This window comes from Prionailurus bengalensis, chromosome B4 (genome assembly GCF_016509475.1).
Source record: "Prionailurus bengalensis isolate Pbe53 chromosome B4, Fcat_Pben_1.1_paternal_pri, whole genome shotgun sequence".
NCBI classification, from domain to species: Eukaryota; Metazoa; Chordata; class Mammalia; order Carnivora; family Felidae; genus Prionailurus; species Prionailurus bengalensis.
The window spans coordinates 48,305,099-48,593,456 of NC_057358.1; the positions used below are offsets into that span (position 1 = coordinate 48,305,099).

Consider the following 288,358-nt stretch of genomic DNA (forward strand, 5'->3'; position numbering starts at 1 on the left):
CTAGGCCTTGCCTCGCATGACAAAGATCACCCCCTCACATGACCCTTGATATACAGAGTGTGCTAACAAGAGCAAATAAAACAGATGAAATTCCTGTGTTCCTGAAGCTCCCACAAGAGTAGACCTTAAATGAAGTCCATAAAACTTACAGATGCCGGCCTGTTCTGCCATTTTTTTCCATATATATACCACTACTTCCTGTCTCTTCCAGTGGCCAACGTAGAAGCATGGGGGAACTCACACCCACTCTTCTTTGCTTCAGCTCCTTGAGTAGAACCAGCTCCATGTTTATTTATTTTTATTTTTTTAATACTTTTTTTAAACGTTTATTTATTATTGAGAGACAGAGACAGAGCACGAGCATGGGAGGGGCAGAGAAAGGGGGAGACACGGAATCTGAAACAGGCTCCAGGCTCCGAGCTGTCAGCACAGAGCCCGACGCGGGGCTCGAACCCACAAACTGTGAGATCATGACCTGAGCCGGTCAGACGCTTAACGGACTGAGCCCCCCAGGCGCCCTGAACTAGAGCCATGTTTAATCTAAATGCCAATAAGGCTGGAATTTGTCGAAGAGCCGTTGGAATATTTTAGCGAGTGCCACCGTCTCTGCCAGAGTTTCCCAGGGCATGTTTTGCTCACCTCCTGGTTCTTAGCTTTGTTCTATTTAACAAACCTCTGACATGGAGACTGCCAGTCAACCAGGGTTCCCTTAAGAGTTCGTTAAGAACAAAAATGACCAAACGAGCCTTTTATCATTAGCAAGTACGCACAAGCTAACAGTGCCTAATGACCTGCCAGGAGGAGCTGGAGGAATAAATGCTCCCTATTTTTGTCAAAGGAATTGGTGCTGATAATTGTGCAACTAGTCTTGTGACAGTGGACATAAAGAAGACTGGATTTTCTTCGCACTCACACGTGCCAGTTCTGAACTGATTGCTTCTGAGCTCCACGTTCAAACTTCAGTACTACTTCTGAGAAAAGAGACCGAATTCCTTTAGTGATTTTTCCATTTTGGTAAGCATGCTGTCTCTCTCAGTAGAGGGCACTGGAATGACTTTGCAGGAGGAAAGGGCGAATCTTGCTGGCTCAGGCTGCTGGTCGTTGTGGTGGGTAAGCAGTGAGGGTGTGAGGACACCCGGTGGCAATCTGTCCCTACCATGTGCCCAGAATGCACCGTCTCTCTGTGACCTGGCAACCTTGCCTCGCTCTGGGGACCAGCTTCCCGTAAACCCCCACCAGGGAGACCACACTCCAGGCCTCTGGCCTTCAGTGGTGCCCAGACTCCCTCACGTGCTTGCTTCCCCAGAGTTGATCTCCTGGGGTCCTTTCCTTGAGGTCAGCGAGTGACAGGCAGGCCACCTGCCTGCAGTGTGGGGTTCACACTACGAAGATAGCATTGAGTAGTTGTGACAGAGGCTGTATGGCTCACAACGCCCAAAATACCTACCATCTGGCCCTTTACAGAAAGTTTGCTGATCCCTGTTCTAGTCTAATAGTGGAAACGAACAAATAAAAATACAAAATAAAAAAACCAAATAAATGCAAAGCATCTATTTAAATAACTGGGTTGCTCTAATAAATGTGGTATGTTATTCTTTGCTTTTTTTTATGTTAACCATAAGGTTTTTCATGAACATGTATTTTATGAATAAACTGTCAGTACAAATTATGGATTTTAAAATAGCTCCTCCTATGATCTGTGTTACTCAGCAATAAGAACGGCCGTAGATGTTGGGTTTGTACTCTGTCTGCATTTTGATTCCCTTATCACTCAAAAAAGCCAACAAGTATTATTTGAAGGTATGGAGTTTTTTGTCTGTACGTTTTATTTTTTGTTTTGCAGTTAAGTCCCTAACTATGGCAACCTTTATCAACTCCCAGAAAAAAGTCCAGCTTTCATAAAGATAGAATGACCTTTTCGTTTGTGGGTAGTGTATTTTATAAAATCAGACAGGATTTCAGAGCTATTTTAATATCTGTTTTTCCCTTCTCCCTGCCTGAACTTTGGTTGTTACCTTCTTTCTTTACTCTCATTCCCCATTTTATTGGAGCCAAGGTTGCTGGGTGAAGTGATAATAATGGAGTTAATTCTGTTTTTCCCTGGACTCTAATTTTTTTTGAGATTCTATGGATATAAACACTATCGCATTCTAAGTTTCCTCCCAAAACATTGGTATACAAATCCCCAAAACAAAAATAAAAAAAAAATTTTTTTTAACGTTTATTTATTTTTGAGACAGAGAGAGACAGAGCATGAACGGGGGAGGGGCAGAGAGAGAGGGAGACACAGAATCGGAAGCAGGCTCCAGGCTCTGAGCCATCAGCCCAGAGCCCAACGCGGGGCTCAAACTCACAGACCCGAGATTGTGACCTGAGCTGAAGTTGGACGCTTAACCGACTGAGCCACCCAGGCACCCCACAAAATTATTTTTTTAACGTTTATTTTTGAGAGAGAGAGAGAGACAGAGAGCGATCAGTGGAGGGGCAGAGAGAGAGGGAGACACAGAATCCAAAGCAGGCTCCAGGTTCTGAGCACAGAGCCCGACGGCAGGGCTGGAAGCCACTAACTGTGAGATCATGACCTGAGCCCAAGTCGGATGGAACCACCCAGGTGCCCCAGAACATTTTTTTTTTTTTTTTGCATCTCACAGCATTATTCAAGTGTTAATTCTCCTAGTTATCAGTTATTTATCTCTTGTAAATGTGATTCAATTCTTACTAAATAGGGATTCATTATGGTAAATTGCAATACAAGACAACTTTTAGGCTTCAGAAGCCTAATGAGGGGAAATAACCTGTTTGAATATGGTAACAGATCAAGGAAAAACATGTATGTGGGAATCCATGGTCTTTTCTTTGCAAACTTATTATTTTTTTTAAACAAAATGTTTTTCCTATTAGGGTCGCAGCACTATTAAGGTAATCAGTTGATATTTAGTATTTTTAACCTTTCAGAGAAAACATTTCCACTTTTAAAAAACTCATTTAAAAGATTTTTAAGAAGATTTTTAAAAAGATTATAAAGATATGATGAAAAGGTCTTTCACTGCTACGTGGCATGTAATAGCCGTCAGATTATTTTTTTCCAAATTGTTCATTAGCACAGGTTAAATAAAATTCTTTTAAAAATTAGTGTTGGTAAATACTGTATTCAAGGTATGGGACAGAAGTAATATAGACACATGTTTATTTCTTGAAATTTCCCTAAGGACCTTGAAGGTAGGAACCTCGTCTGATTTTGCTTTACACTGTTTTCCTAGCACCTAGCTCACAGCAGGTGCTCAGTAACTATCTACAGAATGAATAGTTTATTTCTCATGTCTCCTTAAGCCAGGAGATACCTCATTCCATCAACTACCCTTTCATTCTCCAACCTCTCCTTCTCTACTGTCCATTGACCCTCAGCAAAATTGAGCATGCTGATCAAGCAAAACCCTTCTGCTCAGCCAGTCTTCAGCCACCTGCCCTCTGTCCTACCTACTTCTCTTCATAGCCAAACTATAAGGCATTCTTAGAAATAAGAGGGGCACCTGGGTGGCTCAGTTGCTTAAACGGCCGACTTTGGCTTGGGTCATGATCTCGTGGTCTGTGAGTTCGAGCCCTGCGTCGGGCTGTGTTGACGGCTCGGAGCCTGGAGCCTGCTTTGGATTCTGTGTCTCCCTTTCTCTCTGCCCCTCCCCTGTTCACACTCTTGTCTCTCTCAAAAATAAATAAACATTAACAAAAAAAAAAAAAAAAAAAAAGAAAGAAAAGAAATAAGAGAACTGTGGTAGGGAGACTTATTTTGGTCTCATAGAGGTCCCAGCTCTGACCTTTGCTAAAAGTCCTTCATCCCAGGGATGGAAAGAACAGAAAGATTTCCCCACAGCTCATTTATACCTTCCTGAACCCAGGACTGGGTGTGTAGAAATTATCCATACCTCTGCTCAGTGACAGCTTTGAACTCTAGAAGTGCTGCCGTAAAGGCCTGTCCTCCAAACGGATTCTGACTGACGACTCTTTTCATATAGTAGATGTGCTGCAGTCAGAATTGAGGACACAACCTGAGTGTGCAGTTGTATATGAGGTGGTGATTGTGGCATCTTCTGTGGCCTGAAGAATTACTTGATGAAGTAAAAGAAAGTTTAAGAAATATTACAAAAAAGGCTCCCAACTCTATATAAAGTGGTATTTTATAAAGAGCACAAACTGGAATATACAAAATGAGAATTGAAACTAAACGGAACTTTGGGTGTCGTCTAGGACTTTACGCTGATTCTACGCCATGGCAGAATATTGTTGTGGTGATCCTTCACATCTTAAGCCCAGGAAAAAGAGTAAAAGGAATTTCAAAATGACTTTAAGGGGCAATTAATGTATAACAAAGTGACACTTTGAGAAGGAAACAGTAATATTTATCCATATTATCTGCTTAGAGATTTGTATCAAGCTTAGCAGTGATCGAACCAGTTTTTTGAAAACATGACGTAAATTATGATCCTGATGGTTAAGTGCCGACTCAGAATCGACCCAAGTTTTGAACTGCTGATTCCCTTTTCCTGCAGATATGGCTAACATATAAAATGTGTCAGATTGTGCAACTGACTTTTCATACAATTAAACTAGTGATATTAGGAAATGACTTTAAGATAAACTGTCAACAGCTCCCTTAATAAATGTGAAAACACAAATCTCTTGGACAAAAATATAAATTTTAAGCAAGAACTTTAAAAATTTGCAGACCAAATACCGGAGAACAATTGTTTACACTTAGATTATAATATTGTCTTGATGATGATGTAACTGTTCGAATCTTGTATCTAAATGATAAAAGATTCAATTCACTTACTGGCCTGCACTGATTATACCAAAAACAAAAACCTCCAAATGATCCATAGACTGCTTTGACAGGATTTGCTTTAACCCGGAGTAACTTCCAAGAAAAAGTCACATACACAGATCTCAGAACAGAAGTGTAAAAATCCATCAAAGAAATCACCCTCAAGAGAAGAACAGCCTTATTGTGTTATTGTACTATTTTTTTAGGATATCACCAATTTTTGATGACTCACATGACAGGTTTTTAAGATCTAGTGGAAAGAATAGGTACACTTAGCCTAAGCTCAGTGTATACATGGTCTCCTTGGGCTTGTACCTGTGTCTTTGTTCATAGAATATTCACACTTTGGGCCACTGGGTAAGTCACACCAACCTTTTGGCTTCAATATGCTCATTTGTAAAATGGGGACAGTATCTACCAACATCATTTCCCAGGATTACTGGCTAGATGAATTAGTTAGAAAATGGTATTGGTGCAAATTAACAAAATTAAGCATTCTTACTCATTTTATGTGCTTTTATTTTTTTTTAATGCTTAGTAAGTTTTGAGAGCGTATGCACACACATGAGCAAGGGAAGGGGAGACGGAGGATCTGAAGCAGGCTCTGCATGGACAGTAGAGAGCCCGATGTGGGGCTCGAACTCATGAACCCCAAGATCATGCATGACCTGAGCCAAAGTCAGATACCTGGGCGTCCCTCATTTTATGTGCCTTTTTTAGTATTATTTTTGAGAGGGAGACAGTGCAAGCAGGGGAGGGGCAGAGAGAGAGGGACACAATCTGAAGCGGGCTCTGGGCTCCAAACTGGAGGCGCAGAGCCTGATGTGGGACTCAAACTCACCAACTGTGAGATCATGACCTGAGTCGGTCATATGCTTAACTGACTGAGCCACCTGGCAACCCTTCTGTGCTTTTACTAATAAAAGCTTATACAACTGACATTGCAATAAAGTAAAAGAAGTAACCTTATCTGGTTATCTAATGATTTAGAAACGGTTTCAAAGCTTTTTATCATCAATTAGTGTCAGCTCACAAAGCTCTGGGAAAGCAAATAATCTTTGAGAAGACTCATCTTCCACACAATTAATAACCTCTCAATTTCTCCAAAGCCAATAAGATAATTCTGAAAGAAAGTAATCCTCTTTTCTTGATCCCTTAAAATTTAAAACTTAGTTTTAACCATATCTTCAATCAGAGTTTCATTGTGTACCAGCTACGGTAGTTCCTTAAAACCCAAGTTTTAAATACTGGTTTCTTTTCTGCCCATAACACAGGTATCATATTTATATATTACCAGTAACACAGAGGATATCTTGGTGTAGAACATTTATTTATTTATTCCATGAAACACTCAAAGTTTAGGTCAGTGGGAAATAATTTTAATCAAAGAATTGTACAATTTCTTCCCACATATCTTGCTTTGTATTAGGAAATGACATTGCGATCCATTTCACTAAAATATTACAAAATATTTACAAGAAAATATTAAAATAACTCAAACACAAAAGGCAAGATGGGGTAAAATAAACTGTTTTTCAGAAATCTCTACTCCAGTGCCCACAGCACACAAGAAGAGAATCATAACAAATAAGTAACAAAGATCCCCCGATCACGTTTCCAAAGAACTGGAGAAGGGGAACAAACGGGATGAAAATGGTGGCATGAAGGGAATGGATGTTAGCAGCACAGCTTCAATAACCAATCTATTCTGAAAGAAATAACTCTGTCTTATATGCAACAAATTCTGAACAAGGCTAAGTTTTAGGATATTCCTTGAACTGAAATGTAAAAATACCCTGACAGTGAAAGCAGCTCTTTCACTAAGTTTAGCAAGAGCCTCTTTCCCCACGAACCACTCATGTGAACAGAAACCTGTTCTGGCATTAAAAGCTGTCACAGTAGCCCTTCCATTTCTTTCATGAAAGCTTCATAAACATCATCCTTAGTTTGCACTGAGACCGGGACAGATGGACCAGATTTGGGGGCTGCTTTGGCAAGAGGCACAGCAGAATCATCCTCTGACTTTCTTTGGGGAGCAGCAGCGGCCCCTTTATTCTCCCGACGTACCCTCAACGCAGTGGGCACGAATCGAGTAATCTCTGCCTTGGGATTGGTGATCTGTGGCTTGGCACTGATGGTTGCGGTGGCTTTCTTCTCAATGGTGGCTGCGCTTGTATCATCCGCCTTGGGTCGCTGAATCAAGTTGGGTGGAGCACTTAGAACCCCCGGGTTCGGCAAGGGAGCTGGTGGGAAAAGCCCAGGTGGGGCAGGTCCAAGTGGAGGCACCAAAGGTGGGCGCATCATGCCAGGACGGGGTGGAGGGATACCTAAATGAAGGCGAAAACGGGCCGATGAATACTACGTGAAGCCATTTTAACCATTAAAGATGTTAAAAACATAGGTTGACAGTTTTTAAAAAATGGGCAATTTAGAAAAAATAAGCTAAAATCATACTGCTTGCTTTTGAAACTCAGGAATACTTTTTGATAGGAAGGAATATTTTATCATGAAATTGTATTCACTTTCATTTTTTTAAAAAAAAATTTTTTTTTTTTAACGTTTATTTATTTTTGAGACAGAGACAGAGCATGAATGGGGGAGGGTCAGAGAGAGAGAGGGAGACACAGAATCTGAAACAGGCTCCAGGCTCTGAGCGGTCAGCACAGAGCCCGACGCGGGGCTCGAACTCACAGACCGCGAGATCATGACCTGAGCCGAAGTCGGCCGCTTAACTGACTGAGCCACCCAGGAGCCCCAGGAAATTGTATTCACTTTCAGTCTGTGTCCCTGTACTTATGTTTTCTTCCTCTCAGAGTAATGTACTATTTTAATCTATAAAGTTGACAACACCAACTGGTTTCAAGTAGGATGTCACCTTTGTCAAATTTCAAATCTGACAGCCCAAGACACTATACTAGCTGTGTAATGCAGATACTATCAAGGCCAAGGTTGGGGGTTTCATTCTCATGCATTATTTACTGATTTCCACACCATTCCTCCCCTGAAAAAAGTAGCCCAATGGGCAGGAAATGTAGTTCTAACCTTGGAATGAGAGAACGTAACTAATCACAGTATGTCACCACCACTGGAAAAGAATTCGTGTCCTTTTTTTCAACGTTTTTTTTTTGGGACAGAGAGAGACAGAGCATGAACGGGGGAGGGGCAGAGAGAGAGGGAGACACAGAATCGGAAACAGGCTCCAGGCTCTGAGCCATCAGCCCAGAGCCTGACGCGGGGCTCGAACTCCCGGACCGCGAGATCGCGACCTGGCTGAAGTCGGACGCTTAACCGACTACGCCACCCAGGCGCCCCAGAATTCGTGTCCTTTTGATGGTTCAGACATACCATTGTCATTTACCCAGAACCTCCAGATTATTTTTCTTCAAACACCACTTTTAAGATTGAATATAAAGTACCAAGTTTCACAGAACTTAAGATGCTATTACTTATACAGACTCATAATTATTCCGGATACCACTGAGAATCCAGGGAGCTTAAAAGGAGGCTTTCACATTAAACCGGGAGTCAATGTAATAAACTAGAAATACACATACCACACAAACTAAGAGTGCAAGGAAATCTGCATATTTCACACTGATACCGGTTAAGAGAGGAGGGGAATCTGCCTTATAATTTTAAACTTTAAATTCATACTCATGTAAATAAATGGAATGACTTCACAATTAGAAGCGTTGCCTGTCCCTGTCTGTGCAAAACACCCTACTCAAATGGAGAATTTAATCCAAGGTGGTCTTTGGCTGGGAAAAATCCCTCATACGAGACAGAATCCAATGCAAATACCCTTTGGAAAAACTCAACTTCAACCTACGCCAAAAGCGATTTAAAAACATTTTAGAATACCCCTTGACTTCTGGATATCGAAATGTGACAATATGTCTCAGAGCAGGATGAAGTATGTGGTAGTCAAATTTTTGTAGTATAAATCAAAAGCTTTACCTGGAGGCGCAGGGGGAGGTAGCCTTGGTGGGGGTCCCCGAGGAGGAGGGCCAGGAGGCAGACCTGGAGGTGGACCTGGGGGAGGACCAGGGGGCCGGCCTGGGGGTGGGCCTGGAGGTAAAAGTCGGGGTAAAGGCCCTCGGAGCCCTGGCATTCCAGGTGGTCTCAGGAATGGAGGAGCTCCTGTAAACAGAAATACGGCAAATTAGCTAAGACAAATAACATATCAAGTAGGTAACTGTGGTATAAAGGTAACTCCGATGTGGTCTGACTTATCATTTTAACTTGAAATCAGGTAACTTCAAAAACTGACCAAAACATATGTGGAAACTGAATTCATTCAACAAATATCTGAGCACCAGATAGGGTAGTAATTTTGTTATGGATCATTTCTCTTTATATCCCAGCACTGAAAAAAAACATAATCACAGCTCTGCTGGGCTAGACATTGTACAAAGATGAGAAGAATTCTTAAATTTCCAAAATAAAGCTGAAAATGGAATACAGAGCAGGGTGCTTTAAGAATTCCCCTGAAACACAATAAGATATTGACAAGGACCACTGAAAAGGGCGTAAGATAGGTAATTTGCTTTTGCACCACTAATTGGAAAAGGATAAACTCAAGTGAAAAAACTTAACTGGCCAACTGCAGGATGAAGAACTATAAAATCATAAATGGCCAAGAAGTTCGCATTTTAAATAAACTTCTTACACTGGTATGCCAAACTACATTAATACTGATCGCTTTTATCTCTGAAGACTGACATCCAACAATTCCCAACCAAAGAAGGATACTTGATAGTATTTACTGTGCCCTAATCTCACTAGCTATCAATTTAGAATCGGCCAACCTGTCATATTAAAAAGCAGTACTAAAGAAACCCCCAGTTTCGTATTCCAGTTTCCGCCTGAGAATGTCAGAAGTAAAGAACCCTGAAAAAAGAAGACCTTTGGAGAAAAAGACGGCTGTCGTAAGTACTATGAGTTGCAAACAGTGCTGTAGGAATAAATCGCACTTATCCTTTCTCTCTTAGGGTATCAGGAGAAAAGAAAACATCAGCACTAATGATGTATATTTTTGAAATGACTTCATCATTCTAATCACAGAGAGATGTAATTATTTTTCACAATACCGAAGTGCTAATTTACCTGGAGGTGGTCCAGGAGGAAGGCCAGTAGGTGGTCCAGGTGGCCGTAAAGGTGGAGCAGGGGGTGGTCCAAGAGGAGGTGGTCCTGGCATGGGAGGTGCTTGTATCTGAGAAGGAGGAACAGACTGTGGGGGAGCTTGCTGCTGTGAAGAGGCAGCAGATGTGCCATCAGAAAGAGATTCCTCTTTATGCTGTTTCTGTGATTGCTTTTCCGCTTCAGAATCATCAGAATCATCTTCATCATCATCCTCTGAAAATTCTTCTACTTCTCGTCCCTCCTCTGGGATTTCCTGACCTAAAGGAAATTTTAAACCAGGTAAATGGGACTGATTCATTTTTTACAGTCTGCAAAAAAGTGATGCCTGAAGACACATGCTCAATTCAGTGCTTTCTTACAATTATCTCAATAGTCTTCTTCAGTAAAATACTTAGATGTGGAAGAATCAAACAGTATTCCACTCATCTATGTTAGTGGAGCAGAGGGAAATAAGCCCAGGCTTTTGAACAAGACCGACCTGGATCTAAATGCCAGTGTAACAACTTACTAGCTGGGCAACTCTGGACAGCTTACCTTAATCTCTCCAAACCTAACTTTTGTAAAACAGGATTTATTATTTACTTTAGGGTTGCTGAGACACTAAATGGGAAACCATATGTAAAGGAACTAGCAGGAGGAAATATCCAAAAGGTGATTTCACGCCTCTTTCCCAGTTTTACCTGCCATTCGAAGCATCATGGCTTGAAGAGGAGTCAGCTCCTTCATGTTCTTCTTTTTCTTCCTTGATTTTCCAGGCATATCCGCAAATCTTACACTCAGACCTTAGGGGCCAGGGGAGGGAGAGAATGGGGTAGATCAGGAACAACAAAATTCAGTAAATGCTTACTATATAATGCTATAAAGCACCAGATATGACGGCTGCCCACTATTTGGCAGAAGTTAGGTGCTGAAAGAGCCATATAAAAGGTAACAGAAGAAGTGCCCACTGGTGGTAAACATATGCAATTGTGATTTCAAATCCATCAATTTTAAAAACTTGAAGAATACCATCAATATCTTTATGCCTGTAAAACTGAAAACCCTGATAACAGACAGTTCTCTCTAAAAATATAAATTACAAAAATTGGCCAGAGAAGAGATAAGACCAGAATTTATAAAATTGAAGTGGTAGTTAAAAATCTTTTTTTAACCTGGCCCAAATAATTTTTACAAGGAACTTCAGGCAAACGTGGGAGTTACAGAAATTTCCTGTAAAAGGGCACAGGAAAAGATGGAATGCAATCCAGAACTCATGAAGCCAGCACAACCCTGATACCAAAACTAACCTACTATAAAATACAGTTGACCCTCGAACAACATGGGTTTGAATTGAGTGGGTCCACTTATGCATGATTTTTTTGTGATATAGTACAGTACTGTAACTGTACTTTCCTTATGAATTATTAACACTATTTTCTTTCCTCTAGCCTACTTTATTGCATGACTGTAGTATATAATACACGCAACAGACAAAATGTGTGTTCATCGATGGTTTGTGTTATCGGTAAAACTTCCGGTCAGCACTAGGCTATTAAGTTTTGGGGGAACCAAAGTTATGCACGGATATTCTGATTGCACACAGGGGCGGTGCTCCTAACCTTGGTTTTGTTATACCCACCTGTATAACCAAACAGAATCTAACAGTGTTTTAAAAGAAAAATACATCATAAACATGTAGGGTCGGTCCCAGAAATGCAAGGTGAGGTTTAACATTAGAAAAGCCATGAATATAGTTCATTACATTAAACAACTTAAAAACCATAACAACATCCCAACAGATGCTTAAAAATATTTATTACAAAAACTCTTAGCAAAGTAGGACTAGAAGGGACCTTTTTAACCTGATAAATCAAGCTATCTACTAGATGCTATTAAACATGTTGCCATGGGTACAACATTGGAAGCAATCTTTGTTGGTAAACATTTACAAAGTTCCATGTGGGCAGGGCTTTAGTTGTGTTCACTTTGTATCCTTTGTCTAGGAAAATTCCTTGCATACAGTACAAAATGAAAAAATATTAGATGAATGTCAAATCATAGTTAGGATAGCCACTTTCAGCACATGTACACTGATGAGTATGTATGAGTAACAAAAGGTGGCAGAAAAAGGGAAAAATGAGGCAAAGGATCACACAATGCCAGAGAAAAATGGAGCTGCTGTGGCTCTAAGGACTTGCTGTTTTTGAGTGCTAGCTCCTACGTAAGTCCTCCATAACTTTTTGTTACCAGCTCTATACACCCCTTTAACCAAGTTTTTTGGTTTGCAACCATGATTTTTAAGAAATATCAGAGGAAAGATCTGTCATCATTATAAATACATCAGTAGTATTACTAACACATAAATATGGTATTGTAGGTTACAAAAACAATTTTAAAAGAAACTGCAAGACTACAGAGGTGTGAGAGATTATTATACATTTTGCACTGCTCAGTTTCTATCACGATGCTTAACATTTTCTTGATCAATATCATAACTTCTTTTTAAAAGTACACGTAACTCAGTCCGATTTTGTAATAATCAAATGGACACATAACCTACATTTTGGATGTTTCCATTACATCATGACTCACTTGCAAGTGTACCTGAATTATAATTGTGGTCTGGTTCATGTGAAGACACAACGAACACAGAAAATTTAAGTTATTTAAACAGACTTATTAAAAAACAAACAAACCAACAATGTGAATATGGCTTTCTCAGTATGGTTGTGTGCTTATTCTCCTTTTTTCCTACACATCCCCATAAAAGTACATCCTCATGCTGTTGAAATAGTTATTTTTCTCCCCAAGTGGACTTTATTACATAGGCTTCTTTATTACATACACTGCTTAATTTATTTTTCCATCACAAACATCCACCGAGTACTTAGTATGTGTCAAGAACTTTTAAGATTGAGATATAAAGATGGAGCTATGATCCTTCCTTTCAAGATATTCACAATTATTTTTACAGATGTATTAATAAATCAAGACCTTTGTCTTGTGTATTTATTGATCAATACCATGGACCTTTCATCAGCACATACCTGACTTTTTTTCTTCATTGTTGTCTCTTTCATTATCATCACGGTGCACAAATTCATCCCCTTCACTTTCTCCATCTGATCTGTCAGTGTCGCTGTCATCAGTACTGTCATCATGCTTATCTTGATCCATGTCCTCAGGATACCCATCATCTTCACTGGTGCTGGAAACATCGTCATCATGACCCCGTTGAGCTGACAAAGTAGGAGGGAGCAGGAAACAAGTATTACTATTGGATCCTCCACATACACACGGGGTCTCAGAGCACAGAAAACTATTATTTAACTCAGAATGACCTACCTGTTTCTGTACGTTCTGTATATGAACCTACAGATTCTGGTTCTGTATATGAACCAGAAAGATTCTGTATATGACATGAGCTGTTCATACCGTCTAACAATATTTCCATATGGTAACAGTTTTAAAACCTTTTTGATAACGTAAGGTATTTTTTAAAAGGTTTAAATTTGAAAACAAATTCTGTATATGGAAACTTGGATGCACACACATACACAAGATATTTGTTTATATAGAGAACATATAAAACTATGTTCTAGTCTGATGGCAATAAAACTGAAAAGGAAACAAGTATCTGAATCTTAAGGGATTGTTAGTAAGAAGGTGACATCTCTTAATAGAGCCTATTTTAAAACACAATAAACATTTCTATACTTCCTTATGTATGATGCTTTTACTTAAGTAAATTCTATGACTTATCCATCTGTTAGTATGTACATGTAATCCTCATTCATTTTCCAAGTTCTGAGGATGGTAAACAAGATGTTAAACAGGGCCAGCTTAAAAAATGACGGTAGAAAGGTTGTTAAAAGCAAAAGAAACAGTCACTCCTTACCAAGTTCCGGACTATATAACATGTCTTCATCCCGCCTACGAGGGGGAAGATCTAGAGCAAAGCCCACTTTACGGCCATACATTTGCAAGACTTGAGGAGGTGGTGGACCAGGGGGAGGACCAGGAGGTTTTCTGCCAGGGGGCAAACGTGGAACACCATGACCGAGAAGAGGAAGTATAGAAACTGCCCGCGTTGGAGGTCTATGAAGAAAATTTTACAGTTACCACGTTAATAATGAGAAGATATTTATTTCCTCTCTTCAAACATTTTTAAGGGATTTCTTCACATTTAATCAGGCGGGGCACCACTTACATTCACATTGCCTTTCATTTCCACTACAATAATTTTGGCACTGGATAGTCAAAAGGTACTTTTAATAAATGCTATCTGATGATGCTACCGCTTCCTTACCCATAGGCTGAGGTCTTTTTAAGGATGGAGGGTGGCTGGGCACCAGGAAGTGGAATGTCCTGGATCAGAATGTTGGAAGGAGCATGCGGCATATCTGGCAAGGGAATACTCTCCACTTCCACGTGCTGAGCATTCTGAAACAAAATTTTTCAATGGTATGATAAGAGCAAGCCACAAAGTCACCACTAAAAATTAACCACCTGCTGCTTCATAAACTGGATTTGCTTTCCACTTAACGTAAGTATCAGGAAAAAATATCAATACCAGTATTTGTCAATATTTCCAAAACCTGTCAATGAATGGAAAAAAAAATCCTTATCACCTCTAAAAGAGACAAACTCTGCTGCGCTTCTCCCTCCTATCATCAACTTATCCTTTTGGGTTATGGTTTGAAATAGCTGTTTATGGAAATCCAACTATTAAAAGTATCTAGCACCAAAGCCACCCTTTTAAATGTTCTGGATGATAAATAGCACTTACCAATTAACTTAGAAATAGCATATAACCCGTGGAAGAGCTTGGGTTTCTAAAGTTAGTCTGCCTTCGTTTAATTTCTGCCACACACTAGCTGTGTGACTAAGCAAAGTTACTTTAGTTTCCTTATCTATAAAGCAGGACCGATACTACCTACTTTATAACAACTATATCATTTTTTTTTTTACATTTTTGAAACAAAATTCACAGTGAAACGTATAAATTCTGTTTTGACAAATGCATATAGTTCATATTCCTGTCGATCCCTAACAATATCCCATAGCAACCACTGTTATAAATTTTTTCATCCACAGATTAGTTATGCCTATTCTAGAATGTCATACAAATGGAATAACTATGAAAGAAGTTCAACATGTTTTGACACATATCCATGAAAAAATTTTTTTATCCCATGTGGTTTTGAGTATCAGTAGGTCATTCTTTATTGCTGAGTACATTCAATTTTATAAATATACTAGTTTGTTTATCCATTATCCTATTGATGGACATGTGGGCTATTTCCAGTTTTTGGCTATTACTGTGTTGGCAGATGGATTAATTTCTCTTGTGTAAATATGTAGCATTAGATTTGCTGGCTCATGGAGAAGGTGTATGTTTAGTTTGACAAGAAATTGCCAAGGGGCACCTGGGTGATTCAGTCGGTTAAGTGCCTGACTTCAGCTCAGGTCATGATCTCATGGTTCGTGAGTTCGAGTCCCACACCCGGCTCTGTGTTGACAGCTCAGAACCTGGAGCCTGCTTTGGATTGTTTGTCTCCCTCTCTCTCTCTGCCCCTCCCTGGCTTGTGCTCTCTCTCCCAAGAATAAATAAACATTAAAAAAAAAAATTGTCAAGAGGAAGAATATGACCAATTCTCATACTGTCAATTTTAAGAGCAAATCTAAAAACATTTTAGTTTCTCTAAAAGAAACTTGATTACCTTGACAGCATCAAAATATTGGCTAAGTTGAGCCCTCTTCTGTTCATATTCTACTTCTAGCTTTCTCAATTCTTTGTAAATATCCGGATTCTCTTTTTCATAGAGTCGTAGAATACGTTCAAAGGTTTCACGCAGCTTTTTACGCTTGTCTTTCAGCACCTTCTCATTTAACTGTGGTTGCTGCACTGGGTTAAACTCTGAGAGAAAAGAGTAGATATTCAAATTAAACACAAAAACTTGTTTCATTTAGGTTATCAACTAACTATATAATTTAATATAATCTCCCTATATGCTAAAACTTTTAAAAGGGACCTAGACCAGGTATATTACTTCTAAAATTTACTATAAAGTGCAACAGACATTTGTTGAAATTCTACCCTTTTAAGATAGCCATTAATTTTACTTTCTTTTATAAAAACAGCACCTAATTGATTTCATCATCACTGTAATAAAAATCGATTTTCATTCCTTAGGCTAACAACTTGCTATATAGTGAGGCTTCAGTCAGACCTGACTCTGTCCTTTAATTCTGAGATCCTGGGCACTTTACTTGAATTCTATGATCTTTAACTTCTTCATCTCGAAAATGGGGACATCAACTACTTTACAACAAAGTCTGACGACTTAATGGGACCACAAATAAAATATCCAGTAGTGTCTACCTCACCACTTAATTATTTTTATAGTGGACTGGTGTCTAGTTACCATACAATCCTTTCTCTTTCCATGTGTTCAACATAGGGCTTCATTTCAAGTCTTCTGCCCCAAGAAGGATTATCAGCACAAGACTCCCAGGCTTGCCTGGTCAATTATATCTGCCTCCCTTCACTCCCCCTGCCAGTGACTGACTCAGAGATCAAATGGCACATGATCCAAACTGAAACTAGATACTTCTCTGAGATTTTAAATGTGGATGTGGAGATTTTAAGTGTGGATCCCTCACAGGAGGGATAAAATAAACCTAAAGCTGTGACCTTGTGTCCCACTAATTCCACACACACATATTTCACCTTCCATCACAAGAAGTTCATTAGCAATATACTGAATGAGGCTAACAAGAGAGTAGACCAGACAGACACATGAGAGCTTCCCTCTGGGATTTACCAACTATGGGAGTCAATGTACATATTTTTTCTGCCTAAACTAGTTTATACTGAGTTTTATAAACTGTGTTAAGTTTTATAAATTGTAATTAGAGCCCTGATCAACAGTGCTCCCTTCTTTTTTTACAGATAGCAAGTTTAATTATCTTCTTCCCTAAATCCTATTAACCTTGGTGATTTATTTGGTCTCCCATCCAAGTACTAACCAGGCCTGACCCTGCTTAGCTTCCGAGATCAGATGAGATCGGGCGCGTTCAGGGTGGTATGGCCATAGACTTGGTGATTTATTTGGAAGATACAGTCTTACCTCACACACTATTCTTAGTGTGATTAATAAAAGTGTTGAATGCCTGAGTTTTAATCCCAGCTTGCCACTTCCTAACAGCACAACCTTGAGTAAAGTATGTGCCTGAGTTTCCTCACTCATAAAACAGGTAGAACACACCTACCCAAAAGCTGTTGCAAGGGTTAAATAACATCTGGAAAAAAATTGGTAAATAGCAAGATAAGAGCTCAATAAACCTCAATTGTGACTATTATCTCCTTTAAAACCACAAAAATCATTGAAGTCATGTTAATAGGTAATGTCTTGACATCTCAGGGACAGCAATTGTCCATAGTAATATTTAACGTGGAGGCAACAAGTGGGATCAGTTCCACATGAACTGGGAAACATCTGGGATCATGCAATCTGACCCAGAACTCTTGCCCCAGCTAAATGCACAAGATTTGCCACATTATTTAACAAAACTTCTTATACCATAATCCCACATAACTGGATTTTAAAAATTCATTTAATGTATTGTTGAGACCCACTGTACCTCTTTTGCTTACTATCTGATTTTTGGCAAACCACTAAAACTGGGAACCTTTGCTAACAAAACTTGGAAAAATCATTTCATTATGCAATTAAAAAAAAAAAAGGTAGAAGCAAATGTCCATGAACAAATAAATGGATAAAGATGTGGTGTATACATACAATGGAGTATTGCTCGGCAATCAAAAAGAATGAAACCTTGCCATTTGCAACAACGTGGATGGAACCAGAGAGTGTATTATGCTACGTGAAATCAGAGAAAGACAAATATCCTATGACTTCACTCACATGTGGAATTTATGATACAAAACAGATGAAGGGAAGCAAAAATAATACAAAAAGAGGGAGGGGGACAAAATATAAGAGACTCTTAAATACTGAGAACAAATGGAGGGCTGCTGGATGGGGTGTAGGTGGGGGGATGGGCTAACTGGGCAAGGGGCATAAAGGAGGACACTTGTTGGGATGAGCACTGGGTGTTATACACAGAGGGATGAATCACTGGCTTCTACTCCTAAACTCATTAATGCACTATATGCTAACTTGGATGTAAATTAAAAAAAATAAAAATTAAATTAAAAAAAAGTAAAGGAGGCAGAAAAATAAAAAATCCCATGTTCTGAATGGATCTTTGTGGGTTGGGATAAAATTTCCAGTGGTAGCATCACACAGACAATTCTCAAGCAACTTTGATTCAAGGAAAGATAACAAGTTATTTGTATGATTCCAGTTATAAAAAAACTTGTGACACTGAAGATGCATATGAAGAAACTGAGTAAAATTACTCAAAGAAATGTGAAAAAAGGGAGAAATCCTAATACGATATTCTATAAAATTAGATTTTAAGTATTTGATGACTTCTACCACCTTACTAAGTGGGTCAAGTGTCTGATCTTCTCATTGGGAAAAATGGGAAACTGATAAATTCATGGTGGGATAATACTTAGATGTATGTTGTAGTTGCCAAAATTAAAAACCAAAACAAACAAAAACCTCCAGAATTCAGTCTTGTCTGGAAAAAACAGGCTTTCATTTTTGAGCTGGTCAAAACAGGCTTTCATTACTTCAATAACAATTAGTTCAAGCTAAATAAATGGGATTCATCTTACACTAGGTAAGATCCTCAGTGTGCAAATCGCTCCCTACCCCTCCATTTTAGTCTTCCTGATACTAAAACTAAGCCTAACTGTCAAATGTCATCATGCTTTTGTTTTACTCATGCCTGTGCTGCTCTCCTCATTACCTGCTTGCCTGCCTCCATGTATAAGACTGTTATACCTGCTATGAAATCTAGCCTTTTATAAATTCTTACCCATTTCATCCAATTTCTCCATGTCTCGGATAATCTGTTTGGGATCCTTCATCTTTAAAACTGCAGCTCGTACCATCATGCGCTGTTTTTTGTTCTTAGAGAAACAAAAGAGCACTATGTCAAGAAACTGGACACCCATATGAGTTTTTATTTCCATTTGCATCAAGAATCTGAATCTATTTGAAATGAAGCCAAACTTCTCCTCGGTTTCTGATCTCGTTTCAACCACCACAACCAAAGCTATGTAATTTTTTGCTCTCAAATATTTCAACTTTAGACAAAAAGATAAATGACCATTACTATGTGTGCTTTCTTAGGTAAGTATTTCCTTCAATTTTGTGAGGTCTTTAGCAATTACTTAAAAAAATCTTAGTTTTTTTAAGCTTAATTCTAAAACTATATATTAAAGTTTTGCAGATTTGATACTGAACAATGAACTAAGAAAACCCCATTAAAAGCTATTAAAAATCTGCATTCTCTCAATGTGTTAAGGCATGATACTATAAAGTAAATACTTTTTTATTCTGGGAAAACACTTCGCCAGAAACTCGACAGCTACAAAATGAAAAAAAGGAACCCACAAAACTATTCAGAACCATATTTATTTCCATTCACTAATTCAGTAGCTTTTAACAGAGCAATATGCCTTAATAGCAAAAAAAAAAATTCCTTTCAAAGATATTTAACTCACTGGGAAAGATAATCAAATAGACAATGTTATAATAATTCCTCATGAGCTTAACTGCTAAGTTTTTTCAGTTCTGTTTCCAAATATGGTATTTTGGCTTAGTAATTTTTTGGTTTGTTAGAAGCAGTATGAAGTATCTTCCCTGACAAATAATTGTAAATATTGTTTTGAAATCCACTAATCCCAAATAGTAAGATGTGCCAAACACCACTATGGCTCATAGGATGCTTCTGAAATCGTACCTTCTTTAATTCTCTCTTCCGGGCTTCTTTTCCTTTAGAGACAGAGAAAACATAAAACTTTCAAATCTTGAACACTAACATTTTCTCCAACTTAATATAGATTAATTCTTATTGTGGGAGGTTGTCCTATGCACTCCAGAATATTTAGGAGCATTTGTGGGCTCTACGCATTAGATGCCAACAGCACCCTTTAATTATGTCAACCAAAAATGTCCTGACAAGTTTTTAAGCTTCTTAAAAAGTAACTATGAATCTGAAAGAAAAAGATGTCACTCTCTCTGCCCTTTCCCCCGATCATGCACACACTCTCTCAAAATAAATGAATAAACTTAAAAAAAATATGGGTACTAATTTTTTTGCATGTTTAAAGTTTTCATCATGTACTCCCAAGAACACTGGATAACTTCATACAACTGACTCCTAGCACAGCTGGTTTTATAATTAAGGCGTAATAGATTCTCTAATGTTTGCAATTTTATCCTCTTCCTTATCATTCCATACTAATGGACACTTACGGGCTTGGTCTGTAGGGTTCATAAATTTTCCACTCTTGGTGGATGATGTAGATCTCCGTCCCATGTTGACAACTTGTATGATTTACTTGTTCATAAAAAAAAAAAACAAAAACCAAAAACAAAAACCTGCAAAGACAAAGAAATAGCTTATTTTTCCTCTATTTACAAAGTGTCTTCCATTTTATGTTACAAAACTTCTACCAATCTCTTGAAAAGAAACATTCCTTTGATTACTAACTTTTTAAAATGGATCACAACAGACCGACTCTGTCAACTGAAAAGAATCAGAATATGCTTTGACAATATGGGGACAAATCATGCCTACGAAAAACCATTAGATCTTTCCCTACACCCTTGGTTTCTATTTAGGGTGAAAGGGGAATCAAAAGAGAATGGTGGTAATAATGTGAGTTCAAAAAAACAGATAGTTCATTCTTGTCTCTCTCCATGGTTTTTCTTGTCATGTATTCCCAACATCTTTAAGATAGCAAAAACTCATTAATTTAAGGCTATTTAATTCAGATTTCATTCTAATTCAGATAGAATTCTTGACTCTCAAGAGCTTAAAACATAACTAAAGGTGCAAATACTAAAAATGAAAAGTATTATATGAAGGAGTGTCCAAGAATGTCAAGACACACATTTTTACTAGCACCCACTTGATTCCTGATTTGTGCTTTTTAAGATAACTGAAAGGGATGATCGTGCTTGAGAGAAAATATTTTGCAAGTCAAGATTTTTACTAATCTGAGACATTATTATATTACTTCTTTCTCTTGTTCCAGTTAAGGGTTAACTTTTTAATGCTCACCCTTCCCAATAATAAAGTTGACAAATTTACTTTCTTTTGAAAGTAGACTTTTATTTATCTTTAAAAAAATTTTTTTTACACATTTCTTTATTTTTGAGAGAGAGAGAGAGAGAGAGAGAGAGCGAGAGAGAGCAAGCAGGGGAGGGGCAGAGAGAGGGAGACACAGAATCTGAAGCAGGCTCCAGGCTCCGAGCTGTCAGCACAGAACCCGACGCGGTGTTCGAACCCTCAAACCGTGAGATCGTGACCTGAGCCGAAGTCGGACCCTTAACCGACGGAGCCACCCAGGCACCCCTGAAAGTAGACTTTTAAAGGGTGGGAAAGGGAAGATCGTGAGATAAAATTTTTAGTAGCCTATACAAGTAATTATACCTCCCCTTCTTCCTCGTATGAAGATTTTGTCAAGAAAAGTTCACTAGTTAATGCCTCTTTCAGCAAGTGTTCAAATGCCTTGATTTCTGCTAAATGCTTCAAAGCTTTTCCAGTGGCAACTAATTCACCCTGCGCAGGATTTCCTTCACAGAAAAAACTGGGAGTCGGGGAGAAAGGAGGTGGGAACAAGCAACATTAGTAGAAATATAGGCTCCCCTGATATTTGATGACTTGTATCTTTTTTGCTGTTTTCTCAATTACCCTCAGGCTCCTATTTTGACCTTCCTCTCCCGCAACTGTAACAAAGAACAGATACTAATTACAGAGGATTTCTACAGAAGACCATGGAGCCTTAGTCTGCACGAACTACTTTTGGTTTAAAAGCAGAAACGACAGGGAAACTGGGCCACAAAACCCTGGGGAAACTAAATTTAACCGAAGAGGCAGCAGTGGGACGGAGCCCAGTTTACCAAGGGAAGCAACAGCAGCAGCAACTGCCGAAACCATAGCGACGGTTGACCCTGACTCGAGGTACAAGAAGACATCAAATCTAAAGCGGCCGGTCAACGAGCACAGGCAGGAGGTGGCGCTAACTGACTCGGGTGAACAGCTGCTGAAACGCTGGAAGCCGCACCGCCCTTGGCTCGAAGATCCCCCGGTCCGCGACCCGGGAGACCCAACCGCGGAGAGGAAGACCGGAGCTGACGGGCCTGGTGTCCCCGAGGCAAACGCGCGGGCCCGGAGAAGGGTCGGGAGAGATGAAGGAACGGAGTGGAACAATCCTGCACACTCACACTTCTGCTGGGTTCCTGGGACTGCAGGAAGCGGGGATGGGACGATTCTTGGCCTCTTTTACCTCGTAGGGGCCTTCACCTCTGCCTCCCGGTCAGCAACCCTGCCACCGCCATCTTGAAACCTCGCGCCCCTCCGCCATCCTTACGTCACTTCCTATCCCTATTGCCGAAGATCTTAGCGTTTCTCCGCCCTGGTACCATAGAGAGGAACCAAGAACTCCCGGACCAGAGTCTTCTTCCGCTCCGGATTAATACCGAATTGGTTGACTTTCTGGTAAGAGCCCGCCCCCATTGCGCAGAACCACGTTAATTGACACTTCTTTAGACCAATAGAAATAAGGAAAGCGAAGCAAGTGGGTTAGGTGATTGGCTGATGAGAAGACTACGTTCCCTCTAGGACCGAGACATTCTGACTTAATTTCCGTGATCTCCGTCACGTTGGGTTGGACGGGACGATTCCAGTTAGCTGTTTTGCGGTGTTTCTTTTGGCCAGAATTGTGATAGTTTTTGGATTTTGGATTTTTTCGTGATGTAAGCGCGTGCTGTCTCTTTTGATTGTGTCTGTTTGAGAGCGGGCCCCCAAATTTTTCTTGGTACTGTGTTTGTTGCTCTTTGCTAGTGTCATGTCGGTCTGGAAATTTTATAGGCACACAGAACATTTTGTAGATTTGAGCAAGTTAGTGCCCGTTTTAGAGTTCCAGATTGTTCATCTACGATAAATTAATCTACAGTAATCTACAATAAATTTTTGAGGAGGAAATGTGGAGATACGTCTGCAATTTTAAATCTAGAAGTGGCGAGGTTGATTTATGTTGGCTCCTTTCCCTTTTGGTCTTTTCACCAGCTAGAAGTCCTTTATGATGTCACTATACCTATATACGGATTTTCACTTAGGTCTAGTCTTTCATCCTTCCCTGCTATCTGCGGTTTGTCTGAGACTCCTCCCCCTTTCCCCTTAAAGGTAAGCTCAAGTATTTAAAAATTATACTTTTAAAAGACTCCCTTGGTTATTTCTGATTTTAATATCCCTTAATAGGAAAATATTTTAGATGTAGTTCTTACTACCAATTATTGTAAATACTCCAACATTGAAGGAGATACATACTAATCTTAGCAGCAGAATATTTAAATGTGCACTTAAGCATTTAAGATCGGTACCTTACCTAAACTACCCTTTGTTTTAGAAAGTTTCCCGGTTTGGTTTTGGACCGAATTTTGAGTCCCAGAAAGAGCATTAACAAGGTATTGTAGTTTAGAACTTGAAAGTTAGGTAATAAAAAAAATAAGCTTTAATTTTGAATGTGAACAAATTTAGTTTGCAACTAAGTTTAAGAAGCAGTGACAGAAGAGAAAATGAGTACATTTTGAAACATTAAAGTATTTCATCTAGCTTTTTAATTTTGGGGACATGATGAGATTTTAAAATCTCAAGACATTTCTTGTACTTTTATGCAAAAAATAAACTGTAACAAACACATTCTTGCATCAACAACTTATTAATAATTTTGTGAATAGAACCTAAGAGTCTCAATGGGTAGTTATTGGCGAAAAAACACTTGTGTCTGTAGAAATTAACTGAACCATTAGGCCTCATTAACCTCTGGATTTTTCTGAAATCAGGTAATTAATGAAATGGGCCATCTAACGTTTTATGTAGCAGAGGCAGCTTCCATTCTGATAGTATTGAAAATGAAATTTCATTTTTCTGAAAACTCAAGGTAGTAAAAATTATGACTCTCCTTTAAATGACATAGTGACAAATTCTTATGAGAGTAACAGCTTCCTCCCCTGCATCCTAAATGCATGTTATGTAAGTGTAGCTGGGGTTTGCATGTTTTCTTTTTAAATGTTCCAGAGAGTTCACACGTTCACATGAGGGATATTTAATCATCACACCACAGTTGGTCAGGGTTGATTGCCATTATAGAAACAGAGCCTTTATCTTTTTAGTTTTAACTTTTATCTTTTAAAAAATCCATCCAGGTTATAGCGTGTGATTAGTAGAAGGTAAAGAACCATTGTGTTCTTTCATAATTGAATTGTTGCTAAACCATATTTCAGTCTCTTCCAGTTTATAGAAAATTGGATTTAAACTGATGAACAAAATTATGGTTGCATTTCTATTTCATTCAAAGGTCACAGTTTGTCTAGGCAGCAGTTACCAAGTATATCGCCTTAGAACTAAATGGTGTCTGAAGCTAGTAGTAGAAATAAGTCAGTGTAAATTTTAAAGATTTGAGGAATTAGAAAAGGAAAAGGTAACCCTTACACCTGCTTTTCTACAATAGCATTAAACCTAATGTTGATCTGGTAGAGCAGTGTAAGAAGGTATCCTGGGATATAATTTTACCTCACAGGGTCTAGCACCAGCTGATTTAGGCATTCATTGTTGATACAAAACTCTAGAGGCATCTAGTTTCAGCATCTCTAAACCATCTTTCCACGTTGTTAACTGTATTTATGTCCATGTTGGAAACGTACAGAAAATGAACCTAATCAAAGAAGCAGAACACTGTTGTTGAGAAGCAGAAGTGGCACAGTGGCTGTTTATTTCATTTGGTGTTTCACTATGTTGGTGACTTCGGTAATGGCATGATGATATTTTTCTGAAGCTGACTTGAATTCCACCAGATGCTTCTCATAACTTTTAATGGCTGCTTGAAGCTGTGTTTTCTCCACTGCTCCCAGGATAGCACGGAAAATCATATCTATGCCAAGGCCAAGAACAGCAACCCCTATACTACCAAGGAGAGAAGCGCCAATTTGAGCTAACACGGTGACCAACTTGTTAATTATGCCAGTTGTGACATTTGAGCCCACAAGTTTGACAGCCACTGCACTGGCTGCAGAAGTAGCTTCTCCCAGGATGACTGAAATGACCTTTTGTACTATTGCAATTTTCTCTGTTTCCCTTTCTTTAATATCCTGAAGTTTTCTGTAAAGGGTTGGCTCTAGTTTATCTTTCAGTGCTTCATCAACCTTTTGCAATTCTTTTTGGATTTCCATCATGGCTTGGATGATGATATCACAGTTTTCCTTGATGGTCCCATCTCTTTTCATCTCAATGGAGGCCAGGCTGCACCGCAAGTGCGTGTTTAAAACCCCAATGAGCTTATTGGTGGCGTTGAAGCTATCAGATAAGCAGTCAAGAAGCTGCTGGTGAAGACGGTTGACTTCTTGCCTTCTCCTTGGGTTATCTGGGTAGAGGAAGTCACTGTGAGCCATATTTCAAATATAACTTCTGAAAAATAAAGTAGTAAATATTCACTAAAACTTTTGAAAAATAGCTGTTGTCTGCATACATTTGACCAGGAAATCTTATACTTTATGAATAGAAAAATAGCACTGTGCTGTCTAAGGAATTCCTTAGAAAATTCAACAGGTTCTTCAAAACAATTAGTTTTATGAAACTTAAGAGTCAGTGGATGGAAATGTGGGTAACAGAATGCAACCTGTTGGTGCATTAATTAGGGCACTAGCTTTTTGTGGTGGAGAGAAATCCTAGATAGGAAACATTTGTGTTTATCAAGTATCTTATTTGACAAATGTGATTATTTCCAAGTAATATTTAATAGCATTTGACATACTGTGTAGTTAGCCCTTGGTTTCCAGTGCTCCTTAATTTTCCCAAGCCCTAGTCACCTACCAGATTGATTTCTTTAATATTTGGAGTTAAGTTACTAGGGCCAGAAGAATAGTAAGATCTGAGTTTACAGGGCTATTAATATTTGATTTTGCTTGTATACTGTTACTTTATACTATTCAAGTCACTCTGTATGTCCTTACAGTCAATTATTTGGTCTCTAAACGCAGGGGCCATCCAAAGGCAACACTGATATAACATTAGAATCTTTACACAAAATTTTCACAATAAGAGCACATATTCAAAATTCTTTAGATTAAAATCTCCCTTGGGGAGAAAGTGTTCATGGTGCCGGATACAGTGTAGTTATGACTACCTCTGTAGTGTCCGTTTGCCAATCTTGTAAGTTATTTAGACTGGTCTGTAGTGCACTTGGGCACTATTAAGTTTAGCTAGAGGGAGGGGCACCTGGGTGGCTCAGTTGGTTGGGTAACCGACTTCGGCTCAGGTCATGATCTCACAGGTTGTGAGTTCGAGCCCCGCGTCAGGCTCTGGGCTGACAGCTCAGATCCTGCAGCCTATTTCAGATTCTGTGTCTCCCCCTCTCTCTACCCCTCCCCTGCTCACGCTCTGTGTCTCTCTGTCTTTCAATAATAAATGTTAAAAAAAATTTTTAAAAAAAGATTAGCTAGAGGGATGCCTGGGTGCCTCAGCCAGTTAAACGTCTTACTCTTCATTTCGGCGCAGGTCATGATCTCAGTTTGTGATATTGAGCCCTGTGTGGCCTCCACGCTGACAGCATGGGGCCTGCTTGGAATTCTCGCTCTCCTTTTCCCTGCTTTCTCACTGTCTTTCTCCTTCTCTCTCTCTCTCAAAAAAAAAAAAAAAAAAAAAAAAAAAAAAAAAAAGCTAGCCTCAGTAAGAAGACAATACCATTTCGTGAAGGTAGTAAGGAATGAGTAGCAAGAACGCACCATCAAATAAATAAAATGAATCTGGTAGGAGCCTCCTTGTGTTTGTACTTCTGGTTCAGGGTACTATGTAGAGAAAAAACGAACAATCACGTTCTGAGTTTATTTGGGTGAAAAAGTTGGAGTCCTGTAAGAACAATGTTACTCCATATGCATTTGAATAGGCTTACTATGTGCTTGGCCAGTCTATTTTTAGTTTAAAATTCTCTTGGGAGAAAAGAGAAAATGAAATCTGTATGGGGTCTGGCACATTCTGTCTTGAGTAAACAACATCCTGAGGAATTCAGGCCCTATCTATTCTGGGACCATGGGTCTTGGCCTAGATATGAGGAACCTCACAAGCATGGAATGAAGGAATGGAGATACTTTTTTCTCAAGAAAATAAATATGAAAATAACCTGTTCTCCAAGTCATAAAGATATCATTTGAAAATGGAAAGGGGTACACTTTTTAAAAATGGATAGGGAACATAATTATTTATGCTTCCAAATTTAGAAAAAAATGTCTCAGTACCCCTGATAGCATAAATTATCGTGGCAAAAAATTCATTTTTTAAAAAAGTCTTGATTTATTTTGAGAGAGTAAGAGTGCAAGTGGGGGAGGAGCAGAGAGAAAGGAAGAGAAAGAATCCCAAGCAGACTCCATGCTGCCAGTACAGAGCTGGACGCAGGACTCGAACCCACAATTCTTGAGATCATGACCTGGGCCTAAATCAAGAGTTAGACCCTCAACCAGTGGAGCCATCCAGGTGCCCTAGTCAGAAATTCATTTTTATATTTGATTGAGATCCGGCACACCCATGTGTTACACAAATTGCCACAGAACTGTACTTAGAAAATAACCCAAGTTCAATTAAAGAAATGGCTGAGGGTTTATTAAATACTCCCCAAACACACCATTGGGTTGCAAACTGCACTTCAATAACCACGAATCTGGACTTTGATTTCTCTTTTATCTTCTTGAAATTTTCCCTTAAACTTGTTTCTTTTTTTGGCTCTGAGTTTTCAGATATTATCATGAAGTGAAAACTCCAGTTTCTGACTTTGAATTCAGAAGATCATCAACTACATTGCTATTCAGATATTTAGGTGAGAGGATTCGTTGTTACCCTGAAAAAGCATAAAATATCTCTCGCATCTATCCTATGCCATTATCCGAAGGCATAGCTTCCAGAAAAGGTGTGTGGTCCTATGTATGTAAAGATAAACAAATGGAGAGATGAATCTGCCTTCTGGGTGGGAGGGTGAATACTTCCAAGTGGTCAGTTTCTTCCCAGTTAATTCACTGTGTTAGCACAACTTGATGAATGAATCATAAAGTAACAATTAATCAGGATGTTGTTTACCTGAGGAGAATATGTACCAGATCCCACACAGATACAGAGGACTCCATTTTCTCTTTTTTTTCTCCCAAGGGTTTAAACAAAACTAAATAGGTGAGGTTTCCTATTTTTCCAGGAAAAGTAATGATGGGAATTTTTCCTCCCTCAGTATTAAAACATTATGAAAACAATCAGTATTGTACGCGTGTAAGAATAGATGAACTCCTAGAACAAAACAGTTCTGAAAACAGATCCTTTTATATATTTGATAAATAATAAACATAGAATCTCAGGTTGATAGTAATTGAAATTATTATTCTATAAATGTTCCTGGCATAATAGACTAGTTTGGGGGGTTAAAAATTAATTTAAAAAAGTTAATGTAATATATGTAAAAAATTATAAAGTAGCTAGAAGAAAATGGATAATTTTCAGATGTTTATATGGAGGAGGACTTTATACACTTAAAGCCAAAGTAAAAAGTTACACAAAAATTTGATTAACAAGGATGACCATGTAAAAAGAACTAAAAGCAAACTGGGAAACGTGCAAGAAAAACGAAGTGTGAATTTTCAAAGAGTGTTGTAATAAATAAGAAAAACAGTAGTAATCTAATAGCTAAATGAGCAAACAACTTTAAACAGGACAGTAAAAGAATAGTAGCTAATTAATTGATGAAAAAACTTAAATCTTACCTGAAAGACAGTATTTCAATTATATTTTCTTTCTTTTATATACCCAAGGCGTTACACCTGCACTTTTATACCCTTCTTCCCAGTTTCCAGATATCAAGCTATAATTTTGTGCCAGTAACAATTTTGAATAAGAGACACCATGACTTGCTCAGAATTGTTTTTCAAATCTAATCAAAAATGACTTTTATTTTTTCTGAGTTGGGCTTACCTTTCTAGCTCCTTTTCTTTTGGGGAAGGGTGTTGAAAAGGTTCCTCTGGTACTGAATAAGTTCAAGATTATTTTTATCCCAACAGTGAGGTAAACACTAGAGAATTAGGTGGAGGAGAGGTAGGGTTTTAAGGTGAAACTAATGAATTATTTTTGGACACGTGAAATTTGAAGAAGCTGGTGAAGGAAGCAGTTTAATAATTCAGTAACAATTTATCTAATGGACTAGTACCTTACTATGTCTAAGAAAGCATGCTAGGCTCTATAAAGCACACAAAAATGAAAAAGTACATGGTCCCTGCTTTTATGGCATTTCCAATCTAGTTAGGTAGTTAAGACATTTAAAAGTACACGTGGAGTTGAAAGTAATGTGTCATTTGAAATTATAGGCTTGGCGCTTGACTTGTGCACATTCAAATTTTATTTTATTTTAATTTTTTTTTACCAGTTTCTACAAATTATTTATTATATTTTTTTATTTCTATTCTATTATAAATATTTATTGTCAAGTTAGCTAACATACAGTGTGCTCTTATTTCAGGAGTAGGTTCCCATGATTCATCACTTACATGCAACCAGTGCTCATCCCAACAAGTGCCCTCCTCAATGCCCATCACCATTTTCCCCTCCCCTCACCTCCCCCATCGACCCTCAGTTTGTTCTCTGTATCTAAGAGTCTCCTATGGTTTGCCTCCCTCTCTGTTTGAAACTATTTTTTCCCCTTCCCTTCCCCCATGGTCTTCTGTTAAGTTTCTCAAGTTCCACATATGAGTGAAAACATATGATATCTGTCTTTCTCTGACTGACTTATTTCACTTAGCATAATACCTTCCAGTTCCATCCACGTGGCTGCCAATGGCAGGATTTCATTCTTTCTCACTGCCAAGTAGTATTCCATTGTGTATATAAACCACATCTTCTTTATCACATTCAAATTTTGAACAACCCACAGGTTAATATATATTAACACTGAGGCCATATGGAAATATTCAGTCATCTAGGGAAGGTTAACAATTTGTACACTTTAAAGCTGTTACTCTTAAATAAGTGTTTGATATTTAGAGGAGAGGTTGCAAACCACATGGAAAAACAGCTGACAATATGCAGCATTTCTACTATTGCCCATGACAATTTAGCTTCGACTCTCAAATTGCTTACTTCACTCAGCAAAACAAAAGCCTTGCAATTAGTTGGAGCCACTCTTCTTCTTCTTCTTTTTTAAATCTTTATTTATTTTTGAGAGAGACAGAGCGAGACCGGGGGAGGGTCAGAGAGAGAGAGGGAGACACAGAATCTGCAGCAGGCTCCAGGCTCTGAGCTGTCAGCACAGAGCCTGATGCAGGGCTCGAACTCACAGACCATGAGATCATGACCTGAGATGAAGTCAGATACTTAATCGACAGAGCCATCCGGGTGCCTCGGAGCCACCCTTCTTGAAGATCATAGTGTTACTTGGGCATGCCTCAAGTGATGTCTTACCAACAATACACTTCACTTACCTAAGAAGAGTTCTGGGTCGTATACTTCTTCCTATCTTTATTACAATTTCAGGGATAACCATTTATTTATTTATTTATTTATTTGTTTGTTTGTTTGTTTGTTTATTTATTTTTAGTTTTTTTTTTTTAGGTTTTTAAAAAAAAATTTTTTTTTTTCAACGTTTATTTATTTTTGGGACAGAGAGAGACAGAGCATGAACGGGGGAGGGGCAGAGAGAGAGGGAGACACAGAATCGGAAACAGGCTCCAGGCTCTGAGCCATCAGCCCAGAGCCTGACGCGGGGCTCAAACTCCCGGACCGCGAGATCGTGACCTGGCTGAAGTCGGATGCTTAACCGACTGCGCCACCCAGGCGCCCCTTTAACGTTTATTTTTGAGACAGAGAGAGAGCGCGCAAGTGGGGGAGAGACAGAGAAGAGAGCAAGACAGAAGATCTGAAACGCCTCTGCACTGGCAGCACAGAGCCCGATGTGGGGCTCAAACTCACGAATCATGCATGAGATGATGACCTGAGTCAAAGTGGGACACTCAACCGTCTTAGCCACCCGGGCGCCCCAGGGATGACCTTTTAAACATTGACTTTAAAATTCAATCTTTTAAAAATCATTTCAAAGTCATTTTATAAAAGACATTTAAAGATTGGCACCTACAGGTAGCTAAGTGGTATACACTTCATCCAATTCTTACTTATTACCTGCACCTTTTGTGTGGTAAATGTGATTTTTACATTATTTGTTATCACATGATAGTGCTCCCTGTCAATGAAAAAAATTCACTTTATGCAATTAGCATCCACTTCTTAACAGCAGAGTTTGTACTGTTGTTTGAGTTATTTTATTGCTGTGGTTCATGAAATAGGTTCCAAAGATTCTGGGGCAGCCTGATAGAGAATTGCTGGCCAGCAGGCGGAGCTCGTGGTCTCTGGCATGCCTATTTTTCCAGAGCCTTTGCTGTGAAGCCGCTATGATTTCTTGTTGCTATATATGGACTGTGGGTGCATAAAATTTTATTTGATGACAGAGTTCTGTTGCTAAAAGGAAGTTTGGAAATCACAGGTATTTTTGTCTTGGGAAATTGGAATGTGAACAAAGACTAGCTTCAGTGGATTCTTAACTGAAATTAACCTTGTCAATTTTGTTGAAATGAGAAGTCAACATTCAAGACAGAAGAGCGTATAAATGGTAGAAATATATTGATTGTATCTAAAAGTTAAGATTTATTTAGTGATACTATACAATTGTTTTAGTTTTTTTCAGGGAAGGAACCACCTTACAAAGTGAAAATGTATTGATTATCACATGTTCAAATAAAAAATTCTCAGGATACTTTTGTGAATAATAGTAGTTAAATGTCAAGTGTCACAGAAATCTAAAGAGGGAAATTATATTGAGGTGTTCAGAGGAAGCTTCATGGAGAAACACATGTGATATGTGTTTTGACAGATGGTAGAATTATAATATGAAGAAATTAAAAGATTTGATAAAAAAGTATTTTAAAATATAAAGTCAATAGCACTGATATATAAGCACTTTAAAATAGGAGAAAAACACCCATTAACCTAATTTTTTTTTTTTTTGGTTATTCCTTTCTAAAGTTTGTTTAAAGGTGCCAGTAGTTTACAAAGTTGCAATAACAGTGTAAATAAAATTGTCATCTTATATTAATTTACCTCAACACTTTCCTTTATTTCTAGTTTTATAATCATTATATAAAATATTCCATAAGATATCTATCATGATTTAATAAATATCCAATTGTTTCCCTATCATAATATTCTTTAAAAATTTTTTTAAATGTTTATTTATTTTTGAGACAGAGAGAGACAACATGAACAGGGGAGGAGCAGAGAGAGAGGGAGACACAGAATCTGAAGCAGGCTTCAGGCTCTGAGCTGTCAGCACAGAGCCCAACGTGGGGCTTGAACTCACGGACCGTGAGATCATGACCTGAGCCGAAGTCGGATGCTTAACCGACTGAGCCACCCAGGCACCCCCCCATCATAATATTCTAATGGACATTTTAATACACAGGTTTTTTTCCCCCTTTCAATTATCTGGATTATTTCCTCAGGATAATTTCCAGAAGAATTCTATAATCCATGGGAAATAAAGTTTTTATTGCTTTTGATAAGTACTGCCAATTGCACTCCAAAAACTTTTACACTACCATCAAAAATAAATTTTTACAGCAGGACACTGTGTATGTTTCAAAGTCAAAGATGGTTCTGTTAAACATTGTTAATTTGGGGAGCATGCAGTTAAATTTCAAAAAGAGTTTTGCTTTTGTAGAAATACATAGTGAATATGTTAATGATAAAATGATATGCTTGATCTCTGAGATTTGCTTCAAAATAATCTGGAAGGGAGAGTGGAGTAGGGTTACAGAGGATATAAAATCAACCTTGTTTTGATAATTTTTGAAGCTACATTATGGGTAAATGGGAGTTTATTTTTTTATTATCTCCACTTCTGTGTATGTTTGAACTTTTTCCACAATAACAATTAAAGAAAAAGATAACTTCTCAGCCTCTAATGTTTAGTCATTTGTGCTCTCTGAGGTTTTACATTTCTCCAGGCTGTTACTTTTCCTCACTATCCGTTTTGGGTCCAGTGATCATGCAAGTTTCACTTATTTGGGAACATGGGAAGAGGGAATAGGTGAAGCCCGAAGCTTTTTGGGAGAAAATAACAGCTATTAACTCGCTCTGGGCCTCCTTCTATAAATCAAAACCATGGCCTTTAACTGAAAAAACAAAATCAGGGGTGCCTGGGTGTCTCAGTTGGTTAAGAGTACAACTTTGGCTTAGGTCATGATCTCACAGTTCATGAGTTCAAGCCCTGCATCTGGCTCTGTGCTGACCACTCAGAGCCTGGAGCCTGCTTCAGATTCTGTGTCTTACTCTCTGCCCCTCCCCGGCTCACGCTCTGTCTCTCTCTCAAAGATAAACAAACATTAAAAGCAACAAAAACAACAAAAATAAGAAGCTGATCATGGTGTCATGACACTGTTTCCCATGTGAGTTCTTCTAAAATATGTTTCTGACTAGGGAGAGGAGTATCAAGGAGTTATCAAATGCTCAGGTGAGAATCCTCTACTTATGTGCCTTAAGGAATTAAAAAAATTAGTAGACAATGTTTCTTGCCCTCAAGAAGATGACAGTCAATTTGGAGATACACAGCAAATGCTAATGATATTTAAATGTAGCATGAAGGAGCAGAAGCAGTATAAATTAAGTAGTAGTAGATTATACATTTCTTCTTTTACAGATTCTGAGTGCTTATATTGGTGTTAAAGACAAGAGGAAATGTTACAGTCCATGTAAACGGTACACATTCACATAGGTATCATTTCTTCTTTAATCCTAATAGTGATGTCTTTACTGCTTTATCTTCCCCTCTGATTTAATCAGTCATATGAGCTGTTACTTTTTTTTTTTAATCTGGTGTCTTCATAGAAATAATCACAAGGAAGCTGACATCAGATCCTCTTAAAACGAAGTTCTTTTGTGACTATATTATATTTATGGCTAGGAATCAAGACTGACATGTTGTTTCAGGAATCCTTTAATCCGGAGAAACAGAATATCATATCAATACTAGCAGAAATATCCATATTGCTTACCTCGCTGTGTTCCTGAGTTCAGTAGCCCCAGCTTGTTTAGGAGTATTGCTGAAGGGCTTTTTCATCTGGTTTCATCCGGATGTTTCCGTGGAATGTGATGACTTATAGCCTTTGCTAGTCTCTGCTGGGTCCCTCTGCCTGTCTGGTTTATAGACAATTTCTGCATTCTTTGTTCTCAGAATTCTTCTATTTCCTGTATAATATAAAGTCAGTGTATGTTAAGTAACATAATTAGAAAGACTAGTAAAGTAGTGAGCCATTTAATTTTCTGTTCTTGAATGGACTTCATTGTTGAAGGGCTGTACAACTGAACTAATTCCATTCAGCAGAGAAGATGACTCTGATCGCAGCTCTCAGATTCTGGGATTCTGTCCTGTCCGCTATTCCAGACATCAAGTTTCCTTTAGCTTCTGTTGCATTTATACTTCCATCTGTTGCTGGTGGCTTTGGGTTCTCAAGAGATGTAAATCCAGATACCTGCAGCCAAATGTGATTTGTGTGTAGAAGCTCTGCTCTTTATCACTGTCTCTCATTGTGTTGGTGAATGTCTTGACAACAGAAAAGCCTGAAAGACCAACCTGACTCCTTTCCCTTAAAGCTTGGATCATGGGGTGCCTGGCCATTAAGCATCTGACTTTAAAAAAATGTTTATTTATATTTGAGAGAGAGAGACAGACAGACAGACAGATGGAGTGTGAGTGGGGCAGAAAGAGACAGAGACAGAAACTGAAGCAGGCTCCAGGCTCTGTGCAGGCCCTGAGCTGTCAGCACAGAGCCTTACACAGGGCTTGAACTCACGAGGGGTGAGATCGTGACCTGAAGTCAGGCGCTTAACTGACTGAGCTACCCACGCACCCCAGTGTCTGACTATTGATTTCAGCTCAGGTCATGATCTCATGGTGACAAGAGATTGAGCTCTGCACAGGGCTCTGAGCTGAGTGTGGAGTCTGCCCAAGATTCTCTCTTTCCCTCTCCCTATGCCCCTCCCCCACTCATGTGTGCGCTCTCTCTCTCTCATTAAAAAAAAAAAAAATGCTTTGATCAGTGTCTTCTATGCTTCTTCATCTAGAGTCTGCCCTAATACCCACTGGTTCCTCTATAGCCGGCAGGGACACCTCAGACGCAGGAAAATCACTCAGTCCCCATATAACTTAATGGAAAAAACACAGGCTTAGAATTGGACCGTCCTGATTTTGTGTACCCCAAGTATCACTTCCTAGCTATGTAGCCCTGGGAAAGTTACTTAATCTAATTTTTTTTCATCAGTGTGATTTGAGTATTAGTTAGTAATTTATGGATTGTCATTATGTATTGAGTGAGATAATGCATATATAATATGGCAAAAACTTACTAAACGGTAGCTATTCTTATTATATTAACAGCACTAATTTCTGTTGCTATTGAATGGGTAGAGGATATAGAACCAAATCCAACTAGAAAATGTGTAAAATGTAAAGATGCTGCTCTATAGTTTTAAAGAAGGATTAAGTGGGGGTGTTATTTTACTTTTGTCCCAGTGGGTCATTTTGCACTTGACATATCCTAGGGCTTACCATGTACAGGCATGGGGGGAAAAAAGAGAAGAAAGATGTGTAGACAGTGTATTGAAAGTAAGTATGGATGGATAAGTACGATTTCAATAGGTGTGGAGGGGGAAGGAGTGGGAAGAGATAATGCAGGTGGAGGGAGTACTGTGAACAAAGGAGCTAACAAAGTATTGTAGAGCATTTCCAGGGAACAAAATTAATCCACTAGGCTGGTGGCACAGGATCTATGTGAGAGCAGTGAAAGGAAGGCAAGTAGTGAAAAATGAAAACAGTTTGTAGATGACCTTAAATGCCATTCCGGGAAACTGTATTTTATTCTCTAGGCAATACTGAATTATTGAAGGTTTTTTATTATGAGATAATATGAGGAGGTTTGGATTTCAGGAAGGTTACTTCATATAAAGTGCATTAGTGGGTATAGCCAATAACGTAACTCCAGTGCCTACAGTAACTGGACAAAACATATTAGCTGAAACACTTAATGTAAGACAGTAGGGTGTAGAGGGTAACTGTCTACTTTAAAAAGGACAGCTGTAGCTCCAGACGATTTTTCTAACTTATAACATGGCTTAGTGCTGCCAGTTAATCTCATTTTTTTTCAATCATCAATAGCAATCCAGATTTCTATCTTTCAGTTTTTGAATTTAGCAGTTGACATGCGTTTTGAAACTACTTTATGGTGGGTCAAACAAACCACATCTGCTGGTTGGACTTGGCCTGTGGATTGCTGGTTTGTGACTCCGGGGCCAGTGTTCACAATCCTGTCTTTTTGTATCTCCTCTGGAATTCTACTTGTGAACGTTGGTTAGAGACATCAACACTCCTCTCTGAAGCAGAAGAGGAGGAATTGCAGTGAAGGTACAGAAACATTCTGAGGCAAGAGAGACTCTGATGGAGTTTGCATCAGATGGCCTTGATCTTCTTTGGAGTGTGGCACTCTACCTCCTTGGTCTGCTATTATCCACCTCTCACAGCTATCTGATAGTTACTTTATATATTCTGTCCAGGATTTTTAGTTGTACTCAATGGGCAAGATTGGATGGAGTGTGCTTGCTCTATCTTAACCGGAAGCAGAGCCCCTCTATGTAATTTGTAAGCTTTATACCATCTTCTCCACTAGATTGGATAGTTATTGAGGATAATCTCTGATAATAATGCTACTCCATATATCAGCACATCTCATTGTGGATCTAGCACACAATATTCAATATGAGACTTAAGTTCATTGAAGCACCCCTACTTTATATATTTATATATAGAAAATATATATTTATATATAAAATATATATATTTATTTTAATTATTTTTTCTGTTTTTTTTTTTTTTAATTAAAACACAGGATCATTTCTGCTTTATAGCTTGGGTAGCTTTCCTACCCTTGACAGGAGTTACCTCCACATTTAGATTATACTTTCAGTCTCCCTATGGTAGACAAATATAATTTTAGTTTTGATTCAGATTACTACTTTGTTTTGCAGTGCTGAAACATTTTTGTTGGAGAAATGTCTTCAGAATCAGAAAAGGATAGAGACAGGCTGGTTCAAGCTGCCCGAAAGTTCTTCTTTCATATGCAAGATCTTGCTTCCTTCACTAACATACTTATTGAATTGTTTAACTGCAGTATGAATACTCAGATCAACCACATGACTGTGAAAGATGATGATAATATTAAGGATGTCTTTGAACAAATGTTCAAAATTTTAAAGGAGATGCAATCTGTACTGGAGGCAAAGTATGACCAAATGCAAAAGGAACCTTTATGTTCCCAGATTGCAACAGCTGTTTGTTCCATAGTTGAGAAGAACACCAATGTAAAGGAGTTGCATCAGTCAGCTAAAGAAATGTTCAAAAATGTCCACACACCAATCATTGTCTCTGTGCTGAATAGTAGTAACATCCTGGGGAGTTTAGAATCTTCTGTCTCACCCTTGATGAAATATCCCATCATGAATCTTCGGTTAAGTGACCTGTATAGAAAAGACACCAAAGAGCAATCAGATGCCACCACATCTGAGAAAAGCACAAGCCCAGGGCCACCCCAAAGCAGTACAGTAGACACCTTGAAGAAGTTGCAGGGTGCGCCAAAAACTGAGCAAACCAAGAATACCATCAAGTCCACTGCAGATCAGCTGGAGCAAATTGTCAAAGCTTTGCTGCCAATCTTAGAGGTCCTCCAAAAAGTCATAAGCACTATGGAAACCAAGACGCCTGTGCCTAAGAAGACCAGTGACCAGTAGGAGTGCTCATTTCTGTCAGAGAATCAGTTTGAGTCCTGTGAAATTTTGGAGTATGTTCTAAGACCTTTCATGCTAGAAATGTGTTATGTTGAGACATAAGTGCAAAGAGTAGTCACCCAACAGACCATTTACCTTGAATTTTGCTTTATTCAAATAAAAATAATCAAAGAAAGCCTGCTTGAAGTGGCAGTTACTAAAGATAACATTTTGTTCAGAAAAGCAAGGTAATGTATTATGTTTGAGGATGTTTCTAAACGTTACCTGTCATCTTAAAACAGTTAAAATAACCCCAAACTAATTTCCACCCTTAGTAATTTTTTTTTTAACATTTATTTACCTTTGAGAGACAGAGAGAGACAGAATGTGAACAGGGGAAGGGACAGAGAGAGAGGGAGATGCAGAATCAGAAGCAGGCTCCAGGCTCTGAGCCGTCAGCACAGAGCCTTACATGGGGTTCAAACACATGCACCATGAGATCATGACCTGAGCTGAAGTTGTACACTTAACCAACTGAGCCATCCAAGCACTCCTCACCCTTAGTAATTCTATTTCTAGATACTTCAGTGCAAAATCCAGGTAAATGTCAACGTTATCATTAGATAATCTGGCAGAAACTACTGTTGAGACAGGACACGTATAAAATAAACTTCTGCATTTCTGTCCCTTATATACCCATCTCTGAAACATTAGTGCCTTAACTCTTATATGCCATCACTAAATACTTTTGGTATGATTTATCCAGAAGTGATTGATTGATTTTTTAATGTTTATTTTTTATTTTTGAGAGAGACAGAGACAGAGCACAAGTGGGGGAGGGACAGAGAGAGAGGGAGACACAGAATCCGAAGCAGGCTCCAGGCTCTGAGCTGTTAGCACAGAGCCCGATGCGGAGCTCGAACTCATGAACTATGAGATCATGCTCTCAGCCGAAGATCATGACCTGATCGTGATGCTTAACCTACTGAGCCACCCAGGCGCTCCCAGAAGTAAATAAGAGCAATGAAGGAAGAGTAGTTGTTTTCTTGCTTACTTGACTAAGACCAGAGCAAACAATTTATTCTTGTCTGTTTCCTACTGAAGTTTTGTGATTAGGAGCTATTGGAGGTTGAAAAATGGAGTTGCTCTAACCTTTCATGAAGACTGAAACACTTGTAGGATTTCTGAGATGTGCTTTTATGGGGGAAGAAAAGTTAGACAAGTCCCTTTGCCTACCAGAAAGTCTTTGACGCTCATTCAGTGGGAAGAAGCATATGCTTTCAACATTGCCATATTCTACATGAACCTATTAAGAACTTCATTGAGAATAAGAAAAGCAATTAGTAACTTGAGTTCTTTAAAAAAATTTTTTTAATGTTTTATTTATTTTTGAGAGCAAGAGAGAGCATGAGCAGGGGAGGGGCAGAGAGCGAGGGAGACACAGGATCCGAAACAGTCTCTAGGCTCTGGGCTGTCAGTGCAGAGCCCGACGTAGGGCTCGAACTCACAGACCTCGAGATCATGACCTGAGCCGGAGTCCGACGCTTAACCGACTGAGGCACCCAGGCGCCCCAGTAATTTTAGTTCTTTATTGGAATTTTTTTTTTCTGAGAATACCTAAGTTTTTTCCTCGTGTAAACATTTTCTCATCTAAAGCTTTAAGTCCCATTTTCCTCTTTAAAGAGAAAGCATATTTCCCTATACTTAAAAAAAGTCTGCAGCATGAGAAACTAAAAGAGAAAGAGATGGTGGGCATTTGATGGAGGGGGGAAGATGGCACTCAGTTTGTGTACTTTTTAGCCTGCGATGCAGTCACTTCCACCGAGGTTCCCAGGTCACCTCCTCAGTCATGGCTACTTTGAAGTTGCACTTTTGCTAACCTGAGTCAGGAGCTCAGCTCCAAAGCCAAGGCTGTCATTGGAATCACCACTATAATTTTAAAGTAGGAATCTCTTCCTTGCTCCCTAACAATAAGACCTTCCGAACGTCCCGTGGCAAGGGCCACGGGGATTTTGACCATTTCCAGGGTTTAGAGGGTTTGCAAAAAGGATGAGTTTCATTACATGGAGTCTGCAGTTTCTCTCAGCTCCAACGCTGAAACCTTGTTTGTTTGCAATAGGTATCCATTAATAGCTGTCTTATTTTGAGGACATTCTTGAGCTGATCCATTTCTATCCTGACTTCAAAAATACGCATATATAAATGGGAGGAGGGAGACGTGGCTCTCACTTTGTTACTTTTTCTGAAACTGTGTGTATTCAGGTTTTCACCTGCTTTCTCTTGGTCTTAAGATTGTGTCCCAGGATATTACAACAGCAGGGCGAGTCACATGGAAATGAATGGGACAAGGGCCAAGAAAAGTCTTGGGCAGAGTCTTTCTGTGAAATGACTGGAAGAATGACTGGTGGCAGTTCTAGGGAAGTCCTCACCACGTGTCAATGGGAGCGACAGCTAGTGTCATCCCTTGACCTCAGAGATGGGCAGTGCATCAGTAAGAGTGGTTTTCAGATGCTGGTGGCTCCTGTGAGGCTGGCCATCACTGACAGTGCCTCTCACAGATATTCCCCCACCACCCAGGACCGCTAATCTTCCCACATTGATGACTTCTTGGTGGCGGCTGCTTCCCAGCCTGTGGAGATACTGTGTGTGTGTCGGTGGGGAAGCCTCACTCCTTTCAAACCTATTACTCTTGTTTAATGTTTCTCTCAAATTCTTTGTTTTGGGTTCCTCTCATTTTCTATCAGTTCCTCCAGGTTTTGAAAAGCAGCATGGGGAAGACTCATTAGTTTCTACCTCTTATCTAGTTTCAGTCCTCAGGGGCCATGAGCCCAGTGTGAACTAACTGAATGAAGCATAAGTGGGGACAAAAATGTGAACTGCCATAAAGCAAAACAAAATGAAACACACGGGCATTTACTACGAGAAAATAAAGAAAAGAAGGAAGGAAAGAGGAAGGAAGGAAAACAAGGAAGGAAAGTAGGAAGGGAGTCCTGTAATACTTGTAATGCTTTTTTTTTCTTCACGTTTTCTCACTTGCCAGTGTTTGGTACGTGTTGGCATCTCTGAAAGCATCTAGTTCAATGAATGTTTGTTGAATTTTACCAAATCAAGAGCTGGTTCATAGAGCATCAGTCAATTTGATTCTGATCATGACACAACTCAGGCCAAGAATCCTGGCTCCCCAGGCAAATCAAACTCTACAGAAATTTTCTTTCACTGGCTTTATTATTTTTCAAAGTAATAGCAAACAGAGAAATTCACGACAATCAGGCATATTAGAACACTAAATTATAAAGATAAAAATAAAATAATAGATGAGGCCAGATAACTTTTTGTGTACACAAAAAGGAGAGAAGCATGTTTTATTTTAATAAAAATTACTAGGGGCGCCTGGGTGGCGCAGTCGGTTAAGCGTCCAACTTCAGCCAGGTCACGATCTCGCGGTCCGTGAGTTCGAGCCCCGCGTCGGGGTCTGGGCTGATGGCTCAGAGCCTGGAGCCTGTTTCTGATTCTGTGTCTCCCTCTCTCTCTGCCCCTCCCCCGTTCATGCTCTGTCTCTCTCTGTCCCAAAAATAAATAAAAACGTTGAAAAAAAAATTAAAAGAAAATTACTATAGGAGGTAAATACTATGCAACTTTATAACACCAGCTCTTTTAACAATTCATGTGAATTTGTGCACAGTCAAGCATCCATTTTATCTTCAAAGGTATCCCGGGAGAAAAAAAAAGAGCAGAAATTACAGTGAAATTTTTGAAAGTGATGTCCTAAAATTTCATGAACTTAGACTTTGAATTGATTTAAATCAACAGTCCACTTCACGGTTTTCTTGCACAAAAACTGTGGACCATAGAGAGAGATCAAGGGAATGTAAACTATGGACATTCATCCTTAACCTACAAATCTACATAATTCAAGGGAATAACTTCTATCTCTGGAGATTTGTTCTATAAAGCAGCGGCAGGATCGTAATCCCATAAGTCACAAGCCTGGAGGGCTTCTTAAACATAGGTTCTAAATTTCTGATTCCATGGATTAGGATCAGGCCCTAGAGCTCACATTTCTAACAAATTCTTAAGGGACACTGATGCCGCAGGTGCTGGAGGCATGTGTTAAGAGTCACCTATTTAGAATGTCTTACTCAGAAAACTGATTTCTCATGGAGATCCAATGCATTAGACTGCCTTTTTAGCTTGACTGGGTGACTCTTTCCTCTCTGGTCCACATTACAGCTTCACTCTACCAGACCTACTTCCTGACCCTTACGTACACTGATCATTCCTATATCCTCCGACTCTCTCCTGCTCAGGTGTCTCTTTTCTACCCATCTGAACCCCTTTCTCAAGCCTCATCTCTGATAGAAAGCTGTATCCAACCATAGGTCAGAAGGATCTCATTTTTCTCTAAACTTCAAGTGCTTATTTGTATGCATGATGACACTAAGCACTTGACACATACCTACACTTACTATCTTCTTCCTCTAACCCCTTGCTCCACTCCCAGTGTTCCAAGACCTCGTTCAAATCCTGCCTCCTCCCTGAAGCCTTCCTGGCATCTCTTCTTGCCTCAGTTTGAAGGAGTCTCTCTTTTGAACTATCATGAACAGAAGACTTGATTTCCCCCTTTCTTTTGCTATTTCCTCTGTGACTCGTTTATGTTCTTTTTTTAATTTTTCCCAAGAGATTGTAAACTCATGGAAGATCTGGCCTACGACATTCAACTTTTAATTCCCAAAGTGTTTTGTACATAGTATGGTTCAATAAGTGCATTTATGTGGCACAAAAAAAAAAAATTGCATACGCAAGATGTTGGAAGGCTTTTCTATTGCTTCACTGAGGCTCACAGCAAAGCTTCTTCCCAGAGTCAGGCCTGCGGGACTCTACTCAGTAGCCACTAACCTGCCAAGGTCCCTGGGCAATAAATCAGGAATATTGTGTTTATGGAAATTTTATCCTTGCTTTATTAGGTATAGAGACCAATGTAAGCTAGGTGACAGAGATGCGCTTGGCCCTATTCTCAAAATTCCGTGTAAAGTATTAGATGCCTGAATTCCCTACCAGGTGATTTTAGGCTAATTCTTCACTGAGTCTCTTCTCTCATGGCACGGCCCTTTCAGAAAGTTCTCCTGGGGTCAGTTAAGCTGATTTTACTTTCGTTGTTTCTTACTCAAATCTCAGAGGGGCTAAGTAGCATAGACTTTCAAAATTCAAAGGTATAGAGCTAGCCCTCACTTTCACTCCATTTAGCCCAATACTAAGGTCTTTGGAAATCCGCTAAAACAACTCCATTGCCCCACTCATATTGTATACTACTGAGGTGAGTTGGTGCACATTCCCAGCTGTGAAGTTCGATGATTTATACTCCCTTTCACTTAATTATTGTCACATAGTGGCGACTCAGTGTATCTTTGATATGTGCTTGGTTATCAGCCTTTTTTTCTCCTACATCTTCTCCTTTATCTCCACACACATCTACATACATTCCTAATAAATGTACTTAAATTTTTGATGCTGACTTAAAATCCAATTTGCCGTAAAGTTCTTTCTAAATTAATATATGAATTTAAATTCTCACTTCTGTAATGTTTTAGAAACACGTGCAGCACCCCACTACTGGCAGTGAATGAATGAGATTTCACTAACATCTTGTATTAACTTTCCCTTTTATTTCTCAAGTTTTCATATTTCCTCCTATCTAAGACTATACTGGTTTGGTCCTGAATGCTGATAAAAATCTCACACTTTAGTTATGTCTCTGGGCTTCAAAGCCTTTCTATCTGATGAAGAATTTGGTCTCTGCTTTCGAACTCAAGCTTCTCTGGTTTGTTCCTACTTAGGATTGCTAAAAAAAATAATGGAGAATCCTTGTATTCATGATTCCTTTAATTGCTTAAGGTAGGATATTCAATTCAAATTATTTATGCAAATATACTATTTATTGATTTCTGTAATAAAAAAAGCCCAGGAGTCCAGTTTCAGGCACAATTGGATCTTGGGGCTCATTTACTCTCATCAAAATGGTTTCTTTTCGTTCCTCAATTCTTCCTTCATTGTGTTCGCTCCATTCTCAAGGAGATAGAGTCTCCCCTGCTGGTGGCAAGATAGCTGCTTAGTAGCTCCAGGCTCCTACTCACTCTGCTTTCATTAATCTTCACTCAAAAAAAAAAAAAAAAGGCTCCCACCCCACTCCCAATCCTGATGCCAAAAAATTACCATGATTGTATCTCACTGGCTCTGGCTGGGTCCTTTTCTATTTCAGTATGAATCTCTGTGTCCACGGAGAAGAAATATACGGAGTTACAGGTCCACTCACAGGCAGTGGGCTGGGCCAGCTCTGTGTCAGTTGGTGACTGGGCAGAGTGATTCCCCAAGGGTATTCAGGGTGCCCTGGCTGGTGTCAAGCAAAAGGGCACAGAGAAAGCAAAACCACAATGTTCCTTTATACTCTACTTTTGGAAGAGATGACGACACTGGTCAAGAAGGAGAGAGAAGCAATAACCATGGGAGCTGGGTTGTACTTTTTGCTGGAAGCTGTAAAAACAAACACAAAGTTAGAGATGTTTTAGGTGGCAAGAGAATTTTTTTTAAATGACCTCATTTCTCCTTTGATTCACTTTTTTTAAAAGTTATAAAATTCCTAATAAAAGTATTTTAAGTTGGCTACTTAAAAAAATATTCTTTTAGATATTTTCTAACAGAACTCAGCTTGTTTATTTTGTAGATGATGAAACAGGCACCAAGAAGTTCAGATATTTACTGCAGGTTACCCAGCTAGTAGGTATTTGAGATCTCCTGATTTGCCACCTTTATTATCATCAGCAGCACTCCCCCCATCACCCTTACCCCCATCTAATTACCATCAGCTTCATCATCATTATGAAAGCTAACATTGATTAAACAACTCATTCTGTGCTATGATCTATTTTAAGCACTTGCTATAGATGAACTCATTTAATCCTCACAGGAAATCTATGCAGTGTTTATTCTTCATTATCCCCATTCCTCAGTTGGTAAAATGGTGACACAAAATGTGGAGAAATTTACCAAGCATCACACATCTTTTTAACCACTATATTGTTTCTCCATACTTTGCATGTCCATTTTTTAATTACAAAGTGGGCCAAAGTTATTCACACAATCTTGCTTGGTGTGTGGTGTGTGTGTGTGTGTGTGTGTGTGTGTGTGTGTACACTGCCTACACATGCATGCTCTTCACAGGAAGTATGGGGAAGGTTAGCAGGCAGTTAGATGTGGCTCATGGAAGCAAGACTGGAATACAAGAAACTATGTCAGGTATCACTACTAACTGGGAATTTAATGGGATGAGGATATAGAATGAGTTGGAAGATGGAAACCTTTAAAAAAGGCTCTAAAGAGTGGAATCGCCTTTTTAACCAACCTTCACTGATTATTTAGAGTAGAAAAGATGTTTAGGGTAGGAAGACTTTCAGCTCTGCGATTGCCTATTTGAACAGCTCATTTGATAGGACGACCCGATGATGGAGAAATATTTTTCCACTACTTTCACATAATAATGCGTAAAATCCTTTGAGTTTCCTGGAATTTCTTGGAATTCTATATATGCAAACGATATTTAAAACCCCAGTTTTCACCAATAAGAGTAGACACGGAGAGTTAATAGCGGGTACAGATTTTTAAGCTTTTGCCAAACTTTGTGTAAAACTATATTATCTGAACTCTCACAGGGACCTTGGAACCATTAATACCACTGTCGCAGGTTATTCATTATTCACTTCTTGTTTTGTTTTCTCTTCATTCAGGCTGAGGTCCCAAGGACCTCTGACCCTGCCTTTCCTCACTTTTTAACGGGATGAGATTCTACTGGAGAATTATCAGAAAATATTGATTGACAGCAAACCAATATAGCAGGTAGAAACTATGGTCATTGGAAGGAATTAGCTCTGGTCTTGAAGCTTTGCCCCTAGCCTACCTTTACCATGGTAGTCACTTTCACTGGGCCCCAGTTTTCTCATCTGTAAAATGAGAGCACCTCGAGGTTTTTGGAAATACTCGGATCACTGTCATTCCACTTTGTTTCACGGCTATTACAACGAGGCTCAGAGAAGTGACAGACATACAGATATTACTATTTTGAATCATACTCATCCTTCAAACCACCTATTAAGCCCCTCTCATAATAACCAGGATATTAAAAAAACTTACTTTAATTTTATTTTCTCAGCTAAAGTAACTTTTCTTTCCTCTTTTGTTCCTTTTTTCTCTACCTTTCTTACAGTCATTAAATTTCTACCTCACACTTTATTATTTTTTTGCACAGGCAATATCTTTGTTTAGGAGAATAAATGAAAAAACATCTGTGAATTAAATTCGATGCAATCTACAAAATCTTTCATTTAAGGATAACTCACATTAAATTGACTTTTGTATTTGTTTTTACTTTTCTTCTAGGCTATCTATTTAATACTTTGTGTTCCCTCTGTCCCTAGGAGAGTGTTTTTCAAATTGGAGTTTGTGATGCATTGATGCCTTGTCATGACCATCACTCTTTAATAATGTCATAAAATGGGTTAGAATAAAAAACACTCTAGTTAAACGGCATGCAAAATGGTAACTGATTGTTGTGTGTGTGTGTGTGTGTGTTTGTGTATGCAATTTGTGTGTATGCAAAGTGAGTTATAATCTAGTCACAGTCACAGAGGATTAAGACTAACGGTAGGTTCTTAGTAATATTTTTGAACAGCAAATAAATCTCCTGAAAATACTCTATAGAGAAAACTGTCATGGGCTTTTTGTCATAAAGCATGGGAAAAACTTGTACTTTTGTCATTTGTAAACTGAATGATCTCACATAAGCCATTTAACCTCTCTAAACCTCAGTATTCACATCAGTACAGTGGGGTCAGTAACCCAATGTACAGGGTGGTGGTAAGAATTAAACAGATAATGTGTGTGAAAACCTTTTGTAAATGAAATTGCTACATAAATATCATTTTACTAGTGACTTATAACCTCAATTTGGTCATCTATACCTTAGGGTATACAGCCTGGGGAGAACATATGATTATTATACCTTTTATTTAATGAATTCTGAATCTGCGAATTATACCAGATTGTTCAGAAAGAGTCAATCCCTTGAAAAAAACAGAAAAAGCTAAAACTGACATACAGCGTATCTAGGTAATCTGGTATTTGGAGCCGAATGCTATCTATAGCTCGTTTCTGTCAAAATGCAGAGATTAATGAGTGTCATTATTTTAGAGAGTTATCTAGGAAAAAGTTGGCACTCAAACAATGGTAAGCATTGTTTCTTCCGCCTCTTCTTTTGTTTTATTTTTAACTCTCAATGTCAATGAAGCACGCATTTGTGCATTAAACTATTATTCCACTTCCATGTGCAAAGTACTTTGCAGAGTTTTTCAATTGTGTTTGAGAGAGTGGATACCAAGTACTACCACAACATTCCCTCTTGCCCCATTTTATGAATAAAGAAACAGGCTTATAGGCTGTCATTTGCACAAGGCCACGTAGCTATTAACATATGTCCAGCCCATCCTGGCTCCAAAGTCTCTTCTCTTTCCACCATGCTGTGGTGGTTTCCACCATCCTAGATTCATTCAGTTACTCATTCTTTCATGCATTCGGGTGAGATAGACACTATCCTTCAAGAGTAATGTGATATCACAAATAGGGAAAACTTGTTTGAGATAAAGCCCAGAGTCAGAGAACACAGGAAACAGGAAGTTAATAAAATAAATAATATGTAACAGTAATAGTAGCTGAAAGTTTGGAGTACTTACTAGCATCAGGTATTGTTCTAAGAGCTTTTACATGCATAAGTCATTTTATACTCACTAGAATCTTATAAGGTAGGTTTTTATTAAAATTTCCCCCTGTGTTACATATAAAGAAATGGAAGCACAGAAGAACTAAGCCATTTGTCCATGTCCTTACTGCTAGTAACTGGCAAAGTTAACATGTAAAACCAGGCTTGCTACAAACAATTGACTGTATTTTTTTCTAGAAACATGCTTAAGAATTTTGATTATGTGAAACATTTTAACAAATAAATCCTTCCTTGTGAATCCAACCATATAGAACAGAGCATGTATTTGTGTGTGTACAGATTTTTGGCACGGATTATTTTCTTGAACAAAGCAACATTTAAGGACAAATAACTGACATAACATATTTCGAATGTTTCAGTGAGCATGAAAACATCTGTTTCTATGGTAACCAGTATAGGTCATATGAGGGGTGAGAGAAGAATTAGAAGGGAGAGCTGTTAGTTTAAAATGTCTTAAATGATTTGTCTTTCTCAAATTGACTCACTTAAATATATTATGCTACCAATTTGACCTGTTGACTCTCTGAAGGCGACAGATTCCTGGGTGCTCTTTGAACTTGGGAATTGTAGTTACAAGTTAACAGAACCAATTTTGAAATAAATTGAAGGACTGAAGAAGCTATGCTCTCTAATCTACTGTCTTTTCATTGGGAGAATTATGGTGTCCTGGCTGACCAATTTTAAAGGTCTTCGTGTTGTCTTTCAAATATGTTGTCTGTCAGATTAAGAGGGAACAGGAGAGGAAACAAGTCACTGGCTGAGAGGGAATTGTTGAGACATAAGATAGTTTGTGGCTTCTGCTCAGGAAAAAAAATTGAAGGGATAAGAAACAGTTGAGAGGATTCCGGTTTCATGAGGAATTAGATATCAGTAGAATACCATCTGTGCAGCCCTAGACTGAGGTTGATGGTGAACAATATCAGTTACCTAGAAAAACAGGTCTGGAGAGAGTCCACTGATCTTACTCCCTTCCAGTGAAGGACTCCCAGAAAAGAAAAACACACCGCCACCTTCCTCCTTCCGTTGTTCATGTATGGATCAATCCAATACTGCTCCAAGATGTTGGGATAGGTGGAGTGTTACTTGTTAGTTAACAGAAATGACTTCAGGAAATTTCAGAAATAGCTTACTCATTGAGAAAACAAATACCACTGCAGTGAATGGCTGCAAGCATTGTAAAATTAATCAAACTTTTTTTGTAGTGAGTAGAGATAGGTGGATATTGGTTGTGTTTGTCTCAAGATTAGTCTTTTTGTCCTCAACTAAAGTGTCTATGCTAACCACCAGCCAATGGCAGCCTTGAGGCTTCCGTCAGTTGGCTTCCCTAAGGGGTTTAGGGAAGGCAGAACCAGAGGATGGAGGAGCCTTCTCTGCAACTTTCAGCCAGAGCCAAAGGAGTCAAAGGAAGAATGGCATCACAGCAGCTTGGGCTTGTTCCTCTCCCTCTTTCAATCTCCCAAATAGTTTTGTAGTTGTGGTGGCTGGGAAGACACTCCAACTCCAGCTCTTGGCCTACCATGTAATGCCTCTGACCAAAACATCACCTTCTATGACCAGTGGTAGTTTCATTCCACCATTTACAATTTCTTCCCAAGACTGCACAGTTGGGGAATTTCTAGGAAAGATTTAGATATAATAACTCACATTGCAAGTGCCCACATTCCAGATCATTTATATTGTGGCTACAGCTCCTTAGTTTTTGACTAGGGGTTGAGCTTTCTAGAATATTTTCTTATTCTAGTAAGTATTGAAACTGTTTTTAGTCAATTGCGTTATCTGGTCATCTGACCCAAGGTTCAGGTCATGTAGAGGCATTGAAAGAGAATGCTTCATTTATTCACTTACTTATTCAACAAATACAGAGTAAGTACCTCTGTGTTCCAGGAAACTAAAATTAATATTGGTTAAGGCTTATTTACCATATACTATATGCTAGGGAATGTAGAAATTCTTTAGTGTTTTATTTTATTTTCCCAAGAGCCCTGTGGGGCTCTGTTATGATGCTCCTTACATAGCTGAAGAAACATAGGGAGTTTAAGCAACTGGATTGAGAACACAGCTAAAACATCGTACCAGTTGGACAGGAATTTAGACAGAGTGGATCTGGGGTCCAAGTGCCTGGATTCCATGAAAAGCTCTTAAATACTATGTAGTCATATCCTGGCTCACAAAAAGCTTACAGAGCAGTACAAGATTATTGATTCCCTTAAGTATGATTTGTGATTCCAAAGATCCAGTCAAGACCAACCAAGCTTCCAGAATCTAGTGATATGCATGGCTACTCCAGCTAAGCCTTAACTCAAAGTTGTGCTTGAGTTGTTTCCTGACAGGAAAGCAAGGGTCATTAATTTGGTGTGGAGGGTCTTGAAACACCTTTTCTTTGAGACTTACAGAGAAGAGAGTATGGGTAATTGTTTGTATTATATTCTCCTTTTTCTCAGTTTCCTGAAAGCTACAAACATCATGAAATTAATACATTTTTCTGGTAATAAGTAGAGATAGGTGGATATTGGTTGTGTCAATGCCCTACAACTTTTTACTTAATATATTTTATTGTGCTCATCAACCTAGTAGAAAAATTTTTCTGTCTCAACTTCATCATGATGAGGATGAAGCAACCGTGTCATAGTCAAGTATAGTTCCAAAGAATCCTGGAAACTGGCTATGAATGTTCTCATTTATTATCAAAATCTCACTGTTTTCTTCATACCCTAGTGTTTCATATTCTCCTCTGCAAACACTAATCTCTTGGTTCTGTGGAACAGATACTCATTTCACGCATAGTAGTGCCTATCACACTTCCAAGGAGAGGCAGGAGGAGATAAAAGTATTGATACGTCACCTCTCCCCTGGTCTGTGTTTGCAGATAGCACCAGAGTGAGCAGGCCCAAGACTTCAGCGTGGATGATAGTTTCAAGATCTTTGTAACGCTGTAGCCCCCAAATTTTGGGAAACGCTGACAGCCTGAATTACTAACAGTACCGATAGTGATGGAGTGGAGAAAGATTCAGGGATATTTCAAAGGTAGACACTGGAGTTGTGTGAGTGGGAATGAGTGCACAGGTGGATAAGGACGGTCTTCCTTCTGAATCAAACAGGGCACAGCACTTGCTACAGAAGTACCCTTTTGTGCAGTGACTGTGGCTGGCAACATACAGGGATGGAAAGGAGTCAGCCATGTATTTTTCTAAAAAAGGCCTTAACATATATTTTTGTTTCATGATGTCTCCAATTCCTCCTGCTTCAGTTCATTTTTTTCATGGTATCGTCAGAGCTCTTGCTCAAATACTGCTCTAATCGATGTTCCATTCCTTAAAAACTTCCAATGACTTCCCATTATCTATAGCATGAAATCTGAAAAGTCCTCAGCATAGAATACAAGAGTTTTAATGGTCTAGCTCATCTGAATCTTCCCACTCCAATCAATCCCGTATTCCCTTTCTACTCTTCCTATGTCCTACACCTCCTACATTCCAACCATCCAGAATCGTGGAGATTCCCTAAAGACACCAGCTATTTGAAATCTGTGATTCAGCATATGCTGTTTTCTGCTTGCAATGGCTTTTGCTCTCTTCTTTCACTGAAAGCCCCCATTCCTACTTCAAGTCCCATGTGGTCCTCTATTCTGAAGGCTTTCTTACTTTGTCCAGAGACAATGAATAGCTTCCTGCATAGGAAAGCCACGGCCGTTGCTTAAACATCTGGTGTGTTGCTTAGTGCTTTTGAGTGTGGACATTGTTCATATTTCCATTTCTCATTAGACTAAAAATCTCCCTAGGATAATGATCTTGCTTTATTCATTTTACATTGCCTGGGGTCTCCCATCCCAGTTCCTGGAACATAGAAGATAGTTAATAGATAAGAGTGAATGAATAAATCATGCTTCCTGCTTTACTTTCAGCACTCCTTATTCCTGTAATGGCCATGACAAAAAAAAAAATGAGTTAGAGGGAGAAGGTAAAAATACTACATTTTATGTGCTATTTTTTTCAGTAGAGGTTTACTCTCTATGTCTAGAATGCCCCACTGCAGAAATACATTTTTTTTTTCTAGAGGTAGTTTAGCAGAAAGAAGAGAAGGGAAACCAAGAAAGAAGGCAGGTTATCTCTAATCTGTCAGTTCCACCATCCCTGAAGGCCAGTTTCCATGGTTTTGGCCTTTCCCTCAACAAACTTACCCAGAAAAATAACTTTTGTAAAAGAACAGTGGTCTGTGATCCTGATTAGAGTGGATTCAATTTAGATCAATAATATAATACCTTTTAGTAGCTGACAGTTATATGTGCTCTGGTTCCCAGCTGACTGCAGTTGCAACCAATTTCCTCTTGGGTTGTAGCTCATATTTACAACTTTGAACAACTCATAGGGAGGGACCAGGACCTCCTTCTTGACAGAAACTTCTTCTACAGGTGCACCCAGACAGGTGAATATGGTAAATAGAGTTTGGTTTTCAGACTTCTGTGTGTCTTCTTTTCGGAGGGAGGTGGAGAGGAATTGGCCAAATCGGATGGTGGCACCTCTGTAGGCTTCCAAATTGATACCCTTCATCTCATGATGCACCTCATAACACAATGAGTTATTCTTCCCGACTATCTCTTTCCTTAGCAGCTGGATTGCTGAGGTCAGGTAGTAGTGTAGGTATTTGAAATGGAATGAATGTTTATACTGCCATGGAGTCTTAGTAGCACTGGCCATGGCTCTGATGAAGTCTGTGCGAATGCTATTGTTTGATGTATAAACTGAGATGGCCACAGCATGTGTAATATTAATGTTCTTGGGGAGATCTTTTGCTTGGTTCAGCCAGGTTAAATAGGCATTACTCCAGACCCTGTAGTAATTTCTATGTGTTTCTATTTCTTTTGTGAAATAATCCCCTTGACTTAGCTTCTCCATGACCTGCTGGCTGCATCCTTGGTACTGATCATCAAAGGAATTTGGTGCCAAGTCAAAGTTGATGTTAATGGCAACCTATAAGAAAAGAAAAATATTGATTTTAACCATTCATATCAGATGGTAGGTGTGGTGGCTGACTTTCTATACTCCATAAAGCCAAGTCTTTGCTTCAAAACTTATTTGCTGAAGTAAGTTTCACTCATATTCATTACACACTGCCCCAGTATGCCCTGCATCAGTGACCTGTGTTAGAGATTGGATTTGGGTTGATAAATATTAGTAAAAGCTCAAAAAGCCCTCATCTCCTCAGGGAGGAAGTGACCCTTCTTGTGTAACCAAAAACGGTGTTTTTGCACAGGGAGTACTTTGAAGAAAAAAATTGTAATCTTAAAGTTTATGTATACCTTCTGTTTCCCCTGTTGATTCCCTCCACATTCTCTCATGGGTGTTAAGAAATATCTCTGTAGGTGAATACTTAAAACCTATATTAAGTCTCTGAACTTTATTTAAGAAAAACCTTCAGTGATGAGTAATGTTGGGTTCTCCCAAGGGGGCCCCAGTATATAACAGCCCTCTTTTCTGACCAATTGAAAAAATTGAGGGGGGTGGGAAAGCATATATGAAGGTTAAAATAACATCTTTACTACTGAACTGTTGGGGCACACATCTTTAGGTCTGATGGAAAGTAGATTTGCTAAGAGTAAACCTCAGAATGAGGCAGACCTGCCTACTTAGCTGTAGACAGTGTTGGACTGTGGTCCTGCCCAAAGTAAGATTCTGGTCATGGAGGTACACGGAGCTCATGCCCTTTGCCATCAGGCTAACTCCCAGGAAGAAGAGCAGACTCAAACTCAGAATACCCAGTTATTAATCCTAATGTTACCAATCAAGTAAATTTGCCCAGCTCCAGAGGAGTAGTACAGTGGTCAGGAGTGTGCCGAGGATAGTTCCTCCTCTTAGGAGACAGGAGTGGGAAAAACATTTTCTCATTGGTAGTCCATAGAATGTTACTTACTAATATCTAGTCCATATTAAACTGAGGTTAGAGATTTGAATACAAATTCATTAAGCATCATCAGTCCATATTTTTTAGAGCCGTATTTTCAATTATACAAATTCCAAGATGTTTTCTTCTTGGCAAAGGAACTGTGCTTTTCTAATAGACAGTACTCATTATATTAGGAGATAGGATTCCATCCAGTCAATGTCAAAGATGTTGCAGCTAACACTCAAAAACATACCATTTGGTGTTTTTACTGTTATTTATGATGAAAAGATGTTTAGTTGTATGTAAAATGGAACAGACTTTTAAGACTGCTTAATGATTTTAACCAATAGCTCTTTACAGAAGGTTTACAAATAGTTCTACAGAATCTATTTACGCCAAAAGAAGCCAAAATCAATAATATCATGTTCTGTTCAATCTTGTAAGCTCTAAAAAACTTTACTATATTACTCGATCTCAAATATGTACTTTGTTATCTCTTAACAGTAGGTTATTTTTCCTTATGCAGAACTTTAAATTATAATACTTCTTGTGACTTGATCCATATGACACAGTCTAAAGTCAAATAGGCTATTTTGTACCACTTGTCCTACAGAAGCAGTGTTTCACTCAAGTTTTATGGAGAATCAAGAAACTAACACTATGCCCCTAGCTTCCATAATGCCAAATTTATAAACTCTAAAGAATTCCACAATTGTTGATCATTGTTTTCAACCCCCTTCACTAAGCATTACTTGTTAAAATGTCTGAAAGAGGGGCGCCTGGGTGGTGCAGTCGGTTAAGCATCCGACTTCAGCCAGGTCACGATCTCGCTGTCCATGAGTTCGAGCCCCGCGTCAGGCTCTGGGCTGATGGCTCGGAGCCTGGAGCCTGTTTCCGATTCTGTGTCTCCCTCTCTCTCTGCCCCTCCCCCGTTCATGCTCTGTCTCTCTCTGTCCCAAAAGTAAATAAACGTTGAAAAAAAAAATTAAAAAAAAAATGTCTGAAAGAAATTAGAACCAAGTGACTAAAGGTCATTTAAAGGTTGTCACCAGGAAAGTGCCCTGCTGGAGCACTCACCATAAAGAAATCTCCTCTTCAATTGTACCCTACCTCAGAACTCCCGGAGGGTGTCTGCAAGGCAGAGAACAGCATCAGGAGAGGAAGCTGCTTTGGAAGGAGCCAGATTCTCAGCACAGGGGCTGTAAGAGTAGTTGGGAAAAGAGTCCTCCTGCATCTGTTGGTCAATGGATGGTATTTGTTTGTGTTAAAAGTACTTCTTTGCTCTTGCGGCTTCATCCTGAAACGAGTGTTCAGTGTTCTCCTTTGGGAATCTTCCTTGTCCACATCTTGTTGATGACTACCAGCCAGCAGTTTTCTGAGGGAAGAGATCAACTCCAACTTACTTGCAGAGCTGATATTTCTGTGAAATAGCCAGATCTGTGCACCAAAAAAGGGATTCTAAAGTGAACTTGTTATGTTTCCCATTAAAAAAAAAATCCCTTATCTAGTCTGTGTGGGGGAATTCCAAAGGCCTGTTAAAGGTCAGGCTCAGCAGCTCAACCTTAACTTTCTCAGGAAGACAGGAAAAGGCACAAGCTGTACAGCATCTGGGGCCAAGCGACATTATCTTGAGCTGCAGGGTTTCATCACGAGTGATATGATTGGCTCCCACAGGTTGCTGGAAAGATGCCACCTCAAGGTGGGTCTATGTCAGGTACATTTGGTGCCGCTGATAGGCCGCCCCTGCCCAGAAGGGGCTGATAAGAAGCAGCACACCTTTTAGGGTTACTGTCAAAAAGAAGGCTCTCATTGCTGCTTTCCCACGATAGCCTTGAAACTCTCTAATCCAGAAACTATTACTGTTGGGGTCACAGCTCTTCTGTTTTCTCTTCTGAAGGCATCAGATCCTCTATCCACACTATTTCAGTATAGTGAATCCTACTGACTACTGTCAGAAGACAGCCTCTGAACAGCTGACATCAATCAAAAGCAGGGTCCAGTGTGCTAAGTTAATGCAGCACAAGTGTTCTGTTAGACACTCTTTCTCAGGCACTTCCCTCTCTAGTTTGAACATCTTTCATCTGTTCCCAATCATTGGGATAATTGTTTTTCTTGCAAATCTTTCCCATTAACACTTCCCATTTCACTATTTAACTGTGAAGAGAGACTAAATCTTGTTCTTAGAAATTCTGGTATTTTTGGGGGTGACTGTGTGACCCAGTCTGTTAAGTGTCTGACTTTGGATCAGGTTATGATCTCACAGTTCATGAGTTTGAGCCCCACATTGGGCTCTGTGCTGACAGCTCAGAGTCTGGAACCTGCTTTGGATTCTGTGTCTCCCTTTCCCTCTGCCCTTCTCCCACGCACGCTCTGTCTCTCTCTCTCTCTCAAAAATAAATAAACATTAAAAAACCCATGAAATTATGGTATTCTTTTCAGCATCCTAAAATAGTTTGTAATCTAAATTTTCTGATGATCACAGCAGTTCTGTCTCATGACAGAAGTCCAGAGTATTCACACAAGTATAAAAGGGGATACAAAATTACCCATAACCTATCACCTGGACGAGGGTACTATTTAGATTTAGATTTTGGTGTTACACAACACACACACACACACACACACACACACACACATTTAGGACTGAATTAATATAGTATGCAATTTTCATACTGTTTTTTCCCTTAACATTTTTAATGTAAGCACGTCTCCCTATAGTTTAATAATTATTGAAAACATGACTTTTTTTTTTTTTATAGCTGCACAGTATTCCACCATAGGTGCTACAATGCAATGAAATATGGAATGGATCCATGCATCCATCTCAGAAACAGACTGATCAATGAATAGAACATAATAGTACCTCCCTTATTCAACGCTTTGACCTGTTTTTAATTCTTACAACAGCTTCTGGCCCTGAGAAATCAATCAATCAATTAAATAAATAAATAAATAAAAACAATGATCATTATTTGTGCCAAGGTTTATTGAATAAATATCTTACATTTAGCTTGCTTTCAACTATGTGCTATTATAAGCAATGATTTGTGAGCCTGTTTGGGACATAAATCTTTGTGTGTTTCTCTTCTTGCAACTTTAAGATGCAAATCTGGAGATGTGACCACAGATCGTTGAAATGCATATTTTTTGGACTTAAAGGAAAACATGATAAAATAAATATCCCTTTTAGATTCTTACGACTTTTAAATTCTTAAGATTCCTCATTATCAACCATCAATTTGGGAGACTGAGGTGTGGTGAAGAGCACTAGAGTCTGAAAACTTGAACTATGGGCTTAATTCTACAGCTTGCTGGCTGGATCAAGAAGAATAAGCAGGCTGGCTTAGTGGGTTAAGTGTCAGGATCTTGATTCTGGCTCAGGTCATAATTTCCAGGTTCATGAGATCAAGCACTGCATTGGGCTCTGCACTGACAGGCTCTGTGCTGACAGCGAAGAGCCTGTTTGGGATTCTCTTTCTTCATCTCTTTCTGCCCCTGCTCCCCACCCCCCAAATAAAGAAACAAAAAAAAAAAAAGAAGAAGAAGAAGAAACAGCAAGTTGTGCTGAGCTTCAGTTTCCTAACCTTATAGGGTTGTCAAAAGTAAGTAACAGTTACCTTTTATTGGGAGTGTACTGTTTCAAGACCCTTTTTTTAGTATCTCAACCTACAAGACCACTGTGAGGAGTTAGTTTAACTTCCACGTCACAGGTGCATTTCCTGAGGCTGTGTGAGGTTAAAGAGACTGTCAGTGATCACAGGTTCATTCCTCTCCTCCCATTGGCTCCCTGTCTCCAAAAACTCTAAAGGAGTCTGTCATTTTATTTCTATTGTCTGTAAACATTTGCTAGTTTTCCTTAAGTGTGACTTCCACTTCCAGAATAATACCACTAGGGGGAAGCAGGAAACCTTGTAACCTTTTGATACAGTTCCTGTGTCCAGAATTTAAAGGAGCTGGAAGAAAGAGGGGAAAAAGGGAGGGAAGGAGAGACAGAGACAGAGCAGAGAGTGGGTCTAAGAACAGTAGTGAGAAGTTGAGACTATTGTTGAGCTGTTTAAAGAGAGAGGGAGGGAGGGATGGAGGAAAGGAAGAGAGAACTCTGACAATAAAATGGAATAGGGAAAGACAAGAGGTCTGATGTGTGTGTGTATGTTTTTGGATTAAAATGAAAACAATATTTTCTGATAATGTTTTTTAAAAAATAATTATTTTGAGAGAGAGAGAGAGAGAATGAGCGAGGGAGGGACAGAGAAAGAGGGAGAGAGAATCCCAAGCAGGCTCTGTGCTGTCAGTTCAGAGTCCAATGAGGGGCTTGATCTCATGGACCATTGTTGCAGGATTCTTTACCTCAATACCCTGGGGTTCGTTGTCTCCCTGGCTTGAAGAAAAGAAGTGGAATGTAAAAATGTGAGTAGTGAAAATGTGCAGCAGGCAAAAGTTTATTACAGTATAAGATTAGAAAGTAAGAATAGTATGAAAGCTGTCTTTGCAGAGAAGGAGCATGTGAAAGTGAATGCCCCCGACTATAGGCAAGGCTCTTTGCTTTAGAAGGTTCCGGTCAGTCCCCCCATACTTTCCCCCTTGTTTCTTCTCAGTTTTCATCCTTATTGGCTTGATAACTCTAGGTGCTGGGTTGTCCATTCCTGGTTGGCTCCATTCCATTGTGTTAGGAGTCCGACTATGGTCATACTATCCCTTGTATAACCTAAGTTTTATGTTTACTTCTTTTAGTTAGGTATTTTGACTGTCAAACTCCTGAGGAGAACCTGAGGGGGAGGAGGTGGTGTCTGTTAACATTCTTAAGAGGAACCTTAGGCCTGAGGGAGCTTTCTGTAGTCAGATGCTCCCAGCATTGTTCCAAAATATGTGTTGTTTTTCACCCTGGGACTTCAGGTTCTAACCTTTCCCTCCCTGCCTATTTTATCCTACCTTTCCCTTATCATACCCAGAGATCATGACCTGAGCCGAAACCAGGAGTCAGATGCTTAACCGACTGAGCCACCCAGGTGCCCCTTTCTGACAATATGTAGAGTCATTAAAAAATCATCTTTTGCCTTGGGGGCTATTTTATGAAAGTTCCCATGTGATAATTTAATATTAGTTCATTTAGAGCTGGGAGTTTACTCCAGTATCATTTTCTTGATACCCAGTTCCTTAAAATGCAATCTATCTCTGCTGTCTTGATGGGTAAAAGGGATGTGGGCTTTGAAATCGCACAGAACTGTGTTGGTATTTTGCCTTTATGTCTCCCTTCTTTTTGTGAATTTGAACAAGTTATGTTGGTTCTCAGTCTCATTTTCTTCACATGTAAAACTGGAGGTGGTATCACTCTTATAGGGCTGTGATGGCAGTGAAATTGAGATACTCTATAAAATATCATGGAATGGCTCCATGAACCATACTGTCTCGGAAGCAGGTTGATTAGTGAATAGAGAGGCACTTTGGTTCAATTCCTAGTTCTATTATGACCTTAATGTCTGACCACGGGCACAGTATTTTACCTCTCTGCTCCTCAGTTTCCTGTTTCTTAGTGCCACTGACACCAGCTTCTCAAGGCATGTGGGCTCAGCTTACGCTCTACTCAGATTTGTGAAGACCAACAACTCACAGGGTGTCCAACAAAGTAAAAGTTAATTTTTATTATTTTTTTTCCACATAAACAGCTGTTTAAGAAAAGGTTTTCAAAAAAAAAAAAAAAAGAAAGAAAAGGTTTTCTAGAATAAATTCTAAACATTCTAGACTAGTTTTGTAAAGCTACTAAAGCTACTTTTGGAGCATAGGTTGAAGTAGTCCTAGAGGGTCTTGTCCTGGGGGAACTGTGTCCTTTGCCACCAACCTAAAGGTTTTGTAATGGCCCTGAGTACTTCCTGTTTGGATCTTATTAAACTCCTTTGGACCTGTGTCAATTTAAGGCCAGAAATCCTTGTTATCTGCCAGAAATCCTTTGTTATCCAAAGGAAAGTAGTTTGATAGAGACCCCCCAATTTGGTAATTTGGGATGGTTTTAACATCTTGTTGGTTCTCTTTTACCCTCACTCAATACCCTTACAGAAGTGAGCAAAACTTCCTTAATGATTTCATATTTTTATAACTTTTATTTAGATGAAAATTTTAACTCACAGAAACATTTCAAGTCTGTACAAGGAACATGCATATGTCCAAGGAATTCCCCCATACCCTATCCATAATAGATAGCACACATGTTTAGATTTCTAGATTTTCCCCCACTTGCTCTATCATTCTCTTACTTTTTTTTTAAACCACCTGAGAATTAATCATAGACATCATCCCCCTGTGAAAAGATAAACTGAGGCATATTAAAAATGTTAAGAACTTATTTGTGCAAAAATAGATTCAAATCAGGTAGCACCAGACCAGAAGTGATTAAGAGAGCTCCACCAATAGGGTCCAGAGGCAACATTTTTATGGAGAAAGGCGCCACCAATAGGGTCCAGAGGCAACATTTTTATGGAGAAAGGCGCCACCAATAGGGTCCAGAGGCAACATTTTTATGGAGAAAGGCGGAAGCAAAGCAAGGACATTATTTGATTGGCTGTAGTGTAAGCATTTGCCTCATTTGGGAAAGCTTAGTTGGCTGTTTGTGATTGGTTGTCTTTAGGTTCTGCTTTCTTAACCTTGAGGTCTTTACATGCTTAGGTTTTGGTTTGCTTACATAGGCTATTAAGGTACTAGAACCTTCTCAGTCAAATGACTTCCTTGTTTAATTAATTTAATGTACTTCACGCTTAAATACGTCAGAATTTATTTTCTAAAGACAAAGATTTTTTTTTACATAACCACAATACAATTACCAATGATGAGGTTTTTTTGGGGTGGTAGTGGGGTTCGTGGGGTCCAGAGCCAACGACCAAGAAAGAATTCTTAAAGATGTCTTTGTTGCAAAAAGGTGATTTATTGAAGCATGGGGACAGGACCTGTGGCCAAGAAGAGCTACTCTGGACCACAGGAGAGACTGGTTATACACTATGGGGTCGGGGGAAGTAAAGTCGAGGGGAAGTTTCCTGTGAGATTTTCATATGCTAAGATTACAGGATCCTGGAGTCCTGGCTATTGTCAAGCTAAGGTTGTTTTTCCCTCTAGCAAAGCATTGACATTAAGATAATAAGGAGTTTCTGGAGAAACTTTGCTCTGCCAGCCTCCAGTATTTGTCAAAGGGCTGCAGGTTATAAGGAAATTGGGTTCTATCTGCCATTTTCTTCTGCCTTTGTTTCTCACATCACTATGAAGGGGTGATGTTAGGGCTCCAGGAAACGGAGTCTATTGGTTTCTGGAGATTAGGCTATTGATAAGATTGCCTTTGTCTTGTGATTTACTAAGATATTTGTCAATAGATGGAGACTCAAATCCTGCAGGACTATGATCTCTATTAGTTATCCCTTTGTTTTTCTCCTTTCCTTTGTTCTTGGGCAGCGAGGAGTGCCCAAGGAATATCACAAGTATGGCACATGGGGGATGGGGGAGCATTTGCGGCCTGTCAGCTTGGCTTATGTTCCCTTATCAACCAATATCAAGAAATTTAACATTTATACAATACTATTATCTTACACATAGTCCATAAATGATTTCATCAACTCTTCCTATAATTTCCTTTCTGGCTATTTTCCAGGATCACCCTTTGCATTTAGTTGTCAAGTTTCTTTAGTATCTCGAAACTGAAACATTTTCCTCAGTATTTGTATTGCTTTTTGACCTTGACGTTTTTGAAAATTATAGGCCAGTTATTCTGTAGATGTTTCTCATTTGGGGCTTCTCTATTATTTCCTGATGATTAGTTTCAGGTCATAGAGTTTTGGCAGGGAAATCACAGAAGAGATGTGCTATCCCAGGAGGCACTTGCATCCATTATTTCAATGTATTTGTAATAATAGTTGTTAGATCAATAGCTTCATTATGAAACATATTGTCTAACCTTTCTTATTTCCACTTTTTTTTTTAAGTATAGGACCTTAGTGTTGGGAATCGTCTTCTACCCACGGTGAATTTCCCCCTCAACATTCTTACAGAATAACTTCTGTTGTGTGTGTTCTTGTAATATTGAGATTTTTTTTTGTTTTTTGTTTTTTGTTTTTAACTAAAACAGTTGACAATTTTATTTTCACATTTCACGATACAAATGGAAATTGCTTTTTTTTTTGTCCCACTACTCCCTTGCAAAAACTATTCTCTGTTTGATAGGAAGGGGGAGCAAGTCTTCCTTGTCATGCTGTTAGAAAACACCCAGAATCACAGCACCATGATCTCCTGGTGAAGAACAAGTAATATAAAATGGATATAAAGAGGTTCCTGTGTCTCCTTATCTGTCTGGTCGAGTCATTCCTGGCCGAGTGGGTACCATCATGGGATGGGTGGGAGGTCTCATCATTGGGGGCCCAGGCATCATTGGCATGTGGCCTCCCATAGGCGGCCTCATTCCAGGAGCAGGTCCCACTGGCATCATCCCAGGAGGAGGAGGGCCCATCATTGGCATCATGGGAGGGCCCCCCATATGGGGTGCTGGCATCATACCAGGGCGAAGAGGACCCGGGAGACTAGGGGGAGGTGGAATCATCGCCCCTGCAGGAGGAGGAGAAGAGAATGGAGTAGGAGGAATCTTTCCTTACTGAAATGCAGCAGTTGTTTTGTCGATCAGGCTCTGGGCTTGCTCTTCCATCCATTTCTGATAGTAGTCTTTCACATTCTCTTTGTGTTTCCTACCACTGCAGTGTGTCTTTCTCACAGATGGAGAGGCATGGGTGAGGTATGTGTCGCAGTAGTCACAATAAAACTTAGGCATGTTGCTTTGCAGACCGTTGGCCACTCCGTCCCGCGCCACCCGGAGTAATATTGAGATTTATAGCAAATAAATATTTGCTCTTGTCCATGGTTTGTGGCACACACCTCCTAGAACCTTTGTAATTTCTTAAGCACTAAGAGCTATAGGGACATCTTTTCCAGTTCCTCAAATAGCTCCAGAGCCAAAAGGGTGAAATTGGTGTCTTTTGTTATTCCAAACAATTCCACTGAGGTTATGCTAATGAAGTGGTGTTTTAAAGGCCCTAAGGAGGCTCTAGTTCAAGATGGCCACTTTAGGAAGCTCTGAACTCACCTCCTTTGGGGAACACACCAAATTAAACTTATTAATAGAACAATTCCTCCTGAAGAACTGAGGGCTGACTAAACAGCTACTGAGCAACCAAAGATAGAGAGAATGGCATTGGAACTGCAAGAGAGACAGAGACACAGTAACAAATGGAACCCCCGCCATTGAGGCTGCAAACATAGTGGGGAGGGATAGTACTGAGGTTCTGGGAATAGATCCGTGGGTCCTTGAGCACAGGACAAAAGCCATGGTTTAAAAGGGCAACTAGCATACAAAAGAGACAACGCTAGAACCCTGGCAAGTGGTGGAGGAGCTGTGGGAAACCTTTCCAGGTCAGAGGGACATGGTTTACCTTAGACCGGGGCAGGGTCTGGACACCGAAACAGACAGGTGCGGTTGTCTCAGTGAGACTGGGACTTAAGTGAGCCCAGGAGTCACAAGCCCACATCAGCACTAGTCATGCTGGGGCACAGAAAAAGGAGCTGAGTTTTAAAAGGTCCCAGGAAGGGGCACCCGGGTGGCTCAGTCAGTTAAACAGTCTACTCTTGATCTCAGCTCAGGGTCATGAGTTCAAGCCCCACATTAGACTCCATGCTGGGCGTGAAGTGTACTTAAAAAAAAAAAAGGGCCAAGGAGATGTGGGAATGCTCTCCCCATGCCACCTTAAAATCCCACACTGGATCAGGGTCTGGACATCATAAGGTATGGGTTGGGATGGCATAATTGGTGGGTCCAGATGCCATAACTGGTGAGTTGGATTGGCACAGAAAGCTTATGACCTCAGCAAGTCTAGGGTCGACAAACGCCCACCAGCCCTAGCCATGCTGGGACACAGGACTGCAGGAACATTCTCTCCCCCTCCACTTTAAAAGCACAGACCGGGGGCGCCTGGGTGGCGCAGTCGGTTAAGCGTCCGACTTCAGCCAGGTCATGATCTCACGGTCCGTGAGTTTGAGCCCCGCGTCAGGCTCTGGGCTGATGGCTCAGAGCCTGGAGCCTGCTTCCGATTCTGTGTCTCCCTCTCTCTGCCCCTCCCCCGTTCATGCTCTGTCTCTCTCTGTCCCAAAAATAAATAAATGTTGAAAAAAAAAATTAAAAAAAAAATAAATAAAAGCACAGACCGTAGGAAGGTCAGAATACCATAAGGTAAGGTATTCGTTGCCATAAAGGGCAGGTTCAGAATGCATCCTTGGAGGGTCCTGATGCCCCAATGAGCAGGTCTAGAAACCATAACTGGTGGATCCATTCATCACAGGGAACTTGTAACCTCAACGAGTGCAGGAACCTAAAGCCCACACTACCCACCCACCCCCCACCCCCGCATCACACCCCCCCCCCCCATCACACTGAGACACAGAAAAAAAAAAAGACAAGGTTTAAAAGGTCTGAGAAACTGTGGGAAAGTTCTCTCCCCATCTACCTAAAAAGGCCAGACTAGAGCAGAGTCCAGCTCACAGAGAGCTTGTGACTTCAGCGAGACCAGGGTCCATAAGCCCACACCAGTCAACCTTTCGTGTTGGGGTATAGAAAACACGTCGTGATTTTGTGGATTTTTAAAATTTTTTAAATATTTTTTAAATTCAACATATATATTTTTTATTTTAAAAATTTGTCTTGTTTTGTTTTTATTTTTATTTTTTTTATTTTCTTTCTGCTTTTTTCTTTTCTATAATTTTTTCTTTTCTTTTTTCTATTATTATTATTATTATTTTCTTTATTCTTTCTGTAAAAAGTCATAGTTTAAAGGAGGCTGCACACTGAAAACCATAAAACATTGATGAAAGAAATTAAAGATGATACAAGCAAGTGGAAAGGTATCCCATGCTCATGAATTGGAAAAATTAATGTTGTCAAAATGTCCATATTACTTAAAGCAATCTACAGATTCAGTGCAATCCCTATCAGAATATCAACAGCATCTTCCACAAAACTAGAACAAATAATACTAAAATTTTTATGGAATCCAGAAGACCCCAAACAGCCAAAGCAATCTGGAGAAAGGAGAACAAAGCTGGAGGTATCACAATTGTGGATTTCAAGATATACTACAAAGCTGCAGTAGTCAAAACAACAGGTAGGGGGAAAAAAGACACATAGATCAATAGAACACAATAGACACCCCAGAAACAAACCCACCTTTATATGACCAATTAGCCTATGACAAAAGAGGCAAGAATATACGGTGGGGAAAAGACAATTTTTTCAATAAATGGTACTCGGAAAACCTGACAGCTACATTTGAAAGAATAAAACTAAACTACTTTCTAATATTATACACAAAAATAAACTCAAAGTGGATTGAAGACCCAACTATGATACCTGAAACCATAAATTTCCTCGAAGAAAACACAGACAGCAATTTCTCTGACATCAGCCGTCACAACATTTTTCTAGCTATATCTCCTAAGACAAGGGAAAAACAAAAATAAACTATTGGGACTACATCAAAATAAAAAGCTTTTGCACAGCAAAACAAAACAAAAGGATAGCCTACTAAATAGGAGAAGATATTTGAAAATGATATATCTGATAAGGGGTTGATATCCAAAATATATAAAGAATTACATAGCTCAAAGCCAAAAAACAAAAAAACAAAAACAAAAACAAAAACAAAAAAAAAACCCAAATAATCCAAATAAAAATGGCCAGAGGACCTGAATAGACATTTTTCCAAAGGATACATCCAGATGTCTGAGATACATGAAAAAATGCTCGGCATCAGTGATCATCAGGGAAATGCAAATCAGAACCACAATGAGATATCAACTCACACCTGTCAGAATAGCTAAAATCAAGAAGACAAGAAACAAATGTTGGCAAGCATGTGGAGAAGAAAGAACCCTTGTGCACTTTTGGTCAGAATGTAAATGTTTACCGCCACTGTGGAAAATAGTATGGAGGTTCCTCAAAAAATTAAAAATAGAAATTCTATATGATCCAATAATTCCACTACTGGGTATTTACCCAGGAAAAATGAAAACACTAACTTGAAAAAATACATGCACCCCTCTGTTTATTGCAGCATTGTTTATAATAGCCAAGACACGGAAGCAACCCAAGTGTCCATCAATAGATGAATGGATACAGGAAATGTTTTACATACATAATGAAATATTACACAGCCATAAAAAGGATGAGAATTGTGCCATTTGAGACAACAGGGATGAACTAGAAGGTATTGTGCTAAGTGAAATGAGTCAGACTGAGAAAAACAAATATTATATGACTCCACTCATAAATGGAGTCTTTTTTTTTTTTTTTAAATTTTTTTCAACGTTTTTATTTATTTTTGGGACAGAGAGAGACAGAGCATGAACGGGGGAGGGGCAGAGAGAGAGAGGGAGACACAGAATCGGAAACAGGCTCCAGACTCCGAGCCATCAGCCCAGAGCCTGACGCGGGGCTCGAACTCACGGACCGTGAGTCAGACTGAAGTCAGACGCTTAACTGACTGCGCCACCCAGGCGCCCCATAAATGGAGTCTTAAAAAATAAGTGAAAGCAAAATCAGAACTATAAATACAGAGAATAAACTGATGGTTGCCAGAGGAGAGGGGATAGGGAGGTGGGCAAAATGGGTGAAGGAGAGAGGGAGATACAGGTCTCTGGTTATAGAAAGAGTAAGTCACAAGAATAAAAAGCAGGGCATAAGGAATACAGTTAATGATATTGTAAAAGCAGTGTAATAGCACAGATAGTAGCTATAGCAGTGGTGAACATAATATAATGTAATAACTTGTCAGATCATTAAGTTGTACATTTGAAACTAATATAACATTGTGTGTCAACTATACTCAAAAACATAAATAAAATACAATAAATAAATACAATAAAGTTGAAAAAAAGCCTTCTAGGTCCAAGTATCTCTTTTATGTAACTGGCATTTGGGGAAATTAATATGTCAAGGAATCTTAAACATAGACTTACTGCACGTGTGTAAAATAATGTACGTTCTTGCATTTTTCAGAGGAGATAGTCCATAACTTATATTAGGGTCTCAAGCTATTTGTAGCCATAAAAATTAAAGACAATAATTTTAAATATGTTATTTTTAGATAAAAATTACTTATATGTCATTTTTAAAAAGCCCCTAAAGATGGTTGCCAGGGGAACCAAACCAATGTTAGAGGGTTGGAACTTTCAGTCCCACTATTTCTAGGGAGGGGAGGTGGCTGAAAGTTGAATAATCACCAATGGCCAATGATATATCGATCATGCCTATGTAAAGAAGCCTCCAGGGGCGCCTGGGTGGCGCAGTCGGTTAAGCGTCCGACTTCAGCCAGGTCACGATCTCGAGGTCCGTGAGTTCGAGCCCCGCATCAGGCTCTGGGCTGACGGCTCAGAGCCTGGAGCCTGCTTCCGATTCTGTGTCTCCCTCTCTCTCTGCCCCTCCCCCGTTCATGCTCTGTCTCTCTCTGTCCCAAAAATAAATAAACGTTGAAAAAAAAAATTAAAAAAAAAAAAAAAAAGAAGCCTCCACAAAAATCCATCAGGCTGGAATTTGGAGAGCTTCCAGGTTGGCGCACACACCCACATTCCAGGATGGTGGCACACCCCACTTCCAATGGGCCAGAAGCTCTTGCACTTAGGACCCTTCTGGATCTTGCTTTATGTACCTCTTCATCTTGCTTATCTGTATCCTTTATAATAAACTGGCAAATGTAAGGAAGTGTTTTTCTGAGTTCTGTGAGCAGTTCTAGCACAGTAATTGAACCCAAGGACGGGATCTTGAGAATCTCTGATTTATAGCAATTTGGTTAGAAGCACAGGTTGATAAACTGGACTTGTGATTGGCATCTAAAGTGGGGGCAGCAGTCTAGAAGGACTGAATGAACCCTTCACCTGTGGAATCTGATATTATCTCTGAGTAGATTGTAAGACTCAGGTGGATTGAATTAATTATAGGCCACCCAGCCACTGTTGCAGAATTGCTTAATGTGTGAAAATCCCATCCCACACATCTGGTGTCAGAAGTGAAGTGGCATTGTAGCTGAGTATTGAGATTAAGGACACATATAGGAGTGTTTGCCTTGATAGCCCCCACACAACAGTTGGCACTCAATAAGTGTTTGCTGAATGAATGAATGAGTGAATGAATGAGCACTTGCAAACTTTCAGTAACTGGACAGTTTCCACCACCCTAGGAAGTTGACATTTGCATTAGAAATGAGAAATGGAAGAGCTGACATTTCCAATAATCTTCTAGCCATTTTTGTTCAAGTTCATTTCTCTCAAGAAACATGGGAGAATAAACAATGAATAAATACAAAGAAAGTAAACAAGGAAGGAAGGCAAGCAGAAGGAATCAAGAACTAAATGAAAGAAAAAGTGGCTGAAGGAAAGCAGAAAGACAAGGAACGAAAGGAAGAAAAGAAAAAAGATAACTTCAAAAATTATGAAGACATTTTATTAAGTTGCTGTAATCTTACCCACTTTTTTCTTTGCTGGTACATGTGCATACCCTGACTGGGGCAATATTGTCTCCAAGGATGAAGCGATGAATGGAAGGAGACAGGAAGACTAGGAAACTTAAAGCTGGAAGAGAAGGTAGAAAGGACTAGGGGTTAGACAGACAAGACAAGATTCCTTCAAGATGCTCTGAGGCCCAGGCTCATAGGCAAGACAAAGGTCCAAGGACTATGTTTGGGTCTGTCTGTAGCTCTGGGTGCATAACTGGCAGCAGAAGATCCATCATAACTCTGGGACCATCCCAACACTTGGGAAGAACAGAGTGAGAATACCAGGCAAGGGAGTAGCCATCCATCATGCATTTGCTTATAACACATTTGCTGAGCTCTGTCTGAGGTCCTGGAGATTCAGCAAAAACAACCAGAAAGGTCCTGACTCTCATGGAACTTAGATTTATACAATTTTGAGGGTCAGCTCATAGGTAACAGGGGCTTAACACTTGGAAGAAAATTCAGGCAAAAACCTGCATCTTTCAAAAGGGTCCTATCTATCTATCTATCTATCATCATCATCTATCATCTGTCATTTTTTCTTTCTGTCATATTATATATATATATATATGTTGTATATATATATATATAATATATATATATAATATATATAATACTAGTCAGATTAATTAATTAATTAATCCTATGCCTCAGGAGATTAGAACTGAAGCATAGCTCCAAATGAGCAATTTTTAGTAGAGAATGGAAGCTATAAAATTTTGAAGACATAGTTAGGATTGAGGGTAGTAGAAGCTACTTACACTTCTAGGGAGAAGTCTGTAATCCCTGATAAATCCTGAGAGCAAGTTCTTGTATGGGAGAATTGCAAATGAGAAGACCTGCTTCCAACACCCAGGCCCTGGGTCTCTCTGAGGTGCACATATGAGGCTGGGTGTATGGCAATCTGGAAATGAACAGGATTGAGTTTTTCAGAGATGGAATGAGTGGCACCCTCTGTGGGAAACTGAGGCTGGTAGAAATGAGAGGAAACAAGGAAGGAGCAGTATTATGGCATGAGCAGCCCTGCAGTCACTCTAGTGAGATTGCTGACATCTCTATTTGAGGGGTTTAATTTTTTTTCTTCAATATATGAAATTTATTGTCAAATTGGTTTCCGTACAATACCCAGTGCTCATCCCAAAAGATGCCCTCTTCAATACCCACCCTCCCCTTCCTGCCACCCCCCATCAACCCTCAGTTTGTTCTCAGTCTTTAAGAGTCTCTTATGCTTTGGCTCTCTCCCACTCTAACCTCTTTTTTTTTTTTCCCTTCCCCTCCCCCATGGATTTCTGTTAAGTTTCTCAGGATCCACATAAGAGTGAAAACATATGGTATCTGTCTTTCTCTGTATGGCTTACTTCACTTAGCATCACACTCTCCAGTTCCATCCACATTGCTACAAAGGGCCATATTTCATTCTTTCTCATTACCACGTAGTACTCCATTGTGTATATAAACCACAATTTCTTTATCCATTCATCAGTTGATGGACATTTAGGCTCTTTCCATAATTTGGCTATTGTTGAGAGTGCTGCTATAAACATTGGGGTACAAGTGCCCCTATGCATCAGTACTCCTGTATCCCTTGGCTAAATTCCTAGCAGTGCTACTGCTGGGTCATAGGGTAGGTCTATTTTTAATTTTTTGAGGAACCTCCACACTGTTTTCCAGAGCGGCTGCACCAGTTTGCATTCCCACCAACAGTGCAAGAGGGTTCCCGTTTCTCCACATCCTCTCCAGCATCTATAGTCTCCTGATTTGTTCATTTTGGCCACCCTGACTGGTGTGAGGTGATATCTGAGTGTGGTTTTGATTTGTATTTCCCTGATGAGGAGCGACGTTGAGCATCTTTTCATGTGCCTGTTGGCCATCCGGATGTCTTCTTTAGAGAAGTGTCTATTCATGTTTTCTGCCCATTTCTTCACTGGGTTATTTGTTTTTCGGGTGTGGAGTTTGGTGAGCTCTTTATAGATTTTGTATGTGAGTGTGTGTGTGTGTGTGTGTGTGTATGATAATATAATATTTTGTATGCAAGTATTCTTCATGATAAAGAGTTTTCTATTGAGCTATGTTCCTTCACTTTCTGCCTTTTCCTCACTTTGGTACATGTTTTGATTGATGCCCTTGTTCTTTCTCATGTACAGGGAGGAGCTTGCTAGGTATTGACCAAAGTTTCCAACCAACAGATGCAAATCTGTGCTCCATGGCTTAGTAGTTGTAAATTCAGTTCCACGCTTATGTTGACTCCTAGACGCTGGTGAAATTAAGGTACTTCTGTTTTGGTATAATAGTTTTATATTCAATAATATTTTCTTTGCACATTTTCATTTTGTTCATTAAAGGGCAAGGAACTGGAAGGGTTTATACCACGTTAGCATCTGTATCCTGTGTGTGTGATCGGTCCCTTTCTTGCATTTCCTGTATGATGTATCTCTACCACTGATCAGAAAGCAATCATTCAGGGAGGATGAACCTTACTCTTCTCCTGATGCTCATAGTGAATAAATACTTTTGTGACTCAGAAGTCTGCCTCTGGAATCATTCTTTTAACCCATCACTCCTCCTGCTTCTCTGGGTTCATAAACCACTCCCTCGAAATATAATTAACTTTTAGTACCTTCAGTCCTGACTGTGTCTTTAAAACTTTGTAGTTTCTGTCTTCTAGTAAAAATTGATGGCCTTTCTTCTCCACCCAGGTATTGTCTCTCTGAGAAGAGAGGTGTATTCTGGGTTCACTGCTCATTGATGTTTCTTGAGAGTTGGGCAAAGTGACTATCTTTTAATGGATGGTGGTGAAAATAGAGAATAATCTATGCTACAGCCATTTTTTTCTCCTAGGTTCTATAAATATCTGAAATCAAAATGATTTATCAATTTAAAGATTAAATGATTTATCAATTTAATTTTCTTTTAAAAACTCTTATCTTCTACTTGAAAAATTGATGTTTGAGTCATAAATATAATATTAGTCTTATTCTATAAAATTAATCACCCTGGACTTATGCTAACAGAACTTTTGCTCTCCTCTTACTCTGAGGCATGTCACAAATCTTACATTAATTAACAATGACTGATACAAACAAATCACATTTCTTTAATCATTAGCTTTTTTCCCCCCTACTAACTAGAGTAGAAAACGTTTCAGTCTACCTTATCCCAAATGTAATAATGTATCAAATAGCACATAGTATTACATCAGTTTCGTCTAATCCCAATGTATTCACTGTTGTTTTGAATAATCTCTGATAGTGGTGGCCAAATCCCTCCTCCCTCTTTCTTTTCTAAACTTGAAGATCCCATTTTGTTCTTCCAAGTTTTCTTTTTCCAGACTCAACATTCTGACTCCACCCTTCCTTAGACTCTATCATCCTGGCCATCTTCCTCTTTCAATTCCAGTAACTCAATGACCCTTGTGAAACATGGCAACAGGACACCACACATGTGTCTAATTAATGGGACTGAGACTTCTTTTGTTCTGAACACTCTCCACTGTTGCAACCTAAGGTGAAGCAGCTTTTGGGGGACTATATCATTTTTTTGAATCACTGAATTCACACCTATTAGAAATTATGTTATTTGCACATGAACTTCTACTGTTAAGTCAGATATCACCAATAATATGCACCTGTAAATTTGAAGTAGATTTAGCAAGCTGACTTTTAGGACCTGACATTTATGCATACTTAACCTCTTTATTTTAACCCGTCAATGACTTCATGAATCCTGATTCTGATATGTAGTGTTACAGCAATAACTCATTGTTTAATTTCATGCAAAAATCAGAATACTATTCTTTTTTTATATCTTCATCAAAACATTAGTTAAAATATTAAAAACAGCACAAGACTAAGTAGAGATTCCTGGGTATGATAATAGGTGTTTCTTTTAGGTTGAAATTATGCATTTAATTAATTAATTAATTAATTAATTTGAAATTAAGCATTTTAAAGTTCTCTTTAGTTATACATCAATCAGTTAGTCAGCTCAACTAGGTTTGAGCACATCTAATTCTGCTAACATCTTAACCAGGTTCACAATTTATCAGGTGAAATCAAAAGATAGTTTAACACGCAAAATGTTTAAAAACTTTTCTAAAAATGCTGTTAGACACATGAAAAGATGCTCAACATCGCTCATCATCAGGGAAATACAAATCAAAACCACATAGAGATAACACCTCACACCAGTCAGAGTGGCTAAAATTAACAACTCAGGAAACAACAGATGTTGGTGAAGATGTGAAGAAAGGGGAACCCTCTTGCACTGGCGGTGGGAATGCAAACTGGTGCAGCCACTCTGGAAAACAGTGTGGAGGTTCCTCAAAAAATTAAAAATAGAACTACCCTATGACCCAGCAATAGCACTACTAGAAATTTATCCAAAGGATAAAGGAGTGCTGATTCATAGGGGTACATGTACCCCAATGTTTATAGCAGCAGTTTCAACAATAGCCAAATTATGGAAACAGCCCAAGTGTCCATCAACTGATGAGTGGATAAAAAAGATGTGGTATACACACACACACACACACACACACACACACACAGAGAGAGAGAGAGAGAGAGAGAGAGAGAGAGAGAGAGAATATGGAATACTACTTGGCAATGAAAAAGAATGAAATCTTGCCATTTTCATCAATGTGGATGGAACTGGAGGGTATTATGCTAAGTGAAATAAGTCAGTCAGAGAAAGACAGATATAATCTGTTCTCACTAATATGTGGAATTTGAGAAACTTAACAGAAGACCATGTGGGAAGGGAAGGAAAAAAATAGTTACAAACTGAGAGGGAGTCAAACCATAAGAGACTCTTAAATACAGAGAACAAACTGAGAGTTGATGGAGGTGGGGGGTTAAGGGGGCAGGCAAAATGGGTGATGGGCATTGAGGAGGGCACTTGTGGGGATGAGCACTGGGTGTTGTATGTAAGTGATGAATCATGGGGATCTACTCCTGAAGCCAAGAGCACAGTGCATAGTCTGTATGCTAGCTAACTTGACAATAAATTATATTAAAAAAATGCTGTTAGGTGGGTTTGTACTCTCCATTTAGCCATAATTCACACCTTTTACTCTTAGACCAGTTTAATAGCATATGCTACCTACCCACCTGGACTCTTTAGACATTTGAATGTGCCAACCTTATCTGAGTCATTCCACTTAGGATGTAGAAACCTTAATAGACTATCACTCTTACTCTGCAAATGAGAAAAAAAGCCAGATAATCTACAAAATCATAAATTTCCTGGAATCCATGAAAGAACCAAGGTCACATGACAAACAGGTCAACTGAATTTCAAAGGGTAACAGACCCCCTGAGGAGATATGGGACACGTAAGTCGCTTCATCTTTGTTGAAATAGAAGAGAAAGATTCAACTGCCATAAAAGTAGGGAAAAAGTAAGCAGCCAAAATTTTAACACATTCTTAAAGGTCAGGTGTGGGCTAGCAAAACAATTTAGAATCTTCTGAAGCTCCAGACTGAAAGAGAATAGACACTAATTCTCAAGATCAGAGATTCCTCCTTGGTGATGAAAACAGGTTCACAACTTCTCTCATTTAAAGCAAAGGCCATTTGCCTTTGAGGGAGAGGCAGGGAAACCCATCTGGCTCGGGAGCCTGACGTGATAGAAAGCAAAGGTCTACTTCCATTGGGAAGGGGCGGGAAACTGTCCTTGCAAGATCCCTCATGGATACAAGGCAGAGTTTGGCTGTCATGATAAGGGGTAGAGGGGGAAATTAGGGTAGATAAAGGGAGTGCTGAGATAGTTCAATCCCAGAGGCCAGGCCAAGAGTCCTTCTTAAGGTTGAGGCTATAGAAGGAGGACAGAGAACCCCTTTCCCTGCTCCACAAGGAGCCTGGCAGCAAGCAGTAAGAAACAGCCAACTACTGCAAGGGGAGAAGCAAGATCACACAGAGAGATGATCTCCTACCCCTGGTAGTGCAAGTGCACAGGACCTGCTGAAAACTGAGTAGAACAGAAACATGGAGAAAATCCATTAGGCACCTCAGACTCCACACCAGGCACAAGTTAACAGCAGTCCACCACTGGGGGAGTTTGAAGTCTGTGGTGCACTGAAGGCAGCTAGAGCAAAACAAAATCCAACACAGTTCAACTTCTGACTAGGTTGACTTAGTTCCCAACACTAATAGCCTGATAAGATGAGTGTCTCTTCAGGGCCAAATACCACTGACCTTGACTTTATTGTTTTCTACACACAGCATCAAGCCTTCAACCACAAATTATGACACGCATGCAAAACCAAGAAAAACAATGTCCAAAGATCAATCTGTAGCGCCAAACATACAGATGGTCTGGGATCCAGATGTTAGAGCTATTAGATAGGGATTTTAACTATGATCAACAGGTTAGAAACATAATGAAAGTTGGTCAAATGCTTTCCTAAAATCTAGATATAACATGTTCCAACCCTATTTTTAAAAATTTTTAATGTTTATTTATTTTTGAGAGAGAGACAGAGACAGAGCATGAGCAGGGGAGGGGCAGACAGAGAGGGAGACACAGAATCCAAAGTAGGCTCCAGGCTCTGAGCTCTCAGCAGAGGGCCTGATGTGGGACTCAAACTTACCAACTGTGAGATCATGACCTGAGCTGAAGTTTGCCGCAGACTGAGCCACCTAGGCATCCCTACCTCTTCCAACCTTCTTAACTCAGTTGTCATTTTAAGATCTTCTGCCTTCAGTTGTGTTTGTTCTCTCTTTGAACTTCTGGAAACCTATTTCATAAGAATCTGGTCTATCCTGTTTATTAGTTTAAATTTCTTCATGCTAATCATCTTGTTTGTTTTACCTAATTTTCTAATTTTCCTCAGCATTTGGTATAGGTGCTCCTCAAATATTCTATACCTATCTTCAAAAAAAAAAATGTGTTGTTTTGATTAGATTATCACCTCTTCTGTCTTTTCTTCTCTGTGCCTTCCAAATGACTTTGACATGTTAGGGATCTCATGGTTTCCATGTTCTTTGGCTTCCTATGCCACATATTTGCTTAATCTACACTCAGGTCTTCTTGAAGCTTTTCTAAGCTCTTAGTCTTTGCTATATTTACCCTCTGGTTGCTATTAATTTGTGTATGCATTTTGGAGCTATCACTATGGGTCACATCAACATAACAATGATAGTTCTATCATTTTGTATACTTAAATTGTTCTAGAATTTGACATCATTTTATTGCTAAAATTTAGGGCCCATGATGTTGAGAAGAGAGAGGAACTTGTTTTAGGTAAGCTTTTTGAACTTCCCAAATAAGTCCAAGCGATCTCTAAGTTCCCCAATATATTTAACAGCTATTTGTGTTAGGCGATAACTATATTTTAAATTAAATTTATATATTCTGAAGGAAGTGGGTAGTGTTTTAAGAGTATACTGTCTTTGGGGCAGCTGGGTGGCTCAGTCGTTTAAGTGTCTGACTTTGGCTTAGGTCATTGTCTCTCTGTCTGTGAGTTCAAGCCCTGCGTTGGGCTCTGTGCTGACAGCTTAGAGCCTGAAACCTGCTTCAGATTCTTCCTCTCTCTCTGCCCCTTCCCCACTTGCACTCTGTGTCTGTCTCTCTCTCAAAAAATAAATAAACAAAAAGGAGTTTACTGTCTTTGTCTTCTCAGTAGATTTCTATTCAATATGTAGTTATTGTTGTTCTTAAAGGCTTTTTTTTTTTTTAATTTTTTTTTTCAACGTTTATTTATTTTTGCGACAGAGAGAGACAGAGCATGAACGGGGGAGGGGCAGAGAGAGAGGGAGACACAGCATCGGAAACAGGCTCCAGGCTCTGAGCCATCAGCCCAGAGCCTGACGCGGGGCTCGAACTCCTCGACCGCGAGATCGTGACCTGGCTGAAGTCGGACGCTTAACCGACTGCGCCACCCAGGCGCCCCAAAGGCTTTTTTTTTTTCATTTACAAATATGATTCTGCTGGTCCACCACCTATTAACTGTGGATTGGTGATTAAGTTGTGTACTTTGTGTGTCTAATGGCCAGAATGACTATGCTAACTCTTCTCTATCTGGAGCAGTGATGAATAATCTTGTTTCTTCATCCTCTTCCATTTTTAGTATGGTCTACCACTGGTTTCTAATAAATCAGGGGGTGTGGGGCTGTCGTTCTTAGGCAGTCATATTATCAGCTTGATTCAATATGCAGTTCAGATCAGACAAACACTTAAGTAGGATTTGAAATCAAATCTTTTGTTCACTATTCTATCACCTATGCTTATAATAGTGCCTGTCACCTGGATAGGCCTTCAGTAAATTTTGGTTGAATACATTTCTTTTTTTTGGCGGGGGCTGGGGGGTATGTGTGAATGAATCTGTGCTTGCCAATACTATGCTAAGAATTTTCTAATATATTCTTAATTATGTCAACAATGTTGTGAGGAGGTATTATAGTCCCTTTTTTACAGGTGATTATATTGACAGTCAGGCAATGTGCCTTGCCTAACTTTGCTCACTTAGTACAAAGCAAACAAAAGATTTAAACCAGATCTCCTGACCTTAGTCAATGAGTGTTTGCTCTAAACTGCACTATATTAGAAAGCTGAAGGTAACCCTTTAAAACAATAAGACCACCACCACCATTTATTGAATCTTTTCTATATTTCCAGATATGTTTAATCTCACTTAACTAAATGTCATTTTTTGGTAATACTATTATCATTACTTCAAGTTTACTAATTGAGGTTTAAGGTAAATAAAGTTTAGCCTTCTTTCCTAGTTTCTGTTACCTCTTCTTCCTTAGATCCGTTGTTGGGGTCAGGGGAGTGGGGAGTGTTTAGTTCTTTTGTCTTCACTCTTCTCACTTTGTTGTTGACCCCTTGTACTCTGAATCTTGCTTTCCTGGAGTGGTGGTACAAGCCTGTCTCTTTCTTTGTTTCTTTCTTTCTTTCTTTCTTTCTTTCTTTCTTTCTTTCTTTCGGGAGCACATGTTGGGTAGGGGCAAATTAAGAGAGAGAGAGAGAGGGAGAGAGAGAATACCAAGCAAACTCTGCCTTTTCAGCCTGGAGCCCTATTTGGGGCCTGAATTCACAAACCATGAGATCATGACCTGAGCCGAAACCAAGAGTCCGGAGCTTAACCAACTGAGCCACCTAGGCACCCCATGTCTGTTTTTCCTATGTTCGATTCTTTTCCTTATGAAACTATAGTATTTATGTCTCCTTTCTGACTCAGCTTACTTCTCTGAACTTGACAGAGTTTGTCCAGTTCACAAACCCTGATGCACATGGTTTGTGATTCTCTAATCTTGTCTTGAATTATAGACAGTTTTAATACTTCTTGGCCAGACTTAGAGTCTTGATGTCTGAGTTCTCACTGGACTTATCTTTCAAGTCCCTGCAGGATCAAAGGACACAGTGCTTAAGATATAGGCAGATGTGGGTTTCACTCCAGATTCTGTTTTTTCTAGTGTGATGACACTGAGCAAATTACTTACCCTCTCTGGCAAATGGAGATAATCCAACTCATATGGTCATTATTAGGACTGAACGAACAAAGTTTATGAAGTGTTTAAGACAGTATTATATAGGCAGTGCTCAAGTAATGGCAATTACTACTATAGTTTTGATTACTATAATTATTATTATTTAGAAGGAGTTTGGCTAGACTCAAATTGGTATTTTTATTATTCTTAATACTATATGTTAATCATCAGAACAAACCAGTCAAAATAATTTATCTGCACAATAGTTTCCTGACAAACGAACCTCGAACTTTTCCCGTATATTTAAATAATTTCTATTTATATTATTTATATCTTTGCTTAGCAAAGACCTTTGGGAAAGGGGTGGAGGGAAGAGGGATTTAAGTATCAGACGAGGGACCTTTATGGTTCTTTTTAATTTTAAATTATACACTTCCCTTAAGTTGCAACTGTTCAACATTTTATTATGTTTATTCTTATCCTTTCTTTTCTCTTTCTTTCTTTTTTTTTTTTTGAAGTAGGTTCAATTTGGTGCTTGAACTCATGACCCTAAGGTCAAGAGTCACACGCTCTACTGACTGAGTAGAGCACCCCAGCCAGGTGCCCCTCTTACTTACTTTTTTAAAGCATTTATGAATGCTATAAAGATTATTATTTTTTTCTTATAGAAGAAAACATATGTACATTTCACAAATAGATGCTTTGTCATTTCAATGTATATTTAATCATAAAAATGTTAATTGGTAGCCATCATGTTCTTGTTCAAATTTATAGAGTAAGTAAGAATATTTTAACTGAGATATAATGTAGGTTTTCTGGGCCTGACGTCCAGTTTCATCGCTTAATTACTAGTATTATTTTTTCCGCTTCATTTTAAAAATATGCTTTTAACTGTTGTTTCAGGCTGGAAGACCTTTGGGTAAAACCCTAATTGCTGTCAAGGAAAACATAATTTTCCGGCCAACTTAATATACCCACACAGTTCTACATTCATGTAAGTTGTGTACAGACGCAGAGCCGTTCTGTAATATTGAGAAGGAAAGTTTTGGTCAAGCTGGTGCCTCTGGATTTTGACTGTAGGTGCATAAACATTGACATTTTATGACTAATAACCAGGAAAACAGCTGCTCACACCAAAGGTTCAGGATTAGTGTTGTTCACTTATTGGCCCAGAAGAACAGCTTACTATAATTCTCTCAATGATTTGAAATTGTGAGTTTTTAGAGCCAGCTGGGGCAGGAAGGATAGGAAACTAAGCACATGAACTCTACAGGCTCACTTGTGCCTGATCTTCCTCACATTAAAGAGGACTAGGCTTGCAGGCAACAGCTAGGGATAAATCTAAAAAGGTGATTATCTACAACAAGAATGGCACATTGATTTTCATGTATCAAGAATGACACATTGGTTTTCATGACTGACTGCAGATTATTTCCCAAGGGGGAGATTTTGGATTGGAGTATGGGTTAATGGGGCTGGCACAGGGCTACCCCTTACCTAGCAGTAAGAGGTGGTAATGGAAGGAGGGGCAAGCCAAAGGGATGAGAGACAGTGAAGTAAAACAAATCTATTTTAAGGATTTTACCTTGAGATAGTCCTTTGTGTGATGAAGTCTTCCATTATCAGATTTCGGTTAGAAGTATTGAATTATCAGAAAACACAGAGATACATAAGTTAGTATATTTTCACATTTAACTGTTTGTAGCACACAGGAAACTTTTATTTTAAAGATGGGTGTTAGAAATTTTTTAAAAAAGAAAGTGATTCATGATCTGCTAAAAAGTGGTTGAGTAGTGTGTATTTTTACCAGCTCTATATCTAGAAGGATGTACTAATGTAGATAAAAATATCTAACCTGGGTAGAGAATTGTTTTTAATGCATGTCCCCTGCCACATACCAAATATACACTTAGCAGTTTGAAAATTCTCATTATCCAACTTAATTGTAATAAGTGATAAAGTAGGTAGAACAGACATTATTAGCTTTATTTTTTACAATGAAGAAACTGTGGGTCAAATAGGCCAAATGCTTCTGGTAAGTACTATGTAACCAGCAAGTGTTAGGATTAGGCATAAGACCCCCATCTATTATCTACTGTTCTTAAGCCCAGATTCATTTTTACTATATCACGTGGACAATAGCAAAATAAAATGTGTATTACCTTGCTTATATTAGTTTAATTACATTTAAGACTATGAGACACAAGATGCTTAGAGAGTAATAGAAATTCTTTCCTTCCTTGTCGAACTCTTAAATGTTACCTACGTTTGACCACATTTGTTTCATAACCCAGAGCTATGTTTACAATAAGATCTAAAGAATGAAATAAGCTATCCAAAAAATAAAGTCCAAAGCCCCAAATATGCTCACCTCAAATATATATTATCTGTGCATATTAATGAAGAGTCAAGTTGTGAGCCTAAATGCCAAATGGTTATTTTATTTTATTCTGTAACCATTCATTGAACTAACAGCTCAATTATGATCATCTCCTTTTTTGCCCATCCTCATATGTTCATATGAGGTACCTGTCCTGGAGTACCTCACTTTCTTCAGCCCGCTTCTTGCATTGTATACTATATAATCCTCTCCCTATTCTGAACAGAGTGGAGGCTAACAGCTGGTTTTATGGATATAAATATTGGATTCATATATCTTTCCTTTTTGAGCATGGATAAAAATCACAGAGTATTAAGGTTAGAAGGTTCATTTGGTCTAACTGACAATCCACTCCAAGAATCCCCTTTTCGTTGTTCCTGTCGAGTGGTGTTATCCCCATGTTTAAACGTAGTCCGTGGTGAGAAGCTTACTGAAACGACCTTTTTCAAATTTGGATTTGTCTCTTAAATTTTGCATTCATTGAAACATTTTTTCTCCCTGTCTTTTTTACCCTTTGTTCATAATCCAACCCTTAAGATGACAACATGTAAATCTTTTTCTTTTCTCACATGTTAAACCTTTGCATGTTTGTACTTGGATGTCATATACACCTTTTCTGCTTCAAACCAAACAGCACTCATGATGTTAACCACTGGCCATATAGCTTAGTTTTAAATCCCTTTCCTTTTCATATTTATTCTCCTCTAGACATAATGGCCTGATATCCAGAGCCCATTTCTCTCCTGTAAAATAGAGCCATAAGATGAGTCACGATAGAGAGACAGTCATTCTGATTTAACGGACACATACATCTGAACTTTCTAAGGAGGAGATTTGGGTTACTGAGATTATGACATGACGAGAGGTCAAACAGAGGCAGGAATCTTCCCGTCTAGTTTTGACCCTCTTTGGTTCTAGTGACTGGAGTGCAAGAAAACACGGAGAGAGATACTGAAAGTAAATTCCAATTAAGTTTAGAGAAATACATGGCCTCACATGAAGGAATAAGCTTTCCAATCCACCTTTCCCAAAACCTCACATGCCCAGCAAAACATCAGCCAATGATGAATTGTGGAAGCAGAGTGCCACCACCAAAAGGGGAATAGACACAGGCTTCATTTTGGTGCATCCAAAGTGAATTATTCTGGATTTCTTTTGGTAGCTGAAGACAGAAAGAAGGCATTTCCTTGATTCTCTTTGAAAGCCCAGATTTATGTGTACCAGGATTAGCATAGTTATCTATTAGATAAACTAAATATCCTATGGGGTGGTCTCTGATGAAAGATCTTGGAAATCTGGAGGCTTAAAAATACGGATACTGAAAAAACTTTTTGAAGTATACATAGGGCTAATTCTACAGAATATCTGAATTCCTAGTTGATCCTGTCAAGATCTTCTTTAGCCTCTGGAAGTAATATCTCTTTGTTTTCAATGTGAAGATAATAAATCGTGTCATTGTTTAAAATTGTAGGTATGTGTACACCAGGCAGGCACAGAGCTGAATTATGACTTTGAAGGTTTTTAACTGCAACATTTAGAAACCCATATTTTGGTTTGGCTCAGCGCCCTCTTTTCATCTTTCAGGTCACTGAGTGCAAAGGGGGGAAAAAAAAACCCTGAACTGTAAATATTTTTGAAGTACAGGTTTATTTTCCCTTCTTGCAAAACTAAAATTGAATTATTTGATTTTGTCCAAGGGATCTAGTTTGTTCCAAGACAGGAGATGAATCTTTACAACTGAAAAGTGCTTTTTAGACTGATTTCAAACATATAACTTTGTGATTCCCAAAGAAGTCTTATCAGAAACTGAAAGATGATTGCACAGGAGTTTTTCATTCTCAACATTTCTTCAGCATTAGGGTTTGGTCTTCTTTTTTTTCTCTGCTGTTGAAAGTATGGTCGGTTTGCAAACATTGTCCATCCCTATTTTATTTTTTTTTTGCTTTTGCAAAAAGACTCCCAAAGCTTCTCACCTGTGGTGAATAAGGGGCCATTCAGATGTCAAAAATTGAGTTTCAGCCTTGTTTTGCTTTTAGCTTACTTATGACTTTAATTTAGTACTGTTTTAGTTTTCACATCTCTTGATTATGGATAATGATACCTGCTTTGCCTAAAACCCATAGATATTGTTAGTACCAGTGGAAAATATGTATATATGTGAAATCGTTTAAAATAAATTCATTTATAAAAATGAAAAATTAATACCATACATCCAAGGCGCCATGGGCAGAAGTAAAGACAGACCTTGTACGGAGAAGATCTTGAACTGCATTTGCAGTGACCTGGGAGAGAGGAGGGTTATCTGCAGTGAGATTGCTTCTCTTCTTTTTCTCATCACATACATACACGCATATGCACGCACACACAAATACCATTTCTAGTTGGGTTTGCATCCATAGCTGCCATTCTAGATATTAGGCCTAGAATGTTTCTCTTTCAAACCAATCCTGACTTCTTATATATGCTGGGAAAATGCAGGGGCTCTAGAAATGAATAATTCCCAAGGTGAGCTTCAGGTTCCCCCTCATCTAGAGAATTCCTCTAGGAATTGTCTGGGTCTCTTTTTTCTTTACTTTTGGTTCACAACCAGAGAAACCTGCTGTTCAGATGGCAAAGAAGAGCCTCTTTACTTGTCAGTAGACTAGATTGCTACTTTATAATATGATTTGAGATGTACCCTGTGACAAAACATCTTGTTCAGGAGCTTGTCTTGATGCCTTTAAGGTCACTCTTTGAGACTAGTTTTGTGTGTGTGTGTGTGTGTGTGTGTGTGTGTGTGTGTGAACATAGTCCTCTCCAAATTCTATTTTTAAAATGCAGACATCTCCTTAGAAAAACAAAGGCAAACTTGTTTGAGTCAGTAGTGGAGAGGAGAAAAAGAGACACTGGAAAGGAAAAGTGTGGATCCTTAAGACAATATTTTCCTTCTTTGTCATAGTTCTAGCTCAGATGACCTGGTCTCATGTCTTTCTATGCCAAAGCACATGTTAGTACCTAACATGGACTTAAACCTCTGGGGTAGGGAGGAGTGAGGAAGGCCTGGCCTGGGAAATCCTCTAAATAGCACTTCATTTGGGAGACTTTATCTGACTCATTGCAAACTTTTAATGAACTTCCTTTGTCTTTTGCCCTCTTGGCCCAGTTAGCTGGGTTTATATTGGATTATATGTTAGCAAATCATTATGTAGCACCTGATAACTCTGTTAGGCATTTTGAATGATAAGGGGATAAAGTAAACGGGGTCAAGTGACTGACCTCAGACAGCATATGTAATGAACTTATTGGCTCCCTAAATCTGCACTGGGACCTCCAATATAGCAAGCTACATTAACGAGGATGCAGTGGCAAGGTGTTACAATTAGCTTTGAAGTGAATTTTGATGCCAACCTTTCCTTCCTAGTGCTGCCTTCCCTCACTCTTTTTGGCTCTTTCCCCCTGATGAATCTGTTGCTAATCTTCATTGGTAAAGATATTTTATTCAAAGGCATAAAAGACTTTCTCATCAAATTTTCAGGTGAGTCATATCTCCAAAAAGAGCTAATAAAATAAATGACAAAATTATTTCAACTATCGAATTCAGCAAGATGACATTTAAAAAGCAATAAAATATACTTTGCATTTAGATTATAAAATGTACTCAGAAGGAGAGGATGGGGGAAGATATGATTTGCTAGCAGCTTATGTCAAAACACCTGAAGGATTTAACAGCCCATGAGAAGCAACCATGAAAGAAATAAATGTAGGCTTGGACTCCTCATAGATGAAACAGGTTTGGGTCATGACAGGTCACAGTTAGTTGAACTCTGAAACCATCAGACAATATTTTGTACTTCAGGTCCTATGGGACAGATACTGATAAACTAGAATATATTCAGAAAAGGATGCATTGAGGGAGTGTGACATAAGCAAGATGGTGAAGTGGGAAGGCTTGAACTTGCCTTTTCCCTATAAACATCAATTCAGCAACAATTTACAAATTCTCTTTGTGAGTAATCCAGAAACTAATTGAGAGGCTCCTGTGCCTAGAGCAAACACAAATCCAGACTCACTGAAGCTGGTAGAGAAACTTGGGACCCCCTCACACTGGAGTCCCTGTCCCTAGCACAACCATATGATCTGGAAGAAACCCTTTAGCTCCCAGCTTCTTCAAGGGGAAGGAAGCTGTTGGTTTGTACACCCAGCATCCTAACTTTTCTCAGGGGGCTACCCAGAAGACTGGCTTCTGTCTCACTAGTTTTGCAACTCTGACAGGTTTCGCACAACCTAGCCACCCGGAGGAAAATGAAGATGGCATCTTGGGTTGGTAGATGCAATAGATCCTTCTCTCCGCTCAGCGCAGAGTTATTAGGATGAAGAGTGTCATCTCTCAGCTATACCTCGGGAGACGAAAAAGTTGATTCATGTGTCTAGAGCCCCAACTTTTCTAGGGCTGACCAAAGAATTAACATTTGTCAGTTTTGACAGTCTTGGGTGTCTGATGGGTCTGGTACAGTCTAGCTGCTGGGAGAGAATGGGCCAAATGTGTAGATGCCATAGATCCTCTCCCCAGCTTAGCACAGGATAAGCAAATGAACCTCTCCCTGCCCCCAGCTCTCTGCTTCCCTCAGAGGAGAAAATGATTGATCCATGCGTCTAGCACCCCAGCCTCTCTGGGAGTATCCCCAAGAACTGGTATGTATTTTGCCAGTTTTGGGGCTTTGGTTTTTCCAGCACAGTCTTGACAATAAGGAGGAATAGAAATAATGGTTTGGACTGGTAATCACCATAGTTACACCTCCTCTTGCTTCCCCAGCTCAGCACAGAGCAAGAGGACAAAAACCACAGCTTTCTGCTTCTCTTTGAGAGGAAAAAGAGTTAATAGAGGCCCCTAGAATCTCTGGTTGTCTGATAGGTGAAGCTGTTCTGTGTGAGGCCAGTCCATGAAGACTGGGATAGGTGCTTGCTTTGTCAAAGGTGCAGACCCCAATAGAGAGTCAAGAAAAATGAAGAATCAGGCAAAGATCTTCTAAACAAATAAATACGAGAAATCTCCAGAAACCAAAATTAATGAAATGGAGTTATATGGCTTACCTGAGAGAAAATTCAGAATAACTGTCATAAAGATGCTCATTGAGGTCAAAAGAGCAATATATGAGCAAAGTGAGAATTTCAACAAAGAGAAAGTATAAGAAAGTCCCAAACATAAATCATGAAGCTGAAGAACACAACTGAACTGAAAAATTCACTAGAGGGGTTCAGTAATAGACTACATGAAGCAGAAAAAATGATCAGCAAAGCTGAATACAGGGCATTGGAAATAATTCAGCCAGAGGAGCAAAAAAGACTGAAAAAAAAAAGAAAGCTTTAGGGAACTAATTGAACATCATCAAGAGAACCAATGTACACATTATTGGAATCCGAAAAAAGAGAAAAAGAAAGGACCAGAAAGTTTATTCAAGGAAATAATGGCTGGAAACTTTCCAAATCTGGGGAAGGATATGTACATTCAGATTTAAGAAGCCCAACAAAAGCCTAAATAAGATGAACCTCCCAAAATGTACAGATCTTCCTCAACTTGATGGAGTTATTCCTTAATAACCCATCATAAGCTGAAAATATCTTAAGTTGAAAATGCATTTAATACACATAACCTGAACATCATTAAACACATCGCCTTAGTCTGTCTGGGCTGCTGTAAAAAAATACCTCAGAACAGATATCTTATAAACAACAGACATTTTTTTTTTCACAGTTCTGGAGGCTGGGAAGTCTGAGATCAAAGTGCCAGCATGGTCACATTCTTGTGAAGTTCTTCTTTCTGAGTCATAGCCAACATTTTCTCACACATGTCCTCACACAGCAAGGGGCTAAAGAGCTCTTGACACCTCTTTTATAAGGCACTAATCCCACTCATGAAGGCTCCACACTTGTGATTTATGCATTTCTTAAAGTCTACCTACTAATACCATCACCTTCAGGAATTAGGATTTTAACATATGAATCTGGGTGAGAGGATACATTCAGATGATAATACTCCCAAAGCAAAAGATATGGAGTGACTGAATGGATTAAAAAATCCCAACTATATCCTGTCTGTAAGAAACTCACTTTAGGTTTAAAGACATACATAGGCTGATAGTGAAGGGATAGAAAATGATAATCATGCAAATAGTAGCCAAAAGAGAGGAGGTGTGTTTATATTTATAACAGACAAAGTGGACTTTAGGTCAAAAACCATCAAAAGATGTAATGGAAGTCATTAAATAATGACAAAAGGGCCAATTCAACAGGGAAGATATAAATATATATGCAATTATAAATATATATGCACCCAACATCAGAGCACCTAAATTTATAAAGCATTGACAGAACCAAAAGAAGAAATAGACAGCAATACAATCATAGTAGGAGACTTGAATACTCCAATAATGGATACAACACCCAGACAGAAGATTCATAAAAAAACAAAACAAAAGCAAAAACAAAACAAAACAAAACAAAACAGAGGACTTGAATAACACTTTAGACCAATTGGACCTAATATACATATACAGGACATTCCACCCCATAGTGGCAGAATACACAGTCTTCTCAAGCATACATGGATCTTTCCTCAAGATAGATAACATATTAGGTCATAAAACAAGTCTTAACAAATTTAATTTACTTCTTCTCTGGTTTGTATGCCTTGTATTTCTTTGTCTAACCTAATTGCTTTGGTTAGGACTTCCTGTATTACATTGAGTGAAAGTGGAAGAAGTGAAATTGTCCTAGTTTGCAGACAACAAGATTTCATATATAAGAATCCTTAAAAACTCTATTTAAAAAGGCCTATTAGATCTAATAAACAATTTGAGTAAAGTTGTAGGATACCAATCAACATAAAAATTTGTTGAATTTCTATACACTAACAATGAACTATTTGAAAAGGAAAATAATTCCATTTATAATAGCACCAGAAAGGATAATATACTTAGGAGTAAACTTATTGAGGTTGAAAGACTTGTATATTGAAAACTATAAAATATTGATAACATAAATTAAAGAAGACATAAATGGAAAGACATCCCATGTTCAATGATTGGGAGACTTGCTAAAATGCCCATACTACCCAAAGGAATCTATAGATTCAATGCTGTTTTTATAAAAATCCCAATGGTATTTTGGATAGAAATAAGAAGAAAACAGTTCTAAAATTCATACGGAACCACAAATGACTGCAAAAACCCTGAGAAAGAAGGCAAAGCTGGAAGCATCAAAGTTCCTGATCAAAATATATTACAAAGTTACAGTAACCCAAATAGCATAGTACTGGCATAAAGACAGATATATAGACCAAGAGAACAGAATAGAGAGCTCTGAAATAAATAAATGAATATACAGTCAACTGATTTTCTTTCTTTTTTTTAATATATGAAATTTATTGTCAAATTGGTTTCCATACAACACCCAGTGCTCATCCCAAAAGGTGCCCTCCTCAATACCCATCACCCACCCTCTCCTCCCTCCCACCCCCCATCAACCCTCAGTTTGTTCTCAGTTTTTAAGAGTCTCTTATGCTTTGGCTCTCTCCCCCTCTAACCTCTTTTTTTTTTTTTCCTTCCCTTCCCCCATGGGTTCCTGTTCAGTTTCTCAGGATCCACATAAGAGTGAAACCATATGGTATCTGTCTTTATCTGTGTGGCTTATTTCACTTAGCATCACACTCTCCAGTTCCATCCACGTTGCTACAAAAGGCCATATTTCATTTTTTCTCATTGCCACGTAGTATTCCATTGTGTATATAAACCACAATTTCTTTATCCATTCATCAGTTGATGGACATTTAGGCTCTTTCCATATTTTGGCTATTGTTGAGAGTGCTGCTATGAACATTGGGGTACAAGTGCCCCTATGCATCAGTACTCCTGTATCCCTTGGATAAATTCCTAGCAGTGCTATTGCTGGGTCATAGGGTAGGTCTATTTTTAATTTTCTGAGGAACCTCCACACTGGTTTCCAGAGCGGCTGCACCAATTTGCATTCCCACCAACAGTGCAAGAGGGTTCCCGTTTCTCCACATCCTCTCCAGCATCTATAGTCTCCTGATTTGTTCATTTTGGCCACTCTGACTGAGTGTGGTTTTGATTTGTATTTCCTGATTTGTATTTTTGATTTGTATTACCTGAGTGTGGTTTTGATTTGTATTTCCCTGATGAGGAGCGACGCTGAACATCTTTTCATGTGCCTGTTGGCCATCCGGATGTCTTCTTTTTTTTTTTTTTTTTTTAATTTTTTTTTTTTTTCAACGTTTATTTATTTTTGGGACAGAGAGAGACAGAGCATGAACGGGGGAGGGGCAGAGAGAGAGGGAGACACAGAATCGGAAACAGGCTCCAGGCTCTGAGCCATCAGCCCAGAGCCTGACGCGGGGCTCGAACTCCCGGACCGCGAGATCGTGACCTGGCTGAAGTCGGACGCTTAACCGACTGCGCCACCCAGGCGCCCCCCGGATGTCTTCTTTAGAGAAGTGTCTATTCATGTTTTCTTCCCATTTCTTCACTGGGTTATTTGTTTTTCGGGTGTGGAGTTTGGTGAGCTCTTTAAGATTTTGGATACTAGCCCTTTGTCCAATATGTCATTTGCAAATATCTTTTCCCATTCCGTTGGTTGCCTTTTAGTTTTGTTGGTTGTTTCCTTTGCTGTGCAGAAGCTTTTTATCTTCATAAGGTCCCAGTAATTCACTTTTGCTTTTAATTCCCTTGCCTTTGGGGATGTGTCGAGTAAGAGATTGCTACGGCTGAGGTCAGAGAGGTCTTTTCCTGCTTTCTCCTCTAAGGTTTTGATGGTTTCCTGTCTCACATTCAGGTCCTTTATCCATTTTGAGTTTATTTTTGTGAATGGTGTCAGAAAGTGGTCTAGTTTCAACCTTCTGCATGTTGCTGTCCAGTTCTCCCAGCACCATTTGTTAAAGAGACTGTCTTTTTTCCATTGGATGTTCTTTCCTGCTTTGTCAAAGATGAGTTGGCCATACATTTGTGGGTCTAGTTCTGGGGTTTCTATTCTATTCCATTGGTCTATGTGTCTGTTTTTGTGCCAATACCATGCTGTCTTGATGATGACAGCTTTGTAGTAGAGGCTAAAGTCTGGGATTGTGATGCCTCCTGCTTTGGTCTTCTTCTTCAAAATTACTTTGGCTATTCAGGGCCTTTTGTGGTTCCATATGAATTTTAGGATTGCTTGTTCTAGTTTCGAGAAGAATGCTGGTGCAATTTTGATTGGGATTGCATTGAATGTGTAGATAGCTTTGGGTAGTATTGACCCTTACAGTCAACTGATTTTCAACAAGGGTGTCATGAATACACAATGGGGAAAGGATAGTCTCTTCAACAAATCATGTTTGGGAAACTAGTTATCCACATTCAAAAGAATAAAATGAGACCCTTACATTACACTATGCACAAAAATCAACTCAAAATGGGTTAATGACTTAAACCTAAGACTTAAAATTATAAAACTGCTAGCAGAAAACATAGGGGAAAATCTTCATGACATTGGTCTTAGCAATGATTCATAGATATGACACAGAAAGCAAAGGTATTCAAAACAAAAATAAACAATTGGGACTACATCAAACTAAAAAGCTTCTGTAGGGGGCGCCTGGGTGGCTCAGTCGGTTAAGCGGCCGACTTCGGCTCAGGTCACGATCTCACAGTTCGTGAGTTCGAGCCCCGTGTCGGGCTCTGTGCTGACAGCTCAGAGCCTGGAGCCTGTTTCAGATTCTGTGTCTCCCTCTCTCTGACCCTCCCCCGTTCATGCTCTGTCTCTCTCTGTCTCAAAAATAAATAAACGTTAAAAAAAAATTAAAAAAAAAAAAGCTTCTGTAGAGTAAAAGAATCACCAGAGTGAAAGGGCTACCTAGAGGTTGGGAGAAAATATTTGCAAACCATATGTCTCATAAAAAGTCAATCTCCAAAATATATAAGAAGCTCCTACACCTCAGGAGCAAATGAAATGAATGGAATGGAATGGAATGGAATGGAATGGAATGGAAAAATAACCTGATGAAAAAAATGGGAAAAGGACTTAAATAGATATTTTTCCAAAGAAAACATTCAGATGACCAACAGATACGTGAAAAGATACTATCACTAATCATCAGGGAAATGAAATCAAAACCACACTGAAATATCACCTTGCAACTGTCAGGATGGCAATTTTGGAGAAAAGAAAAAGAGATAACTATTGGTGAGGTTGTGGAGAAATTGAAATCCTTGCACACTATTGGTGTGAATGCAAAATGGTGAACTGTTATGAAATATAATATGGCAGTTCTTCAAAAAATTAAAACTAGAATAAAAACATATTAAAACATATAGTCTGGCAATTCTACTTCTGGGTATACACCCCCCCCCCCCAAAAAAAAGAATCAGAATGTTGAAGAGGTAATTGAACTCCCATGTTCATTACAGTGTTATTCACAATAATCAATATGTAGAAACAAGTAAAATGTTCATTGACAGATGAATGAAGAAAATGTGGTATATACATACAATGGAATACTATTCAATTTTCAAGAAGAAGGAAATTCTGCAGTGTGCAACAATGTGGATGAATCTTGTTACATTATGCTAAGTGAAATAAGTCAGTCACAGAAAGAAAATATTGCATTATTCCACTTATGTAAGATATGTGAAAATGGTCAAATTCATGTAATTGTAGAGTGGATAGTGATTGCCAAGGGTTAGTGGGGGAGTTATAAATCCAGGAATATAAAGTTTCAATTAAACAAGATGAATAAGCTCTAGAGATCTGCTATACAATATTGCATCTATAGTCAACAACTACATGTAAAAAAATTAAGACAGTAGATCTTAGGTTAAGTGTGCTTACCATAATAAAATAAAATAATGAAAAAGAAATTGTGTAGCTTTTCTGTACTAGAATCATAGCAAGTGGAACATATAGCATTGGGCTATTTTTTGCATCAATATAGAAAGAATATTTCAATCAGTAAATGAAATAGACCCCCATTCCTGAAAGTTGTGAGGTCCTGGTCACCATGTATTTCTCAGACCATGGCTGATATACCAGGTTGCCATGCTCCCGATAAGAGAATAAGTTTATTTTACAAATGAATGGAGTTTGTGTTTCTGTTTGCTAAAAATAAATAAAAATAAAGAAAAGAAAAGATATATGGGAGTATGAATGTGTCTGAGCAGCATAGCAAATACAGAAATTTGAAAAGAAAAAAGATATATAAGGCAGTTGAATATATGCACACTGTTTTATTCTAGAGAGAAGAGTTAATGCTAAAATGTTTAGACGGATTCAATATAAGAAAAATTTCTATCCTAACAATTAGTTATCCAAAGATGAGCTAGAGCATCATGTGACCTAGAGAACTTTACAACACTAGAGATTTAAGTGCAAACTGGTCATCTGCTACAGTATGGCCATAGGGTATAGTGTAGAGCAGGTATATGATAAATACTTTTTAAATGTTAAATACATGCTAGGCATGCTATATAAGGAAAGAGTGAGAGGTTGGGCTTGACCAACAATTCTAAAGTAAGTTGTAAGTTGGGCACGGTGGTGATCAATGCTCTTTGTAAAGAACATTCTAGTGTCAAATTGTGACCCCCTGTGTTAAATAGATTCAAACAGATCCCTTTATTGATGGACCATACAGAGGTTTTAATATACCAAATTTTATATAAGTACATGCTTCCAAGAGGAGATATACAAAAACAATAGAACTTATTTGGGCGTAAAACAACTTTTGGCAGGACAATGACTGAACATCATTCCTTAGAATATTTTTTTTGGGAAACACTGGTGTAAATTTGCTCCATTTTTTTCTTCTCTTAATTCCTTTTATGTTTTCGAAGAGATGGGTGCTATTTGTCCTTGTGCTTCTACCAAATTTTGTAGTTCTAGCCATCTTTTCCTGTAGAGCATGGCTGCATGGAGAAATGTATTTATCAGTTTATTGAAATATTTATCTCCTCTTTCTCAGGTCTATGACTTTTTGGTGCACTCTCATGTTTGAGGTCTAATTCACTCCTAGGAGTAAGTCACAGCATTTATGATTTTCTTTGAATACTTTTATAATACAAAATCATTATTCTTTAGGATCTTTTCTAAGACTCCTTGTATGGAGGAAAATTCTCTCTCGGAATGTTTAAAAACTGTATCTAAATGTATGCAGATTATTTTTCTATTTTATTATAGGTTTGTGGTCAAAAGAAGAAGTCATTATCCTTAGATGAAATGGGTAGAGACAAATTTTGTATATTACTTTCTCCAAAGTAAAGGAGTCAGAGTGTTTCTAGGTAAGCACCATAAAAATCTCCTGTATTAACTGAAAAAAAGCACATTTCTTGAACAGTATTTTTCAAAGCTTAACCTCATGTTTTAACAACCCTAGATGACTTATGTTCCTGGCTTTCTTGTTTGTTGGTTAGCCTTCACTGTCTGAATTCAGAGAAATGAGAGATGGAAAAACCCCCAACAGGTCACCTAGTTCATTTCTCTAAAAGAAATTAATAGGTAAGTCTCATAATGTAGTCCCTACCATCAACTTACTTAAGGGTAATTTGGGGGTAGTTTGCATTTTTAAATTGGAGAAAAATGGGGCCAATTTCAATCTCAGGATGAATTTAGAGTCCACCAAAATATTTCCATATTCTCCCTCTGCTGTGTGAATGCGTGTGTGTGTGTGTGTGTGTGCACATATATTCATAAACTGAGCAATTAAGCCAAACATTTCTGGCTTTTTAAAACTGAGCTGGCAGGGGAAGGGAAGATAAGAAAGAAGTAATCACAAGACTGAAAGAATCCAGTGTCGGGGAAAAGGCTTATGTCTTTATGCCCTTGCACTGACCAGTTTTAAGATGTGGGCTGTTTCATAACTTGCAGCAAGTTGCTCTCTTCAGCTAAGGGCAATTCTGGGGACAGGGACTCAGCCCACTGAAAGCCATCAGCTGCTGGCATATGAGGAAATGAGTGCCTCAGTCCTGGGGAAAGGAAAGGACCACAAAATCAATTACAGTCTACACTTGCACTGTTATATCCACATAAACACTGTTTATGTTCCAGAAGCAGCTTCTCCAGGATTCTGGTTGGACTCTTTTCCAGGAAAAAAATTATACTCTAGTCACATTTTCCTGTTTTATCGAAATGTATTTCCCAGTTTTAGTATAACAATGATCTCTTCTTTCTCAGCTCTACTTCTCTTGTAGTATATTCTCATGTTTGAAATCTAGTTCCCTCCTAGAGCAAGTTAGAATACTTTTAAAAAATAGCAGGACAAACCACAGCCCCTGCTACTGCAGCTCATTGTAATGCTGAAAACCACTAATACTCATTATTTCACTTTCAACTACCCATTCTAGATCACCTGACTGTTAGTCAACACATCTGGTGGTCTAGGTGTCTAATTTACTAAGTGAAATAGATCCCCATTCCTGAGAGTTATGAGCTGGTCGCCATGCCCTTCTTAGACCATGGCTGATATATCTGTCCATTTCTTATCACAATTGGGCAGAGAAACATCAAGAGGTATTCCAATGGATTACCTAGATATCAAATGCATTTTTCCCTTCTTAGATTCAGAAGCCCTACCTTCCCCTGATAAACATGTTCAATTATCTCCTTGAGAAAAGATGACTCTGTTATTTGCCAACTGTCCTCTTAGCATGAAGAGATGTGACCAGCAGCATCTAGAGCTTAAATGGGACTTTTGCAAATGTCCTGTGGTGAAATTGTTCTTTTTGTATGACTCAGGATTTTCAAACCACAGGTGTTAGAACTGTACGGAGGGAAAGTATAAATTCTTCATGTGGGTTACAAAATGTGATAAACAGACCCCACTCCTGCTTCCTCACCTTAGTTCTCAGACCCTTCCTTACCTTAGTTCTCACTTAGGCCTCAGTCTCTAGTGGGGACATACTGAAGTATTATGCTTGATAGTTTAGGATGTATAATACATCATGGATAAAGATGCCCCTTCTTGTAGAGAAAATGGAATGGATTAATATGTTCTTTTCTGAATTAACATCAATTACCAGGAATTCTGACTCATGGAGGAGGCATGGCAGAAGATATATCTAGTGATAGTCAGAGAGGTGGCAATGTCTAGGCTCCAGAGGAGGGCCACCTAGGATGAAATAGAACCCTAGTTTGTGAGTTAAAAAAAAAGAGCCAATTTGGGCAGTTTCAGGGTTCCAAATCAAAATAAGTTCAGGATAAAATTTTCTCTCATTAGAATTATGTATTATGGCAAAGAACCGAGCCCAGATCATAAGAATTGAGGAAATGAAGGAAAGGTGACTAATGATGGGTAATCAAGGTACTTAAGAACTCAGAGGTAGAACAACAGATTTCTTGCAAATTTTCTTTACTGAAAAGGTAGAGATAGGGATTTAAATAGTGCTTAAATGTACTACTACTATTTAAGTATATAGCTTTCACTCCATTCTAATATGGATACTTTTATGGCTGCATAAAAACACAGCTGCATGAATTCTAAACCCAGTTGAGCATAAAAGCTAAGATACTAAATTTTTCTTAACAAAAATGAATTACTCTGGCCTACTGTTCTTACACTACATGTTTCATCAGCATAGGTAGATATTGCATGCGGGCAAATTGAGGAAGAGTGGAGTACAAGCTGGCCAGTGCTCTCAATAGCTTTTGGCTATAAGTTCTGCTGACTGCTTTCAAAGTGTAAGTGGGAATCCCCAAGAGGAATTGTCTTGCCATTTCTTAATATACAGAGGATAGTACATTACAACGATAGTAAGAGTAGAATAGAAAATAACAGTAACCATAGCTAACATTTATTAAACACTTATTCTATGCCAGACACTGTTTTGTGTACTTGCATATATTTCATTTATTTAATATTTACAACAACTTTAAGGTGGGTACTAGAATAATCTTATTTTACAGATAGGGAAATTGACACCCACTGAGATTAAATAACTTGCCCACAAATTTCACACTTCTAAGTGGTGAAGCTGGGAGTTCCAAAGTTCTTATTTTTAAACTCTATGCTAAAATGTAAGATTTCTTTATAGGTTGGGAGAAGAGTATTCTGCCTATGTTCAAGCACTCTTTGGTTCCCAGGATGTACTATTCCACGAAAGGCCTCACCAAGATCATGAAAGGGGAAGATAATAAGGCCTGTGACCTCTTACTTCATTTGTCTTATCTCTGAAAAACCAAAGCATATCAAAAAGGAAATAGAACTAAGAAGGTGGATAGATAAAATTTTGACCGACTTGAAACTACATTAAAACTAGCTTCATCAGATTGGAAAGTGTGACTATATACGACGAAAGTTTGGTACAAATATATGGACCATTTGTACATAACCCTTTCTAAAAACTGGCTTATGGAATTAAATTTCATGAGATCAGTACAAGTGAATTTCTCAAGAGAATAAAATTACCTGCTCTTGGAACAGTCATTCAGTCTCTAAGCTCTCAAATTACTCAACATAAAATCAGGAGGTTGAATTAGGTTATTGATGAACTCCTTGTCAGCTCAAAAACTATGACTACAGTGTTGTGTAATTGATAAGAGGTCTGGAGCTTGAAAACCCTGGTCCCACTATTTACCATCTGATTGATTGCCACAGATTTGGTTCCTGGGAAACAAACTCTAAGACTCAGAGATTTGTGTGCAGATGGTTTATAAGGGAGTACTTTTGGGTACAGCCTGAGAGGGGTGAAGAACATAGGCCTAGGCAGAGTGAACATTTGAGCTGTTAAACAGTTTTAGTAAATGGCTCAGTCAGTTCTATGAGAAAACTCTGAGGCTGAGATGACTATTCAGAGTAGTCCTGTCTGATAATGGGCTTTTAGGCAATTTACCCTCTCTTAATAAATAACTAAAGAAAACAGACAATACATATGAAATAATGATTTTCAGGACACTGGGCATCAGTTAATCAGTTAATGAAAGATGATGGTGATCCCTAAGAGATGAGAAACAAAGTGAGTCCTGTCATAACCTCAGCTTGTTGCCTTAATAGAATTTCCAGGCTATGGCTCAGGGAGGGAGGACCAAAATGAAATATGGTGGACTTGTTGAGTTGATGAGTTGAGAGTCCTGGGAGAATATGGTGGTTATAGTTTACATGGCAAAATACTGGAAAGGAGAGAGTTACAGAGAGAGGGATCTCCGGATATCTTGAGGACACCTCTCACATATGTAGTAGGGAGCTGATTGGCACATAAATATAAGAAAATACTCATCCAAGAGGAATAGAGGGAACAGTGGCTGGCACTAACTAAGGGCTGGGATTATTGCCTATTCTTACCACCCAGTCATGGGACATTGGGTACAACACCAAGAAGACCTTTTCTCAGTGTGGGGGAAGCAATTGGCTTAGACTAAATACTGAGTTTGTCTCATTTTAAAAGCAAGATTTAAGACAATGAAGCTTTTTGCAGGTGATTTAACTTATTCCCAGAACAAAGCTCAAGAATACTTATAAAAATACAGTAATATCCAGCACACACACACAAAAATAAAATTTGCAATGTCTGGCATCAAATAAAAGATTACCAGGAATTAAAGAAGTAGGAAATTTATGATCCATAATAAGTAGAATAATCAACCAACCAAAACAAGTGTGGAAGTGACACAGATATTGAAATTAGCAAACAAGGACATTAAAATAGTTATCCAGGGGTATGTGGGTGGCTTAGTTGGTTGAATGTCTGACTCTTGATTTCGGCTCAGGTTATGATCCCAGGGTCTTGGGATCAATCCCCCCATTGGGCTCCACACTGGGTACATAGCCTGCTTGAGATTCTCTCTCTCTCTCTGTCCCTCTCCCCTGCTCGCACTCTCTCCCTCTCTTTAAAAAAAAATTATCCTAACTGTATCTAAGATGTTTAAAATGTTGCGATATGGAAAATAAGAAAACATCCAAATCAAACTACCATAGATGAAAACTGTAATGTCTAGAATGAAAAGTGCACTGGATAGGATTAACGGTAAATTAGATATTACTGAATATAACTGAATAAACTCTAGACACATTAAAAGAAACTGTCAAAAATGAAATACACAGAGTGGAAAAAAAAGCTTATAAAAATTAAATTAATAACAGGGAGCCCTGGACAACTTTAAGTGCATGTCATTGCAGTCTCCAAAGGAGAAGTGGAGTGAAGGAAGGAAAATCTTTGAAGAAATAATGACTGATATTTGATTCAATTTAATTAATAAAATGTAATGCAATCTAAGAAGCTCAATAAACTTGAAGAACAAAAAAAATAAGGAAAACCACGCCAAGGTACAGCATAATCAATTTAGTCAAAACCAATGATAGAAAAACCTTAGAAGCTGCAAGACATAAGACAGTACCTATAGAAGAATAAAGATAAGAGCAACAGCAGATTTATAGCAGAAACAATGCAAGCTATAAGACAGTGGAACATCTTAAAAGAATGAAAAGAAAAAAACTGACGATGTAGAATTTGATGTGCAGTGAGAACATATTCCAAATGTGAAGGCAAAATTTGAAAACTTAAAGAATCCAGCAGACCTTCACTACAAGTAATGTTAGAGAAAGTCCATCAAGCAGAAGGAAAATGAGACCAGATGGAAATCTAGATGCATACAAAAGAACGAGGAGCAATGGGAATGGAAACTACATGGGTAAATGTATGAGATATTTTTTGTATTATCTAAGCCTTTTAAAAAATAATTGACTCTTTAAAGCAAAAATAACAAAATTGTCTTATAGGATCTATAGCATATGTAAAAGCAAAAAAATAACTAGACCATTTAGATTGTTTACGTATAATGAGATTAGTGTGATAGGTTTTAGTCTATCATCTTGCCATTTGTTTTCAATCTGTCCCTTTTAGTTTTTTGTTCCCCTTTCCCCCTATATTTTGCTTTATTTTGGACTCCTTGACACTGATGCAAATGAGGATGAGTCCTATAACTGCCCCAATTTTTTGGAGACTTTTCAGAACATACAACAGAAAACAGAACCCAGCAAAGCCTTATGGCCTTCCTAAATTGAGGAGACAGAGCTGGGAGTCCAGAAAGGTAGCTAGTGATCACAGAGAAGAGTACCAGAGAGGAGAGAGATGCACAGAAGAGAGAGCTCTAGAGGTCTGTAGGGAATTGTACTCAAATCCTTGGCTGGGAACCATCAGCTGTCAATATATCTGGTGGCCAGGGGCATATCTCAGCTTGAGTAATACACCACGGCATTCACTACAATGTCTTCAGAAAGTTACCGTTCTGAGTCTCAATTTTACCATCTAATAAATACTACTCATCTTCTGGGCTATTGTAAGACCCAATGAGTTATCATATGCATAATAGCTTAGAAAATTATAAAACAGTCGTCGTTACATTTATATGATGATGGTTTAAATTATATAACGCACATTATTTTGATGAATGTAACAGTTTCAAAATTGGGGGATCCCTCCCAGGCATGACTAGTCAGTCTGTGTTTATACAGCTTTCACTGAAAACCCTTTATGAACAGAACTTAGTACCAAGTCTGTAGGGAGAAAAGAAATTGCAGTTTCTTACCATAACGTTAGCCAAGAAAATATACATAAAAAGAAATTTTGATCAAAACATGAATTGAATAGGGGCTCCTGGGTGGCTCAGTCGGTTAGGTGTCCAACTTTGGCTAGGTCATGATCTCACGGGTCATGAGTTTGAGCCCTGTGTCGGGTTCTGTGCTGACAGCTCAGAGCCTGGAGCCTGCTTCAAATTCTGTATCTCCCTGTCTCTCTGTCCCTTCTCAGTTTGTGCTCTCTCTCTCTCTCTTAAAAATAAATAGATAAACATTAAAAAATTTTTAAACGAATTGAATAATGTTATTGTACTTGACTCTTCACATATATTCCTCAAGGGCTAGACACTGGCTTGAGTGGTGTGATAGGAAGTGGGTGGATTTAATCATTACTGATTTAATAAAGTGCTTGGGTATTGTGCTAGATTTTGAAGGATTAGAAAGATCATCCACTAAAGACGTGAAGGCAGTGGGCCTACCAAAAAGAATGGATGATAAAGGTGGGCATGAATAAGTTCTCATGGCAAAGAAGAGAAAGTTCTGAACAGGGATTGAGAAGTCCCGGGCTCTGTCTCTAACTACCAAGCGGGAGACTCTGGAGTCTCATTTCCTCATTGACAAACCAGGCTTAAGTGAGTTATAGCATATTGTCTGGCTCCAAAATTCCATGATTGAATTGTTAAAAAATCTCTGGTGATTGTGAAAGCAAACATTTTCTTGGCCTAAGTAAGAGTCAAAGCTGTGACATCTTAAGAAATGATAACACTCAGGAAATTATGATGAGGGTGATGAGCCAAGATAGAACCTGGAATCCACACAGGAAGGATTTAGGACCATTTAAAGTTTGGGAGCAGAGTCGCCTGTTTGGCCCAGTCAGAGGAGCATGTGACTCTTGATCTCAGGGTTGTGAGTTTGAGCCCCACACTGGGTATAGAGACTACTTAAATAAATAAAACTTAAAAAGTTTGGGAGCAGGAAAATCATATGATTATCTATAATGTTTGAAAACCCTGGAAATACTAAGAAGCAATCATTCACCAGTCCCAAGGTAGAGTTTAGACAAATTATGTCTGGGTGACTTATGCCTTCTAAGTTTCATTCTTTCTATGCAGTTACGTTTCTAATCAAGACTAGAACATGATTAACAGAATCTCATATTCTGGGTTAGGTGGGCCATGATTTAAATATCTCAGCATTTTGCCGGAAGAAATCAGACTCACAAAATGAAAGTATCCAACCAGCAGTTTATTTGGTAATAATTACACATCTTAAGTCCTTCTTGACTTTCACTATGCTGCGCTTTCATTGCTTATCAATCTGGGGGCAGGGAGGAGGGCTGCAGCCAGACAAGAACGTTTAAGAAATAAGCAGTTTGTAGGTGTTTATATAGTTCAGTGATGCTACTGGAAAGGAATACAAAACCAGGCACCAGGCTCTGGAAAGAAAGAGACTTTTTCCAATCTCATTTGCCCCCTCGGCGCTGTTGGAAATAGCGATTGTAGGCAGCATTGTATCCATAAACCATGGCATAGCGTTCGCAAAGCTTGAAGTCATCACAGGCTTCCCGATTGATCTCATAGGGGGGCTTGGTCCTTTCTCTAATCCTAGAAAGTGGGGGGAAAAAAAAGAGGCCCCAAATGAGAACCATAATAGAAATTTTTTTTTTAAAAAAGGAAAAGGGGGAAAAAAGAATAAGAAAATATAGGAGACACACCCCAATATTAAGAGATACTTAACAGGGAGGAAAGGAGGAACAGGAGTAATTTTTTTTTTTTTTAATAAAAATAGAAATTTTCTTTCTGTCCTCCTTTTCCTTCTCCCTCCCTCTGCTTTCTGGGTGTTTCATAAACTAGTCTTCTTGAAATTCAGTTGTTTTCTGTATACTGTTTTAAATTCTTTGATTTAGGGGACACAATTAGAAATAATATATATGATTAAAAAAAAAAAACGTTTCTCATTCCATTCCGATCTGCGATGCTACGTTGGGAAAAATTACCTCTTTCCATCAAGTTTTGTTACCCACCTTTCATGGGCTTTAGCTCTCCATCTCTGTTGCGGGGATATAAAAGTATTAGCATTTCTCCTGTTAGTGAAGGGATCTTAAAAGAAAAAAAAAGATAATTGTAGTTTTAGGGAAACAGTAGTTGAAAATATTTCCATGAATATTCCCTGACACAAATATATTTGAAAGCTCATTAATTCATGCATTCCATGTAACTAGAGATCTACAAAAGTCAAAGGGAAAGATAAAGCCAATGTCATAAACTGCCAGATCAAAGGAAAGCAGTGTATGTATTTTAGAGACTTATTACATAGGCCACAGTAATTTCTGTTTGTTTATTTCCCCTTTGGGAAATCATTTTGCCGTTTTCAATTTTGGTGTTCCTATTCGGTGTGTTTTTAATTCCTGTGAGGAGAAATTCTCTCTGTCCTGAGGAGGGACATGCTTGTAGAGCATGACTTTTGATTACTGGAAATGGACAGTGTCAATGTTATGAAAATAGTGAAAAACTGAAAACGAGAGTGTTACGTTACTTCTTCCCACACTCAGTCTTTGAAAGTCCAGATATTCAGTAACATTCAATGTAATGCTGATGACTGCGGTTTCCCAGCTGACTAGACCTCTAATTCCTTACTCTGCCATTTGTTGTTACTCCTTGTTTTCCATCTGTGTGGTTGATGTGGTGCCAACTTAAAATTTCCAAGTGAGATTTTATGGCTCCAATTCTGTCGAATGCACTTTCAAGGCCATATTATGCTATTTCAAGCTTAAAAAAAATTCCTCGTCTGGCGATTTTTACGGTCATTAGATTTTTAAACGTAGTTTTCCAAAAGAGACCCTCTTTCTCTTCCCTATATTACCTCGATGTATTATCATTTTGTCTATTTAAGACTAGGGAGAGAGATTCTTTAATACACGAGATTTAAATAAGGAAGTCAAATATTCACTTACAAATTTCATAGGATTCCATGCTTTCATGAGATTCTGGAATAAAAAAAAATTCATTTGATTGTTATTTATCAGACATGACAATGGTCTGCATTTGGGGAAGGAAGGAGAGAAAAGAGTCAAAAAGATGTGAAGAATATATTTAGCAGTGTGGTTATTACAAATTTCAGGCATTTTGGATTTGCAAGTTGTGTCTCTAGCTCTGTCCTTGGTGTAATTATCTCTACACTTCAGATTTGCTGATGTTGAAGGAGCTAGTCGTCACGGCCTTGACTGAAATTTCTCAAGGGCTATGAGGTCCTCAGGCTAGTGAAATAAGATAGTTTCGATGTTGCACACAAATCTCCAGAGAGGCATCTTCTCTGATTAATTTGGGACCTGGCTAAGAGCAGGGTTGAGAAAGGGATAGAAGGGTCCAGAAAATAGCCAACGTCCTCCAGGCAGACTGGGGAGATGGTCAGTTGGGCTTTACCAAGACAGGTTTTTAAGAGGTTCCTAAAGCCTCTTAAGGACCTGTGTTAACTTGGCAGGCACAAAAACCACTAGCTCCAGAGGACAACTCACACTGGGCGTGATGCCAGTTCAGAGAAAGAACTGAGACGATGCCAAAGCAAAAGTTTTCTTCTTTCCGCTGCTCTCCCATGTGCTGCAGGTAAATTTGGCAATAAGAGGTTTATATTCGTAAACAAGTGGTTTTATGTAAAAAATTAAAAAGGAGATGAAAATACCAAATCCTCTGATACAGAAACCATGTGAATAATTTCAAGAGTGAGAAGAAATACAGATGGTTATTAGTATGATTTAGGTTTAAGAACATCTAAGATATCCAGATAACTGAAGCGTAAGACTGATCAAAAATAATCTTGCTTTGGATTTTCTTTCATAAGCTTTGATCAGACACAGATATAATTAACAACATAGAGAAACCAGGTGAAATTTATCTTTGGACAATAGAAACTATACCGTCTATTTTTCTCTGAGGTTCTTTAAATGTAAAACTTTGTTTTTAGATCAATTCACTGAAGAAATGTAGTAAGTTTAGGAGATTGTCTTGTCCCTGCAGAGAGAGCTATACTTAACACTTCATGTGAAAACGGATTTTCTTAAAGGTGAGTGATTTAACTAATACCTTTAACCAACAGTTCCCAACGTAGAAGTAAACATCCCTAAACATGAGAACTCAGGGGCTGGGAATTTGATATCTTCTTTCTGAAACAGTGAAGTGTCTAGGTGAATAGTGACTTACCAGAGACAGGACATGCCTGTCAAGTTGTATACGAAAGTCTGGATATTTAGTATGTAAAAAAAAAAAAACAAAACAAAAAACACTTGATGGAATGAATCAGTGTCCACAGGGCTTGGGAAATGTTAAGTTAACGATACTTTAAGACTATATCAGAGAAAGGGGGAAGAAGAGGAGGAGGGGGAGGAAAAAATGGAAGTAAACTGAAATCGGAGACAGGAAAGAAACACCAGAAGCATGGCAGAAGAAAGGTTTCTCACCATAGCACAGAACTGCCACGGCCAAGGCAGCCAGAATGGAGAGAAGGAGCAGGCTCTTCATGGTGTCTCTGTGGTCCTGTGGGTTGGTCTCACTGGCTTGCACAGCAGCAGAGGGGAGAGAGGCTCCTGCAGGCGGTCTGTGGAAGGCTGTGGAGTTTTTATAAGAACTAGAGCAGCTGAAATGGGAGGAACCAGTGGGAGGGGGCCAGAGAAGGTGGAGACTGGTTGGCCCTAAACTAACACTGGGACTTTTCCCAAATATTCATTCCTTCCAGATATTATCTACTCTGGGTGGGCAGTTTTCCCTCACTCCTGGACCTGACTGTGCTGTAGCAGGATGCTGCCCTGAGACAGAAGTTGTGGCCACCCTATATTTGGGGCCAGATCTGGGCAAAGTTCCACAGAGAAGGGAGTTGCCACAAACACGTGTTTGCCTTTCTGATTCCTTCTCTGATCTACTCTCCTGGCCCTGAGTGCAGTCTGGTTTGAAGACAGAGCTGCAGTGTTCTGCTGGCTCCCCTGATGGATGGACGAGAGGTTCTGAGGGCAAAGGACTCCACTTCATAAACTGGTTCTCATACAGACTTACTTTCCCAGTAAGGTTGAGCTGTCAGTTCTGGATCACTTGGCATGTGTCCGGTGATCCGCAACTTTTTGCATTCTTCCAAGCCCTCAGCACGGCAGAGATGCCCAGTGATGCCATGGGTTCTGTTTCCTCCCTTGGCCCCATCGTAACTTGCCCATCCAGTTTTGTGACTTGAGTCCAAACCTGTGCCCTGAGGCTCTCTTAGGCTGGATATCACTGATCTAAAGTGCAGTGAGGATAAAAGGGTACTCATCTCTTATTTTCTGAAGGCAGTGTCTGGATAATGAACTAATCCGATATGCTCTTCGTGAACGATAGGTGAGAGGCTGGTTACTGTGCTAGGTGCTCTGGGGGATCTAGAGACAAACAAGACACGTCCCTAAGGAGGTAAGTAATAGCTCCTTGTATATTCGCTTTGCTCTTTAGCTGTCATGTATCCTCAAACATAGATTCTCACAAACTCACACTTCCACTATACCTTCAGTAGCAGAAATGCTGTTTCTTTTCTTTTTTTATAGGAGACAGACTGTAATTTGGTGTCTCTGGTTATCCTGGAGGCAGAGCTTTTTTTTCTTCTTCTTCTTGGAAATTTAGAAAACTCTTCTATCAAGATGTGTCTCTGCTGCCTGGTACCCAAGAGTCCTCCTGGCAGACAGATAGACTTGAGTCACAGAGCAGCAGATCGTAGATGAGCTGAAGCTGCAGGAACTCTGACTCGGGCTCGAACAGCAAAAGGGTTGGGAATGAGAGCGGGTGGTATAGTTTTCAATAATAGTTTCTTTCAAGGAGCAGTGATGGACAGTTAGGTGGAGCCTCATTCTTTTAGTCTTATTGGAATGGATTTCCTTCCCAACCTCCCCCCGCTGAAGAGCTTTTAGGATTCCCTGTTAAAGGAAATAGTTGAGAACGCTTATAATCTGAAGGATTCATGACTTGTGAAGGACCAATAAAATTCAGGCTTTCCCTCCAGATTTATTCCTATTAAGAGGCATATTCTTTGTGATAAAATCTTAAAGAAGACTTCAAAAGGAGACATCTTATCCCTGTATGCTTATCCCTGATAAAGTAAACCCATCATGATTTCTGGTCACAAGATTGGTGGTTGTTTCCCTCTTTAAATTACAAACTTGCAGGGAGCCTGGGTGGCTCAGTTGGTTAAGCACTCTTGGTTTTGGCTCAGGTCATGATCTCATGGCTCATGAGTTTGAGCCCTGTATCGGGCTCTGTGTGACAGTGCAGAGCCTGCTTGGGATTCTTCTCTCTCTCTCCCTCTCTCTCTCTCCCTCCCTCCCCACTCCCTCCTCCTCCACTTGTGTGCTCTCTCTGTCTCTCTCTCAAAATAAATACATAAACTTAAAAAAAAAGTTGAAATCACAAACTTGCTCTCAGGGTTGGCTTCAGTGCCCTTTTTACAAGAGAAATCATCCAAATTGTTATATTTGCAAAAGCTAGTTTACTACATTGCATTTACTTCATTTACTGCATTGCTTGTTTGGGGAAAACAAACTAGCTGTGGCCTATTCATGTAGCATTTTATATATACTCAACTCAGTTACTAACCCCCAATTTACCTGATATGAAGCAAGTTTAGTTCCAGTGTTGCTTCTCTAAAATGAGTAGGACACTTCACCTCCTCTCCACCCTATCTCCAGAATTAAAGAGAATTCTCTTTTCCAGCTACAAACACGTGCTTTGTTTTTTTTTTTTCAATATATAAAGTTTATTGTCAAACTGGTTTCCATACAACACCCAGTGCTCATCCCCAAAGGTGCCCTCCTCAATACCCATCACCCACCCTCCCCTCCCTCCCACCCCCCATCAACCCTCAGTTTGTTCTCAGTTTTTAAGAGTCTCTTATGCTTTGGCTCTCTTCCACTCTAACCTTTTTTTTTTTTTTTTCCTTCCCCTCCCCCATGGGTTTCTGTTAAGTTTCTCAGGATCCACATAAGAGTGAAACCATATGGTATCTGTCTTTCTCTGTATGGCTTATTTCACTTGGCATCACACTCTCCAGTTCCATCCACGTTGCTACAAAGGGCCATATTTCATTTTTTCTCATTGCCACGTAATATTCCATTGTGTATATAAACCACAATTTCTTTATCCATTCATCAGTTGATGGACATTTAGGCTCTTTCCATAATTTGGCTACTGTTGAGAGTGCTGCTATAAACATTGGGGTACAAGTGGCCCTATGCATCAGTACTCCTGTATCCTTTGGCTAAATTCCTAGCAGTGCTATTGCTGGGTCATAGGGTAGGTCTATTTTTAATTTTTTGAGGAACCTCCACACTGGTTTCCAGAGCGGCTGCACCAGTTTGCATTCCCACCAACAGTGCAAGAGGGTTCCCATTTCTCCACATCCTCTCCAGCATCTATAGTCTCCTGATTTGTTCATTTTGGCCACTCTGACTGGAGTGAGGTGATATCTGAGTGTGGTTTTGATTTGTATTTCCCTGATGAGGAGCGACGTTGAGCATCTTTTCATGTGCCTGTTGGCCATCCAGATGTCTTCTTTAGAGAAGTGTCTATTCATGTTTTCTTCCCATTTCTTCACTGGGTTGTTTGTTTTTTGGGTGTGGAGTTTGGTGAGCTCTTTAAGATTTTGGATACTAGCCCTTTGTCCGATATGTCATTTGCAAATATCTTTTCCCATTCTGTTGTTTGCCTTTTAGTTTTGTTGGTTGTTTCCTTTGCTGTGCAGAAGCTTTTTATCTTCATAAGGTCCCAGTAGTTCATTTTTGCTTCTAATTCCCTTGCCTTTGGGGATGTGTCAAGTAAGAAATTGCTACGGCTGAGATCAGAGAGGTCTTTTCCTGCTTTCTCCTCTAGGGTTTTGATGGTTTCCTGTCTCACATTCAGGTCCTTTATCCATTTTGAGTTTATTTTTGTGAATGGTGTCAGAAAGTGGTCTAGTTTCAATCTTCTGCATGTTGCTGTCCAGTTCTCCCAGTACCATTTGTTAAAGAGACTGTCTTTTTTCCATTGGATATTCTTTCCTGCTTTGTCAAATATTGGTTGGCCATACGTTTGTGGACTAGTTCTGGGGTTTCTATTCTATTCCATTGGTCTATGTGTCTGTTTTGGTGCCAATACCATGCTGTCTTGATGATGACAGCTTTGTAGTAGAGGCTAAAGTCTGGGATTGTGATGCCTCCTGCTTTGGTCTTCTTCTTCAAAATTACTTTGGCTATTCGGGGCCTTTTGTGGTTCCATATGAATTTTAGGATTGCTTGTTCTAGTTTTGAGAAGAATGCTGGTGCAATTTTGATTGGGATTGCATTGAATGTGTAGATAGCTTTGGGTAGTATTGACATTTTGACAATATTTATTCTTTCAATCCATGAGCACGGAATGTTTTTCCATTTCTTTATATCTTCTTAAATTTCCTTCATAAGCTTTCTATAGCTTTCAGCATACAGATCTTTTACATCTTTGGTTAGATTTATTCCTAGGTATTTTATGCTTCTTGGTGCACTTGTACAAACACGTGCTTTGTAATGTACATTAGCTTGGTCTTTTCTGGCCAGATTCCAACTGTGCTCTGTCAGCCTTCTGACATCACAATTATTTATTTTTACACCTCTGAATCCAAATGTGAAAATCTTACACTTCTCTTTCCAATTTAAGCTTCACCCCTTCCCCACAAGTTTTTTTCATCACTGCTTCCACTGGATTTCTAAATTTGGAAGCATTTTTCCTTATCTTCTTGCTCTTTGCAAGGCTAACACTTTCTGTTGGAAAAGGTCTCTCACCAGTCACTCATCTTCCCTGTCTACTGTTTTCCATTTATTTATGGGTTCTCCTATGCTAAGTACCATTTTTATATAATTTGTAAAAATTAATAGCATGTGCGAGAATTCAGAGCCCTTCTTTTTTCTCTTCTCCCATTCCACTCCCTGTCTCAAAGATAATTTTGTATGTGCCAACTCCAGTTATGTGTTTTTATGAAGAGGATTGGGCTAACTCAATGGGGAACTCAATGGGGGCTTTGTATTGGAAAGGGTCAAGATTGATTCATTGGAAAGAAGAGAGAGGGAGAAAAAAAATGGAGGTAGAAAAAAGTGGAAGGAGAGAAATAAGAAGAGCCTTGTAGGCGAGTTTTAGATAGAGACTGAGTCACAGAGAGAAGAGCTTTGAGGCAGCTGTAAGATGTGAGACATTAAAAGTGAGACATCAGAGGGATGCCTGGGTGGCTCAGTCTGTTGAGCATCTGGCTTCAGCTCGGGTCATGATCTCATGGTCTGTGAGTTCAAGCCCTGCATTGGGCTCTGTACTGACAGCTCAGAGCCGGGAGCCTGCTTCGGATTCTGTGTCTCCCTCTCTCTCTGCCCCTCCCCTGCTCATGCTCTGTCTGTCTCAAAAATAAATAAAAACATTAAAAAAAATTAAAAGTGAGACATCGGAAAAGACAAACAAGAGCTGCTTTGGTTATGAATAAGATTGTTTGAGATTTTAAAAGATCAAGAATTACCAGAAAATGTTAAAACTGGGTTTTTTAAAAATGTTTATTTATTTTGAGAGAGAGAGCATGAGTGCAAGCAGGGAGAGGGGCAGAGAGAGGGAGAGAGAGAATCCCAAGCAGACTCTGTGCTGAGAGCCCTGACTTGGGGCTCCATCTGATGAGAACTGTGAGATCATGACCTGAGCTGAAATCAAGAGCCGAAATCCTAACTGACTGAGCCACCCAGGCACCCCTTAAAATAGTTTTTAATGAACGTTGGTTGCTAGCTTGTATTTTCTTCATTGAAATATCTTGTAAAGACTAGACTACATGAAGCTCCAGCTTGTATCTGGATTTTAGATAATTATGAAAGACGTTTTTCTATTAGTGTGGAGCCTGCTTGGGATTCTCTCTCTCTGCCTCTTCCCCCAACCCCCTCAAAATGAATAAAATAAACTAAAAAAAAAAAAAGCTCTAAAAGTTGCCAGCTCTTTTTAAAATTAATAGCTAATATTCTTGTTATTATCTTACTAAATTTCTGTTAAATCATTTGCTGTTGTTTAAAACTAGTATTCTATCTTCCTTTGAACTATTTCTTACAACTTGTGACTGTGCTCTCAAGTTCCTGTGTACTACGATTTGATGAGCAAAGCCATCATCCTCTCCCTTCCCTTCATGTCTTGACAGATGTTGACTACACAAGTACTTTGTTTTCACCTCCTTCATAGAGACATCGGCTCATTCCCCCTTACATCCCAGCTCACCAGTCCTACCTGCAAGGCTCCTCTTCCTGTGAGGCACCAAATCTCCTTCAACTCCTACACATTATTTGGGTCCATTGCTTGCTGTTGTAAATTTCCTGAATATAGGAAGGAGCATTTTAGAGTTGGAATAATGAAAGGCGAGTACAAGGATGAACCAGAATGTGGGATGCCAGTAGAAGAGATCTAAGGGGATTCCTTCTCCTCCAGCTAAGGCCATTGGTGCTGTGGGAGAAAGTCTCTGCCAGACTTTTCCTTCACACCTCATTCTGAAGCAGCAACTGGAGACTGATGAGCAAATGGCCAAACTTTCCTAACCTCATGTCCTGCCAAGACAGGAGACATAGAAGCTGTTCTCTATTTTGCTCTGAGTTGAAGGAGCAGGTTGTAAACTGAACCTTGATTTCCAGTTTTGCTTGGGGTTGAAGTAACCGTAGAAATTGACTTTGCCATCATTGCAGAACCTGTATTCTTATACCAAACCAGAGTAAATGTCAGATGACAGTCAGCAAACATGAGTGTTCATAGACTTGGTGATTTCTAAAGTAAGCTGAAAGGTTTTGGAAAGCAGCATGTTTGAGTTAGAGCTTCTTTGGACTTCTTTAGTGTGCAGAGTCCTGAACAGAGACATGGGGTATTTGGGTTCCAATACCAAATTCATCCTTCTCTCTGATTTTGTGAGCCATTTAACTATCCAGGTGTAAGTGGTGATACGCAAATCTTTCATTCTTATTGTTAAATTTCAAAAGACATTGAAGAAATCAGCATTTTAAATATGTATATCTTTTTATAATTTTATCTTTATTTCTGAGACTTTAGACTCATGCATCCCTGTACATGCGACCACAGAATTCCTTAAGCAGGTGTCAGAACTTTGGGGAATATTGCATGGTTGTATCAGCAGTTAAGTCATATTCTTTGAGATCAAATAGCCCTGTGTTTCTATGAAATCAAATAACCCTCTGCCATGAAGTTACTGTATGACATTGGATAAAATATACATAAAATATATAACCTCTTTGAGCCCTAATTTTCTCATATATAACATGTGGATAATTACATTCAGTTTATAGGATAATTATGAAAAGTAAATAACATACTGAATAAAAACTGATTATCATACCTATGTGATACATGATAATATTACTTGGATAGTTATATCACTTCACATCTGCTATCTTATTGAAATATTGAAGTTTTAATGGAAAGGAAAAGGGTAGAGGAGATGATCTATATGGGAAGGCAGCTGTCCCCAACCGGAAGCTCAGTGTATTTAATATCCAGGCTTCTCTGCCTTTCCCCAGACATTTCTGTACATGGTTCCCTAGATGCCCCTCCCATGTCTGAGTTTGACAAGCATTTATTTTCACTTAGTTCAGCTAAAACAAATTAAGAAGAGACAGGGATTCAGTGGTCAGGAAGCTATGGCAGTTAAGGAATCTGAGATGTAGAATCCGTTCAAGGACCTTCCCTTAAACGAACAGAACGAAGAGGTCAGCACTGTGCTGTGAAGCTGGCTAGGTTTCTGTCTCTCATTTCGTTGCCCTTTGTTGTCCTAGAAAGTGATTTCTGTTTACATTTTCAGGGCTGGTTCTGCCTAATTCTTCTCCCCTTTGCCTTTTTCCTTTACTGGCAAGACCAAGGATATTAGTGCTGCCAGTAAAATAATACTATGAACTCATAAAACCAACATTCTGTAAATAAAGCTGAATCTCATGGAACAGAAAAAAAAAAGTCTGACTGGAGCCAGGAAAATTCCTCAAAGAGACAAAATACTTAGTCTGAAAAAGAGAGGACGAATAAGCAAGGACGGACAGAGGAAGCAGAATTGGTGAGAAATACATTAATTTTATTACTATGCCATTATTTTAGTCACAGAAATACTATAGAAAAGGGTAACTCTCTTGGCATGTCCTCCAGCAAATAGTTTTCAGATCTGGCAGATCTGACCATTTTCCCTCTCCTCCATTCTCTCCCTGAATTCAGAATTCTGTGAGCTTGTCATCAGTGCTTTATGCAATGTTCTGCAAATAACGATGCTCCCAAGTGCTAATAAAAACTTTGTCCAACGAGAAAGCATAGCACTTAGACTTTTCTAGGGCCGGTTGGCCGCCCAAACAAATTTTTAAAGAAGAGGAACCACTACTTAAATTTGGGACCTAATGTCACCCTTGATTCATGAGGCTAGGGCCCATCTCTGTATTTTTCTCCATTATATTTCCAGTTTAGAGTTGGCACATAGAAGATGCTCAGTACATTTGTTAAATGGATCGATGGTCGGATGGCTGGTTGGATGGATGAAAGAATGACTAAACCATGAGACTACTTCTGTCTCTGGAGGGCAGGGTCATGCTTCTCTTATCCTCCTGAGGGCAGGTGGAATACAAGATCTTGTTTTGCCTGTGGCTTCTGTTGCCCAGGTTATACCACCCTGCCCATTTCACAAGATTCCTGTATAGTCTGAAAACACTGCCAGTCATATCACTGTCTCTCTAATCCCTTTGTTGTCACTCCTGGGAATATCTGCAAATAGTCTCTCCACTAAAGAATACTCTTCTTTAGTTATGGGAAAATATCTATATAAATTCTGACGTGGTGCTGAAACTCTTGGACTGGAAGATCATGACCTGAGCCAAAATCAAGAGTCGGATGCTGAACCGACTGAGCCATCCAGGCACCCCTCAAAATTGGCAACTTTTAAAGGTGACATGAGAAATGAAAATATGCTTTTTGAAATCCTTCAATTAGAGACAGATATCTGGATGGATCTTGTATAATCCAAAGGTACTTCACTTAAATGAGAATTTAAATCATTCTTAAAGTGGTTTTAACTTTAGGAAACAGACTGACTAGGAAACTTTAGGAAAATCTAGTAGCTACCTGCATGGAACAAGTCTAGCAAATTCCTTTGCACTGCAGCACATTTTCACCTGCTCTTGCTTGCATTGCTCTCTCGGACAAAACAAACAACAAGTTGGGGACGTGAACATTTCTCATCTTCATTCCATTTTGGTATTCCCTCCATAGTTTTGGTATTCCCTCAGACAAACAACCATCCCATTAAATAGATTGGACTCTAAAGAAAGGCCCTGTGAGAAGTAAATAGCTCTTCTGGCTGAGGGATGTGCTTTTTGGAATAAGAAAGTCTATGGAAACAACCTAAGTGTCTGTTGACAGGTAAATGGAGAAAGAAAATATTGTATACACACAATGGAGCATTATTCAGCCATAAAACCATTGGTGACAACGTTAATGAACCTGGAGGATGTTATACGAAGTGAAATAAGCCAGACACAGAGAAACAAATCCTGTATGATCTGTCTTACATATGGAACCTAAAAAAGTCAAAATTCCAGAAACAGAGGATGGAATCAGTAGTTGCCAAGGACCAGGGGTAGGAAATGGGAAGATGTTGGTCAAAGTGTACAAACTTCAGTTACAAGATAAGTAAGTTTTACAGATCTAATGTGCAGCATGGTACATATAGTTAACAATACTGTACTGTATACTTGAAATTTGCTAAGAGAGTAGATCTTAAGTGTTCTCACTGCACTAAAAAAAAAAAGATAACTATGGGAGGTGATGGATATGTTAATTAACTTGATTGTGGTAATCATTTCACAGTTTGCATATCGAACCATCACATTCATCTCAAATGTATACAATTTTTAATTTGTTAATTACACCTCAGCAAAACTGAAAACAAAACAAAACAAAAAAAAGGCCTGGATTTAAATTCTGGCTCTGCTGTTAATCTTTGTGTGACATTCGACAAGTTATTTAAATTCCTGAGCCTCGCGTTCCTCAGTGCCACATATAAGCATTATAAAACCTGCCCCAAAGGACTGTTGGACGCATTAAATAAGACAATAAATATTAAAAAAAAAAACAATAAATTTAGAGCTCCTTGAGTAATGGCTGGCACGTAATGCCATGGAATACACACATTCAATAAATATGATTTCAATAAGATCGGGTTAACTTCATTGGTTTAGTGTTACTTACGATTTTCCCCAGTAGTGGAGGAATAGATGGCCAAAGCAGAGGAGAGAATGGAAAAAGTGGAAGCGACTGAATCAGCAAGGTGTCCTCCAGTGGGAACCAAATTGGGAGCTGGCAGAGCTCAGTTTAATTCTTACGCTGCCATGTAATGCCTACGTGACTTTTGATCCAATAACTCAATTTTTTTTCCAAGCACTGGTTGGAATAGACTTGTACAAGTTTGTGCTGCTAGATTATTTCATCCTTGAAGTGGATCAACAAGATAGAAAATTATTCTCTAATCCAGTGTTTGAGGGAACACTCTGTTCTTAATGCTGTTTTGGGAGTGGTGCTTCCAGGACTGACTGGTGTTTGGATGGCAATGCTTAGGCCTGAAAGCCGCTAGCAAGATGTCTTACAAATGTTCCATTCAAATCACTGCCTGCCAGTAGGGCCCAGGCAGCTGTTGTTTCCAGGGCAGTCAAATATCTTCGTACATTTGCATGAGATGTGGATATGCTTTGAAATCTTTGGGACAAAAAAAAAAAAAATGATTTTTTTCAGCCAGTGTTTGGTCAGTGAGGGAAAAATCTCATGGAGGAGATGCGTAATTCTGCAATTTCTCTCCTTTGTTTCCTCATCTGGTCATTGCCAATCCTGGAAGCAGGACGAAATTCAGAAAAAGGATCTTTAGACAGGACACAAAGGAAAAAAAATTTCAGGTTAGTATTAGGGAGCATAGGGTGCAGAACATGTCTCTGCTGATCAAGCTACAAAGCAAATGGGTTGTATAATAAGAGATTGTTTCCACATCCGAATTCTCCCCAATAGAACCATTTTGGAAAATAACGCTGTGAAATGTGTGTCAGGATGACCCGTGGAGACCTAATTCGGCCCCGCCTGCCGGCGTTCACTTAAGCAGTCCCATAACCAGGGCTTATCTGAATCCGGGTGGCCTCACCCAGACTCTGTTCCTTCCAGTTGATCATTCTCTGTGTTTCCTGTCTTCCTCATAATCTTAGATTATTTATTTCCTGTCCCTATAGAATTTGGAAAGCGACTTTTATTCTGTTGAGGGAATGAAAGGGAGTTCTTCCTCTGGTTTTTTGGTAGGAGATAAATGAATGGGTGTAAGAATGGGATCCAAAGGAAAGGAAGATAAACTGAAGAAAACAAGATGTAATGTAGTTTTGTGTTATGTTTTGCAAGAGCAATAGAAGGGCAGGTGAAATGGATATGGGCTGGAATGTGGATTAGTAATGATGAGGGTTCGGCATGAATACTCATTTGTCTTGCTCCTCCTCCAGACTTTGAGGTCTTTGAGGTTAGCCTCTGGATCTGATTCATCTTTAAAACATACAACAGTAGCTGCCCACTGCTTGAATTAAGCCAATAGCCCCTTCACATGTGTCCCCGGTTCTCTGGTGACAGAAAACAGTGGAAAAGAGCACAGGCTTTGGAGTCAATGGGACAGAACGTGAGTTCTGGTCTGTCACTTTGTGATCTCTGCCTTTTCCCTGATTCTCATTTTCTTTATCTTAAAAAAAAAAAAAAAAATGGCAGTGATAATGCAAAGTAGCCTGCGCAGTTGTAATGAGGATTAAATTAAATAATGCATGAGCACATGTTGTGGGCATAGTGCTGTCATATAGTTAATATACCCTGAAAGTAACTATTGTTATTTCAAACTAACTATGTGACTGTGGATAAGTCATTTTCTCACTGTAGCATTTGACGGATAACAATTGTTACATAAATTGTTGTAAAGATTTATTGAGATAATCCTTATAAAATACACAGTGCCTGTGATATAGTGGTTAGTCATTAAATGTAGAAGTCATTAAACCTCTACTCCTGGTTGTCTTTTCCATTCTTTTCTTTCACTATTTCCCTGCATATAACCAATACTCTAGCCAAAATGAGCAACTTGTTCCTCAGACGTCCCTCAACCTTTGCTCCTTTTATTGTTTACTCTCTTTTTCCGTTTTTCTGCCTCTGTCTATAACAACCTTGGGCATTTTTTGAAGCTTATCTCAAAAACTACTGACTTCATGACATATTACTTAATGTATATATAGGCTTAAATAGCCTCCAAGTGGGTTATTTTTTTTTTTTTTTCCCATTAAACACTCCCTTAATACTCTTTTATTTCTTTACCACTACATATCTTCTTCCTTTTTGAGTTTACAGGCATTTTTGTTCTCTATCTTGCTACTTACCTTCTCCCCAGCTGTTGATGGTAAAATCACCGGTCTCCAGGCACATTTATCTGCCAGATTCTAGCTCATTAGCTAGGAAATTATCATTTCCAGGGAGATTGAAATCTCTCTTTCTGAAAGAAGAAAGGATTCTCTTGCTGAATTCACATATTGAGTTAAATATCTCTGGTATCTTCTCATAGTAACCCTAGGATTCTCTTGCTGAGTTCACATATTGAGTTAAATATCTCTGATATCTTCTCATAGTAACCCTATATATGCCAAATAGCTTGAAACAAAGCCCAATTTTTAATTTGAAAAGGAAAAAGATGACTGGCTTATTTATAATTAATACACAGAAAGTTAATTCTAAAAATAGGGTAGGGCAATCCAAAAGCTTCTCATCGACCTCAATTTGCAAAATTTTTATATTCACTAAACATTTACTGAATAGCTGAACCATTTTCCCTCTTCCCAGAAGCTGTGCTGTATTTATTGGAATGAATCTCAGCACTTTCTTCCCATTTTCAGATGACTGTAACATATGAACTTTCTTACAAGGTCAGCAACCAGAGCTGGAGGATTTGTGGGGATTTGTGTTTTGAAGCCAAAGATTCTTGGAAACGAGAAGAAACTTTGATACAGAGATTGGTATTCTCTATATTGTGGACTCTCCAGAAAAGCAGTTTGTAACATACTTAATATTTTTGTGCCAGCAATAAATCCAATGGACAATGGCACAAAAGTAAAAATGTTCCCGGAACAGCTGGAGGCCTTTGACCTTAGCAAGTCTGGCAACTTTGACTTGGTTTTCTCAGCCGCCACATTCGGCCTTCATATTGTGCTTTGTACCTGGACTCACCCCTTCCAGGGTCACGCACAGTTTATCTGGCCGCATTTTTCCTGCGGAGGCTCAAAGATACATTTTAAAAAAAGCAAACTCACTGCTCTTCTTGCTGGCGAATTTCTCTGTTGCCCTAAACGAAAGCAACAACGTAGGCTGCCATGAGTAGATTTCGCAAGGCTTACTTGTAGGAATGGTTTCCATATGGTGTAAGATTAATTATTCAAACACAGAGCAGTTGAAGAGCCCTAAGGCATTTTAATTGTCCCGAAAGAAAAGAACAAGAAAGGAAAAGATACTGAAACATGTCAGTGACTCTCAAAATAAATTTATGCAGGTCAAGGCATGGAGCCTATTATTTAAGCTATGTTTTAAGGCCTTAATTTATGTTTTGTGGAAACATAGGCCTTAAATTATGTTTAAAAATTCACTAACAGTGTGTACCAAAATTGAAAAAAAAAATACATGCATAATAAAGAGACAGTTCTTATTATTCTTTAAAGAGGACCAGGAGTAAAAGGCAGACAAACAACTGAACAAATCTATGATAAAATTCACATATGCCTACAAAACGCAAAATATAGCCTAAAATATTATCTTCATATAAGGAATATAATTTTATTTATTTATTATTTTTTAAAATTCTTATTTATTTGAGAGAAAGACAGAGAGAGAGTAGGGGAGAGGAGCAGAAAGAGAGAAAGAATCTCAAGCAGGCTCAATACTCCTCATAGGGCCTGACATGGAGCTTGATCCCACAACCCTGGGATAATGACCTGAGCTGAAAGCAAGAGTCAGACGCTCAACTCAGCCACCCAGGTGCCCTTAATTTATCTTTATAAAGTTCTTATGGGAAAATGAAGGCTTAGAACTCTCCACTGACTTGTCTAAATGATACCAATACCATGGGCTTACATGCCTTGGGCTTTACCTGACTAGAACGATTCTATGTGTGCATGTTTATATGTTTGTGCATATACCATTTGTACTAAATTACAGTATATTAGATTATGGATATTTAAAGAGTGAAGATTATGTTCAACTCCTATCTGTATTGTAATGTAACACATGGCACATGGCCTGGCAAGTAGAAAGCATGTTATAATTATAATACATAAAACAAGTTAACATAGTGACAGAGCAGTTTTTAAGCACAATAATGATAATTCATTCATTTGCTCATTTATTCTACAAATGCTTATAAACTGCCTACTCTATCTAGATACTGTATGAATTAAAATGCATATCTTGTCTCAAGCAATTAGAGGGGTAGGAAGATATATAAACAAATAATTATAAATACTGAGAGAAAATCTTTTATCAGTTGTATAAAAAATTATACTGTAGGAACTAATCCGAATATAATGGTAATTTTAGTTAATGTAAATGAGTCAAGCTCACCAATTAAAATACAGACTATTGAACTAGATTTTTCAAAAGAAGTCTAATATTATGTAGTCCTTACGGGAGACATTTAAGACAAAAGATACAGAGAGATTTTAAATAAAAGAATGGAAAAATTATTTCAAGCAAATCTGAACCAAGAGAAAGTGGGGTATCACTCTTAATGTATGACAAAATAGAAGTTGAGAAAAAATATCATAAAGGACACTGGAGTATGTTCTATACTGGAAAAAAAAAAAACACCAGTAGAACAGAAAAACATAACCATCATGAACATGAGCACGCCTAACATTTCACTGCATGCACACTCAACCTGGCAACCTAGGACAAGATCAAGCAATAAGTTACAGAATTTCAGGGATAAACAAATTCTAAAACTGGATATTTAACACATACACCTTTCTTTGAAACTCAGAAACTGCTCACCAAAGAATACTTGTTTTTCTATCCTATTCTGAAAAATATTATACTTCATGACACAAAGGAAGCTTCAATAGTTCCAAAGTACCAACATTATATAGACTACATTTTCTGATTATAATCCAGTAAAATTAGAATTTAATATCAAAATGACAGCTAAAAAAAGTCAAAAGTTTGGAAATTAAAAACATATTATCAAATAATCTTTAGGAAAAAAATGAAATAAAGGATTAAAGGAAGTAAAGAAATGCTTAGATCTGAATAATAATAACACTATGTATCAAGTTTTGTGAGAGCCAATCAAATTGGTGCCGAGAGGGAAATGCATAGCTTTACAGGCATTAATCAGAAAAAAAAAAAAAAAAAGAGGCTGAAAACAAGTGAGCTAAGCATGCAGTCTGAGTTGGAAAATGAGAAAAAGAGCAAGAGAAAAACCCAAGAAAAGAAGGAACAAAACAGTAAGTATACAATAAGAAATCGATAAAATATAGAGCAAAATGTAATATAGGAGGTATTTATCCAAGCTTATTGTTTGAAAGATAAATAAGAGAAATATCTCTCCAAACACAAAAGTAGAAAACCCAAAACTGGCACGAGAAGAAATAGAAAATTTGAACAGACTATTAAACATCTAAGAAATGAAAATGGCAACCAAATATCTCCCCTCCAAAATACCCCCTGCCCAGATGGCTTTTTAGTTCAGACATACACATCCTTTGAGAAATAGTTCCTATCTTATACAAGTTGTTCTGCCAAATTTTAAGAGTGTTAAAGATATATAGTTTGTTTTATGAGTGAGTTCTTCATTATAAAACCAAATTAAAAACTGCAGAAGAAAACAAAATTGTAGGTCTATTTTATGAATGTGGATACTAGAATCTAAAATAAAATATTAGTTAACATAGTCTTAAAAATATTAAAAAGTCTACATACTGATCAAGTAGGTTTGTACCAGGAATGCAAGCATTTTTAACATTAGAACATAAATCAATGTTATTCACCAAAGTAACAGATCCAAAGACAAGAAGTGTGTAATTATCTCAACTGATGCAGAAAAAGCAGCTGGTGATGTATAGCTTTTGATTTTATATATATATTTATACTGATTTTGTATTTATGTATTTATAAATATAAACATGATGTAATTTACATATAATTACATATATCTTACCAAATTAGGGATATATTGGAAATTCGTTAAATTGGTAGCTATATGCCAAAAACTCACAGCAAACATTCTTCTTCTTTTTTTTTTTTAATGGTTCATAGCTTTTTTTTCTTTCATGTTTATTTATTTTAGGGAGAGAGATAGAGACAGAGCGCAAGCAGTGGAGGGGCAGAGAGAGAGGGAGACACAAAAACTGAAGCAGGCTCCAGGTTCCAAGTTGTCAGCACAAAGCCTGATGCGGGGCTCCAGCTCACCAACTATGAGATCATGACCTGAGCCGAAGTTGGACGCTTAACCAACTGAGCCACCCAGGCGCCCCCAGGAAACATTCTTCTTAATGCAGAAAGTAAAAACGCACTTCCTTTAAAACTGGGGATAAGAAAAGTATGTTTACTGTCATCACTATTGTTTGTCACAGAACCGGAAGGCCTGACCTGTGTTATACAGAGAGAAAAGAAGTAAAACAAGGACTGGATGGGGAGAGAAAGATAAAGAACTTTATTATTTTTTTTGGAAACAATGTTACCCAAAACACATAAAAAATAATCATCCATTCAACAAGCTATTAGAATCCATGAGAGTTTAGGGGCGCCTGGGTGGCGCAGTCGGCTAAGCGTCCGACTTCAGCCAGGTCACGATCTCGCGGTCCGGGAGTTCGAGCCCCGCGTCAGGCTCTGGGCTGATGGCTCAGAGCCTGGAGCCTGTTTCCGATTCTGTGTCTCCCTCTCTCTCTGCCCCTCCCCCGTTCATGCGCTGTCTCTCTCTGTCCCAAATAAATAAATAAATGTTGAAAAAAAAAATTAAAAAAAAAAGAATGCATGAGAGTTTAGCAAACTTGCCTATCACAGATCAATTGACAAAGACAATACCATTTCTTTACATCAGAAATAACTGAAAAATATAACGAAAATGGAATACATTTCATAATACCAGCAAGAACTGTTGGGTATCTTTGAATTAATATAATCAAGACTACATAGACTCTCTATGAAGAAAATGCCAACACTCTAGCAAGAGTGATGGAAGATAATCTGAATAGATGGAAATAACTTCCATGCCCATGGATAGCGTGATTTTCCGCTATAAAGATATCAGTTTTCCTGCACTTAATCTATAAAGTCAGTGCGATCCCAATAAAAATTCCAGTTGTAAATTTTGAGATGTCATAAAGATAATCTCTTAAAAATTTTACTTTTCATGTTTCACATTTAATCTTTAATTCATCTGGAAATGTTTTTGTCCTGGCTTCTTTTATGTAACAGTACATCCTTTCCTTATTGATTTGCAATGTTCTCAAGCTGCCTTCAAAGAGGAACTGTTTCTGGTTTCTGTATTGTTATGTACCTGTTTTCCTTGTGCCATAACAAATCTTACAATTTCCTAAGACTTCTAATAATTCTGTTGTCTGGAAGACTAAGTGTTCTCCTTTTCTTAAAATTATTTTGGCTATGCTTGGCTTTTTGGCTTCTCATATACTCTTGATTAGCCTTGTCAAATTTTATTTAAAATCTTTTTGGGATTTTTCTTGGAATTTTATTTAAAATGATTGAGAAATTTGAGGAGAAATGACATCTTTAGAAAATTGAATCTGTCCATCCATGGCCATGACATGTTTTAAAACTTCTTCAGTTGATTTTATATTTTTTATACAAATTTTACATTTTTTCCCGTAAAGATCTTGAACATCTTTTGTTTGATTTATTATGACTTTCAGTGTTGTTGTGAATGGCATTTAAAAGTGACACTTAAATATAATTTCTACTGGTGTATTTAGGAACACTGAGGATTTAAAAAATACCCTTTATTTTATTTTTATTTAATTTTTTTAAATGTTTATTTATTTATTTATTTATTTTATTTTTTCAACGTTTATTTATTTTTGGGACAGAGAGAGACAGAGCATGAACGGGGGAGGGGCAGAGAGAGAGGGAGACACAGAATCGGAAACAGGCTCCAGGCTCCGAGCCATCAGCCCAGAGCCTGACGTGGGGCTCAAACTCCCGGACTGCGAGATCGTGACCTGGCTGAAGTCGGACGCTTAACCGACTGCGCCACCCAGGCGCCCCTAAAATGTTTATTTTTGAGAGAGAAAGAGATAGAGCAGGAGCAGGGGAGGAGCAGAGGGAGAGGAAGACACAGAATCCAAAGCAGACTCCAGAAAAAAAAAACCTTCTTTTTATAACACGGTAATCATATTGATTATCATATTAATTAACTCCCATATTAATCTAAAAATTTGTCTATAGCTTCCTTCAATTTCTATGTAGGCAAATATAAACAGTAAATATTGACAATGCTGTTTTTGTATATTCTTTTCAAAAATATATTTTAGATTTTTTGTTTGTTTTATTGCATTGGTAGGAATAAGGTAGATAGTAGGTATCTTTTCTTTGTTTTTAACTTGCAAGGAAATGCTTCTCACGTTCCCCCTGATTATGATGTGATATATTATAGATTTTTAAAAAATGAATATCCTTTATCTGGAGAAAATGTTCTCTTCAAATCTTAGTCTGCTAAGAGTTATTATTTTTAAAACCAAGAGGGGTCTTAAATTATACATATAAGGTTGTTTTTTCATGTGTTGCAATATCACAGATTATCTTCTCATTAATCTCTCAATATGATGGGTTACAATAATAGATTTTCTAATGTTGGCCTTATTAAATTATTTTTGTTTGCTTGGTGATTAAAAGGTCTAATGCCAATTAAGTTATTCCCATGATTAGTCACAGTTACCATTAATGTTTTAGATACCCACTGTTTGTTTTGACTTACACATTTGTTTTCCAATCTCCTTGCATTCAATTTCACCTCTCTTTGTACAACTTTCTGAAGTAAATACATTGCCAACAAATTACAGTATTCATCCAAAAATATATTTGTGTATTTTGTCCTTCCTCTGAAGTGATAGTTTACCTAGAAATAAAAATTTTAGTTTGAAATTTGCTTTCCTAGTACTTTCAAATGCTTTTCCATTACCTTCTGGCTTCTTCCAATACTGTTGCAAAATCTGAGGTCAGTCTAACAGTTGCCTTTTCTCATCAGTGATTTTAAGATTTTTCTTTTAATTCTTTGGTGGTCTGTGTTTCACTATGACATGGGTATCTGTGTTTATGTTTCTATTTACATGGCTCAGGACTGCGCTTCAGCCATGTGATGAATTCATGCTTTTCTTCAATGGCATTTTCAAAGACGTTATTTCTTCACATACTGCCTCTGTCTCACTTTCGTTCACGCCTGTTTCTTCAACTTTTACTAACTGGTGTTGGACATGCTCAATTTATCCTCTATGTGTCTTAATACTCTTTCATACCAAATTCTGAGTAGTTTGCTAAAATATTTTACTGAATTCTTTACTGAATTTTAAGTAGCTTACTAAAATATTTCCCCCTATTCACTAATGTCTTCTTCTTTTGTAGTGAAATTTTTAATGTTTATTTATTTTTGAGAGAGAGAAAGAGACAGAGTGCAAGCAGAGGAGGAGTAGAAAGAGAGGGAGACACAGAATCAGAAGCAGGCTCCAGGCTCAGAGCTGTCAGCACAGAGCCCAACGTAGGGCTCGAACTCACCAACAGCGAGATCATGACCTGAGCCGAAGTGGGCCGCTTAAGCGACTGAGCCACCCAGGTGCCCCTCTTCTTGATTCTTATGTCTGTTGATGAGTTCCCTCATATATTTTGTCTCTTTGAATAATGAGTTTACCTTGTTTGGGCTACTCTTTGTAGGAATCCTAATCAGCCAAGTCATTAGATTATCTTTCCAGAATTGTTTTAGTTTCTTTTTTTTTTCAACGTTTATTTATTTTTGGGACAGAGAGAGACAGAGCATGAATGGGGGAGGGGCAGAGAGAGAGGGAGACACAGAATCGGAAACAGGCTCCAGGCTCTGAGCCATCAGCCCAGAGCCCGACGCAGGGCTCGAACTCCCGGACCGCGAGATCGTGACCTGGCTGAAGTCGGACGCTTAGCCGACTGCGCCACCCAGGCTCCCCGAATTGTTTTAGTTTCTATGCAGTTGCCCAAGGGGGCAGAATTTTGCGCTAATTCATCAACTTGAGAGTTCTTAGATACAAAGGTAGTATACATTTAGAGTTCAAACCCATCTTCAGAGTAGACCTAACTTTTTGATTTCTCATGGGAGACATTTTTTGGATATAAACCCAGATACCAACAAGCATCCATGTAATCCCTCTATGCTACTGCATGAATTTCTTTCTGGTCATTTATTGACTCATTTATTCAACAGTATTTGTTGCATATTAACTGTGTGCTACACACAGTCCTAGATGCTGTCTACTCTCAGTACAAAGATGTCCCTGATATACTTTTCAAAACAAACAAACAAACAAACCCAGAATACAGGGGTGCCTGGGTGGCTCAGTTGGCTAAGCATCCAACTTTTGACTTCGGCTCACGTCACGATCTCATGGTTCATGAGATTGAGTCCCACGATAGGCTCTTTGCCGATGGCCTGGAGCCTGCTTGAGATTCGCACTCTCCATCTGCCCCTCCTCTGCTCTGTCTCTCTCTCTCCCTCAAAATAAATAAGTTAAAAAAAAAAAAAGAATGTAAAATGGTTCAGTTAGTTACTCAAATGTCACAGTAGCAGAAATGTAGGCAGTCCTGCATTTCAAGGCAGTAGAGCCTCGTCAGGAGTTAGCCAGGTTCAGTCTGTGCCAGGGCATACACACTGCATTTCCTACTTCAGATTCTAGAGCCAGGAAGATTTGTTGATTTGTTTTTACAACTTCTCAATGGAAAGAATGAGGTATTGGCATGAGTCACCATGGTCAGTCTGTGCTGCTCATGTTTCTAGCCTCTGAAAAGCCTCAAAGCTCAATCAAGCCTAGAAAAATGGCCCCAATACTCTCACCTAGCTCATAGGTCTGCCATAGTGGGGTTTCAACATTTAGGCTGCTTAGGATATATAAAAAAGGCAGAACAGGTATTAGAGGCTCATTCTTCACTGAGGTGGTGAAATGGGGTGAATACAACCAAAGATTAATTAATCACACCCTTCCTTTGTCTACTGGTTGTTAGTTTTACCCCTTATTAAAATAGCAACAGCAACAACAGAGGTTTACGGAGATGCATTCAACGTCTGTAATAATGTAACCACATATCTCACAGCCACTTCCTTTATTTTATTTATTATTATTTTCTATTCTCAAGTTAGTTAACATACAGTGTAGTCTTGGCTTCAGGAGTAGAATCTAGTGATTCATCTCTTACATATGACACCCAGTGCTCATCCCGAAAAGTGCCCTCCTTAATGCCCGTCACCCATGTAACCACCCTCCACAATGAACCCTCATTTTGTTCTCTGTATTTACGAGTCTCTTATGGTTTGCCTCATTCTCTGTTTTTATCTTATGTTTCCTTCACTTCCCCTGTGTTCATCTGTTCAGCTTCTCAGATTCCACATATGAGTGAAATCATCTGCTATCTCTCTCTGACTGACTTATTCACTTAGCGTAATACCCTCCAGTTCCATCCACGTGGTTGCAAATTCGCACAGCCTCTTCCTATGCCCAGCGCTCTCTCCAGAGCTACCTTTCCAGATATTCATTTCCACTTTCCAGTCATACGTGTTATTCTGAGACACTGACCACCCTCACACATTTATACTGATTTGTAATTATAGACATAATTTCCTTCTTCCCTGGGGCACAAATTCATTTTTGTGGCATGAGTTATTTCTTTCGAATTGATTCGTTAAAATTTTTTGTTTTAATGTAACATTCACTTTAATTCATTGTTCACACCATCCATTTGTCAAGCTAATACTATGTGTAGGTACTAGCAGCAGAGGAGACAGATAATAAACTAATAAAAATAAGTAAATAATTTTATATAAGATAGGGGTAAATGCTAAGAAGAAATGGAAAGATTATAGGAATTGCTTGGAGGGCCTGTACCTGTACTGCAAGATGTGAAGCTCATTTGGTCATTTTTTAAAAAATTCTGTTTAAATTTTTTTTTAATGTTTATTTTGTGAGAGAGAGATAGAGCATAAGCAGGAGAGGGGCAGAGAGAGAGGGAGACAGATAATCCCAAGCAGGCTCTGCACTGTCCGCACAGAGCCCAACGCAGGGCTCAACCTGTGAAGACCATGACCTGAGCCGAAATCAAGAGTGGGACCCTTAACCTATTGAGCTCCCCCAGGCACCCTCACTTACTTATATTTAAATGTTCCCTTGGACCAGCCCACCCCCATCTACTCCCAACACTTGTTTATCACAGTGTGGTGCTATGCGAATGAGCAAGATGGATATATCTCCATCCTGTGGAACACACAGCCTTATTGAATGAGACGATCGCGAAAAATGCATAATTATAAACTTCAATAAATGCTATGAAGGAAAAGTATTTCAAGTTAAGAAACTACATGACAATGGATCTAGAGGTTGATTTAAGAGGTTAGGAAAAATTTCTTGAATAAGAATGTTTGGTCTGCAATTTGAAGAATAAATACGAGTTAAATGCATAAAAGGGGCAGTAAAAATAGGAAGAGAAAAACTGAACTACAGTAACTATATACATCGTAAGGTGGAATGAGGCTTTGTGCATCCGAAGGCATAAGATCTTAGGTGTTCTCCTTGCACACACGCACACCCAAAGGTAGCTATGTTAGGGGATGGATGAGTTAATTGACTATGGTAATCATTTCACATGCATATTTAAGTCATTATTTTGCACACATTAAAAACACATTGTACAGCCTAAATAAATACAAATTTTATTTGTCTGTCACGCCTCAATAAAACTGGAAAAAAAAAGACATAAGTCTTGGGAATTAGGCAGGACCAGGTGAAAATGCCAAAGGTCTAACATTAAAAAAAATTTTTTTTAATGTTTATATATTATCAAGAGACAGAGACAGAGTATGAGCAGAGGAGGGGCCGAGATACAGGGAGATGGGGAGACACAGGATCTGAGGCAGGCTCCAGGCTCTGAGCTGTCAGCACAGAGCCTGATGTGGGGCTTGAACTCACAAACCAAGAGTGAACTCACAAACCGAGAGTGAACTCACAAACTGAGAGATCATGACCTGAGCTGAAGTCGGACGCTTAACCGACTGAGCCACCCAGGCGCCCCTAACACTTTTAAATCTTAAAACTAATTGAAAACCACTGAAGAAGTTTAAGAAGGAGAAGGAAGACATAATAAAATACTGTTTTAAAAACATGAGTCTGGCTGCCGTATAGAGAATAGATTGAAAAGGGTCAAGAATTAATTCAGGAAGATCTATTTGGAAGACCATTGTAGAAACTCAGTGCTGGGTGATGGTAGCTTAATATAAGATGCCATTGGAAAGAGGGAAAGGAGGAGGGACATAGAAGTTACTTACAAGGTAATGTTGAACCAATAAATGTAGAGGCAAAGGCGTGCGTCAAAGACAGTGTCTTTGTTTCTAGATTATACAATTGTTGCTGATCTGGAGCAGTTCACAGTTTTAGGGAGAAATGAGAATGAATTGAGATGTTTTTGTGATACCTAGATAGAGATGTAGAGCATGTGGTTGGTGTTCAGTGTCTGATCTGAGCTGGAAATGCAAATTTGGGAGTCAAGAGCCCACTCAAATAAAACACGTGTATTTTTCAAAGTAAATGAAAATATACCTTTCCCTAAATGGGTTCCTACCTGTCTTCCTCCATAAAATGAGCTGCTTTGTACTCAGGGATGGAGGAAGGAGATGAGTCTTTTTTTTTTTTTTTTTTTTGCTTACTATTTCCTAACTCCTTCATGAGTTATAATAATAAAACCAAACAATAAATGTCTTGCACAATATCAACAAAATAGAGTTATAGAGAGAGAGTTTAAACACACAAGTTCATTGGGATGATTTGCTCAGAGTAGGCGATCGATGCATATTTGTTATTTGACCAAGTCACACTAAAAAGATTGCTAAATCACTTTTTAAATGATGGTTTACAATTGGGTTTGTTGTAAAAAACATGAATATGGCCATAAATACTCCCCTTTAAGAAGACAAGAGAAAGCCCTTCCCACTCTGGAGATGCTGACTTTGGCTGCCTAGTTCAGTGACCTGACATAACCTCAGACCCAAAGTTTCAGTCTGTCACTTAGCCTTTGGTGGACCATGGGCCTGCTCAGCTAATATAATTTGGCAGACACAACGTGTTTTATGAGAGAGGCAGTGTGGAAAGAACTCTACAATTTGCAGAAGATTTTGCCAACGTTTTTAACCACTCATCTTCCCAAATGCTCTGCCTCAGTCAAATTAATTTACAAATATCTTGTATTTTCCATGTCTTTTTCCATTCCCTCTCTAGGGGCCAAGTACTCGGCATTAATCTGGGCTATAATAGCCTCATGGGATCAGGCTGAGTAATCATCTGGAGGGACCAGAAAAAGACACTACGTAAGGGCCAAGTTCAAATTACTATCAAGGAAAGGGGAGCAAGAGATAGCACCAGAGGAACAACGTTAAATGTTGGGTCCCAAGGTAGAGTTCCAGGCTGTACATGGAAAATGTACCAAGAAGTCAAGAGATTAGCTGCAGGTCTCTGAGCCTAGGATACAAGAATATTAAAGATATTAATATTTTTATAGCTCTGAATAAAGTAATGTTGTCAGAAGTTTCTTCCACTGGCTCTGGGAAGTGGGTGTTTAAAGGCTCAGGATTATCTCAGACACCTGTGTCCCTTTGCCCCACACCACTCCCCTCTTTTAGAATGCTTTCCTCTCTGTCTACTTAAATCCTGCTTGTTTCTTTTGGACCAGCTCAATTCCCATGTCATGTGTCACCACTGATACAGTATTTATTTGGCCTGAGACTAACCGAGCAAAATCTATTTCCTAATAAAAATGCCCAGTCACTGTAGTATGTTTGTGTTAGGAGGTAAATTTTGCAGCCTTTAACATCTTTAAGCATTTTTCTCTCTTTTCTCCAATATTTTCAAGAAGTTTTTCTGATTTTTTTCTGAGTTTAGTCCTTTTAAACCCTTCTGAGAGTAATAACCATGTTTTGCTTATATTGCTTTATGTACTTTGTAATAATAATGATAATAAGGACTACTGGTTGCCTCAATGGATAGAGCCTATGACTTTTGATCTCGCAGTCATGGTTTTGAGCCCCACATTGGGTGTAGAGATTTCTTAAAATAATAGTAATGATAAGAATAATAATATCTATTATATATCAAGTACCAATTATATTCTAGATATTTCACCTACATTATTTCTAATTTTCATAAAAACCTTTCCAGGTATGTATGTTACACCCATTTCAGGTTTGGAAAGGTTAACCTGCTCAAAGATAGAACCAGTAAACGCTGGAGTTGAGACTAAAACTCAGATTTGGCTTCCATCACTCCAGGCTCCCTTTGAATATCTGTTGAGTTGATTAATCTGAATTGGTTGCACAGTTTATGTTACCTATCTCCTGGAGCTTCTGTGGCCATTCTTAGAGCCATTGCACATGGGAACCAGAGAAAGAGAGAGAAATAGATAGATAGATAGATCGTTAGGTAGCTAATAGCTAGGCGGCTATTGGAAAGGAGGAGGCCCACATTTTATGCCTCCTCATTTCAATGGGAAAAGCTCCAGGTTCTTTATTGGTTTTTGGTTTTCATCTTTTTTGTTTGTTTGTTTTTGCCCTCACCGTTCTTTTTTTCTTTCTTATTCACAAACTTTTTTTGAAGTTTATTCATTTTGAAAGAGAAAAAGTGTGCACACAAGCAGGAGAGGGGCAGAGAGAGAAAAAGGGAGAGAGAAAATCCCAAGCAGGCTCTGTGCTGACAGTGTAGAGCCTGACACAGGGCTCAAACCCACGAACTGTGAGATAATGACCTGAGACAAAATCAAGAGTCTGATGCTTAACCGAATGAGTCACCCAGGTGCCACACACCATTCACTAAAAAAAAAAAAAAAAAAAAAAAGAGTTTTCTTATATCATACTTCAACACTTCTTCCCACCTCCCTGATTTAATTTTCCATCAGTAAAATGTCTAATTTATATGTATAATTTTCCAAAAGCTTTTTAGGTAAATAAATAAATTCCAAAAAGTTAACTTGTTCAGCAGGGGCTAATTTGTATGGTCTTGTGTGTGTGTGTGTGTGGTGTGTGTGTATATATATATATATATACACACATACACACATATATACATATATGTACATATATGTACATATACATACATGTACATATATACGTACCTATATATGTATATATATGTGTATATATATGTATATATATGTGTATATATATGTGTGTGTATATATATATGTGTATATATATGGTTTTGAAGTTTTTAAGAGGAGAAAATCTAGAGGTTCTAACAAATTTATTCTTGGAGGCAACCAAGCTAGTTTTCTAAACTAAAAAGACAAATTCTGTGGATTCTCTTTCTGACTTGTCACTGTTCTACGCTCGTACATTTTCAGATTACCATAGACATGGTGGTGGAAAGAAATGTATAAAACAGGTTTTTGGATGTATCCCAGAGATCTCTAAACTATGTTTCAATTTTCTGTGTATGCTATATGCTTTTAAAGGAAAGTTAGTAAATTAATAGTGGCAACAAGATATGATCAATGCTGTATTGGTTAAGGCCAGTATCATGCACTCAGGTTGCCCAGAGGCCCAAGGGGACCTCTAGAGAGACCCATTTGAGTAGGGCCCTTGGTGGCTAATGACAGGCTTCCAACTAGGGAAGGCGCAGCAGATATTCTGTGTAGAAATAGTTAGTACCTTAGTACAAACTAGAAGAGAAAAGGAAAAACAAAGAAAGCTTGTGAAGTGTGCGTCTGCCCCCTTTGGGATATTCCTCAGGGATAGTAATTGATGCTCACTCTGTTGCCAAGTGATGTTCCAAGTCCTTAATTTGTGGCATTTCATCTGATCTTCACAATAAACCTACAAGGTTAGTGCTGTTATTATTCCCATTTTGCGCTGTAGGAGACACAGAGGAATTAAGAAACTTGGAGAAGTTCACACAGTTAATAAGTTGTAGACTCAGACTGTCTGACCCCAGAGCCCATGTGCCTGTCATGATACATTGCCTTCCACCAGGCTCTTCCAGATATTTGTTCCAAATGAAGAACTAGAAATAATTATTAGTGTGATTTCTTTGGCAAGTCCCTTGTGAACTTCACTAATCACAAACCCCTACATTTTAATAGCACTTCACATAATCTTCTGAAGAGAAAAGGAAGAGGCAGATTCGAGAGGAAAGGAAACTCTCTAAAAGGTGGAAGAGAGAGAACTGAAAGCGATCTCAATCCTGGCTCGCGTTGTAGAACTGAGTGCCCTGTTGGAACAGGAAGTGATGAAGACCATCATCCTTAATTAAAGCTAGAAGGGCAGTGAGTGCCAAAAAATAGACTGCAAGATGCAGATAAAAATGGGTCTCCCTCACTGGGATTCATGTGCTAACTTTTATAAACGGAAGATAAAAGATCCTACCAGGGTTCAGGTAATTCATCTTTTATCGTGTCCAAATTGTATTATTGTTAGCTTCTGTTAAGAATTCCTTGTATTGGGGCGCCTGGGTGGCTCAGTCGGTTAAGCGTCCGACTTCGGCTCAGGTTGTGATCTCGCAGTCCGTGAGTTCCAGCCCCGCGTCGGGCTCTGTGCTGACAGCTCAAAGCCTGGAGCCTGATTCAGATTCTGTGTCTCCCTCTCTCTCTGCCCCTCCCCTATTCATGCTCTGTTTCTCTCTGTCTCAAAAGTAAATAAACGTTAAAAAAAAAAAAGAATTCCTTGTATTGTTGGTGATATTATTCATGAAGGGGTTGAGATGTTCTTCAAGGATCTGGGGCAATAATCAGATAGAGGAGCCCCAGATTCTGAGGGCTTTGGGGAGCAGATTTGTGAGAAAAGAGTGAAAAGGAAGAAAGAGGGAGGATGTTTATTTTTAATAAAGAGACCCTGCCCAAACTTCCTGAAGTCAAACCAGTCTAGACTTGTTTTTTCCATTTTACACAATGTCCGCAACAACAGAATAAATTTATTAAAACCAAACAAACTGGGGGTTGAGCTTTGGCACCGAAAGCCAGACAGAAATAGAATCAGCCGCTTTTGAGTTGAGTCTAATGGCTGATTTACAAACCAGTGGGAGATGTAGGCTGTGTTGGCCTTAACTGAACCAAAGTTATTTTCATTATGAGGAGACAATGGGGAGGTAGAATGTCTGGCCTGGCGCCCAGGATGTGAGCTAGTCAGTTCTGCCCTCCTTTTCCTTCAATTTTCAAAACCCAAAATGTCGGAGTTGAAAAGAACCCTTACAGTCATTTCCTTCATCCCCTTATTTGTGTGGAGGAAATTGAGACTTGGAGAAGTCAGATGTCCTCCTGTGCCCATGACAGAAGTACATTCGAACCACGGTATGCCTGTGCTGTCGGACGGCACCTACAGATGAGGAGATTCCATTCTTGGCTCTTCTGGGCTGGGAAAATAAACGTGGAGACATTTCAGTCTGCACACCCTTGACCATAAACTCTCAGAGCCAAGTCTATCAATTAGATTAACTGTGTGTTGGAGGATTGCACAGCTCTCTCCCTTTCTTAGCCATTGAGGCTGAAGTGTTTCAGCATCAGGGACGTGTGTGTGTGTGTGTGTCTGTGTGTGTGTGTGTGTGTGTGTGTGTGTGTGTTTGTAGAGCGCTTGTTCAGAGGAGTTTCTGGGTCCAGGCCAAAATCAGTGTGTGTTTTTACATCTCAGAGTGCTTTCCATTCCTCACTTCATTTTATCTTTGCTATGTATTTGTGAGGAGATAGAAAGTTAAAATTAACTCAATTTCACATGTTAATGGAGTGGGAAAGTGATGGGAATGGGAAAATAAGACAGTCACATTCCCAGGGGGACGTGCTAAACTTAATGGAGAAGTCGCAACTGTTTCAGCTTTCCTAATGGTAGGGCCACACTGTCCCCGCTCCTTCCATTAGTATGAATTAGACCAGTTGTACAATAAATGGACGCTGGAAAGTGCAGGTGCTCCTACGTTCGTTAGTTAATTTGCTTCAACACGTTGGGTCAATTTTGAAGAGACGTATGGCATTTGGAATCCTAAGAGTCACTTTTTTCTGGATGCCATTATTTTAAAATCTAAATCTTCACATCTAAAGAGGCAGATCCTTTGACAGTCCTCTTTGTGATGAACAGTACTCCATACCTTTCTCCTCTTATGGACAATCATTTTACTATGACAGATTATAAAAGACGAGATGCCTTAAATAAATGAAACCTCATAATAGTCTCTTAAGTGCAGAGCAGAGAAATAACAGATGGAAAAGATAGTTGCTTAGAGAAGTGACTTTTTCCTTAGATTTCCCATTCACTTAAAATTTTTTTCCCTTTCCTACAACTATGGCCACTTCTCTCTGAGCTTAGAGGCTTGATCTCTCTAGAGGGAGAAAAAAATGAAATCTTTTATCTTGATGGATTTCTTAGTATCTGTTTATTTAAGGGATGTGTCCTTTACAGAATCGCGGTCAAGAATTCTTAGAAGTGCGTGAGAAATTAATATTAGCTCCACAAACACAACAGCCTTTGCTGTGGTTTGGGTTCTGTTGTTTTTGGTGACTAATAACTGTAACTGATATATGGCCTATTCCAAATGCATCTCTTTTAAGATCCTGCTTGATGGTTATCACAGCTTTCCTCATTGACTCATTAGTCATCTAGCGACAAAGTCCTTTTAAGTTTATTCTTAAAATGTCTATCTCTTACTGGAAATTGAAAACATTGTGCTTAAAAACAGACATTTGAGAACTATGTGGAAATTGTGTTTCGTGACTTGAGTTTTTCAGAAATTGTTATGCTAAGATACTGATATATACTTAAAATCACACAGATTGGAAAATGGTGAATTTCTCCTTCAGGAAACCCTGATGAACTTGAATATTCTATAATTTAGCAAATTGGAAAATAAGAAGGTGGAAGGAGAACTAGAAGGTCATAAGCTGATGACAGTTCTAAAACTGTAGCCCTAAGTAAATTGCCATTTTAACACTTGGTGTGGCTTCCATAATTATATCCAGCCTTAACCTCACTGGCTACCATTCTTTCCCAAACACGAGCTGACCCCAAGGGAGCAGTGGTTCTTTGACCCTTGGCCCTCACCTTACAGATCAACATCACATTATTGGCCACTACCATTCTTGCATTTCACAGTCACGTAAATACGTACCTTACCACAAACTACCTGCCTGCTGTGAACACCTAATATTTCCCTTTATTGACTGACTAGCTTCTTCCATCTCCAGCCCTGGCATATCATTTGTGGTGTGAAAGGAAAGAAGCATGTGGCGTGAACAGAATGAGTCAGTCCAAGAGAGGCTGCAGGTCTGAGGAATTAGATCACAAGTAATTATTTCCTACCTTCATTCTGTGGCATATTTGCCCAAGTGTGATGGAGTGAGGGTTACTCTTTCTATGGTTTATTTGCCAAAGTGTGGGGGAGTGCCCTTTGAGAGCAGTGAGATTCTTATGATCCTGATGTGGAGTGTAGAGATTTCAGGACAGGGCCAAAACTTTCGATATACTGTTCAGTGTATACCACTTCCCTCCAGATACTTCCTTCCCTGACCACACTCCTTTGTACTCAGCCTTGATACTATAACTCAACCTGATTCAATCTCTGCCCCATCCAGTGACCTGGAGCAACACCCTAGGATGAGGTGAAGATAGAGGAAGGAGTAAAGACAGAGGCCATGAGTTCGTAGGAAAGCAATAAAGGATGGACTACTGGGTGGTAATTATTAGCAAGAAGGTTGATGTGAGGAAGTGAGCGGCAGGAAGTGGAGATAGCAAGATAAGGTACTAACAACTTTGGATAAAAAAGGAAAAGATGTGTAGCAAGAAATATGATTGGGTGCACAAAATTTAGTTGGTACAAATAAGCATCACGGTCACAATTTAGACTTAAGCCTAACATCAATTTTTGCACAGCCACTAATTACTGTTCAAGTTTTCACTTTCTCTTTGTTGATGTGCATTATGACCACCATCATCAAAATATTTGAATATCTACTAAGTATATTAGAAATTCAGACCACTTCCCAAATTCCCAGTGAACTTCGTGTTTGTCCTGTAACCCATCTGGGGAACCAGATGGTGAGGATGGGAAGAGGTGAAGTTAACATTATGCTTTGGGTGTCTCATCTGTTTTCTGGTCCATCTTCATCTCATGGTAGAGGTACTCAATCAATATTTGATGAAGGGATGAATGAGTGAGTGATCATGTTGTACTGCCGCTGGAAGCCTACTCTAATCCTTTTAGTGAAGACAACATGGTCATATGTTCTGCCCCAACCCTGATTCAGTGAAGGTACTACGTATTTTATTTGATAAATAAATTCATTCTTTTGCATTGCATTGGTTCAGTGATTACGGTAATCTGAAAGAAAACACTGTTCCATCTACTACAGTAGATACTATGGTGAGCCACATAGATCACCCCCAACTTCTTTAGATCAGACACACTCTTCACCTATGTCTTAGTCTGTTTGGGATGCCATAATAAAATATCACAGACTGAGTGACTTATAAACAAGTGAAATTTATTTCTCACAGTTCTGTAGACTGTAAGTTCAAGATCAGGGAGCCATCATGGTTGCATGAGGCCCCTTTTCTGGGTTGCAGACTTCTAATTGTATTTTCACATGGGAGAAAAGGAAGGAATCTCTCTGGAGTCTCTTTTATAAAACACTCATCCCGTTCATGAGGGCTTCACTGTCCTGACCTAATTACTTCTCAAAGACCCCCCATCTCCTACTAACATCATATTAGGCATTATGATTTAATAAATGCATTTTGGGGACACACAAACATTCAGACCATGACCGCCCAGCTGCTGGTTGTATCGATTCAGCTCTTAGCTGAATCCCACTCACCGACCTCCAACACAGAGATTTCCCTCTGCTAAGGTGAGCTGCCTTTCCTGTGATCACACACCTTTCCTGGGTGCAGCCTGCATCAAGCGATCACTGTGAGGGTATAAAGGCCTGGCCCCATTCTCCAGTTTTAGACAACTCTGCAAGTACATCCCAGCACTAAATATGCCCATGAGTTAATCTGAGCCCTTGTTGTGACTGTGTCATAGCCCAACTTTTCCTTCTCCCCAATCCTACATTCCTCATTTCCCCACAGGTCCCTAGGGTACTCGCCAATAAACTTCCTGCAAGGAAATTTAGTCTCAGAGTCTTCTTCTTGGGAAACATAACCTCTAACACAACATGTTTTTTAATTTCAAAGTTCTTATGTCACCACTGCTAGAATTATGTCAGATCTTTTCTATTTTTCTTCTTCAAGCCTAGGCTAACACCATATGTTCCCATATTAAGACCAGTGGGCCTAATGTAGAATTATATCCTGCTATTAAGACTTAGTGGAACCAAAATAACAACTGGATGTGGATGAGGATGTGGAGAAAAAAGAATGCTTTTGCACTGTCAGTGGGAATGTGAATTGGTGTGGTCACTAAGGAAAACAGTATGGAGGTTCCTCAAAAAATTAAAAATAGAACTACCATACAATCTAGCAATTCCACTTTTAGGTATTAATCCGAAGAAAACCAAAACACTAATTTGAAAAGACAAATGAACCCCTATATTCACTGCAGCATTATTTGCAATAGCCATGATATGGAAGCAACCCAAGTGTCCATTGGTAGGTAAATGCATAAAGAAGATGTGATATATATAAAATGGAATATTACTCAGCCATGAAAAAGAAAGAAATATTGCCATTTACAACAGCATGGTTGGACCTAACGACTATTAATTACATAAGTGAAATAGACAGAAAAACAAATACCATTCAATTTCACTTATCTACATATAAAGGATGGAGTAGATTGGGAGACAAGGTAGGTGAAGGAGATTACGAGGTACAGTCTTTCAGTTATAAAATAAATAAGACATGGGATGTAAGGTACAGCGCAGGGAATGCAGTTAATAATATTGTAATGTGACAAATAATAACTAGACTTCTTGCAGTGACCATAATGTATATAAAGATCAAATCATTATGCCTTATACCCAAAACTAATACAATATTTTATGTCAATTGTTCTTCAATTAAAAAAAAGACTAGTGTAACTAACTGTTTGGATAATGAAACATTCAAGTTTGGATTCCACACTTTTCATAACCTATAGAAGTAACTTAACTCCTTCGCCCTTCACTGTCCCCTCCTTACCTTTACTCCTGGTGTAACTCAGGCGTTTCATTGTCAAGCCCATGGAAACAATGACAGAATGGAAAGAAAAGAGGGAGACACTGGGCTATCATGGAAATGATTTGAAGGGTGGGGACTCCCCTTCAAATTTACAGGGGTAGAATTTTAAAATTCATTTGTTTGATTTCTAGAGTACTTTTTCTCCAAAGGTTCAAAACTCAAAACAGGTTTTTAATTAAGTTCTTCCTTTTTCTAGGCTCTAGAAATGTAAAAGTACTGTAATTAGGAGCATGGGTCAGATACATCCCACTCCCTGTTTTATTTTTCTTTGCTTAGAAAACCAGATACTTTCAGAAAGGTAAAATAAATAAATAGGGCTGGTTCCAAACGCATTGTGAAATAGTTTGTCCATGATGAGCCTCTTCGCTTTTGCGGCAGACTATTTTTCTTTGTGGCTACTCTTCCCCTAACATTGAGACTTCTTGGTTTATTGCCAGTCTCCTGTCCTTCTCCTTCTCCTCCCTCTCCTGGCCATGACCTATAGTCAGTCTGATGGCCTCCCTGCTCCCTGTTGTTACTATAACTGAAACGTCCCTATTGTACAGCTAACTTTTCTCTCTTAGGAAGCAATTTTGCTTGGCACACTTATACTTGGTTAGTAAGTATTTAAATAGCTGGATGAGACTATGAATCAATAAACTGCTCCCTCACAATACACCACTTAGCACCCACCCTGCCCCCATCCACTCAAGGTAAACATGTATAAACAGGGGCCTGAAAGAAAACAACATGCCTTCCCTTGTAGCAGGACCAAACTAGGTGAGTTGGGAGAGGAGTCCTATGACAGATGAATGTGAGAGTATTGTGTTAACCATGTGCTTCTGATGTTTTGATGTGACGTCTGGGGCCTTGCTGACCCTGGAGAGACTGCTCCTCATAAGGCTAGCTAATTCACAGAGATGGTGAACAACTCACCCAGGGCTGTCTTTCATATGCAAACCAACCAAGCCAGAGACCATACCTTCCCAAACCTGCTTTAACTGAGCTCTCACTGGGCTCTCACACTCTGATCCACTATTCACCTGCTCTCATCACCTCAGGACCAGGTTCTGGACAGCTAGGGACAGATGACATTATTCAAAGCAGCCAATCTTAAACCTGCTTACCTGGCCTTGACTGTTCCTTCCCACACAAAGCACAATAAAGGCTATTGCTTATATTTTCCCCTTGGTCCCTCTGCCTCCTGACCAACCCTGGTCCTTCCCCATGGTATGGCATGTTCCCCCCTCTTGGAAACCATAACAAACTATCTTTTCAATGTCAATTGCCTCCTGGTCTGTTGGCTTCACCATGCCTGAGCAACAATAAAACCTACATTTTATTATTTATTTATTTATTTAATTTTATTTATTTTTTTTGAGACAGAGAGGGAGGGAGAAAGAATCCCAAGCAGGCTCCACACTGTCAGTACAGAACCCGATGTGGGGTTCGAACTCAAGGAACCGTGAGATCATGACCTGAGCTGGAACTAAGAGTCGGATGCTTAACTGACTGAGACACCCAGGTGCTCCCCAAATCTACATTTTAAAATAGCTATTTCAAATACTTCTCTAATCTCAAGTATGAGGCCTCCCGTGCTAATTCTTTTAAGACTCCGAAGGAAGTCTCTCCTTTTTTAAAAGTTCAGACGATTGGAGAAATAGCTGTTATCCAGAGAAGGCAGTGTAGTATTCTGTTAAAAAACAAAAGCAATGACACACTTTACCTCATATGTATTATCAACTTGGGGTCTCAAAACATCCTGTGAATTATTGTATTGCCCTCAATGAACTGAAATTTAAAGATAGGGTTTTCCAAGGTCACAGAGTCCCATACACAGAAGACATGAGACTCACACACCAATTTTCCTGGCATTCCTTCAATCATGCCCTGTTTCTCTACTTCTTCTATCAAAGTCTTCTATCTTCTAGTATCTTTTTACAAAGTTCTATTGTATGACATCACCACTTCCTTCAAACTTTAAACGAAAGTATGGCAATTTCTTGCCAGCTAGGGCTAAAGAATGAGTCCATCATGAAAAGTAGCTAACATATATCTAGATGTTTCAACAATAACATGACCTTGGGGAAAGAATGCAGAGTCTTAGGAGATATTATCCAAAGACAGAGAAGATCTAGAAACTGTAGAACTTTATAATACCAAGTCTGATATTTAATGAATGAATGAGAAATTTTAGAAATTTCTTCTTTCTGAAAGAGTTCCCTTCTTTGGTCATGAGTTGCCAGAGCTACAAAAACCAGATTGGCTGTGAAACAGACAGGCAAAAATCTCTCCCAGTTCTGGAAAACCATAAACTGAAGGAACAATTCAATACAATAAAGATAAAAGATGAGCATTAAAAGACAATATATAATAAAATTTCTGTCGCATGTCATCAAGCAGCAAAATGCACTATAAAGATGCGGTCAGTGTTGACCAATGTGGAATATTGGGTGAATTCATGGGAATTTATCTTTTGACATTCACCAAATTCTCACAGTGGTTTGGAATCTGCATTTTTTAAGCAAAAAAAGAAGGAAATGTGAGAAAGAGGGAAGAGGGAAAAATAATAAAGCCAATTAAGTGACTTGGAAATAAAGCAAATTAGCTGAAGAGTTGGATTGTAGGTAGGGAGAAAACAAGACTGGATAAGGAGGTTAAGAACACCCAGTAAGAATTGGGGGTGCCACTTGGAGATGGTGATTGGCAGCTATTAAGAATTTCCATGGACTGCAGGTAAGAAGAAACGGGTTCGTGTGGCCAGAGGATTTCAGCTGAATATCAGGAAGAATTTCCTGACTGTAGACGTCAAGAGCTCTGGTTTACAGGATCAAAGAGAGGCTGCTGGGATGTGCCTACCCTAGGAATATATTTTAGCCTCGAGAGAGAAGACGGGGTGGTTTCTTCCCCGTGGCTGAACTGGACGGCCTCCTCACAATCCTTCAGTCTCATGTTGCTGAGGGAGCATGCCATACACTGCTGCTTTCATAGTGTCCTTGCCAGCTGTCCACTCCCAGCTCAGAGGCTGTGGAGTTTTCCCCACAGAAAGAAACAACTAAGTCTTTCACTCCCTGTTCCGCACTTGGACCAATCCTTAAGGTGCACACTGTGGTTTTTCAACTCTTCGGCACTTAGGCCCTTTCCTTCTGAGCCAAGGGCCTCCTGGGAACAATGCAGCATCTGTGTGTTGACAGAAACAGCCTGTAGGCCAGAGACACTCAGCCAAACTCTCCCTCTGTTTCACATGGGCTGGATTGAACACCTTACCTGCAATAATCCGCTCCTAGTCAGCCCCAACACCTCCCCCCCAACACCCCAACAGCCCCACCCTTGGCCAGAGCCAAGTACCCCCCTCCTTAACTATTCCCCAACCTTTTACATAATTCGACTCCTAGCTCTTTTGCCACATTTATACCAATCCTCATGGAGGATGGTCTCTACCCACTCTCCGTCCCACCCACCAAGTTAACAATAACACATTAGTGGCTCATGGCCGGACGCTAAACAGTGGACACCGAAGGGTGAGGTGCCTACTGCTTAATCGGGCATCTGGGTATTTACAAAAGGTTTGGCCTGCAAAGTGATGCCAGTCTTTTCCTATAACATTATTGCTTTTTATTTATTATGCGGTTGTTGATTTACATGGGGAGTTAGGAACGCTACACAAGCATAGAGTTTTTACATAGTCTGTTTCTGCTGAGTTTAGAGACTTGGAAACACCGGTTGACCCCGGCAAAAACGCAGTTCTGCAAAGGTGTTTAAACCTTCCTTTTGTTCTCAGCTGGGAATTAGAGAGGGACATGTGCTCATGAGGAAGGTAGAGTTTCAACCCTTGAACAACCACTAAAGAGCAGAAACTATGTTGCATGTACGTCCTGTGCAGTGTAAAGATTCAATATTAAAATTTTTTTTCAACGTTTTTTATTTTTATTTATTTTTGGGACAGAGAGAGACAGAGCATGAACGGGGGAGGGGCAGAGAGAGAGGGAGACACAGAATCGGAAACAGGCTCCAGGCTCCGAGCCATCAGTCTAGAGCCCGACGTGGGGCTCGAACTCCCGGACCGCGAGATCGTGACCTGGCTGAAGTCGGACGCTTAACCGACTGCGCCACCCAGGCGCCCCAAAGATTCAATATTAAATGACAAATCAGAATATCCTCCCTCCAGGAATGCCTCTCCTTCAAAGAAATATCACAATATTTCTCTTAAAGGCTCCATTCAGTGATGTGTGTTGCTGTGTATGAGACTACACAGTATGAATGCGTAGAAGAAGATCGGATGGGTAGTGAGAGAGTGTAGACAATTTAAAAGAAAGAATAAGGAGAGTAAATGAGATTTTAAGGAACAAAATGGAGGGGTGTGTGTGTGTGTGTGTGTGTGTGTGTGTGTGTGTTTAAGGCCTGTTCATCCTGTTGGTTAGCATCTCTGAAGTTTGAGTTGCCCTTTTGTTATATCGTGTAAATTCTTAGTAGTATGCGGGAGTATCAGGGAGAGCTCAGAGTTCCACCTTTGGAGTCTTTTCTTCTGATTCATGACTTTCTCTCTGAAAAACATCACAACACTATTATTTAGATTTGGGGCTCTTGGTTTTGAGAGATTAGCAAAATGAGTTATGTAATTACTCCTGGAAGACCTAAATCCATCTTTAATTTTTATTGCACGAACTCTTATATATGGGAATCTTATTTATTTCCCATTAATAATGCAAACAGAATGGTAAAACCCCAAATTCAGCTCCTTTGCATGTGCAAGACATCTTCCAAAGATGCATGTGTAGTTCTATTCTCACGATTCTATCCTAACAAGCCTCCTGATCCTGTCCACCATATCCTCATGTACTTTTGCTCTTAGTCAAATCCAGTAGAGCTTAAAGAATTTTTATTCAACAGGAAATGAGAAGACACAGAGAGTAACACTCAACTTGCTCTTCCTGAAGTCTCCCACTTACCAGCCGTTTCCCTCCCAGGAATCCATCACAAAAGTTCTGCACATTCTCCACTGAAACTTCCACTCTGGATAGTGTATCCCACTCCTCATCTAGAGTCCGGTAAATTGCCAAAGCGGGCAGTTGAGACTCCTTTAGTTTGAAAAATGAGATCACCTTCCCATTGGCCTTCACACCACTGTCCACCAGAATAAAAAGAATCTGCAGTTGGAGAGGTTTGAAAGGGAAACATCTATCTGAGGTCCGGAAGAGAAAGAGACTTTTCACGATTATTGCAGGTTATACTGATTGAACTTATGGTCTGTGCCATCCAATTGAATGGATTGCTTCTTATTTTTCACTGCTTTGGTATTTTACCCCTTTGATCAAGTTTATTTAATTTTAAGGACAGAGAATTGGAAGCAACTTTAGTGATTAGCTAAATAAGCAAGGATAGCCTAATGGTTAAAAGCAGATGATACATTTTAAGTTTTGTGTCTGGTACTTTCTAGCTGTGTGACTTTGACACATTACTCAGCCTTTCTGAGGCTCAGTGTTCTCATCGGCAAGATAGGCTTTTGTTGGGGGAGATTAAATGAGAGCATCCATCTAGTATTTTCAGTACAGTTTTTAACATATGATAAATGCTTGATAAATGTCAACTATTTTATATTATTAAATCAAACCTTCTACCCAAAGTAGAAATATTTAGAATATTCTTGTTAGAGGATCGTCTACATTTAGAAACACTGAAAACTGCCAGTGTTAGGGAAACAACCACCAGAAAGTCAACTTATGTTACTACCAGACAGATGTCAGTATTGAAAATGTCTCTAGTTTAATGCAGTAGCCTTGAAGTGGTTGAAGTTTTACTATTTCAGTCATACCAAACAGAACTGTACAAAGTAGAGAGGGGACAGAAATAAACATTTATGGGACATCTAGTAGGCCCCAGGTATGATAGGTGCTTTATATGGGAAATAAGTCCTGAGTTTAAAACTTTAAGAGGCAATGGCAAAGAATAAATAAATTGTGACTAAAAAGTGATTTTTATTTTCAGCATCTTTGGGTCTCTATTTTCTTCACTTTTCAATGCAGAAAAAAAATAGACTTACCACCAAGGGAAGATATGGTTATATAGGTCTTTAATAGTATGAAATACATCTTTAACTTAATTTAATTTATTTTTTTTTGAATTTGCAAGCAAAAAAGTTTATCTTTATTGCTTCAATTTATTCATATTGAAAATATTTGTACCTTTTTTAAGTTTTAATTTTTTTATTTTTAGGAAACTCATTAATCAGCTTTCTTTGTTTGTTTGTTGTTTGTTTGTTTTTGTTTTTCAGGAGTAGAATTCAGTGATTCACCACTTACAGACAACACCCAGTGCTCATCACAAGTGCCCTCTTTAGTACTCACTACCCATCTAGCCCACCTCCCACCCACCTCACTCTGGCAACCCATAGTTTGTTCTCTATCATTAAGAGTCTTTTGTGGTTTGTTTCCCTGTCATCTCTTTTATTCCCTCCTTCCCATATACCCATCTGTTTTGTTTCTTAAATTCCACATATGAGTGAAATCATATGGTATTTGTCTTTTTCTGACTGACTTATTTCACTTAGCATAATACATTCTAGCTCCATCCACATCATTGCAAGTGACAAGATTTCATTCTTTTTGATGACTAACATTCCATTATACACACACACACACATATATATATATATACATATATATATATATATATATATATAAATTCACATTTCCTTTATCCATTGATCAGTCAGTCGATGGACATTTGGGATCTCTCCATAGGTTGGTTATTGTAGATAATGCTGCTATAAACATTAGGGTGCATGTACCCCTATTAATCTGTATTTTTGTAACTTTTGGGTAAATACCTAATACAGCAATTGCAACATCTTTATTTTTATTTATTTATTTAAAAAAAATTTTTTTAACGTTTATTTATTTTTGAGACAGAGAGAGACAGAGCATGAACGGGGGAGGGTCAGAGAGAGAGACACAGAATCTGAAACAGGCGCCAGGCTCTGAGCTGTCAGCACAGAGCCCGACGCGGGGCTCGAACTCATTTGGCGAGATCATGACCTGAGCCAAAGTCGGATGCTTAACCGACCGAGTCACCCAGGTGCCCCAATCGCAACATCTTTAATTTTAAAAAGGAGTAATGTGACTTATTATGTCCCAGTTCTTAATTCATGATCTCTTAATCATACTCACTTTCCTTATTTATCTAACCTCCCTGGACCCATCTGCCTTTTTTAGTGTCCTAGTACTGAGTATTCAAAAGGGTATCTGCCATTCCAGACTTACCTTCCCCTGGAAGATCTTGGCAGCATTTTGGTATCTGTGCATGCTTTCCTCATACTCTGGGGAGGCCTTGTTCATCATCAGTAGAAGATGAATCTGAATCATGCTATTAAATAGGCCAATCGCAGTCTGGCAAATTGAAGTGTATTATAGTTAAATGGAATAGACAAGGAACAACAACAACAAACCATTAGTGGCAACCCAGTAAATAGGTAGGCTGAAATATAAATGAGAACTATCCACCCATAACACAAATGATAACTAGCCTCCATCTTGGCCCTCCAGAAGTCTCCCCTTGGGCAGTCATGCAACTGTGTAGATCCCTGTAATCCATGATGAAAAAGGCTGAACTGAGCAACCATTGGGATATTGCAGAAATGACAGAGTGTGACTTCCAAGGTTAAGTCATCAAAAACATAGGGGCATCTGCCTTCTCTCTTCTATCACTCATGCTGGGGAAAGCCAGTCCCAGTGTTGGACACACAAGTAGCCTTCTGAAGAGATTCACACAGCACAAAATGAAGGTCTTCTACTAATAGCCAGCACTGACTTGCCGGCTATGTGAAGCAGATCCTATAACCCTAGTCCAACCCTCAGATGACTGACTACCTCTCTGACCAATGACTACAACCTCACAAGAACCCCCAGATCAGAAGCACCTCGCCTAGCCTCTCCCAAATTGTTAACCCACAGAAACCGTGTGAGATAATCAAACTTTACTGTTTAAAAAAACTGATAAATTTTGGGGTAATCTGTTATACATCAATAGACAACGAATATATCATGTAACTTATCAGTTACTTCTTCTCAGTCCCTTTCCATGTTGCAAGAGCAGTCAGATACACTTTTGAATGCTTATTATGTGCTGGACACTGTTTCCAGGTCTTTACATATAATAACCAACTTGATCCTCAAAGTTTCAGTTTTATACATGAGGGAATTAAGGCATAAACTCTCCCAAAGTTACATAAATTGTGGACTGGGATTCACACCAGGCAGTCTGGCTCCAGAGTCCATGCTCTTTATTTTTGAATTTTTTAGAGAGATAGAAAGCAAGAGGAGAGGAGAGGGGCAGTGGGAGGGGGAGTTGGGGAGAGAACTTAAGCAGCTGCATGCTCAGTGTGGAGCCTGAACACAGGGCTTCATCCCACGACTCTGGGATCATAACCTGAGCCAAAATCAAGAGTCAGAAGCTCAACCAACTGGGCCACTCAGGCACCCCAGAGTCCATGCTCTTAACCATCAGGTTGTCCTGCCTTATACATAGTTAATGGCAAAACCCCATCTAAACCAACTCAAATGAAAGCCATTTGCCTGGAACCTCAGCAATAAGATAAGCTCTTCAGGAGGCCAGAAGCATTGGCCCTTTTTTGCTGATTAGAGATGGTGATTTCCCATGAAGTTATCAGTGACGGAGGGGAGTAGTACAGCCATGAGCCAGAGTGAGGAGAAGAGAGAGCATGAAACTATGGCACTGGCTCTCTTCGCTTTTTTTTTTTTCTTTCTTTTCCTGAAACCGTGCTCCAGAGTCTCTTTTAAATAAATCCTATCCCTTTTCACCTCTCCTGCTTAAATACAGAAAGCATTTCTATAAAACTAGCATGTGTACAGGAAGCGAGAGTATGGTGGATGAATGAACTGTAAGACAGAGTCCCAGGATGCTGAGAAGGGGAGCCAGCTAGGTCGGATTCTTCTGGAAGCTACACACTACTCCATAGAGATTTTCCAGCAGTATTGGCCAAGTAGGCAAGGAGTGTTCAATGAGCTCTTTTCCAAAACTTTCTTCCTGGAATTAATTAATTTATATTTTAGAGAGAGAGAGAGAATGAGCAGGGGAAAGGGGCAGAAGGAGAGAGAGAGAATCTTAAGCAGGCTCCACACTTAGGATGGAACCTGACGCAGGGCTTAATCCCATGACCCTGGGATCATGACCTGAAGGTTGCTCGACCAGCTGAGCCACCCAGGAGGCCCTCTACCTGGAGTTTAAATACAGCTCTTAGATTTTAAATTTGGGAGATTGGATGTTAAATAAGAGTCTCTTGTTTTACTAGATCCTGCTACCTAAACTTAAAGCATGCATGTATCCTCCTAGAGCTGAGTTGGAGAATAATTTTGGGGAAGTCAAGAAATCAAAGCTAAAGAGTCAAAAAGTACAGCTGTCTTACTTTTTGGGTATACCCAGCTGTCTTGGGTATATCAGAAGTGATTAATTTAATCTTAACAGACAGTCTGATTTTCCACCTTGAAGCCAAGTATCAAGTGTGGGCATTAAACGTATACAGCTGGCTTAATACATGATTGTGAGTTTCTGCCTCCTCGTTGTTACTGGTGCAAACCTCTGCGTCAACAGCAGATGAGAAATAGCTATAGTAGAGGAGGCAGGTCTCCAAATGAGAAAAATATCACCTTTGGGAAATGTAGAAGTCACAACAAAAGGTGAACTTGCTTTTCTAAAGAAATTCTTACCTAATTTCTTCTTGATGTGATTTGCCTTCACTACTAATGTGGAGTGAAAGTAATTAAAGTACTTGTCATTAAAGTAATATGTCATTACTTTATAAGATAAGAAATGAACTAGGCACAAGAACTCCGGAAGGCCAGTCCTTGTTTAGTTAGCCTACAGAACTCCAGGACCCTGGGGCCATAAACCTAGGGACTCTAAGATCATCTTTTCTTTTCCCACAAGCACTCCTGACTTCTACAAATATAATCATGAGAATGATGATGTCTAGGAGAAAACTGCCTTTTTGATTATTGCTGCCAATACCCCTGGGGTGCGTGTGTTTGGAATCTTAACAGAGGTGGAAATGGAGTCACCGCTCTATGAAGACAAACGTGGTGTGAAAGATGGACAGGAATTTAGTCAACAGGAAAAGGGGTGTTTCCTATTGAAGGCTGTGTGGGGCAATGGAAAAACCACAGGATTCTGTCAGACTAGTCATGAAAAAAAAAAGCAGGGACAAGTGCAGAGAGCTGTTTCGGAAGCTCAAATTGCTAGTCATATGGCCTTGAGGAACTTCCCTTTTCTGAACTCTCTTTTCTTTCCTGTGAAATGGGAGTAGACAATATGAGCTAATCCATCAGGAGTTAAAATTTCTGCCTTCAGTTCTACCTTTCTGACTTAGTGACCTTGAATAAGTCACTTGGATCTTAAATGTGCTCCTTGATAAAATGGGCATAGTAGTTTTCTCTCTTTGGCCTCAAAAAATCAGTGTGAACATTAAGTGAGAAAATGGGTGTGAATTGGCTTTGTGAGTTCTAAAAACCATGATGTGCTCTAAAGTACTGTTATTAGAGAATGCACAGCATTTCAGAACTGATGAGATCACTGGAAATTAATACGCTATCACCTTATGTTCTACACCAGGGAAAAGAAAAGACAAGACATAGAAGGTAATTAATTCACTGTGTACGCTGTAGAATGTTAGACGACCAGAAGATGATCGGAATGGGTGGGCTGATGCCTTCACCCAGGTGGCATGCAGTGTGCAACACCATAAGAAGATAAATCTAGAAAGAAAGCTACATCACCATGAGGGTCTAGGCATGTGTAGGGGGTGCCAGACCAAGAACTGTTAGTTACAGGTCCACAAGGAGGTAGGACGAAGTTTTAAAAACTTTTGTAGAAATTTTACATTTGCTGTAACATCCAAGTATGTGATCAGTGGGCTTTATTTTTTAATATTTAATTTTTCTATTAAATTGTATTTTGCAAGTGGATTGGTCCCTGATGCCTTTGGAAAAGTGGATCTTCAGCATCGATTACAATTTTGTTTGAGAAGTGTGGTCTAGAGTGTTGCTTAGATGAGTTGCTTTTAGCGAACACTCTCAGACAGCAAAGCTCAGAAGTGTTTGACTCGGTCACCTTGACTCTACATTTTGGCTCTCTTCCTTCCTAGTCGTCTGATGAGTGTTTAAGTTTTCTAACTCTGTTTCTTTCTTTGTTGAGGAGGGACAAGTCTATCAAACTTAAAGGGTTGGAGTAAAGTTTGCAACATAAACAGCTGAGTGTTCAGTTAATATCAGTTACTGTTATTATTGGTCAAAGGATTAAAACTCCTGGAAGGAGAGATCTCTGTATGGAGACAAGTACCCTCCCTGACATAGGGACTTAAGGGTCTGGAGCCAAGGACTATTGTTTACCGCAGGGTTGTACTCTGTCACCAAGTGGAGGCTGTTGATCTCAATGAAGCGGCTTAATTTGGTGGCATCAATGCTTTCAATGTCTTTGCTCTCTAAGTCCAATTGTTCGTTATCCACCTGGGTAACACAAAAAGGATAAAATTGTCACTGTTCTGATTTTATTTATTCATTGATAAATATTTCTGGACTATCTACCACATGTCAGGCACTAAAACTCAAAAGACATAAAGGGAAATAAGAAATATTCTCCACTTTCAAAGAACACACTGTCCTGTGGGATACAGAAATGTCATCACAGGGGAATCATGGGCCCATATATCACCTAAAGGAAGAGCAGAGAAGTTTCCAGGAGGAAGCAAGTCTTGAAAAATAGCTAAAATTTGGTTAGATGAATGAGGATGGGGAGAGAGTTTTAATTCGAAAAACAGTATTTACAATGGACAAAAAGATGAGCGATCCTATGTTCTGGAAGCTGCAGTTAGTTTGTCATAACTATAACAGTAATTCTAGTTGAGCATGAGTAGGAGAGGGACAAGGTTAGTGGGGTAGGCTGGGGCAAACTTCTGAAGGGCCTTGAAGTCAAGCTAAATAGATTACACTCTAAGAACCTGAAGTCAAGGGTTTACATTTACATAATCAGATTTATGTATGTACCCTTTTAATGTGAAATAATATGCACATACAGAGAAAAGCATGAAACATAAAATGTAAAACTCAGTTTTTAAAAAATTATCACAGAGCAAACAACTGTGGAGCCACCACTTGGGTAAAGAAGTAGAATATTGCCAGAACTCCCGAGGCTTTCTGTCTTCCCTTCTAATCCATAATTTGCCCTTTTCTTTTTTTTGCCAAAGTTGACCATTACCTGACTTTTATGGTGGGCATTTTCATCCTTTTCTTTATAGCTTTAGATGCACTTAAAGATGCACTTTTTAATCCTATGGTTTAGTTTTCTTTTTTAAAACTTCATGAAAATAGAAATTAACAGTATATTTTATGTACACATATCTCATTTCTTTGCTTAACATTCTGTCTATAGTCATTCATGTCATCACATGTAGCTGAAATTTGCTCATTTTCCTTGGCATATAATACTCCATTGTATAAATATGCAAAACTTACTCATTTTACGCTGATGGATATTTAGGTTACTTCCAGTTTCTGATTGTTAAAATAATGCTGCAGCGAACACTCTTGTTCATGGGACATAACCGTTGTCCATATACCTTGGATTGGGATTTTTCATTAGAGAGTGTGTGTATTTTCAACTAACAACAACTGCCAAGCTATTGGGGCATCTGGGTGGCTCAGTTGGTTAAGCATCGAACTCTTGATTTTGGCTCAGTCATGATCTCATGGTCATAGATCCAGCCCCATGTTGGGCTCTGTGCTTGGGATACTTTTTCTCCCCCTCTCTCTGCCCTTCCCATACTCACACACACACACACTCTCTCTCTCAAAATGGATAAATAAACTTAAAAAAATGCCAAACTATTTTCTAAAGTAGATAATAATTTCTGCTTACACCTATATTGTTTGAAAGCTCCCATTGGTCCAACACTTGGTATTACCAGCCTTTATAATTTTATCCATTCTGGTGAATGTGTGGTAATGTCTTATTGTGGCTTTAATTGCATTTCCCTGAGTAACCCCTTGTATGTCCTCTTTTACGAAGTGTCAATTCAAATCATTTGCTTATTGTTCTATTGAGCTATCTTTCTTTCACTGGTTTGAAGATGCTTTTATACACTTTGTTATGTGAGTCTTTTGTTGCTTCTGTATGGCATATCTTCCTTCACAGGGACCTTCCCTTTTGTTGGCTATTTCTCATGAACGGAAGGTAATTTCAATGTAGTTGAGGTTATCAATATTTTCCTTGGTAACTAGTGTGTATTTTTGTTTTGTTTTGTTTTGTTTTTCAACGTTTATTTATTTTTTTGGGACAGAGAGAGACAGAGCATGAACGGGGGAGGGGCAGAGAGAGAGGGAGACACAGAATCGGAAACAGGCTCCAGGCTCTGAGCCATCAGCCCAGAGCCTGACGCGGGGCTCGAACTCACGGACCGCGAGATCGTGACCTGGCTGAAGTCGGACGCTTAACCGACTGCGCCACCCAGGCGCCCCTGTTTTGTTTTGTTTAAAAATCTTTGCACCAAAGTCATGAAGAAATTCTCTTATCTCCCATAAACATTATTATTTTATCTCTCACAATAGATCTAAGATCTACCTGGAACTTATTTCTCTCACTTTAAAATGGATGCTTAGATCCTTGATTTTTATCATCATCCTTCTCTAAAATATATATTAAAATCTACACATTTCCTCCTTACAGGACTATAAATGTATCCATAAATTTTATATGTAGATTTCACTATCATTCAATCCAAATGTTTTCCAATTTCTGTTCTTATTTCTTCTCTAACCTATTGGCTCTTAAGAACTTAATTTAGGGGCGCCTGGGTGGCGCAGTCGGTTAAGCGTCCGACTTCAGCCAGGTCACGATCTCGCGGTCCGGGAGTTCGAGCCCCCCGTCGGGCTCTGGGCTGATGGCTCAGAGCCTGGAGCCTGTTTCCGATTCTGTGTCTCCCTCTCTCTCTGCCCCTCCCCCATTCATGCTCTGTCTCTCTCTGTCCCAAAAATAAATAAACGTTGAAAAAAAAAATTTAAAAAAAAAAAAAAGAACTTAATTTAATCTTGTATTGATATGAATCAATATTAATCTTGTAATCAGTATTAACCTTGTAGCTTAATTTCTACATTTTATTTATAGCATTTGTCAACTTCTGCATGTGTTATATATGTCCTTAAAGTTATGCATAATCTGCAGTTTTTTAATATAGTATTCTGTATAAACTAATGACTCACTTGGTTAATTTTATAATTCAAATTTTCTATATTCTTATTGAATTGTTTAACCAATTTATTTTATCAAGAGAGTAATATTAAAATCTCTGGGGTGCCTGGGTGGCTCAGTCTGTTAAGCGACTGACTTTTGGTTTTGGCTCAGGTCGTGATCTCACAGTTCCTGAGTTCGAGCCCTGCGTCAGGCTCTGAAAGCCAATTCGCAGGCTGCTTAATATTCTTTCTCTTCCCCTCTCTCTTTGTCCTTCCCCCACCCCCAAATAAATAAATTAACTTGAGGGGAAAAAAGTATTAAAATCTCCCAACATGATTGTGAATTTAACCATTTTTTCTTATAACCCTGTTAGATTTGCTTATATATTCTTAGGCCATGTATTAGACTCTATCCTTTTGCTTTCAATCTATCTTTCTATTTTACATGTGTCCCTATGTTTTAAAATATGTCCTTTGTAAAAAGCTCACAGTTGTATTTTTTAATCCAGTCTGCCAATCCTTGTCTTTGCATTGCATTATTTTTTATAGAATGTAATTCCTAATATATTTATTTCCATATGCATTTCCCATTGTTTCTGCCTGTTCCAAATCCCACTTTCTTCCATTTCTGGACTACTTTGAATTGATTGAGCACTTTATATTATTCCTTCCTTCCCTTGATTGGCTTAGAAGTTACACAAGCTACAATCATTCTTTTGAAGATAACCAGCATGCACTACACAACATGCATTCTTTAGTTGTCAGAGTCTAATTTTAACTGGCAATTTTGTCTCTTCCTGGACAATGTAGAGATTAGAACAATTTAATACAGTTTTCCTCCATCCAACTGTATACCCTGACCCCACACTCAAGGCTCACAGATGATTATTATTGTGTATTACAATTTTAAATCTCATATTTTTTTGTGAGATTTCTTCATTTCTTCCTGTACTTTTGAGCTTCTATCTGGGATGTTTTGCCCTCTGTCTAGAAAGCACCTTTTAGTATGAGTCAGATCTTTTGGGCGACATAATCTCTCAGTTTGGTTTCTGAAAATATCTTTATTTCAGCTTTATTTTTCAAGCCTATTTTTGCTGGAGGTAGAAGTCTATGTTCACAATTATTTTCTTTCTGTTTTTGCAAGATATAATTCTTTATATGTAACATTCCACTCTTGCCACTGAGAAGTCATCAGTGAAATTTAGTATTGCCTTTTTGATGTTGCTTTGAGGGTAATCTCTTCTCTGATTTAAAATTATTCTCTTTTTTGGGGGTGCCTGGGTGGCTCAGTCGGTTGAGCGTCCGACTTCGGCTCAGGTCATGATCTCACAGTCCATGGGTTCGAGCCCCGCGTCGGGCTCTGTGCTGACAGCTCAGAGCCTGGAGCCTGCTTCAGATTCTGTGTCTCCCTCTCTCTGACCCTCCCGCATTCATGCTCTGTCTCTCTCTGTCTCAAAAATAAATAAACTTCAAAAAAAATAAAGAAAGAAAATTATTCTCTTTTTCTTTGAGTCAGCTATTATACTATGGCATGGCTAAGGGTAGATTATATATATGATACATAAGTATAATTATATATGTGTAGAGGTATATGTGTGTATATCTATGTGCATGGGTATGTGTGTGTGTATATATATATATATATATATATTCATATACGATCATCCTAATCCAATTTCAGGGATTGAGATGATTTGTTGTAGTCCTTGGGAAGGATGATTTACTTATGGTAAATCCTTGTTCTTAGGGTACTGTTCTTTAGGGTTCAAAGTGGGGCAAAGTCTGTTTTACTAAATCTACCTCCTACTTCCTCATCTGGGCCCAGGATTTCAACATTTACTTTTCAGGTTCCTTGAGTGTCACAAAAAAAGCTGTGAAACTTCTCAGACTCTTGACTATTTCTTTAAAAACTGGCAAGAAGAGCCCCCTAGACAAAAAGCTGTCCCAATACAGGGTTTTCCTTTTGGGGTTTTATCTTCTAGATCTTAGTCTAGTTATTTCTCTCTCTCTCTCTCTCTCTCTCTCTTTCTCTTTCTCTCTCTCTTGCTAGTTCTCCAAAGACTCTTGCCCCCTTTACTATTTGCCTGGATTTTAAAATAAATTGTTATTGGTGAAAGGGATTATTTGGTTACCTAGTCTGTAATCCCAGATTAGCATTTTAGAGCTACCTTTCCACCATACTCAGGTACATTAAAAGATAGGACTTCATACTGTCAATTCTTATCCCCAGAGTTTTCCATTCCCCTCCCCCAATCTACTCCTGCCCATAAAGCACAAGATAATACTTCCATCACCCAGAGCAACTATGCCTACAGACAAATGCTAGCTTCTGAACAGTTCTGTTTCTTAAAATAGTTTGAATCACTTTTGAGATCCTTGGGCTGCCAACCCTTGGACATCTCAACCCCTTTCCCTTATGTCTGCTTTCTCATATAGGTCCTACCCAATCTGCTCTTGGTCTGGATCAGAACTATCCTTTTACCCTCCAAGCTCCTTTCTCTGAGTCAACCTAGCAAAGTCAGAGATAAGTGTCGTTTTAGTTTATGCAGGAAGGAATTCATTTAAAGGTAAATTAAAGGTAAATTAAACACTAGGAATCCAAGATTGCTCATTATGCCCTTCGCATGATGACTCCCAGTTGCATATTTTTCTCTTCTTTTGTTCAAGGCGGTTTCCCATTGGTTAGTTAAAAGTAATATGCACCTTTAAGAAGTCCAAGGCACGCTATGGTTAATATTATTAATTCTGGATATATCTCCTGTAATACATTTGCAAATGAATCATTTGTTGAGTGCCTGTTGTATATTAGGCACTGAGGCACAGGAGTGCTGACATTCACTCAGATAGCGATTTAATTATTTTATGACTGTTTTGCACAACTCAAATTTAAGAAATAAATAAATGCTGAGGTACAAAAATATGTATTTCTTTTTTTTTTTTTTAATTTTTTTTTTCAATGTTTATTTATTTTTGGGACAGAGAGAGACAGAGCATGAACAGGGGAGGGGCAGAGAGAGAGGGAGACACAGAATCGGAAACAGGCTCCAGGCTCCGAGCCATCAGCCCAGAGCCCGACGTGGGGCTCGAACTCACGGACTGCGAGATCGTGACCTGGCTGAAGTCGGACGCTTAACCGACTGCGCCACCCGTATTTCAAAATAAGAGTTTTGAAAAAAATTCATCAAAACCATAGGATATTTTAAATTTTTTTTTTAGACGGAGAGAGACGGAGCATGAGCAGGGGAGGGGCAGAGAGAGAGGGAGACACAGAATCCAAAGCAGGCTCCAGGCTCTGAGCTGTCAGCACAGAGTCCGACCTGGGGCTTGAACTCATGGACCCTGAGATCATAACTCGAGCTGAGGTCAACCGCTTAACCGACTGAGCCACCCAGGCGCCCCCAAACCATAGGATATTTTAAAATGTGAAGTCGCGGGGCACCTGGGTGCTCAGTCGGTTAAGCATCTGCCTCTTGGTTTTGGCTCAGGTCACGATGTCATGGTTTGTGAGTTTGAGCCCGGAGTTGGGCTCTGCGCTGCTGCTGGTGCACAGCCTGCTGGGATTCTCTCTTCTTCTCTCTCTCTCTGCCCCTCCCCCCTGCGCATGCTCTATCTCTCTCAAAATAAATAAAAATAAAATGTGAACTCTCTCTCTGTATATTTAATTGTTTTAATATTCACAAAGTGGAACCGAGGGGAAGGTTTGGGGCAGAAATATAAAAGCAAAAGGGAAAGTCTTCCTAGGGGAGTCCTGGCCCAGCCTCTCTTATCCTCCTTCCCAGGGCACTAAGAGTGACGAAAGAAAGAAAATGAGCCCACAGGATCTTTGAGGCTGCTTAAGGCCTGCTTTGCCAGCTGGCATGTATCCTTCGAACTTAAGGCTTTGCTAATTGAAAACATCAAACTCATCATTATTATAATCACAATCAGGGTCCTTTTACTATTTCATATGTCTGACTACTTCCTGATTATTTGTCTAGGAACTCTAGCGGCCGGGTCTCACCTAACAGAGCTGTGCTGCGGTCAGGAAGCCCCTCCCTCTCTGCTCTTTTCCAGGCAGTCCTTCCCATTTCCCAGAACAGGGAGAGCAGGAAGCCCAGTTATTCCAGGTGTTTCTGGGCTTAAGGAATGCGGCATACTGGAGGCGGAGGATGTTAAGTGGTGATAACATTCTCGAAGTAGCAAAGAGTTTTAATAAAAACCACTCTCCTGAAGTCTCTCCAGTTTGTAGTGCTTCTTTTAATAAAACATGGCCGACTGGGTCACTCTTTCTTAAGCTAATAAACTCTGGAACGTCATGTGTAGGGCTCCTGGAAACAATATTCGAACAGGAAATCTCCCTCTGTAAAGGGAAGTATTTGCATAATGCCCTGGACAGAAAATCTGATCCTGAAACCAAGAGCTGGGGAAAGATTTTTTAATATATTTTTTTTCCCCAGTGTTTGGAAAGAATTTTACTTGAGATATCATATTATTTTTCTTCCCCAAGAAAGAAGCACCAGAAGAAAAACAGAAACTGTAAACCAGAAGAGTTTCCACCTTACAATATAATTTTGAGACTCCCCAAAGAATATTTGAAGTGGATTATTTTGTTTTAGACACTACTATCATACCAAAAGATTAATCAGGTGTTTTTTTTTTTCTGTTCATTAGTACTTCAGCAATATTCTTTTGAATTTCTATGTATTTCTTTAATTAGCAACCCAGCACTTCATAAAGTATATTAAAGTTGTCTTAGTTTACACCACAGTTACAGTATTAAATATCTTGAATAACACTGAGAAATCATTTGTTAAACAAAATCCCTCATGTCCCTGGGTTTGTTTTTATAAACCATTTAGCTTGCCATAGAGTTCATAAAACTATACTTTAGAAAAAAAACTGAATAATTTGACATACCTTACTTCCTGCATTTATTAGTTTATTTTTATGCACTCATTCCTTTTGATTCTCTTTGTTTGGAGAGGTGCATTCCTTTTTTTTTTTTTTCCTTCATTTCCTTCCTTCTTTCTTTCCTTCCTCATCTTTCTTTCTTTCTTTCTTTCTTTCTTTCTTTCTCTCTGAGAGAGAAGAGGAGGGGCAGAGAGAGAGAATCCCCAGTAGGCTTTGCACTGTCAGCATGGAACCCAACATGGAACTCAATCCCATGAACTGTGAGATCATGACCTGACCCAAATTCAAGTCAGAAGCTTAACTGACCTAAGCCACCCAGTGCCCCAAGGTGCTTTTCGTATAATAAGCAGCCAGCACATAACCATGTAAGGAATGGAAGAATGCTTTTACTGTGTTTCCATTACATATCCTATTGGGTCAAAGTTAGGCTAATTATATTTCTTAAAATAGAGGTGATTGAAGAAACCCAAAGCGAGATAAACATTCAAATAATATCTGAAATTCCATTTTAGAACAGGCTCATGGTTTATTCAACCCAGGATTATACCTCCATTAGGGCAACAATGAGAACACTTGAGAGAGTGTGGAGGGTCTCCCTACAGTCACCCTCACAAAAGACAAGCTGTCGTACACACTAAACAAGTTGTCATACACAACTTATTATTGTTCCACTTAGTTCAATTCTTCCTGATCACGTTTGTATAGTTGTCCTGCCTGTTTTTGGAGAGTGGTGTATTCCATGAATATAACAGTTGCTGGCTTCTTATTGCTCAAACATTTCAAAGCACCCAGTCCTGTCAACTCATTGCAGTCTTAACTGTGTTTTCACCTATCATTATTCCAGTTTATCTCCAAATATGTTCTTACCATTGAAAACTCTCTCTGTCTAAATCCTGAGATTTCTTTGTCAAAATGTGTAATGCCTAGAGTAAATCTGGAGAAATGATGCTAGGGTTTAAGTAGTGCAAAGGCAGGGGTGGGGGTGGGGTTGAGGAGTCGTTTAGGAGCAAGTGCTCTAAATAAGTAGGCTTTAGCATGAGAGGCATTAGAATAGATAGAATCTAGGAGTAAAAACAAAGGTTTTTGTCAGGGTTAAGTACTTTGGAAAGTCACTCTAGTATCACAGAAATGGCATGATTTGGAGACAGCTATGCTGGGTATGAATCAGATGTCTGTTTACTCTATAGACTTTTTCTTAATTATTTAAAAAAAAATTAACGTTTATTTATTTTTGAGAGACAGAGAGAGAGGGAGCATAAGCAGGGGAGAAGCAGAGAGAGAGGGAGACACAGAATCTGAAGCAGGATCCTGGCTCTGAGCAGTCAGCATAGAGCCTGACGTGGGGCTCAAACTCAGGAACTGTGAGATCATGATCTGAGCCGAAGTGGATGCTTAACCGACTGAGACACCCAGGCGCCCCTACTCTATACACTTTTGACAACTGAATTGATCTCATGGAACTTTAGCTTCCTTCTGGATAATGCAGGGACCATAATAATGATTGCGTCAGATTTGTGCGAGAATTAAATGGTAGAACACTGAAAAACACCTAGCATAGTGTCTATGATAAATTAGGTACTAAAAACAAACATAAAAACAAACAGAATGAACTATACATTTAAGATGAAGGTAGGTAGGGCCCAAGAAATTTGCAACAGGTTCCCATTTCCTCATTGAAAAATGCATAGTCCTGATGTTCTTTAAAAAAAAAAAAAAAAGAGTCATCCCAAACTCCTGAATAATAATCCTGTTAAAATATGGACCAAATGTTTGAAAGTATAAACTGAGAAAAATATGTTTATCTAAAAGTTGGCGCAGCACAAGCAGAACCTCTCCCAGACCTGCCAGTGGAGTAGGGCGGAACCGGTGTGTTTGTTTTTGGTATGGTACAGCAATAATCTCATCCACAGGGTTCCCAGGAGTTCATTCAGAGTGGGGCTGCCCTTCGAGGTAAACAACAAGCAGATGCTAAGGGAGCATGAACAGCTCTGGGAAGTCATCTACGGGGCTGCACAAAGGATAGATTGTAAGCAAAGCTAATGTGCCTATTAGGGGTTATAAAATCTGTAGAGACATTGGAAGCAACAGCACTTGTTTTTTTTCTTTCCCACATGTGTATCTTGGTAGTACTAAGACATTTACTTATTTATTTATTTATTTATTTTAGTACCAAGACTTTTAAAATCAGTTCTTTATGAGGGGCACCTGGGTGGCTCAGTCGGTTAAGTGTCCAGCTTCGGCTCGGGTCATGATCTCACAGTCTGTGGGTTCGAGCCTGGAGTCAGGCTCTGTGCTGACAGCTCAGAGCCTGGAGCCTGCTTCGGATTCTGGGTCTCCCTCTCTCTCTGCCCCTCCCCCCACTCCCTCTCTCTCTCAAATAAATAAACATTAAAAACAAATTAAAAAAATCAGTTCTTTATGAGACTTAAAATAACAAACTGGGAGAGAAGTACTTGTGGAGATGTAGCTGATTAGAATTTTTTATTGAAGGGTTACTACCAGTGGTCCAACAGTCACGCAAAAGGCATTAGCCTAACTTTCCATCTTTCCTACCAAAGCTTTTCATTGGAAGAGCTTCATTTAATCCAATTTCACAATGGTGAAATGCACACCTGCAACTACTGTCCAGGTGGGAAAGAACTGGTGAAGGGACTCCGATGTGCTTTTGGAGGTGAGTCAGTTTCTCAAGTACTTCTGAGGGTCTTTGTGACCAGAGGCATATTGTGGGCTTTGGAAAACAAATGTGAACAATTCGTGGTTCCTACCCTTGAACTGCTCATGGTCTAATGGAGTAGTAGGTGAGACGGACACAAAGATACATGACACGCACTATAGAGTGATAAATATAAATACAGATATCAAAGTATAGAGGAATAGGCGGGCCAATTTGAAGATTCCTTGGAGGCTTTGTGTAGGATACAATGTCTGAACTCATTTACTGGAATCTGAGGAGTTAGCTGGGTGAGGCTAGGTGAAAGGGGGCATTGAGGGTGGTGGCATTTTAGGCAGAGGAACAGTCTGTGTGAGTGAAATCATGGAGTTGTATCATCAAACTGTGTATACTTGGGAAGTGAGAGGATAAAGCCTATGGTGGGAGCATGTTGGAAAAGGGACTAGAGAAGCAGATAGTGGCCAGGTCATAAAAGACTATATGTAACATTAAATATGTCAGTTTTTCATCTTGTAAGAAATGGGGAATGTTGAAGAGGTTTTAAGAAGGCAATACCATGGCCCAATTTCCATTTGAAATACAGCATTGTGATACCAATCTACAAACTGGATATGAAGTAACAAGGGGAGAGTAAGAAGCTATCGAAATTGTTTATGTCAAAGATGCTAAGAGACTAGGAAATAAAGTAGAAAAAGTAAAGGGGAATATAGATTCAATAAGATTGGAGGTGCAATGGGCAAAAATTAGACCAAATGAACATAACCATTCAATACAGTTGGTTTAGAGGAACAAATAAAATTTAGCAGGTGCAGATGATAAATTCAGTTTTGAACATGTTGGGATGGTAGTGCTTATGAGTGTATCCAAATAGTTATATACAACAAGCATTCGAATCATGAGAGAGGTCCAGGCTAGAGATAAAGCACTTCAAATCCTCAGCAGACCCATGATAGTCAACAATAAGAATTGTATTACCTAAGGAAAACTCATTCATTCATTCATTCATTCATTCATTCAACAAACACTTAATGAGCACCTGCTATATGACAGACACTTTTTTGGGGCTCTGTGGTTGAAGTAATGGACGAAATAGTCTCTGCTTCTACAGAATGTGAATTCTATAAACCAGATTAGAAAGAGCACTGGGTCAGAAAGCAGTGTAGATGGAGGCAGAGAAGGTCTCAAGGAGACTAAGAAAAGCAGAAGAGGACCAGAAGTAGGCTCCTAGAAGTAATGGAAAGAAAGAATGTTAAAGAGACAGTCAACAATGTCAAACATGGCAGAGATGTTTACTTAAGTAAGACCTAAAGAATGTTCATTGGGTTTGGAAATATGGAAGCAATGCTGACCTCAGTGAAAGCAGTTTTGAGGGGGTGTGGGGCATAGATAAGATAGCAGTGTATTTAAGAGCTTAAAGAAAATTGGAGACACTGAATATAAAACACATTTAAAAGAGATGTGGATGAGAAGTGAAATATATAGGATGGAGGCTGGAGGGAGAAGGCCATTTGTGCAGAAATCTTGAAAACTTTATCTTTTGTCCCAATTTTGCATTTCCAGTGGATTCTGAACATCTTTATCTTGATATGCCACCAACAATACAAACTCAACAACTAACTAAAGCATGAGAAAACCCCATTTTTTGTGTATGCCCTCACTATTTCTACATACCCTGCCTTTAAACTGCCTCCTTTCCACAATTTTTATATTTAATCAGCAGCAGGACCTGCCTTTTCTTCACTTTCTATTGCTACCTCTCTACTGCAGACCCTCAGTACATGATTGATTTTGTCAGCCTAACCACAGTCCTCTCTAACTCTTGTGTTTTTGCTTAACAATCCATCCCAGCCATCACTGCCAAAATCATCTTGCTAAAAACACCTTCCTGTTCATGTTACTCTCCTGATCTCAAGGCTTTAAGGGTTTTCTAGTGCCAACCCAGTTAAATGCAAACCCACTAAATTGGTATTCAAGTTTCTCCATAATATGGTTTCAATCAAACTTCTCTGTCTTATATTTTTTTTCTCCAAATTTGTACCCTGAGATCCAGTCAAAGTGGCTTGATCATTGTTTCTTGAGTTTAATTTTTTCCCCACCTTGGACATGAATGCTCCTCTACTTTGTCCAAATTTTATCTACCCTTTATTTTTTAATTTTTTTTTAAATTTTTTTTCAACGTTTTTTATTTATTTTTGGGACAGAGAGAGACAGAGCATGAACGGGGGAGGGGCAGAGAGAGAGGGAGACACAGAATTGGAAACAGGCTCCAGGCTCGGAGCCATCAGCCCAGAGCCTGACGCGGGGCTCGAACTCACGGACCGCGAGATCGTGACCTGGCTGAAGTCAGACGCTTAACCGACTGCGCCACCCAGGCGCCCCTCTACCCTTTAAATTCCAGTTCAGTCCAGTTTCTCATTAAAAAGTTTTTTTAATGTTTATTTATTATTTTTGAGAGAGAGAGACACACACACAGAGACAGAGACAGAGACAGAGAGCAAGTGGGGAAGGGGCAGAGAGAAAAGGAGACAGAATCTGAAGTAGGCTCCAAGATCTGAGCTGTCAGCACAGAGCTTAATGTGGGGTTTGAATTTGTGAATGCGAGATCATGACCTCAGCTGAAATTGGACGTTAACTGACTGAGCCACCCAGGTGCCCCTCCTTCCTCATTTTTTTTGGTCAGAATTCCTGCATTGCATTTATCCTTTTAACCATTATAATACTTTATCCACAGTGATGTTTTTTGCATTGTAGATACTTATAAATTATGATTACATTCTCTACTATGTTTTAAGATCTATTGAGAGCAGGGGACATATTTAACATGTTTTTATTATCCGTATCTTGCAGATGACACAGACATTGTTTAATGCATGTTTGGTAAATGTAAGTGAACTCCCAGTGATATAAAAATATAAAATTTTAGAGCTCAAAATGACCTTAGAGATGATATGGTCAAACTCTTTTATTTTACAGATGAAGGAATTGAAACTAAAAACTGCTAAGTGACTTGCCCATGTCACATGGCTGGTCAGTGACAAAGCAGTGCTATAATCCTACCTCTTGACTCTCAGTCCAGTCTTCTTTCCAACTCATGACAGCACCTGTTTGGGAAGCTTGAGTTGATCCACCGTCTTTGTCATTATCGTCCCTGACTTAATGGTCCCTGGCACCATCATTAGTGTTAAAGTCACAGAGCCCTTCCTCGTTGCACAAATTTGTGAATCCACAACCAAAAGGAAAAACTGGAAGAAGGCTCGAGCTGCCCACCCAGCTTACCAGGCGGAAGAGGGAAATGGTGTTCCCAGTGATGTTGTAGTGGGCCAGAACCTCAGAATCCGTGCTGATTCCAAATGACACGGCTTGGAATTTTTGCACCATACTGTGGAATAGGGACACTGCTGGGATTTCTAAATCCTGAAAACAAGAGGGGGAAAAAACCCACAGGGATTATTTTGGAGAGGAGACACATAGAAATAGAATAGGGAGTAGAAACGTGCTCACTCGTATAAAAAAATAATAGACTTGATTTAGTGTCAAGTGAAACAACATTTGCCTGTAAATTTGCAGTGGTATTGTTGAATTTTCCAGGCTTGGTGGGCTAATAGGTAACTACAAAATTGTAGCTAAGCCTGAAACTCCTGTCTGGCCTTCCCATAAAACTTGCAGTTTATTAGCAGAGAAGGGCCTCAAAATCATAGACCCCTGTGGAGTTTGGCTGCACTGTCATTGATATACCCGAGGAGGCAAATGTCTTGGGAACAATTTGTGGAGGAAAGAAGGAATGCAGAAATAAATAGGTACTGTCAAAGGTCCTGAAAGGAAAAAAAAAATAATAATAAAGGAAATTAAAATGGAACTTAGAGGTTTTATTAACAAAAGTTTGTGCCGGATGTGGAAGAACAATCCTCTTCCCCTGCATTGAGCCTGAGGTATTGCCCATGAAGATACTGTTTCTGTGTTGTTCCAACTCTAGAACTCAGGCCTGCAGCAGACAGCAGGGAAACCACATCTAAGCGATGATCCAGTCCTTCTACAGCAAGCTGGCATCATTTTCCCTGCTGTCACAGGACCTTTGCCCATAGCAGCTCCAGGCAATAAACAGGAGGGAGCATATTCTTTTCTGACATCTTTCTGGGCTGGAGGAAGAGATGTGCAAAAAGAAAGAAGCTGACTAACCTTGCATCTGGGGTAATTGGACAGGGTGTGTGGAGTTCATCCGAGGCTATGAACAATTGCTAATCTAGGCTTGCCCTTTTTTAATTCCCCTTAGAGTGGAATTACTCATGGATCAAATGACGGACGGCATCTGGTGGCTGTTTAAGTTATTGCAAATTCCTCTATTCCCACTTTCTTTGCCTCTCCCTGCCTTTCTGAAAGTGGCCGTTTCTGTCTACCGCTCAGATCTCTCATCACTGAGAAACATGCTCCCCGTCTTCCTTCCCCACATGCATTCACTGAAGCTATTTCCAGCTGTGTACACAGAATTGACAGGGTGATGGTGACTGATTAGTGGAAATAGATAAGAAGGTCTGCAATAAGAGTAGGGGCTTGATCTGTGAGAATAACCAGATGTTACCTTCAAAGAAAGATAAAAATGCTGGAATTGTGCCCTTTCATTTATGGCTGCTTTCATTAGTCAGGCAGCCAATCTGGAAGATGGAGGCTAATACCTCAAATATTCAAAATGTCATCCTTTTTCAACATTTCGGAACAAACAAAAAGAAAGACAAGTGAGGGACTACCTACTTGGTAAGGCTTTAGAAAGAGATTAACTATTGACTCATGTGTTCCCTGGATGATAGAGGTTGGGTTTACTCTGGTCTCTGCCTCAGCAATCCAGACACTGACTTAACATTGAAAGCATTTATAGATGAGAAGATCCAGAACTCTTTTTTGGGGGGGATGGGGGGAAGAGAGGGACAGAGGGAAAGAGAGAGAGAGAGGGAGAGAGAGAGAATCCCAAGAAGACTCCACACTCAGTGATGAAGCCCAATGAGGGGCTTGATCCCATGACCCTGGGATCATGACTTGAGCCAAAACTAACAGTTGGATGCTCAACTGACTGAGCCACACAGGCACCCCAAGACTGAGAAGTCTTGAATCAAGTGTGAGAAAGACATAATTCAGAGACTGGGAATGTCTTGAAATTGAGAGGTCTAGATTGATAAGCTGAAAGTGAAGTCTGTGCCCCTTGACTTCTAGTGCAGTGGCCAGCAGGTGACTCTCATGTCTGCTCTGAGGTAGAATGTTTCCGGTTCTTTGGGGGAACAGAAATGGGGTCACTGGACAAACCTGGAAGAAACCTATGACAGCCACCTCAGCAGCAGCAATGAATTCCATGGTAGCTGGGACATCTGTGAGCTGCACAGTTTCCCGGGAAGCACCAGGATCATCTACAGAGAGAGAGAGAGAGAGAGGGAGAAGCAGAAGGTTTTGGGGTATCACATGCAGAAGAAACAATTCTAAATGCTGAGGGTATCCATACTTTTTCTCTCCATACTAAGGCCAAGGAGATCACAGTCTCTAGGGGCACTGTCATCATCCCAAGGCTTTATTGTTTTATAAGGAAGGTGACTTCACCTCATGGTCTCTCTCTGAAGAATAATGCTAGGCTTCTCTTGTCTCTACTATGGAACACAAATCTTTATCCAGCATTTCCTAGAAGATGTTCTACATTGGGAGGAACAACACCCAGATCACTACCATATTCCCTTTCCTTCACAATACTTTTGCCCTATGGTCACCCAAGTGCTTTTTTCTTTTACCTGAGGATTCCTGAACTTCTGCAGCAACTTCTGGAGATAGTTGGCACATGAAAAGAAATAATAGAAACAGGAATCTGCATTGGTCAGCTTCCATCCTTCTTTTTCTGCTCCTGCTCCAAGCCCTGGACCTGTTATGGGAGGCCAATTCACAGCAGCCTACTCCAGTTAACTGGCCATAGTGTTGTTAGTGTTCTGGGAACTTTGCAGCTGGTTCTATGGGAACCTTCAACTTCTGAGATTAAAGACCAGGTTCAGTGACAAGATCTCAGAACATAACCGGCCAGAAGAAAGTCAAGTCTGTTCATTTATAAAAATTTTTTTTTTACCTCTTTAATTAATTTTTGAGAAACAGAGTGAGACAAAGCGTGAGCGGGGGAGGGGCAGAGAGAGAAGGAAACAGAATCTGAAGCAGGCTCCAGGCTCTGAGCAAGCAGTCAGCACAGAGCCCGACACGGGGCTTGAACCCACAAACTGTGAGATCATGACCTGAGCCGAAGTCTGACGCTCAACCGACTGAGCCACCCAGGCGCCCCAGGTCTGTTCATTTAGATTAAATAAAAAGGAAATATTCTCTGCAGGTATTGATCTAAGTACTAGGGATACAAAGATAAGTATGATCTGATCCAGCCTTTCCCAGATTGTTAGTGTGAAAGATGAACAAATAAGCAGATCACTTAAATATAAAATGGGAGGTGATTAAAAATTGAGAAACTCATAGGACACTATGAAAATACAGACTTAAGGACACTTAGCACAATGGTGGGGTTCAGTGAAGGTTTTCTTCCTACAAGGGATGCCTAAGCAGAGTCCCCTGTAAATAGGATTTTTCCAGGCAACAGCGGTGGAAGGAGAGTTTCATGTAAAGAGCCCAAACATGGAGATGCAAATGTAATGTGTGAGAGAATTATTAGTAATTGAATTTAGGCCAGATTGTAGGGAGCATTATACAATAAGTGTAGGATCTTATTCTCTAAGCAACTGGGATTATATTGGAAGGTCGTAAGCAGGAGAGAAGCAGTGGCTGATTTGGCCCACACGTGCCCTCTGAAATCCAAGATAGGATTCCCATAGGTAGTAGGATATATGGGTCTCAAGCTCAGGAGAAAGTTCCATATGGTACTACTATAAAATAAAATATCTCAGGATTTCTACTATTCACATTCTGAATATTCATTGCTCATTGCACTAGAACAGGGAGACTAAACATTTCCTAGTGATGCAAATACCGTCTCTACTGTGTCCAGTCCACACATATGCTCTGAGGACACTCACAAATGTAAACAATGTAGTTATCATATTTGTTCAAAGAAAGAAGGCACGGAAATGAGGGTCTCAGTCAGATCATAAAACTGTTTTATTTATTCTCTTGTGTTGTTTACAGTGTCTCCCATAAAAGAAGAACCCCAACTGGTAGGCAACGTGATTAGGGACCTTCACTGAGCCAGCAGCAACCACAGAAGAATGCAGGGATGGGAATGAGCTACTGGAACCCAAGGCAAAGGACTGTTAGTGATAGTTTGCCTATTTCTTGGCCTCTAGTTGCTCACATGGGAAAAATAGAAGGAAATACTAAATGACCAGGTATTGAAATGAAGAATTTTGAAGATCTGGCCATGATGAGGATTGGAAGGAATGGGCAGGATTAAAGTCTGGGTGTTAAGCATTTTGTGCTAGGGACCACTTTGAGAGACATTGTGGGACAAGAAGCATTGATAACAGAATGTGGGGAGTATTGGGGAAAGGACCTAGCTCTGAACAGGGAGGAGGGACAGGGTGATGAATATGACAGAAAGGGTACTTCTGAGTGGCAAGGAGGGGAAAAGGAAGGGCAGATGCACTCATTCTGTCCATTCCTTCTTAATAGACAGGTTCCACTCCCAGGTAAGGTGGTCATGCTTGTCATCGTCGGTGAAGAAGGACTTGTTGTGGTAAGTGCCTCGGGCCAGCATACCCTTGGGAGCCTCCTCAATCGGAGTCAGGAACTCATACTCCTCTGGCCGAGGCCCGTAGCTGCCAACCATAAATGTCGCTTTATCCACTAGGAAGAAAGGAAAGTTCATTAGGGTAAGAGTCTGAAAGAGAAAACAAACACAGCAAACTGGAAATTTCGGAGCACAGCTCACAGTGATCAACGCCAAGAGCCACAGTTTCCAATACTGGCAAAATGTCAGATTTACATGGGGCACCTTTTTATTTTCTTTAAAATATTTTTTTTTATCGGAGTACCTTTTAATAATACAGTTTTCTTTGACCCACTCTTAGATACTATGGACAAGTAATCTTCCGTGGGTGGTCCCAAGAATCAGTGTTTTAAAAAGCATCACAGCTGAAACTATCAAGAGAGTTGGGAAATCTGTGCCTTAAAGCTATGGGGATCAAGACTCTTTTATGGTAGATGTAGCAGATTATACCATAAAAAAAACTCCACATTAACGGAAACCTGAGTTCTGATCTTAGCTCTGCAACTATTTAAGTCACATAACATTTCTGGGCCTCTGTTTCTTCCTATATGCAATGAACTTCTTCTGGTCTTGGATTTCTCTGACACATGTATACCTGTGAACTTTTTTTTTTTTTTGAGAGTATTTTAATATACTCCATCTTTATTCAAACTTATCTTGGTTACTCTTCCCCTTTATGAATAATAAGTTTAAATTCCAGAAACTGAATGCTGAAGGTTAGTGGTGGACCCAGTCTAAACTGAATCTCTGGATGTAGGCCTTACCATTGGTGTCGAGGTCAGAGGTACATATGTGCTTTTTCCTAGGGGGAGCGCCCATAGCTTTTAATCGGATTCTTTTTTTAAATTTAAAAAAAATTTTTTTTAACGTTTATTTATTTTTGAGACAGAGAGAGACAGAGCATGAACGGGGGAGGGGCAGAGCGAGAGGGAGACACAGAATCGAAAACAGGCTCCAGGCTCTGAGCCATCAGCCCAGAGCCTGACGCGGGGCTCGAACTCACGGACCGCGAGATCGTGACCTGGCTGAAGTCGGACGCTTAACCGACTGCGCCACCCAGGCACCCCGCTTTTAATCAGATTCTTACATGAGCCTATGATTAAAATTGTTAATAAGCAGAAGATTAAGTATCAGTGGGGAGCAGAGTTTGGGACAATGTAAAGTGTGGGTCCCTTACCTTTCACCCCAGTCCGGTAGGTATGCTGAACATATTTCAGGCCTGACACAATATCTCTGTTCACCTGTAGGTGGGAAGGATCCAAGCAATTCAGATTAAAATAGGTCTTTCATTTTCCCTCATCTTTCATGCTTATCCTACCTAGCAGTCTTCTCTGAGGACGGAAGAAGATTGAGATTTAATTCAGAATAAGTGTTACTAGTATCATTTCATGTGATGGTGAGGCAGAGATTGGAGAGATCACAAGACTGAACGTTGCCAATCTGGTTCTAATCATGGAATACTGTGCTGTTTGGTTTGGGGGAGGGGGCTGCTTAATTAAAACATTGTCTCAGTGTTCTTCATTACATTTATCCTTCCTCCAAAAGTCCTAAGAACAGTCTTGAGCTTCCCCTCCCTGATACTACTGGCCAGAAGACTGTCCTTATCTTAGGAAAGGCTACAAAGGTACCAATGGAAAATATTATGTGAATACCTGAAAACCCTAACCTCAGAAATGATCTATCTAGCATGAAAAACAAACAACAAGGAGAAAAGCCGTAATGGAAAATCAGATTTAAAAGATGGTTGTGCCTGTAATGTCACTGAGACTGGAGTCTAAAGATGGGGAGATGGGCCTCATGGAAACATAGGCTTACTAAACTGATAAATAATGGGTGAAATCCACTCGTGTTTGGCAAGCATTTTGGATGTCTGTTATTTTCACATGTTGTCTGAGATGTCACCACTTTCCCAAGCCTTTCAGAGAAAGTTCACTAAAGTAGGATGAAAATATATATAGCCCAAACACTTTGTTTTTCCATGATTCATTTTGCCTAGGACTGAACTGCATTGCCCATTAATTTTATACTGTGCTCATGTTCATACAAACAAATAAAGTGGACATTGCGTCATTAGCTGGAGGGCTTGGTTAATTGTTCACCAAGATGAAGAATGAAAGCATCTTCAAATAATTTCTCCCAACAGTAATTATGGCTGCCTTCCTGTTTTGGACAGAATAATTAAACCAATTTATCAGTGCTATGTTTTGTTTTATTGGCAATGAGGTAGCTCAGCCATGAACCCTAGCTTGTTTTAGATGGTCACTCAGTAAAATCTGTCATACAAATCTATCAAAAGCATACAGAATGAAAACAATTCCATGGAAGAAATTGTGACAAAGTGATGCCCTAACTTTCTGATCACTCTGCCAGATGTGGCTCATACAAATAGAAAAAAGTGAATGCATTTTTCTAAAAGTCTCTAAGCTAGTCCTTTGGTCTTTGTAGGAGATGTGGTCTGGTGGTAAAAAGACTGAAAAACAGGAATGGTGATTGCTACTCACCATAAGGACTTCAAAACAGAGCCTCCTGTTTTTCTACTGCTCCATAGAGGGTTCATTTAATATAAATATGTTTGAGATGGGTAATAGAGAAGTACGAATATTCATAGAACTCTCTTCCTCTGTCTGCACGCCTTCCCATTGTTCCTCTCCACTCCCAGAGGAAGAAGCTTTGGTGACCAGAGGAATGTGAAGGTCAGAGATACTACATGTCCTTGGGAACAGAAGGAAAAGGGGGAGAAACTAGAAGAACCATGCCCCCCAGGCCAGGTTTTGGGGGGAAGAAAGAGAAGAACACTGAACACCATTGAAAGACAGATAATGCAAGAGGACTTTTGGAATGTGTTGCTGGTGTTATAAATGCAAACTTTCTTGGATACTTTTCAGCAGATGTCAGTAAAGACTTAAAACGCTTCTCAATTATTTCCAGTTTTGACCTGTTATTTCTTCTACCTGGAGCCCCACGCTGGGACAGGCCACAGGTTGGTTAACATGGTGTGGGTTGCACACAGAGAATGGTTTTCTCTTGCTTGAGACAATGCTAAGTATCTGAAGCGGGTGGGACCTGAAAACTCCTTTCTGTGCCCTCCTCCTGCATCACCCTAATGTGTAACCCCGACCACTGCATCCTCTTCGGCTTTCCCACCACAGCAGAGGCCTATGTTCCAGACCTTTCCTTCTCATCTTACTCCCACCAAAATTTACCTTACCTCCTTCATTTGGTACAAATGGGCTTACTAAACTGACAAATTAAGGCAATAGCCTTAATGATTAAAAATTCAACCGATGTGTAACCCCTTCTAAGCATATTCGGATGCAATGCCTTAGATATAATTCTAGGCATATTTAGATACAATACCAAACTCTCGGGTGCTTTGATAATGAATAATACTACACGAAACAAGCAAGTGAACCATGGCTCAGTGCATATTGTAGAGTAGGCATCAACAAGTATTTTCAGAATGAAATTATTTTGAGGCATAATTATACATGGTACAGAGTGATTGTCCACAGACCCTGAATCAACCCTGCACTGAGGGGAAAGAAGAGCCCAGTGTGCAAACACAGAGGGCAGATGGGGTCTTCCTTGGTGGCCCTAAAGGTCCCTGAAGGATATGGCTGAGAAGGGCAACCAAGGCAAATATAAGCAATTGAGAGCAAACAGTACATCTCTGACTTATTTGTTTTCAGTCAAGATTATTTTTCTTCTTGCTTTTGGCTGTTCAATGGGGTATGCGTTCATTCTTTATATGTCAATTCCTGTTCAGTTTTTGCTGTTACCTGTTTGCTTGCTCCACAACTATAATTGTAGTTTCCAGTTATTTTCCAAGGTCCATACTCCTGGATTTATACAACCATTGAGCAATTAGAACTGTGGCTCCATCTGTTCCATTGTTTACTAATAATTGATTCGTTCATTTATCGATTTCTCAATAAGTATTCACTAAATATCATTTACAAAGTTTCGGGTAAGATATTGGAAACGAGAGATAAATAATCTTTCCCTTTCTCAGGGCACTTGGGCTGTACAGGGAAGAAATGCCACAAATGGTACAATACAAAATAGGGTGTGCTTCATGGACGGGAGCGTTGGGAGTTCACAGAACAGTCCTGTTGGTTATCAATGGAGAGTTCAAGGCGAGGGCACTGGTTGGGAAAAGGCATGAAGCAAGGGTGGGCCTCAGCAGGTAGAGCTCAGAGTTGGGGAGAGGACAGTCTAGAGAGGGGAGGTCAGGGGGAAGGAAACACAAAAACTGTGACAGCATGTTAATGCAAGACATTTGGGTTTTTTCCTTCTCTGATTATAGGAAGAATTTAAGCTTTATAAAAACATTCAGGGAAAGATACTCACTTTGAAGTTAATTTTGACTCTGTATTCAACACCTTCCTTTAGCACAAAAGTTTCTTTTTTGAGAGCTTCAAGATCCCCTGTAGAAGTAGATTTAGAAAGAGATTATTCTCCTCAGAAGGAGAAACACAAGAAGATGAATGATTTAAACTCCGGAGCTGTTTGCTGGGCTCATCAGAGCAACACAGTCCTCATGGCCTTCAATTCAAAGAATATTTGAGACTAGTTGCTACACACACACAAACACACACACACACACACACACACACACTTGAAAAGCTGAAATCTTATAGCTAGATATGGAAGAAATGTGATAGTACTTTTCCCCCAAGTTTGTTGACAACCCTAAAATATATAAGCTATTAACAGCAGTGAGTTGTGTGTGATGATGTCTTTTCTTTTTCTTTTTTAATGTTTATTTATTTTTGAGAGAGAGAGAGAGAGAGAGGGAGAAAGTATTAGTGGGGGAGGGGCAGAGAGCGAGAGAGGGAGATCCAGAATCTGAAGCAGGCTCCAGGCTCCCAGCTGCCAGCACAAAGCCTGATGTGGGGCTCAAACCCACAAACTGTGAGATCATGACCTGAGCTGAAGTCGGACGCTTAACCGACTGAGCCACCCAGGCGCCCCTGACAATGTCTTTTCTAATTGTCAATAATAAAAACAAGTTTTAATCAGTGATCCTAGAGGAGCATCTGAATGATCTTGCTATTTTCTCTATTGAAGATGATATCACATATGTGGCCAAACAAAAAGATGATTAAAGAATATGCCCTTACCTCTCAAATAGATAAATATAAGAAAAATATTATATGGTAGTACCACCTAATTGTTTTTGTAGATTCGGTGATGTTTATGGCATTTTCTAGCTTTAAAAAAATTTACTTCTCTTGGTTTCCCTTTTATCATTCTAGATATATATTCACTTTGTACTTAATTTTGCTTTTGCATTTGTAATTTCATATTATTTTCCTTAAGGAGAGTCCCTTAAGTAATAAAAGCTTCAGGACCCATAAAACCAGGATCTGACTCTAATTCCTGTACTTTAGGTATGGAGATAATCACTCTCTGTTCTTCTCCCAATGTGATCCTGTGTCATCTGAACTTCAGGGGTAAGTGTGTGTTTGTGTGTGTGTGTTTTGCTGTTTTGCATAGCTCTGTGCGTGTGCTTCACACCATGTAGTATATATACTACAATACTACATAGTATATATACCATATATATATAGCAAATAGTATATATATGTGTGTGTGTGTGTGTGCATTTATATAGTATATACATGTACACACAGTTTTGTATATATGCTATATATATATATATATATATATAATGTATATTGTACATATGTACACATATATACATACACACACTGTTTTCTATATATACTGTATATTATGGGTATTATATATATGTGTGTGTGTGTGTGTGTGTGTGTGTGTGTGTGTTTATACTGGGATTCACCTCAATAGCCTTTTTGTGACAGAAAACCAAACTTAAGACATCCCAGTGCTAAGAAAGTGAAAGAAACTGAGTTTTCCCTGCAATACCATCAGGCCCTTAGATTTCCTCAGAGCTAATTCAGACCCCATCTAACAAATTGACAGTTGCACCTGGTAACATTACCCAATTTCACACAGGAAGAGGCCTGAGTCCTGGTGAGAAAGAAAGAGAGAGAGAGATTCTCCTAGAGAGATGCTAGAATGTGGGGGTAGCTGCACTTGTGTCTGCTGTAATGATTTCAGTTGAAGGGGAAGTGTGTCTTCTCAGCCTCTGATTTCCTCCCTCAGACAAGCCCATATAAGGCAAAGAGTGGATGTGTCCTGTGAGAAGGGAACCACCTGGCCGCTGAGCCTACTGTTCTAGAGTCATGCTTTGCTCTGTCTCATGAGTCCACCTTTTGAATCTGGTAATTTTATTTTTTGCTGAAAATCTACCTTGGACACCCTCAACCTCCTGGCTCTTCCCTCTCTACCCTGGGATGCACACGTCACCCATAATACCTGACTTCTCAGCCTGTCTTTATCTCCTCAAGATTTAAGTTCCAGGAAAGGATTTGACCCTTGTCACAATAAGGGGAAAAGAAATAACATCTTAATTGGTACATCTTTAGTGGGGGAAGCTGCTTATACAAGAATCAGAGCTTTAGGCTAAAATAGTATGTACTTAACAGTAGAATTTCCAGCACTATTTAAAAGATTTTAGGGGTGCCTGGGTGGCTCAGTTGGGTAAGCGTCTGACTTCAGCTCAAGTCATGATCTCGTGATTTGTGGGTTTGAGCCCTGCATCAGGCTCTGTGTTGGCAGTTCAGAGCCTGGACCTGCTTTGGGTTCTGTGTCTCCCTCTCTCTCTGTATGCCCATCTCCTGCTTTTGCTCTGTCTGTCTCTCTCTCTCAAAAATAAACATTAAATTTTTTTTAAAAATTAATAAAAGATTTTAGATTGCTTCTTGCCTTCAAGTAAGATCTCTAGGTGATGTAAGATGAATATTTTCTCTGATGTTTAGAATGTATAAATATTACATTTCAGAAGCATACAGCTTGCTTCTTAATATTTCCATCATCAGTCGCTTTATATGGATAGTAATTCCCCTGGTACTGTGTAGAGATAAAATTCTGAAGTAATTATGATACAAGTAAATACATCCAACGCTTATGACTGCACTCCCTCCAATTAATTAGAGACAGAGATTGAGCTTTTCATTAAGCATGGTAAATACTGCACTCTGAGAGCAATGATTTGGGAACCGATGCCAGCATACATGTGTCTGGCATTCACCTTGCCGGCATTTCCTTTTGCTGGGAGAGGGGGCGGAGACTAAGTTTTCCCTGCGATATTACTAGACGCCTTTGAACAGAACAGATGTGTCCACTTACCAGTGAGGTCCATGGTGATTGGTCCTGGGGCACTGTCACAAACCAGGCTAAGCCGGGTGACCTTGACATTGGGGGCTGTTGGGTCTGCAGGATTCAGAAAAGAATGTAATTTTAGGGAAGAGAACATGCGGGTACAGTGTGTGTACATTTCAAGTAGGAGAGAAGGAATATAAAAAGTGATATCTCTAATGTGGAGCGAATATACAGATGAAAGCGGCAAGTTCACTATGTTGGCCTTAATGGCCTCAGAAACTCGAGCAGGACTATTTCTGTGTCAAGCTTTTGGAAGCCCTTCTTAGTTATCAACAGCAAACATTTCCTGAGTGGCTGTGGGTAAGTTCCTCTGCTAGATGGGCAGTGCCCATCTATATCCAATTCTGCTGTTGTGTATGTGGAAGAGAGGAACGGTTAAGTAAGGAGTAAGGAAGAGAAAGAGAAGAAGGAAAGAAAATGTGAGAGAATGGAGAGAATGCCATATGAGTGGTAGTCTGAAGTTCTTTCTAAATCTCCCTTATGTGTAATTTTTGCCTATTTCAATGCCAACTTGCACTTTATCTCCAAAAAGGACTTAATCCTGCGGTTGTCATTTTATGCAGCATATATAGATCGTGCCTCACTCACTGAGCCCTGGAAACACTTGGCATTCTTTCTTTTGCACCTGCTTCTGTGTTGCCAAAATGTATGCCTGATTGGGGCCCTCCCACCTCCCCCCATCCCCCTGTACACACACACCTGCCACCACAGGGCCATCCCCCAGGAGTGTTTTCTTGTACTTGATTAGGCTTTCATCATCCTTGTCCATCTCCTGGAGCTCTTTCAGTGACTTCTGAGGTGGAGGCTTGTAATTGAGCTTGCTGTCCAGCTCATCAACATCTTCCTCCAGGTGTGCTTCTGGGTCCTTTTCAGTCATTTCGATCTATTTTAGAGACAGAGAGGATGATAGTCCATTAGCCAAAAGTCCACAGATATGGAAAATGTTTGTGGGGCTACTGGTAACACCATCCTTGCCCTAATGGACTTTTGTCATTGTCAGGGATTTTCCAGGATACTTTTTCCTAATTTAATCTCATATTTTTATGCAATGAGAATATAGTGCATTTGGTCTTTTCTCGGATCTTCCTGAATTTTTCTGCACTGTGACAAATGTCTCTTGTTCACCGAATAAAACTGACAAGAAAGAAATAGCTCATTTGTGAGTAATATGTAAGCGAAGCAACATAACACAGGCAGCCCCAAATAATGAGCAGAGAGCCCCAGTTCAAATAATTATAGAAATAACCACAGTTCTCTAAATCCAGCCACCACCCCTCCAGTGTCAAGGCTCTTAACGTTGTACAGTCTCGGTTATGATGGTTTCAAAACACAGGGAGCCAAAGAAAGAGTTGGCATCTTCCCATTAATTGAATCTTTCCCTGAACTCCTGCAATACTTCAAAGGTAAGTCATGCAACGTTGTAGACCCCTATGATACCTGCCTGAGGTGTAGGAATGGTTCCCATCCAACACTCCTTGAGGGCAGGTACCAGGTTCTGTGTTTCTCTTGAATCTCCCATAATAATTGAATAGTGGAGGCATTTTATAAACATCCATTGTTTGATTTGTTTGGTTCTATAGCTAAAGATCTTCTGTTCTTTTGAAATGACATGAGATAACAAAATTAAATTCCTCCAGACGAAATGGTAAGGATTAGTATGTCTTTACTTTTACCTTCCACTGATCTCCCCTTTCTGGATCCCCTTCCCTTTTAGTACCTCCCCTACCCAGATTTCTAGTGACTTTATGCCCTAAGGCCTCATCTGGGCATACTCTGGAGTCTGTCTTCTTCCACTATCACATTATAATCTACCGTTACTTGCTGTGTATTAAAATAGTGAGGGGAGATTCTTTTTTTTTAATTGATTTATTTATTTTGAGAAAGAGAGAGAGAGAGAGGCAGAGAGAGAGGAGAGAGAGAATCCCAAGCAGGCTCTGCACCACCAGTGCAGATTGGGTCAAACTCGCGGAACCATGAGATCATGACCTGAGCCAAAATTAAGAGTCAAATGCCCAAATGACTGAGCCACCCAGGTGCCCTGAGGCATGATTCTAATTAAATTATTCACACTTAATTGTTAGTGACTGAATAATAGATTTTTAAAAAATTACCCATTTTAGGGCATGTGTAGTCAGAGATTTTCAGAGCAGAAAGGAAACTTAGAGGTGATATATTCCAACCCTCATCGAATCATTGAAAAAATGGAAAGTCAGAGGTTAAGAGAAATGCTCAAATTCCTATAGCTGGAACTGCAGTGTCCTAATAAAGAGGAAGAAGTCTGTGCTGGAAGAATTTCAGGCCCATGGCTGGCAGCAATGGAGCTATTTGGGGGAAACACAGGAGGTATTTGGGCAAGGAGATAATTTCCTGATTTCCTTCAGTCCTCCCCCAAGAGTATGTCTCTTCCCTGCCATGTTAAAGGCTACATTGTTCCTGAGTGGCACAACTGTGAGACAATATCTAGCATATCTCATCTTAAATGACTTTGCAAACCTCTATAAAGTCCCCCAGGGGATGAAGCTATCTCTGGCCAAAACCAGTTATGGTTTTGAGTTTCGATGTCTCCATCATTGGCATCAGAAAGGAAAATAATTGGGAAGTGAAGCCAAACAAAAACAATTTTAAGAGAAAAGGAAGGAAAAGAAAGAGAAGAGAAAGAAACACTATCTCTTGGCTCATCGATCCTCTGCTAGCAAAATAACAAGCCAAACACCATGCGCTTGATCAAGTCTGCAAACAGCATTGCAATGCCCAGGTCCACTTCCTGTGCAGGAAGGAAACAGGCAGGCTTGTTCCTATGGCAACTCTTGCTTCAGCCCAAGATTCAGCACCACTCAAAGCTGAGCCTCTCACAGCACAAAAAACATCATGACCAGCTCAACTCATATTCCAAACAACACTCAGGGAAACTGAATGAACGGGTTAGAAAAATAATGAAGGGCACAGTGGGAGGAGATTTTAGATTGTAGGTAGTTTGAGGACAATCATGAAGCAGTGAGATGAAGAGCAAACCAGATAAGACTAATCAGAAAAGACAGGCTCTCCTCTGGTGACACCCAGGAGCCTGACTAGATACCCAGAATGCAAGTCACATAACAAACCTGTGGACAGGTCATCAGGAAGCCTATCTATAGATGAGGACATCTTGGCCCTCTTCAAAAGGCCTTTCTGGAATATATCGCTTGGCTCTAACAAATCATCTGCTTGAAGTCTGACCATCAAAAGATATCACACGTACCCACTAACTAGCCCAAGGTAATTTCCATAACCTGCAGGGAATTATTATTTTGCAGGCTGAAATCTCAATTTTGAAAGGAGAAAGAGAGGGAGAGAGAGAGAGAGAAGAAGAAGGGAGAGACAAAGACAAAGACCTGATCTCAGACAGGGTTTGACAACCTCTGTGTGATCATTGGCAAGTCAATTTATCTGTCATCTAGATCTTGATATTCTTACTAGTAAATCTGAGACTTACGTCAAGTCTAAATTTGCTTGGTTCATTGCAAACAGGTATACAATAATTGCTTCACAAAAATGAAACAAATTTGTTTAAAAGACATGTAAGAGGGGGCGCCTGGGCGGCTCAGTCGGTTGGGCGTCTGACTTCAGCTCAGGTCACGATCTCGCGGCCCGTGAGTTCGAGCCCCGCGTCGGGCTCTGGGCTGATGGCTCAGAGCCTGGAGCCTGCTTCCGATTCTGTGTCTCCCTCTCTCTCTGCCCCTCCCCCGTTCATGCTCTGTCTCTCTCTGTCTCAAAAATAAATAAACATTAAAAAAAAAAAAAGACTTGTAAGAGCAGAGGATAGTATGAGGTTACTGTATAAAATTGCTGTAGTAAAGAGGAGAAAATTCAGGACCACATCAAAATAATTTGTTTGTTTGTTTTTTAATGTTTATTTATTTGTTGAGAGAGAGATTGACAGAGTGTGAGCAGGGGATAGGCAGAGAGAGAGACACAGAATCCGAAGCAGGCTCTAGGCTCTGAGCTGTCAGCACAGAACCTGATGCAGGGCTCGAACCCACGAACTGTGAGATCATGACCTGAGCCAAAGTTGGACGCTCAACCGACTGAGCCACCCAGGCGCCCCAAAATAATTTGGTTTAATCACATAGCATATAAAAAGGAGATATGAAGCTAGATGGTCCCAAACCAGTTCAGTCTGGAAAGCTGAGTAGAAAAAGATGAAAACATAATAATACAAGAAATAAAGAACTGGAAAAGCAATTCTCAAGGAAACTTCTTTAAAGCATAATGTTTGGTGAGCACCTACTATTTATAAGACACAGTGCTTTAGCACACTCATACTGGTGTTTAAGTTACTCTCCAAAGTGGAGAGAGGGCTGGGGGATGGACAGCCACAGTGGTTTGGTTGGTTCATCTTTTCAGAAACTGTAGGTCTCTTGACAAATCTGGTGAAAGTCACAACTTAGAAAAAAGGAATACACCTATGAGATTGTGCTTGCAATCCAGAGGCTCCTAGGCTTTACTGGAGTCCAAGATTAGAAACATGACCTTGACACTGTGACTTCTTGGAAACATGAGGCAGAGAGTTGAGTGTTACAATGGAAGCTTGCCTGGCTGGGTCACTGACCCCACCTAGCTTTCAGCTGAGAGTCATGTGTATCAAACCCCAAATGTTGGCTTATGTAGAAGCAGAAGGAGATACCAGGTAATGTCTATATCTGAGGTAATGACACAAAGCCTGGCAGAGGAGCAAAAGTGCAAAGGGCACAGCTCTTCAGGGGAAGAGTTCTGTTCAATATACTTGATTTTGGATAATTATCTCTGCTTTGAACTAGGACTTCATCACGTGTGGATTTTGGTTCTGGCTTGGCTACTGATCAGCTGTAACACCCTAAGAAGATGTTTCAAATACTGCGGATCTTACTCTCCTTATCTTGGGGTTTGGGGGGCTGGAGCACACAACCTCTAAGTGTATCTTTCCTAAGGTCTCCATCTGTAGATTTCTCCTGCCCTGCAGTCATGTGTCCACTAAGCCACAGTCATTCAGTTACCTTATTTCACTTGTGTACCCAAGAGACTTATCTATCTCTGTTTTACTATTTCAGATTTGCATGAATTCCCAAAAGGAACTGCATTTTTCATTTCACAGTTCATCTCTGCAGAACTTCAGATTCTGCCAAAGCCTCAGCCACAATAGCTTATATAGTTTGATGATGATTTCCCAAATTATACGTGTGCATATATTTAACCACAGATATCCGTTTTCTCTTTCTATCCCCCCATTTTATGGGTGCTTGCTAAAGTGAGAATAGGCATGTCATGGAAATTCTATAGACTATCTTCAAGTATCATCTAAAGAACAACCGATTTTCGGGGTGCCTGGGTGGCTCAGTTAGTTAAGCGTCTGACTTCGGCTTAGGCCATGATCTCATGGTTTGTGGGTTCAAGCCCCTCATTGGGCTCTGTGCTGCCAGCTCTGAGCCTGGAGCCTGCTTTCGGATTCTGTGTCTCCCTCTCTCTCTGCTCCTCCCTCACTTGCGCTCTCAAAGATAGATAAATAAACATTAAAAAAAAAAAAAAAAAGAAAAACCGGTTCTCTTATTGATGGTAATAATTATAATAGTTAACTTACATAATGCTAAATGCTTTCCTGAGGATTATCTCATCATCCTCATGACAGCCTTGAGGACGGGTATTATCATTCTCTTCAGGAAACTAAAGCTCAGGTAAGTAACTTGCCCAAGATGACATGCTGTGTAAGGGGCAGAATTATATCTGAGCCCAGGTTGTCTGGCTTCCAGGAGCAACGATCTGTTGCTTCAGCCGTCTTTATTAAGAAGTAAAGATAAAATTATAGAACCCATTAGTCTTCTGGGGAATCTATCTTGAGGGTGCCCAGGCTGCGGTAAATGCTTCTCTGCAAAACTCTGCAGGCTTTAGCAAGGCAGGGAAGTGTCATATAAAGAGGGTTTCCATGCAACTCTGCCCAAGTCACCTGGCACAGGTCACGGAACCTCCCTGTGCTCTGGATTTTGTCCTCTGCAGAATGAAATCATTGCATTGGAAGGGTCTCTGAAACCTCTTCCTAATACAATGAATGCTCGAATGCTCCTTAATTTACGGAAGCCTCTGAAACGAGAAAAGAGGAAGTGGAGGTGGGGTAGGGGAGAACCCAGTCCATCTGTGTAGAACATTCTGGCTGGTCTTTTCTCACCTTCCTCTGCAGCTCACCCACTGTTCCACAAAGAGCAGAGCTGGGTTTTTTTTTTTGTCGTTGTTGCTGTTTGTATGTTGTTTTGACTTTGGCTTTTTTAAACAGTCAAAGTGGAATGGACAATGAACAATTACATGTTTAATGAGGTTAGCGTGGGCTCCGTCAGGACCTGAAGCACATACTGGTTTTGTGTGTGTGTGCTTACTACTCATTATCTTTATCTTCTGTTTCACTGATGCTTCCACAGATGAATTTTCACAGTGAAACCCTCACACCCTTGTGTTTGCTACTCAGCAAAGCAGTGTAAACACGAAGGGTGTGCTGAGTTAGGAACTTAATCCTCTCAGGCTCAATTAAAATGCCACATTAAATCAGGATGCTTCCTCATGGTGCAAGAATGCCATAACACCAAACTGGTGGTTTTGCTTGCAAATTGAGTGAAATTTCCAAGACCTCGCAAGTGAAATACCCTTAAGAATTTGCACCCACCTCGGGATAGAGCACCCTTGTCTGGTTCACTATTGCAGTTCTAAATAAGCTGAGGGCCAGAAAAGGTGAAACTCGACTTTAGATAAAACAAAGCACCTTGTTATGTCAAAGAAAGGTGATCTTCAGTGCCTACTAGAATACGGACTTTGAGTCTGATGGGTCGGAGATTGAAAACGCGGTTCTGCGGGACACCTGGGTGGCTCAATGGATTGAGCATCCAAATTTGGCTCAGGTCATGGATCTCATGATCCGTGAGTTTGAGCCCTGCATTGGGCTCTGTGCTGACAGCTCAGAGCCTGGAGCCAGCTTAAGATTCTGTATCTCCCTGCCCCCACTTGTGTTCTCTCTCTCTCTCTCTCTCTCTCTTTCTTTTTCTCAAACATAAATAAACATTAAAAAAGTAAAATAAAAACAAAATGTGGGTCTGCACTGAATTATTGCATGACACAAGTAAATTATCAACCTAGCTGAGCCCAAGATTTTCCACTAGTAGTGTGGGAGTAATAATCTTTCTTTATGGGGTTGAAGAATTGGAACAAAGACATGAAAAGTTCCCGGCTGTCCTGGCCAATGGTAGATGCTGAATAAAGGACCCATGCTCATCCTTTGCTCCCTTCCCAGCGATGCCATCTGTTTTGCTGAACACTTTCAGCAAAGTGAGGTCACTGACTGCCTAGGCACCAAGTGCTTTCCCTTGGATCTGCGGTGTTGACAACGTCCACTCCTTCCTTCTTAAAAATAGATTTTGTTTCTTTGAGGTGTACGGAAGAGACAAGAAGTTCTGGGAATCGCAAGGATTGTTTATTAACTGGATCAACCTGAAAATGGGACTGTCACTATTCTATTTCTTTAAAAAAGCTTCCTCATGGGCAATTTAATTTTAGATTCTATTTATTGCTCCCTTTCATAATTGAAGCCAGAGTTCACTCTGTGAATGATGAGAACTGATAAAAGACACAGGGGCGGCCAATAGAGAAAACTTCCTTTGGCTGTGGAGCAAAACACTGTGGAGATTTAACTTCTGTTCCGAAGTTGCCAGATCATTCACGTATCTAGACGCGCAGGCCATGAATATTATTAGATAGAAGTGGTGGGGATGAGAGAGGGAAGTACCAGAAGTAGGGGGACTTCCATCAGAGAAGTACCTATGTGAGTATGAGCATTCCCTGTCACCGTGTCCTGTCCCTTCCCTGCTGACCAGGACACGTCCCACTTTCCCCAGCTCTGGAGAGTTGGGCCATCCCTGAAGGACTGTCCACATGTCAGAGCTGGTCAAGGGTTCGGCTCTGCTTTCCTGGCTGCCTGGTGATTGGCTTATCTGGGGGAATCCAAGGTCATCCCTCAGGACACCACAAGCTGTCTGGGTTCTGGAGTCCTCTGTGGTTTCTCAGTATTCCATAGCACCATGGTGGGATCGGTGCTTCCCAGGCTCCTCAGGGCTGCTTTCTACCATCTTCGCTCTATGAAGAGCATCCAAGAGAGCAAAGCTGGATGAGGGGAATCAACTAAGTGCCCGAGAGTCCCTATTAGGGCCAGTAAATATTAAAATCAATCCAGAGGAGGGGACATATTACTAGATGCAGAATTCTTTAACATTTTCCTTGGTGGGAGAACCAATACATAATTTCTTCCCTGTGTATTCACAATACATCCTTCTAACCCAGATTCATACGTGGAAGGAGAGAGGACTCAGTGGACCCATTCAACTTTTCTGGGTGTCTACCCTGTGAAGTTACTATGCTCAGTATTTTTGCAGATATTTATTTTATTTTTAAATTATTTTTAAAGGCTTATTTATTTTGGAGAGAGAGGGAGAGAGAGTGTGCACACACAGGGGAGGGGCAGAGAGGCCGGGGGCAGAGGATCTGAAGCGGGCTCTATGCTGAATCAGAGAGCCCGACATGGGTTTTGAACTCATCAATTGTGAGATCATGACCTGAGCCGAAGTAAGCCGCTTAACCAAATGAGCCACCCAGGCACCTCTGCAAACATTTATTTTAACATTTATTTATTTGAGACAGAGAGATAGAGAGCATGAACAGGGGAGGGTCAGAGAAAGAGGGAGACACAGAATCCGAAACAGGCTCCAGGCTCCGAGCTGTCAGCACAGAGCCCGACGCGGGGCTCGAACTCACGGACCACGAGATCATGACCTGAGCCAAAGCCGGACGCCCAACCGACTGAGCCACCCAGGCGCCCCTGCAAATATTTATTTTAAATAATCCTCAACAAAAACTGCATTAAGCCGTTATTAAGCAAAATACTACACTGCCATAACTCAATACAGTCACAGAAGTTTTAAATTAAGCATGAAAATAAGTAAAGACACTCTCTATAATCCCTTGTGCCGACAAGATCAGGCCCTTTAAGAAAGCTTTACTGACGTTTTACCAGCTCTGGCTATGGTGACCAGAGTACAGGGGACTCAGTAAGTGCTTGCTGAGGGGATAAACATTGAAGTTTCGGGAGCAACATGAGACCCATCTCCGGGTATGCCAGTATGGACTTTCATCCAGGGTCCCTGACAACATAACACTGACCTACAAACAAGGGATTAAAAACAATTTCTCCCATGAGACATTTCCTAAAATGTCCTTCTAAGGCATTGTAGCTGTTGGTTCTTTTTTTTTTTTTTTTTTTTTTTTCGCACCAGTATGTGACTTTAGTCAAATAATTTAACAGTTCTGAGCCTTACTGTCTCCTCTGAGTCCTCTCAGGATTCAGAGTTGAGTTTCTACCAAGAAAGCACTTGACAGATGCTGGTTCTTTCTCTATCTGCTTATCTGCTTAGGTTTTCCTCCCTGGGGCTTCTCTCCCTGCTAGCTGCAGTTTGTAACATTTTGTGCTCCCAGGCCAATCTTTCTGTCAGGGTGACTTTGCTGAAAACAGAACCTCGATGCTGCTCACAGCACACTTCCCTAGGGACAGATTCATGCTCTCCCAAACAAGGAAGGACGAAATTCCAGTCCCTGGAACACTCCAGTCAGCTTCTGTACATCTGTGACATAGCTCTTCCACAAGTGCTGGGACTGTGTAGCATACATGAAGAATGAATTCTTCTCTCAGAATTCTACACATCTTACAAGAGAGCAAGATGATCTTACTACTATGCTTGTGTCGTATTTGGATTTGGGAGGGATATTTTCTTGTCCACTTCACAAAACAAAGCAATGGCAAAGATCAAGGATGTCTACCTGTGCCTGAACCTCCAGGGCCAACACCGGCCTCTTGATTTCCCTTGCTTGATCGTTCCTGCAGTGAGGATCCAACACGCTCACCTCGATTTCAGTGGCTCTTGGTCTCCACGTGAAGGGTTGACCAGGGGACCTCTCTATGAAAGCAGTCTGCCTTCCCCAGGATTTATCAGACCCAGGATAAATTACCCTAGGTCTAGAGTTTAATTACAGACAAGATCTATAAGACATGCTGATTGGAGCGTCCTCTAAAGGGAAGAAAGAATTTCAGGTCATGCCTAAAACACTTCTTTCTAATGGTCTCCAAATTTAGTGGCTTCCCAGATCAGGTATCCTAACAGATCTATTTGGATTTTTGTAGAACCTCTATATTTTAACGTTTATTTATTTATTTTGAGAGAGAGAGAAAGAGAGGGAGAGAGGGAGAGTGAGAGAGAGAGAGAAAGAGAGAGAGAGAGAGAATGTGCACACATGCATGAGAGGGGGAGGGAGAGAGGGAGAAGAAGAGAGAGAATCCCAAGCAGGCTCTACACTGACAGGAGCCTGACACGGGGCTCAACCCCACAAACCGTGAGATCATGACCTGATCTCAAATCAAGAGTCAGACGCTTAACTGACTGAGGCATCCAGGTGCCCCAGTACCTATCTCTTAATAAATTATTTGGTGCCTTCCATGTCTGCCTTCAGTTCTCTTGGATGTAAAGAGCTATTTTTTGGCAACAATACCCACTATCTTTCCGCCCGTCTGACTGCAGGCATTTAATAAACAGTTTCTGTTCATGGTGGAAATCTGTCTCCATATGACTGATAAGTAAATAACAATATGTTCTACCATACTTTCCCTTCGATTGTTAAATCCCACCGTACTCCAAGGGAGGCTTTCATTATGCGTTTCCCTCCTATCCCCAGAAAAGTTCTTTAGTGGCAACGAGTTTAATGTTTGACAGCTTTGAGTCTTTATCTTTTTTGCTTTGCAATCAGTCTCTTTCAATCTACTTAAAAACAGGAAACCACACATCTCCACCCCAGCAGCAACCCATCATCTACCAGCATGTTCCACACCAGTTTGTGTCCACAGTCTTTGTGCTTCTGAACTCGGCTAGATGCCCAGTCCTACCTTGTAGGAAACCCCTCCGGGCACTCCGCAGCAGTTACACTCATAGTCCTTTCCCCAGACACACAGGATTTCATCCCCAGGGCTGCAGGGCACACCCTCCCCTCCCTCACGGGGCTCTCTCCCCTGAGTCATTGCTAACATTCCCTGCTCTGACTTCCCCATTCTCTGCAGAACTGTTCCAACAGCCTCTTTAGTACTTTCTTATCATAAAGTTTGTTTTAAAGAGGAATTGCCCTTCTAAAAAAAATAAATAAATAAACTGGAGAGGGTCGTAGCCTAGTTGCGAGATTTACCACATTTCCCTGCGCCCACCTAGAGCCTCCCACATCCGAGGTATTTCAACTTACATTCAGTGGCTCACAGCTCTCTGGGGTGCCTCTGTCTCTTACTCTGACTTCTGAGTACTGGCAGTTAGAACAGGAAGGAAGTTAGTGAGGGGAAAAAAAAATGTTTTAAACCTACTAGAAGAGGAAACCCTGGGCTGTCTCAAATTCTGTTCCTTTGGACTGCATATCTCTCGATCAGTCAACTGAACAGTGTTCTTGTCAATTAATGGGACATGTGGGAGCATGACTGCCTGTGTGAGTGTGAACTCGGGTATGCATGAGTGTCCATGCAAGGGCATCGAGGCCATAGCCTTGAGCACTACGAATAATTGTGTGGGTGTGTCTAAAAATCGAGTCATTTCAGTGCATAAGCTTCTTGAGGCAAGTATCCTTGAAACCAGTGGCAATAAATTCGCACCAGCGTCACTTCATAGCACTGACGTCTCATCCTATATGGTCTCTGCCAGCTTTCTCATCAGCCAGATATCTTGAAAGTTTGCTGGCTGTGAATACAGAGTGCTAAGGAATTATGAACGTTAACTGCATATACTTGGCCCTAAACTTAAAAAATTGTCCTCAAACAGATTTTGGGGGTTTTGTTGGTATAATTTCAAAATGCAGCTCTGTACTGCAGCACAATCAAATGTTGCTTGTCGTTTTGGCCAAATGTTTTAAGTAAAAAACGTAAAGCACTGCTTTTGATTAAACCTAGGAATGAAGATCACAAAATAGCATCTAACTTCATTAGTTCGTTGTCTTCTACCTCAGAATTTGTGATAATTTAACAAGTACTGAAATTGACTTTGTACCATATCTAGGGAATTGGTCTGTGAAGTAATTTAAATGGGAAAGAGTTGCGGAGGCCATATTGAAACCATTTAAAGGAACACTTTTTAGGCATTCAAACCACATTTATTCCATACACTTCCATAGCTGCTGCCAATAAACAATGCTTGTTTATACTAACATTTCAATATTCACTATTTATATCATTTCAGTACGTTTAGAGCTGACTAATCAAACAAATATATTTGAAGAAATGGACATCTGTTTTGCTGTCATTTAAGCGTACTGCATTTTGCTCCCTTTAATTTGTAAACGGATGCCGCCAAACGTATGTTACCTTTAGTCACTGGAACTGAAACAATCGAGATGGTGGTCATTTGGTGGGAGAAAAGAGGTTAATCTAGAAAAACAGAAAAAGGACAGCAGTGTATGATTAAAATTGGCAAAAGGGCTGAAAACCAAATACAGACTTAGTGTGTAAATTTCAAAATGATGTAGAGAGAAGATAGCCCTTGAAACAAAGCATCTGACTGCATCATAAGTCAAAGCAAATATTAGTCTGCAGGGAAGAGATTTTGTAGCTTAGTATTCTCAAGAGGGGACACATTTCTTCTTTCAATAGCATTTGTCGAGCACCTTTTTTCTGCCAGTTATTGTTCGAGGCACCACTGAAACATCAGTAGACAACAGACAAAAATCTCTGCTCTCTTGTGGAAATTATGTTCTAGGGGAGACAGACAATTCAAAAATAACATAGGTAGAATAAATTATTTAGAACAAGAAAGATTTAAAAATTGGGAATGGTAGATTCGTAGTCTCCATGCCATACCCATTTCTCATGCTATTTGGGAAGACGTCACGAGTCAAACAGGGCTTTTTTTTTTTTCCTGCCAAGTCCAATGTGACTCCACAATTTTTCTTAATGCACTGCTCTAGATATGGACATTAGAAGGTATAGACACCACTAGAAATTGTCTGTAAAATCAGTTTGTACGTGTGCAGTGTGTATGTATTTATTGGGGGAGGAGAGAGCATTCATAATTTTCATCAAATTCTCAAAAGAGTCCATGACCTCAAAAGGATTAAGAATTGCCAACTTAAAGCCTCTCTTTCTTTTTAATTTTAGAGAGAGCGAGAAAGAGAGAGAGAGAGAGAATGAGCTGGGGAGACAGGCAGAGGGAGAGAGAGAGAGGATCTTAAGCAGGCTCCGTGCTCAGCGTGGAGCCTGAGGAAGGAGCTAGATTCCACGACCCCAGGGTCATGACCTGAGCCAAAATCAAGAGTTGGATGTTCAACGGACTGAGTCACCCAGGCACCCCTAAAGCCTCTTCTTGATGATATAGCAGTGGACTTTCAGTAACTTGGGGGACAACTGTGATGTTCTCCTAAAATATCCTTTGGTATCGCAGTCAGGGCAGGGATCTATCCAAAATTCCCATTTCTCATTTTTCTTCCGTCATAGTTCATTGTTCACCTGTATTTATCGGATGGGAAAACCGATGAAGAGACTTTTCAAAGAAGTCTACGATGGGAGACACTGCTTCTAGCCCATGCTGACGAAGGTGTGTTATGCATCGAAAACTTCCTTCCCCATATCTAAGCTTCCTCAGATGTAAGACGAGGCCCGTCGTGGCGGTAAGGATGCTCTCAGTCTAAGGACCTTAGCTCTGTGCTGCCAAACGAAATCAGCAGAACTTGGAAAACCGCCTAAGAATTTCTAGAGAAATGATGGAAACTTTGAGGTATTTTCCAGCTTTCCTTTGTTGTTATAAGCACCACCTGAAAGGTAAATTCTAGGCAGATCTTCCAAGGGGCGGTGCCTTTGCCTTGGGCCTAAAAAAAGCAACAAAGGACTGCAGACTTAAAACTTCCCCTTTTTGCACAGACGTATTTCTCTGAGGCTACAAATAGAGACAATAGACTCTCAGAGAAGACTTTCTGCCCTGAGAGCTGTCCATTTTCAAATGTGCCCACGAGGCACCAACAGCAGGCTGGGGGTAGAGCTGCAGTTCAGACAGAGGTCCTGGCTCTCTGTCTTCCCATCAGTGGATCCTTGGGCCACGGTTTTCATTTCTCTGAGCCTCAGTTTTCTCATCTGTGAAAGAGGAATGATGTCAACCTTCAGCATTGCTAGAAGGGTTGGAAATAACGTGTGAGAAAGCATCCAGCAAGGTTTCCACCTCAGAAAAGTGCTCAATACTCAACAAATGGTGGAGGCTAGGAAAATCATCACCATCATCATTTCCACATTAATTTTTTATTTTTATTTTTAGAGAGAATCCGATGCAGACTCCACGCCCGGCGCAGAGGCCAATGCGGGGCTCGATCCCATGACCCTGGGATCATGACCTGAGCTGAAATCAAGAGTCAGGTGCTTAATGACTGAGCCACCCAGGTGCCCCCCCCCCCCCCCACTTTACATTTTGATCCTTATTTTTGCATAACACATATTAGAATCAGTAGGAAAGAGGCATTGTCATCTAAGTACTCACAATCAGCATCCATAAATCTCAAATATAAATATCTTATATAGTAACTCCTTCTTCTTTGAAGCTTTCCAGCACCGATCCAGGACAAGTGTGTTGTATTTTTTTCCCCTAGAGTGTGCACTGTTTATACAATTATAATTTAGACCTTTAGTGAGCGCTGCTTTGTGTTAAGCGATTCTTTTCTGAGCGTTAGACTTAGCTCTCCACCCAAATATAAAATGTGTGAGGAAAGGCCGGTGTCGTTCGTATCGTGTAATGCTTGGAGTGGCTCGCATAATGCTTGTCAGACTTATGCAAGACATTGAGTAAAATTCTTTAGTAGATATGTATATGTCTAAATTAGACAGGAATGCCTACGTTATGCACCCCACTCCATCTCTTTCCTCTGGTGAGAGCGTTGCCTTGGCGAAGAAAGAATACAAATATGAGCAAGGTCGTGTGTCCACAGGGAATCACTGAAACCAACTTCTCTGTTTCTTCCTTTCTTCTATATATACGACACAGCGAACTACATTCTGCAGGGGTTCAGAGCCTTGATGTAAAGGCTTATTTCCGAATTCGACAAGCCCTTAAGAATTCCCGACTATATCCCAGGACCTGTGCACAGGAGCAGAGAGAAACACAGTCCTGAGGCACAATCCTAGACCTCATGTTACTAACAACGTAGTGAGGAAGACAGAAACAAATGAAATTTTTTATGTATGCTTAGGAAAAGAAATGCACATGGGGTAGTATGAGAGAAGTCAGTAAGGACATCAAAGAAGGCTCCTTGGAGGAAGTGACTGCAACGCTAAATCTCACAGGGTAGTATACATTGGTACACTGGGGAGGGTTGGAAGTGGAGGGCAAGGCAATTGAGGAAAGGGAGACCATGAGCAGTGGCATGGCAGCCTAAAATGGTGTGGTATGTCCAGGAAATTATAAAGAAGAAGCTCAAGGTTGCTGGACTTCCAAAGTGAACATTATATAAGGATAAGAAATGTGTCTAGAGCAGGGCAGGCACAGGGTTCACATCACAGTAGATCTCTTATGCTATGCAAATAAGGAACACAGTCTTGATCCTGTCAGTGACAATAGAGCTGTTGAGACTAAAAGAGGCGCATGAACAGATTTGTATTTTATTCTGTAGTTTATTCTGGTAGTTGTGTTGATGGATTGGATGGGAACAAAACCAGTTTAGAGACTGTGTAGGTCTGAACTAGAGCGTTCACAGGAGGGATGGACAGAGGCTGTCGGATACAAGAAATACTTAGGTAAAATTGGCACGACCTTGTAATTGGAGGGGTGTCAAGGATGGAGGTGAGGAGGAGTGAGGACTTACGGGTTTCTTGCAACAATGTCCTTGGGGGTACCATCAACTGAGATAGAAAATACACAAGAAAGAATAAATGTTTTGGGGGAGATTAGGGCCTGAATTTGGACATATCGAGTGTTGAGTTTGAAAAACCTGTGCTATTTCTAGGAGGCGATTTTTTGACAGACAGATATATATATCTATGCCCGGATTTCAACTCTAAACTAATGATTTATACTTCATCAGGCTAGGGATAGTAGTTTAAACCAAGTTACCCAAAGTGTGGTCCGTGGATCAGCAAATTGGCATCACCCAGGAATTTGTTAGAAATGCAAATTCTTAGGTCAACTGCAGGCCTATGATATCAGAATGTCTAGGGTTGGAGTCAGGAATCTATTTTGAAAAACTCTGCAGGTAAATTGTGAAGTTTGAGAAACAGTGGTTTAAACCATAGACCCTGGATAGACCCTCAGGATGAGATCATCCTGAAAGAGTATAAAAAGAGAAGTTGGCCACGCATAGGAAAATCCTGTTTTATGAAAGCTCTACTTTCAATATATAAGCTGCTGACTACTTCTCATCTCCTCCTCTGCTAGAAGCCTAGTCCTCCTCTCACCGTGCCTGCAGTGCAAGGAAGCAACAGTTTCCTTGTAGGCGTTATTGTCTTCAAAGTAGTCAGAGTACGAAGCATTCTTATGACCAGATCATTCCTTCCTTCTGAAACTTCTAGGCACATTTTATCCATTTACACTAACATTGAAGCATTTACCATGGCCAGCAGGTTTTCTCATTGTGGTAACCACCCTCCAGGATGGCCCCGTTGATCCTGATATCAGCCCTGATCACACTGTATCAGGGTTGGTCTGTGTGACCAATACAGCATGGCAGAAGTGATGCTATATCAGTTCTGAGGCTATGTTATAAAAGACACTGTGCCTCTCTATCTCTTAGATCACCTGTTCTGTGGGAAGCTAGGTGACATGTCGTAAGGACACTGAAGCGACATAGGAAAGACATGGTGAGAAGCTGAGGATTTCTGCTAACAGCCATGCGTGTGAGCTCTGTTGGAAGTGAACCCTCCAGCTCCAGATGACCGCAGCCCTGGCTGAAAGCTTGCCTGGCACCTCATGAAAGACTGAGCAGGAGCCAGCCAGCTCCACTCCTCCCGGATAGACCCTCAGAAACCGTGGGATATTAACAAATGTTTATTGCTACGAGTTGCCAAATTTTGAGGCAATTTTTATGTTATTAGATAACTAATGCACTCATGATCTGGCCCCTTGCACCACTCCAGACTGCTCTCCCTACTGTTTTATTCTCTCCATTCCAGTCCCTGCTCTCTTGCTAATCCTTACATCAGAAGGAGATTCCTATTCAGCAATTACTCTCCCTGTAGGAATCCTCTTCTCCCAGATGTCCATACCTGATTCATTTCCTCATTGTGGTTTTTTTTTTAAATGTTTATTTATTTTTGCATGATAGAGGGAGAAAGAGAGAGAGAGAGACAGAGCACAAGCAAGGGAGGGGCAGAGAGAGAGGGAGACACAGAATCTGAAGTGGGTTCCAGGCTCTGAGCTGTCAGCATAGAGCCCGATGTGGGGCTCAAACTCACAGACCGTGAGATTATGACCTGAGCTGAAGTCGGACACTGGACGCTTAACCTACTGAGCCACCCAGGTACTCCTCCTCATTGTGGTTTTAATTTACATTTCCCTTAGGGGTGATTATGGTGAACATCTTTTTATGTGCTTATTGCCATTTGTATATTCTCTTCAGTGAAATGTTTGTTTGTATTCTTTGTCCATTTTCTAATGGGAATGTTTGCCTTTTGTTTTTTTGTTTTTTTTGTTTTTGTTTTTTAATGTTTATTTATTTTTGAGACAGGGAGAGACAGAGCATGAACGGGGGAGGGTCAGAGAGAGGGAGACACAGAATCTGAAACAGGCTCCAGGCTCTGAGCTGTCAGCACAGAGCCCGACGTGGGGCTCGAACTCACGGACCGCGAGATCATGACTTGAGCCGAAGTCGGCCGCTTAACCGACTCAGCCACCCAGGCGCCCCAATGTTTGCCTTTTGAATATTGAACTTTGAGAGTTCTTTGTGTATTCTAGATGCAAATCCTTTGTTGGGTATGTAATTTGCAAATATTTTCTCCCAGCATGTAATTTGTCTTTTTATCCTCCTATCAGAGTTTTTCACGGAGCAAAAGTTTTAAATTTTGATGATGTCACACCTATCAGTTTTTCCCACCAAGTATGTTTGCTGGCAACTCTAAGACCTCTTTGCTTAGTCCAAGGCCCTGAAGATTTTCTTCTATTTTTTTTCCTAAATGTTCATAGATTTACATTGTACATTTAAGTCTGTGATACATTTTGAGATGGTTTTTAGACAAGGTGTGTGGGTTGGGTGTGGAATTTTAGGTGCATAAGGTGTGAGGTTTAGATTAAGATTCACTTTTTTTTGTTGTTTCTTTATGGATGTCCATGGACAAAATATCCATGCTTAGCACCATTTGCCCAAGCTTTAGCTACGCATTCTCCAGAACCATTTGTTGGACAGGCTATCCCTTCTCCATTTGATTGCTTTTGCACCTTTGTCAAGAAGTACCTGGGCATATTTGTGTGGGTCTACACCTGGGTTCTTTACTTGGTTTCACTGATGTGTGTGTCTATCACTCCGTCAATAGCATACTGTCTTGACTACTGTAGCAATACAGCAAGCCTTAACATCAGGAAGACTGATTCCTTCCCACCCTACTTCCTTCTTTTTCAAACTTGTTTTGGCCATACATTTTGGAATAAACTTATCTATGTCTCCAGAAAACCTTGCTAAAAGTTTGATAAGAATTGCAATAAACATAGATCAATTTAGTGAGGATTGACATCTTTACTACGTTGAGTCTTCTAATCCATAAGCGTGGTATGTTTTTTCAACTATTTAGGTCTGCTTTGGTTTCTTTTTAATTCGATTTCATAGTTTCTAATTATACAAATCTTGTGCATCCTTTGTTAGATTTACACTATTTCATTGTCTTTAGAGCAGTGACAAATGACACTACTGTTTAAGTTTCAGTTTCCATTTGTTCATTGTTAAATATAAATGCAACTGATTTTTTCTGCATTAACCTAGTATGTTTCAACCTTGCTGAACTCACTTATTAATTATAGAATAGCTTTAAAATACAGATTCCTTAGGATTTTCTATGTAGATAGTCATATCATCTGTAAATAGAAAGTTCTGTTTCTTTATTTCCAAGCTGTATGCTTTCTATTTTTCTGATGCCTAATTGCATTGGCCAGAACTTTCAGTATCATGTTAAATAAGAATCATGAAAGCAGACATTCTTGGCTTGTTCCTGATCTTAGAGAAAAAGCATTCAGTCTTTCACAATTAAGTATGAGGTTAACTGTAGGGGTTTTTTGGTAGATGCTCTTTATGAGTTCCTATTTCTAGTTTGCAGAGAGTTGTCATAAATGGGCACAGGGTTTTGCCAAATGCATTTTCTGTGTCAATTGATATGATCATATGATTTTTCTTCTTTAGCCTGTTGATACAGTGCATTATGTTAGTTGGGTTTTAAATAGTCTTGCATACGTGGAATAAATCCACTTGATCATGGGGTGCTATTTTTATGTACTTCTGTATCTGATTTGATAATATTGTGTTAAGGATTTTTACATCTAAATTCATGAGAGAGATTGATCAGTATTTTTCCTTTTTTCTATCTTTGGTTTTTGTGTTAAAAAAGTTTATGAAGGTCAAACTGGCTTCATGAAATGAGTTCCCTCTTCTCCATTTTCTGAGAGTATTGTATTTTTATTTAATAAGTTATTTTTTTAAGATTCACACTGTTGGTCTGGAAAATGCATAATATGATGAGATATTAAGAGAAGGTAACTTCTTCCTTCACATTTAGGGTGTTCCTCTCTGGAGTCCACTATGTATTGATTAGAGATGGAATCTCAGACTAGAAAAATCCAAATGTGGAAGGAATGTGTCTCTGATGTCTGTCTTCCTACTCAAAGGTATTTTAAGAAACACTAAAGAAGGATTAGAGATTAGCACTTGTGTAAGGAGCTTATCGGACAGCTAAAATTTTAATCACTTTCTAATTACTTAGTACCTGCCCTTTGAGTCTTTTCCTGTATATGATTAATAATATTTTCCCATCTGTCAGAAAGTATCAAGAACCAAGGATTATAGAGCTATGAAACATAATTTGTAAAAAGTATTTTATGATATTTAAGTTTTAAATTTGCATATAGCAAAACTCATTTTCTGTGGTGTGGACTTCTATGGGTTTAGACAAATGCATAGACTTATAGATCCACCACTATAATCAAGATGCCAAATAACTTCATCACCCTTTAAAATCCCTTGCATCATCCCTTTACATGCAGTCAGCTTCTCTCAACCCTTGGCAGCCACGGATCTGTTCTTCAACATTATTGTTTTGTCTTTTCTGAATGTCATTAATTAAATCAGACAGTATAGAGCCTTCCAGTTCTGGGTTCTTTCACTTAGTGAAATGTGCTTAATATTTATCTGTGTTATTACATCTATCAATAGTAATTCCTTTTCTTTTCCAGCATGGTTCTTGTTGGTTTTATTCTTATGTCTTTGAAATCTTAGTGTCCAGCACAACCAAAGTTCGTCTACAGAAATTTCTTGGTCATCAGTCAGCTTGTTTAGTGCCATGTGACTCCATTACCTGAATGACAAGATCTTGAGATAGGCAACCAATCAAAAGTCAGTTATCACTAACCTAGCCAATGACCAATGAAGTGATCTGGTAGAATTGTTCTGTCTGACAGAGGCAGTGTGTATTTACTGCTGATAGGCCAGGCTACTCAAATCCTCTAAGACTCAGTGGCAACAGGAGGAATAGTTAGAAAGAACAGCCCCTTGGAACAGGGAACAATGGATACATTTCCTAAAGGTACAAAATGACCAGATCTTTAGAACTTCACAGAGTCTGGAACACTGTTTCATTCTCCACAAGACCTTGCTGAATGTGGTTGAGGGTCCTATCTTCCACACTTCCCTTGTATCCCATACTATCTCTTTTTGTTGTTGTTCTTTTTTTCTAAATGTTCAAAATTCTTTTTCTTTCTTTCTTTCTTTCTTTCTTTCCTTCTTTCTTTCTTTCTTTGTTTGTTTGTTTCTTTCTCTCTCTCTTTCTTTCTTTCTTTCTTTCTTTCTCTTCTTTCATATCATGTCCATTCTGTTTTGAGAACTTCCTTTATCATTTATTTTAGTATAAGTCTTCTGGGGATAGATTGCCTTAGCCTTTCTTTATTATGATGTCTTTATTTCCTTTCATTCCTGAAGGATAAATTTCTGGACAGAGGTGACAGGTTTTTTTGTTTTTGTTTTTTGTGTTTTTTTGGGGTCAGATCTAGGAAAGTGTTGTGCTTCTTTTGTTTTGACCCATGGTTTCTGATGAGAAATCCTCTGTCATTCTATTTTTTCTCACGTCTAGGTAAGGTGGCATATATATACATATATATATTTATATATATATATACACACACACACACGTATACATATATACATATGTATACACATATACATACATATATACATATATATATACATATGTATACACATATACATACATATATACATATATATATGTACATATATACATATATATACATATATATTTAAGTTGCTTTCAAAAGCAAATATATATAAATATATATATTTTTAATTGCTTTCAAAATTTGTTTTGTCTTTAGTTTCTTGAAGTTTGATTATGATGTGCTTTGGCATACATTTCTTTGGGGTTATCTCATTGGGGTTTGCTAGCTTCTTGATTCCATAGACTTATGTCTTTCACCAGATTTAGGAAATTTTTAGTCATCATTTCTTCAAGTACTTTTTTAGCCTTATCCTTTTCTCTTCTCCCAGAACTCTGATGACAAGAATATTAGATTTTTTGTTTCCCAGGTCCCAGGTTGTCCTCCTCCTCCACCTCCACCTCCCCCTTCCTCCTCTTTTTCTTCTTTTCTTCTTCTTCTTCTTCTTCTTCTTCTTCTTTTCTGTTGTCAAGCCCATCCATTGAGTTTTTTTATGCTGGTTGTTTTATTTTTCAGTTGTAAATTTTCATTTTGTTCTTCTTTAGATACCTTGCTATTGCTGAATAGTGATGAAAATTAAGATTCCTCATTTGGCCTCCTCTGATACCATTCTGGTAGAAAGGAAGAGGGTGCCTCGTTATCACTGGTGGGAGATGAAAGTTTAATATCCCCATATGGCCTTCTCTGATACTACCCAGGTAGGGATGGGGTAGGATTACCTAATTATAGCTGGGCCAGGATGGAAGTCTCTTTACTCTGCTTGTGCTGAGGGGGTTGATGTTGGCCTTTTTTCCTTCCCATGATATTGGATTTGTTGATGTTGGATTTGTTTCCACGGCATCGAGATTTTGTTCTACTTATTTTCTGCCTTACTAGATTCTCTTTCCTGGTTATTTGTCTAGAGAGAGTAGGCTTTTTGAGAGGATATATATATATATATATATATATATAATTTTTTTTGTCTGCTCCTGTTTGTGTTTCCCTAGATGCTTCCCTTGCATCTAGGTCAGGATATACAAGGCAAAAAGAGAACTCAAAGAATTTGCTGCCACATTGTTCTTTGAGTCCCAAGTTGCCTATTTGATCTATCTTCTTTTGAACGTTTAAAATATTCTTATGTTTGTTCCATATGTAATATCCAGGAGTTTTAGCTGTACTTAGCAGGAGAAATGGAAAGAAGTATATTTACCCCATTCTTGTCCAGAACTGGATACGATAGAAGCTTTTAAATCTTTAAAGCAATTTAAGATTTTTCTAATCATAAACCATCGAGAGCTATATTTGAATCATTTTAGGAGAGTTATTTCCAACTATAGACTTTGCCTTGCCCCACACATCCCACTCTTCACTCTCCATTCTCCTGGGTCTCCCTGGGAGGGAGAAGAGTCGTGGCACAACAGCCCTCGTCGTCCTTCTAACATTGGGAAATCACTGGTTACAAATCCTGCTACTGATCAGTATGGTTTATCTCTCTCAGATGTTGTTGGGATGGGAGAAACTGAGAACCTTGGCACATTATGGAATATGACATATGAGGAAACTGAGACCTGAAGAGGTGGTGATCTTGTCACATAGCAGAGATGTGGTAAAACGGGTCTGCACATGGGTCTATAATAGTACTTTTCAGACATTAATATGCAAACAAATCATCTTGATACCTTGTAACAATGCGGCTTCTGGTTCAGGCAGTCTGGAGCGGGGCCTGAGGTCCTGCATTTCTAACAAATGCCCAGGTGGTGTGCATGCCATTACACTTTGAGTCGCAACACTTGAGAACATTCAGCTTATTGTTCCATTCTCCGCCTGTATGAATTGCAGTCCTTCAACAAAGAAACAGAGAATGGGTGAGGGTTTGACAGATAAGAATCTCAGTTTCCGTGTGCCCAGTGTGTAAGAGTAGAGGAAGATCTCAATGGTAATGGAGACACAGAGGTGGGAGTGGAAAGACTCATCCAGACACCAAACACTCTGCCAGCTCTGTGAGGTGTCTGCTGCTTCAGAACTCCTCTAAGTTTGGTAAAGACCAGAGGAAAGCTCATCAAAATACCCTGTGAGCTGTTTAGCTGCCCCTTTAATCTGCTCGGGGCCCCTGGTTGAGAAGCTTTCCCTGTCCGAGAAGAATGAATTGACCTTCTTTCTCTATCATCTTACGGAGTGCAATTCTCTAACAAGTAATGATTTAGGGAAGGCACGTCACAATCCGCTGGTAAGGTTTTAGAGAGACCAGCGACAGATACATCTTGGTCTATGTCTGCTTTGCTCTACTACAGTAGACAGATGGCTGAAATATGTAAGGTGTGCTCAGATTTTTTCTCCGGGATTCACTACTAACTTCATCGGCAGTTTTGAATCAATCACTTTATTTCTCTATGCTAAGTATGTCAAAAGAGCCTGATGATATTAACATTAGGCTAAGATCTATACAAACTGATGTCCAAACTAACACCAGTGGTTCAATGTAATTGAAAGACTGAAGCCAAGTGTACCAATGAATTGAATTGCAGCCTGGGTCTTGCTCCTGAAGCCTTTGGGTACGAAGATCCAGCAATCATTTCAAATAAATGCCATCAATTAGCAGTTATTCTGTGTCTTTTTTGATTTGTGGTTCTGTCTTACTGAGGAAATATATACAGTACCTGTTAGGGAGAGATGCTGAATACTTTTCGGTGTCATGGCTCACACAATCAGCATCCCAGTGTCCCCATGGGGTGTAGGGGGACATGATGGTTGACACTCTTCTTTCCAGTTATCTAGAGTCCCAGGAGAATTATGACACGATGTGCATATGGTGGGGATTGATTTATGATTGGGGATGTGTGTGTCAGGGAAAGGGCAGGAATGGGAGGATAACAAGGACTAACGGTGGGAATGGAGGAGGCACAAACTGGAAATATACTCCTGGATATCAACACTTTGTGTGTGTGTTTGTGGATTCAATACCTATTTACTGACAGGAGAGAGCCCAAGTAAGTTTTGTGAGAGTATTCAATTGTCAGAAAACTCCTAAGCCTGTCCCAGTCTCACCCCTTGTTCTTCCAACTTCTTTGCACCTGGGTTGGTTCTCTAAGCTCCTAACAGTGGGATTAAGAAGCATGTGGGTATTATAGGGAGATAAATCGGGGTGCAAAGATCCTTTATTCATCTCCTGTGAAGAAGGCAACTGGACAGTTTATGAGAGCAACATTCAACTCTGTGAGTATTTCTCAACTTGTGGTGTTTAGGCAGATTATAACTGAAGGGCTTTTGGTGGGGGGGGCGGGGGTAGGGGTTGATCTGGCTCTAAAATAAAAAAATGGAAGAAGAGGACACACTGAACCTGTGGGCCTGGACTGGGGCTGGGAATGAAGCTAGGAGAAAACATGAAAGAAATACACCCAAATAGCCTTATAATGTCATGTAGCAAGCTTATAAGTAAAACTTGATCGTTACAAGGTCATTGCAAAACTTGATTACTAAATTCATTTGGAAAGAACTCCAAACTGACCCTCCTTTTTTCTGTGGTTCCATGGCAAACAGTTTTCTGGGAAAGGAGGGATTTGGGGCACTAAATGACCACAGAGAAAACAGTTATTTATTCCTAGGATGTGCTTAAAAAGACCAAGGCACAAGACGGGGGACATGAGAGTGTGAGGATAAGGAGGAAGAAAGCCAAGAGCCAGCACAGGCATGACCTCGGTGCAGTGTGGGTGGCTTAGCCTTCTCTTTCTGAGGTCAAAGCGTTTGTTTGTTCCAGTCTGAAGGAAGGCACTTGTTGGATTTTTGTTTTTATCTTTTCGTGACTTCGGTTTGGGTCTTCCTTGGCTCTCCAAATTATTTGATTCTCTCTGCTTCAGCAGAATCCTTATGGGTTCAACCCCATCAGTGCAGAGAGAACACACCTGCATCTATCTCCTCCCCAACCCTTCTCTTATAGCCCCTCAGCCTATATCTTTGCTGAGGAGAGACCGTAAGTCTGGGGTGATAACAGCAGCATCAGAGATCCTGACTCAAGAACCTTCTGAAACTGCTCTTCCTTAGCTGGAATTTATAAACGATCATCCTCTGTAGCTTCCTACAGCTGAGCTCCATTGCCGTGGCTCTAAGGCGACACCAACCCTGGTTTCCTACCAAACTGCGCCTTGATGTATTACTCTGTGGCATCCACTTCTTCCTGAAGGACAACGCTTCATAACCTTCAAAAGGAGAAGACCTAGCATCACCTTAAAAATAGAAAGCCATTCTGCCTCACAAAGGAATGGATTGCTTGACACTTTGGGGAGGCAAAAATGTGAAACGTCCTTTTTAGGTAAAATCGAGTCTGACTCTAGATTCAGGATTATTTAGCCCGGGAGATACCCTTTTAATTCCTAGGAAAGCATGGCCAGGATAAGTTTAGCTATGGTGATATCTGTGGCAGACAATACTAACTTCCACCCAGGAAAGGGTCATATTTGTCTGCTCCTCCCAAAGGTTGAACAGGGAGAGCTACAGGGCATATCTATGACAGAAACACTCTAGGGGTTAGTACTCAACCTATGTACTCCTATGTACTCAAAAATGAAATATCGTACATGAAATGCACACGAAACATAAACTTATTTTCCACAGTGCAAACCCTGAGGGTTATCTTCATGATCCAGGGATTAACCAGGCAACTGTTATGTAATTCTTTCTGAAGAGAATTCTTTTACATAATGCATTACACCTAGCATAGACAGGAAGTCTGTGCAAGCCCAGAGGTGCAACTTCAAAATTATATGTGAAAACATGCAAAAGAAACTTATAAGAAAAAAGGGGAAGTATAATCAGGGAAAGATGGAAATCAAGTGTAATTTTTACGTTCTTTGGGACTGCTGTTAGGGATGTCAAAGGAATCCAAGGAAGGTTTAAGACAGAATTTCAAGACGAGGCATAAATTAATAGTCAGGGTTTTTGAGGGATGCAGAGGATTACCCAGCAAGTGCTGAATGACGGTCACCTCTCTGGTACGTGACAGGGGATCTTCAGCAGTTGGCCCAGGAGAATGAGTGTAGGAGTGCAGGTGAACCTGTGTCATAATTATAGATTTACTTGCCTGGTTTCCACTACTTATAGAAGGTCTATTGCATAGTTACTCTTTTTCTTATTTCTTATTTAATTTATGCCCTTTAATTTTCCCTGTAACTCTAAAAAAGAAGTTATATTTGATTGACTCTATAGATGGAATGAGGAGCAGAGAAGGTACGCAACTTATCCAAGGTCACATAGACAGTTTTGTGGAGCAGGGATTTGAAACTATGTCTATTTGATTCTAAAACACATTCTCTGTTTTTTAAATTAATTTATTTAGTTTTGAGAGAGAGAGAGAGAGAGAGAGAGAGCACGCACAAGCAGGGGAGGGGCAGAGAGGAGCGACAGAATACCAAGCAGACTCCACGCCATCGGGGCAGAGCGTGATGTGGGGCTTGAACCCATGAACTATGAGATCATGACCTGAGCCAAGATCAAGAGTAGGACTCTTAATTGACTGTGCCACCCAGGGACCCCAAGCACATACCTTTTACATTGCACTGCCCTCAAAGTGTAATTTGACTGATTAGTTTACCTTAGGCCCTCATATGGTAGACTCTAGATCTCACATGGTGGGATCCTAATTAGACTTGCTAGATAAAATAAAATATTTCCAGTGAAATTAGAATTTCAGATAAACAATGAATAATTCTCTTAGTATAAGTATATACCATACAATATTTGGGATATACTTATACTAAAAATATTTGTTATTTATCTGAAATTCAGATTTAATTGGGTGCCCTGTATTTTTATTTGCTAAATCTGGTAATCCTGGTCCTAGTAAACTCTCCAGATGAGAGAAAGGAAAGTTTGTGGTATGTTAACATTTTGAAAGAATTGAGAAGTCACAAAAACTTGATCTGGGAGAAATTGTCTAGTTTTCCTCTATGACTTTGTCAGAGTTGGGATGTGTCAGTTAGTGGTGGTAAACTCTGACAATAATGTGTCTCTTGGCTGCCTACTAGCAAGTTACATGGTCCCAACCACGTTCGGATGAGGCACAAACTTTGGCTGTTTACTAGGGCAGAAGAGGGACCATAGCACAAGGACTGGATTCAGTGAGCAAAGGGGCTGGCAGCCTATTTCCAAAAGCCACTGAGAGCTTTGTGAGATGAAGGCCAAATGATGCCTTCTCTATGGTTTGATGGAGAAGTCACAGGGTCAAGATCTTGCAACCCAATATCCCAAGTATTAGTTCAATTTTTTCACTTATTTATTCACCCACTCGACAAATATATATGGCACACCTGCTATGCTCCAGGCACTGTTGTAGGTTCTAAGGTCACAGAAATGAATGAAAACTGAAAAAAAAAAACAGGCTTATGGAACACATTCCAGTGGGGAGCTTAGATAAAATCCATGGCATAAGCAAGTGATCCAGAGCCCTAGCCAGGTGCACCACCCCTGGTACCCACTCACAGATTAGTCAACGTGTTTCTATTGAAGAACTTGAGAATCAGCAGGAGAAAATGAAAATAGTAAGTGGGTAAAAGAAGATAAGGAAAAAATATCTTTTGGCAAAGATAGTAATTTAACCCTATTTGAAAGTAATCAGAAAAAGTTGATGAACTCAAAGTCATACAATATAAGATTTGAGGGATGTTCAGTGTGGCAGAAAAAGAGAAAGATGGTTAGCATGGGCCAAAGAGTGTCAGGGAGAGTTGAAGCTAATAATTTTAGCATAAGTCTATAATTTACAGATTATATAAATCTTCCAGGTAGCAGAGTATGAGATGGTTTTGCTCAGAGTAAGTGATTAAGGCTACTTGAGAAGTTGTTCAGCACTTTCTAGAATCTTCCTTCCGAGGATAGGTGTTACAACTTTTGTGATAGAAAAGAAGAAAGAAAAAAAAGTCATCCTTTGGCGTAGCATATGTATTTTTTAATTTTATCTTTTTAACACACCTCTATTTTTACTTGAAGAATGACAATGTACATTTCTGTAGCTAAAATCAAAGTCTGTGAAAGTCACATTGGATAAGTTCCATGATTTGGATAGAAGAAAATATTGGACATTTCAGAGAAATGGGTGACTTAAGAACCTCATGTCTGGATATGGAGCTAAAGCACAAATTTACTACTTAATCACCCTCCATTGATGTGTGCGTGTGTGTGTGTGTGTGTGTGTGTGCGTGCGCGTGTGTACTGGAATGGATCGGATACTATGTGGGTGTTAGTATCCCTGGTGCAGAGCTTCCCCAAGTGCTATCCCCCAGAACTAGAGAAGTAGAGAAGTAGAGAAGTAGAGAAGTAGAGAAGTATCTTGATCACACGAGGATTAGACAAAATAAGGATTATAAAGAAAGAAGCCCATAAAATGTGAGTCAATAAACATTCAGAGTCGGGTTATTTTGCAGTTGGGTGGAAAAATATATAAAATTTAAAGAACATACCAATGCTGTAAAGACTATAGTTAGCATTTAGTCCATTTCCTTGTCTTTACAGATGGTGGAACTGGTAATCACGGAGAAGTATATATTATAATAAACCAGAAAACTAGTGACACATTGAAAGCTAGGGACAATGTATTGAAACAACATGTCTATTTAGATTTTGGGGGATTATTTTAGATTAAAATAGACTTTTAATCTATTCATTGTCAGTCTATGTTAAGTGCCTCCATTGATATTTTCTTGAAAATCTCTTTAAAAGATGATAAATCCTTCCCTTTTATGTCAACACAAAATCCTAAATTTTTCTGGAGTGTCCAATGAGGGTTTAAGAAGCAATGGTTCCTGTACCCTGAAGGGCTTTCTTTTTTTTCTCTCACTGCCTAAGGAACCCGAAAGAGAACCACCAGACACCCAAGGACATCAGAATGAGTGACAACACTGCCTTGGCTCCTCCAGCTTCAAACCAGGGTCCCACTACCCCACGCAAAGGGCCCCCCAAGTTCAAGCAGAGGCAGACTCGCCAATTCAAGAGCAAACCTCCTAAGAAAGGGGTGAAAGGGTAAGACCAAATTAAAAATAAGACTCTATTTTTTCCCCACAACCCTGCTTTGGTTTTGAGAAATTAGTGCTCATAAACATAAACAGACTTACAAAGACTTCCACCCTCTGCTCTATTTTCCTCTCTACCACAATCTTCGCTGAATCGTGTCCTTAGCCCTGGAATCCTTTCTCCCTCACCAACCAGGTCTGTGGTGACATTTAGCATGGCAAATGGGGCCTCTCATAGCAAACTTCGACTTGACCTTCCAGACTCTTCTTGACCACTCCTCCTCACCAGCACACCCTGTGATTTAATCTGGAATACTAAAACACTGGCCATTGCCAGAACACAGAGTTTATTCAGTTTATTTGTATGGCAACAAATGTTATGCCTTCAGTTCTTTGCTTTTTTCTGGCCAAATTCTATTTATTCTTTAACATATGCTCATTTGTTAATTTCCTTTTGGACGCCATTACTGACTCTCTTATTAGACAAGTGTGATCATTACTTCTATGTTTGCATTTCATACATTCAGCTATCACAACTTGTATTATTTTACACTACATTTGTTTACTTGCATCTGTTCTCAGGGATTGAAGTCCCTCAAAGAAAATTTATTATTTTTTCCCTAATTCCTTATGCTCAATACGATGCCTGACATATAGTAAATGCTTTGATAAATGCTTTTGGATAACTGATCAAATGGATAAATTGATCACTTTAATGCCTTTCATACTGTGTTTTCATTCCAATTTCTATTTTCAAAAGTGGAACTTGACTAAATTGCCCCCATGATGGTGCTATTTGGTTCTCAGTTGTCATAGGCTATATTCTTACAAGGGAAAAAATCTCTCTCCAAGGGGACACACTGTCTGAAAACAGCCTGAGTGACATCGCCTTTGCCCTGGGTCAATGCAAATTAAAGGTGTTTCACAAAGACAAAAACCTAAACCTCTTCTTCCCCTTTCATCAGGAAACTCTCTATATGAGTAATTCCAAGATCTTTTCACTCTTTCAGCTAATTTTTAATTTTTCTTTTTTCCCCCAGGTTTGGGGATGACATTCCAGGCATGGAGGGGCTAGGAACAGGTGAGCCACCAAAAGATGTGGACTTTCACACGGAATTTCACTACTATACACACTTTAGGCCTCAAAGGGCTGTGAAAAGTTGAAAGAAATACCTGAGAGCGCAGATCCTTGAAGGCATAGAAATGTAGGGTTTAATTTTACCTCCTAGGTAAGTGCACGTGTGCCCAGAGGAAACACACCTACAGGAATCAAGCTAAGGCCCAGAGTTACTAAACCCTCTTCTGTTAAGCAACTCTTGAGGACATATAATGGTTGAGTCGTAGACTTTCAATGTAGAAAGATTCTCAGGGTTAGTCTATCCCAACTTCATTATTTCTTCAGAAGAGAAACCTGAGGCAGAGAGAAATTAAGGGACAATCTGAGGCCCCTGAGTGAGATATGGGAAAGAAGGGTGGGGCCTGGCAAACCACTCTGTAACCAACTTCCTCTTTTTACACATCCTCCAGCACCCAGAGCAGGGCCTGCACCCTGAATGTATCCAATACAAAATTTCGGTTGACTAGAATAACTTGATTTGTTGGCTAATGAACACAAATTACCAGATATTCCTTTTAATAATATTAAACTTTATTTTTTAGAGCAGTTTTAGGCTGACAGAAAATTTAAGCAGAAAGTATGGAGCTCCTACATGCCCCCTCTGCCACCTTCCTCCTCCTGCACATAGTTTCCCCTATTATTAGCATCCTGCATGAGTGTGGCACATTTGTTACGATTGGTGAACCAGTATTGGTAACATTTTTATCAACTAACACTCATAGTTTATATTAGGATTCATTCTTTGTGTTGTCCAGTTCTATGGGTTTTGACAAATGAGCAACATTGTGTACCCATCATTACAGGTATATACAGAATATATGCTCTAAAAATCCCCTGTGCTCCATCTGTTCATCCCTCCTCCCACCTCCACAAACTCTTAACAACCACAAATCTTTTTACTCTCAAGGGTTTTTCCTTTTCCAGATTGTCATATGGTTGGAATCACACAATATACAGATTTTCCAGACTGATTTCTTTCACTTAGCAATGTTTATTCATTTAAGGTTCCTCCATGTCCTATGTGGCTTGACAGCTCATTTCTTTTTACCACTGAATAATATTTCATTGAATGGCTGTATCAGAGTTTGCTTACTTTATTGAAAGACATTTTGTTGCCTCCAAGTTTTCACAGTTATGAATAATACTGTTATGAACACAATTGTGCATGTTTTTGTGTGAACATGCCTTAAACTCATCCAATATTCTTTTGACAAATGATGTAATTGGCAATCAGTGTCCTTACCAGGCAATTCTCAGTGTGCTTGCTTTTTGCAGTCAAGTGCCACCCTGGGATCTCAAATTCATTTTCTAGCCCCTTTACAGAGCTCATTTCGCTGTTCTCCTAAATCAACTGCTTCTGTATTTTGGCCAGGTGTATAGAAGACCAGTAGGTTTGCTTTGGGCTTATGTTTAACTCTGCCAACATATTTGGAATACTAGAAAGAGCTTTACACTGAAGGGAGATTTGAGATCTTTGGCTTGGTTCTAGTCCCATCCTTGTAACTCCGATTTTTTTTTTAATAGGTTTTTAATCTCTTTAGGTTCCAGTCAGCTTCTCTGTAATCCAGGGATAATAATATTTTATTGCCTGAAGAGAAAAATTGGATTAGTAGATGTCTTGAGATTATTTCTCAGTACGTGATTGGGCATTGTAGGCATTTCAAAATGTAAAGGAACAAAAGAGTGCATCAGAGAAGCCCAAGGAATGCATCTGAATTGGTAGGGGGTAAGAAGGCAGTGGATTTCCAGATTGTGGGGATTTAAAGTGCTTCTATTTCCCATTTTAACCCTTGGCCTGACTAGAATTCCACTTATGTTCCTTCCATAGTGGTTGTGCTTTGGGGAGACCCCGTTTGATCAGTGATATGCACCCCCTCAGGCTAGCTCCAGTCAAAAGCCTTGGGCAATCTCTTCAAAGAGGTACAGAATGAAACCAGTGAAGATGCCTACTAAGTGGAGTCTGGTCTGGGGGCATCAGAACCCAATTGGTCTGATCCTTTCTGGGCTGCAGGGCCATTCTAGATAACTTCCTGGTTGCTGAGACAACAAGTAGGAGAGAGGAGTGAGGTGTCTCTGCCCAAAGGATGTCTTTCTGAGCAGAAGAGGCTCTGAAGGGTTGGGGTGGTGGTGGTGAGGCAGACTTACAAGTTCTTCTTCCCTCTTCTGCAGATATCACGGTGATTTGCCCCTGGGAGGCGTTCAGCCACCTGGAATTGCATGAGCTTGCTCAGTTTGGGATCATCTGATGCACCTGAGGTTCTGCCACTTTCAACAGCATCTGCTCTAATTTTGCTTACTTTTGCCCTATTGATCTGCCAGAGTCTTGAAATTCAGCTGTTCGGAAGTGGTTTCTTCCGCTTACACAGTCATTTCCCCCTAAATTGCTATGAAGAGTTCTCTTGGTGTGAGATTCTCTCTTGCCCTATATAGTTCAGCTCAGAACAGTGGATGCAAATAGACTTTTGTTAGGACATTTCAAATTTCCTATCAGCTGGTTAGAATTCAGTGATAGTTCTTGAAATTTTGTTTATCTGTTAAGTCCTTCAAATTTAGTTTTTACCAGGCAGTCCCTACAATTAATAGTAGCTTTTAAGATAACATTTTTGTCACCCCCCTTCCCCTTCTCATTTAATAAGGGAGATACTTACCTTGAATCTTATGATGAAGTCGTATTAAATGCTATATGCAAATATCTGATGCCCTCTTCTGAAAGTCAGTGCAGCAAAGAGGGCACAGTCGTACAGGAAATAAACACAATGCATGCGAAAGAGCATAGGAATAAAGTCAAGTTCTGATTCCACTTTGTAACTTGTAAATCGTACATTTTCTGTGTCTAAATTTGGAGACGGAAACTCAGGAATCTGTTAGCGTGAACCTTCCTATTAGTGTCCTGGCTCAGTTGATTGAAAATATTTATATGCTACGGAATTTAGACTCAGATGGGACAGGTAGTTGAACCCTCTGAATAAAATGATGGTTTGCTTCACCTCTGAGGTTGTGTCAAATGTAATGTGCACATAGCCATCTTTCCCCAATACTTTCACGGCAATTGTGCAATTCAATTGCTGCCCCTACGTGACCTGGATGCCTTGGGTACTAGCAGTATTGATTTCTTCATTTCAGTTTCATAATCTGTGGTAAAAGAATGGGGAAAATTAACTGAAAAGAAAGACAGGGTTACAGAGACAAAAGAGATCTGGGTTCTAATCCTGGCTTGACCAGTACATTACTCTGCAATTTTGGACAAAAATCTTTCACCTTGGATCTTCTGGTTTGCCTGAATTAGGCCATCTAGGTTCACGGTATTGATAATTCCACAACTTTGAGGTCTGTAGAGTGTGAGTGTGAAAATCAAAGAAGCTCAGCACTCAAGAAAATGTCTTGTGCTGCAGGCTCTGCACTGTTTTGCACAAATGACCTAGTTACCTCTGGCCAAAACATTAGAAGCCCAAGGGAGGAATCTGGATTGGTTGGGGGTAAGGAGATGTCCAGACCATGGGAATTTAAAGCACTCCTTTGTTTCATTTTAATTCTTGGCCTGGCTAGAAGTCCATTGCTATTCTTCCTTAGTAGAAAAGAGGGGCACCTGGGTGGCTCAGTTGGTTGGACATCCACCTTAGGTCATGATCTCATGGTTCATGAGTTTGAGCCCCATGTTGGGCTCTATGCTGACAGCTAGGAGTCTGGAGCCTGCTTCGGATTCTGTGTCTCCCTCTCTCTCTGCTACTCTCCAGCTCATGCTCTGTCTCTCTCTGTCTCTCAGAAATAAACATTAAAAATTTAAAAAAAAAAGAAAAGAAAAGTACAGAAGAAAAAGTAAAGCATAAAATCTAAAAGTTGGAACTGTGACATGCAGGAAGTACAGTGATGACGTGTAGGCACTTCCTCTCCAGCAGGAAGTCCTGCTTCCACTCATGCTCCTATTTTCAAGTCAGAGACTCCACTTGATGGCCAGAGCCTCTGGGTGTGCTTGTTCATTCCCGTGCCTTTCAGGTAGGGAGGTCTGGGTTCTTCTCCAGTTCAGTGAGATTTCTCCATTGGATTACTTTGCAAATGTTTCTCTAAACATTTTAAGAATGCACCCAGAGGAACATATTCAATGGTCAGGCTAGAGAAAGATCTAGAAACCATGCTGCATGAAAAATTGTTGAAGGAACTGATAATATTTAGGCTAGATGAGAAAACCATAATTGCCAGCAAATATGTGAAAAGTTGTAATGAGTGGGATGAAGCAGGTCTATTCTATGAAGTATAGCATTTAGTGGTAAGCTAGATCAGATATAATTGAAAGCCATTCAAATTCTAGAATTCTGTCCTTTCCATTTCTAATTCTATGTCTACCATTTCTATTATTCCTAATAAGAAACAAGAAAACCTTTCTCATATAAATAGCACACATATGAAAGAGAATAAAGGTAAATCATGGTCTCCGTCAAAGTCCTGGCAGCAGAAATGCCATACTCAGAGTAACTGAGGAAATTTTAACAAAGGAACTATTTAAGGCTTGGGGTGGGGAGAGTGCCTGGGTGGCTCAGTGGTCGGACTTCAGCTCATTCATGATCTCGTAGTTCATGAGTTCAAGTCCAGTGTTGGGCTCTGTGCCGACAGCTTGGAGCCTGGAGCCTGCTTCGGATTCTGTGTCCCCCCCCCCTCTCTACCCCTTCCCTGATCACGCTCTGTTGTCTCTCTCTCAAAAATAAATAAACATTAAAAAATTTTTTTAAATGCTTGGAAAAAGCCTGGCTGGCTCAGTGGGTAGAACATGTGACTCTTGAGCTTGAGTTCATTAGTTCAAGTCCCGCATTGGGTGTAGAGCTACCTTAAAAAAAAAAAAAGGAGAGAATAAGGTAAGAAGGCTTGGGAAGGGTTAAGGAATATCTAAAAAAGGTAGGACAGTAACTTGGGGCTGGCTACAGTGTTGAAACTACAATATTTCAAACCCTAGGCCTGAAGGAATCCCAGTAGGTCTTCTCTCTAAGAAAGGCCACTGAGGGGGCTGTAGAAGGACACAGCCACCTCACAGGGATCCTGTGAGTAATCAGGAGGGAGTGGGGATGAGGCTGATAAATAACCCCAATGTTATTCTTCTCTCATTCTCTACTCTTCTGCGGATGCCTCCCATTAGATAAACCCAATTGGAAGTCAGAGGACAAAGGAGCCCATTGACATTGTCTAAAGTTGATTCCAACAACAGGGATCAGGTGGAGAAGGGTAGAGAGTGGAGAGGCAAATGGGAATTATCCAGCTGGGCACAGTATCAAAGAACAGAAACCATTCATCCACCAGAGCTTGTTAGTTGGAGTTGGGAAATAAGCCTGTGTATGCGCAAAACCTAAGGTATATGTAAACCAAAGGTGGAGGAAGGATAATGTCAGGCAGAACACAACAGAAAAAAGAGAACAATCCCAGAAGGAAGTTATCATAGCATTCCGCGATTTGGAGGATTTTTGAAATGTTCTAACACTTTCTTGATAATAAAAACCACTGAGGATTTCTTGTTAAAAACACAAAATTTGGGCCACATTTTGGAATTTCTGAAGAAAAGTCTCCAAGGGTGAGATCTAAACATCTTTTGTTTTCAAGAAGGACTCCAGGTGATTCTCACATTTGTACCACCTTTAAAACACTGATGCCATCCAAGCCTGCGTTAGGAAATGTTAGGAATTAGAGAATTCTAATAACATCCAGGTGACTGATTTCACTGGGCCTACTTGCCATAAAAACATATGTAATATATGTGAGAACAGGGGCTACCATTTATGTGTTCTGACTCTTTTAGACTAATAGACATGCCTCATGACTTCAGACCTAACCCAGTTAAATGCTTCTCCAATTGTACAGAATGTCAGAGTTCAGAAGGTAAGTGTTAGTCTGAGGCAGTTCTAAGAAATATCGGGCCAAATAGGCACCATTACTCCTGGGGTGGACCTCTTACCATTGTCTCACATGGCCGCCCTCTGTCTGTAGTCAATGTCACTTTCTGTCCTCATTTGTCCCCTCTGACTGGAGTAGAGGGGACCAGGGAGGGAGAGAGCTTTGTCTCAGCAGGTGGAGGCCGTGACCTTCACTTATCCGTCACCCCTTTGTATTTGTTCCCATCAATGGGTAGAAGTTGGGGTTGATGGTGCTGGTGATGTAGGCAGCAACTCCCATTCTAGAGCTCAGGAGCGTTAGAGCAGAAAAATGTGTGTAAGGAGGAAATGCTCTTCTGGAGTGCCCCACTGTGGGCAAATATACACAGTTGTTACTAAACAATTGAGACTGTGCAGTTGACCTCTACTATTTTTCTTTGCACCATGAGAAAAACAAGAATCGCTATAAACTGAGAAAATGAGGGAGAGTATTTTCTCAACAACTAAAGAAGTGAAGGGAAAACACACATAGATAAGACTAATCAATAAGACTAATACCTTGCACAAGAGGAAAACCAATAACATAAGACTGGCAACACAACAACTAATATTATGAGAACAGAGATAATATGACACTGAATTTTTTTTTTTTAAAAAGACGTATTTTATAAAAGGCTAGAGGGAAAGGCTTATTTACACAAGCCACAAAAATTACATATGTGTATAAACTAGCACAGTGCTTTCTGCAACTCAAAATGAACTATTTGACTTTCTTCTTTTTCAAGGGCAGAGCCAGACTGATGAAAACTGAAATTTAAAACCAGATTCATAAACCGATTGTGCGCATCAGTCACACCATTTCCTTATGATAAAATAATCATGAGGCTTGTGTTCTGCCTGGCTGAGCTGCACAGGATCCGCTAGACATCTTCTTGGTCTCAGTGTTTGAGAATAAAGCAAAGATATTGGATTAAATAATTGCTAAGGTCCCTTGCAGCTCAAAATTCTAAAAACCAAGTAATAAATCTAAGCATATTTCGAACATGAAGAAACCCTTCTCTTTCTGGCCAGAAGTCCTAAGGCACTGTTTCCAGCTCTTTTCATGTATAACACTGCCACCTGCTGTGATGAATGAACACTTCATGAACTTGAAGACCATTTGCAATGGAAAACTTTTAAGTCCATTGAGCTAGTTCTGAATTTGTTCCCACTCATTGGCCAATTTAAAATGGACCACTTGGTTATTCATGTGTATCAAGTGCATGTTTATTCAGGCATAAGATAAACATTAAAGGAGTATACATGCGAATGAGGTAAGTTTCATTTACCCCATGCTTTCTGTCTCCCTCCTGTTCTTAGTCAATCCTTGTTATTAGTTTGTTGTACATACTTCCAGAGACAATGTTATGTGTATACATTGTTTTCTTTGCATGATGATAGCATACTGTATTCACTATTCTATGCCTTGCTTTTCTACCTATCTTATCTTGGGGATTGCTTCATGTTCGTTCATTTTTATACACCTCATAGGTTCCATTTATATGATTGAATTCTAATTCACTTATTTAGTCTCATACTGATGGCCGTTTAGGATATGTTTAGACTCTTACGTCTTTCATTAATTGTCTGCACATGTATGACACTTTTGCACAGATTTATCTCCAGGGTAAATTCTTAGTAGTAGAATGGATAGATTCTGAAGGAAAGAGATTGCCAAATTAGCCTCCAAATAATTTGTAATTGCTAACACAAAATGCACAATTATATACACTTTCCCCAACACTCTTGTCTACACAGATTATTAAATTTTTATTTTGCCTGAGAGTGAGCAAGTTTTCATGTTTAAAAATCACTTTTGGGGTGTCTGGGTGGTTCAGCTGGTTAAGCATCAGACTTCGGCTCAGATAATGATCTAACCGTTCATGAGTTCAAGCCTCATGTCGGGCTCTGTGCTGACAGCTTGTAGCCTGGAGCCTGCTTTGGATTCTGTGTCTCCCTCTCTCTCTGCCCCTCCCCTGCTCATGCTCTCTCTCTCTCTCTATCAAAAATAAATAAACATTAAAAAATGTTTTTAAACAAATAAAAAAATCACTTTTGCATCTTTATAAATTGTCTTCTTAAGTGCTTTGCCTGTTTTCCAATAAAATGATTGATCTTTGTACTGAATTATAAGATACTGATCTCTATTTTCCTATCAATCTATCTGAATGGAAATATTTGCCTTTATCTGTAGTAAAAACATTTTTCCTATTCGGTTTCTTAGTTTTTTATTTTCCTTTATATTATTTTTTATCAGGTAGACATTTATTTATTTATTTATTATCTATTTATATTTTGAGAGAGAGAGATAGGGAGAGAGTGCCCACATGCATGCAAGAGGGGGAGGGGCAGAGAGAAAGGAAGAGAGAGAATTCCAAGCAGGCTTCACTCTGTCAGCACAGAGCCTAACCTGAGGCTCGATCTCATGAACCCTGAGATCATGACCTGAGCAGAAATCAAGACTTGGTCACTTAACTGACTGAGTCACCAAGGCACCCCTGATTTTAATGACCTCTGTATAGTTTTGTTTTACTTAGGTTTTTCCCATTCCAAATTTGCAAAAAAGAATTTCATGTTTTCTCCCAGGTTTTTTCTTTCATGTTTTACTTTAAATCTTGGATTCATCTGAAAGTTATTATTGTAGAATGTATTTTTTTCCCAGGTAAACAGCCATATATCCTAATGGGATTTATTTATTTAACAATCCATGTTCCCATTAAGTTACTGAATTGCTGTATTTATCACAGTGGCTCTATTTCTGTCATTTTATGTTGATCTATTTCTAAATAGCTACCCACTTCAGAGTATGTTATAAGACCTGAGAAAACTTCCCTTGCCTCATTATGATTCTTTTTCATATATTTTCTGGGTATTATTGCATATTTATTTTTTCATGTATAATTTAGAATCAGCTTGTCTAGCTCCTTCCACTCTCATCCTGTGCGTGAACCCTCCTAAAAAATTACCTTGGAATTCTTTTTATTGTGGTAGAAAACACATATAAAATTTACCCTCTTACATTTTTGTGTACAATATTGTTAACTATAAGTACAATGTTGTATAGCAGATCCCTAGAAATGGCTCACCTTGTATGACTAAAACTCTATACCTATTAAATAGCAGCCTCCCAATACCCACCCCCAACCTGACCCTGGTAACCACCATTCTATTTTGTCTTTCTGTGACTAACTTATTTAACTTAGCATAATATCCTCACATTTCATCCATGTTGTAGCATATGACAATATTTCCTCATTTTTCATGGCTGAATAATATTTCGTTGTATGTATATTCAACATTTTCTTTATTCATTCTTCTATCAATAGACATTTAGCTTGTTTCCACCTTCTAGCTATTGTGCATAATGCTTCAATAAACATGGAGGGGTGTGCAAATGTCTCTTTGAGATGCTAATTCAAATATTTTGGATCATATGATAGGTCTGTTTATTTTTTGGGGGGCTTCCACACTTTTCCATAGGAGCTTCACCATTTTACCTTACCACCAAAAGTGCACAAGGCTTCCAACTTCTCCACATCCTTGCAAACACTGATTTTCTGGGACATTTTTTTGTTTGTTTATTTTTTATAATGGTTATACTAACAGGTATGAAATAATATCTTATTTGTGGTTCTGATTTGCATTTCACTCATGTTTTGTGATGTTGAGTATGGTTTAGTGAGGTTTTCACATACCTGTTGGCCATTTCTTATGTTTTCTTTGGAGAAATGTCTATTTAAGTCCTTTGTCCATTTATTAATCAAGTTATTTGGGATTTGTTTTTCTTTCTTTCTTTTTTCTTCTTTTTTTTTTTTTGGTATTGAATTGTAAGAGTTCATTATGGGCATTAATCTCTTACCAGATATATGATTTTTAAATATTTTCTCCTATTCAGTAGGTTTCCTTTTCATTTTGTTGACTGTTTCCTTTGCTGTACAAAAGCATTTTAGTTTGATGTAGTCCCGCTTTTCTATTTTTGTTTTTGTTGCCTGTGCTTTAGGTGTTATATCAATGAAATCATTACCAAGACCAATGTTATGAAAGATGTCGTCTAGGTTTTCTTCTAGGAATATTATGGTTTTAGGTCTTTAAGTCTTGATACTCATTTTGAGTTGATTTTTATGAATGGTGAAATATAGGGTTCAATTTCATACTTTTGCATGTGGATATACAGTTTCCCCATCACCATTTGTTAAAGAGACTATCTTTCCTCATTGGGTACTATGGCACCCTTGTTGACCATTTGACTGTATTGGTTTACTTTTGGGCATTCTATTCTGTTCCATTGATCTATATGTCTGTGGTTATGCCAATACCACACTGTTTTGATTACTGGGGTCTTGTAATATGTTTTAAAATGAGGAAGTCTTGGGTCTCCATGTTTGCCCTTTTTCAAGATCATTTTGGTTATTGGGGGAACTTTGTGATTCTAGATGCAATTAGGGATTATTTTTTATATTTATGTCAAAACACTATTGAGATTTTGGTAAAGATTGCATTTAACTTATAGATTGCTTTGGGTAGTATGTACATTTTAACAATACTAAGTCTTCCAATCCATGAACATGGGATATTTAAAATTTTTTTTTATCCATTCAATCACTCTATGTCTTTTCACTGGAGAATGTAATCTATTTTCATTTCTGATAAGGAAGGACTAACTATTGCTCTTTTGTTAAATGTTTTTTGTCTGTCTTATAGCTTTTTTGCCCTGTATTCCTCTCTTGCTAATTTCTTTTTTATTTCATTGATTTTATATAGTGATATGCTTTGATTCTTTTTTTTTTTTTGTATCTTATATAAGTAATTTTTTTCTGGTTATCATACTTATAATAATCTATTTTAAGCTGATATCTTAAACTTCAATGACATACAAATACTTTACACTTTTACTCCCCTTTTCTATGTTATTGATGTCGCAAATTACATCTTTTCATATTGTGTATCCCTGAACATATTTTTATAGTTATAGTTCTATTTTTGTATTTTAACTTCTATACCAGAATAAAGGTGATTAACATATGACCATTACAGTATTACAATATTCTTTATTTTTCTCTATATTTACTGTTATCAGTAAGGTTTATATTTTCATATGCTTTTGTGTTGCTGTCTAGTGTCTTTTTGTTTTCATTTGAAGAACTTCCCTTCTATTTCTTGAAAGGTATTGTGTCTGTTTACAAAATGTTGGACCAAATAAAGTGCTGACCTTGAGTGGAACAAATTAGTTTTTGAAAATAAGCTGACATTTGCCAAAAGAAAAAAAAATACATATACATCTTGGTATTTTCCAAATCCTCTCAACTTGAAATTATTTTATTTATTTATTTAGTTAGTTATTTTGGCCTGAACAATGTCATGGTGGAAGGTTGTGAGATGCAGACAAGGAAGATAATGATCAGAACAGGAAAAAGAGGCAAATGGTATGCTATGGTTATAGCAATTCAATAGACCCTCTGATAGACATTTTTGGAGGCTTATTAGGATGAGACAAGACAAACTCTGGAGTCACAGAGATAAACAACTTGCTTCTCCAAATGTATTTTCTCATCTGTAAAGTGGAGAAAGTAGCATCTGTTTCATGGGGGTATTTTTTGAAGATTATATGAGATAAGAATGTAATACCAAGCTCATAGTAAATGCTCAATGATCACAGTATAATTGCTATTGTCATTGTTATTATTATCATGAATCTCTTGCTCTCAAGATGCTTATAGCCTAGCACAGGGCACGGTTTGATATGAAATCACACTGAAGGGAGTCATCAACTACATAAGAGTACTGGTAGATGTGTCTGTGGGGGATGAGTTTTGAAGTTAGGAAGAGTAATAATTTAGGTGAATCTGTCCATTGCTCTCCGTTTCTATAGTCTTCTGGATCAATTATTACAACCAACTTCAAATAATCCTTGTGTTCTCACCCCTGTCCCCCAATTCATCCTTCAGATTGCAGCCATAATGTCTGTTTTCCCAGAACTTAGAATGTAAACTCCACGAAAAAAGTGACCTTAAAGTGTTATTCTTGGCTGTTTTCTCAGTGTCTGTCATGGAGTCAGGCAGACAGTAGGCACTCAGTAGGTATTTGTTGAATTAATGAATAAGTAATGAAGTAAAAGACTCTGGCCCTAACATTGCTATCCTAGCCTAAAGGAACCCTCTTTCATGTTGACTTTGTATTCATGACAGCTCACTTGGCAAAACTGGCAACATATTATGCTGATCTAGATGAGCATTGTACTCTCAGCTGAAACTTCTACATATACTCTCTCTCTTCCTAAAAATCAAGAAACATCATGAACAATGTCAATTAAAGACATATCAACAGCACCTTGCTTGCATTTCCTTCACTGGCTTAGCAGAATTCTATTGATTTATGTTTTTAGGAATTGCCATAGAGTAAATGAATGTTTTGTTTTCAATTAGAGACCACAAAGTTTTAGAGCATATTAGCTTTTGTTTTTAGCTCTATTATGTAACATTCTGTCTAGAGGTAGAGAGAAGGGCATTAGGATAATTGAAGAGTTAATTCACAAAGCCTCTGGTTTTGTCCTTTATACATCTATTACTCAAATATTTTAAAAACATTTTTTTAGGGAGAGAGAGAGAGAGAGAGATTGTGAGTGGAGCAGAGGGATAGAGGAAGAGAGAGAGAGAATCCCAAGCAGGCTCCATGCCCAGTGTGGAGCTCGATGTGGGGCTCAATTCCACAACACTTCGGCCACAACCTGAACCAAAAGTAAGAGTCAGATGCTCAACTGACTGAACAACCCAGATGCCCCTCAACATTTTTATTAATATTTTTGAACACTTAGGAAAATATTGTGGTAGCCAATTTTGTCTCACACTTAAATATCTGATACGGCCAATTACCTTAGTGCTGAGTTATTCTCATTTTTAAAAAAAATTTTTTTTAACGTTTACTCATTTTTGAGACAAAAAGAGACAGAGCATGAATGGGGGAAGGTCAGAGAGAGAGGGAGACACAGAATCTGAAACAGGCTCCAGGCTCTGAGCTCTCAGCACAGAGCCCGACGCGGGGCTTGAACTCACGGACCGCGAGATCATGACCTGAGCCGAAGTCGGACGCCCAACCGACTGAGCCACCCAAGCGCCCCTCTCATTTTTAATTATGTGGTCCTATAGGTCTTCCCTTTGAAGTGGGACAGTCTCATTTTACACATAATGTCCGGAGACCCAGGAGATAACTAATTCCTGGTTTAACACTTTAGCTCCTATTATGAGCTCCAATATTTTCCCATGTTCTTCATAGCAAACATGGACAGATGAAATATATATTTTTATGTACACAGATTTATATACAGATGCTATATAAGTACATGTATATGTAGTGTACCTATAGTACACATATGTATGTGTGTGTGGTCTCAGATGAGGTAGTAGAAAAATTGACATAGAGGTGAAAGAAGAAATGGATATTCATTCAACATGTTATAAGTGTCTGATGACTTATTACCCCCTTTTAGTTGTGAGAATAACAACGCAATATGTGCATCGTTAATAGCATTTTACACCACAGGAGAGTATGTCTTAGCAAGGTTAAAATAACAGAACTATGATTAAAATTCTGGTCTTTGAACACAAATTGGAAAGTTCTTTTCATTACACCTACTATTTGCACAGGATGAAAAAGGACTTGAACTACATTGAACATTCAAGTATAAATTATTGTTCCATGGAAATGCAAAGAGTAGTTTGAAGGGGATGCTTGGGTGGCTCGGTTGGTTAAGCATCCTATTCTTGATTTTGGCTCAGGTCAAGATCTCATGGTTTGTGGGTTCAAGGCCAGCATCAGGCTCTGTGATGAATGTGGAGCCTGTTTAGGATTCTCTCTCTCCTTCTCACTCTGCCCCTCTTCCACTCACACACTCTCTCTCCCTCTCTTTTCCTCTGTCTCAAAACAAATAGTAAATAAACTTAAAATAGTTTGAAGGTGTTCTAGGAATAAGATATATATGGCCTCAAGTAAAACATATTGTATTATGTGATGACATTTCTGCTTGAAGTTTGGAAAAATTTACATAAATTTAATAAACATTTTCAGTATCAACTTTTCAAAAGACTCTGTGTGTTATAGAACGAACTGTACTCCCCTCAAAAGATATGTGAAAGTCCTGATTCCCAGTGCCTGTGAGTGTGACCTTACCCGGAATTAGGGTCTTTGTAGATGTAATCAATATGAGATAATATTGGAGTAGCTTGGGACTATAATTCAATATGACCATTGTCCTAAGAAAAGGGAATTTGGGACACAGACACTGACACATAGGGAAGATGGCCCTGTGATGATGAAGGCAGAGATTGAAGGTAGGCTTCCAGAAGCCAAGAAACTGCTGATACTGTCAGAAGCCAGATGAGGCAAGGAAGGACCCTTCCCTAGTGGCTTTGGAGGGAGCATGGACCAGCTGGTACCTTCATTTCAGACACTAGGCTTCAGAACTGTAAGAGAATAAATTTCTGTTGCTTTAGTCACCCAGTTTCTGGTACTTTGCTATGGCAGCACTAATTGCCTTTGCTATGGCTGTATGGAAATTAATACACTGTTAGTTCTGGAAAGGAATACAGAAGCTAATTATTTATTCATTTACCAAATTTTTGAGTGCCAGCTTATGCCAGGTTCTCTTGCACGGGAAGAATACGCACTGCAGACATAATGAACAAAAACAGACATGATCCTTGCTTTTGTGGCACTTACACTCTGGTTGGGGAGAAATAAAATAAATAAAGATGACATACAGAAAAGTAAAATTTCAACCGTGGTTAGGTTTGTAATTATCTCTAGTACTTAAAACTATAAGTATACGTAATGGGGAAGTAACCAGATAAGGTTGTTGGGACAGACATTCTGGAAGAAATGACAACTGAAGTGAGATCTAAAGGAAAAATCTCATTATCCAGATGATGGGTTAATGAGGATGTGGTGAAACATACCAGGCAGAAGGTAGAGCACATACAAAGGCCCAAGGAGGAGTGAGCTTGGCAAAGTTCAAGGACTGAAGCAGAGACCGTTGAAGCAGGAATGTAGGGAGGCAGAAGGAACACATTGTAGGGCGAGACTGGAGAGACAGAGGGAATCAGACAATGTGTCTGGAAGGTCACGCCAAGAGTTAGTTAGACCTTTATTTATCCCTCCTAAGAGCATGTTAGAGAAAGCCAAGGTATACACGTTTAGTCTAAAGAAAAGAGCTAGTGGCTGATGGTGTGTTTGCGCCAGATTATGTCCTCGGTTCTTCCTACTCAGATTTTCCAGTGTCCTGAGACCCAGGAAGAGATGCTGTAATCAGAGACTGTGTCACTGAAATCCGGGAGGAGCACTGAGAGGACAAGGGGGCATGAGCATATTCAAAGCCTAGGCAGTTACAGCTTCAGTGGTTCGGAGAGAGTGTTCCAGGGACACTGCACAAGAGCAACACCACAACATCTGCATCTTTGAGAGTCAGCCTTGCCCCAGAGAGCAAGAGAGAAAGAAAAAGGCAAAGAAATTGTGAAGGTCGGTTTTAAGTATCAGCTTGACAAGGCCATAGCACCTAGTTACTCAATCAAACACTAACGAATAGGCCAGGAAGAAATTTTGTAGTTGTGATTAACATCTACAATCAATCGATTTAAATAAAGGAGATTATCCTTGCTAATCTGGGTGAGCCTGATCCAATCAATTATCAAGCCTTGAAAGGGGAACTGACATTGCCCTTAAAAAAAAGTTTGGCCTGTGGACTGCTGCATCAGTTTCTATCTGAGAGTTTCCAGCCTTCACTAAAGATTTCAGGCTTGCCTAGCCAGCCCCCACAACCACATACACCAATTTCTCACAACTTCTGTGTAAAAATGTATTAATGCTTAAGTCTACTCATTGTTTCTCTGCTAGGACATTGACTGATACGGACATGAAGGTGCTGAGAGGTATGGTTGATGAAGCACCTGTTGGGGATCTCAAAATTAAGTGGAGGGGTTAGGTTAGTGAGCAGCAGACCGAATTTCCCACAGGAGGAGTGGAGGTCCAAACCAGAGAAATATGGTTTTGTGATCGTTATTTTGAAAATATGTTAACATTCAGGCTGTTATGATCCGTGGCAATGTCGTTCCGTGTTATTGGACAGGTTTAATGATGGTGAAAGTGGGGGGCAGTAAGCCTGTCTCTGAATGTTATTTATGGCCTTATTGGGCTTTCCTCAAAACATTTCTCTTAGTTCTTTATGCTTTGTAATTTCTACCAGCAAGATTAGGAGACTGCCAGCTTGTGGATATTTAGCTTCATAGTCTAGTGCTAACAAAAACAAATACATAAACAAACACATATGCACAAATTTCTTGAGACCTGTTAAAATGGGAACAGACTTTAAATTATTCACTGCATGACCTCATTTTACAGAAGGAAAACTTGAGGCACAGAGGATGAAGTGGTGGGTCACTCACGATATTTTCATTTGACCAATTTGATCAGCCATTTTGAAACTTTAGCTATATGCTCCTCCAGGGCTCAAAATGGATTAAGACAGGCTAAAGGTGCAGGTTGGACAGATACGAGATTTGGGGTGAGAATAAGGATAGGATGAGGTTCAGAAGAGGATGAGCCTGAAGGATGGTTCTTAACACATTGTTTTATTGTAAAATTAGTGTTAAAAATCAGTGTAAAATACATATTTGATAAAATGGAAGAGCTTGTTCTAAATAGTAAAATGCCCCTCATACCCTTTATGTTCTCTACTTCCTAGAGGCAACTCTTTATCTGCTTCTATTTTTTATCATCTCATAGTTACCAGGATAACTTAAAATTATAGGCTTCTGTCTTTATTTAAACAATATTTAGAGACTCCTTGTGATAAAAGATGACATATTAACTCTTATCATTGGCTACTTCCCCTAGCCATTCTCATTTCCTATATTCAATACTTATTATTTTTAGATTTTCTATTCATTACCACTATTATTTCAATGATACAGTTCAGTGACGTTCTGTCTTCTACCAGCTTTAGTCATTATCTTGAATCTTTGCTTATTTAGGATGACACTCTTAGGGTTTCACCCCTCTCTCCAAATTTCTTTCTTCTTTTGCCCATTATGTCAGCCACAACTTTTCTTTTATATTCTCAGGAGTTTCAATATTAACATTCTGTTCACTAGCGCTCCCTGAATCTTCTATATTTTCCCTATAAATTGATTCTAAAAACAAAACTAATCAACAACAGTTACATTATTGTGACTATATAATTTCCCCCCACCCCTCAAAGTGGGGCCAACTGGTATGCTTAGTAAACATCTCTTCTCTACTCGTTCAGTGTCTACATTTCTGGACTGCTCAGGGAAGCATCTTTCCTGTATAAAGGTCAGAAAGAATTTCTTCCTCTACACATTATTAGTTATTTAAGGTCCTGTAAAGTTTCTTGTTTTATTTATTTGTTTACTTGTTAATTATCTTGTTTGTTTTTTTGTTTTGGCAAAAAAACAATATACTACATCATACTCTCATAGTTTATCTAGCTTCATGATTATTTTGTTTATTGTGTCAAGTCCTCCAACTCTGGGGGACACTTCCCTACCAGAGCCTCTATCCTACTGGGCCTATCTGGACTGGCTGGTTTCCAAGCTCAGAGCATAGCTATGTTGTTCCAGACATACTCTTTTCTAGATCAAATTCGTGTTTTCCTTCCTGGAAATATTTATGATTATTTTTTGTTGGTGGTGCTCTAAAATTTACAAGGATTTTCACTCACTCTACTCAGCAATTAGGAAATCCTTCTCTGCTGAAAATGTCTTTCCCAATTTTGGAGATTTTTTTCTGCCTGCTGTGTCTTTGGTAATATTCTTTCCCCCATTTTCTCTGTTCTCTCTGAGATTCTAAGTCAAAAGATGGTTTCTTTAGTTCTCTTATGTTTTCTGTCATATTATATTTCTCCTTTTTGTTTTGCTTATGTTTCTTGATATTTTTGTCCTTTATTTTTCCTATAGTTTTGTGGGGTTTTTTTTTCTATCCTATTTTCAAACTCTTTACCAGTCTCTGCTTTGTCCTTTTTCTGCACATCCTGTTCGTGGATGTCAAATCTTTTTGTATACCTGAGTTCTCTTTTATTCCCTGTGGTTATTTTGTTGTTGTTGATGATGATCTTTTTTTTTTTTTTCTTTATGCTGCTGTACTTTTTCACATATCTAGTTACCTTTGGTTTGTTTCTCCATATTTAAGAATAAAGGATGGGATCTGGTAAAAGCACCTCCCCTGTTATACTGGTTTCTAATATTGGCTTTCAGATATTAGAGTATTCACTGAGTGGAAATTCTGAGAGGGACTTCTGTTTATAAAGGCAGAGCTTGTGCAATGGCAAGCTTAGCTTTACAATGAGAAGATGTGAGAGTGGCTGTCAGGTGTGGTTTCCCCAAAAGTCAGAGGAGGAGGTGAAGAGACTTGACTGTGAGTGTCAACATCATACTAGAAGTCTTAGCTCCCCAGACTTGCAAATGTCAGCAATGAGAGAGAAGAAGAGAGCAAAATTTCACTGGTAACCTCTTCTCTGTTTATATTTCCAGTAAATCTGTCTATTTCCAGGCTTCTAATCAGTCCCTCCCCCTGAGCTCAGAGCCCCTCTGATATTCTAGTTGGCAGATGGTGGCATCCCCCACCCCCTTCATCTTCCAACACAGCTCTCTCATGGAACATTCCAGGCCATGACTTCTTTTGCTATAGTCCATCAATAAACTCCCATCTGCGTTCTATCTTCCAAAGATTTACTAAAATCTCTTATGTATTGGTTGTTCTTGCCCTCTATCTGTACTCTTTTATTGAGTCTGTGTGTGTATATTTCTGAAATATTTCAATCTATTCTGGAAGATATGGGACATAAAGGCATGTACCTTTGAGCAGTTTGATTCCTTTTGATGTTAAAATGTTGTATTTTATTAGTGCTAGTGTGTGCTTTTCTGATTCTTAAAAAAATAATCTTCCCACAATTTGTTTTTTATGATGTCAGTTTCAGGACACAGAAATTATTTCATACATATTTTGTTGAGTAAGAATCTACAAAGGAACTTGGAGATAGTTTCTGTTCCTTCCAAATAATAAATCAAGGACAGTCTGAGGACCTCTATGCATTCTGGAACATGATATGCACTTTGGTACATAAAAATACAACGTATTGTTGCTGCCTTCTGGAACTATAAATGATAGTGGCAGGGACAAAGCTATTCAGAAAAACAAGAATCAATAAAAGACATTATATAATTAAATCCCAAATTGTATAAAATAGCTGATTGTCTTTTAACCTCTTTCATCGAGACTGAGAGCCATGAAGACTTGAGACAGTGTGGATGCCTCCCTAGAGGAGCTAGAAGCTGAGTTGGCATAAATAGGACCATAGTTAGAGAGAGGGTGGGCAGATGGGAATGATCAAGGCACAGAGGACCCAGTGAGGGCCATCTTATTATGGTCTAATGAATCAGACAAAACCCAATCGAATGTGTGGAATCACTTTTTTGGTCAATAAACACTAACTGAGCATCTCCTATGTGCAAGCAAGGTATTGTGTTGGGTGCCAGATGGGTAAAACAGTGAAAGAAATCCTTGTCTCTTTCTGTTTATAGAAATAGATACAGCTGATGGGAGCATGAGAACATATGTTAAGACAGCTCCCAATTTAGGTCTTTCAGTCTCCTCATTTGTAAAACAAAGATGTTAGATGGGTGATAGAATCTCTAAGCCTCCTTTCAATGATTATAACTTATGCAACAATCACATTTAGAGGTACTTCAAGTTGTTGGCTTATTCTGTTTCAGATCTAGGGGTTTTCAAACTGCTGCAGATGCATGGCAAGAACATGCAGATCATCAATATTCATTAGTTTTTCAAAGATAAATATTAGTGGATAGCAATATAATGATTAATCTTTTCATCACTGTAATTGGTTTGATAACATTGTAACAAGGTATTAAAGCACTTACCACTAAGACAGTCTGATTGTGAAAATACAGAGGGACTGTGGATTTGGACAGGGCTAAATTTACTGTTCTTTGCTGATCAAACAGATGCAAAGGCCATTGGGGAACTAGGAAAAGGAGGGAAATCATACACAGTTTAGCAACATTGTCTACAGTGACAAGGAGCTTAATTAGGGACTTCAATATCTATTCCAGAGAAATGGAGAAGTAAATTTCTATTTTTTTTTTTTTTTTTCATTTTCCAGCAGGGTTGGTTAATTCTTAGCGTTTGTCCTGGAGGGAAATCATCTGAAGACTGTAGAGAACACTGAGAAAATACACCTTGGTTTCTGACATCACACTCTTTCAGACCCAAAGTGCTCTGAATACATTTACATTCCCCATCCTCACAGTGTGTTTAGCAGAGAAACTATATTCCAGAATTGTGTAACTTTAACATTTGAGACTACTCATTAGTGGCAAGTAACAGGAAATCTGTTGGTTTAAACCTTTTTCGAAAACCTTCACTTTTTTTCAATCATCAGACCGAAGCTGTGTAGATGCTAGTGACAGGTCCATTGCTGAAAGATGTCAGGGTTGCTAAAACATGCTAAAAGATTTTCAGGTCTTTTTTTCCCATAACTGCAAGGTGGCGGTTTCAGCACCAGCCATCACATCCATGTTCAAGATAGGACGAAGGAGACAGAAAAGCCAAAAACAGCCAGAAAATGCAACACTGATTCCTATCCCCACTCCAGCAGACTTTTCCTTACAGATCAGAACTATCACACGGCTACCTCTAAGAAAAGGAGGCCATAAAGATTTCCAGCTGCTATACAAAGAGACCATGAAGATGAAGGGGTTGGGAATGCCTTTTGCGTAGCCAATCACCAATGTCTGCCCCATTATTTCATAAGTCGGCAGCATACTTTGAACAAATAAATGCTTAATATTACAGATTCCCCCCCACAACTGTGTGCCAAGATAGCTTACTGATTGATATTCATCTACTTATCCATTCAACAAATACATTACTCTGAGTCAGGCAGTAAAAAAAACTTCCCTCAGGGAGTTTCCAGATGAGACAGATAAACTAAAACAAAGGGAGATCACCTAAATCGGTTTGAAGTTGGAAGAGGCTGGGAGGAGGCATTTTGAACCAGGCACTGTCTTAAATATGGGAAATACAAAGACAAAAGAAATTCAGTTCAGTGGAAGAAGACAGACAGGAGAGTGGGATAAGGGATGAGATAGACGTTCCTGTCACCTTAGTTCTTCCATTATTCAGGCCTTTAGGACCAAGGAATCATTGCTTTTCTTAATCATTTTTTAAAAATGTTTATTTATTTATTTCTGAGAAAGAGAGAGCGTGCACAAGAAGGGGAGATGCAGAAAGAGAGAGAGAGAGAGAGATAGAATCCCCAAACCAACTGAATCACCCAGGTGACCCTTCTTAACCATTTCAAAACAGAAATGTCTTAGATATTTTGTAGGTCTAGCAACTTCTACACCCCATGCTCAGGCCCTTAGAAACTATATTCTTTCTGAGCTCTACAGGCTTTCTGTAGGTTTTTTGGTAGAAACACACACATACACACACACACACACACACACACACACACATTTTCTTCTACCCTCAAGTTCTATGACCTGAAGGCCTCTTATCCTCTTTTTTCCCTCCACATCTTCTTTCCCTTCTATATCTTTCCTTCCCTCACTGGTCACCTTAAACTCATGAAGGAGTCTCATGAATCCTTCACCCGAAGAATGCACACCTACATCTGGTATTCAGGCAATGTGACCCTATGGGCTGTTCAGATATTGATATTTCCATAACATAGGTACATAATTACTGTCCTGGCCCCCGACATGCCCCCCCCACACTCCTGCACCTTAGACTTTTTCCTACACAATCCGAAGCCAATGGGTTAATACCTAGCACTGCATGAGACCTGGAGGACGTCACTTTATTGCCCATACCTTTTGGTTCTTAAGTATGTTTAATACCTTTTCTGAGCTATTCAACAGCACATAGAGTCTGCAAAACTCAAATGCCTCCAGAGGCCAGGAGATGGTGGAAACCTGGTGCAGCAAGCTGAGTGGGACCAGAGGTTGTGCGGCACTGAGGACAGCATGCTCGTGTCAGAAGACATCTTCAAGCAGTGGACCCTGGAAAGTGAGGCCTAGTATTACCAGATTCTCAGAAAAGAAGTCAGAATATGGGTTTTAACGTTAGCTGTGAGAAGCAATATGGTGAGAAGAGTTTTTTTAATCCCTCGGGAAATAAAGATTGTATTTATAGCATTTTAAGTAGTATGTATAACCTGATGTTTTATATTAAACAGAGTTTAAATTAATTAAGGATCAGTAAACGTATGCTGGAGTCTCAGTTACTCTTTCTAACACATGTTACTGTAACGACACACATGCACACTCATAGAGATTTGATTAATATCCTCCATAATTTAATAGTCATAGTGCCTTGAAGAAGCAAAACAAATTAGAGTCCAGGCATCTGTGGTATTTATTTTGCCCAAAGTAAAAATATAGCAGAGCTGGAACAACCATTTTACCATATTTTTATCCAGGCAACTAACTATACATTAAGCTACAAACAGGTGATTTTCCACTGAAGCTTTAAAAAAAAAGGACAAGTTGAAGGGCACCTGGGTGGCTTAGTCAGTTGGGCAGCAGACTTCGGCTCAGGTCATGACCTCATGGTCGTGAGTCCATGAGTTTGAGCCCAGCGTCGGGCTGTGTGCTGATAGCTCAGAGCCCGGAGCCTGGAGTTCTGTGTCTCCCTCTCTCTCTGCACCTCCCTCGCTTGTGCTCTGTCTCTCTCTCTCTCAAAAATAATAAACATTAAAAAAAAGTTAAAAAGAACAAAGGACAAGTTGCTAACTCATCTTCTCTGGGATTTCATTCTCCTGTATAATCTGTGCCCGTAGCTCTTTACCAACTTTGAGGAGATCATTTCAGACACTACAGAGTATGTCTGGGATGCAAAAACATCCTCCAAGAGAGTGTCCTGCCGCCCACCCACCTCAGTGTGCTGGGCTTGAGCTGATGTGTCTGTCTTTGGTTCTTCCCAGGACACCACAAATCTTAGGTCTTGTTGTTTTATCAGGGAGATGATGTTAGCCAGAATGCTTAATACGAGCCACTGACAGTTGGAATGATGGCTTATGAAACACAGAAAGTTAATGTAAAATGTCAATCCAGGTGAACTGGAGCCATTAGTTGTTTTTCTAGAATTTTCTGTGTGTTCATCACATTAAAAAGAAGAAGTGGATTGAATACCCTTTTCCCCCATGGACCTAGCACTACCGGCCATTGGTATGTATTTGTTTCTGTCTGTCTTCCCCATTAGAATGTCAGCTCCAGAAGGACAGGGGATTTGTCTGTCTTATTCACTGTTATAACCACCCCAACACCTAGAGAAATGCCTGGAAATGGAAGGATGTCAATAAATATGTCTTGGTTAATAAATACACGAATGAATAAATGAAGGAGATGATTATTTGTGTGCATGGATGGCTGCAAAGATCAATGGGGCATAGACAGGGGCTTTCTTACTCTAGACTCAGCAGTGCTGTTCCCCGTTTGCAAACCTCAGGTGCCAGTTGAACCATCAGCGGTGATTTGTGAATGCCTCCGTTTACTCCAAGTCGTTGCTAAGAAGATACTGTGCTGATTTATGAAGTTAGTCTCGATTCCAAACCCAGCTTTCTATCTTCAGCTTTGTGACACAGGGCTGGGGAATATAGTTTGGGCTGCCTGGAGGAGGAAGCCCTGGGGGCATGCTGTGAGGTTGGAAGGGGACTGCCTGGACGTTCCTGTTCTGGTTTCTGTCAACAGCATACCCAGCAGCAGCTGCTCTCTTTTGGCAGCCGTGACTGTTCCAGTCTGTTCTCCAGTTCCTCCTAAGCCCTCCCTAATTCTGCAGAGCTGTCTGCACCAGCCAGGCAGTGCCATCTCCGCAGCGGTCTGGTGTGCTTTGAGGACCCGTTCTCCACCGCCAAGTTCCCCCCTCCACTGCACCTTCCCCGTGTTGCTTCCTGCTTCTGGAAGTTCTCTCTGTGTTAATCCCTTCAAGGTCCCCTTTTTGCATTTTCCACCCTCTAACACTTACTTAGGCAATTGTTTAGTTGATGATAATTACTTTATACTACGTCTATCTGTTAAATGATTAGTATGCTTTCTACTTTCCTAAACTGGACTCCAGTGGACAAAGATTCTTGTCATGTTCTTTGTCCTAAAGCTATATGTGTTTCTCCAAATTTTATATTTTAAGGCTCTAATAATTCACAGACTTTCAGAGCTGCTACAATTTAATTTAATTTAATTGTAATTGCAGGATTTCTTTTAATTTAAAAGATCTTTCTGATGATGGGTATTTAACTACATAACACACATGGAAACATGTCCAGAATACAAATACCATAATTCCTTTCATCAACTTTAATATATTTCAGTTGTATCAATTTTTTTTTTTTTTTTACTCTTCAGAGCATCTCTTTTTAAAAATGCAACATAAAAAAAAAAAAAAAAAACCAAAACCTGAATGGTCCATGAATTCTGAGATCATCATCTCTTTCCATGATACTGGAGGAGAGAAGAACTTCCTATAGATTTATAATCCTGTCCCAGACAGGTAAAAAAAAAAATTCAGATTGAATAATTTGAGTAACTTTCAGGAGGGCCTCATCTTGACAGACCACTTGCTTATTCCTGCCAGAGTCTGTTCATAGCAAGAAGGATGCAAGTACACAGAATTTGAAAACCATGTTTTAGGAAGCTATCCTTTCCTGCTGGGTCAGAGTAAGGGGTTCCAAACAGCTCATTAGGAAATCCTGGGCTGCGACCAGACGAGAGACAGAAATGGCCATCTACGATGGCTGAAGTTCTGTGTAATCTCACAGTTATGCCCACAGTAGGCTTTCTGTCTCTGAATTGTGACCTAAGGTCCAGCAACTATTTGATTTTGCTGATCACAGCATTTCCTTGTATTCAGCAAAAGATGAAAACGTGATATAATGGGAAGGTTCCAGGCATCAGTAGAGAGTGTTGCTCGACCTATGGAGAGGACATAAAAGTGTTCCTCTCTCTCTCACCAATTTCAGGGGTTCCTATCCGCCAAGTGCCTCTTAGGTGCAAAGCATTATTGTAGACACTTTACATGCATTTTTTTTATTGGTTCCCCACAAACCTGTGTTTGTAGATGTTATGGTGACATAATTTATCACAAGTCTTGAGCCCAGAATTTAATCACCACAATTAGAAAGTGGTGGAGCTAGCCCTTTGTCAAAACTGAGTTTAAAACCTGAAGTTTTGTCTTTTTATTTTCCTCCCTTCCACTATAACAGCTGATGTGCTCTTGTGCATAATCTTGTGGGGCATTTTTCCTATTTTCCATTAATGAAGACCACAGAGGACTTATTGTCTCTTTCAACTTCTTCTTGATTTGCATTATTTTTCCATTTCAAAAACAGATATCATGCCATCTCTTGTAATTTTCAATAGATTTTATGGCATCAGTATTGATTCCTAAGATGACCTTTAGAGTTTCAGATCTGAAACTATTGATTACTCAGAAATTCCTCCTTTATTTAATTTTAATGTCAACTGGGTCATTAGAACCTCAGGTTTCACATTTCCTCTGTAAGTAGTTTTGCGGCAGAAAATGGGCACTTCCTTTACTGTTTTACTAAAATTGTATAATTTTGGGGTGTTTTCTTTAGCAAACATTGAAAGAACACTTATATACGTTGGGTGCTGGAGTGCAATTCTTACTGCAATCTTACCTAAGATACGTAATATTGAAAGCCCGATTTATAAATAAGATACACTGAGGCTTAGATGGTAATTGCTCAAGGTCACTAACTAGACTAGAAAGTAGTGGGGCTGTGCCTCAAACCCAAGTTTGTCCACAGCCCATAGCCTGTCCCTTGACACACTAAAACCTATCCATGTCCACTGCATCATACCATCACCCCAAACTTGACTCAGAGTGATGGTTTACAGAGCACATGCCCGGTGCCCCGGTGGCCCTGTGTGTTCACTCCAGAGCCAATGGTCCTGTGCAATGCCTGTAGAGCAAGGATCTCACTCTCTTGTAACTGACTTAATTTCTGTTGCCCCAACTTAAGGAATAACAGGCATCTTTGAAAGAGGTCTTCCCACTGTTTCATTCCAGCATTTGGCCTAATGAGGAGCCCATAGTTGTGATTTAACAAATATTTATTAAATAAATGGATGAATGATTCTAGACTTGCCAAAGACATGCTCAACTTTGCCTTGTGTGCCTATATCTACCTGGGGGAATTTCCATCGGTTTCAGCTACCATCAGATCTCCATAAACAAACACGTAGTTGTTGTTAAGTTGGTAACAGATATTTGTTGTTGACAAAGCCGATTAAGGGATGTGGAGAAATTACATCTTTGATTACCTACAGGAGCAATGGGAGATGTTCTTGAGTGGACATTTTTATAATAGTACATCGAACTGAGATTATATTGGCAGTATCATTTTTTGTTGCAAGTGGCATAAACCCAACTCACACTGGCATAACAAAAAGTATATTTATAAAAAAAGTATATTTATAACTTTTAATATATAGCTGGGAAAGGGAGTGTTGGAGCTGGCTGCAGACCCTGATGGACCCCAGAGCTGAGCAGTTGTGTTTAGGTTTCTCCTCATGTTCTCCTTCCTTTCTCTTTATTTCGTTTCTCTGACCCTGACTTCGTTCTACAGAAAGGCTCTCCCCATTTGACCAAAGAGGAAAACCAGGATAGGAGGACCGTAAGTCAAGGGGTTTTAGAGTGCTCCCAGCAGGATCAGCATCACCTGTAAGCTGGTTGGAAATGCAACTTCTTGGGACCTATCCCAGACATTGACTAAGAAGCTCTGAGAGCAGGGACCAGTAATCTGTGTTTTAACAAGCTCTCAAGCTCTTGCGATACACACTGAAATTTGAGAACCATTGGATTAAAGGATGGGAACTGAGTCATGAAATACATGGGCATCACCCAGTGCTACCTTCCATGTACAGAAGTAGAGGAACACGGAGATGGCCCCGAAGGACAGATGTATGCCTGGAATTCATCTGATATACACATCACTCACTTGAGAAGAGCCTAATCAATCCACCTTAATTAGGTCTTTATCTCTATTTGGAAGAGTTTTCAAAAAGAAAAGGATTTGGCGAAAGTGTAGTAACAGATATTTTGGTAAATCTCACCTTTAAGACTTATGGCAGCACTGGAGGAGAGTGGGGTCCATGCTTCATCCAAGAAAGGCATTCAGAGTCAAAACCCCAGAGTTCCAGGAGAACTCTGGGAACCCTGTAGCTTCCAATTTTATTTTCTGTTAACAAAAATTTTGGCACCATTCTTTTACTGTATGGTAATTAGTAATAAAATCGTTGGATGAGAGTGGGTTGTTTGTTAATTTGGGGAGATAGCACAGAAAGGAAAAGGTCAGAGAGAATTGTGATCCTCTCTGAAACAGGTCTTGGGGAAAGGACATCCCGGTCGATGAAAACAGAAGCCACAGCTCAGAGAAGGAGAGGAAAACTGCTTGAGTTCATTGTGCTTCTAAGAATAGAGGAGTCCCCAGGGACTACAGAGGATTCCCAGGGACCTCAGTTCCCTTAGAAGTAGTAACAAGTCACTTTGGAAGGCTGTATTCTGTGCAGCTCCCCCCCGCACCCCTGTTATCTGCAGGGGATTGGTTCTAAGACCCCCGGTACATGCCTGAAACTGTGGATAGTACTGAACCTTCTAGATATGATGGTTTTTCCCTAGACATGCACAACCACGATAAAGTCTCGTTTATAAATCAAGCACAGTAAGAAATGAACAACAATAACGAATAAGTAGAAAGTATAACAATACATTAATAAAAATTATACGAATGTGGGCCTTCTCACTCACAAAATAGCTTACTGTACTGTACTTATCTTTCTTCTTCTTGTGATGACAGGAAATGATACAGTGCCTACATGATGACATGAAGTGAGGTGGGTGATACAGTCCTTGTGAGTAGCTTTAGGCTACTCTTGACCATCAGAACGAGGATCATGTACTTCCCAACTGTGATTGACTGCAGGTAATTGAAACCTTGGAGAGCAAAATCACGGGTAAGGGTTTCTTTTCAGACTATAATTGCTTTTATTCTTGTTTGGTCTTTTAATTTTTTTTTCAAAGAGATTTTCCCTCCTTTCCGGGCTAATTAGAATTTTCCTGGCTAGGGTCGTTGTAGACAGAAGGTTGTCAGAATGCCTCTTCAGGACAGTAGAACCGATGGTAGTTTGGAGTTCCTGAGCTAAAATTAAGGTAGCAAGAGCCAAGAAAGAGCTAATTAATAAATCGAAATAATATAATGACTCAAAATGGAATAATCCTAATAATTATTCTAAATAAAACAATTCTAAATAATAAGAGGAATATATAATGGCAAACGCCATTGATCTTTTATGGTGTGCTAGATCCTTCAGTTGTATTAACTCAGTTAATGTTCCTAGCTACTGTCCATTTCAAAAATGCAAAAAAAAAAAAACAAACAAAACCCAACTGATACAACTTGTGCGACTCAGTTTTTTTTATATAAACCCATCAAGTTCTGTCCTCAGAGCTTATGCAGCTTATCATGACATAATGCTACCTCTCGAGAGAAAGTGTATATTTCAGCAAGTGCGCAGAAATCTGCAAATATTTAATACTCCTTAGCATTGAGAAGGCCATTGCACATAGTTTCCTTAAGAGGCCCTCTGTATGAAGATAGGATCCAACCTGCCATCCTATCTTCACCGTGACTTGTTATTACAGCTAAGACATCAGAGTGTACATTAACCTCTTCTTTTTTTTTTTTTTTTTTTTTTTAACGTTTTATTTATTTTTGAGACAGAGAGAGACAGAGCACGAACGGGGGAGGGGCAGAGAGAGAGGGAGACACAGAATCGGAAACAGGCTCCAGGCTCCGAGCCATCAGCCCAGAGCCCGACGCGGGGCTCGACGCGGGGCTCGAACTCACGGACCGCGAGATCGTGACCTGGCTGAAGTCGGACGCCCAACCGACTGCGCCACCCAGGCGCCCCTACATTAACCTCTTCTTAAGAAGCATTTCCATCAACTGACCCTATAGAGAGGTTAGTAGTGCTATCCGTAATTTATATTCTTCTTTACAATTATTTGAACTCTTTGCTATGAAGGTTAAAGACTCTTTCCCATCTCAGCTATTTTTATGGGAAAATTAACTTGAAGTTAACTTAGGAAGAAACACATGAACCAGTGACTGAATAGGAGGCTGAGTAACTTACAACCTGACTTCTTGACAAAGTGACTAACATTCACGTGTTGGGTTTTATTGTAATTTGCCATAGTTCTCAAAGACTGCTCAGAATATTCAATTGTATTTTAATTTCACTGCTGGCTTAGCTGATGAATTCAGTTGTTCTTATCTGAGCAGTAGTAGAGTCTAGCAAGATCTTACATCGTTCTAAAGGAATCAATTTATAAATTTTGTTTACTTCAAGATTCTAGCTGACACATAAATTTAGCAACTACAGAATTACAGATAGCATTACAAAAAAGCTATTAGCTCTTCTCATAGAAATAATATTTATACATGAAATATAATTACTGCCTGAAAGCGCACTGTTTCCAGAGCTAAAAGCAATAAAGCCAAAGCAAGAAAGAATTTACTATTAGTTCTCCTGGGAGAAAGAGGCCACCAGCAGGATGGGAAAGAAGCTGTCGAAAGAGCTAAAGTCTTCTGCCCTCACTAGGAGATTCGTTAAAGTATTTTTCTCATTGGAATCCTTTGTTCACAGATGTTTTCCCAAACGATGCTCTCTCTTCTTTCCCCAGATAACTGGATTAAAAAAAATTAATGAATACAACCCCAACAAGCTAGATAATATATAGACTTTGTCCTTGAAGTTTAAATTCAGTTCAGCAAATACTTATTGAGCAACTAGTTTATGCAAGATACATTTCTAGGTGTTTTGAGAGAAACCAAGGTGCATAAGGTATGATTCCTATCCTTAAGAGGCTTAAGGTTTAGAAGGGAGAGAAGCCATGCAATATTGCAGCTACTAATACTAGCTACTTCATGCCAGGCATCGTTCTCGGGGCTTTAGACATATGAACTCATTTTATCCTCACAGTAATTCGGGAAGAGTATGTCATCCTTAGCTGATAGGTGGAGAAACAAAGGTAGAGTATTGTTATAACTTGTCCAGTATTACACAGAAAAAAGTGAGTGGAAACTTGGGATATTAGGAGACGACATGTGTGCCTTAAAGTCATACAGTAAATCAATGTCAGAGCCTGGGCTATAATTCACATGGAGTCCCCTGACTCTTGGCACAAGGGTCTTTTTATTAAACTACGAAGTCTTTTTGTTTTTTCCTTAATAATGAATGGGGCTAGAAGGGATTTCCACACTCCATCCAAGACTCCTGCTTGCTTATTCTGAGAAAGAAATCAACTTTAACTCCAACTTTGTTTTTCCAAAGAGCCTCGACAAGTATTCACTAAGGGCTTTATGAAACCTTAAGCAAAGCACTCTTTGTATAAATACCATTTTGAAAGAGTTTTCTGGCTAGAATTAATATAAACGCACATTGACTGTTGACTTTAGGAAGACTTTCACGTGAATATCAATTTTTGAAGTTTATTTATTTTGAAAATTCACTCATTTATCTAAAAATGTATGTTTTGGTTTAGCAAATTATAATCAAAGTTTGTTAGATATTTTTTTATTGGGGAAACTGGTTTTATTTACATAAAATAAGCATGCTAATTTTCCTAAATGATTTTCAGGACATAGGCAAGGCTGACTATCATCAACCTGGACCTTTAGACAAAAGTGAATGGCAGGTAGTCTCACTTTAATATCATATTTTTAAAAAAATGTTTATTTATTTTTTTAGAGAGAGAGAAAGAGAGACAGTGAATGGGGGAGGGGCAGAAAGATGAGGTCAGAGGATCCGAAATGCGTTCTGTGCTGATAGCAGCAAACATGATGTGGGGCTCAAACTCATGAACCGTGAGATCATGACCTGAACCAACATTGGATCCTCAACCGACTGAACCACCCAGGTGCCCCAATAATATCATATTTTTGATCTGCTTTCTCTTCAGTTCAGTTCCTGGATTGTCATATTTGTCCGCCAACCACATGGGATGGCTCACTCCTATGCTTTTGGCAGCCACTGAAGCTTCATTATTTTCTATTTCATTCTTTCAGATTCTATGCTTTTTCAAGTGGTTAGGAGATAACTGCATGGATAAGTCAATTAGTGACAATGGGCATATTAGTTTCCCAAGGCTTCTATAACAAAGTGCTACAAAATGAGTGGCTTAAAACAGCAGAAATTTATTCTCTCACCATTTCAGAGGCTAGACGTCCAAAGTCAAGGTGTTGGCAGGGTTGTACTCCCTCTGAAGGCTCTAGGGGAAGAAAACTTCTTTCTTTCTTTCGAGCTGCTGATGGCTTCTGCCAACCCTCAGTTTTCCTTGGCTTGTACCTGTATTAGTCTAGTCTCTGTCCCTTATGTCTCCTCTATGTCTCTGTGTCTGAAGCTCCACCTTTCTCTTATAAAGACACCAGTCACTGGATGGCTCACTCTAATCCAGTATGACCTCATCTTAACTAATTACTTCTCCTTACTGCCCTATTGCAAATAAGGGCACATTGTGAAGTTCCAGATGGATGTGAATTGTGGCAGACACTATTTACCCTGCACAAAGGGGTTTAATAAGAGGAGAAAGGGGGAAAGGTCTACTCATCCAAACAAATACAGTAAAACTTTGGTTTGTGAGCATAATTCGTTTCAGAAACATGCATGTAATCCAAAGCACTTGTATATCAAAGCGGATTTCCCCCTTAGAAATGATGGAAACTCATGATTTGTTCCACAACCAAAAATTTTCATGTAAAAATGATTGTAGTACTATAGTACAAAATAATAAACAAAATACAAAATATAAAGAAAAATAAACAAATTAACCTGCACTTACCTTTGAAAATCTTCGTGGTTGGTGTGAGGGAGGTAAGAGAGGAGAGGATTATTGTGTAGGATGATTTCCACTAGCACTGATGGAATCACTGCTGTCTATTGGTTCAATGGAATCTTTTTCTTTTTGTACAACTTTAACCAGGAAGCTATCCAATGATCGAGCATGAAGCAAAGCATTCCTAAGCTGACCCTTGTATGAAAAAGCAAAGGAGTAGCCAAAGGTCCTTTGAAGTGACCAAAAAAAAAAAAAATACACTAGTGCCAGTTGTGGGCACTTTCCAACGTTCTGAAAAATCACTGATTTCTACCAAACATCACGGCCTGAGACCAAGTATCTGAGCACCCACAATCCCACAGCGAGAGAGAGAGAAGACCCATTGGCTCAGTTGTGCTCATGTGACATTTGACATCAGGTGCTATTCATATTGCAAGACATAACTCACTTATCAATTTAAAATTTATTAGAAATGTTTGTTCATCTTTCAGAACACTCACAGAATAAGTTACTTGCAATCCAAGGTTTTACTGTATTGGTTTATTTTGAGAGGAATTGTAAGGTTTCATCTGTCCAGAAATTACTTTGCCTACAATTTTGTCACGGTTTTAGTTTCCCTTTATGGCTGATTAGAAATGTCCCTTGACCCCCTTGGGTCAGACATCATCTCAAAAAGTCATGGTGACAAGTGCCCATGTTACTCAGGAGAAGAGGGAGGGTCATATTTGGTCATATTAATTCATCCACTTCACTAATTGTCTTCCAAAGAGCAACAGAATTAGGTATGTCTTGAAAAGAAATGATTCTTAAAAAGAAAGAAAGCAAGAAAGCCACTTGAGCATAGTGTCTTTAGTGTTAGGCAAAACATTTAATTCTCAGTACTGCCATGTACTAGGTTCCTAATCATGGGCAACTCTCTTGGGCAATTAAAATTACATCCAGGGTTTGTTATTATTAGGATTAAAGAAACACATGGTAGGGGCCCCTGGCTGGCTCAGTCAGAAGAGCACACAACCCCTGGGGTGCCTGGGTAGCTCAGTTGATTAAGCATCCGACCGACATGTTCTCATGGTTTATGAGTTCGAGCCCCACATTGGACTTCGTGCTGACAGCTCAGAGCCTGGAGCCTGTTTTGGATTCTGTGTCTCCCTCTCTCTCTGTTCCTCTCCTGCTTGCACTCTGTCTCTCTCTCACTCTCAAAAACAAACATTTAAAAAAAAAAAAAGAAGAGCACACGACCTTTGATCTTGGGGTCGTAAGTTTGAGCCTACACATTGGGTATTGGGGATTACCGAAAAACAAAGACAAAACAAACAAACAAACAAACCCCAAAACTTACAAAAGAAAGAGACAGAGGCGCCTGGGTGGCTCAGTTGTTTAAACGTCCTACTTCGGTTCAGGTCATGATCTCGTGGTTCATGGTTTGAGCCCCATGTCGGACATGTCAGCTGTGCTGACAGCTCAGAGCCTGGATTCTGCTTCAGATTCTGTGTCTCCCTCTCTCTTTGCACCTCCCCTGCTCACACTTTGTTTCTCTCTCTAAAAAATGAATAAACATTAAAAAAATTTTTAAATAGACAGTAGGTATTAAAAATAATAGCCAATATGTTTCCTACAATTAAGAAAATAATAAAAATATCAAAAGGGAATGGGGTTGCTATGTAAGAAGATGACATCTAAAATGCATTTTACATTTTTATTTTATTTTTTGATGAAGTTAGTCTCCTATATTCCACACCGAAGTAGGGGACAGTAGGCTACCTTAGAATGCTGAAACAAAAGATTTACTACTTACTGGGGTAGTGAAACCACCAAACTCCTCATCCTTTGTAAGCTGTGGTTCAGTTTACCCACAACTCACGTTTGACAGAGTGCCCGTGTTGGGGCTGCTAACTGCAGGAGCCCAAACACAACCCTTCCCCAACACGGCACAAATTCCATCTTTCCTGCAATAATTTTTTGTGTGTATGTAGGGTAACTCTAAAGACTAAAAGGAAGTGAGAAGGGGCACCTGAGTGGCTCAGTTGGTTGAACCATTTTGGCTCAGGTCAGGATATCACAGTTGCCATATTGAGCCCTGTGTTGGGTTCAGCACTGAGGGGGAGCCTGCTTAAAATTCTCTCCCTCCCTCTCCCTCTGCTTCTCCTCCCCTGCTCATCTGCATGCACTCTCTCTCAAAAAAACTTTTTTTTTTTTTAAATAATAAAAGGAAGTGAGAAGACACCACTTACAACGAGCAGGTAATGTGGATAGTTGGTGTATTTCTAAGAATGCAGCAGCTCTTCGAGACAGGATTCTGACTGCGTATATGAACCTCGGGGTTTTTTTTTTGTTTATTTTACACCAACTGGTAGACCAATCTGTTGCTCATTGCTTCTCGGTTACTCCCATCAGTCCCTAGTTTGCAAAAGGCAGTGCCTACGTGATCACTGGGCTTGCCATGCCTCAGGCCTGGGGTTGGCTTAGTCTGCAAAATCTATTAATGTGGTGATACTTCTCGTAAGTAGTCATTGAACACCCAGGTTTGGTCTCTGTATTTCGGTCTCAGGGTCTTTGGTGGATTTCTTGCCCTTCCTGATCCCCTCTGCCCGTTCCCACCAACACCACTACCTATCTGGCCCCACAGACCCTAGTGTTGTTGCCTGTGGTACAGTTCTGGAAGAGCTAGCTGTCTTTTTAACAAACGCTCACTAGGGAGCAGCACACTGAAAGGTTTAAAGCCATATATACTTTTCACTGGGTGGATTCATTTAACTTTCTAAACAGTAATTTCTTATAAAGGTACAATGTATATTTTCACATGAAATTCTTATTTGAGTATTTTTCTTGGACTTTTGGGACAAAAACAGTCAGATAATGATACTTTCCTGACACTCACTGGTTATAGAAATTTAACTAGGCTCTGTGGGAAGGCAAAATAATATGGTGCTTGCTTCAGGGAGGTCAAAACACATCCTATTTTTCTTATCCTAAATGACCCCCCATTCTTCTACTGTGAGGGGAAAAAAATCAAGGAAAATGTTCTATCACACAGTTCATTCCATTTCCTTCATTCTGTCCTTCTTTGAAATGTCTACCACAGCCAACAGCAAAAGATTTTCTAAGCAAAACAAAAATTTATCCTTGCCAAAGGAAAAATAAGGGTCAACCACTGGAAGAGGCTCCAATAGTGAACTGAAACTAATGCAGCCCCAAAACCCTCTTTTCTTAGCATGATCCTTGTCCTTTGAATCTTGAAATGGAAGAACAAGGGGAAATTGTGCTATGTTCTATGTACTACATAGGCCAATGTCACAGATAGGATCTTATTTAAGAAAAAGAACTTCTATCACCCTTAAATACACCAAAATAATTTCCTACTTTCTCTCTCTTTCTTATAATCACAAACACTCCTCCCTACTCCCCACCCCCACACCCTTATGTAGTTGTTTCTCAAAATTGATTGTGGAAAGGAGAAACGTTAGTAGCTAGTTCAAGCCCGTTTATCTCAGTAGATAAACTAACCTGTAACTAGTGGGTTACCATCAATTGGGATGCAAGTTCAAAATAAATGCAGTTTTCCATGCTTGGTGGCAGCTAGAACTTACATCCTCCTATAGTTCCAGTCCTATAGTACACACGGAAGGAAAGGAAGCAATGTAAGTACATACAGTGTTCTGGTAACATAAAGAAGCAGTAAGATAAAAATTGAGCGTGTCTGCAGCTGAAGCTGGAAAGTGGTTAAGCACATAGCATAGAAAAATGTCAAGTATAAAACTGGGATCCAGAAAGTAGATAATAAAGAGTGGCCCCTGGATTTAGCTAAATGGGAAGGGAGAAATTCTTGGGATTGAGATAATTAGACTTGGAAAGTAAAATGTTTAAGGAAAATGCTCTTTCCTGAAAACTGTGTTAGAATTAAGTGATGATCACTCATTCAAATATTGTAAATACGTGTCATGAACATGAAAGTGGAGGCATAGCGGGGTCAAAAGACATCTTTGTCTTTGAGCTAGTTCCACATGGGGCTCAAGAGGAGGTACCAAGAACAGAATTGATGTCAGAGAAGGAAGAAAGGAAGGTGTAGCTGAGAGCAAATTGTTCTTTGTCCACGAGATGGAATGGAATTTTGTACTGTTGGTTAGACATGTACATGGCATAGGTCCCAGAATGAATTTTTTAAAGATGTCTTATTGTACAGAATGAATGGAAATTACATGACCACCTGCTCTGACAGATCCAGTAAGGCAGACTGAAGATCTCACACTCAAGTTCTCATGTCTGCAATGTGTTCCTCAACATGGGATACTACATTTAATGTATCTTTTGTCTTTTGATCCTCAAGGCTGTTGCCCATCACATATCCATCTTATGTGGTTACTGGCGACTCATTTGCCAAGAGGTCACCTTCGGAAGCTGGAGACCCACTGTGGGGCAGCCTCATAACAAACCTTCAGTGTCTCTGAAAGAGAGAATTTTGGAGTCATTGGTTTTTCTCCTTTCCCCTTGTGGCAAGTTTCTGCTGTGTTGCCACGGAGCAACACTGCAAACTGAATGTGGCTTTATGGTGTCCAGAGTTATCAGTTAACCCAATCCAAGTAGGCTATTCATCCCATGACATGACTGAAAACACCACCATACCCTTCCACTACCCCATCTCCTCTGCTGAAACCTATTATTTTCTCCAACCACGTGGTGATCAAAAGACCTGACATTGGCTCCTCCTTTGGGTAAATGCTTGTAATAGATATTGTTGTATGGGATGGGTTATTGCTCTAAGCCAAGACTTTTCAACCTTGACATTTGGGGGCACTATTAGCATTTGGCTAGGTAATTCTTTGTCTTGGGGGCTGCCCTGTGTATTGTAGGATATTTAGCAGCACTTGATCTCTACCTGTTAGATGCCAGGAGCACAAAAATAGCTCCAGACACTTCTAAAGTTCTCCCGTGGGGCAAAATCACCTGGTTGAGAACCACTGCACTGAACTATTTTTTTTTAATGTTTATCTGAGGGGGGGAGGGGCAGAGAGAGAGGGAGACAGAGGGTGTCTGTTCCCCACTGACAGCAGGTTCCCCACTGACAGCACAGAACTGATGCTGGGCTTGAACTCATGAACTGTGAGATTTTGACCTGAGCCAAAGTTGGACACTTAACCGACTGAGCAACCCAGGCACCCCAACTGCACTGAACTGTTTATGTCTCGTCAGTTCTATGTGACTTGGCTCCAAGAATCTAAGAGAGCATTGACAGAATGAGAGGTTTCTGGAGCTGAGGAAAATCAGAAGTTCAGGAAGCTGTAGGAAGTGGCTACAAAGGGTAAATGTGAACTGGTTATTGTGACACAGAGGTAACTTCCAGAGAACCGCAGAAGACCGGATGAGGGGGAGGCAGGGATGAGGGGAGAAAGAAAGCTGAAAGGAAGATGAAATATTGAGAACAATGTGGCTTTCCCTTTAGTGCTTACACAGATAACCAGCAGATGAAAACCACAATGGAGAGTCAGAAAACCTAGGATCCCACTTTGCTCCCCTCTTGGTCTTTAAATCATGACTTTATGCTTAGTTTCCTTATCTATGAAATGGGGCTCTGTTTCCAGACCCGATTATCTCAGGTTGTTGTGTTAAGGTAATACATGAGACCATATCTTGTGATTGTGTTCTCCATAAGAGCGTCACGAATTACTATTTTTGTATGGCCGTGCCTCACATGTAACTCAGAGGCTGAGGGCATGTAACTCAAAACTACGGAGACCCGGAGGCAGAGAGAGTCAAATCCATCCTCGGGGAGAATCATGTAGTTTAATTAAAATGCAGGCCGGGGCGCCTGGGTGGCGCAGTCGGTTAAGCGTCCGACTTCAGCCAGGTCACGATCTCGCGGTCCGTGAGTTCGAGCCCCGCGTCAGGCTCTGGGCTGATGGCTCGGAGCCTGGAGCCTGTTTCCGATTCTGTGTCTCCCTCTCTCTCTGCCCCTCCCCCGTTCATGCTCTGTCTCTCTCTGTCCCAAAAATAAATAAAAAACGTTGAAAAAAAATTTTAAAAAATAAAAATAAAATGCAGGCCATCCTTCATCACCTAACCCCGGGGCTCAACAGCAGTTATAAGGCATCCAAGAGTGAACACTTATATCTGGGTAGACGGGAGAGTAAAATTCAAGTCTTAGCATCTTCCATCTAAAGGAATTTCTGAGAATCTCAATGTGCAGGTATAGGTCTTCCCAAAAAGGAAATCTTATTAAATCTCAGTAATAAGATCACGATATGTCTATAAGCTGCTTGTGTTCCATAGTGGAAAGAATACTTGCCTGGCAAAAACTTTTAGATATTTTCAGTAACTCCCTACACAGAACAATCATGGATTTCCCCTCCCCCTCCTCCCCTTCCCCCTTATATCCTGTATGGAGGGCCGATAAATCTTTCTTAAAGCATATATATTTTTTCAGGACTGGAATTGGCTGGTAGACAACAGGGGAACAAGTGAAACACCAGTCTGAAAACCTAAGGCAACAAGACCTTTGGAGCTTCCTAAAAGGTTAGGATGAGGATCAGCTCAAGTTTGGAGGCAAGATTTAGTGCTTATTTGCTCAACCCTAGTCAAAATAACTAAACATGTTTGCCTCAGCAGTCTAGACTTTAGCACCAGGCCGAGAGGAAAAACGACATCGACTAAGATGCACCCAGTTCTTCCGGGCATATACCACATGTGGCAGAATTCAGAAGCGTAGATATACGTACAGTGACTGGATTAGCCCCACCTCCTCTTTATGTAGAAACTTAGACATCATTTCAGAGTTTCATTTTCATTTGCAAATTTTCTGTAGACCAAGCTACACATAAAGACATGTGGAAATGTGTTTCAGGCTTTCTATATCTGAAATGCTGCTGGAGATCACAGTCGTACTAAGTTGGAAGCTGAGAGCTTAATTATAGTAAAATCTAGTAGCGTAGGAGGTAGCAGCTGAGATGCCAGACTGCCTTTCCTTTGTCTTTGGCTTTTAGGGATGGTTTCTAACCCTCTTCTTTTATATGTCTCCCCCTTTTCATTTTCCTAAACCAGACAGCTTACCCAACGGGCACATCGTTACTGCAGCCATCTTCTAGGGGGTGATTAATAAGTAACTACGGTTTAATGATACAAGGAATAGAAGGGCTAGTAGCCAGAAAGACAAAGGTGACTTGAAGAATGTTAGGAGGTTTTAAGAAAAACAAGTGCTCTAAACTGGCATTCTATACTTCCTCTACATCTGTCAAATTCTAGGATTCAATAAATGCATCCTCAGAACAGTACAGAGAGTGGAGCGTTGTAGCTTTTAACGATGAGGTTTTTTGAAAAAACGCAGTAGTTTTTTGAAAAAATGCAGTAGTGCTCTCAAAATTAGCGGTTCCCTGTCATGGAATGATTTCTAATAAGGAGAATGATCTCTTCCATGTTAAGGATAGCCACAAAATGGATGGAAAAATTCTCATGATTCCTACCTAACTGGAAATTGTGTGACTTGCATGTGTTGTTGGACTCTTAGAACTTTTACAAGAAAACACTGAAACCAGTTTGTTTGTTTTAATGTAATTTATTGTCAAGTGAGCTAACATACAGTGTATGTGAAAGGGCGGGCCTATGCCGGCCGACTCCATCTTGTTCTGTGTTCTCCACCTTGAGTGACTATGTCCCCGACATGACCCCTTTTCCGGGAGAATCGCAGAAACCTCAGATCGCGCCTCCTCCCCTTGAGTAACCTCCCCCTCACCCGTTCAAACTTCCTGATCAAAACACGCCCAGTGACCTGTGTAACAGGACTCTGACCCTTCCCCAGCCAATCGGCTGCCCCTAGACCCCTATAAAACCTTTGTGCTTTTGAAACTCGCTCTCTCTCCCCGGTATCTCACCGCTGCGTCGGTGCAGGTAGGGGACTGAGCTCGAGCTAGCTCGAATAAAGGCTCTTTTGCTTTTGCATCGGACTCGGCTCCCTAGTGGTCTATGGGGATCACGAATTCTGGGCATAACAGTATGCAGTGTGCTCTTGGCTTCGGGAGTAGATTCCCGATTCATCACTTACATATAACACCCAGTGCTCATCCCAACAAGTGCCCTCCTCAATGCCCATCACCCATTTTCCTCTCTCCCCTCCTCCCCCACATCAACCCTCAGTTTGTTCTCTGTATTTAAGAGTCTCTTCTGTGTTTTCCTCTCTCTCTGTTTGAAACTATTTTTCCCCCTTCCCTTCCCCCATGGTCTTCTGTTAAGTTTCTCAAGTTCCACATATGAGTGAAAACATATGATAGCTATGTTTTAAAAATAGGTCCATTTTATGTGGTACAACATGGATGAATCTTGAGGACAATAAGGCAGTCACAGAAAGACACATATTGTATGATTCCACTTATAAGAGGTATCTAATATAGCCAAATTCATAGAAACAGAGTGTATAATGGTGGTTGCCAGCAGCTGGAGGGAGGAAGAAATAGTTTCTCTTCAGTGGGTAAAGTTTCAGTTTTGCAAGGTGAGAAAGTTCCAAAGATCTAATGCACAACAATGTAAGTATACTTAATAGTATAATAGGGAATAGTACAATAGGGAACTATATAGTTAAAAAATGGCTATGATGGTAAGTTTTATGTTACATTTTTTACAATTAAACATTTTAAAGTATTTAAATTTTATTTTAAGCTACTTTGCAAACAGCAAGACTTTGCTCTAAAATATTGGCAAGAATTATTGAGTAGGAACACAGAATGTAGAGAGTGTAGCTGAGTGTGGTTGTGTTAGTCTGTCAGATAAGCTTTCAGATCAGAGTGAGGATCACTAAATGTTAAGTACAGTTGACAAGAAAGAACAACAATTCTTTGCTCATTGTCTGTTTCATGACCTAGGAAAAGATATATTGTGTTATCACTCAATAAGTATTTACTGAACAATGAGAAGAACAAATCTTTTTGCTAGGTGGTAGGGATTCAGCAATGCATAAGACTGACTTACATTTCACACCTCAATCTATTGCAAATTCCTCCTTGTTGAAGTTGTCAATGACCTTCTGGTAACCAAATACATTAGAAGCATGTTTCATAGAGCCTCATTGATTAGTTCCTCCTTCTTAAAACATTTTCTCTATTGGCTTCCATGACATCACCCTTACCTGGCTCTTTTTCCACTAGAGCTGCTTCCTCTGGCTGGTCCTATGAATATTAGTATTCTTCAGGGTTTGATCTTAGCCCCCCCCCCCCTTTCTTCTCTGTGCATACTCCCTAGGAAATCTCATCAACTAACTTATGACCCCAGATCTTATCTCCAGCTCAAATATCTTTTTCTGGACTCCAAAGTATGACATCTTACATGGTACTAGATAGTTCTACTTGAACGTCCCAATGACATTCATTTGAACGATCTCCTTTTAATTATTCAACAGATTCATTAGTTCCCACCCACCTAGCCTTGACTTTCCTTAATTCATCCAACATATTGTTTTCAGAAGGACCTTAGTACATGTTGAGGAGGAAGAACTTCCTTTGTCCTTCAAGGTCCTTCTATTGGACTTCTCCTTTGTGGTCCTTCTAGCAGGATTAAGAATCAAACTGACAAGAGACAGATTGACAGGAGAAAAGTATATTTAATTTTATATGTGTGGGGAATCCACACAGACATGAACTTCCAGAGACAGTCAGGCAACATGAGGTACACGTGTCATCCTGAACTAAGGAGAAGGATGTAGAAGTCTGGGACTTCAGAGGGAAAGAATGTGACTCACAGGAAAATGAAAAAGAGTAAATGTTTGGTACACAAATGTTTGTTGGGCCATTCAGAAACAATGGAACATAGATGACTTTGACCAAAGAGCCTTTGCTACGTTCCTCCCTGTCTACCACACCTAGTACATATTATAATGTAGTTATCTACTGCGATTGCTCTCTTCCTGGAGCAAGTCCTCTATCTAAATTCTTTTTAGGCAGTTGAGACCTGATTATCTCCTTTCACTGGTTTGGGAAAATGAAAAGGAGAAGTATAAAAAAGCAAAGAGCTTTTCCTGAATCTGCTGGATTTTGATAACTTAAAAATTTTTTTTTTAATGTTTATTTATTTTTGAGAGAGAGAGAAAGAGAGAGACAGAGTGTGAGCAGAGGAGGGGCAAAAAGAGAGGGAGATACAGATTTTGAAGCAGGCTCTAGGCTCTGAGCTGTCAGCACAGAGCCTGATACAGGGCTTGAATTCACAAACATGAGCCGAGGTCTGATGCTTAACCGACTGAGCCACCCTGACGCCCCTGGGTTTTGATTACTTTTAACTCAAAAATGATCTTCATGCTCAAGTGGGTCGTCTCGGGGCAGCCTGCCTTTGGCCCCTACACACACCGTCTGATTATGTTGTTTTTCTTTGCAAAATTCTTGAGTGGATCCTTATTACCTGTAAGGTAAAATCTTTACACTTTTTCAATATCTTTTGGGTTCTCTCTTTGCCTCTTCTCAAGTACCACCTCTTATTTATATAATCTCTGCATCCTATTCTCAAGCACATTGCTCTTTAATTTGAGACTCTCTCATGCTTGCTTTCACTTTGGTGCCATTGTATATTATTTCCTTTGGCTAGAATACCCTGCTAAAAACTTGCCCAGGGAATTCTTTTATAAGAGAACGTACTTTTTGTGCCCATATGGAGTCTTATTTGTAGGTGGTTCATAACTATCGTTTTATTATTTCTTTGATTTTAAATCTACACAAGTACATGGGAACTCTATACTCTTTGCTCAATTTTCCCATAAACCTAAAACTACGTCTAAAAAAAGAAACAAAGTCAGTTATATATTTTAAAAGTACACCTTAATTCCTGAAAATAGGCAGGTAATTAGTTTACTTAACCGTCTATATCTGCTTTATGATGCACCTTTAAGAAACTAAAGACGATATGAATGAAACACAGGTGGATACCTTTTCTTGTCATTGATTGTTCATGCCAAGCATTACAGGGGAAGAACTGGTGATTCTCAGGATATTTATGAAAATTTTGTCTTTCTGTGGAGTAGGATAGATTCTCAAGTCGGCCAGTTCTTCTATGCCATTGGAAGCAAGTGAATAATCTGCCGTGTTGAAAAAAATGTTTGTTTATTTTTTAAAGAGAGAGAGAGGGGAGAGTCAGAGAGGGAGGGAGTGAAAGAGGATCCCAAGCAGGCTCGACTCTTACAGCAGAGAGAACCCAACGTGGGGCTTGAACTCACAAACCATAAGATCATGACTTGAGCCAAAACCCAATGTTTAACCGACTGAGCCACCCGGGGGCCCCATTATATCTGCCACTCAAAGAAAGAAAAAGTTAGTCAACAACAATACATCTTCTAAGAAGAAAATCCTAAATGACCATAACAATACTTTTGAAGAAATAGCATTAATGCTGTTGATGATGTTGATAATGATAAAAGCAGTGAACATTTGCCAAAAGCCCACTACGTGCTAGGAACTAACCATTTTGCCCACAAGGAAGGTATCATCATTCTTAGCCCCATTTTTCAGAGGAAGGCTCACAAGGTTAAATCTCTTGTTGGAGGCCACACAGCTATAAAATAAGAGTATAATGTAAAAGCCTTTTTGGTATTATAGCTACTACTGCCTCTAAAAAATGTAGAAACAGAGAATTTGGAATCGGGAGAAGGCTTTGGAGGGCTGACTTCTTAGAACCTGAGCCCCCACACATTTCTCGTTTCTTTACTCTTAAGTTTTCTCTCATTTCAAGGGATCTGCACCACATTAGCCAGGAAGTGTGAGAGAGACCTTTGTCACAGTTATTTAAAACCCAGATTATATGAGCTCTATACCTTCATCATCTCTACATTAAGCCACAGCAGGGGGAGAGCTACATGGAAAATGAATATCTGTTAAGTATTCTCTGCCTTGGGCCACATCTTCCCTTTGAATTTGAAAGAGAGGAAAAATGGCATAGCTCTGTTATGACTGCGGGGAGGGAGAAAATCCTAAAAATCAAATGGCTTTGTTAGAGATTCATGCAAGACAACAAAATGAACAGACAAGTCCTTTTTGCAGCACTGAAGCTCCTTCGCTGGCTTAGGCTGAACGTGAAATGACATTGGAGCAGGATTTGTGAAAAGGGAATTGGATATCTTGATGTTCCTAACAAGATAGAACATAACCAGACCTCCACTGCTTACAAAAGCCATTCGGGGCTGGCGGAATGAGGAGAAAGCCCTGAAGGGGAAGGTGAAATGGGCAACGCAGAGACTCCTCCATCCCCCTAGCCAGTCCCAGCAGGGCAGTGGGATTTCAGAAAGAATTTTCCCTGTGAAAATGAAGGCACAAGTGTTCTGACTTCACATTCATCACGCTTTATTCTTTCCCACTTACTTTCACATTTTATCTTCATGACAAATCTGTGATGGCAGTCAGGAAAGTACTGTTATCCCTATTTATCTAAGAAAGAAATAAAAGACCCAGTGAGGTCCTGTGTCTTGGCTGAGTTCAGGGAGTTAATAAGGAACGACAATTGTACTAGAACCATGAATGTTTGGATAGGTACTGGACTCATTGCTCATAGCTGAAAGCAGATAGAATGGGAAAAGAATAGGACCTCAGATCTCATATATTTTCAAGCTTTCAAGGTCCAGGTAAGTGCAAAAATGTGAAGTGCAGGAAGCAGAGGAAAAAATGAGACCATACCAGGCCCACCAAAATTCACTGCCAGAAATTTGAAGTTAGTTGTCTTGTTTAGGGTTTTTCAGAAACAGACCCAAATACAAGGACCCAATACAAACAGACCCAATGCAAGAAGTTTGACTGGGAGGTGGTGTTTCCAAGAAAATACCAGCTAGAGGGTGGGAACTTGAGAAAGGGAGAGAAGCCAGGCAAAAACGGGCAATGGATGACAAGCCAATTACAACTGTTTGCTACTGGATCTTGATTCTACTCGGGAACTCCCTGGGAGCTGATGTAGAAAATGCACTTCACAGTTTGCTCATCCAAGGGCTGTGGGTTAGGGGATGCTGCAGAGATTAGTGTAAAAGGGAAACTGTTCCCTCAGCACTTGTTGCCAGGTTTGTGCAGGTTCCGGCCTGCAAAGAAAGCCTTCAGTCAGTTTAAAATTGGTTGGATTTCCACTCCAGTGATAAAATCATAAAGAGTGTGGGTGAGTGCTGACAGTCTACAGCACAGTGTCTCCAGCAAAGGTCAAGAGTGGGAGAGAAGTACTCAGAGTAGGCATAGAAAATTCTTATTTTGGGATAGAAAAGCATAGTATGGTAATTGATTGAGTTTTCTCAGCATCAGAGGTAATATCAGATGACCTCTTTTTAAAATTTTTAATTAACCTTTGTTGAAAGGTTTGTTGAAATTAACCTCCCTCCTCCCTCTTTCTTAACCCCTGGCAGGCACTGATCTGTTCTCCATTTCTATAATCTTGTCATTTTAAGAATGTTATACAAATGTAATCAAATAGTATGAACCTTTTGGAATTGGATCTTTTTAAAGCAGCATAATTCTCTGGAAATCTATTCAAATTGCATGTTTCAATAGTTCATTCTTTTTCATTTCTAAGTAGAATGAAAATGTGGTATGGAGGTAACAGTTTGTTTAACCATTCAGCTGTTGAAAGACATCTAGAATTTTGCTAATTTCTTGCTATTATGAATACAGCTGCTATGGCCATTTGTGCATAGGTTTATCTGTGAACATAAGTTTTAATTACTCTTAAGTAAGTCGGCCCAGGAGCCAACTGTTGGATTACGTGGTGGTTTTGTGTTTGGTTTCCCCGCCTTGATTGCCAGTCTTTCAGAGTGGCTTTATCCCTTTATATCCACACCAGCAACATATAGGTGATCCAGTTTCTTATCATCCTCACTACCATTTGGTGTCATCACTATTTTTCATTTTAGCCATTCTGATAGGTATGTAGTTATCGCTCATTGTGATTTTAATTTCTATTTCACTGACTGCTGATGATGTTGAACATATTTTCATATGCTTCTGAATATAAGGTCTATGTGGTTTAACAAATATATGGAGTCCACAATTTGTCTTTTCTGTATTTTAACAGGATATTTTGTTAAACAAAGTTCTCAATTTTTATTAAATCCAATTTATCATTTTTTCCTCTTATAAATTGTGCTTTTGGTGTGTTAAGTGTTAAGAACCCTTTGGCTGGTCCTAAATCCCCAGTATTTTATCCTATGTTCTTTTATAAGAATTTTATAATTTTACATGAAATCCGTAACCTATCTTTGTATAAGTTACATTTTGTGTAAGTTAATGTTTGTATAATGTGTGAGATATAGGTCAAGTTTCATTTTCTTTCTTTCTTTCTTTCTTTCTTTCTTTCTTTCTTTCTTTCTTTCGTCAATAAATACTCAATTGCTTCAGCGCCACTTATTGAAAAAGCAACGCTTCCTCCACTGAATTGCTTTTGTTCATTTGTCAAAAATTAATTGGACATATTTGTGTAGGTCAATTTCGGGGTTCTCAATTTTATTCCAGTGATCTTCATTTGTATTCTTCTGTTACTACTATACTCTCTTGATCATTTCAGCTATGTAGGAAGCCTAGGAACATTAGGAAAAGTGATTCCTCTACTTTATTTTTAATTTTCAAAATTGTTTTGAAAAATAAAGGTCTAGAACGTTTACCCTTTCCATATAAATTTTAGAATAAGGTTGACTATGTCTACATGAAACTGTCTGAAATTTTGATAGGCATTTTGATAAGCAGGCAGATAAATTTGGGGAGAATTGATGTATGTGCTATGTGGAATTTTCCAATCCATAATCATGGTATAGTCTCTTCAAGTGTTTAAGTCTGATTCTTTTTCTGAGCATTTTATAATTTTTGCAAACTGATTCACTATGTTTTGTTACCTTTATACCTAACTATTCCACTTTCTTTTGAGCAACTGTAAATGGTATTGCATGCTTTAGTCCAGCTTCTACTTGTTCCCGGTCAACATATAGAAAAACAGTTGATTTTTGTGTGCTGATCATGGATCCTGTCACCCTACTAAACTGTCCTAGAAGGTTTTGTTTTGTTGATTCTTTGGAATTTTCTGTATATATATGGTATCATTTGCAAATAGTAGTAGTTTTCTTTCTTTCCAATTTGTAAACCTTTTGTTTCTCTTTTATGCCTTATTACTACAATGGCAAAATTTTCCAGGTCTGTGTGGGATAAAAGTGGCGAGAATGGATAACCTAGCCTTATTTGTGGTCTTACAGGGAAAGCATTCTTTCACTATTAAATATGATGTTAGCTGTAAGTTATTTGTAGATGCTCTTTCTGAGGTTGGAAAAGCCCTCCTTTATTCCTGGTGTACTAGGAGTTTTATTATGGATGAAAGTTGAATTATATCAAATATTTTTTCTGTGTTAATTTATATCACGTTATTTTTCTTCTTTAGTGGTTGTTATGTGAATTACATCGGTTAAATGTTGAATATTGAACCAGCACGTATACATGGAATAAATGGTACTTAGTTGTGATATATTATATCTTTTCCACGTTTGGTTAGATTGCTAAAATTTTGTTGAGTTCCAAGAACTCTGCTTCTCACTAGGATCAAAGAGCTTCAGATACTTCGAATCTATGACAAACAGATTTTTTTTTTATCTACCAGGCCCGCACTGTCTTCTGTGAAGGAGATGTGATTTTAGGGATACTGGAAAGACTCTTACCGTACCTTTTCTCAGGCTTGCTGATAATAAAAAAAATTTTTCAGAGGAAACAGATTATTTCATTCTACAGTTAGAAATAAACAGCTTAAGGGGCGCCTGGGTGGCGCAGTCGGTTGAGCGTCTGACTTCAGCCAGGTCACGATCTCGCGGTCCATGAGTTCAAGCCCCGCGTCGGGCTCTGGGCTGATGGCTCAGAGCCTGGAGCCTGTTTCTGATTCTGTGTCTCCCTCTCTCTCTGCCCCTCCCCCGTTCATGCTCTGTCTCTCTCTGTCCCAAAACATAAATAAACGTTGAAAAAAAAAAAGAAATAAACAGCTTAAAATGCAAAACACCTATGGGAAAAATACATGTGCAGGTTTTGGCCTTGGGAAAAGCAGTGGTACTGACAACCTCTAATGTTGGCTATCACGAATGGCAACATGTAGAAATGTCGCATTTGCCACTCCTCCCAGCCACCCGTGATCCCTGCACTTCTTATCTCCTACTCTTTCCTACACACACTACATCAAAGCCCCATTGCCAAACCACTCCCCAAGATGTTTAAAATCACAGACACCTGCTTTTTTAAATTTTAACATGGACGTGCAACATAAATAAAACATATAGATCTGAATTGTTCTGGATTAAGTGGGATAGCTGGAGAGGAAACTCAAGCCCAACCCATTTTTCTCTGCCAACAGTTCCAAAACCACTCTCCTAACTCATTTTCCCCTGAAAAATATGTAGGATGGTTGCCTGAAGAGTGGGGAAATATTGAAGCAAGACGATTTCTTTTTGGTTAAAACTACATAGTTTTTAAAATCCAAACATGGAAGGCTAATCAAAATCACTGCTAATGTCACTCTTTCTAGTTACCTTAAAAATCAAAATAAAACAGAATGTTGTGCAGGACTGAAGAAGGAGAATGTCTCTGCAGAGATTATGTTGATGTCACTGGGATGAAAGACATGCTCTGTGTCCAAGTTTTGACTGCAAACAGGGAGTTCTCTCTGTGAGCCTCCAAACTCCCCCTTCCCGGCCTCTGCTGCTATCTTCCTGCACCAATGTGGATTCAGTGACTCTCAGGTCACCACAGTCTGTTTTTGGATGGGGGGGGGATTTTGAGGAAGTCTTGGAGCTCAAGCTTTAGCACTTGTCGCTATGTCAATACATGTAATACAAAACCTAGAAATGATGATATAACAATAGAAGTTGTGGTAGGGTGGTGAGGTTACAAGATTTTATTTCCCCATAAATTTTGAAAATAATGTTCAAATTTAGAATTTGGAGCTAAGTAAATTGTGTACTTTGTATCTTTAATAGGCAACAGAGAAGATGTAACTGGGATTTCCATTAGCCCAATGTACAGTCTTCCAGTAAGAAGGGGACACAAGACTTGTGGAGGTGGGGTCTTCTGCTCACCTCCTCATACTCTTGCCCGGCTTTCAGAGAACAAGCACAATTAGGGCTCCACTAAATGTAAAATGAAAATTTTAATCTGGGCTCCATGGTTGTAAAAGATGTAGGAAAGAAGAGTTCTTGCATCGTGGAAGGATTCCTGTACTTTGAGGGAGGATGTTTATGTTCAATTCCTGCTCTGAGAATAACTAACCATGTGATTTTGAATAAATCACTTCATATCTCCAGCTGTTTTCTATAGGACAAAATATTTATCTCACAAGGATACATTGTTAGGTGCTTCAGAGTTGCACTGGCATCTCTCACATTAGGGGAGAGCAATTTCCTGTATGCAACCAAACAGCTATTTACACTTGGAATTAATCTCTGGGCACTACTGATGAAAACATTTTCTACAGTGGTTCTTGAATTTGACCAAGTTTTGGGAGTTTTAAAAACAGATTTCGACCCACCCCAAACTAAGAGAATCAGCATTTCCATGGGCAAGATCCAAGACTAAATGTTTTCAAAAGTGATCTACTGTGATTTTGATGATTGCCCAGACTTGGGGAAACCTACGCTTTTCAAACTTTAAAATGCATGTGATTCACTCAGGCTTTTGTTAAAATGGGGATTCTAATTCAGGAGACCTGGGTTGGGGGCTGAGGCTCTACTCTCTAGGTAGCAAGGGTTTAGATGTCCTTTGGGTCTCCCTCTCTTTGAGAGGGCAAGTCACACATTGTCTAGGAGGTTCTCTCTAGGAAAAGGGGAAGATGATTTGAGCTCAGAGACTTCTTAGTTTGTGAGTAACTCAAATGGTTAAAAACCACATAAATTATTCCTGTCTGGACTAAAAAATAAATGGTTGAATGTATAATTAAAATGTCAACTCTGAGAAGGCATTAAAAGAAAGGAGGCAGTGGATCAAATATCATTCCTTGTTTTTATAAGATATTTTGGGAGCTAGGGGTGGAAACCATGCTTTGTTTTGCATGCTCATGCATTGGGCAACTTGATTGTTATCTTATAACAATTTAGAATCACTTCAGACAATAGCCCAGGTAATAAAGGTCCTTTGCTATTGAAAGACTCCCTCAAAATGAAAATTTATTGGGAAATTCCATTTTTAATCGTTCAAATTCAGGCTTCTCATAAATATTGAAATGGGACCAGGAAACATTTAAAAAAATCCAAACAAATATCTAATTTTCAAAAATAAGTGAACATAGAAAGCAATCAATCCCATTTTGACGAGTTTGTCAGGGTCTGGGTTCTCATCCTCAACTTTGTATGTTCAGACACTGTATTATAAAAAGTTAACTAAAATATCAATGTTCTTAATATACACCAAACAGCAGGCAGGTATAGCAGTTATTTCCTTGTTCTGATCAGGGTATATTTTCCTATAGGCAAACTAATGATGATGTTGCCAGGAGGCATGGTTTCAGAAGAGAGGGATCACTTATATAATGTAAATGCTTACTATTATCAAATTCTGGTAATTTGATTATTCAGTCTCCACAGTGGAATTGCATCTATGGTGGGTAAAGTGCAGGGCCCCAACCCAGATAAATGGATACTGTCACCAATGCGGTCTCTGGCCATAATCTACCAAAATGGTGCATACTTGCTGAATACCAGTCTGTAAGGTGGATGGGACATTTGAGTCAGTCTGCCAGAATATTCTCATCTCTGGAAAGTGAATAATAAGTCAGTGTTTCTTATTTTATGCTTTTATTGCTGACAACCACAACCTCTCTTCCTAAAATGCACTAAATAATACTTTTTTTCTTCCTTTAGGAAAATAGAACTGACTATACTCCTCGCGAGGTTTCAGGCTCGTTATAGTAAGCATTCCAAGACTTAATGTTTATCTTGTGATATTTATTATTTTTTCCTTTACCAGCTCCCAAACACAATTCCATTTCCTTATCCCCTCAGGAGGCACCCACTCTAGTATTTATAATATATGTTCTTCCAATCCACTTTCCATACGTGTTTTAATCTTTGAAGAATGCAAGGTGGTATTTTGTCAGTTAAATATGCATATACATTTAACGCTATAAAATAAAAGTTGTAATTGCATTTTTCTTATGTTTTTCACACAACATTATGCTCTTGATGACCAACAAAGTTAAGAATTCTAGTTATGGCTTCTGACTACTACAATAGTAATTCTATTCTATGTATATATCAGATGTTCCTTGGTCATTCCACTAGTGACAATCATGTTAGATATTTCCAACTCTGCTACCATAAGCAATACTATGTGGATATTCTGGTGCACTCAATCTTTTGATTGAGGTTTTTCATATATAGTTAGTTAGTGAGTTTTAAAAATTAAAAATACCTTCTCCACTCAATCTTCTATTCATTTGCCTTGTCTAAAGTGTCCTTAATTGAAGAGAAATCTCAGTTTTGATGTAGTCAGATGTATACATTTATTTGTTAATGTCCTAAAAGTACAAACTAAAGAGGAAAAAGCAATTTGTACATTTGATTACCTCATTATTAGTTATCTCCCAGATATATATAATAAGTTACATGTATACAGAAATTCCTTTATGCATTCTTTACTTGTTTTACTGGTCTATTTATTTGTTCTTGTTCTAGAACTGCACAATTTTAAATATTTGGCTTTTTTTTTTTTCACTTGAAGGAGGCTTGTTTATTGGACCGCAGGGGATAGTTAGTGGCCAGGGAATGCACTGAGAGGACCCAATCTCCGGGGTGCCTCCCTCGATATTCCATAGGTGGTGACAGTTTTGCACAGTCCTTTCTATGGTGTCATCTATGGTGACTAGGGGCCGGTAGCCCATGACCTGTTTGGCTCTCTCACAGCTTAATAGTGGAATGTGCCAACCAGTGTGACCCGCATCGGTGTGAAAGGGGGCTGGAGATGGATGACAGGACTGATCACCGTCACCAGGAGGGACAGCAGAAGGGCCAGGTGGTAGGGCACCCAGCACAGGATGTGGTACTTGGGGGCCTCGTAGTTGAGGCCTGTCAGGATGTGGGGCAGGAATGTCCAGAAAGGGATGGGTTCATCGTTGGTGATGTGAAATGCCTTCCCAATGACGGCTGCATCTTGGGAGAGGTGTTTTGCAGCCAAGATGTGTCCGTGTACCACGTTCTCCACGTTCTCCACAAAGGTGAAGCCCACCAGGTCCTCCCCGTTTCCAATCACAAACTTCATGTTGCCTTTCATGGCTGCCTCGATGAGGATGGGGACCAACTGGGGGTCTTTGGGGCCAAAAGTGACATAAGGGCGAGTGGCTATGGTTACGAATTTCCTCTCAGGATCACTGGGGTCCAGGACTGTTCTCGCCTTTAAGATTTTTGTCTCCGTGTAACAGTCAATGGGTTTCATGGCATAAGGGAGGTCTTCAATTCCATTCTTGATGTTGACACCCTCAAAGATGAACTGACACTGCTGGTTAAAATTAGTTTCTAAACCCCAGCCTCTTTGCAAGTTTTAATGACATTCTTGGTTGCAATGTAATTCATCCTGTAAGAGTTCCTTGTTGTTACTGGATGGTGGGGGTGATGCACGGTGGAAAACTCTGATTATACCTTTCAGAGCTGGGTACGGATCCTGTTGGTTGCAGAGGTCACCCGGAAAGAATCCCCCCCCACCCCGGGGGGGTTGTCAAACCCTTGCCGCATATCAAATCCATTGACAGTGTGGCCTCTTGCCAGCAACTGCTCCACCATGTGCCGCCCCAGGAATCCAGCGCCTCCAATCACTGTGCACTTGTTGGCATTTGGAACGTCTTCTGTCAAATGTGTCCGTGTGACCTGGTCTCCCATTGGCTCACCAAATGCTTGTTCCATTTCAGCTCCAAATATCGTTACGTTTGCGATGAAGTTTTCTCAGTGCTCACTCAATCCTCAGCAAACCAGCCTCCATCCGTAGGCGATCCCCGGGGCCAGCCTCAGCGCTCCCTCAGCTTGCACCCAAACACCTGCAGGCGCCAGCGGCCATCGTTTCTCCACGCCCCAGTGAGCCCAGTACGATGTTGCTGGAGTACAAACACTTTTGTTCTTCTTTTTTTCAAAATGTGTTAGTTCTGCAGGAATTTTTATTCAGTCACATTAATTTTTGAGTTAATTTATCAAGGATCTTCCTTTCAAAACTTTCTGAGGTTTTGATTGGAGTTTCATGGAGTGTATAATTTATAAATTATTTTAGAGGCAGACTGCTATTAACCCATATACACATACAGACATATATGATCTTTTGTATCCTCTAACAGAATATTCAGATTTTCTCTATAAAGGTCTTATGCCATCTTTTTTAATTCCTAGGAATGGTGCAAATTTTGTAAAATATAATTTTTTATAGTTGATTATTATTGGACTAGAGGAAGAATATTAATTCTTATATGTGGCTCTTTTATTAAGTAAATTTATTGTACTTCTTATAGTTATAATATATATAGTAATTTTCTTGGGATTTCATTGTAAATGAAATCATTCATAAATAATATCTACTTGTTATTATAGTTTTTCTTTTTTGCCTGTTTTTACTAGGAAGACCTACAATACTTGGTTGAGGCACCATTTATAATGACAAAAATTCTTGTCAGTCTCCTAAACTTATGTAAAGTTTGTCTAAAACTTTTATATTAAAAATGATTGGAAAACAGTCATAAAATTAAAGAAGCTCTGTTCCATCCATAATTTTCTGATAATTTTATTATTAGTGTATTTTGAAAATTATAGCATACGTTTTTCTTTTTTCTTTTTTATTCTGTGATGTGGCAAATTTGAGAGTTTTTTTTTTATGTTTGACCTCCTCATATTCCTGAGTGATACCTACATTACCATCATGCATTAAAAAGGGAAAACGTTGAGGTAAAGGGGATTGATCCTAGTATTACTCCGATTTTTCTGTGAGTTTGAAAATGTTCACAACCAAATTTTAAAATTTAAACTTTAAAAATTTAAATAAGAACCTGTTCAATAATCGGGAGTTAATATTTTATGTAGAACTGTTACATCTATGTGGTTTTTCTTAAATGTGTCAATATCATTAGTTATTTCTCTTTTTTAGCAGGGCCTTTCATTCTCTACAGGGTAATTTTATTTAATTAATTTTTAATATATTATAAGTTTGCTTTATTTTTTAAGGCTCAGAGGGCAATCTTATTTCCCTGAGTGCAAGCCATTATCATTTCACAGGAGTTCTCAAAATCCTATGAAAATCACACATGAAGAATGCCTCCCTCTTGTGTTTCTGCTTCAGGCAGAGGCTGTGAGATTTAGGGAAATATAAGGAAAGTGGGGTCGTTTTTTGTTTTCTTTTTTAACCTTCCCAACCTGTTTTCTAGAAACCAGATGGACATTCTAGCTTCTGGTAATTGGTCAATAGCTTGGTCAAATGAACTCTTCTAAGATGACAGTTGTGAAATCTGGACACTACATAAAGCAAAATTATTGGAAGGCACCGGAAAGTGATCAAATGCAGGCTGAAGGGAATAAACCATTCAAATATGGAAAATACAACAGGTAAGTTTTGCAAATTTACAGGTTTGTGCCTGAGCACGTATCTTGCACAACTTGGGGTAGCAGACAGCCATAGTTCATTAAAAATTATGTGAACTGGACGTCCAATTCAAAAAGTTAGAGAAAGAACATCAATATTAACTTTATAAAGGCAGAAGTAATTACTAAAAGTAAAAACCCAATGAGTTAGAAAACAAAAATTACCAAATAAAAGAATATCATATTTGGGAAGTTATCAACAAAATAGAAAGCATTTTTGTAGTCTAGTTAAAAGAATTAGGCATAGATGCACAGATACAATAGTAAGTTGACAAAAGGGAATAAATAGCAAAGTGAAATAATTTTAAATTATCATGTAACTACTCTATAAATCTTTTGCAAATAAATGTGTAAACCTAAATGAAATGAATAAGTCTCTAGGAAACTATAGTTTATTAAAAATGCAGTTAATATAGCAGATCCTTGCAGACCAATTTCACTGACCCAGACGATTTCATAGGGAAATGCTCCTTAACCTTTGAAGATGTAGATAGCCCCAATGCTATTTAGGCTATTCCAGTACATAGGGGGAAAAATTCCAAATTCTTATAATAATGTAAATATAGCACTAGCGTCAATATCAGATGAAAACTTCACAAAAGAATAACTAATTTTGTTTATAAATACTGATGCGAAATAGTCAATTATAAAAATCACAAAGCACACATAATTCAGTATATGTTATCTTTGGATTCAGTGAGATTTATTTCAACAATGCAAGGATGGTTTTTAATATTATGGGTTCCACTAATCTAAACTGTATATTGAAATTTCTAGAAGAATTATATGGTAATCTCCATAGATTCTGAAAATGCATTTGACAAAAATCAATGTCTGTTCCTGATTAAAATAAAATCAGTGGTGTAAGAATAAAACAATACAACATGCATACTGTGATGCCAGCGTTCTATTTAACAGGAGAGCATTAAATAACCAACATATTCCTCCTAAAGTCAAAAACAAAACAGAATTTCCTATATCATTGCTATTATTTAACATTACAAAGTATTACTAACAAAATTAGACTGTTAAAAGTTATTGAGGACTTAAGATTTGTAAAAGGAAAGGTAAAATAGATGATATAACAATATATCTAAATATATATCTAATATATATCTAAAAATATATCTAAAATCCCCCACATCAGTAGAAAAACTACTACAAAATAAGAGTCCTTAATAAGGTAGAAAAATATAAAAAATAATAATTTATCAATCTACCTATCCATCCATCCTTTGTATATACAGACAATATCTAGTTAGACAATATAGTTGGATAGAAGAACCCATTTACAATCATAATAAGAAAGATAAAATGAACAATCTCTTTATGAAGAAAGTTTTAAAACACTCGTGAAAAACATAAAAGTTGACTTAAACAAATATACCCCGTTCCTATTAAAAATTTAATATCACTGGGGCGCCTGGGTGGCTCAGTCGGTTAAGCGTCCGACTTCGGCTCAGGTCATGATCTCACTGTCCGTGAGTTCGAGCCCCACGTCAGGCTCTGTGCTGACAGCTCAGAGCCTGGAGCCTGTTTCGGATTCTGTGTCTCCCTCTCTCTCTGACCCTCCCCCGTTCATGCTCTGTCTCTCCCTGTCTCAAAAATAAATAAAACGTTAAAAAATTAAAAAAAATTAATATCACTTAGTTGTCAGCTCTTTCTAATTTATTTAATGTAGTTCAAATAACTATGCCAACAAGTTTTTATTTTCCGAAACCACACAAATAGATTCAAAAGTTCATTTGGAAGGTAAATAAACAAGAATAGCTAAGAAATACTTTGAAGGAGACTAGTTTCATGTTCCATGTTCCATGTTAAAACCTAATACAAAGCCTCTATAATTAAGGGAGTGTGATATTATTGAATAAATAGGAAAACTAATGGAATAGGGTAAAGAAATTTAAAAAAATAAACCATGAACATAGTAATTCTGCAAATGATATGATAAATTTGGGAATTCAAATTCATGGATGAAAAGACAGATCTTTAATAAAAGGTTTTGGAACAACTAGTTAGTCATTTGGCAGAAGGCAAAATTCTATCCAGATCTTATATTATAAACTAAGAAATATTCCAGAAAGATTAGCACCATACGAATGGAATTGTACTATGTCTAGAGGAAATCATTTGTGAAGTCCTTTTTCTCAACAGGGTATAGGGAAAAACTTCTTAATTATGACTCAGAATTCAAAAGCAATAAATGTAGATACATTTGGTCATATTAAAACAAAACCAAACTTCTTCATGGCAAATACCAAAAGGACAAATGACACACTGGGAAAAACCTGTTGTAAAACCCTAATATGTAATAACCTCCAAACATTGATAAATGTTTGATTTTTTTTTATTTAAAAAAATTTTTTTTCAACGTTTATTTATTTTTGGGACAGAGAGAGACAGAGCATGAATGGGTGAGGGGCAGAGAGAGAGGGAGACACAGAATCGGAAGCAGGCGCCAGGCTCTGAGCCATCAGCCCAGAGCCCGATGCGGGGCTCGAACTCACGGACCGCGAGATCGTGACCTGGCTGAAGTCGGACGCTTAACCGACTGCGCCACCCAGGCGCCCCTAAATGTTTGATTTTTAAAACTGGACAAAATACAGACAGTTCTCAAAAAAGAATGACAATGACCCTGACGAACGATGAATACGAAAAAGCTTTGCTCAGTCTTTCTCATAATAAGAGAAATGCAAATGAAAACCCCAGTGACATACTGTTTCTTGCCATCAGTTTCACGGCCCACTTTGTTGGTGTGACTGTTAGAAGACAGGCACTCTCACACTTTGCTAGTGAAAGTGCAAAGTAGAGCAGCTCTTACAGGAGAGAATTTGACCACAGTGAGTAAAATTCCCACTAAAATTGCTCCTTTGACTTAGGAATCTCACTTTTGGAATCTATCATAAACACAAATTCGCAAAAATAAAAAGTGACATATGTACAAGATTATTCATTGAGGCATTATTCGTAATAGTGAAAGACTCAAAACAACTCGCATGGTTATCCATAGGCAACTGGTTGCATAACTATAGCACAATCCCACCATGAAAACTATGCAGTGGTAGAAAGGAATAAAGGTATTAGAAGGATCTTTATACATTAAAGTATAGTTATCTCCAAAATATATTGTTAAGTGAAAAAAACAAAAAAAACCCCACAAAATATAGAAGAGGGTATATAGCATGCTAGCTTTTGTATTAGAAAGAGAAAAAGGGGAAATTATTTGGAATCTTTCCTTGCAAAAGGAAACAATGAAGGGAGTGTAGAGTTAACGCAGGAATTCTTTGAGATACCTCACTGACTTTTGAACTTGGAATTATGTAAATATTTTACATCATAAAATAACTAAGTAATGAAGAAAAATAATCCTTTGGTATTGTTGAAAATTGAAAACAACAGAAACAAATGAACATTACCACACACTAATTTGGCGGAAAAACCTTACAAAGGAAATATTTATTCTGCTTGACCTTGGAACACAGTACTATAACTGTAAATCCTCAGCTATGTATAACTTCAGGACTAAAAACTGAAAGAAATCTTAAACTTCATTGAATACTTTTATTGCGGATTAAAAAAACTCTATTATTCATTTGAAAGTATTATATGCATACCATATGTATACATGAATAAAGTACAGAATTATATTAATATTGTTAGGAGATGTTCAGATAGCTAGCATTTTATATTCACAGGGAGAGTGTGAAGGGGACCAGCTACCAAGAGGCAGTGCAATACAGAGAAATACCAGCACTCTAGGCAGAAGTTAACCCTAGAAACCAGGCCAAAGCTGGTCTCAACAGGCCAGATAATTGGAGGCAGGGAGATAATGTTGGCAAACTGAATATGAGGCTTGTTCCTTGTTTGAGTATTTCAGGATAAGATGAAATCATCAAATAGTTGCACATTCAATTTATTTATTTATTTGTTAAAAAAAATTTTTTTTACATTTATTTTTGAGAGATAGAGAGAGACAGAGCACAAGTGGGGGAGGGGCTGAGATAGAAGGAGACAGAATCCGAAGCAGGTTCCAGGCTCCGAGCTGTCAGCGCAGAGCTGGATGCCGGGCTCAAATTCACGAACCGTGAGATCATGACTTTAGCCAAAGTCGGACACTTAACCAACTGAGCCACCCAGGAGCCCCGTATATTCAATTTATAATTGAAGCAAGTTACAGTTGTTTCTTATATTTATTCAATGAAACAAAAACATTTATGACTGCTATCCATTACGATAATTTATTATATATTGAAATACATGACACATTTATTTCTCAACTCTCCACTCAGATTCAAAAAGTAGAATTCTGTTAGCTTTTTCTTATGTTTTATTTTTCTAATCCTGTTATTTTTCTTCTTTTTAAGTCTCCTGATCTAGATTTTAATTACAGAGCACATGGAAACACTGTATCAATATCAGTAAATCTTAAAGGGTACATAGAAGAATTCAACAAAGGGCAAGAATTCTGCACATTAAATAGAAGTCATAGCAGTCACATGGACTGATGGGGCCCGGAAGAGGCCGGCAACTAAAGTCAGTGACTCAAATAACATTGGCATTTTCCACAAGGAAAAATTGTCTATGAAGCAGGTGTAATGCTATGTCCTGTATCCAGAGGTGGAAATTGTCTTTTTTTTTCCCTCTCTCTCTTTTAAGCTGGAATACAGTTAGAAGTCTGATAAAAGTTTTTTTTGCTTGTGTGAAGTCCTCGTCAGGCTCAGCAGGATTTGTCAGTTGGATGTGCATATGGGAACAACTCCTTCCAAACGTGGAGCATCTGCCTCTACCTCAAACATGATGTTTTATATTTCCATTTGCTCAGATCCAAAAATATCTTTCCCAATGGAGTGTTCACCTACCCATCTTGATCTCTTTTTCTCACCCCACCAACACTTTTTAACTTCAAGTCACTATGAAGCCCAAACAAATAAAGCTTCCTGAAGTGTGTAGAGTTTTCCAGATGGTTCTTACTTCTTTGGTTCATGGAAATGGAAAAGTGCATATAGCTTTCCTCTGCTTAAGAATTAGAAATCACAGGAGCGCCTGGGTGGCTCAGTCGGTTAAGCCTCCGACTTCAGCTGAGGTCATGATCTCACAGTCCATGAGTTCAAGCCCTGCATTGGGCTCTGTGCTGAGCTTGCTTTGGATTCTGTGTCTCCCTCCCTCTCTGCCCCTCCCTTGCTGATGCTCTGTCTCTCTCTCTCTCTCTCTCTCAAAAATAAATAAACACTTAAAAAAATTTTTTTTTAAAGAATTAGAAACTATAGGGGCACTTGGGTGGCTTGGGTCATGATCTTGTGGTTTGTGAGCTCAAGGCCCGCATTGGGCTCTGGGCTAACAGCTCAGAGCCTGGAGCCTGCTTTGGATTCTTTGCCTCCCTTTCTCTCTTCCCCTCTCCTGGGCATGCTCTGTCTCTTTCTCAGGCACTTGGTGTATTACAATTACATTTTTTCTTGTAAAAAGTTTAATTTCTCCTGGAGCTAATAATTGCCTCTTTTTTCATTTGCTTAGGTTTTTTGTTTGTTTGTTTGTTTTTGTTTTTTTTTTTTTAATGTATCTAGAAACTTCAGAAGGTGAGGGTGCCTGGCTGGCTCAGTCAGTTGACAGTTCAACTTTGGCTCAGGTCATGATCTCACAGTTCGTGGTTCAAGCCCCACGTTGGGCTCACTGCTGTCAACACAGAGCCCACTTTGGATCTTCTGTCCCCCTTTCTCTTTGCCTCTCTTCTGCTCATGCTGTCTCTCTCTCTCAAAAAAAACATTAAAAAAAAAAGAAGGCTCAGGGACACCTGGGTGGCTCAGTCTAAGTGTCTGACTTTGGCTCAGGTCATGATCTCATGGTTTGTGGGTTTGAGCCCCACGTCGGGCTCTGTGCTGACAGCTCAGAGCCTGGAGCCTGCTTCAGATTCTGTGTCTCCCCCTCTGTCTGCCCCTCCCCAGCTTGCGCTCTGTCTCTGTCTCTCAAAAATGAATAAATGTGTAAAAAAAAAAAAGAAAGAAAGAAACTTCTGAAGGTGAAGGAAAGCATTGAACCTCACTGCATCTCTGAGGGCATGGGTGTTGGAAGCATCACCAATGACTTCATTTCAAGAATTGACAGAGGCTAGTTCACCAGCTGGTGTGTATGTGGGGTCAATGGGGAAACTGTGCCTAGCAGGATTCATAGGTAGCACATGGCAGAAGACTGGAATGCCTTGGAATCTTCCTGGGAGGTAAAAATAGATAAAAAGTGCAAAGAAAGGACAGTAAATGTTGCTTTGAGAAGTTGCATGTTGAAAAGAAGCACCAGTAGTTACGTGAGAAATAATTTACACAAATTCCATGCCTAGAGCGCTAAGTACATAAAGCTCAAAGGGAAAATGGAAATTAAGACTTTTTTAAATATGTGGGATCAAGGAGCAAAAAGAAGGCTCATGGAAACTGGAATATCTCAAATGCTCTGACTGAGCGATAAAGCATTGTATATGATAGATATTTTCCCCCCAAGATGGGGAAACATATTATGAAACTTTATGGCTCAGTGGGAGATTTCTTGGAAATGAGTTTCATCTGACAGATAGTGAGCTTCAGACTACTGTTCAGAAAATGAGTGGCATCCTAATCACTGAAGGCAAGATATATTTTTCTCCTTTACCTCTTATACGTCCTGTCTACCCTTCTTTCCAAGATAATACCAAGATTTTGCCTTGGTACACTTTTGTAGGTATAGGTAGTCTTGAGTTATGGAATAATTTTGTTCCTAGGAATTTGGCCACGGGGCCAAATATTTGTTGTATAAATTTTATGGACATGAGGCCAGTGGTGTGATAGCCTATATCTTTTATGGTAGGACTGCAAAGAGGTACACACACGTTTTAGAGTCGAAATAACAACAATTTAGGAGGCACCCGGGGGGAGACAGTGCAGCATGCAGCAGGTGCTACAGAAACCCAGATTAAATGAGTATCCTCTGGGTTGAGCTGAAAACTGATTTTGAACTTAAAATTTTTAGTGCCTAAGAAGGATATTCCATCCAAAACTGTAATTCTCTCTGGCAGCTTCATAGTTGAAAGATCTATATCTTATTAATTTTCAGCACATTGTATCGTTTGGAGATGGTCTTTGCGCTGTCATTTGGGTATCACATATAATCTTGAGTAAGTTACAATGGATAAAATTACTGAGCATAATTTGAAATGAGAAATAGAATAAAACTGGCTTTTGGTATAGACAGCATAACTTTGAGTTAATGTTCTGTTCTGACCCATATCAAAGCACTTGGGGGCAACCACTGAGTGGCCACATCATGAATTTCAGGAGAATATTTCAGGGCATTGAGCGTGGTGTGGCATGGCACCGTGAAGGACAGCCATGAGGGCCATTCACACTGCTGGTTGACCAGACGCTTGGCTATACGGTCCACGGGCTATGATAGAACAAAATTTGTGGAATCCTGATGACACTGCATAACCCTATACTGCTGTTTTGGCCAAGAAAGGAGGAGATTTTAATTTTCTATTATCTATAGATCTATATATGTATAGATAATAGATCTATCTATTATCTATATCTATCTCCTACCTCTATAGGAGAGAGTGTTAAGCCTACTTCACATCCTTACTTGCTGTCCTTTTCAGATGGAGGGTGAATAATGAGAGTCTGTGCATTTATTGGGTCGTGGCTTTTTACTAGTTTCTAGAGGACTCTCCTTTAAATCTAGGAAAATGGCACCACTCAGCCAAAAGGCTTATCTTGTTCTTCTGGTCCCTTCAAGGAAAAAGAAAGATAGGGGTTTTATCTGGAAGGCCCAACTAAGTTTCTGCTTTCTCTATTCCAGCTTCTTAGCCTGCCATGGGGTGAGTAAATCAAACCAGTTCTGCGTATTTTTTGATGTCTTCAATTTGGGGTTAGGGAACAAATGGCCTTTCACGTTGTTGAAGTCACTCTTGCCAAAGGACACTGCACTTTAGTAGAGAAATGAGCACCCGACTGACCGTAAATAAAACTGACATTTTGAGTCCTATTAGCTATAATATCATTGTACTTATTCTTTCTCACAGGAAGGTGAGTCTTATCATTCCTTTCTCTGCAAAGCCTCCCTATCTGTTAAATGACCCTGAATTGAGCTGTTGCACCTGTAGTGGCCACCAGTATAAACCACACCCACGGGCACTTCGCTGGGCCCAACTGAAGAGCCTATGGGGAAGTGGGGTTTGATCCTGAATTACAATCACCTGGGGCATTTCAAATAATCATGATGCTCAGCCCTGCTCTCCAGAGACATGATTTAATCCGACTGATTGGGGGGCACTTGGGGGGCTCAGTCGGTTGAACGTCTGACTTTGGCTCAGGTCATGATCTTAGGGTTCATGAGTTCGAGCCCCATATCAGGCTCTGTGCTGACAGCTCAGAGCCTGGAGCCTGCTTTGGATTCCGTGTCTCCCTTGCTTTCTGTGTCCCTTCCCTGCTCGTGCTCTGCCTCTCTCTCTCTCTCTCAAAAATGATAAATATTAAAAAAAATTAATTGGACTGACTTGGGGATCCTAGCATCAGTGTTTCTGCAAAGTCCTTGGAGTTTCTAACATGCAGCGAGAGTCGAGACCCAAATAAAATTGGAAGCTGAACAACAAGTATTCTTATTTCACTTGAAACAGGCAAGGAACCCAGCTCCTCGGTAATCAGAATGCTCTTTTCATTAAGGCCAGCTTCATGACTCCGAAGGCTGCCTGCAAAATAAGGAAAGAAATGGCTAACAGGTTGGGGTGCCTGGGTGGCTCAGCTGGTTAAGTGTCCGACTTTGGCTCAGGTCACGATCTCACAGTTTATGAGTTCAAGCCCCGTGTTGGGCTCTGTGCTGACAGCTCAGAGCCTGGATCCTGCTTCGGATTCTGTGTCTTCTTCTCTCTCTGCCCCTCCCCTGCTCACACTCTGTCTCTCTCAAAAATAAATAAACATTAAAAATTTAAAAAAAAAGTGGCTAATAGGTTGTGTTAGTTACACACACTATAGCTTCCTTGTGCTGGTTTAAAAAGTAAACATGTGAATTCAGAAATTGTGACCCAGAGTGATGTGAATTCCCTTTGAGTCTGGACTATTGTGAGAGAGAATACTTTAAATGTATCTTGGCAAGAATATCAATGTGTCTCTGTGATTGGTAAAATTATACTTCTAATCTACTTTGATGCAACAAACATCATCATTTGGGCTTCTAACTATTTGTTAATTTATAATCAATCTTTACATTTTCTTTCACCTTTTAAAATATTGCATAGTAATTTTAGAAATATAAAATGATTCAAGCATGCTGAATATCTCTTATTTATAAACTTATAGTTTCAGTGTTTGAGTAAGTAAAAATATTGGGCCATTATAAATTTCCTCTTTAGATATCAAGATGACACATCAAATACAGAGAATCTACAGGGCACAGGGCAGTATAAGTAGTCAGTGTCACAATTTTCAAAGATAAGGCTTCAAGAGAAAGGAATGGCTTGAAGGAAAATCCCTTGAAGAAAACTTTATGGGTTTGGCAAGACTATCGTCATATGGGAATGACAGGAGCAAAGGTATTGCCACAGGAATGTCAGGTATGGTCACAAACAATAAGTAGATTGTCAGCTGGAGGAAAGGCTTGTATTCAATTTCAGATCCCTTTTAGGAAAAACACATTGATAAATGTACTTGCCCTTTTGATGTAATCTTATTTACTAATATAAAAGTCATTTTGAAGATGCTTCTTTAGTGTAGTTTAAGAGCGTATCTCCTCTCATTTTTATTGCCCAATGTTTATAGTACTAGTTAATAACTTATTTCTGGGCTTGCCCTTTTCTTTTTTCCTTTTAAAAAGCTTTTTTTAATGTTTATTTATTTTTGAAGGAGAGAGAGAGAGCATGAGCAGGGCAGGGGCAGAGAGAGAGGGAGACACAGAACCTGAAGCAGGTTCCAGGCTCTGAGATGTCCCCAGTGCAGAGCCCGACGTGGGGCTTGAACTCACAAGCCGTGAGATCATGACCTGAGCTGAAGTCAGACGCCCAACTGACTGAGCCACCCAGGTGCCCCATGGGCTTGCCCTTTTCCGTTAATGGTAGAAGACGGAGGACCACATTTTCACTAGTCACTGTTTGCTTACCATCGATCTACTACTGTGTGTTTGTCTAATGGTGCTGGAGAGCTCATTCTGTATTTCACATGAGACTACCCCCTTCCCTTTGCTGATAAACTATAGTTCTTTTATAGTACATCACGTGTAGCATCTTGTCTTTTAGATATTTTTACCTGTAATAACTGAGTGGAGGTAGATGGACAGATGGATATAAAAAAACATTTCAAATAATCCTTAGAGGCACCTGGGTGGCTCAGTTGGTCAAGCGCCAGACTTCAGCTCAGGTCATGATCTCACGGTTTGTGAGTTTCAAGCCCCGCATGGGGCTCTGTGCTGACAGCTCGGAGCCTGGAGCCTGCTTCCGATTCTGTGTCTCCCTCTCTCTCTGCCCCTGCCCTGCTCATGGCTGTCTCTCTCTCTCCAAAAATAAATGAACATTAAAAAAAATTAAATAATCCTTATATTTCTAAGGATGGAACTTGCTTCCTGCCCTCTCAAAGAAATAGTGGCAGAGTTGATCAGTTCAGCCTTCTTTAGCCCAAGGCATCAACATGATATTATGACTAAGGGTGAGAATTCTGGAGCCAAGTTGCCTTCGTTTGAATCCTGCCTCCACCATTTTCTAACACTGCTGACTTGGCCAAATATCTAGCTTCTCAGTGCATCTGCGTCTTTACTTCTAAGATGCAGATGTTCATCAAAATCCACCTTCTTGGATCATTCTGAGAGCTTTAAATAAGGAATACATGCCTTTTTAAAAAGTGTTAGGCACAAGTAAGAAACTGTAATGTAATTAAGGTGACATATTTTCATTTTCTAATATTTTTTTATACTACTGAAAAGTTGCTACTACACAGGCAAAATATAATTGTAAAACTTTAAGTGAACCTTGACACGCCTCTACATATTTGCTTTTTTTTTTAATCCACCCTATTATATTCTCCCATTCATAAAATTGTGGTAGTTTTACATTTCTCTGGATAAACTGTCCTTCTTTCCAACGATCATGCAAAACGTCTATTCTGCTGGTCACAAAGTCTTGCTTTGCTGCAAGACTTTCAGTGCTCTGCCTCACTTCCCCATTTGCTGAAGAAGGAGGGAAAACAAAGAAGGATTGTCTCCCCTCCCTGTAAGTTTCCTTCATGTCCCCCCCCCCCCCCCCCCCCCCCCCCGCCCACCACACACACAGACATGCTGGCACTGAGTTACCTTCAGGAGAATATAATAAGAAAACATGAATAAGGACTTTTAGTCTTCCACATTTGAACTTTTGGACACAACTTTAAACAAATTTGGCATATGTTAGCCATATGTTTAAATGTCAGCCAAGTTGTTAGATGTCTAATATGCAAACATAAGCTGCAAAGTTTAGGGTTGCAAGTAGAAATTTTCCTTTTTGTTCAGAACTGGGCTCACACTGTTATGTTTTAATGTTTTTTGATTTGAAGGGCATCAACAACCTTTTCCCTCTGTCCAAAAAATATCCCCTTTTGCCCTCCTGTTCCAAATGCCTCTTCCCTACTAATTATTTTTGGAAAAAATGACAAAGACTTGCATGCCAAAGCAAGTTAGATTGTTTTCTGTGTGGGGAGGATTAGGAAGCATGTAAACAGCCAGTATGTTGGAACATTTCAGTTGAGTAAGAGGAAAGATGGTGGGGGTGGGGGGGTGGGGGGGGGTGGAAGGGACAGAGCCCTGAATTAATTTTTGCCCATATGTTTGTCTTCCTTAAAGAGTTTCTGCTTTCACTTACTTCTAAAATTCTTTAAAGGGAGATTGGTTCAGTATAGACCTCCCTATGTTATTGGGCAAATAATAGTTGGTTGCTTTTTAGAAAATGGAACCACAAAGACAGCTGAGGACCAAAGAATATGAGCTAGAACCAAAAACTATCCTAATATAAGCAAGGACAGGGATATTTGCCTCTGAGAAATGATCTAACACTTAGTGTCCATGACGTTGAACTGAAAAGAATATCCACTTAATGGAAAACAAGAGTAGAGTAACTACTCACTGTTTACGCTTATATGATCTTTGTTTCTTAATGCCATGTGCTTCTATGTCTTGATATTGCCAAATAAAAGCAATATAGAAGAAATTAACAAAGTATCTGCAAACCCCTTGAGGCCGTATTTCATATGCAGTGATGAGATACTGACCCAGCTAAATCTCATTATTCAAAACATTTAATTTCCATTTATTCTCACTTGTGCTGATCATTAAGAATGGCAACAGACTAGGGGAGCCTGCTTGGCTCAGTTGGTTAAGCCTCTGACTTCAGCTCAGGTCATGATCTCACGGTCTGTGAGTTTGAGCCCCATGTCTGGCTCAGCTGACAGCTCAGAGCCTGGGGCCTGCTTCAGATTCTGTGTCCCTAGCTCTCTCTCTGCCCCTCCCCCACTCACATTCTGTCTCCGTGTGTGTGTGTGTGTGTGTGTGTGTGTGTGTGTGTGTGTCTCTCTCTCTCTCTCTCTCTCTCTCTCTCTCCTCAAAAATAAACATTAAATTTTTTTTTTAAAAAAAGAGTGGCAACAGTCTAAAATCTTTCTTGTTTCAACTTAGCATTTGGAAAGCATCTTTATTTTGGTTAGGTATACCAATTAGTATACAATGTATTCACTCATCTTATCTCTGTAGTAACCAGCTTTTGGGGCAGGGCAGTTTAGGACTCTTTTTTTAACCTTAAACTGAGGCTGTCCTGATTAGAAAGATAAGGCAACATACATTTGAATCAATATGTTTACATGCAATAAAAGAGCTTTTTAGTCATCTGGCCACATGCAAAAATCCCCACATTGTATATGATGTGGAAAAGGGTAAACTATAAACACTATAGGTAAAAAAAAAAATTGAATTCCGTTGTGGTTGTGGTAAAAAGCACAACAAACCACGAGTCAAAGTTTGGATGACTTAAGGTCAAATCTTGTCTCTACCTTCAGTAGTTACATCATTCTGGGTAAGTTACTTAAAGTTTGAATGCCTATTTCTTTTCTTTAAATGAAGATATAAAAATATTCCTTGATGACTAGTGTGAGGAGGGAAGAAAATAAAGTGTGAAATGTAGGTGGGTTGTAGACATTAATATTAAGGTTATAGATGTCTAAACTTTCTTTAATCTACTTACTATCACCGTCATGATGATCCCATACACTCCCTACTTTTATCCACGCACCCAGTGAACTAGATCTGAAAAATCTGTAACAAACAGATTTTCTTTGTTGTTTGGTTGATCCCTATTTGAATGGATCTTAATTAGCCTGTAAGGCAAGACAGTATCTCTCAAGAATTTCCATGGATGCCAGGAAGCTCTTCGTGCCATTAGTATGTTCGCAGCTTTGTTTTGTTTTGTCTTGGAAAAAGAACCTACACTTGCATTTCTTTGTTGACTGAACGCGTAGCTATGCCTTATCATTATTCTGAAAATGTGTAAAGATAGACTAAAATTATTTGTCAGCCTTTTTTGTTTGCAAACTGTGCTACATTGCCAATATAAATTCTCCAAACACCTTGCTCTGTAAGACATTCATTGGAGATATTGTCCCAGTGACTTTGGGTACCCTCTAATAATTTATCTTATTTTAACTTCATAAGTTGGCTGAACTTTTTGTTGAGATCTTTATTCAATGATTCTCGGTTTCCCAAATTCAATGGCTATCTCATGACTGGAACTGCCACTCTTCTGGAAAACAAGATTTAAACATAAGTTAAATGTATATAAATATAAATAATGTACCTTTTTGTAGGGTTTATCACCTGTATTAATTTAGAAATATTTACTGTATGAAGAAGACAAACAGGGAGGGGAGCATTATCTCCGTAATTCCACTCTCCATTTTGAAATAGATTCTGTCCACCACTGCCTTTTGTGATATCCAAAGTATTCAATTTATTCCTCAACATTGGAATTAAAAAGGAAAAGACTCTTCATTAAAATAAAATTTACTAACTTAACTTCAGTGATGAAAGTATTTTACAAACTTAGTTTAGATCCCACAAAGCCAAGTTTGGAAGAATTTATCAAGACATCTTAACCACGGTGTGAGGCTTATTTCTGGCATTTTAGGTTCCCAAGTTGATATTCCAATTAAGGTTCAGAACTAAATGGAAATAGCTACTTCTACTTCAAAGCAATGGACTGTTTATCTTCTATGAGCTATATAGATTTAAACCATTTATTTTCTAACTTTGAACAACTTTTTTTAAATCAATGATTATTCCTGTTTAAAGAATATCATATTTTAATGTATTGTACATATGGAAGTTAAAATGAGTGAGAATAGAAGTGATCTATCATCATCCTCATTTTGCCTCCATTTTTTGTTTAGAACATTTCCTTCTGATTCATTCTGGGTCCACTGTTCTACTTCGGGGAGTTAAATTCTTGATCTTTAAGCTTTTGATTTTAGGTTTGCTATTTCCCTTGGGAACCAACTTTAATTGCACAAATAAGAGTCCTTTCTGTGGTGATGAAGCAAAAGGGCGGTGTGTGTAGTTTTCCTTTTAAAATATGCCCTCTCATCTAAGGTCTCTCATGTTCTCTCTCATGTTAAAAAAGAAATTAGTTTCTGCTATATACAGGATGTGTCTCCAATTTGAAGCCCTAAATATGTCTTTTTTTTTTTTCTTTCCTGTTAGGTGGTTTCTGTTACTTGCCCGGTAAAAAATCATAACGTTTGCATACTTTCTTATGTATAAATTGCTTTCGTGTTCTCATTTGAACTTCATAATAAGCCTATGAAGTAATAGAATCACTTATGAAACTCCTGGCATGTAGTAGCTTCTTAAATATTGACTGAATAAAGCGTGGATATTGATGTCTTCTTTTTTAAAATAGGTGCCTGAAGCACTGAGAAGTTAAAATAATTTTCTAAGGTTTCTAGTTAGAGTTTGGACTCGTTATTTTCAGCTTTTCTAGATCACGGGGCAAGGTTCTTGCTACCTACCATATGATACCACACTGATGACAGTGTGCCTTTAGTTGTTGTAAAGGCAAATTTTACGTTGAGTGAAAGGTTCAGATATTAAGTGTACTATTCAAGTTTTGAAAAATGCATTCCTCTGTACAACCAACACACCAATAAAGATACTGAGTATTTTCATTTTCCCAATATTCTCTGAGGACCTTTCCCATACAGCCACTACCTCAGACAATCACTGTTCTGATTTGTTTCCCACCATAGATAAGGTTTCCGTAGGCTAACTTTCTTACAAATAGAATCACATAGTCGATACTTCCTTGTGTCCCAATTCTTACACACAGCACAATGTCTGAGACTTACCCATTGTGTTACATTGTAAGTAGTTTATTCCTTTTTATTGCTGAGTAATATTCCATTGTATGAACACACCACAATTTGTTAATCTGTTTTCATGGTGAGCACTTGGATTATTTCTGATATTTAGCTATAAGTCAAACTGATATAAGCATTTGTGTATAAGTTTGTGGATATCCACTTTCTTTCTTCCCTTGCCTTCCCTTCCACACCCTATCCCCTCCCCTCCCTTCTCCTCTTTCTTTCTTTCTTCTTTCTTTCTTTCCTTCTCTTTTCTTTCTTTTTTTTTTTTAATTTTTTTTTTCAACGTTTATTCATTTTTGGGACAGAGAGAGACAGAGCATGAACGGGGGAGGGGCAGAGAGAGAGGGAGACACAGAATCGGAAACAGGCTCCAGGCTCTGAGCCATCAGCCCAGAGCCTGACGCGGGGCTCAAACTCCCGACCGCGAGATCGTGACCTGGCTGAAGTCGGACGCTTAACCGACTGCGCCACCCAGGCCCCCCTTTCCTTCTTTCTTTCTTTCTTTCTTTCTTTCTTTCTTTCTTTCTTTCTTTCTTTCTTTCTTTCTTTCTTTCTTTCTTTCTCCCATCCTCTTTCCCTCCCTCGTTCCTCCCTCCCTCTCTGTCTTTCTCTCTCTCTTCCTTTCTCTTTTCCTTTCTTGAGAATTGCTAGGTTACAGGGCAAATGATGGGAAATGAAAGAAACTGCCAAGACCTTCCCCAAAGTGTACCATTTTGTCCAATTTTATGATAATTCCATTTGTTTCATATCATTATGTTGTCAGTCTTTTAAATTTTGGCCACTGTACTGGGTATAAGGAGATCTCTTTGAGGTTTATTTTGCATTTCCTTGGTTAATATGTTGAGGGTTTTTTTCTTGTGCTTATATGTCATTCTTGTATCTTTGTTAGTGACATGTCCCAATTTTCCCCCCATTTTCGAATAGGATTGTCTTTTTGTCATTGAGTTGTAGTCATTCTTTATATATTCTGGATATCATTCACATGTACTGTGAATATGTTCTCTGAGTTGGTGGCTTGCCAATTTGTTTTCCAAGCCTGTCTTGATGAACAGAAATCTAATGCTTCTTTTATTGTTTTTGCTTTCGGCATTCTGTCCAAGCAGTATTTGCCTTATCTTAGGTTGCAAATACGTATTTCCTCCTAATTTTTTTTTTTATAGATTTAGATTTTATATTTTAGTTTGTAAGTTTAGCATTTCCATATGTCCATTTTGTGTTAATTTTTCAGATAAATGTTGAGATGAATTCTTTTCCATGTGGATAGTCTGTTGTTTCTGCATTTTCATTGAAAAAATGTTTATTTGCTTACTGAATAGTTATATCATCTTTCAAGTCAATTGACTGTGTAAGTTTGTTTATTTCTGAGCCCTCTCTTCTGTTTGATCAATCTACTTGCCAATCCTAATGCCAGCATGACACATGTTAATTACTGTAGCTTAATAGTAGGTTTTGAAATAAGTTGGTGTCTTCTGATGATTGGTCAAAATCCTTTTGACTAATATAGGCTCTTTGCATTTCCATTTAATTTTTAGAAATAGCTTGTTGTTTTTAGTGAAATCCTGTTGGAATTATAATTAGACTGTTTTCTAATGTATATGTCAATTTAGGGAGAATTATTAACGTGAACAATACTGAGTGTTTCAATCCATGAATTTAATATAACCTTTATTTACCTGGGTCTTCGTAGTTTTCAGTATACAGTCTTTAGATATTGTGCTAAATTTATTTCTAAGTATTTTAATTTGATATTACTGTGGATATAAGTTTTACATTTTAGTTTTTAATTGTAAGGCATAAGTGTATAGAAATAAATTGATTTTGCATATTGACTGTATGGAGAACTTATAAATTCTCTTAGTAGTTGTTTCATGAATGATCTCAAATATTTTCACGTAGACAATCATGTTATCTTCAAATACTTTTCTTTCCTAATTTTTTATGTAGTTTGTATTTTTCTTGTTTTGTTGCACTGTGTAAGACCTTCTGTATTCTATTAAATAGCAATGATGAAAACTGATATCCTTGCCTTGTTCCTGATCTTAAGGAAAAAGTATTCAGTGTTGCACCATTAAGTAAGCTGTAGGGTTTTCTCTTTCTTTCCCTCTTTCTTTCTTTCTTCCTTTTTTCTTTCTTTCTTTCTTTCTTTCTTTCTTTCTTTCTTTCTTTCTTTCTTTCTTCTTTTTTTAAATAAATACCCTTATCACAGTAAGGAAATTCCATTCTATTCCTATTTGCTGTGAACTTTTATCATGACTGGCATGTAATTTTGTCAAATGCTTTCTGTATCAGATGAGATAAGCATATGACTTTTCCTTAAACCTGTCATTGTGCTGACTTAAGTGATTTTCAAATGTTAAGCCAACTTGCATTCCTAGAATAAATACCATTTGGCCATTACATTTTATTCTTTTTATCTGTCGCCAAATCCAATATGCTAAATTCGTTAAGGATTTTTGCATGTATGCAATGACGCATATTGGTCTACAGTTTTCTCTTCTTTGTAAAATCTTTGTTTAGTTTTTGGTATCAGAATGATGCTGGCCCCAACAGTCTGGGCAGTGTTCCATTCTCTTTCCTTCTGCTGAAGGGCATATGTAAAACTGCTATTATTTCTTTGTTAAATATTTAATAGAACTCACTAGGGAAATCATCTAGGTGTGGCATTTTCTTCATGGCCTTTTTTTGTTTGTTATTATGGTTACCTTAGTAGGAATAAGTCTACTCAGATTTTCTATTTCATATTTTCTTAATTTTGATTCAGTTTTGTCTTTCAAGGAATCTAAGCATTTGATCTAAGCTGTTGAATTTATTGGCATAAAGTTATCCGTGATGTGCCGTTATTATTCTTTTTTTTTTTCTTAGAGAGAGAGAGAGAGAGAGAGAGAGAGCAGGGGAGGGGCAGAGAGAAAGAGAGAGAGGGAGAGTCCCAGGCAGGTGCCACGCTTAGTGTGGGCCCTGATGCTGGACTGCATCTCACAAGATCACTGCCTGAGCCGATATAAAGAGTCTGAGGCTTAACTTACTGAGCCACCCGGACACCCCTTGTTATCCTTGTAATATCTGTGGCATCTGCGGCTATTTTGTCTCTCACTTACAGTTTTGGAAAATTGTGGTCTCTCTGTCCCTCCTCTGTCTGCTGCTCCTCCTCTCCTCTCTCTCTCTCCATCTCTCCTTCCCCCCCCTCCCCCTCTCCTTTCCTTGTCTTCTCCCCTCCCCCCACCATGATACTCCCTTGGTAGGAGTTTTCCAATTCTATTGTTCTTTCCAAAGAAACAATTTGGCTTTAATTTTTATATCGTATGTTATATTTTTATTGTATTGATTTCAGCTTTTTATGTCTTTTCTTCTACCTCTCAGATGAATAATTTAAGCTCAAAGAATATTGAGAGATCTTATTTTTATGGAATTCGAATTTAATTCTGCTGTGTTTGTTTTACTAAAAATTTTTTTAACGTTTATTTATTTTTGACAGAGAGAGAGAGAGAGAGAGAGCATGAGCAGGGGAGGGGCAGAGAGAGAGGGAGACACAAAATCCAAAGCAGGCTCCAGGCTCTGAGATGTCACCGCAGAGCCCAACGTGGGGCTCAAACTCACAAGCCGTGAGATCATGACCGGAACTGAAGTCAGATGCCCAACTGACTGAGCCACCCAGGCACCCCAAATCCTGTGTGTTTAAAGAATGTACTTCATGAGATATCAGTCTTCAAAATGAATTTAAATTTATTCTATGGTAAAACATATGGTTCATCTTTGTAAATATTTCATATCCACGTAAAGAGTATATACATATGTAAAGTTCAGTTGGATATTGTGAGAAGTGTAAATTAGGTCAAATTGGTTATGGTGTTTAAATCTTTTTTGTCTTCACTACTTGGTTTTATATAATTAATTGTTTTATCCATTGCCAAAAGAGAAGTGTTGGCATCAAACTATCTCTGGGGATTTCTCTTTCTTTAATTCTGTCCGTGTATTGTGTTTCATGTGGTTCAAAGCGCTATTATATTAGGCATACATACATTTATAACTTACAATTTATTATGATTTCTATTGAACTGGCCTTTTATCATTATTAAATAACTTTGTCTTTAAAAACATTTTTTTTTTTAAATTTGTTTTTGAGGGAGAGAGAGGGCACATGTGAGTAGGGGAGAGGCAGAGAGAGGGGCAGGATCTGAAGTAGGCCCTGCACTGACAGCAGAGAGCCTGATGTGGGGCTTGAACCCACAGACTGTGAGAGCATGACCTGAGCTGAAATCGAGTCAGACGCTTAACCAACTGAGCCACCCAGACGCCTCAATAACTTTGTGTTGGGTGATATTCTTTGTCTTGAAGTCAGTCTACATCATCTGCTATTAATATAGTTACTCCAGACTTCTTTGCCGACTCTTTCCAGTGTGCCAATATTGTTTCCATCTATTTGTTTTCATCCTGTCAGTGTCCTTATATTTAAAGTGTGTCTGTTAGAGGTAGTGTTTACTTGAGGCTTGCTTTTGATTCAGTTTTTATTTGGAGGGTTTAGATCATTACATACGACATAATTATTGATGTGGTTGGATTTAATACTATTTTGTATTTATAAAAATTTTGTCATTTATATGTGTTTTTTTATCCTCAGTTCTTCCTGTCTCGTCTTATTTTAGATTAATCATTTTTTATTTCATCTTAGTTCCTCCATTGGCCATTTAGGTATATCTTTTTGTTTACATCTATATATTTTTATATTTGTAGGATTATATTTTAGTGTTTGATTCAAAGTATTCAGAATGTAGCCCTTTGAAATGATATCTAAACCCTTTACAAACAATTTAAGAACTTTTTAATAGTGGAATTCCCACTTTCCTATTGTATGTTATATATGCATACACTTTAAACCCCACAATAGACATTTATCGTTGTTTTAAATGGTTGTTTGTAAAAAAAAAATTAAAAGAAGAAGAATATAGTGTTTTATATTTACACTCATTTTTACCTCTTTTGGTACTCTTCATTTTTCCTCCGTATTCAAGTTTGCATTCAATGTTAATACAATGCATTGAGAAAATTTTCCTTTAGATTTTATTGTTCTGCTATCAACAAATTCTCTTAATTCTTCTCTATTAATACTACCTTATTTCGTAGATGAAACATTTTCACTGGGTTTACAATACAGGATTGCCTCCTGCTACCATTTTCCTCATCTTTTAATACTTCAAACAATGGGGGTGCCTGGGTGGCTCAGTCGGTTGAGCGCCCGACTTCGGCTTCACTTCGGCTCAGGTCATGATCTCACACTCCGTGAGTTCGAGCCCCACGTGGGGCTCTGTGCTGACAGCTCAGAGCCTGGAGCCTGTTTCAGATTCTGTATCTCCCCCTCTCTCTGCCCCTCCCCTGCTCATGCTCTGTCTTTCTCGGTCTGAAAAATAAATAAAAACATTAAAAAAAAACCTTTTTAATACTTCAAAAAATGTCACTCCGTTGTCTTTTGGTCTTCAATTTTTTGGATAAGAAGTCTTCTATGATTCATATAATTGGTTTCCTGTATCTGATATTTTTCTCTGGTTGTTTTATTTATTTTCTCTTTATTCTTTATTCTCAACAACTTGTCAGTAATGTGCCTAGCTGGGGTTTTCTTAGTCTTTATTCTGCTCAGAGTTTATTGAGATTTTTGGATCCTTCTGTCACTTTTCTCCACCAAATTTGGGAAATTTTCAGCCTCTGTTCTTTCAAATATGTTTTCCTTCCCCACACCCTCTTCTCTTTCTGGGATTTGAATTATATTTCTAGTAGACTATTTGCTGATGTTCCCCAGGTCACCTAGGCTCTAGTTTTTAATTCTTTTTGTATCTATTGTTTCAGATTTCTGTTGTTCTCTCCTCAGATTCACCAATCTTTGGTTTTCCCCAGTCTGTTTTTTTTTTTTTTAATTTTTTTTTTCTCAACGTTTTTATTTATTTATTTTTTGGGACAGAGAGAGACAGAGCATGAACGGGGGAGGGGCAGAGAGAGAGGGAGACACAGAATCGGAAACAGGCTCCAGGCTCCGAGCCATCAGCCCAGAGCCCGACGCGGGGCTCGAACTCACGGACCGCGAGATCGTGACCTGGCTGAAGTCGGACGCTTAGCCGACTGCGCCACCCAGGCGCCCCCCCCAGTCTGTTTTTTATGTTCATTGAGGGAGTATTTATTTTAAATGTTTTCAATTTCAGTTCTAGAATTTCTTCTGTTTCTCTCCTTTTTCTTCTTTTTAATAGTTTCCATTATTTTTTCTGCTGAAAGCTCAGTTTGGGCCACTATGGATTAATATTTTTTTTTCTTTAAGTCCTAGACCATTTTTATGATGGATTTTTTAAAGCCACTGTCTGCTATTTGCAGTGTCTTACCTCATTTGTTATATGTGCCTTCATTCCTCCTGGTGTTTAGTCACATTGTTTCACTCATTTGCTTGTCTAGTAATTTTTTATTGTATATTGCACATTCTGAGTGCTGTGTAGTTGTATCTGGATTTATCACCCTTCATATTGTTCTGGCAGACAATTAATTTCCAGGTAGATAAGCTTGATCTTTTTGAGGTTTGTTTTTAAACATTTTAAGGTTGCTTCTAGAGGAGCCATTATTTTAGCCTTATGTGTATAAGGCTGGTCAGAATTTCTCTGTCTCCCTGTATAGCTCTAGGATCCACTCATCTTCTAAGTTCCTAGCATCTCTTTTCTGGAGGACCTTGCTTACCATTGTCGTATGCATGTGCATATTAATATTTGGCTAAAATCTTAAAAGGAGTCACATGAAGATTTCTTTCTTTCTTTTCATTTTTCTCTCTCTTCTCCCTGGTAGACTGCTCTACAAATTTCAGCCAGTGTGGTAACATCGAAGTCTGATTTAGGACTTTCCAGCTTATTGAGACCCATGTGGTCTTCATGCAGTCTTCCTTCCATGTAGATCAATCAGGAAAGTACCCCCAGCCAAAAAGTCATGGCCATTCCTAGGTTCATCTCACTGACTTTCTTCTCTGAGGGATCACAGCCCTATGCCTGTTGTCCATTCTCTGAAAATAGATTCCTCAGATATTTTATCCTATTTTACAATTGCTTACGTTGGAAACATCAGTTGGGTACTAGTTACCTTCTCATGAGCAGAAGTGGAAATCTTTCATGAGCAGAACAGAAGTTTTGATCACTGATTTTTTCGGAGAAACTTTGTTCCTGTTAGCTTTAAATACATGTATAATCATGCTTTCTACTTCTCTTTCCCATAGTTCATTAACTTAAATAAGCTTAAACTTCTTCTTCATTTCCTTTTTCTCATTACCCTCCTCCTCTTCTTAATTCTTCTCCTCCTCCTCTGCCACCTCCTCCTTTTTTTTCTTCTTCAGAATTAATGCTTAGCCATGACATTTATCAGTTTTGACCTTTATTACTGGTACATATATATGTGTGTTTGTTTATGTATGTATTTATTTATTTAATTTATATATATTTTTATATATTATATAAATTATTTTATATAATTTATATAATTTATATTTATAATATATATATATCATATATATTATAAATTTATATAATTTATAGTATATAATATTATATAATAATATTATATATTATATATTATATTATATATTATATATATTATAATATATATATTATATTATAATATATATAATAATATTATATAATATATATTTTATATAAATTATATTATAAATTAAATAAATTATATATTATATAATATATATTTTATATAAATTTATTTATATAATTTATATGTCATATAGAATTAATTTATAATTAAACTACATTTGTAAATAATTTATGTAATTATATAAAAATTATATTTATACTTTATATATATTTAAGGAGCTATATTTTTAACTATTATGTATTTTAATGTACAATTAAATAGTGTAAGATATAATATATGTTTAGATGCCATTAAAATTTGGGAAGATTACTGCTTTTTCTATGCAGCCTGACTGCCTGTCCAAATCTACCTCTCATCTTTTGTTTTTTGTACATCTAATCAGAATGCTTTGTTTTATAGATAGATGCATTGTCATAAAAATTTGCTTCTCATATCAGCCGATTCGGAAACATAGCTTGGGATCTTTGTTTAAAAATGTTATGCTGTGTAATTGAATACATGCCTATTTGCCACTTTGATAAAAATAACCAGAGTATACGGTATTTAACCAAATATTCACCTTTGCTAGACATCATAGGTATCATTTTCTTTATAGCAAATATTGAAAATGTTAGCAGCAAAACTTGTTTATGCTTCAATTTTTTCTGGTATGAGATCCCGGCTGTATGAATAAAATGAGAGCTTTTCCTTCCTCAGATGGATCTGTTTTCAGTACAGTCACAGAGAAATCAGTTTCCATGACTGCGAGATTAGTTGCCCATTCATTCCCTTATTAAATTACTGTCTAACAATAGTCTTTCCTACTTGCTGGCCCAGGGACATGATTTGACCTTTCATTTTGAATTGCTAAGTAAAATTATAAATTCATGTATTCATTTCCTATTTGAAAAGACTGGTTTTTATGTTTCCTTGGTTATCAAAGTTAATTTTTTTTTTGGATTGATTAAACTCAATCTTGTTATGTGAACTCTCAGGGGTGGAGTCATAAGGTTTATTGGTTTCATAAGGACTCATAAAAGATAATTGACTGCCTACAATGGAACTGACATTTCTTTTCTATAAAAATTATAACAAGCTGATGAGTGTCTGATAGTCACATTTCTACCACTCACATACAGGAGTTTGGTATATGTCTTAAAATGAGTTCAATCAAATCAGCTAGCAATAACCAGATATATTAGACTTATTGCTAAAAGAACTCTACTCCCAAATTAAGTTTGAGATAGGATTATAGTAGCTATTCATTTTTGCTCTGATGGTAAAAAATATTTATATTAAAAATAATGCTTTTTTAAAAAGAAAAGATGTATCTATATCTATATATCTACATATGATATTTTCTCAGTATTTTGATTACTTAATACCTCCACTTTCCTGTATGGAATTCTGTGAGATACTGAAAGAAAGGTATTGGAATCTTGTCAGCCTCTGGGGGAAGATACGAAATTAATTCACTAAGATGAAACCTACTACAAAGCAATATAACTCTTATAAACACTGAAAGAATGACTGGAATAGAATTGATTTAGGTGATATTGGTTCCAAAAGAACATTTGGTATGATTGCCTTCATATAATTTAAGACTTATTTTCTGTGTCTGTTAATCTTTGTAAAATGCCTGTGTATGTCTTTGGACCCTTCTGAAGAATTGGAAAGGAAATGATGAAGGAGTAAATTCAGGATTAGATGTTACTTCTAACAACCACTGTTAGCAAACCAGTGCTGGTCTATTGTGTGTATATCAGAGCACGCTAGCTCAAAAATTTGGGTATTGAATCATCCAACGTTTTGACACCTTTAGGAATGTCACATACCCTTTCTGGTCTTAGTTTCCTCACTTATAAACAAAGGATACTGATTAAATACTTTCCGGTATTTAGTCTTATATTTTGAGTTTCCCTGACCAACTGTCTATTACCCTTCTGGCCACAGCTGTGACCCTTTGAATGTACATAGGTCTCCATGACACCCAGCTTCAGAAATTTCAAGAACATTTGAATAAAAATGCTGACTATGTTAGACTTCAAATCAATCCCCTTCCTTTCCCAATTTTTCTTAAAACGACTTTTCAAGCCAGAAAGGAGACATAAACCAATTCTGAAAGTGTAACTGTCATTTTTCTGTTAGATGCAGTTAATTATAGATGTAAAATGTAACTAAGAACTGGTTCTACTTGAAGCGCATGATTATGGTAGAGGAACTTCCAGAGAAAGGAAACAAACTATCCTAACCCCCAGCAGTGATGACTAGCTTTAAATAGTTGAGCTTGATCATCCTAAAGTATAAAGTGTCTCTCATTCCTGCCCTTATCCGGTGCCCTTCTGTTACTTATTTATTCTGGCTCTTTTTTTTTTTTTTTTAACTTGACCAATGAGTAAATTGGGATTGAAATAGGGATGGAAGGGATATGAATAAAAAATGGCTGATAGGTTGTAGCGTTCACTATTTCAAGAAAGCACTGTTGATCTGTACAACGTTTAGTAATAAAACAGTTTTCCCTCAAATTCAAACATACATATGTGCCCCTAACATAAGCTGTTTGGGGACATAGGGAGACTCTGTGGGAGTTGTGTAGTCTTGTGTTATTAGCCAAACCCAAATGGAGCTGAGCTATATCTTGATCACTCAGGAAAATTGCAGAGGAAATTGATGTCTCCTTGGCTCGCAAGAGATATAATCCTAATGACTGTAGAGAAATACTAAAGCCAAATGCTTCCTTCTATACACTTATGATCATTAATATCTGTATCTCAATTTACTGGAGTGAGTAGGATACTTGCAATCCTCTTCCTTTGGGAAGGGATGTCGTTATAAGGTACAACTAGATGAAAGGGAGTTGTAGTGTGATTTGAGGACAAAAACTCTATCACAGGTTTTTTCAAGAAGATAGATTAGAAAAAACTTCCAATGCATCTGAGAATTTTGTTAATCCTAACGATATTGCACTATAATCATATTATACTAGACTTTTAGTTTTGTTGGCCAGTGCAGACTTACGTGTCTGTATCACTTCAGGTATAACTGTTTATATCTAATAATGATGAAATTCTATGCCAAACCACCTTTGCCTATATGCACCATAATTTGCTCCCAACCCATACAATGCGATGGATGACGTGCCATTCACATTCTGCACTTTTTTTTTTTTTGCCTACTTCTTCTTGAAACAGTTACTTTTTTTTTCATCCTCCAAGCATCCACACTGAGCTGACTTTTGCTCAGCCTTCAAGATGAACTCCCAGTGTACATTCTCTGCCACAAAGCTCTGGGTCGCCCTCACGCCCATCCTGCTGTGTGGATCAGGTACTTTATCTATAATTGTCTCTATCAGAGCATGACATTACATCAATACCAAGAAAACATTATAATTTATCTTCTCCTCAAGTAGACTTTGAACACTGACGGCAGAAATTTGGCTCATTTATCCTGGTGCCATGTATGGCATTGTGGACACCATAACACATAGTAAGAGATTTATAAACAAAATAAATCAAAATACCAGAAATAATACGTTTGCCCAGAGGGAACAGCAAAGTGGTGAAATTGTGAGAAAGTCAGGCTTTCATACCACTCATTTCCTCTGTGTATGGCTGTGCTACTTAAGGTACACAGAGGTGCCTTAAGTGTCTTCAAAAAGAAATATATGGTTTAAAATAAATGATCAGAGAAGTAATATGATTAAAAGCTAACAGTCCGTTAGTGTAACAGGTTTTCAACTTTTAAAAAAAAACTGATGGACTACATGCACAGTTTGTTAGGGGGAGGAATGCCATCTTAGCTTTAACGTTTTATTTATTTTTGAGACAGAGAGAGACAGAGCATGAACGGGGGAAGGACAGGGAGAGAGGGAGACACAGAATCGGAAGCAGGCTCCAGGCTCTGAGCCATCAGCCCAGAGCCTGACGCGGGGCTCGAACTCACGGACCGCGAGATCGTGACCTGGCTGAAGTCGGACGCTTAACCGACTGAGCCACCCAGGCGCCCCCATCTTAGCTTTAAATGATAGGGAATCTTGGGCTGATTCTAAAAGATTACACAATGGCTTCACATTCAGAAATTTGGGACAATGTGTTCTCCGTAGTAGTTCCAAATTTAGTGCATATAATAGGGATTACTCTAAAAGAGACTCCTGGTTAGTAGTTATACTACTGCTACCAGATATTATTAGCATGAGATGGTGAAATATCTTCTTTTCTCTGATATTAATGCCATTTGTGTTCAACTCTGTTCCATCTAAGATTAAGCTTCCACATTATGTTTTCTAATGATGTTTTCTCAACCTCTATTTTTTGAGGGCAAGATCAAAGAATATTATAATACCATGATTGGAACTTCAATTTAAAATTATTTTGCCATTTCACCTCCCTCCTCCCCATTTTTTAACTTTAAAGAATGTGCCTTGCCAAGTGATTTGGCTTAAGATAAAAGAATATTTTAAAGCAATTTCAAGTGTATGACAAGATATCTAGAAAATAACTTGCCTTGCTTGAAATTTGATTGTCTAGAAGGATAAATTTAAAAAAACCTGATTTTTTAAAAACTGATTTTTATAATATCTGCAAGTAACTAAAGCAATAATTGTCATATCAGGTGCAATCTTATTAGGAATCTTGATTTCTTTCTCAAACAAGCCTTTCTGAATTGATTTATAATATTTATAAATATTGCTTGGTAGTGTTTATATAATGTTTAAACAATGCTTTTATTAAAATAAAGTTTAATAATATATACCCGAGTTATATACTAAAGTTTGCTTCCATATCTTTGACCCATAGTCTATTAAATTTAGATTTCAATATTTTATCATTCATTCATAATTCAAAGTTTGAGTGAATCATTCCCATATGGCACACGCTGTCCCAGGCACTAGATAAATTGCTATGGACAAAGTAGATATGATACTTGCTTTTGTGGAACCTGCATTAATCTGGATTGAAACTGTCTGGCCCAGAAATATTTCTTTGCTCTTGTCATCTTTCTGTCTGTGTTTGACAAAATCTTTTAAATTGGGAGCCTATCAGGACAAATAATGTCACAGAATTATTTGCTCATGAAAGAAGAGGGACGTGTTGGTCTGTCTGGCACATGAGGAGGCAGGAAGGAAATCTTACAGTCTTACAGGGCCTTTGAACGTGCTGTGCATCTATTTCTGGTTGCTTTCAAGATTTTCTTTTTGTCTTTGATTTTCAGCACCTGATTATAGAGTGCTTAGGTGTGGTTCTGTTTGTGTTTGTCCTGTATTAGCGTTCAGTGAGCTAGAATTTGTAGGTTGATATCTCTCATCGGATGTGACAAATGCTCTGCCAGTATTTCTCAGATATTCCTTCTATCTCATTCTCTTGTATCTGCTCTTGGAACTTCAATTACAGGTGTCAGACTTTTAGAGAAGATCTGCGGGTTCTATCGTTTCCATCCTTTTTCTCTCTGCGCTTCAGTTTTGATAGGTCCAATTGAACTGTCTTTGCATTCACTAATCCTGTTTTCTGGGCTGGTCTATTGTTAAACCTATCCAATGAGTTCTTCATTTCAGATGTATTTCAAACATTGCAAGTTGCAGTTCCAGAATGCCCACTAAATTTTTAAAAAATTCGAATTCTGCACTTAAGTATTCCATTTTAAAATCTAATTTGTCCATTTCCCCTATTTTCTTCACTATTAATTATGTTATGTACTAACTTCTGCATGTGAATCATCTCTGGATCTCATTAATTTTTAAATCTCCTTTATTAGCTTTTTCCTGCCTTAATCACATTTGGATGATATATTGTCAGACTACACTATGACGTTTTCCTCTAAAGAGTCTTGAATTTTGTTCTGACAGTCAGCTAAATTATTGGCCGTTAACTCTGATCATAGGGAAACTTGATTTTAGGCTTTGTTACAGCAGGTATGTTTTGTTTTGCACCTACTTCTAGGGTGCGACATTTTCGTGGCTTGGAACCCAAAGACTAGATTGTTCACCAAGGTCTTTGCACACTTGTTTAGCCCAAACTTCAACTTCTGTTTCCTCGGTGTTCTCTGCTGAGCCTCTTAGAATTTTGGTCTACTTTTGTAGGTATACACCTTAGGCATCAGCCGAAGATCAGAAGGAAATTTTGAACACAGATTTTTAGAGTTTTTACTGTTTTTATCTCCAGTACCTTCCCCTCAAATGTCACCTGCCTTGGCAACCCCAAACAGTGACCTGTATCTTTGTGCTAGCAAGAATCACGGCTCTATCACTCTATTTCCTTGAACTGAGGTTTGGAAGATGCTCTCAGTGAGAGCCAGGGAGAACATAGGGTTCACCTTGTGTTCTCTCTTCCTCTCAAGGTTTGAGCACTGCTCTAGCTGCTGTCCAGTGCCCAGAAAGAGCTGTTAATATGTTTTAACTCTTAACTATTTATAATAACAGGATAAACTCAATACCATCTAATCCCTCTTACCTTTCGATAATATAAGTTCTTTCAAATATTTTTTATCAAGAAAGTTCTTTCATGTGAAATTCATTATCTTTGTGTTACTAGGCAATCACCATATCACCTTCTTTCTCAAGAGTATTGAATGGGAAATGGACAAAATACTGTAAACTTGGTCTTTGAGTTTTTATTTCCAGCCCATTGGCCCTGCCAATCTGGTTTTTGACCTCTGCACTCTATGGTATCTTCTGTACACATTCAAGGACTCAGTTTATTTGAGACAATAGGTATATCTGGAATTTCGACTTCCTTAACCTCTGCAGCAACAATGGTTGTTATTAGTAACAACCATACCATTCTTAATATTCTCCTCCTTGTATTAGTCTGACAATATTTTATTGACTCCTCTATGCCATGTACCCTGTAGGTGTTTACAGTTTCTCTTCTCAGATTATATTCTTTCTCTGTTCTCCCTGGTCATTCTAATGAACTCCTGTGGCTTCAACCACTGAGCAAATGATTTCTTTGGTCTAGAGTTGTAACTCTAAACTTCCAGGGTTGTGCCTCAAATGTCAACTTCTTTGAAGTTCCTGAATTGTTGAAACAGCACCGGGATGAGCATTTCTGCTGTCATTTCATAGAAAATTGAGAGCATTTTACCCAACTACTGTGCAAATCTCTCTCTTCCTCCCACATCCTTCCCCATCAAGAAGTTACTAGCTCATAAGCTCTGTAAAGACAAAGACAGATTCATTCATCTGTGTAGACTTTATAGTGCTCTGGATGCAGCTAATAAAGATCTCCTTGAGTAAATGCTTATTATTCATGTGCTACTGAAAGTCTTATTAATATCTCAAATATAATTGTTCTGCTAGTCACTAAGAAGATTTTGAGTTATTTTTATGGTTATAAGAGGGGAATATTTTATTACAAACATCCAACACAAAGATGTTTCTTAGAGGATATTTATTTCTTTACAGAAAAAAGAAAATGTTGCACAGGGTCAGGAAATGGAACTGAACATCGTGGCAAGCAGGAAGATAAACAACAGAGACTTTTTGCTCTACAAAAAAAAGGGGTGAGAGTGAGCTGAGGAGTCAGGAGACTGGAGGGCTGGGAGCTGTGAAGGATAAAGTCAGGGGGAAACCAAAGGACCTTTTAGGCACACAAAAATCCTATTGATGGCTGGCATCTGTTTGCCTTGCTTTAGTAGAGAATCCTCTTTCATCACCCCAGAGCTCCAGCTGAAACAGACTACCTTCATG

General features: G+C 39.1%; 9 protein-coding genes and 1 pseudogene across 17 annotated transcripts; 2 read left to right on the forward strand and 8 right to left on the reverse strand.

Annotated features, from left to right (window-relative positions):
* Positions 1-6,130: 6,130 nt before the first annotated feature.
* On the reverse strand, positions 6,131-22,405 carry WBP11 (WW domain binding protein 11). The gene is made up of 12 exons (XM_043563381.1): positions 22,316-22,405; positions 20,341-20,465; positions 19,826-19,857; positions 18,896-18,989; positions 15,664-15,860; positions 14,250-14,383; positions 13,839-14,038; positions 12,988-13,179; positions 10,642-10,743; positions 9,926-10,219; positions 8,777-8,959; positions 6,131-7,146 (listed from the first exon to the last, which is right to left on the reverse strand). The coding sequence occupies exons 2-12, from the start codon at positions 20,402-20,404 to the stop codon at positions 6,713-6,715; spliced, it is 1,926 nt and encodes a 641-aa protein (XP_043419316.1). The 5' UTR covers positions 20,405-20,465; positions 22,316-22,405; the 3' UTR covers positions 6,131-6,712.
* Positions 22,406-22,482: 77 nt separating this feature from the next.
* CB4H12orf60 (chromosome B4 C12orf60 homolog) lies at positions 22,483-38,171 on the forward strand. Of its 6 annotated transcripts, XM_043563387.1 has the most exons (4): positions 22,603-22,848; positions 23,166-23,278; positions 23,502-23,559; positions 37,241-38,171. In XM_043563387.1, the coding sequence occupies exon 4, from the start codon at positions 37,265-37,267 to the stop codon at positions 37,997-37,999; it is 735 nt and encodes a 244-aa protein (XP_043419322.1). In that variant the 5' UTR covers positions 22,603-22,848; positions 23,166-23,278; positions 23,502-23,559; positions 37,241-37,264; the 3' UTR covers positions 38,000-38,171. The 6 variants fall into 6 exon arrangements, with proteins under 6 accessions (XP_043419323.1, XP_043419324.1, XP_043419322.1 ...); XM_043563389.1 differs by lacking the exons at positions 22,603-22,848; positions 23,166-23,278 and adding an exon at positions 22,485-22,591; XM_043563385.1 differs by having other exon boundaries at positions 22,603-23,278.
* PDE6H (phosphodiesterase 6H) lies at positions 22,499-206,309 on the forward strand. 3 transcript variants are annotated; one of them, XM_043563397.1, is made up of 5 exons: positions 22,499-22,591; positions 170,924-170,986; positions 202,043-202,216; positions 203,247-203,287; positions 205,493-206,309. In XM_043563397.1, the coding sequence occupies exons 3-5, from the start codon at positions 202,083-202,085 to the stop codon at positions 205,567-205,569; spliced, it is 252 nt and encodes an 83-aa protein (XP_043419332.1). In that variant the 5' UTR covers positions 22,499-22,591; positions 170,924-170,986; positions 202,043-202,082; the 3' UTR covers positions 205,570-206,309. The 3 variants fall into 3 exon arrangements, with proteins under 3 accessions (XP_043419332.1, XP_043419331.1, XP_043419330.1); XM_043563396.1 differs by lacking the exon at positions 170,924-170,986 and having other exon boundaries at positions 22,504-22,591; XM_043563395.1 differs by lacking the exons at positions 22,499-22,591; positions 170,924-170,986 and adding an exon at positions 197,310-197,425.
* Positions 24,185-34,554, reverse strand: SMCO3 (single-pass membrane protein with coiled-coil domains 3). Its single transcript, XM_043563391.1, has 2 exons — positions 34,216-34,554; positions 24,185-25,558 (listed from the first exon to the last, which is right to left on the reverse strand). The coding sequence occupies exon 2, from the start codon at positions 25,540-25,542 to the stop codon at positions 24,865-24,867; it is 678 nt and encodes a 225-aa protein (XP_043419326.1). The 5' UTR covers positions 25,543-25,558; positions 34,216-34,554; the 3' UTR covers positions 24,185-24,864.
* Positions 43,838-55,114, reverse strand: ART4 (ADP-ribosyltransferase 4 (inactive) (Dombrock blood group)). Its single transcript, XM_043563382.1, has 3 exons — positions 54,789-55,114; positions 52,057-52,765; positions 43,838-44,503 (listed from the first exon to the last, which is right to left on the reverse strand). Exons 1-3 carry the CDS (start codon positions 54,972-54,974, stop codon positions 44,412-44,414), a joined length of 987 nt encoding a protein of 328 aa, XP_043419317.1. The 5' UTR covers positions 54,975-55,114; the 3' UTR covers positions 43,838-44,411.
* On the reverse strand, positions 61,764-62,510 carry LOC122473182 (U1 small nuclear ribonucleoprotein C-like). Its single transcript, XM_043563394.1, has one exon. The coding sequence runs from the start codon at positions 62,245-62,247 to the stop codon at positions 61,993-61,995; it is 255 nt and encodes an 84-aa protein (XP_043419329.1). The 5' UTR covers positions 62,248-62,510; the 3' UTR covers positions 61,764-61,992.
* Positions 99,791-103,169, reverse strand: LOC122473181 (matrix Gla protein). Its single transcript, XM_043563393.1, has 4 exons — positions 103,020-103,169; positions 101,520-101,552; positions 100,590-100,665; positions 99,791-100,170 (listed from the first exon to the last, which is right to left on the reverse strand). Exons 1-4 carry the CDS (start codon positions 103,078-103,080, stop codon positions 100,029-100,031), a joined length of 312 nt encoding a protein of 103 aa, XP_043419328.1. The 5' UTR covers positions 103,081-103,169; the 3' UTR covers positions 99,791-100,028.
* ERP27 (endoplasmic reticulum protein 27) lies at positions 137,531-163,814 on the reverse strand. Of its 2 annotated transcripts, none has more exons than XM_043563383.1 (7): positions 163,570-163,814; positions 163,097-163,197; positions 161,081-161,218; positions 147,409-147,525; positions 143,269-143,394; positions 140,959-141,156; positions 137,531-137,702 (listed from the first exon to the last, which is right to left on the reverse strand). In XM_043563383.1, exons 1-7 carry the CDS (start codon positions 163,661-163,663, stop codon positions 137,646-137,648), a joined length of 831 nt encoding a protein of 276 aa, XP_043419318.1. In that variant the 5' UTR covers positions 163,664-163,814; the 3' UTR covers positions 137,531-137,645. The 2 variants fall into 2 exon arrangements, with proteins under 2 accessions (XP_043419318.1, XP_043419319.1); XM_043563384.1 differs by lacking the exon at positions 137,531-137,702 and adding an exon at positions 140,223-140,553 and having other exon boundaries at positions 163,570-163,774.
* Positions 164,906-184,228, reverse strand: ARHGDIB (Rho GDP dissociation inhibitor beta). Its single transcript, XM_043563392.1, has 6 exons — positions 184,104-184,228; positions 173,481-173,664; positions 172,749-172,832; positions 169,881-169,957; positions 166,708-166,771; positions 164,906-165,607 (listed from the first exon to the last, which is right to left on the reverse strand). The coding sequence occupies exons 2-6, from the start codon at positions 173,656-173,658 to the stop codon at positions 165,408-165,410; spliced, it is 603 nt and encodes a 200-aa protein (XP_043419327.1). The 5' UTR covers positions 173,659-173,664; positions 184,104-184,228; the 3' UTR covers positions 164,906-165,407.
* A 48,454-nt stretch (positions 206,310-254,763) lies between the features above and the next one.
* Positions 254,764-256,159, reverse strand: LOC122473588 (annotated as a pseudogene).
* Between the last annotated feature and the right edge of the window lie 32,199 nt (positions 256,160-288,358).

Bases quoted from the DNA above. Each gene is read 5' to 3' on its own strand.
- CB4H12orf60 (XM_043563388.1), top strand. From the start codon at position 37,265: ATGTCTTCAGAATCAGAAAAGGATAGAGACAGGCTGGTTCAAGCTGCC.
- ART4 (XM_043563382.1), bottom strand. From the start codon at position 54,974: ATGAAGCCGCAAGAGCAAAGAAGTACTTTTAACACAAACAAATACCAT. The intron at 52,766-54,788 runs GTAGGGTACAAT...CTTTTCTTATAG, and splicing joins CACCCTCCGGGAGTTCTGAG to GTTGCCATTAACATCAACTT. The intron at 44,504-52,056 runs GTATTATATTAT...TTGTTTTTACAG, and splicing joins TAACTGTCAGCTACTAAAAG to CTTCCAGCAAAAAGTACAAC.
- WBP11 (XM_043563381.1), bottom strand. From the start codon at position 20,404: ATGGGACGGAGATCTACATCATCCACCAAGAGTGGAAAATTTATGAAC. The intron at 18,990-19,825 runs GTACGATTTCAG...TGTTTCTCTAAG, and splicing joins GGAAGAGAGAATTAAAGAAG to AACAAAAAACAGCGCATGAT. The intron at 10,220-10,641 runs GTAAAACTGGGA...AATTTCCTTTAG, and splicing joins CATGATGCTTCGAATGGCAG to GTCAGGAAATCCCAGAGGAG.
- ERP27 (XM_043563383.1), bottom strand. From the start codon at position 163,663: ATGGAAGCTGACCAATGCAGATTCCTGTTTCTATTATTTCTTTTCATG. The intron at 161,219-163,096 runs GTTTGTCCAGTG...TCTTGTTTTCAG, and splicing joins CTGTCATAGGTTTCTTCCAG to GATTTAGAAATCCCAGCAGT. The intron at 141,157-143,268 runs GTAAGTCTGGAA...CTCCAACTGCAG, and splicing joins CCAAGATCTTCCAGGGGAAG to ATTCTTTTTATTCTGGTGGA.
- ARHGDIB (XM_043563392.1), bottom strand. From the start codon at position 173,658: ATGACTGAAAAGGACCCAGAAGCACACCTGGAGGAAGATGTTGATGAG. The intron at 169,958-172,748 runs GTAAGTGGACAC...CTACTTCTACAG, and splicing joins AATCACCATGGACCTCACTG to GGGATCTTGAAGCTCTCAAA. The intron at 166,772-169,880 runs GTGAGTATCTTT...TCCCACCTACAG, and splicing joins GAGTCAAAATTAACTTCAAA to GTGAACAGAGATATTGTGTC.
- LOC122473181 (XM_043563393.1), bottom strand. From the start codon at position 103,080: ATGAAGAGCCTGCTCCTTCTCTCCATTCTGGCTGCCTTGGCCGTGGCA. The intron at 101,553-103,019 runs GTGAGAAACCTT...TTTTTATTCCAG, and splicing joins CGTGGCAGTTCTGTGCTATG to AATCTCATGAAAGCATGGAA. The intron at 100,171-100,589 runs GTGGGTAACAAA...CCCACTTTCTAG, and splicing joins AGAGCTAAAGCCCATGAAAG to GATTAGAGAAAGGACCAAGC.
- SMCO3 (XM_043563391.1), bottom strand. From the start codon at position 25,542: ATGGCTCACAGTGACTTCCTCTACCCAGATAACCCAAGGAGAAGGCAA.
- LOC122473182 (XM_043563394.1), bottom strand. From the start codon at position 62,247: ATGATTCCACCTCCCCCTAGTCTCCCGGGTCCTCTTCGCCCTGGTATG.
- PDE6H (XM_043563397.1), top strand. From the start codon at position 202,083: ATGAGTGACAACACTGCCTTGGCTCCTCCAGCTTCAAACCAGGGTCCC. The intron at 202,217-203,246 runs GTAAGACCAAAT...TTTTTCCCCCAG, and splicing joins CCTAAGAAAGGGGTGAAAGG to GTTTGGGGATGACATTCCAG. The intron at 203,288-205,492 runs GTGAGCCACCAA...CCTCTTCTGCAG, and splicing joins CATGGAGGGGCTAGGAACAG to ATATCACGGTGATTTGCCCC.